This window comes from Capra hircus (assembly GCF_001704415.2).
Source record: "Capra hircus breed San Clemente chromosome X unlocalized genomic scaffold, ASM170441v1, whole genome shotgun sequence".
NCBI classification, from domain to species: Eukaryota; Metazoa; Chordata; class Mammalia; order Artiodactyla; family Bovidae; genus Capra; species Capra hircus.
Window position 1 is genome coordinate 7549132 of NW_017189517.1, and position 288358 is coordinate 7837489.

General features: G+C 40.0%; 2 protein-coding genes across 2 annotated transcripts; one reads left to right on the forward strand and one right to left on the reverse strand.

The window, feature by feature from the left end:
- The first annotated feature begins 599 nt into the window (after window positions 1–599).
- MCF2 (MCF.2 cell line derived transforming sequence) lies at window positions 600–88881 on the forward strand. Its single transcript, XM_013976301.2, has 31 exons — window positions 600–614; window positions 1075–1303; window positions 5777–5891; window positions 8088–8178; window positions 22449–22568; window positions 23404–23520; window positions 24972–25121; window positions 25881–26014; window positions 26612–26726; window positions 30030–30149; window positions 32428–32619; window positions 33914–34105; window positions 39126–39297; window positions 40809–40856; window positions 43767–43804; window positions 45805–45893; window positions 47718–47784; window positions 48906–49021; window positions 49135–49204; window positions 51289–51381; window positions 61837–61929; window positions 62661–62786; window positions 63470–63691; window positions 69965–70057; window positions 72966–73044; window positions 73602–73668; window positions 76514–76623; window positions 78160–78269; window positions 81142–81254; window positions 82147–82247; window positions 87192–88881. The coding sequence occupies exons 1-31, from the start codon at window positions 600–602 to the stop codon at window positions 87233–87235; spliced, it is 3441 nt and encodes a 1146-aa protein (XP_013831755.2). The 3' UTR covers window positions 87236–88881.
- Window positions 88882–96811: 7930 nt separating this feature from the next.
- On the reverse strand, window positions 96812–133141 carry F9 (coagulation factor IX). Its single transcript, XM_005700431.3, has 8 exons — window positions 133028–133141; window positions 126588–126751; window positions 126367–126391; window positions 122091–122204; window positions 112423–112551; window positions 109765–109970; window positions 100989–101103; window positions 96812–98896 (listed from the first exon to the last, which is right to left on the reverse strand). Exons 1-8 carry the CDS (start codon window positions 133113–133115, stop codon window positions 98349–98351), a joined length of 1389 nt encoding a protein of 462 aa, XP_005700488.1. The 5' UTR covers window positions 133116–133141; the 3' UTR covers window positions 96812–98348.
- Window positions 133142–288358: the final 155217 nt, after the last annotated feature.

A 288358-nucleotide genomic window follows, 5' to 3' on the forward strand; every position in this document is an offset into this window, starting at 1 on the left:
AATAAATTAGTCAATGCATTTCTTTATGTTTCAAATTTTGTATGTGTGTGTGTGGCTCTGTAACAGAGCCCCTGTTCCATTTTCTAGTGTGGGTCATTTGAGAATCTGTGTGTGCAATGCCCTTGAGCAGGATGGGCCTGGATACAAGCCCTCCATATGCTATGATCTGAAGAGCATCAAGAAGGGGAATGTGTCATCAGCCTGACACCATTGGAGACCAGGTCTTTGAAGGCCCTCTGTATCAGTGGGCAAGGGGGAAAACATGGCTTCTCTGAGAAATGTGGAACCACAGGCATTAAAACCAATGATCCAGAATAGCTGAGTTTGATGGCCCGTTTTCTTTGAAAAAGTTATCCTGGCTCATGGACCAGAGGTAGGTAGTGGACTTTGATCTAGGGCCCCTGTGGAGTTCACTAGAATTGAACATTACAAATTAGCACTTAAGATCTGGGACAACTAAAATATATGGACGATCACATGGATGTGTCCCCTTCTAATGGTCAAAGATGAGTTAATAGGGTGCTGTTCAAGAAACATTGACTCTTATGCCAGTTATTTTGCATTTGGCTGGCACAGCACCCTATGAGGTATATATTATTATGGCCAGTTTACAGGTAAGGAAACTTGAGACTCTGAGAGGCTAAGTAACTTGTACATGTTTTTATAGCCAGTATATTCAGCAAGCTGGGATTGGAATTCAGGTCTCTTGGACTTAAAAAGCTGTATGTTTAACCACTGCTTTATACTCGATCTCTGACACTTTTCCTGACCTGTAAGATGGGATAATATTAGCTTTTGCCAGGGTTTTTTAAGGATCCAATGCAATAAAGGACCCAAAAAATGCTTTGTAATCACTAATAAAGCTTTGCAGAGAGAAGAGGAAGACACTATGCTACAGTGTCTCTTTGTGACTGTCTACCCTTTAGATAAGTCCGGATGTCCTAGAGTTTGGACTTTTGACCCTGGCTTTTTGGTCACTGAGAGTAGTTTATGTCCCAGGCATAGATTCTGAGAATGAGGACAACTGGTCTTATTTATACAGTGACACTGTCCAGAGTGTGATTTCCTTCTTAGGTGGCTGAGAGGAGTAAAGAGAAGAAGGTTGGCCTTGCATCTGTGGACGCAGATCTTCGGGACCCCCAGAGTTCTTTCCTGCATGCTAAGAAATCCCCTGTGTGTTTCTGGCTGTTCTCTAATGTGCCTATTGTTTCTCTCCCTTTCTCGTTTGTCACGGAAGACGAAGTGCTTCTCTGTGTAAAGGACGTCAGCCACTTCTTAATGCAAGACATCGCCTTCCTGTCTGGTAAGCAGACATTTTCATATATTAAGATCAGATAAATGTTTGAATCCATTAGCAAAGTTAATTTGGTCCTTCTTATAGGTGGTTATATAATTTTTATATTTCAGTAAACTACATGCATTGTGCATGTAGTTGCTAAAGAAATGGACATTTAGAGAATAGAGGTTTTAAATATGTTTAGATAAGTGATTAAAACCAGGCTTATCAGCCTTGTACCCTGGACATTCGGGATCCATCTCCTAGGTGGGTGCAGGCTGAGTGAGAGGGCAGCCACAGACTTCTCTGAAGTTTTCCCTACCACCATAGCTCTGATGACTTAAATGTTCATTAAAAATGCTGTGAGTCACCCTAATTAAGCAGCATACACATGATAAAAAGTTGACTTTTCTAAAATGTATATGCATTTGTATATTATTTCTAAAACTTGTGAATAATGTATTATGAAATACATATAACATAAAATTTACCTTCTCAGCTATTTTTAAGTGTATAGTTCAGTGGTATTAAATACATTCACATTGTTATATAGCCATCCATCCACCATCCATTTCCAGAACTCTTCTTGTCTTGTAAAACTGAAACTCTCTACTGGTTAAAAATAACCCTTCTTTACCCCTCCCTTTAACACCTGGCAATTACCATTATATTGATACTTTCTGTATCTTCATATTTGACTATTCTTGGTGCCTCATATGAGTGGACTCATGCTATATTTGTCTTTTTGTGACTAGCTTTTTTTATTTCGCATAATGTCCTCCAGGTCTTTCTATGTTGTAGCATATATCATAATTTCCTTCCTTTTTTAAGGCTGAAGAATATGCCATTGTATGATGAGTTAATTTGTTTATCCATTCATCCATTGGTGGACATTTGGGTTGCTTGCACCTTTTGGCTCTTGTAAATAAAGCTGCTCAATAGTATTACATATTTTTAGAGATACAGCAATAGGAAACCACCCTTCTTATTTTAATCCGGTCAGATATCTAGGGGAAACTTTGCTTAAAGACAAGAAAATTCCTTTCAGGTGTTAGAGTAACTTGAACTATGCCATTAAACATATTTATTGTATTAAATGGATAAGAACAGTTTACAAGTATATGTGTTGTTTGTGTGAAAATCCTTCTTAGGTGTTGAGAGTACAAGAGACCATCTTATTCTTTTTAAGTAGTTAAATTATTTCTCCTAAAATGATACCTACATGCTTGGTTTACCAAATGAGCATTTACTTTATAGATGATCCTAATTGGACACTTCAATCTGGCTTCTGCTTTAATGATTAGAATTAGCAGTAATTGTGAATTAGTGGTGACTTAATGAGGTTTTATGTTTTTATTTTATAAGTGGTATAAATGTGCGCTAGGCTTTCTCTATTGAAATTAAAGGATGTTACTACTGAGATTAAGGGATTTTACTGAAGCTCCTCAGTGTTTTTAAAATTGTGGTCAAATAGAAACACCCTTGGGACCTATTTTCCGATCTAGATCCCTCTCCATAATTTCCTTTCTTATCTGATCTTTGTAGTTTTCAAAATACGTCTTGCCTGTTGTTTCTTTTGAAGAAAGGGTTCCCAATGTTAAAAATAACAAAAACCTCCCTATTTAGAATATCAATATCTCCTTTCTTTTCTCACATGTTTACTACCTAGTACATACAGCACTTGTTCCTCCCTGGTGGCTCAGTGGTAAAGAACCTGCCTGCCAATGCAGGAGATGTGGGTTTGATCCCTGATCTGGGAAGACCCCCTGGAGGAGGAAATGGCAACCCACTCCGGTATTCTCGCCTGGGAAATCCCATGGACAGAGGAGCCTGGTGGGCTGTGGTCTATGGGGTCACAAAGAGTCGGACATGACTTAGCAACTAAACAACAACAACAGCAACATTTGTGTGTACTTAGTGGTGATAACAGTTTATTGATTAGTTGATGAGAATCTACCCTTATAAGAACCAACATTCTTTCCTTTGATAGGTATGAGAGTGAAAGTTAAAGTAAAGTCGCTCAGTTGTGTCTGACTCTTTGCAACCCCATAGACTGTAGTCTACCAGGCTCCTCTGTTCATGGGATTTTCCAGGCAAGAGTACTGTAGTGGATTGCCATTTCCTTCTCCAGGGGATCTTTGCCTAAATACTGCTCGGCAAGTCTAACTTATATATATATATATATATATATATATATATATATATATATGTTATATATTATTTATATTCCTAGTTCTATACCATACTTATCTATAGAGGCCCCTTGTTTCATGCTTGGCTGAATCTCTTGGTTCAGAGTTGTACGGTTTCTCCTTTGAGTTCCTTTAAAATTCTTGGGTGGATGCCATCATTTTCCATGATTATCTTTCTTCATCTTGCTCTTTACATCTAGAATGTTATAAAGATTTATCATCATTTGATTTATTATTTTGGTCTAGTTTGATTCATTGCTTTGACCTAGTCTGATTAAAAAAGTACTATGGGAATGGGGACCCTCCCTTAAGTTTCTGTTGAGAAAGATTAAGGCAAGGAATGAATTTGACCTTTTCCCAAGTGCTCTAGTGGAGAATGTGTGTTCTGCTTTTGTTGGATAGAGTATTCTAGAAACATCACTTAAGTCACTGTGGTGAAATTGTTGTTCAGGTGTACTGTTTCCTAGTGAATTTCCCAGCTACTTCTTCTATCAGTAATGCAGAGGGGTGGTGAAATTTCTAATTAAAATTGTGAATTTGTTTATTTCTCCTTGGAGCTCTATACATTTTGTTTCTTTTTTTAAAATATAAATTTATTTATTTTAATTGGAGGCTAATTACTTTAAAATATTGTATTGGTTTTGCCATACATCAACATGAATCTGCCACAGATGTACGTGTTCCCCATCCTGAACCCCCCTCCCACCTCCCTCCCCATACCATCCCTCTTTCTTGTACTTTGAAGCTCTGTTATCAGATACATAAGCACTTAGGAATGTTATGTCCTCTTGATGAATTTACCACTGTTTGATTATCAAATGATCTTCTAATTTTGACAAATCTATTTAGTCTGATATTAGACAGTCTCCTTTGAACTAATTAGCATGATATATCTTTTTTCATCTTTTTCCTTTTAATGCATTGTGCCTTTATATTTAAAGTCTGTTTCTCGTAGACAGTATATAGTTGGGTCTTGATTGTTTTATCCAATTAGACTATCTCTAACTTTTAATTGAAGTGTCAAATCATTTACGTTTAACGTGATTATGCATATGGCTTGGTTTAAATCTATCATTTTACTATTTGTTTTCTATTTGTCCTGTTAGTTCTTTGTTTCTCCTTCCATTTTTGCTTTCTTTTAGAATTAGTTGTTTTATCATTCTACTTTATCTCCTTTGCCTTTGTCATAGTTTTATTGCATATTGAATTTTCTTATATCTCTATTCATTTAAATTCAGCCAAATAAGAATTACAACAAAATCTCTCAAAATTTTTCTTTTAGCAAGCCAGATTCAAAGGCCACCCGGCAACTTGCCTCCTAAAATAATCCTTCAACTTCCATTTAACACTAAATATATATTGAGCACCTACTCTGTGCCCAGGTGTTAGGCTGACTATAGAATGGGACCTTAGGCACATGGAAGGTTCACCCCTGCACTTAGGTGGCTTTCATTCTCAATCCTCCAGGCTGTGTAGACGGCTTTGGAGGGGGATGAACACTGAATTGTATACTTTGTGGTCTTTCTTTCTTTGCATTAGTAAGATTCCTATACCATTGTCACTATTATTCCTTATGTTATTTCTTCCACCAATCTGTTAGAACATTATTTATTACCTGTAGTTTGTATACTATACTCTTTCATGTTCACCATGATTCTAAGTGGTCAATTTTTTCAATGTTTCCACTTGTTATCAAGCTGTCAGTGACTCATTTTGAATTTAAACTCACAGTATTGGTATAGCAACAGTTATTTCCCAATACCCATGGTTGTCCAATATGAGGGATCAGTGATATTTTCAACTATGTTTATTACACACATTCCGTGACATTTTTTCCTCATTTTGCTGTCTCTTATTCCTTCCTCCTTCCCCTCTTCCTTTCTTTCTTTTGTCTCCCCCCCTTTTTCTTTCTTTCTTCTTTTCAATTTCAAAACCACCCTGTTGCATTTTTTTTAATTTTTAATTTTTACTTTATTTTACTTTACAATACTGTATTGGTTTTTTAAAAGATGTTTTGGCCATGCCACGTGGCATGTGGGATATTAGTTCCCCAACCAGAGATTGAACTCTCACCCTGCGTCAGAAACGTGGAGTCTTAATCATTGGTCCCCAGGGTAAGTACCCCACCCTGCCACTTTTTGCACTTAAGCAGGAGCATGGTGCCATTTTGGTTTCTGTGGAGGTCATCATCCTTATAAAAGTTGCATTGGCCCCAACCTGTCTTCTTTATCACCTTTCTCAAATCTAAAATCCTCTTTTTTACATTGTTATGACATAAATGTTAACGTGGTTTTTGATACTGTTTTAGGTGGCCGGGGAAAGGATGATGCTTGGATCATTACGTTTCCAGAAAATTGTAATTTCAAATGCATACCAGAAGAAGTTATAGCAAAAGTATTGACTTACTTGACGTTTATTGCAAGGTACAGCATTTCATTACATTGTTTTCTTCAATTTGGTTTCTTTTTTGGATACCTATTTGAATGTAATAACAAGAAAGTGATGTTTTAGTGTGGCTATTATTATTGTAAATGATTTGTAAGACTCACTTTCTGAATAAATAAGAAATAACTTGGAAGCGGAAGCTGACCAGTACTTAAATTGCTATAAAAATTATACTGAGGATCTATGAAAACAAAATTGGGGCCAAGAAGTATTTGTCCCCATGCAGAAGAACATAGGTTGAAAATGATGATCATGCTTTAAAGCCTAAAAGAAACTGTCACTAGTCAATAGCTAGACAGCTATTCTTCATTTCTTCCAAGGATAAAATAAGAAGACAAAGTTAAATAGACTTAAAAGTGATATTGAAATGGACTAGGAGTAACTTCTTGATATTAGGGAAGAGAGATGAGAATCATTTGAGATGAGAATGCTTTAAGGGGAAAGTTTCAGAAGCTTCCTTAAAGATTTTATTTAGTTTGCAAACAAGTTTTTTTAAAGGAAATGTTTTCTGGTTATTAATCCTGAAGACTAAGAAGGCATTAATCTAAAATGGTAATATTATGAAGAGTCTCATGAACAAAATGGAGAAGGAAATGGCAACCCACTCCAGTACTCTTGCCTGGAAAATCCCATGGACAGAGGAGCCTGGTAGGCTATAGTCCATGGAGTCGCAAAGAGTTAGACATGACTGAGCAACTTTACTTCACTCATTTCATACTTTATTACTGGAGAAGGAAATGGCAACCCACCCAGTATTCTTGCCTGGAGGATCCCATTGACAGAGGAGCCTGGTGGGCCATGGTCCACGGGGTCACAGAGAGTCAGACACGACTGGTGACTAAGCACACATGAACAAAAATCAAATCCCAGAAAACAAAATTTACACTGTACCTCTTAAAGCTTGAAAGTGGTCTCTTTAGGGCAAATAAAAGTTTTATTATCCATTACACTGCCTTCCCTTAAGGAACAGGCAAGAGATTTAATAGTGTTTTTCTGAATGAATTAATGGATCATTGACTTATGATGGATTGCCGTGAAGTTAAATCTGATGTCATGAAGCAGAGCTGTCTACAATGTTTCTCATGCCCCAAATCACAGTATTCCAAATCCATTTTAGGGGCATTTGCCTGTTTAAAAGATTGATGTAAGTGGCAAAAAGAAATTTTAAATTGTGGTAGAATATGGAATTAATCATATCAATATATCAATCATATCAATAACCTCAGATATGCAGATGACACCACACTTATGGCAGAAAGTGAAGAAGAACTAAAAAACCTCTTGATGAAAGTGAAAGAGGAGAGTGAAAAAGTTGGCTTAAAGCTCAACATTCAGAAAACGAAGATCATGGCATCTGGTCCCATCACTTCATGGGAAATAGATGGGGAAACAGTGGAAACAGGGTCAGACTTTATTTTTCTGGGCTCCAAAATCACTGCAGATGGTGATTGCAGCCATGAAATTAAAAGACGCTTACTCCTTGGAAGAAGTTATGACCAAACTAGATAGCATATTGAAAAGCAGAGACATTAGTTTGCCAACAAAGGTCCGTCTAGTCAAGGCTATGGTTTTCCCAGTGGTCATGTATGGATGTGAGAGTTGGACTTTGAAGAAAGCTGAGCTCCGAATAATTGATGCTTTTGAACTGTGGTGTTGGAGAAGACTCTTGAGAGTCCCTTGGACTGCAAGGAGATCCAACCAGTCCATCCTAAAGGAGATCAATCCTGGGTGTTCATTGGAAGGACGGATGCTAAAGCTGAAACTCCAATACTTTGGCCACCTCATGTGAAGAGTTGACTCATTGGAAAAGACCCTGATGTTGGGAGGGATTGGGGGCAGGAGGAGAAGGGGATGACCGAGGATGAGATGGCTGGATGGCATCACTGACTCGATGGACATGAGTTTGAGTGAACTCTGGGAGTTGGTGATGGACAGGGAGGCCTGGCGTGCTGCGATTCATGGGGTTGCAAAGAGTCAGACACGACTGAGTGACTGAACTCAACTGAACTGGACTGATGGAATTAAATTGATTTTCCATTGTAGCACCTTGTGATAACTTCCCAAATCTGTCTTTGGTCCAGACATCACATGTAAATGTAAAGCAGAAGTAAGGACATATTTAGCAAAGTTGGATTACTATTAAGGAAAACATATTATTTCCTCTTATCTTCTAGGCAAAATGGATCTGACTCCCGATTTACCATTATTCTTGATCGAAGATTGGATACCTGGTCTTCTCTCAAAATATCTCTCCAAAAAATCTCAGTAAGTACCAATTTATTCTACAGTAACTTCTTATTTTTGTTTTGCATTATACTTTCCGTTTGTGGGGATACAGATTATTTTTGTTCTGATGGAGGCTAAAAAAATAGATGGAACAGAGAGGTGGAAAACTAGAGAGAAGAATTGGTAAAGGAGATTGAGCTGAACAACTCTACTCAGTAGAAAACTTTATAGGAAAGAATGAATAGTTAATGGTTCAAGTTGAGTGAGAAGAGATTCATGGTCTCCTATGCCTTTCAAATCAAGGCAGTTTTTTATGGGAACTTTTTATAAAACAGCAATAGCCATGTTGTATACACATTGTATATTGAAAAGTATAAAGAAGGAGGTTTAAAACAATAGTTAATAATCCAACCATCCAGAAATAAGCACTTTTTAACATTTTGGTGTGTATCTTTCTAGATTTTTCTTTCCCCTGGGATAGAGAGGGTAGGGAGTCACCTGCAAAATGACATATCTTCCTAAGAGTCTAGTCCCCAGCTCCCCAAGACCCAGAGAGTCTCTAAAGGAGACAGTATGAGAGATGCGGTCTTGCCCACAGCTGAGATTATCTTTTTACATTATTAGGCTCATCTGAATATTGTCTGATAGTTCTTTCATAGAAAAGAGGGAGGTGAGGAACCCATAGGCTCTTCCTGAGCTGGTAAGAGTAGGGCTGTCTGTGGAAGTGCCATGTGGTCAACTTGCTCTATCAGACCAGAGAAGCTGGGAATCAATCCATGTTTTTCTTTGAGAGTTCAATATCATCAACCAATAAAATTCTTCCTTCATTTCACAACCGACATGGAGGCCACACCCACCAGAGGCAGTTGGTTTAGTTGTGAAGGCAAGACAGAAATCTAAGTTGTTGGACATCTGAACCAGTGTTCTTTTTTGTTCTACTAACTTGCTGACGAGTACAAGAAATACACTGACACTCACACGGTATCATGAATGAGATCATTATTATTTTCATACCCATTATGAATTATTCCTCATCTTGGGCAAGTCAGTATGGTAGTTTTTTGTTTATTTCTTAAAACAGAGGTGTTTAATCATAAGCAATGGAGAGAAGAATTAATACCAGATTCATGAAAATCACCAAAATAAAATAGTAAAATGTCAACTTTAATATAATATATTTTTGCTTTTTCAAACACTTTCACACTTATTAGGTAATATTGATTCTCTCTGTTTCCTGATTAAGTCCTGTGGGTGGATGTCTTTATAAATTGTCCTATAGATGAGGGAATTATATTGATATACGATATTCATTTTGGAAAGGTTATATGATGAATCCAAGGTCAGATAGCTAGGTAACCAAAAGAGTGGGAGCAAGAATTGAATTTTCATGAATTCCAGTTGGTGACTTTCCACTTGCTGCTTCCTGTCATTTTCCAAAGGACTTGTGGATAGACAAATACATTAATAATTTTTTTTAGAAAAAGGTAAAATTCCTTTGGAGAGAATACATCTGCCCTCCATGTACTGTAGACTCCTGTCAGTGGGACTGAATGATACTTATCCAGGTATTTATCATGCCCTGGCCTTTAGGATTACTCCTTGGGCTTGTGGAACAAACTTTAGTTCATGATAAGAATCAAATATTTAACACTAAATATAGCAGTTGTTATAATAAGGCATTTTTAAAATCACCCAGCCCAGCTTTTTTTTTTTGGCCTAAACTATCTGTTTGATGAAATTAATTTTCATTGAGTGACTGGTTGGCATATGGCATCAGTTTTGGAATTGGGTCTTGATACTGCTTCACTGGTGGCTCAGATGGTAAAGAATCTGCCTGCAGTGCGGGATACCTGGGTTCGATCCCTGGGTTGGGAGGATCCCCTGGAGAAGGGAATGGCTACCCACTCCAGTATTCTTGCCTGGAGAATCCCCATGGACAGAGGAGCCTAGCGGGCTACAGTGCATAGAGTCACAAAGAGTCAGCCACAACTGAGCGACTAAGCACAGCACAGCACTACTGATTTGGGGTCAATAAAGGAATAATGACTTGTTTCTTGGGAGGTGATGCTCCCCTTTCTGTTTCCTAGGGATGCTCTCTCAGTGGGGAATTGAGAAGTCTGCCCAGCAAAGAGCTCTGCATCCAAGGTCCCTTTATTTGCATAATTGCCAGGCAGGAGTAGGGGTGCAGGTGATGAGGACATCTGACTGGCTATAGATTGGTTTCAGTGTTGTTTCATTTAAATATTTAAAATGTTTCTGCTTATGGTATAGTCTCTATACTCATACTCAAAAGCACATCAGTTATATCTCAACCATTAATAGCCATTGGACACTGTTTGCAATAGAGGTAAATATTGAATACAAGCTAATTTCAAGAGGAAAAGTTAACATTCAGAAAGACTTTCTGGTTAAAACAGCCATTGTATAGATAAGTCTAACTGTCTTCGTATATTATTTTAAATTAATGTCTGTGAAGTAATTATATAATTTGGTTTGAAAACCTTAATTTCTAGATATTTAAAGAAACTATGCAGTTAGGCTATACTTCATAATGATAGGAGACTATATATATATATATATATATATTTTTTTTTTTAGTTACACGTTTTGGGGAAATGTTCCTTTGGGAGAGAATCCTACCTGTGTCAGAAAGTTTGTATGTTCTGTTCTTTTTAGATTATCATCAGGACAAAATCCCACAAACTATTAACCTTTCCCAGGCTTAAACCCAGAATAGAATTTAATAATAATAATAATAAACAGAATTGAATTTCAAGTTACATAGCAGGGAAGGGCAAGAATAAAGATATCAGTTAATACTACCTTCAAAAAGATTCTTAGCATTCCACCTTAAAAATCAACTAGCGCAGAGAAAGCCAGCCCCATCTAGCCCCTAGGAGGAGAGTTTTGTTTTTTTTTCTTCCTCCACTCTTAGGAAAAGCCTGATCTTCCTGAGCAGTCCAGCACCAGCTAATCCACGAGGTTCAATCAGGCTAAGTAATTGGGGGAATGTGTGGACTCTGAATTACAATGAGCAGTAGGAAAGGATCTGTCAGCTGACTAATCAGAGATAGTGGGTTGTGGTTTTTTTTTTTTTTTTTTTTTTTTTTTTGCAGCGCTGCCAGGGTGGTAATGGAAGCAGCCACGGTAGCTTTGTTTGATAGAGATTATTGGCTGCCGCTTTTGAATACTACCTAAGACGCAGCTCATATTTCATCAATGTTGCATTGACAATTGGAAAAGAAGCGTTTTATTGTGTATAGGCGAGATGGCAGAAGCAACTCCCCCGAGAGGCAAGATGAGGTTCAGAAGGAATGCGGTAAGGGCTCTGCCTGCAGTCCTGGAAAGCCTGTTCCCAAGTTCAAGTGCAGGAATGCTGCAGCATGGTGCTATAGCACAAACTGCTGAATGGGGCTTTTCAGGACGGAGGGTGAGAATGGAGACTTGGATTTGCGTGGATTGCATTGATGTGATTACTGTGATATGGACATAGGGCAGTGTTAAGGCATCAAGATCTAAATGTGATCAAATTTATGAGGAAGCATCCTTTGTCATCGTATTTATTTAAGAGTGTATGAACAGTATTGACTCATTTGGCAGAGTAGCTTAAAGTCGCTAGTTATCAATTAAATAATATTGAACAAAAGGATTCATCCTTCTTTTCACCATGGGCAAGTGATTATGGTATCATGGACAGATCTGCAGATGACTTTATTAGTGTTTAAAAAGGCTACGTGTTACTGGACAAGTGAAAAAATATTAAGTCTGATGATTTGAATTCTTTCTGATTTCAGGTTTTCCTCAAATTAAAAAAAATTATTTCCCCAAATTCAAATGTTAAAGATGCAGAATTCTAGCCTGTTGACTGCATTTTTTAAAGGAAAAAAAGAGTGACTCACCGTTATTTATAAGCTAGAATTTAGAAATCTCTTCTTTCAGATACATTTTCAATTTTTCCCGTCATTGGTTCACTTATATACCAAATTCCCAGCAAATTTCAGAAGGGCTATTTAGATGTCGTTTGGAGAAATGTGAAATAACACTAGCTAATTTAATAATTAACTGGTCATCAGTCCAGTTTTTGGTGCTGCTCTTTTTCTTTCAAAACTTAAGATAACATTATTGATGCTATGATTTAAAATAGAATACCCACTTGTTTAAATAATCAAGACAACACACAAAAAATGAGAGAGTGACAGTCAGTCATAGAACAGAATGACACTTGGAATAAAAAATAAGATCAGGAAAATAAACCAGTAAGAATTGTATTCTTGTTGAATGACAGTGAACATTCATGGGTGAGTAACTGGTTTATTTTCTAATAAAGCTCTTAGCACAAGATAGTATTTTTAAAATTACAGTTTAGGATATGAATCTTTTTATTTTGACAAAATTGCATCTCCAGCTCTACACATGATTTTATATTATGGGAATAATAGCTTAAGATTTTTAACAGACAATTTATGGTGCACAAGAGATGCCTGTGTATGTGCTTTACAATATTGGGTGCAACTGACATTAGTACTTTTGTTATCAAAAGTAATTGACTTAAGTGTTAAGAAGATTTCTAATTCCTTTATATGCATAGATGTTTTCTCAGTTCTTTTTTTAAAATAAATTTATTTATTTTAATTGAAGGTTAATTACTTTACGATATTGTATTGTAAATTCAACATGAATCCGCCACAGGTATACACGTGTACCCCATCCTGAACCCCCCTCCCTCCTCCCTCCTCCCTCCCCGAACCATCCCTCTGGGTCATCCCAGTGCACCAGCCCCAAGCATCCGGTATCATGCATCGAACCTGGACTGGCTATTCGTTTCATATATGATATTATACATGTTTCAATGCCATTCTCCCAAATCATCCCACCCTCGCCCTCTCTCACAGAGTCCAAAAAACTGTTCTATACATCTGTGTCTCTTTTGCTGTCTCGCATACAGGGTTATCGTTACCATCTTTCTAAATTCCATATATATGCATTAGTATACTGTATTGGTGTTTTTCTTTCTGGCTTGCTTCACTCTATATAATAGGCTCCAGTTTCATCCACCTCATTAGAACTGATTCAAATGTATTCTTTTTAATGGCTGAGTAATACTCCATTGTGTATATGTACCACAGCTTTCATATCCATTCATCTGCTGATGGACATCTAGGTTGCTTCCATGTCCTGGCTATTATAAACAGTGCTGTGATGAACATTGGGGTACATGTGTCTCTTTCTATTCTGGTTTCCTCGGTGTGTATGGCCAGCAGTGGGATTGCTGGGTCATATGGCAGTTCTATTTCCAGTTTTTTTGTTTTCTGTATATGCATGCATGCATGCTCAGTCACTTCAGTCATGTCCGACTGTTTGCGACCCCATGGGTTGTAGCCTGCCAGGCTCCTCTGTCCCTGGGATTCTCTAGGCAAGAATACTGGAGTGAGTTACCATATCCTCTCTAGGGGATTTTCCGGACCCAGGGATTGAACCTGCATCTCATATGTCTCCCGCATTGTCAAGCAGGCTCTTTACCACTAGTGCCACCTGGGAAGCCCTTTCTGTTTATACACATGGCTTCCCTGGTGGCTCAGAGGTTAAAGTATCTGCCTCTAATGCAGGAGACCTGGGTTCGATCCCTGGGTCGGGTAGATCCCCTGGAGAAGGAAATGGCAACCCACTCCAGTATTCTTGCCTGGAGAATCCCATGGACGGAGGAGCCTGATGGGCTACAATCCATGGGGTCGCAAAGAGTTGGACATGACCAAGCTACTTACTTACTTAATATACACAGAAATTAATACAACACAAAAGTACTTAATGAGTATGTGTATGTAGTATTGTGCTACAGACAATATGGGTTACACAGGTAAACATGGAATGGCTACAGAGCTGAAAGAGCTCTCAATCTAGTAGAGAATGTAGGACATGTTCATAAATAACTATTAAATAACTATTATGAAAGAACTTCTAGCTGGTGAGGAAGGCCTCACGAAGAAGATGATATTTGTTTGGACCTTAAGGAATAGCATGCTGCTGCTGCTGCTGCTGCTAAGTCGCTTCAGTCATGTCCAACTCTATGCGACTCCATAGACAGCAGCCCACCAGGCTCCCCCATCCCTGGGATTCTCCAGGCAAGAACACTGGAGTGGGTTGCCATTTCCTTCTCCAACGCATGAAAGTGAAAAGTGAAAGTGAAGTCACTCAGTTGTGTCTGACTCTTAGCGACCCCATGGACTGCAGCCTACTAGGCTCCTCCGTCCATGGGATTTGTCAGGCAAGGGTACTAGAGTGGGGTGCCATGGCCTTCTCCAAGGAATAGCATATGTGTCTGTTATCTTTCTTGGTGTCTTTCCTCTCTTTTTCTCTCAAATTAATTACTTGAAGTTGTCTGTAGGAACAGCTAGCTTGAAATGAAATTGATTGGATTAAGTCTAAAGCCTAGAACTATAGTGGAAGACAGATTTGTTCTGCTTGCATGGATACGGCTTGACCAGAGTGAAAAATTTGCAACTCAGCTGGTGACACCATGGTTTGACTTGGAAGAATCTCTGGTGTTGGGCTGATTCTGGAGGCTATGATAGGTGGTACCTGGAAGGATGGTAAAGTGGCCTTAGAGTCCACAGATAGGCTTCAGCTGGCTACTTGATGGAAATTGCAATGACTCTGAACAAGTGAGGGGGGTTGTTGAGAATGGATATGGGACAAGAAGGGTGAGCCACAAGGAAAGAGCATTGTTGGGGAGTGTCCTACACCTGAGGTCACTTGGCAAGGGATTTGGTGATCTGTGGAGTAACTCTTCCTTTCTGTACTCTTTCAGTGTGGGAAGAATGAGTCCAGAAGTAGCTCACAACATTGGAAACTCTTCTCTATAGCTTGAGGTCATAAGATTTTTCTCAAAATATTCTAAAGTGATAGTTCCCACCTTTACTGAGGTCAATCACATGCTAGCAACTCAGTATTAATACTCTGTAATGATATGAAATTTGTTCAGTAGGCTCCGCGATGCTAAATTGTTTCAAGCATTTGTTTTGACTGTTAGTTTTTGTCCCATTTTGTAGGTGTCAAGGTCAAGTTATTCCTAAAGGTAAGGCAGGCAGTCTGAGCATGCATTCAGAGTGTGCGGTGAAGGACGTGTCTGAAAAGGGTTAAGTGTCCTGGAAAGAGCTTGGCTTTAGGATTCAGATTGGCCTGTGTGCTCCTGCTCCTTAGCAGGTAGCTGTAGCAAGCAGTTAGTGTACTATGCTGTGCTTCAGTTTGCCCATCTGTGGAAAGACCGTAATACCTGCTTCACTGCAATGTTACAAAGGCTACATAGGATAATATACGTAACAAGCCTGGAGCATATGTCCTAGGCTTTCAGTAAAGAGTTCCCTTCTTGTTGTGACCCCATTTCTTTGCTCTAAAGATGAAAAGAAAAAGCTCTAGGAGTATAAATTGTTTTTATAGTAAAATAATCAAACTTTTATGTGGTACCAGCCACTTGTAAAAGTTTTTAAAGAAGTAGCTAGGATAACTGAAAAGGGGGCAGAGGGTGTGTGGATTGCCTCTTTTAGATGCTGCATAAAATAACATTAAACAAGGTTAATTTCCAGCCTTCAGCAGTGAAATGTATCAAGTGATGCCTTTGGTCGTTGTTATTGCTGTGCTAACTGTTGTGAGGCCATATAGTTGGGTGATCTGAAGGCAGGCATGAGGAAAAGGGATTCAGTGTCTTCTCTGGGAGGGGAAGAGGAGAGAAAGCGAATTATCTGCCCCTGAATTTGAAGAACCAGTAGGAGCTGCTCCCCAGGGCTGGGGTGGGGCCGGGCTCAGAGACGGGGAAATGGCTCTGAGTCCTGCGAAGATGGGCAACATGTTCATTTTTACCGAGGTGCCTTTAAGCAGTCACATGTTGGAACTACAAAAAAGAAAAAAAAAAAATCGCCTGCAACCAGTGCCTAAAACCAGGTTTCCTCTCTCATGCTGCATGCTTTTTTTTTTCTGTAAAGAAAAAAGCAATAAAAGAAAACAAGGCTGACCCTTGCTCACATCCTTTTGCTTTTTTGACAAGCTCTCGAAACGATTTATAGTTTTAAAATCTAGGGTTTATTTGGGCAAAAATAGAAACTGTGCCTTTTCATGTTTATATAACCAACCAGATTAGGGGTCTGTAAGGCAGCATGCTGGAAAATGTAGGAACATCGTTTCCCCAAACCGAATGGGAAAGCTGAAAGGTCTGGAGCTGTATTTGCTGTAAGCTAGAATTTCTTCAAGAATTACTTAGCATCATAAAAGCTTAGCGTATTAGTTCCCTGTTGCTGCTGTAACTAACTACAAACTTAGTAGCTCAAAATAACCCAAATGTATTGTTACAGTTCTGGAGGTCAGAAGTCCAACTGAGTCTCACTGGGCTAAGACCAAGATATCAACAGGGCTGCTGAGGCTTTAGAGGATAATCAATTTCCTTGACATTCTAGTTTCTAGAAGCTGCCCACATTTCTTAGCTCATGGCCTTGTATCACTCTGACCGCTCCTTCTGTTGTTATATCTTCTCTGATTCTCGTGCCTCCCTCTGTTTAATAACTCTACTTGTGATTGCATTGTTCCCACCCCAATAATCCAGAATCATTTCCCCATCAGAAGGTGAGGTGAGGTGTTAGTCGCTCAGTCATGTCCAACTCTTTGTGACCCCATGGACTGTAGCCCTCTAGGCTCCTCTGTCCACGGAGTTCTCCAGGCAAGAATACTGGAGTGGGTTGCCATGCCCTTCTCCAGGGGATCTTCCCAACCCAGGCATCAAAACTGGGTCTCCCGCATTGCAGGCAGTTTCTTTAACACTTGAACCACCAGGGAAGCTCTGAAGATTCTTAATCATATTTACGGAGTCCCTTTTGCCTTGTAACATATTCACAGGTTCCAGGGTTTAGGATGTGGACATTTTTGGGGAACCTTTATTCTGCCTACTACACTCAATTCCTCCAGTTGTGGAATGAGGATAAAAACAGAATCTACTGCAGATAAAATACTTAGCATAATGTCATAGTAATGTTCACAATGAGGAAAATTCTCATAGTAGTGACTCAATAAAAAGTAACACTCCAACGCATGGCCATTGAGCCAATCTCCTGTCCCTACCTTAAGGCTTTGAGAGGCCCTGAAGACATATAAATGTATGTACGTGTGTGTGTGTGTTGGCTGGAGAGAAGCTATAAAAAGTCATTCATATGAAGTTGTGGATTTACAGCAATTAGTTTGGCAGTCACATATTTAAATCTGGGATAAGTGAGTGGGACTGGGATTAAAAAGTCAAGTGTATCTGATTCATACATGGGATCTAATGGACATGAGGGATAGAAACAATATACTTGGTCTGAACTGTATAATTTAGTTTTCTAAAAAATGTAACTCTGACAAATCAAATGAATTGTTTGAGTGCCACCCAGTTGTTTAGTAGTTTTGCCTACTAAATAATAGCTGTTAAAAAAAAAAATAATAGCTGTTGCCTACAAGTTATTTGTTCCTTCAAATGGCTTAGATTTGAGAGTAACTATCAGTTTTAATGGATCCGTGTATTCTAGGAAGATTTGCACTGCAGCTCAATAAAGATTCTAAAATTATCCTATAATGAACAACATTGCAAATGTGATTATACAGGCAATAAATGAAGTGTTCATCCTTGATAGTGCTTTTTCTTTAGAAATGCAAATTTGGTAGGCTTTTTGTGATAAGCAAATCACTGAACATTTTGAAGGAATTAAGGGAGGAGAAGGTATGATAAAATAATCAGGAAGTTTTACTTAAGAATGATCTGATTAGAATGTAGAAATATTTTTAGAAGCATTTTATTCAGCTTTCAATGTTTATAACTATTTTATCAAATAGACAGAATAACTGATTTAATAAAACAACCAACATGAAATCCCTGACTTAGGAGCAGCTGAACACCCCCAAAACCTGCCTGAACTCTCTTCCCCATGGATTCTGTGGACAGTGATTCTGTGTCTCTCTCTTTTCTGCTTTGTCCCCTATTGTGTGATCAGGGGCCTGACTGCTGGGACAGCCTTGTTCTCCTAGGAGTGGCAGGGTAGAGACCAGGGCCTGACCTTGGGCAGAGAGTTACCACATGGTTTTCTTTGTTCCTGTAGTATCCTCCCCTACTCCCACCCCCAGTTTTGGAGGGGGGCGAGTATTCCAGGCTTTAAGTTGATCATCCCTGGGGTCTCACATCTAGGGATTTCTAATGCAATACCAGAAAATATGACATTAAGGAAAGTCAGAAAAAGACAATGAAACTATATCAACCTAGAGTCCATGAAAGAATAAAAATAAGAGTACTTTAAGTGCTTTAAGTGTTGGCAAAAGTAGGATGCTTTCCATTCCATTTATTTATTTATTTTTGGTTGCACTGGGTCTTTATTGCTGCTCGGGCTACTCTCTAGTTGCAGTGAGTGAGGCCTACTCTTCACTGAGGTGTGTGGGCTTCTCATTGCAGGGGCATCTCTTGTTGCAGAGCACAGGCTCTAGGCGCTTCACAGCGGAGCACAGGCATGGGCTTCAGTAGTTGCAACACGTGAGTTCAGTAGTTGTGCATCCCGGGTTCTAGAGCACAGGCTCAACAGTTGTGGTACACGACATGTGGGATCTTCCTGGACCAGGGATTGAATCCATGTCTCCTGCATTGGCAGGCAGATTCTTCACCACTGAGCCACTAGGATAGCCCCTTGATTCCATTTAAAAGTGAAAAAATAAGCTGAGTCAAGGCAGTTAAGTATAATACTAATACTGGTAATTTTCCTATGTGAAGAAGGAAAGACTTAACTCCTAAACTGAATATTTCAGGGTAGAAATAGAATTAGTGCTCTCAGTCTAGAAATAGGTCCAAAGTTCTCACAAGTCCCTGTCTGAGTTTCCCCTTAAGCAAGCCTTTATCCACAGCCTGAAAAACCTTTTGTCTAAGTCTACTTGTGCTTAAGTCCAAGAACCCCAAGTAAATTTAAAAAAACCTATCTTATTAGTTTTTTTTAGGGTTGACAAAGTAGCTTTATATGTATTATTTCTTTTAATTTTTATAACAACTATGGGAAGTATTGTACCATTCTTAGCATAAACTAGACATTTGTACATAATAGACAGTGAAGAACAGGGAAGCCTGGTGTACTGCAGTCCATGAGGTCACAGAGTTAGACATGACTTGCTGCTGCTGCTGCTGCTAAGTCGCTTCAGTCGTGTCTGACTCTGTGCGACCCCATAGATGGCAGCCCATCAGGCTCTCCGTCCCTGGGATTCTCCAGGCCAAGAATACTGGAGTGGGTAGCCATTTCCTCTCCAATGCATGAAAATGAAAAGTGAAAGTGAAGTCACTTAGTCATGCCCGACTCTTAGCGACCCCATGGATTGCAGCCTACCAGGCTCCTCCATCCATGGGATTTTCCAGGCAAGATTACTGGAGTGGAGTGCCATTGCCAACTGAAAAACAACATAATAGACAGTAGGATATACAGTATCATTGGGACTCTCTGTTTCTATTTCCAGTTCTCTATACTTGTTTGCTTTGTTCTTTGAAATAAGCTTCAAGCTTCCTCTGGCTGTAGGGGTCATGGCTACTAGTGGCCCTGAAACTGCACCCTCTAAGTTTCCTTCCCTTAGTGCTAGTTCAAAAAATGCTAGTGTGAGACTTGGATTCTGCTTACATCAAATTTTCATCCCATGACAAATCATTGCATCTTAGGAGGGCAAGGTCATGTAGAAAGATAACAGTTCTCATTAGGAACCAGTATTAAGATTAATAAGAGACTGTCTTAGTCTTTATGGGCTGCTGTAACAGAATACCATAGACAGTGTGATTTATAAACAACAGACTTTACTTCTCACAGTTCTAGAGTCTGAAGTCCAAGGTCAGGTTGCTGGCAAATTCTGTATCTGGTGAGAGCTCACTTCCTGCTTCATAGATGGTCGTCTTTTCTGTGTCCTCACATGGCTGAAGGGCTGAAGGAGCTCTCTGGGGTCTCTTTCTTAAGGGCACTTAATCCCATTCATGAGGGCTCCACCCTCATGACCTCGTCATCTCCTGAATACCCCACCACCAAATACCTTCACGTTGTGGCTTAAGTTTCAACATAGGAATTTGGTGGGGAGAGGATGTAGAATCTCATGGGAGGAGAGGGTAGTACAGACATGGCCCCCTTAGGGAGTGATCAGTTGGATAGCCATCCCAATTTGTGTCTGTTTGTAATCATTGTTTAATTTACTGATTTAAGCTTGTGCTCCTTTTCCCTATTTGTGTCGCACTCAGTTCTCTTTCCCTCACTTTAGTTGTCATTGCCACTTGTTTATGTTTTTATCACCATCTCAAATTAAATTTTTAAAATTTCCACTTTTGTATGTCATTTCAGAGCCTAGGTCTTATCCCTCTATGAAAGTTACTCTTTTTTAAAAAATAGACTGTATTGTTTAGTGCAGATTTAGGTTCACAGTAGAAAGTACAGACTTCCCATATATACCTGCCCCCACAGTATCTTATTAATTTTTCTTTTATAGTTTTGCTCAATTATTAATATTTCAGTATTCCTGAAAGATTTAAAGTATTTTGAGCATATTTTGCTTTATTATGCTTCAGTCTGCTCTTTTGAGGCTGATGACTCCCAACTCTATATTCCCAGTCTAGGCTTCTTTCCCTCCTCCCTTGTACATCCATTTGTCTGATGAACATCATCTGGTTGTCCTGCTGACCCTTCCAACCCAATAGGTCCAGGAGTAAGAATCAGTATCTTATCCCCCTCCTGAAAGCCTGCTTCTCTTGTGTTCCCATGTCAATGGGGGTTATACCATTCACCCAGTTAATTACTCAAGCCAGAAATCTAGAAATTGACTGTTACAGTCATTCTTTTCTCATCAGACATATCCAGTTATCATACTTTTCACATTATACCTCCTAAATTCTATCCTTATCCCTGTTGATGTTGCTGTAGTTCAGAAACTCATCATCCCTCGCTTGGATGACTGTTCCAGCATGCAAACTCATCTGTTTGCTTCCATTCTTGTCCATATCCAGTTCATTCCCAAAGCCAAAGTGATCCTCCTAAAATGCAAATCTAATTATGTTGCTCTGCTACTTAAAAACCCTTAAGAGTCTCCCCTTGCATCCAGGAAAAGACCCAAGGTCTTTCCGGGTCTGGATCCTGCTCATCTTTCTAGCACCATCTCCCATGACTACATCTCTCCACCCCCCGACAGCATCTTCCTCTAGCTTTCCTGATTGGGACCTCTTGATGTAATACAGACTTGGGTACCAATTCAGACTTCACCAGTTGAGCCAAGTTATACTTAAACTCTCTGAGCCTCACTTTCTTTATTAGTAAAAGCAGATTGCCTACTTTGGAGGATTTTTATGAAGAGGAACTGTGATAATGTTAGCAAAATACTTGGCATACAGTAAGCATTTGAATGTGGTACTTTATTACTTATATCAGGCCATATTATTCCAGCCCTTGTGAATTTTGCATAGGGTCCTCCTTGTCTTTTGCACTCTTTCATTTAACAGTTACTTCTTGACCACCTACTATATGCCAGTATTCTAAGAAGTTGGGAAACATGGATACACCAGAAAAGCAGCCTGATCCACTTTATTCCTCTTTAGGCAAGTCCTTTTTGACATTCCTAGGTCTAGGATGCTCTGTGCTACACCTTCCTGTTGTATATTATTCTAATTCCCTTGTTTAATTTATCAACTTATCATGATGCTAACAGACTCTAGACTGTCATTTTCTTGCAAGCTGGGTAGGGACTGTATGTTATTAATTGCTGTACACTGAATGCTAACAGTGCCTGATAATCATTCACTTAAATACGTGGAGGAAACACATAGAAGATATTTGGTGAATGTCTCTTGGATGAAATAAAAATACAAGTCCACAAAATAGTTTTCTTCCATTGTTTACTGCAGGTATTCAGTATTTCAGCTCCCTTTAGGCTTTAGGGCTATCCTAGAAACCTGCCTCTTGATTCTGTTTTGCAAGGATTAAAAACAATTTGAGTACAAAAACAATCATGTTTAAAATGAAGCTTAAGAGTATAATTCTTCATAATGTGGGATTGACTTCAGTGTGAGAAAATTTCAGGCCACAAGCACTGCAAGGAACTGACCTGATGACCTTACATTCATTTCATTTCTATTTTCGTGTTTTAAGATGTTATCAACATCCATTTTTTAAGTTTTATCTTTTCAGTGGTTTTTATGACTTTAGAATTTGTTTTCTTTGATTATATATTTTTTGCCATGTGCTCACTTGAGTGCATGTTTTGACAATTTTTTTCTTTTTTTCCTGTGCTGTTTTTTCCTATAGTCTTCATTCCCTGGGAACTTACACTTGGTTTTGGTCCTTCGTCCCACCAGTTTTCTCCAACGAACTTTCACAGACATTGGATTTCGATTTAGTCAGGAAGAGTTCATGCTCAAATTACCGGTAAGAATATATTATTTAAGTGTTTTGACCCTTTCTCATGAAGAATTTGTATCATGTGTTGTTATTTTACATGTGGTCACAAGTGCATGTAAAAGAAAAAAAAAATTAGAATTTGTCTTCCAAAATCGTAAATTCAAAATGCCTAAAAGTCTTCTGCCCCTACTGTTAAAATAAAGGAAAAGATTAGTCAATTTGTAACAAAGCAGTTCATTTTTAAAAAAGGTGTAAATCCCATATGTTATGTGTGTGTGTGTGTGTATATGTATGTATGTATGTATGTATGTATGTATGTATTTGTGTGTGTGTATAAAATCAGGACATTTTATTTTTAGAGAATAAAATGAATGTGTGTTTTATGTATTTGACCTCCCATGAACTTACATCCTGAGCAGTTCAGAGTAGCTTTTCTTTTTTTTCCAGAAGATATTTTTATACACTATTAGTGTTGGGAATAAGAGTGCTCATAAATTTTGCTACTTTTGCAAAGATCAGTCCCTCATGATAAATTATAATTTACTACAGAAAGCCCTTCCTTTGTCATGGGCTTAACATTCTTTCAGAGGGTTGACCACAGACAGTGCACAATTTTTAGGTCAGAGAGAATCAGGTGTTTGGGTTTCTATGGAGATTACTTTCATTTTACAGAGAAATGTTTTGTAAATGAAAACCGTTATTCCCTGAGGGAAGGTAGCATATCCATGTGTGTGGGGATGTACAGGAGAGAATTATTAGAACCATTTCTGCTAAACGAATGCTAAAGTTCATTGTACAGTTGGCTGTGTGGAGGAGTGCCGTGGAGGGCAGTTAACGGTATCTTTCTCGCTTATTTGTATAGGTTGTTATGCTGAGCTCAGTTAGTGATTTGCTGACATACATTGATGACAAGCAGTTAACCACTGAGTTAGGCGGCACCTTGCAGTACAGCCACAGTGAATGGATCACCTTCAGAAATGTATGTTTCTTTTGCCCTTACTGTAGAGCCTGTAGTTCATGTTAGCTTTGAAATCTAGTTCTAGAATTTTTTTTTTCTTCCTTGGGAAAAACAGATTTCTGGGGTTCCTGTTTTTCAAAAATATATAATTCAACATCTTGGTTTTCTTGCTTAGGAAATATCTAGAAATGATGAAGAGTCACTGAGGATGGCATTTAAATGAGAGGCCTAGGGAATAAGGAGACCCTACTCTGCCCACCCTCTCCTGTGGCCATGTAGTAACTTGAAGAAACCAAGGGTTTGGGTTCAAATCCTAGCACTGCTGATTTTTATCGATATAACTTTGTGCAAGTTGTAAAAGCTTTCTCAGCTTCAGTTTTTCCAACTATACAGTGGGAAGAATAAAACTTTACGTCATTGGGTTATTGAGAAGATTAAATGAGATTACAGATATACCATGTTTGACACTGTGCCTGGCCTATGGCTTGCCCTCAGAAAATGAGAGTCATTTTATTAATCTCATCAGTCTAGTGATTCTCCTGGGGGCAGTTAAATTTGTAGCAAAAATGCCTTCTGTTCTAGAAATGTATGGATAGGCAAGGGCTCTGTGCCTCACTAGAGTGAATCTGTCATATAAGGGTCATCTAATTCCAGAGGTATGGGAACCCTTCTGAAGGAAATAATGATATTTACTTAAATCAGGATTTTATTTTCCTCATCTTTATTTTCATTCAGCAGTCCTGTTGATTCGTATGAAAGTGAGTCGTCAAAATAAGCAGTGGCTTGCCTTTAATAACCTAGAAAGCTAAAAATAAAAGAGCAGACGCCTTGAGTTACATGGTAAACAGAGGGTTTATATAGTCTCTAAATGTTGTCCTTCTTTCTCTAAGTCACTGATTTTGGAAACAAAATGAACAACCAAACCTTACTTGACATTTTAGGGCAGCAGAGCCTTTGGGGTCATAATTTCAAATCTTCTCCAGAACTTGAAATGAATTATTGTGACTAATGTTCCTCTGTCATCTTAGTCCATCAAATGCTAACATTTGTTCATAAATGATGATAAAGTGGCTTTGATGTTCTCATGTCTCTTCAGAAGTCGTTATTATAAAACAATTGTTCAATTCCAAAATTAGATAGAATAAGGAAAATACAATGTTTTGCCAGATAATAAAACAAAGTACTCAGTACATGGCATATTTAAAAAAAGGTTTTCATCATTGTTTGAGAAATAAGTACAGATGTTTAGATATTCAAGAAGTCTCTTCACCTCACTAAGTTTCTTAGGGGCTTAGATGCAAAGTTATGGTTCATTGTCAAGGCCAATGCCAACTTTCCTTGCAGAGGAGAGGTCATAGTATATGTCTTTGCTGTCATATCTAAATGAAAGTTAATATAGTTTTTGGTCTAGGTTTTTACATGCTGGCCAAGTTACCACAGAATTAAGAGAATCATGCACGGGCTCTTTGCAGGCTATAGAAAATTTTGCCCTCACAGTGAAAGATACGGCTCAGATGTTACAGTCCTTTGGAACTGAACTGGCTGAGACAGAACTACCAGGTGACATTCCTGGAATAGAAGAAATTCTTGCAATTCGTGCTGAAAGGTACCACCTGTTAAAGGTATGTCTGATAGGGGAGACAAACCAAAATTTTCCATGGTATTTTTTTTGATAGAGAGGTGCTGAGTGTGTCTATTTCACACAGATTGCTGGGTAAGGAGACAAAAAGATATATTTATATGGTGTTAAGCACAATATTAAAAAAAGAGTATGAGAGGAGGATTTCCTGGATATGTTGAATTTAAGTGGCCCTTTTTTTGAAATGGTGCCCCTCCCCCTTCCCTCTCCCCATCCCTAACGACTAGTTCTCTATCTGTTTCTTTTTTCACTAGTTTGTTTTACTTTTTAGATTCCACATATAAGTGACATCATATGGTATTTGTCTTTCTCTGTCTGACTTATTTCACTTAGCATAATACCCTCCCAGTCCATCCATGTTGTTGCAAATGGCAAGATTCTATTCTTTCTTAATGGCCGAGTAGTATTCCATTGTATATATATGTATGTATACCATATCTTCTTTATCTAGTCATCTGTTGTTGGATGCTTAGGTTGCTTCCATATTAAATTAGAACTTTCTGCCAGTGAGAGGAAGCTACAAACTGAGCCTTGGGGTACTTGTGCCTATAAAATTGGGGACTGTAAATCTGTCTCAGTAGGCAGAGGCTTCTTGGAGATCCTCGCAGCTTTTGGATTCTGTGGTACTGAGGTAGTTCTTGATTTTTCAGTGATGAAAGTAAAGGCTGTGCTAGAACTATTCTATTCTGCATCTGTTGCTGTACGCTGCCTTCTACCCAGCTCCTATTTTGCCTTTATACAGAAGGATATCACAGCTGTAACCAAAGAAGGAAAATTTCTGCTAACAAATCTGGAATTGCCTGATGCTGAGGGTGCTGTGAGTTCAAAACTTGAAAATCATCAGCAGACTAGTGGTGACTGGCAAACTATTAATAAGTAAGTAGTAGTCTTTGGGGTTTAGAGTTACTTATCTTATACTTTGAACGGAGAAGGCAATGCACCCCACTCCAGTACTCTTGCCTGGAAAATCCCATGGATGGAGGAGCCTGATAGGCTGTAGTCCATGGGGTTGCTAAGAGTTGGACACGACTGAGTAACTTCACTTTCACTTTCCACTTTCATGCATTGGAGGAGGAAATGGCAACCCACTCTAGTATTCTTGCCTGGAGAATCCCAGGGACGGGGGAGCCTGGTGGGCTGCCATCTCTGGGGTCGCATAGAGTCAGACACGACTGAAGCAACTTAGCAGCAGCAGCATCTTATACTTTTGAAAAGGAATTATATATTTTTGTGGCTACCTGTTAACCTGCAAAAGTGTTCCTGGACCTCTGACAATCAAGCTGAGAACTCCTCCCCGTGTTGACCCACAGATATTAGTTTGCTCCTAGGGGAGATTCTGTGGACATTGATAGTCTCTACCTGGACCAAATGTCATGGGCTGTGAGTTTGCCTATAATTCTTAACATCCAAATCAGGGTTATCTACCTACCTGCAATAAAATCATTGGTTTAATGATGATTTTGCTTTGTTAAGATTGCTGACTCAAGTACATGATATGGAAATAGCTTTTGATGGATTTTGGGAAAAACACCAGCTAAAAATGGAGCAGTATTTGCAACTCTGGAAGTTTGAGCAGGATTTTCAAGAGGTCAGTTAAAACTTTTCTTGGGTACAGTTTCTTTCATTATGCCGGAGGTTCTTACTCCTTGATCATCAGAAACACAGTCTTACAAGATGCAGGATGCCCATGTATACCCCCAGAGAGGTGAAAAGGAGGCAAGTGTGAGTGCACTTTGACTTAGAATGAAGAAAACAGCTACGAAAATGCCAACACTTATGCTTCTCTGGCTCAGGCTCATTTCTTATGGGAAAGCACTTAAGGGGCTAACGTAGATGACAGGGGTAAAGTTGCTGTCTACATTGATGTTTGATATTCAAATGTATTTTAGATGTAAAATACTTTCAGACTATGGGAAATCTACCAAGGGAATAATACTAACTTCCTTCATGATTTTTAAACTACCATCTACCTATGCTGACCATATTTAATATGATCTAACAAAACTTTTTTTTCTGATTCAGTGACTTATTTCTATAAAAAAGCCTGATGGATGAGATTAAATTGTGTTTAATTATACATTATTTAAAAGGTTATAAGTATATTCTAGTTCTGTCCTTCTGGAAAATCCATCCTATATGGTCAAGAAACGTAGCTTCATTTTTCTTTCCCTTTATAGTCAGCCTCCATGCTTCTACCAGTCTCTGTTATAGTATTTTTCCAGGGATCCAAGGAAAAGTCATTTCTCTCTCTTACATGTGGTCAGCCTGTTTCTGCCCATGAGTGGCTGACTTGCCTAGTATTCCATTTGTTCTAGCCAAATCAGTTGGGGGAGGGGACACAGGGCACAATTATTACCAGCCTTTTCCCTCTGGTGATTCAGATTTTGTTTTTTTTTTTTTTTTTTTGATAGTGACTTTTGTTTTTTTTTTAATTTTTTTTTTTTTTTAAATTTTAGAATCTTAAATTCTTACATGCGTTCCCAAACATGAACCCCCCTCCCACCTCCCTCCCCACAACATCTCTCTGGGTCATCCCCATGCACCCGCCCCAAGCAAGCTGCACCCTACGTCAGACATGGACTGGCGATTCAATTCCTACATGACAGTATACATGTTAGAATTCCCATTCTCCCAAATCGTCCCACCCTCTCCCTCTCCCTCTGAGTCCAAAAGTCCGTTATACACATCTGTGTCTCCTTTCCCTATGGTGATTCAGATTTTGAAGTGTCAGGCTCTCGGTAAAACTTTTCTTAAAGAAAGAATAGGTATAGAACAGTCTTTTGGACTCTGTGGGAGAGGGTGAGGGTGGGGTGATATGGGAGAATGGCATTGAAACATGTATAATATCATATGTGAAACGAATCGCTAATCAAGGTTCAATGCATGATACAGGATGCTTGGGGCTAGTGCACTGGGATGACCGAGAGGGATGGTATGGGGAGGGAGGTGGGAGGGGGGGTCAGGATGGGGAACACATGTATACCTGTGGCAGATTCATGTTGATGTATGGCAAAACCAATACAATATTGTAAAGTAATTAGCCTCCAATTAAAATAAATATATTTATATTAAAAAAAATGAAAGAATAGGTCAGATTGCTCTTGAGCCTTCCAGATACTGATGTCTGTCCCTCCTCTCCAACCAAACACATGCAGCAACATTACTTTTCCTGAACAAACCCATTGTGCCTCTACTTATATGTTAATTTGCCTCCAGGTTACATTGTCATCCTGTGGTTAATGTCTGTTCTGTGAAGTCATTGTTGCCTCTGATCACTATTGTTTGTCATGGGTCCGAATCTCACTGATGCAATCTGTCTCTCATAATGACATAGGCTCTGATAGATTCATAGCAGATAGGTTCTGAATATTTAGGCATTTAACTAAATATAAAGCTTACATAGGAATTTAAACTTGCAAGAAAAAACTTGAATATTCTCAAACTTGAGATCCTCTTGAACTCACAGAATAGGAATATTTTCTTGCATAATCACAGTACAGTGGTCATATTTTGTACATTTATGAATAATGTGATACTTTTCTATTATCTGCAATCAATATTCCAATTCTCTCAATTGACTCAATCATGTCCTTTATATCATTTTCCTGCCTCAGCACAGGATCCAGTCTAGAGGGTCAGGTATTGCATTAAGTTGTCATGTGTCTTTAGTCTCCTTTAATCTCTAACGTTTTCATAGCCTTTCTTTGTCTTTTATGACACTGACATTTTGGAAAAATACAGTCGTTTTTAGAATAAAATGTTCACCATTTTGGGTATGTCTGACATTGTCTCATGATTGGATTAACCTGCGTATAACCAGCAAGAATACCACATATGTGATGTGTCCTTTGGAGGGTTTTGGTCACCCTGTCAGGGTGCTGTTGAATTTCTCCCTACTACAGTTACTTCCCCCCCACCAACCCCCGCTTGCCCTTGCAACTGGTCGGAAATATTGGGTTGGCCAAAGGTTCATTCAGGCTTTCCTGGAAGATGTTACAGAAAAACCCGAATGAACTTTTCAGCCAACCCAATATGTGGGGAGAAAATTTAAGGCCATACAATTATCTTGCTCCTCATCAAAAATTCTTCATCAGTGTATCATCAGTTGATGATTCTTGCTCCAACCAATCTTTACTATGATAGTTGTGAAATGCTGATTTTTTGTGTAGATATGTCATGAGGTTGTAGCTGTTTCAGGCCCACCAATAGGAACAAGAGCACAAGTCATTTTGAAGGTGCTAGAAAAATGTCTGTCAAGAATGCCCTTTAGTACAATATTTATCTACTTATTGGGCTTAGGGCTTCCTAGCTTTTAATTCATTAATGTTCTTGACTGTTCTGTTGTTTCCACCTGGCTGTTGTGTCCTTGTGACATGCCCAAACATTTTTATCAGTTCTTTACTTTCTGGCATAATGAGATGTTCCAAGCTCATCTTATTCCTGTTCTGCCTCAGCCCTGGAATCAGCCAGTTTCCTATGAAGCCCCAATTTCTTTTTCTGGAAAATGATATTCAAAACCAAGGTCTGGGTATTAGATGTGCTCATTGCTACTGAAAGGTCTTTGTTTCTAGAGCCATTCACCATACAGCTAGGGAATATATGTGCATGTATATGCACATATGTATACCTCAATACATGTCCACATACAAATGCCTTCACATGTACATAGTGATCTTTTATAAATCATCAGTGCACACTGATGTCTAGCAGGTTAAATTTTAACAGATTATATTGATTTCTGTGAATAAGATAGCTGAAACATTTTCCGTATATGTGATTTTTCTGTGTTGAGGTTCTTAATTAATAACATTTACTACAAAGCTTGATTATTAGGTGAAAAGGCTTAATAATTTGCATGGTTTGAAGATTTTTTCTCCTCCCCTACTTTTAGCTCGTGAGTGAAGCTGAACTTATACTAAACCAACAAGCGGAGTTGGCAGATGTAACAGGGACTATAGCTCAAGTGAAACAAAAAATTAAAAAGTTGGAAAACTTGGATGAAAATTCTCAGGTAAGATTATATTTTAGAGATGCAGTGTATCTAAAGAGTATAGTAGCTACATTTTGATGTAATTTGGTAGTATAAACCCGTATTATGACTAGTCTCTTGTAACAACAGTCTGTATAATTGGCTCAACAATATTTGTCTATTCTGTTCAGTGTGGGCCTGAGATGACCTTGCAGACATCTCATATAGTTGTAACTGTTTCAGGCCCATCCATAGGAACAAGAACATACATCATATTGAAGAAACTAGAAAAATGTCTATCAAGAATGCTATTTGGTATTTGGAAACGATGGAAACCTTAAAAATATAATTCCTTAAATAGCTATCATTTGATATATGCAACTGAATCAAACACAGATTCATATAGATAGGTCTATTTAGCCTTACCAGCTGTGTGGCCTTGGGTAAACTGATTAAGTTTTCTAAACCTCTGTGTCCTTATCTATAAATTGTGGGTGTGATGACCTACTTTGCAGAGTGATTATTAGGAATTATTTGGATGCTGTGGATAAAACACTTAGCACAATACCTAGGATATATGGACATAAAGCATAAATATTCACAAGAGCCAGCTGTCATTTATTCTGCTGGTCTTAAAGCTTGAACTCAAGGCTTTAACACTCAACACATTCTAGCTTTGTTCTCCTGTCTTGTATGTGAGAGTGAAGCTGTTGTTTTTAAGGTAAAAAAGTGAAAGTAGCTCAGTCGTGTCCAACTCTCTGCGACCCCATGGGCTATACAGTCCATGGAATTCTCCAGGCCAGAATACTGGAGTGGGTAGCTGTTCCCTTCTCCAGGGGACCTTCCCAACCCAGGGATCAAACCCAGGTTTCCTGCATGACAGGCGGATTCTTTACCAGCTCAGCCACCAGGGAAGCCCTTTTAAGGTGTATTCTCAACAAATAAATTGATTTCTCGGTACCATAAGCATCTATAAACAAAATTGAGAGGCAGTGGTTGTGGTGCCCAGTACTGGAGTTATACTTGTAGATCTTTGTGATCATGGGGCAACTTCTAGATCCCTTTGGTTTGGAGAAAAAGAGAAGGCAAACTGGCTTCATAACTTTGAATTTTTTGTCTGTTTTTGTTTTGTTTTCATTTTGTTGTTTTGAATAATTTTTAGTTTTAACTGTGGTAAGACACTCAAAATATAATTCACCATCTTAACCATTTTGAAGTGTATGGTTCAACAGTATTGAGTGTAGCTGCATTATTGTGTAACACATCTCCAGATCTTTTTCATCTTGCAAAACAATGTGAATACACTCAACACTGCTTAATTGTACACTTCAAAATGGATAAGATGGTAAATTTTATGTTTCAGTCACAACACTGGGTTGAGGCAGTCAGTAGTTAGAATGAAGACTAAGCTTTGAGTTCCTTTTTGACAGGGAAACCCTGTGGCGTCTCTTCAAATGTGTCAAGTCCTCAAAAAGTGAAGTGAAGTGAAGTCACTCAGTCGTGTCTGACTCTTTGCGACCCCATGGACTGTAGCCTACCAGGCTCCATCCATGGGATTTTCCAGGCGAGAGTACTGGAGTGGGTTGCCATTTCCTTCTCCAGGGGATCTTCCTGACCCAGGGATTGAACCCAGGTCTCCGGCATTGCAGGCAGACACTTTACCGTCTGAGCCGTCAAGTCCTCAAGTAGATGCCAACTAGATCTAACAGGATTTCCATGGCTGAGGTGATATGAAATCCCTTAGCTTTCACTTGGCTGGTTTGTATCTAATTGATTATATTTTGTTATGTTCTAAATCTGTACCTCCCAGGAGGAGCAAATCTCATCCACCTTCTGGGTGAGCTGGTTAATTTTCTGTTTCTGTGACCAGGAGTGCGTGAGCTTCCGATAACACCGCTGCCATAGCTAATGACATTAGGCTTTTCAGGTAGCGCTAGTGGTAAATGACCTGCCTGCTAACGCAGGAGACATAAGAGATTCAGGTTCAATCCCTGGGTCAGGAAGATCCCCTGGAGGAGGGCATGGCAACTCACTCCAGTATTCTTGCCTGGAGAATCCCATGGATAGAGGAGCATGGTGGGCTACAGGCCATGGGCTCACAAAGAGTCGGACATGACTGAAGCAACTTAGCATGCACATGCACGTATAGCTAATGACTATAACTGGAAGCTTTTTTGCAGCTGGCAGAAGTATGACATCAAACCGTATACTTGGCAATATATCTCTCTGGCTCAACCAATTTCCTTTTTAATTATGTTTTCTCCCTCTCTATTCAGATGGAGGTCTTACAGTTATTATTTTCCTTCTTTCTTACAACCAGGACCTGTTAGCAAAGGCCCGGTTCGTAATAATACATGGACACAGGCTCGCAGCAAGTCACCATTATGCCCTGGATTTGATCTGTCAGAGGTGCAGTGAACTACGTTACCTTTCTGATATTTTGGTAAATGAGATTAGAAACAAACGGATACAGCTCAACAGGACCTTTAAAATGCATAAACTCCTACAACAGGTAACGTCACAGGACATGCTGCATTTCTGAAAGAGAAATTATATATATTTTTTTCTACCTGAGTCCTTCTCAGAGGCTATAGGGCCAGGGTCTGGCATAGCTTTGGAATTAGATTTGTAAGAAGTCTGAAGAACTGAGTTTGATTATACCTATTTCATTCATCCACTTTGCAGTATTCACAGCCGGTCCAGGATTGTAAGGATTTTGGTCCCTGTTCTGAATATGAGCATGGTGGTGGTGATGGCTTCCTCTATTTTAGGTTCATCTCTGAAGCCTCTGCTCTGGTGATAGTTTGCAATTAGAATACTTTGAAAAACCATGGGGGGCATTTTGCTCAAGCCTCACTCTCATTCCACATTTCATAGTTACAGCAATGTAACTATGAACAACAGTGATTAGAAACTGTTCTAACAACAAACAGTGATTAGAAACTGTTCCTCCATGGAATAGAGTCTGACCCCTTTGATGATTAGGTGGTGAAGAGAAGTTTTGATCATGACAGTGGAATGTAAAATAGGGGTATCACATATAGGCATTGGATCTGAACATGAGCATTCTAATCTGTACATCTTCTGTGGCAAGGAAACTTTTTCTTTGTGCTAGGCAATCAGCATGCATTTTTATTACACTTGAGATTTTGCAAAGAATTTCATATTTCAGTTATTGATTTTTGGGAAAGAACGTGCAGCTGGTGTTGAGAGAATGGTCAGACTCCTGCTTCAGAATGAATTCCTTGTTATGAAATGAGTGCAGGGCTTCCCAACCTTGGCCGTGCCTCTGAAGTACCTGTGGAGATATAGAGAAGAGATTTCTGGTTGCCAAGGGGGAGGTTGGTCAGGGAGGGATGGAGTAGGAGATTGGGGCAAGCAGATGCAAACTATTACATACAGGATGGATAAACAACAAAGTTCTACTCTATACCACAGGGAACTATATTTAATATCCTGTGATAAACCATAATGGAAAAGGATATGAAAAAGAATATATATGTATATATATATAACTGAATCACTTGAATCACTTTGCTATGCAGCAGAAATTAGTACGACACTGTAAATCAGCTATATTTCAAAAAAAAAAAAAAGAAAAAAAAGAAATACCTGTGGAGCCTGGCTTATAGCCCAGAGCTACTGAATCAGAATTTCTGGGAGTAGATTTTTTTTTTTCCTTTTTAACAGCTCTGAAAACAACTCTGATTCATAGCAGCCAGGGCTGATAAACACTCTCCTAAGGGACAAACAGATTTCTCGTTTCTTCATTCATGGTTTGTGTGTGTGTGGGATTTGCTTACCAGGCTCGCCAGTGCTGTGATGAAGGAGAGTGCCTTCTGGCTAATCAAGAAATAGACAAGTTTCAGTCTAAAGAAGATGCTCAGAAAGCTCTCCAAGACATTGAAAATTTTCTTGAAATGGCTCTACCCTTTATAAATTATGATCCTGAAACCCTACAGTATGAATTTGATATAATTCTATCTCCTGAACTCAAGGTAAGAGGCTTTGGGGGGCACGGAAACAAATTTTTAAAAGCTATGATTGTGTTAGTGTTGATAAGAGTTTTACTGCTTCACAGGTAACTTTACATTACATTGCAATTACAGAGTTCTCTTAACAATTGGGCTTATATCAGAGCCACTGTTAGGTGTCAAAGAATCCTAATATTTATATTTGCCTTATAATGAAGAGTAATTTCCTACCTGGAATGTTAGGTCCGTGAATCAAAGTAAATCGGAAGTGCTCAAACAGGAGATAGCAAGAATGAACACTGACATTTTAGTAATCAGTTAACTAAAATGGACTGGAATGGGTGAATTTAATTCAGATGACTATTATACCTACTACTGTGGGCAAGGATCCCTTGGAAGAAATAGAGTAGCTTTTGTGGTCAATGAAAGAGTCCAAAATGCAGTACTTGGGTGCAGTCTCAAAAATGACAGAATGATCTCAGTTCATTTCCAAGGCAAACCATTCAGCATCACAGTAATCCAAGTCTATGCCCCAACCACTGATGCTGTAGAAGCTGATATTGATCAGATCTATGAAGACCTACAAGACCTTTAAGAACTAACATGAAATGAAAGATGTCCTTATCATCATAGGGGATTGGAATGCAAAAGTAGGAAGTCAAGAGATACCTGGAATAACAGGCAAGATTGGCCTTGGAGTACAAAATGAAGCAGGGCAAAGGCTAACAGAGTTTGCCAAGAGAATGCAATGGCAAACAACCTCTTCCAATAACACAAGAGATGACTCTACACAAGGACATTACCATATGGTCAACACTGAAATCAGATTGATTACATTCTTTACAGCTGAAGATGGAGAAGCTCTATACAGTCAGCAAAAACAAGACCAGGAGCTAACTGTGGCTCAGATCATGAACTCCTTATTGCAAAATTCAGACTTAAATTGAAGAAAGTAGGGAAAACCACTAGACCATTCAGGTATGACCTAAATCAAATCTCTTACTATTATACAGTGGAAGTGAGAAATAGATTCAAGGGATTAGATCTGATAGATAGAGTGCCTGAAGAACTATGGACAGAGGTTCATGACATTGTACAGGAGGTGGGGTTCAAAACTATCCCCAAGAAGAAGAAATGCAAAAAGGCAAAATGGTTGTCTGAGGAGGCCTTATAGATAGCTGAGAAAAGAAGAGAAGTGAAAGGCAAGTGAGAAAAGGAAAGATATATCCATCTGAATGCAGAGTTATAGAGATTAGGAGAGATAAGAAAGCCTTCCTAAGTGATCAATGCAAAGAGAGGAAAACAAGAGAATGGGAAAGACTAGAGATCTCTTCGAGAAAATTAGAGACACCAAGGGAACATTTCATGCAAAGATGGGCACAATAAAGGACAGAAATGGTATGGACCTAACAGAAGCAGAAGATATTAAGAAGAGGTGGTGAGAATACACAGAAGAACTGTACAAAAAAGATCTTCATGACCCAGATAACCATGATGGTATGGTCACTTATCTAGAGCCAGACATCCTGGAATGTGTAGTCAAATGGGCCTTGGGAAGCATCACTATGAAGAAAGCTAGTGGAGATGATGGAATTCCAGTTGAGCTATTTCAAATCCTAGGATGCTGTGAAAGTGCTGCACTCAATATGCCAGCAAATTTGGAAAACTCAGCAGTGGCCATGAGACTGGAAAAGGTCAGTTTTCATTCCAATCCCAAAGAAATACAGTGCCAAAATTGTTCAAACTACTGCACGATCTCACTCATCTCACACACTAGCAAAGTAATGTTCAAAATTCTCCAAGCTGGACTTCAACAGTATACAAACTGAGAATTTCCAGATGTTCAAGCTGGATTTAGAAAAGGCAGAGGAACCAGAGAGCAAATTGCTAACATTGCTGGATCATAGAAAAAGCAAGAGAATTCCAGAAAAAAATCTACTTCTGCTTCATTGACTATGCTAAAGCCTTTGACTCTGTGGATCACAACAAACTGGAAAATTCTTAAAGAGATGGGAATACCAGGCCACCTTACCTGACGCCTGAGAAATCTGTATGCAGGTCAAGAGGCAACAGTTAGAACCAGACATGGAACAATGGCCTGATTCCAAATTGGGAAAGGAGTACGTCAAGGCTATATATTGTCATCTTGCTTATTTAACTTATATGCAGAGTACATCATGCGAAATACTGGATTAGATGAAGCACAAGCTGGAATCAAGATTGCAGGCAGAAATATCAATAGCCTCAGATGCAGATGACACCACCCTTATGGCGGAAAGCAAAGAAGAACTAAAGAGCCTCTTGATGAAAGTGAAAGAGGATAGTGAAAAAGCTGGCTTAAAACTCAACATGCCAAAAATGAAGATCATGGCATCCAGTCCCATCACTTCATGACAAATATATGGGGAAACAATGGAAACAGTGACAGACTATTTTCTTGTGCTTCAAAATCACTGCAGATGGTGACTGCAGCCATGAAATTAAAAGACGCTTGCTCCTTAGGAGAAAATTTATGACAAACCTAGACAGCATATTAAAAAGCAGAGACAATCCTTTACCCTCAAAGGTCTGTCTTGGCAAAGCTATGGTTTTTCCAGTAGTGATGTATGGATGTGAGAGTTGGACCATAAAGAAAGTTGAGCCCTGAAGAATTGATGCTTTTGAACTGTGGTGTTGGAGAAGACTCTTGAGAGTCCCTTGGACTGCAAGGAGATCAAACCAGTCAGTCCTAAAGGAAATCAGTCCTGAATGTTCATTGGAAGGATTGATACTGAAGCTGAGGCTCTAATACTTCAGCCACATAATGTGAAGAGCTGACTCATTGGAAAAGACCCTGATGCTGGGAAAGACTGAAGACAGAGGAGAAAGAGATGACAGAGAATGAGATGGTTGGATGGCATCACCAACTCAATGGACATAAGTTTGAGCAAGCTCTAGTAGTTGGTGATGGACAGAGAAGCCTGGCATGCTGCAGTCCATGAGGTCGCAAAGAGGCAGACATGACAGAGCAACTGAACCAAACTGAACTGAATTTCCTTTTTGAGCTTTGAATTATTATTTTTTTTAATATTTATTTATTTGGTTGCACCAGGTCCTAGTTGGAGCATGTGGAATCTAGTTCCCTGACCAGGGATCGAACCCAGGCCCCCCACATTGGGAGCGCACAGTCCTAGCCACTGGACCAACAGGGGACTCCCCCTGAATTATTTTTAATTAAAAACTTTTTTTTTTTTTTTTTTTTTTTTTTGCTGAATGGCATGTGGCATCTTAGTTCTTCCACCGGGGATTGAACCTATGCACCCTGCAGTGGGAGTGCAGAATCTTAACCACTGGAATACCAAGGAAGTCCCATGACTGCATTACTTTTAAATTCTTTTCACTTACTAGCAGTTTTCACATATATTTTCTTGTGCATCCTTCGAGAAACGTCCAAAGCTGTCATAGGATATTGGGGCCATATCAAGAACAGTCTGCACCGAACATCTTTCCTTCCTGCTGCAGTGACCACCAGAAGATGCTCTGTAGACACAAATCCGGCTTTCCCACTCAGTTTGAGGATAAAGTGATAAAGGAAGGATGTGGGTCTACCTGGGGAATGGGGAGCAGTAGAAGCTTGTGTTGGCAGGGTAGAGAGCTTAGGTTAGTTCAGTACCACCCCCTTGCAGCTGCCATCAAGCTCTCTCTCCACATGATAGATAAGAGCATCTGTGATGTTATTTGCTGCTAAAGCATCTCATTGACTCTAAAGTTTAGAATAGTATCTAAATCCATGTTTAGCTTCAGATCTTAGGGGCATGCCGCAGAAGATCAGAAACATGGCCTTGGCGATAACCAAGTGACTCTAGAAGCAACGAAGCCTAACTCTTGCTGCCTCAAATCATGTAGGAGGGCCAGAAGGGTACATTATCCATCAGTGCCTCTGAGGAGCCTTTTACTGAGTTAGACAAAAAGTTCATTCCAGTTTTTCCATACCATTTTACAGAAAAACCCAAACAAACTTTTTGACAAACCCAGTATAACATGCTGAACTATAGAATGTCCTGCAGGCTGAAACATAACAAACTACTGTGACAGCGCTTCACTTGGTAGCTTTCTTGTGCTCAACATGCCCTCTTTTCTAGCTATTATCCCCTTTCAGCCAATGAAGGGTAAATCACCTATTCAGTGACTGACTTATTTGAGGATTGCTTGATAAATTTCTTCTTCAAGTTGTTTTGATTGAGACCTTCTGGTTTTGTAACCATGTAAAATAATGCCTTAATCTGTTCCCCATTACTTTCTTAAATTTCTTCTCAGTTCAGTTCAGTTCAGTCTCTCAGTCGTGTCCGACTCTTTGCGACCCCATAAATTGCAGCACGCCAGGCCTCCCTGTCTATCACCAACTCCTGGAGTTCACTCAGACTCGCGTCCATCAAGTCAGTGATGCCATCCAGCCATCTCATCCTGTCATCCCCTTCTCCTCCTTCCCCCAATCCCTCCCAGCATCAGAGTCTTTTACAATGAGTCAACTCTTCTCATGAGGTGGCCAAAGTATTGGAGTTGCAACTTCAGCATCATTCCCTCCAAAGAAATCCCGGGGCTGATCTCCTTCAGAATGGACTCGTTGGATCTCCTTGCAGTCCAAGGGACCCTCAAGAGTCTTCTCCAACACCACAGTTCAAAAGCATCTATTCTTTGGCGCTCAGCTTTCTTCACAGTCCAACTCTCACATCCATACACAACCACTGGAAAAACCATAGCCTTGACTAGACAGACCTTTGTTGGCAAAGCAATGTCTGCTTTTCAATATGCTATCTATATTGGTCATAACTTTCCTTCCAAGGAGTAAGCGTCTTTTAATTTCATGGCTGTAGTCATCATCTGCAGTGATTTTGGAGCCCAAAAAATAAAGTCTGACACTGTTTCCACTGTTTCCCCATCTATTTCTAGTTCTATATTAAAGTCTAAATTAATTTTGTATCTTTCAAAGACTGAGAAATGTAATAGGATTTGTAATGACCCCCATTTCAGAAAATATTTCATAGATTTCTTATGTAACCTGCAGGTTCAAATGCAGACCATCCAACTCAAGCTTGAAAACATCCGAAGTATTTTTCAGAACCAACAGGCCGGTTTCAGAAACCTGACAGATAAACATGTGAGGCCGATTCCATTTGTAGTACCTGCTTCTGACAATTTGGTCAGATCTAGAGCACCATTTTTTTCACCTACACAAGGTAGAGTATCTTAGATTTCCCTTTTCTCTCTCTTTTCTTCTTGCTGTTGTTTACTTTGTTACTTTTAATGTAAATACTGAACTCATTCTTCAGTCCTGAGAAATAGGAATTGTTTATTTTAAGCATCCTTGATCACGTGCAAATTGTATTGCAGAAGGCAGGAGTCATGATAGAGATTATTATACAATAATTAAACATAGTAGTAATATAGTATAGTACAGGATGATGAAAATCTGGGCTGAATTTCCCAATTTTGCAGTGAATATGAACTTTATACTAGCATCAAACTCACAAACAATTCACCCCTTTCTTCAGCAGGTGCAAGGAAGCATATGAAAATAGTATATACATACATGCATTTACCACTTATAGGGATAAACTGTTATTTGGTTCTTATAGGCTTCTAATAAGTGAATGACTTAAATAATCAAATAGATTGCCTTTTCTAAACAGGTATAGGTAAATCAAATAATTTTGCTAGTAATTAACTGTTAGAGAGTTTATTTACTTGTAAATGAACATTAAATGTTTAAAATCTTTGTAGATGATTTTAAACATGTAATATTTATTTCTATTTTCTAAGTTCTGTGGGATAAAATAATTATGCTTTCTGTGGTGTTGAGCTACTCTGGAAATAAGATGACTATTGCCCCAAGGTTTTCCTTTAGCTGCCTCTAGGGCCCCTTAGGGGAAAGTAGTTTGGTCTTTGGGGCCTTAAGTTAATTAAGTTTGTGAAGGTGGGCCTAAATTCCATCTCTTTGATCTGAGAGAATCAGAGACTTCATTAATATATGGGAACTGCTTTGAAAATCAGAGAAAGCCTGAGCCAGGCATAATGAATGTAAAAGTCCAGCTCAGCTCCAGCAGAGATCAGATTAAAACCAAGTGATGAAAGCAGGTAACTAGGCTAAGATGATAAAAGTCATATAGTTAGTGGTTATTAAATATAAAAATATACTCACAAATAAAACTATAAGCATTGCCATAAATGAATAATACTAAGAAGATACTAGGAAAAAAGAATAAGAAGAACAAAAACCAATAGGGGATCAAAACCAAGAGCTATGAGAATAAAAATAGAATAGGTTGATATTCCTAAGCAGAAGACAGAGCTCAGTTGTATTTCTGGCTCCATTCATGGGGTGTGTGATCGGGGACAGTTCACTTAACCTCTTTTGTTGATTTTGCCTTGTTTTGTTTATCTATAAATTAGGAATAATAATGCCTATTGATTTCAAAGTGAAATACCTACTGAAGACAAAGTTAAAAAATTGTAGGATATTTAAAAATACTCAATAAACTAGACTATTCCTTCCCTCTGATGAAGGCTTCTTGCTTTATGGTTCTCTAAAAGCTCAACTCCTCTGAAGGGTTGAGGAACAGAGTTCTGAAAAGACTGCCCAAGACCCGTTCAAGGCCTTAGTCACTAAAAGTACATTTTGTTTTGTGTTGTTTCGTTTTTTTTTCTTTCTGATATTCTTATTTAATGGCATTACACTTTCTTTCTGCAGTGGGAGTTGGATATTCTTTCTTTCAAGCATGTAAACTTTTTTCAAAAGGTACCCATCTTTATTACTTTTCGTCAGTACATTTTCTGAGTTTGTGTACATGTGAAAAATCAGTTTGGCACCTAAAACCAGCAGCAGTTCCTTCTCACATTCTGCTTAAGGTTAACTTTCTCATTTTTTTCATAATAAGCATCCATTAGTCTCTCAGTATTAAACTTATATTGGAAAATAACTATATAAAAAGTGGATTATTCTCTTTTATCAGATGACCACTTGAAAGATAAAAACAAGGAAAACAATTGGCTTTTAACTTAAATATGTTAAAATAAATTTGCTTTCATTTTAGAGACTGTGTCACCCACAGTAAGCCTATTTGTTGGGAGTAGCTTGAATTTGCCTAAGGTATTTATGAGGAAGATGGCAGCTTACTGAATAAATGACATGGATGGATAAATGATTATATCAGTTATCCATCATGGTTCCTAAATTAAATCAGAGCATCATTTATGCTACAAACACTGTTCATTTTACCTACTTGGTCTGTGAGTAATGGAAATTATAACAATCAGGTCCAAATAATACTTCAAGACTTTTAATTGCTAAGTCAAATATATAAGATTTGGTAAAAAAAAAAAAGAGAGAGAGAGATTTGGTCAAATCAACACAGAAGTGTTAATTTTTTTTTAATAAAATAAGTCAACCATACTAAACCAAAAAAAAAAGTCAAACTGTTTTTGTTGTTGTTGTTTTTGTTTATCTTTATTAATTTGCATCAGGTAGAATCTTGTATCTAGCACCGTGTCTGGCACCTAGAAAGATGTAATAAATATTTTGCTAAATTAATATTTCATATAGAGGGAAGTTATGGAAGAACATTGTGTGTAAGAGATAAAATGGTTTGAGCTCCTAAACCTGTAGCTCTAGTCTAGATCTTTCTCCTAAACTTCAGAGTCTGTATTGACAATTTGCCTCCTTGAATTTCCTATTGGCAGCTCAGTCTCAGCATACCCCGAAAGGATGCCATTTTTTCTGCTCCTCTTTCTCACTCACCCCACCTGTAATCAGTCCAAAAATCCATTTATTCTGATCCGCCCTGTTAGCCCTCACTGCCACCTCCCTAATCCAAGCTAACACCCATCTGTTGCCTTGACAACTGTAGCAGTATCCTTGTTTCCCACTTTCCCTTCTTAAATGCCCCTAGTTGTCTTGCCCTTTGGACTTTACACCTAGTGTTCTCTTCTCTTCCTTAAGGTAAGTTCTTCCTTCCTGCCTCTCCTCCTCTCCTGCACCCCAGTTTGGTCAGGTGTTATACTATGGGATAACAAGCCCCTCTTCATATCTTCCTAACTTTAGCATAATTGCCTGTTTTCTGTTTCTTTTGCTAGAATGTAAGCTCAGTTCTGGAGAAAGCAGTGGCAACCCATTCCAGTGTTCTTGCCTGGAGAATCCCAGGGACGGCAGAGCCTGGTGGGCTGCCATCTATGAGGTCGCACAGAGTTGGACATGACTGAAGCGATTTAGCAGCAGCAGCAGCATAGTCACATTATTAAAAGAATGAAGACATCTATTGGGTTGGCCAAAAAGGTCAGTTCAGGTGTAGAAACACCTGAACAAACTTTTTGGCCAACCCAATACCTTGCTTTTCGAAAAAGATACACTTCTCATAAATTTTGTATGCATTCCTTTTTCATCTCTTAATGTATTTGCAAAGAATTAATTAGTAAAAGCTAGTTTGTAAAGCTCCATAAGTTTGCTTTATAAGTAACTTTGGATCTCTGGATATCAAGTTTCTTTAAAGTGATAGACATCAATATTTATTGAGAAACTAATTTTATATGGTAATTGCCACTAAGTCTAATTTATATTTATCCATTTATATATATATATTATATAAAGGTAAAAATTCCTGTATAGAATATATTTTAAGTAAATGGAGAGAAGGATAAAGTTTAGAGAACTCATTAACAGCAAAGTCTTTCCCTGAGTGGGCCTTGCAGTGGCTCCCAGTAGAGGCAGAAAGGACAAGAAATCTGTTCCTTCCATGGTAAGAAGTGATGCACACAGCCCGTGTGGGGAGAGTTCTTTTCAGCAGCCCTGAGACTTAGGAACTTAAATGGCCTAGTCTTTGACTGGACCATGTCCTGGGCTCTGGAGGAGCATCTGGACTTCTTGCTTGGTAATACAGGGGCTCAGCCTTTGTAAATGAAACAGAAAGATTAAACAGAAATAAAAAGAAAGATTATACAGGAAGAACAGAAAGATGGAAGCTTGGAATTTTGATAAAGTTGTTTTTTTTTGTTTTGTTTTATTTGGTTTTGTTTTAGCATTTTAATGTACTTCAGAAATGTTGTTTTATATAGAGTGGTTAGAAACATGAATTCCGACAGTAGATTATACAGATTTGTGTACCACTTCTGCTTCTTGGACATCTTATGCTTAACCTATAAAATGGGGAACTAGTACTTATCTTCAGGGGTCAATTTGAGAGGTAAAAAAGCAAGTGCACATATAGGGCTTAGAATAGTGTCCAGCATATAGTAAGTGCCAAATAAATGTCAGATGCTCTAATTATTAGTTAAATTGAGATTTTATTCTGAAACTCTTTTTGATTCAGTTAATCAGTGAGCTACAATCTGATTAAATGCTTATGTATTGGAATGATCACTAAATCTGCAAATAATCATGGGTACTAACACCTAGCTTCATACTTGCTGAGCAATCCAGTGAATGTTCAGTGAATGAGAGAATGGGTGAATACGTGGCAAAATCATGCTCTATGAGAAGTTGAAATTATGTAGCTAAGTCTAACCAATCATCTGTTATATATAGTGTAATTTTAAAATACTAATATAAACATGTTGGCACATTAATCTCTCTCTTTTTAATATACATGCACATATTTTTATGAAAGTACTGATTTTAATTCTTGTTTGAAATTCTTCTCTCATATTTCTCTATCAGGGAAGAAGACTTGGAGACAAAATCAGAGCAACACAGAAGTAAATATCATTAATTAATTCAAAATTGGCTTTATTGCTATAGTTGCAGAGCGGGATGAGGCTAAAACTGTATTTTTCATTCACTGAACCAATATTGTGCATTTGAAAACCTATTATATCTAGAAGAAAAAGCTGCTGCTGTGTTGTGTCTAATTACAGTACTGGCCTAGACCCAGTTGTATGAGCAGTTCCTCAAGTCTTGGCTCCAGTTCAGAATAAATGCTATAGAACATCTCATATAAGTTCTAGTTTCTCTTTCCTGCCTGCACCTCAATTCAGCTGAATAAGTGCTGCACCTTTTTACAAAAAGAAATTCCTTTCATAAGTGATTCCAGTCCTGCAAGTAGAAAGCATGGACAAAGGACAGGTTCTAATGGACCATTTGCTAGGCTCAAAAACCACACCTATTCTTTTCTTGGGAGATTCAAGTTTCCTTCTGAGTTATTCATGACAATCTGGTATCTGCAGAGAGTAGCCGCCTCATAACTGCAGCATCTTACATTTTCTTTGTATGTTCTTGATGGTAAATAAGGCCAAGACTCTATCTCCCAGAGGCAGGATAGCATGTGATACAGATTGTGTGGCTAGAATGCCTGACTTCAGCCCAGCTCCATCACTTACTGGCTGCATAACCTTGGGCAGGTTCTCTGGAAGTCAGTTTCCTTATCTATAAAATGGAGGTAATAAGAGAACACCCTCATTATGGAGTTAGTATAACTATGATAAAATAATCTAGTATTTATGAAGTACTTTGAATATTGTGTGGTACATGGTAATGCTCTAAGTGTTTTATGTAGTTGTTAGCAGGCTAGCATATGACCCATACTGACACACCATGTCTGGTTATCATGTTCTACAGCCAGAGTTTCTGGTTTCACAAAGGAAACAGCCTGAATGCCAAATTCCTTAGTCTGCCATGTCTTTTGGTTCTGGTTTCAAGTCATGCCTGCCTTAGTAGCTATGTGGATTTATTCATTTGCATATCCCCGGGGTAAAAATAGAAGGCTGTGATTCTGTACATTTCCTTGGTGAGATACCTAGCTAGTCAATCCAGTTCCCAAATGCACATATACTTCCAAGTCAAGTCAATTTGCACAATCCTTAGGCATTTAAAATTTGATGGTTCAAAACTTTTCAGCCTTGTATTTCAGAACCCTGTTAGGAGTGGATGGCACATACCTATCTGGGAACTGCAGTATGCAGTATTTTCAGTCTTAATTATAGTAGTTAAAATGATAACACTTGGTACATGGAGCATACAGAAATCAAAGTATACTTTTAAAGAGGGAATATGAGGGACTTCCCTGGTGGTCCAGTGGTTAAGACTGTGCTTCCAGTGCAGGGAGTGTGGGTTTGATCCCTGGTTGGGGATCTAGGATCCCACATGCCTCACAGCCAAAAAAAAAAAAAAACCAAAGCATAAGATAGAAGCAATATTGTAACAAATTCAGAAAAGACCTTAAAAAATGGTCCCCCCCCCACACACAAATCCAAAAAAAGAGGGAATGTAATAATGGTGGCTGACCATGGGTTTGGCAGTTTTATCACTTACTAGGTGACCTCAGCCCTTTGTGAAAGCTCTCTGAAACTTAGTTTTCCCCTTCCTGGACAGTCAACTTTTTTTTTCCCCCTTTGGGTCCAGATCTTAGTTCCCAACCAGGAATGGAGTGGAAGTGCAGAGTCTTAACAGCTGACCCATCAGGGAAGTCCCAGGACAATCAACTTTTTAGGAATTAACCTCATTTCCTCAAAGTGCTACAGAAATGAAACATTACTTAATGTATAAAGTAAATTGTACTGAATATCTTAAATCTCTCCTCTTAGGCAACTAAAATAATTTTTAACTAGTATATATCAAAGTTATTTCTGAGAAAAATCATAATACTTTTTAGTTTATCTATATAGTTAGAACATAGAAAGAAGAAAACTTAATTTGGGCTACATTTCCTTGAAGAACTATACCTACATAGATGCTAATTTCACTTTTCTTTTCATTTCAGACTGAAGCAGTGTATGATTGTCAAGAGAAGAGAAGTTCCGTTCAGTCCTCCAATTTGGACAATGACAATAGCTTGGATATTTTAAAGAAGTATCTTTTATTTATTAACATACACCCATATACACATCTCCCAGTAGGAGGCTCTGATTCAGTGTTCAAAGCAAATGTACTTAGAATTTTGAGTTCCCAGAATACGGTTCTGCTAGGTTTGATCAAATGTGCACTAGAGAAGGTTTCAGAAGTTCTGGCCAACCTATACTCTCTTTATGTGACTTGAAAATTAACTAGATCTTTTCAGATTCATAGTCTCCTCTTTTATGAAAGAGGTGAGAGTGAATGGGTCAATGTTTCAAAAACTACAGAAGATTATATAGATATACAATGTGATTTTATAGATATTAATAAAAATCATTTCATTCACTTTTATATTATTACGTTAACATTCCACAGATATGAATAGTCACCTTTTAAATTTTATATCACAGAGTTTTGAGTAAGTAACATGGATGGAGGAGCTTGGTAGGCTGCAGTCCCTGGGGTCGCTAAGAGTTGGACACAACTGGGCGACTTCACTTTCACTTTTCACTTTCATGCATTGGAGAAGGAAATGGCGACCCACTCCAGTGTTCTTGCCTGGAGAATCCCAGGGACGGGGGAGCCTGGTGGGCTGCCGTCTATGGGGTCGCACAGAGTCGGACACGACTGAAGCGACTTAGCACCAGCAGCAGCAACCAGTAGTTTGGAGCAAGTAACAAGTAATTTAAAACATAGTTATAGCAAAGATTGTTAAATGTTAGTTAAATTTATAAAAGTGTGAAAATTAAATTAAAAAGAGGCCAAGGATAAAAGTTAAATTAGGGACTTCCCTGGTGGTCCAGAAGTTAAGAGTCTAAGCTTCCACTGCAGCAGGTATGGCTTCAATCCCTAGTCAGGGAATGAAGATCCTTCATGCTGTGTGGTGCTGCCAAAACATTAAAAAAAAAAACAAAGAAAAAGAAGTTACATTAAATGGATAACATTGGGGAGTGAGGAAATAAATTTTAAATACAATGTCAATTGGAAATCACATTGGAAGGAAAATGTATTTTATTTTATTTTAAAGAGATAGTAAACAAAGTTACTACAGAAAGTTAAGTATGATCTATATTTGGGAAAACCAGTATTATAAATTCATATCATGTCTTGGAAAACTTCAGAACATTACCAAGGAAAACGGAAAAATTGTGTCTAAAATGCTTGTATGATTTTTTTCTGACAGAGAGAGAGGGAGAACAATAGCGCAGAAATTGTGCTGTCTAAGAAAATATTCCCTAGGTTTTTAGGAATAGATTTTGTGAGTTTTTAGTAAATGATTCTTAAGCTTAGTGAGTTGGAAATAAAATTAGTTTTTTTTCCTCATTTAAAAATGACTCCTGAGCCCCATTCCTCTTTTTTTTTTAAAAAATACATTTTAAAGAGTCTTGTGGGTAGTACTTATTCTAGAAACCATAGAATTAATTTTATATTTTGATGAGAGGGAGAGGGTGGGATGATTTGGGAGAATGGCATTGAAACATGTATACTATCATGTAAGAAACAAATCGCCAGTCTATGTCCAATGCAGGATACAGGAGGCTTGGGGCTGGTCCACGGGGATGACCCAGAGAGATGTTATGGGGAGGGAGGTGGAAGGGGGTTCATGTTTGGGAACGCATGTACACCCATGGTGGATTCATGTCAATATATGGCAAAACCAATACAGTATTGTAAAGTAAAATAAAGTAAAAATAAAAATTAAAAAAAAAACCAAACCATGGGTAGTTCCTCTGCAGTGCTAATTTTCATTGTAGATAATTTATCATGATAATAAATGAAATGTTGCAATACAATTCTAAAGCCATAAAATAACTGACAAATACGGTCCTTTCATTTTAGCCACGTCCTAAATGAGCTGATACAGACCGAGAGGGCATATGTTAGGGAACTGTTTACTGTTTTGTTGGTAAGTGACTCAGATTGTATTTTCCTGTCTTTTTAAAAAAATTAATATGATTATTTTAATTGCAGGCTAATTACTTTACAATATTGTAGTGGTTTTTGCCATACATTGACATGAATCAGCCATGGGTGTACATGTATTCCCCATCCTGAACCCCCCTCCCACCTCCCTCCCCATCCCATCCCTCTGGGTCATCCCAGTGCACCAGCCCTGAGCACCCTGTCTCATGCATTGAACCTGGACTGGCGATCTGTTTCACACGTGATAATATACATGCTTCAATGACATTCCCTCAAATCATCCCACCCTCGCCTTCTCCCACAGAGTCCAAAAGACTGTTCTTTACATCTGTGTCTCTTTTGCTGTCTCGCATATAGTGTCATCGTTACCATCCTTCTAAATTTCATATATATGCGTTAACATACTGTATTGGTGTTTTTCTTTCTGACTTACTTCACTCTGTATAATAGGCTCCAATTTCATCTACCTCATTAGAACTGATTCAAATGCATTCTTTCTCTGAAATACATTAGGAAGTGCAAACTTCCCTTTTTGTCTCCTTCCTTGATTGTTTGTTAAATGTGTTCATTCAGGTTCTCCCTCTGCAGTGAGGATTGTGGCTTCAGAATTCATTACAGAAGAGATAAGCTGTTCTGTTGGGAATACAGTGGATTGTTATAATTATTCCCAGGGTGCTATTTAGAGATCATGATACAAAGCCCCAAGTATGGGAGAAAAGCATTCATTTGTTACAAATGTCATATTAGTAATATTAATTTGGTCTGGCAAAACTCAAACACTTATTCCATGTTTAAGGAGAAGTTAATGACCTGTAATATCATCTTTCATACCTGGTTTCTATTTTCTTTCCTGTTAGCTACCTGAAGGCCAAAAAGTTGTCCCTTTCTTCTACCCATTGAGTAGAAAACCTGAACTTCCTTGTCCTGCTATTTAAAATAATGATAGTGGATAACTTGGGGGAACTAGAAGATATGAATAATAAAATTACAAACAACTTTACCCTCTAATCCCATATTCATTCTGCTCTACTTGTATCTTTGATGGCCCAATCGAATGTTTATGTGACTATTTTTTAAATGAATAAATGCATTTATTTTGGGTAGGGCTATAGAGCGGAGATGGACAATCCAGAGATGTTTGTTCTTATGCCACCTCTCCTGAGAAGTAAAAGGGATGTTCTCTTTGGAAACATGGCAGAAATATACGAATTCCATAACAAGTATGTAATTGCTGAATTGAATTTTCTTTTTTGTGATTATTATTTAAACGGTTGTTGACCAATGTAGCATATTTCACATAAAATCGTATTTTTTTTCTTTGAAATTTTTACAGCATTTTCATGAGCAGTCTGGAAAATTGTGTTGATGCTCCAGAAAGAGTGGGACCTTGTTTCCTGGAAAGGGTTAGTTCAATGATTATATAAATATATAGGCCACCAACATAGCATGTCATTTTCTAGATTTGGAGACAAGGTAGGCATTATTTTTAATATCCTTTTATTTTTGCTGGGGACACATCACTCCAGCAAGTATTTAATGCTAAATCAAGTTTTGTTACAGGAATGGGGTACTGGAGCATACAAATGACTATTGTATTCTGTAGCATCAAATGCTACAGTGGCTCAGCTTGTGACCTCTGACCCCTGGGTGATCCCAAGAGTCCAGGGACCATCCTGACTGTGAAGATGCAAGAGTTGGAATCATCTTGGCACACCATTCTTGGCTTGGTTAATTTCTAGCCTGAGAGATGCCCTGATAGTCCCCTCTAGTATATGTGAAGTCTTCAAATCAAATATAGTCTGGCTTTCAGACACCAAAGCATCTATCACAGGAACTTTGCAAAACAGGGAGCTGTGTGTTTTTTTATTCTACAATATCTTTCAAGGAGGCTCATGTCTCTGTGTCCCACGGGTGTGCTTAGTATAATTGACTTCCCAGGCGCTGTAATCACACTCTCCTCCATTAGCGTTTTCTCTCACAATGTTCTCAGCTTATCTAGTTCCTCTACTTCCTGAAAGATCAGTTTTGTTTTGACTTGAAAGTCAGTTTGATAGAGGTGATCACTGAAAGCGTCCAAGGAGATATCTTATCTCAGGAAGTGTTTATGGAGTGAGAAGATAGTAAGGATAGGCAGAACCTTTCCCACCAGGCTCCCCCGTCCCTGGGATTCTCCAGGCAAGAACACTGGAGTGGGTTGCCATTTCCTTCTCCAATGAACATATCCTAATATTTAAAGGCATTTAAACCATGGTCACCTGATGCAAAGAGCTGACTCATTTGAAAAGACCCTGATGCTGGGAAAGATTGACGGTGGGAGGAGAAGAGGACGACAGAGGATGAGATGGTTGGATGGCATCACCAACTCAATGGACATGAGTTTGAGTAAACTCCGGGAGTTGGTGATGGACAGGGAGGCCTGGTGTGCTGCAGTTAATGGGGTTGCAAAGAGTCAGACACGACTCAGCGACTGAACTGAACTGAACTGAAACCATGGCCAGATTCTTCCCTAATACCTTAAGCAACAGCAGCTCCTCTTGCCTTTGAACTTATATGGTACTTAATGTCTCTGCTACTCATTGGGAATTTTACACGTACTAGGCATGTTTAAACATGAATTTCATGAATTCTTTCTCCAACTAGATGGAAAACTGATTGAGGCAGGGTCCATATCCTGTATATTTTTGTATCTCTAGTAAGGTCAGCAGAGTTCTTAGTAACCAGTAGTTTAATAAATGCCTATTGATCTGTTCATTCATTCAGCAGTCATCAACTATTCAGTACCTAGTTTGAGCCAAGCACTGAACTAGGCAATGTGGAATACCAAGACTATTCACATAGGAAAAGAGGGATTCCACTATGTACAGTGTCAGTTGTGCTGTATTAAAGTTGTACAAAGGGTCTTATAGGAGCCAAGAAGAAGTGCATCTGATATTGACTGGAGGTATAAATGATGGCTGTATAGAAGAGATGACTCGTGAGATGAGTGTTAATGACTGAGTAGTAGGTAGCCCATTAGATGAGGGTCAAATGAACAGGGAGAGAGAAGAGGGTGAGCAGATACTGCACAGGGTTCTGGTACAATGATGATGGTCCAATGAGGACCCAAGGACCTTGGGAGTTACTATAAGTTCATTCACTAGGGAATGGAGTAACTGAGAGCAAAGAAAGAGTGTATCTCTTGGTACCCAGTTAGCTCATAGTAATAAAGAAAGTAGTCTGTTTTCATAGTTCATTCAGAGAAGGATTTTTCCCCTCTAACTCTCAAACTTGGTAAGTGGAAGTTATGAAATTGCTTGGATAATTATGTGTCCCTCTCCCCGGTTTGCTGGGCATGCTGGTCGTGGAATATAAAGAAGGCTTCTGACCTGGCCCTTTAAGCTACATTCCCTGTGATGCTTGGCCACACTCACTCTTGCTCAGCCTTTCTTGATAAGAAAAGGACACATTCACAAATCGCTAATACATTTGCATTTTCTTTTTATCACAGAAAGATGATTTTCAAATGTATGCGAAGTATTGTCAGAATAAGCCCAGGTCAGAGGCAATTTGGAAGAAGTATTCAGAATGTGCCTTTTTCCAGGTATAGTAATTGTTCAAGTATTGGATAAAGTCTCTGTGGAAGATACTGGGATATTTCTTATTTATAATTCATTTTCTGCTTTCAGTAAGTTATATATGTGTGTGTGTGTGTGTGTGTGTGTGTGTGTGTGTGTGTGTGTGTGTGTGTGTGTGTCTATGTGTGTGTATGTTAGTTGCTCAGTCATGTCTGACTCTGTGCAACCTTATAGACTGTAGCCCAGCAGACTCCTCTGTCCATGGGATTCTCCAGGCAAGAATACTAGAGTGGGTAGCCATTCCCTTCTCTAGGGGATCTTCCTGACCAAGGGATCAAACCTGGATCTCCTGCATTGCAGGCAGATTCTTTACCATCTGAGGAAGCCTTTTGTGTGTGTGTGTGTGTGTGTATATATATATATATATATATATATATATATATATATATATATATATATATATATATATATATGTGCGGTTTGACCCTCCCCAAAATACACATGTATATATACCAACATATTTGCCACTCCCTAGAAGCAACTACTTTCTGCTTTTTTAGATTTTTTTTCATTATTTACCTCCATATCTCCAAATATCACACTTATATTGCTGCTTCCCATGATAGAAAATGAGAATTTAGCTTTCTTTCATTGTTCTTGCCTCCCTGCAGAATTTCTGTTGTCTTCACATTGGTTATGGCCTAATAATATTCCATAGTATGGATATTCCACATTTTATTTACCCATTCATAACCTGATAGACATTTGAGCTGTCTCTACCTTTTGTGTGGGCTTCCCTTGTGGCTCAGCTGGTAAAGAAGCCACCTGCAATGCAGGAGACCTGGGTTCGATCCCTGGGTTGGGAAGATCTCCTGGAGAAGGGAAAGGCTACCCACTCCAGTATTCTGGCCTGGAGAATTCCTTGTAATGTATAGTCCATGGGGTCACAAAGTCGAACATGACTGAGCAACTTTCACTTCACTTCACCTTTTGTGTACAAGCTTTTGTGTGAACATTATTTTCTTTTCTCTTTTCCATTAACTTGGGCATGAAATTGCTAGGTCAATTGTGTTTAACTTTTTGAAGAACCGTTAGATTGTTTTTCAAAGTTGCTGTACCATTTTATATTCCTATGAGAGTGAATGAGGGACCTAATTGCCCCACATCCCCACTAACACTTGTTTGTATCTAATTACTTCTTAAACAAGCATTTTTTTTATGTTCTTCTATTTATATTTGTATTTTTTATTTTTTACTATAAATTTATTTATTTTAATTAGAGGCTAATCACTTTACAATATTGTAGTGGTTTTGCCATACACTGACATGAATCCGCCACAGGTGTACATGTGTTCCCTATCCTGAAACCCCTTCCCACGCCCCTCCCCATCCTATCTCTCTGGGTCATCCCAGTGCACCAGCCCCGAACACCCTGTATCATGCATTGAGCCTGGACTGGCAATCTATTTCGCATATGATAATATACACGTTTCAATATCATTCTCCCAAATCATCCCACCCTCACCCTCTCCCACAGAGTCCAAAAGACTGTTCTATACATCTGTGTCTCTTTTGCTATCTCACATATAGTGTCATCGTTACATCTTTCTAAATTCCATATATATGCATTAGTATACTGTATTGGTGTTTTTCTTTCTGGCTTACTTCACTCTGTATAATAGGCTCCAGTTTCATCCACCTCATTAGAACTGATTCAAATGCATTCTTTTAAATGGCTGAGTAATACTCCATTGTGTATATGTACCACAGCTTTCTTATCCATTCGTCTGCTGATGGACATCTAGGTTGTTTCCATGTCCTGGCTATTATAAACAGTGCTGCGATGAACATTGGGGTACACGTGTCTCTTTTCATTCTGGTTTCCTCGGTGTGTATGCCCAGCAGTGGGATTGCTGGGTCATATGGCAGTTCTATTTCCAGTTTTTTAAGGAATCTCCACACTGTTCTCCATAGTGGCTGTACTAGTTTGCATTCTCACCAACAGTGTAAGAGGGTTCCCTTTTCTCCACACCCTCTCCAGCATTTATTGCTTGTAGACTTTTGCATAGCAGCTATTCTGACTGGCATGAAATGGTACTTCATTGTGGATTTGATTTGCATTTCTCTGATAATGAGTGATGTTGAGCATCTTTTCATGTGATTGTTAGCCATTTGTATGTCTTCTTTGGAGAAATGTCTCTTTAGTTCTTTGGCCCAATTTTTGATTGGGTCGTTTATTTTTCTGGAATTGAGCTGCAGGAGTTGCTTGTATATTCCATTGGCTCGTTTGCTATTATTTTCTCCCATTCTGAAGGCTGTCTTTTCACCTTGCTTATAGTTTCCTTTGTTGTGCAGAAGCTTTTAATTTTAATTAGGTCTCATTTGTTTATTTTTACTTTTATTTCCAATATTCTGGGAGGTGGGTCATAGTGGATCCTGCTGTGGTTTATGTCGGAGAGAGTTTTGCCTATGTTTTCCTTTAGGAGTGTTATAGTTTCTGGTATAATGTTTAGGTCTTTAATCCATTTTGAGTTTATTTTTGTGTATGGTGTTAGAATGTGTTCTAGGTTCATCCTTTTTATAAGTGGTTCTCCAGGTTTCCCAACACCAGTTGTTAGAGAGGTTGTCTTTTCTCCATTGTATATTCTTGCCTCCTTTGTCAAAGATAAGGTGTCCACAGGTGCATGGATTTATCTCTGGGCTTTCTATTTTGTTCCATTGATCTATATTTCTGTCTTTGTGCCAGTACCATACTGTCTTGATGACTGTGGCTTTGTACTATAGCCTGAAGTCAGGCAGGTTGATTCCTCCAGTTCCATTCTTCTTTCTCAAGATTGCTTTGGCTATTCGAGATTTTTTTGTGTTTGCATACAAATTGTGAAATTATTTGTTCTAGTTCTGTGAAAAATACCATTAGTAGCTTGATAGGGATTGCATTGAATCTATAGATTGCTTTGGGTCATATACTCATTTTCACTATATTGATTCTTTGAATCCATGAACATGGTATATTTCTCCATCTATTTGTGTCCTCTTTGACTTCTTTCACCAGTGTTTTATAGTTTTCTATATATAGGTGTTTTGTTTCTTTAGGTAGATATATTCCTAAGTATTTTATTCTTTTCATTGCAATGGTGAATGGAATTGTTTCCTTAATTTCTCTTTCTGTTTTCTTATTGTTAGCGTATAGGAATACAAGAAATTTCTGTGTGTTAATTTTATATTCTGCAACTTGACTATATTCATTGATTAGCTCTAGTAATTTTGTGGTGGAGCCTTTACGGTTTTCTATTAGAGGATCATGTCATCTGCAAACAGTGAGAGTTTACTTCTTCTTTTCCAATTTGGATTCCTTTTATTTCTTTTTCTGCTCTGATTGCTGTGGCCAAAACTTCCAAAACTATGTTGAATAGTGGTGAGAATGGGCATCCTTGTCTTGTTCCTGACTTTAGGGGAAATGCTCTCAATTTTTTGCCATTGAGGATAATGTTTGCTGTGGGTTTGTCATACATAGCTTTTATTATGTTGAGATATGTTCCTTCTATTCCTGCTTTCTGGAGGGTTTTATCATAAATGGATGTTAAATTTTGTCAAAGGCTTTCTCTGCATCTATTGAGATAATCATATGGTTTTTAATCTTTCAGTTTGTTAATGTGGTGTATTACATTGATTGACTTGTGGATATTGAAGAAACCTTGCATCCCTGGGATAAAGCCCACTTGGTCATGATGTATGATCTTTTTAATATGTTGTTGGATTCTGTTTGCTAGAATTTTCTTAAGAATTTTTGCATCTATGTTCATCAGTGATATTGGCCTGTAGTTTTCTTATTTTGTGGCATCTTTGTCAGGCTTTGGTATTAGGGTGATGGTGGCCTCATAGAATGAGGAAGTTTACCTTCCTCTGCAATTTTCTGAAAGAGTTTGGGTAGGATAGGTGTTAGCTCTTCTCTAAATTTTTTGGTAGAATTCAGCTGTGAAGCCATCTGGTCCTGGGCTTTTGTTTGCTGGAAGATTTCTGATTAGAGTTTCAATTTCCGTGCTTGTTATGGGTCTGTTAAGATTTTCTATTTCTTCCTGGTTCAGTTTTGGAAAGTTGTACTTTTCTAAGAATTTGTCCATTTCTTCCACGTTGTCCATTTTATTGGCATATAGTTGCTCATAGTAGTTTCTTATGATCTTTGTATTTCTGTGTTGTCTGTTGTGATTTCTCCATTTTTATTTCTAAATTTGTTGATTTGATTCTTCTCTCTTTGTTTCTTGATGAGTCTGGCTAATGGTTTATCAATTTTATTTATCTTCTCAAAGAACCAGCTTTTGGCTTTGTTGATTTTTGCTATGGTCTCTTTTGTTTCTTTTGCATTTATTTCTGCCCTAATTTTTGTGATTTCTTTCCTTCTACAAACCCGGGGGTTCTTCATTTGTTCCTTTTCTAGTTGCTTCAGGTGTAGAGTTAGGTTATTTATTTGACTTTTTTCTTCTTTCTTGAGGTAAGCCTGTATTGCTATGAACCTTCCCCTTTAGCACTGCTTTTACAGTGTCCCATAGGTTTGGGGTTGTTGTGTTTTCATTTTCATTCATTTCTATGCATATTTTGATTTCTTTTTTGATTTCTTCTGTTATTTGTTGGTTATTCAGCCACGTGTTGTTCACTGTCCATATGTTGGAATTTTTAATAGTTTTTCTCCTGTAATTGAGATCTAATCTTACTGCATTGTGGTCAGAAAAGATGCTTGGAATGATTTCAATTTTTTTGAATTTGCCAAGGCTAGATTTATGGCCCAAGATGTGATCTATCCTGGAGAAGGTTCCATGTGTACTTGAGAAAAAGGTGAAATTCATTGTTTCGGGGTGAAATGTCCTATAGATATCAATTAGGTCTAACTGGTCTATTTTATCATTTAAAGTTTGTGTTTCCTTGTTAATTTTCTGTTTAGTTGATCTATAGGTGTGAGTGGGGCACTAAAGTCTCCCACTATTATTGTGTTAGTGTTAATTTCCTCTTTCATACTTGTTAGCATTTTCCTTATATATTGTGGTGTTCCTATTTTGGGTGCATGTGTTTTTATAATTGTTCTGTCTTCTTCTTGAACTGATCCTTTGATCACTATGTAGTTTCCTTCTTTGTCTCTTTTCACAGCCTTTGTTTTAAAGTCTATTTTATCTGATATGAGTATTGCTACTCTTGCTTTCTTTTGGTCTCTATTTGCATGGAATATCTTTTTCTAACCCTTCAGTTTCAGTCTGTATGTGTACCCTGTTTTGAGGTGAGTCTCTTGTAGACAACATATATAGGGGTCTTGTTTTTGTATCCATTCAGCCAGTCTTTGTCTTTTGGTTGGGACATTCAACCCGTTTATATTTAAGGTAATTATTGATAAGTATGATCCCATTGCCATTTACTTTGTTGTTTTGGGTTCAAGTTTATACACCCTTTCTGTGTTTCCTGCCTAGAGAAAATCCTTTAGCATTTGTTGGAGAGCTGGTTTGGTGGTGCTGAATTCTCTCAGCTTTTGCTTGTCTGTAAAGCTTTTGATTTCTCCTTCATATTTGAATGAGATTCTTGCTGGCTACAGTAATCTGGGTTGTAGGTTTTTCTCTTTCATCAGTTTAAGTATGTCCTACCATTCTCTTCTGGCCTGAAGAGTTTCTATTGAAAGATCAGCTATTATCCTTATGGGAATCCCCTTGTGTGTTATTTGTTGTTTTTCCCTTGCTGCTTTTAATATTTGTTCTTTGTGTTTAATCTTTGTTAATTTAATTAATATGCGTTCTGGGGTGTTTCTTGCATTTATCCTGTTTTGGACTGTGTGGGTTTCTTGGAATTGAGTGATTATTTCCTTCCCCATTTTAGGGAAGTTTTCAACTATTATCTCCTCAAGTATTTTCTCATGGTCTTTCTTTTTGTCTTCTTCTTCTGGGACTCCTATGATTCAAATGTTGGGGCATTTAACATTGTCCCAGAGGTCTCTGACGTTGTCCTCATTTCTTTTTTTTTTTTTCCCTCTCTGCTTCATTTATTTCTACCATTCTATCTTCTACCTCACTCATCCTATCTTCTACCTCCATTATTCTACTGTTGGTTCCCTCCAGAGTGTTTTTGATCTCATTTATTGCATTATTCATTATATATTGACTCATTTTTATTTCTTCTAGGTCCTTGTTAAATGTTTCTTGCATCTTAATCCTTGTCTCCAGGCTATTTATCTGTAACTCCATTTTGTTTTCAAGATCTCGGATCATTTTCACTATCATTATTTGGAGTTCTTTATCAGGTAGATTCCCTATCTGTTCCTCTTCTGTTTGGTTTGATGGGTATTTATCCTGTTCCTTTGCCTGCTGAGTATTTCTCTGTCTTTTCCTCTTGTTTATATTGCTGTGTTTGGGGTGGCCTTTCTGTATTCTGGCAGTTTGTGGTTCCTCTTTATTGTGGAGTTTCCTCACTGTGGGTGGGGTTGTACGGGTGGCTTGTCAAGGTTTCCTGGTTAGGGAGGCTTGTGTCAGTGTTCTGGTGGGTGGAGCTGGATTTCTTCTCTCTGGAGTGCAATGAAGTGTCCAGTAATGAGTTTTGAGATATCAGTGGGTTTGGAGTGACTTTGGGCAGGTTGTATATTGAAGCTCAGGGCTGTGTTCCTGTGTTGCTGGAGAATTTGCATGGTATGTCTTGCTCTGGAACTTGTTGGCCCTTGGATGCTGCTTGGTTTCAGTGTCGGTACGGAGGCATTTGATGAGCTCCTGTCAATTAATGTTCCCTGGAGTCAGGAGTTCTCTGATGTTCTCAGGATTTGGACTTAAGCCTCCTGCTCTGGTTTTCAGTCTTATTCTTACAGTAGCCTCAAGAGTTCTCCATCTATACAGCACTGATGATAAAACATCTAGGTTAATAATGAAAAGTTTCTCCACAATGAGGGACACCTGGAGAGGTACACAGAGTTACATGGAGAAGAGAAGAGGAAAGAGGGAAATAGAGATGACCAGGAGGAGAAGAGAGGGAATCAAAAGGGGCGAGAGCAAGCTAAGCAGTAATCACTTCTCTATGTGCTGTCCACAGTCTGGACCCCTCAGAGATGTTCACGGAGTTATACGGAGAAGAGAAGAGGGAGGAAGGAGACAGAGGTGGCCAGGAGAATAAAAGGGGGAATCAAAAGGAGAAAGACCTATCTAGTCAGTGTTCAGTTCCCTAAGTGTTCTCTACAGCCTGGAACACACAAAGAGATTCACAGAGTTAGGCAGAGAAGAGAAAGGGGAAGGAGAAATTAGAGGCAACCTGGTTGAGAAAAAGGAGAGTTAAAAGGGGGAGAGAGCAATCAAGCCAGTAATCTCAGTCCCAAGTAAAAATGGGTACTGAAGACTGGGTTCTTAAAGGTACAAAAATGATAACAAATACCAAAAAGGAAAGATTAAAAATCTAGAGTAGAGGTTATAATCTCAAAAATACAATATTAAAAAAAACACAAATTCACAAACATTTTAAAATATATATAAGAAGTTTGCTTCCCTGGTGGCACAGATGGTAAAGCATCTGCCTGCAGTGCTAGAGACCCAGGTTCGATCCCTGGGTTGGGAAGATCCCCTGGAGAAGGAAATCGCAACCCACTCCAGTGGGTTTGTCTGAAAAATTCCGTGGACTGAGGAGCTTGGTAGGCTACAGTCCTTGGGGTCACAAAAAGTCTGACACGACTGAGCGACTTCACTTCACTTTGCTTTAAAAATAGGGTCTTTTTTTGCAAAGTAATAGTAGGTTATAAAAATGAAAATTAAAGGAGTAATAGAAGATGTTAAAGTAAAAAAAAATTTTTTTAATTTTTTTTTCCTTTACAATATTGTATTGGTTTTGCCATACATCAAAAATGAATCTGGCATGAGTGTACACGTGTTCCCAATCCTGAAACCCCTCCCCGCCCCCTCCCATACCATCTCTCTGGGTCATCCCAGTGCACCAGCCCCAAGAAAATTATAATAATAAAAATATATCTAGGACTTTCTCTGGTGGTGTTGTGGACAGTGTGGGGTCAGTACATTTTCTGATAGTTCCTTGTTCTGGGTTATACTCTCAAGATGTATAGACCCCTCCTTATGTAGTCATTGCTAACTACAGGGTTTTAATCTATTGCATCTGTCACTTCCAAATTGGTTCCCTGTTTATTTTAGCTTCTTCTGTTTGCTGGTCTTTTCAGTGTCTAATTTCCACCCAGACAGAAGGGGGCGGTGGTGGTCACTTTTTTAGGCTCACTTGTTCAGTCGTGCTGTGAGGAGGGAGGAACACTGCAAACAAATATCACTGGAGTGTGTGGGGAGTGCTCACAGTGTTTCAGCAGCACTGGGTTAGCCCCCACTCACAGCGTGTGGGCTTTCCCAGTCTACACTTCTCAGGCTTTAGGTTGCTCTGCCGGGAACTCTCTGACATGGGCCCTGGGTTGCATGCACTTCCCACGTCTAAGCTGCTCAGGTTCAGGTTCTTGGGTACTCCACAAAGGTACAGACTCGGTTGGGCCTGCGTTCTGTGCCCTTCCCAGGTCCGAGCAGCTTAGGTGACCAGGTGCTTGCCGAGTGCAGTCACCCCCAGTTGGAGGGTGCATCTTATTGCCTCCCCTGTCCCTCCACTCAGTTTTCTGGGTGTATAATGGGTGTGCCTTCTCAGGTGTGCCATGTGTCTCTTCTGGGGAGCTGATCTCTGGCTGCGACCCTCCTGGTGGATGTCAATCGTCCAGAATCCCAAGAAGTCTTGGTTAGCAACAAAGCTTGCTTGCAGTTTGGTAGAGGATGCCTCTCCCAGGCCACGACTGCCCCATTCCAGCTCTGGCTGCCCTCATCTGCCTGTCTCCGGCAGGGGATAGGCTGGTCCGCAGCTGGCTAGCTGTGCTCAGTCCTTTGTTCTGTGAGTGGGCCTGGCAGTGTCTTAGGTTGGGGCTTTTCGTGGGATAGCTATCCCACAGTGTGGATTGCTATCTCAAATTAGTTCCCTCAGATTGCCCTTGGGGCATTCAGGCCCAGTCCTTACCCTAAGCAGTGCAGCCCGTGCCTCCCTGTCCAGCCCCTGCTTGCTAGTGGCAGATGCGAGCGTCTGGGCTGCTTCTGTGCTGGGAGTTGCTGTTAGCCATATAATCTGTGGGTTTTGATTATTTATTTATTTATCTTTCCTCCCAGTTATGTTGCCCTTTGAGATTCCAAGACTCGCCATAGACCGCCGGTGAGAGTGTTTCCTGATGTTTGGAAACTTCTCTCTTTTTAAAGATTCCCTTCCTGGGACGGATCTCCATTCCTACCTCTTTTGTCTCTCTTTTTATCTTTTATATTTTGTCCTACCTCCTTTCAAAGACAATGGGCTGCCTTTCTGGGTGCCTGATGTCCTCTGCCAGCATTCAGAAGTTGTTTTGTGGAATTTGCTCAGCGTTCAAATTTTTTTTTGATGAATTTGTGTTGGAGAAAATGGTCTCCCTGTCCTATTCCTCTGCCATCTTAGGACTGCCCCTTAAACAAGCATTTAAAATTACTTCTTATACAACCATCTTTTTTTAAAACCCCACCTTAATCTCCAACTTTCAGAGGAGGAAGAGGAAGGCATTCTTGGAGGAGGCAGAAAGATGTTCTTGAACATAAATTGAGTTATTCCTTGGGTTTGCCCTTTTCCAGTTTCCAAATTTTGTAGATGTTTTCCCCTCTCTCAGCTTTTAACTTTAGGTTTTGCCTTGTAAAAGTGTTTCCATCATGTTAGTTGTATTTCATGAGTGAGAAGAGCCAAATACATGTATCAGTTCACCATTTTTAACCATAAATTGATAATTGAATTAGATGTATTGAATTTTACCCATATATAGAGGAAGGTCCTAAATCTTATGTAGGTATATCCTCTCCCATTCCCTTTGTGTTCTGCACTTCCTATATGCACATTTCATCCTAAATAGCTTCATTTTGCCCTAAATATGGACTCTACAATGTTCCCAGGACCCAAAGTCATGTCTTCTATATTTATAGTGGCAGCAAGCCAGTAATCAGATGAAATATAGCACTAGTTGATAAGGGCTATATTTTTCTTGTGACATTTAGGAAACTCTTCTCATACCCAGTCTGATTTATATTCAGTGTAACCTATTTCTTTTCTAGGTCTTGTCCTGTGGAACTGAGCCTTTTGTTAGTTTTCTTGGATACTCTAAAGAACTTTCTGGTCATGTTAACATAGGATCATTCATTGCTTTCTGACTTTTTAAGCATTCCACATGATTGTGAATTTATACATAATTTTTTTTGTCTTTGAAATTTGGGGATTTTTTCTCTCTCCAATCCTTGAAATAATGTTCACTGTAGTTTTTCAGATATACTGCCTCTTAAAATTTCCATACCATATAGGACAGCTATCTTTCTGGTAAATTTTCCTTGAGATGTAAGAAACATCCATGTATTAGGCCTAATCAGTGAACATTTGGCATTTTCATAGGCAAATGTCTTAATTTAAACATATTAATAATTGTGTTTTAATGACAGGAATGTCAAAGAAAATTAAAACACAGACTTGGTCTAGATTCCTATTTACTGAAACCAGTGCAACGTATCACTAAATACCAGTTACTATTGAAGGTAATTACATGAAGCATTTCTTTCTTTCTTTACTTACTTTTTTGGGTCAGATGTAGCAAAACCATTAAAAAGGAAGCACTAGAAATAGGTAGGCTCCCTGACTGGGAGGGCTAGATATAGCAGTAGAATCTATGCTTTTAGCTGTTTAAATGTCCATACAAGTTACATTGATATATGGACAAGATTGACTGCAGAACGTTTACTGTTGTTAAGTGGAACTAAACAATACTTCTTACAGTTTTGAGACTGTATTTCCTATGAGCCTTCTCAGTGAAAAATAAAGATAGCATATCCCTGAGTAATGTGAAAGGATTCCTAAAATGTCATGTTAGGTATAAATATAACATTGTTTTAAAATGTCTTTTCACAATGTTCTATGGTGTAAACATGGTGAATAAAATTAATTGCTCTACATGGAGGACCAAAAAGATGTGTAATTGTTTTAAAAACGAATCTCTAGTGTATCCTAATAGCTATTGTTTGCCAGCCCCAGAAGTATTGAATGTTCTTTACTTTCTACTGTTTAGTCACTATTCCATTTCTTCCCCAGTTTTGACATTGTTATTAAATATAATATTAATGTGACAAATAGCATGTGAAAGAAATTACTCAAAAAAGTGCCATTATCTTTGGATTCCTCTTTGAAAGCATGTTAGCAAAAAATATATTCATTTTCTCCAGCTATTAATATTTGCCTAATATTAAGTTTAACTCTTGACTTCTAATTACAGGAGCTATTAAAATATAGCAAAGACTGTGTCGGATCTGTAGAATTAAAGGAGGCACTTGACACAATGCTGGATTTACTGAAGTCAGTTAATGACTTAATGCATCAGACTGCAATAAATGGCTATATCGTAAGTAGATCTTCATGATTGTTGCAGTTTTACAGGGTAAACATGTTAACATCTCTTCCTCTCCTGGAACAACTGAGAAATAAGACGTAAGAGGCAGACAAATGAAGGATCTAAATGTCAGCATTATTACTTATGATGCTAAGTGGAAAATTGGCTTCAGATCAGCAGCCAGATGGATTTATGATATTCCCCTTGTCCCTAACAAGGCCTACCCCCAAGTGCAGACCTTGGGAGATCCCACGTGATGGGATGTTTGGGTCTATTCTAAGGAGACATATGGTCTCAGAAGTGCTCTTTGCCCAGGTCCAAGATAGAGAGATGGAAGAAAGAGATCAAATCTTTAGGAGTTAGCTCCACCCCGTGGGAAAACTTGGACTAGAAGAGCTCACTCACCAAGCAGGACTGAGGAAGCCATGTGGAGAGTTGGCCCAGCTGAAATACCTCCACATGGAGACATGAAGCCGGGGAAAAGGAGATTTCTTCTATCTCCCAGTCCCACAGTCATTTTGTAACTGGCTGACACATGGCATGTTTTCATGTGAAAAGTTATGATGAATGAAACTTTTAAAACTATAAATTATGCTTCAGGGTTTTAGTAGCTCAAGCTAAACGCTGTAATGATGCTGTCAGAGATCTGAATGCCCTTCTGCCCTTTACTAATGAGCTGAGGTTTTCTGTTCCAGGGAAACTTAAATGAGCTGGGTAAGATGATAATGCAGGGTGCGTTCAGTGTTTGGATTGGACACAAGAAAGGTACTACAAAGATGAAGGATTTTGCTAGATTCAAACCAATGCAGCGGCACCTTTTCCTGTACGAAAAAGCCATCATATTTTGTAAAAGGCGTGTTGAAAGTGGAGAAGGTGGTGATCGATACCCATCATACAGTTTTAAGCACTGTTTGAAAGTAAGACCTTTTGAATTGTATAATGTAATAGTTTCTCCTGTATGCATATACTGTATTCATATTTGTGTACTATTTTAGTTCAGATGACTGGGTTTTATACTTTAGTCACACACATTTGTATATTTTTTTCTAAACAAAATCTTTTGTTTTAAACTGAAGTATAATTAGCCTATAACATATTTGTTTCAGGTATATAGTGTAATGAGTCAATATTTGTACATATTGTGAAATGATTGCCACAAATAACATCCATCACCACACAGTTAAAAACATTTTTTTATTGTGATAACTTTTAAGATCTACTCTCTTAGCAAGTTTCAAATATGAAGTACAGTATTATTAATCATGGTCACCATAGTTACCATGCTATACATTACATCCCTGGGGTTTATTTAATTTACAACTGGAAGTTTGTACCCTTTGACCCCCTTCTCTACTCATTTCTCAAGCTCTCACCCATGAAAACTTAAGTAGGAGTCATATAGAGATGTCAGGTGAAGCAGAACTTGTCTGCCTGAAGTGAGAGCCAGAAAGGGCAGAATGTAGTCTTCTCTTCCTCGCTCACTTCAGTCCCAGGCATTTCTCAAGGGGGTGCCCTAGTGTCCTGTCTGGTGCAGTTTGAAATTACAGGAAGAGACCCAGGCTCCCCCATTTGCCCTGTCTTACCAATGACACCAGGTGGAGTTCTCGGTCTTGGTAGCAAGGACTTTTTATCATACAGGAGAGTCAAAGAGGAAAGAGTTTTTTCCTTTTTTTATCAGTGTAATTAAAAAATGGATCACCATTTTTTTTTGTTGTTGTTTTTCTTGGCCTCGCCACCCAGCTTAGTTCCCCAACCAGGGATTGAATCTGTGCCCCCCTTGCACTGGAAGCACAGAGTCTTAACCACTGGACTACCAGATCACTTTTATGTCTAGCATATTCACATCATATCCGTCCTCCATCCCCTCTCTTCCTGGGTGTTCCAAAGCCACCTATTGCTGAATCTTGCCCACACCTGTCCTGTCTGATCCTTAGAAATTGCTTTCTTCTCTCCCATAACCCAAACCACCATTCTGTCCTACAGTTAGTTTGGTATTCAAATGAGAGCAGTATTGTGTGAGGAAGTTACTGGCAATTCAGTGACATTCCCAGATGGTTTTGACATTTGAGAAGAGGAACTTCCAATCCACAGGAGTCTATAATTGGCAAATTTGATTTTTTTCACACCTAATTAATTTTATCTTTCAAGCTCTACATTGTAAAAGCAATATAGCATTTGTTAAAGAAAATTTGGGGACTTCCATGATGGTGCAGTGGTTAAGACTCTGAGCTCCCACTGGGAGGGGCAGAGGTTCGATCCCTGGTCAAGGAAGATACTGCATGCTGTGCAGCGTGACCAAAAAAAAGAAAAGAAAAGAAAATTTGGAAAATGGAGAAAATTATTACCCTCAACTTCCCAGCCACTATCATTTTGGTTATTTCTCATGAGCCTGTTGTTTCTTGGTTGTTAGCAAGTTGAGAATTGATGAGATATCCAGTAGTGGTAATAAAGAGGATGGGCCATATGTCCTGAGCAGGCATGAGGGCTTTGTGTCAGGAGGCCCCCTGAGAAGCAGGCCCTGCTTTTGATTCTTCCCAGATGCCAACAACCCTATGCTGTTCCTGATGGGATTCCTAACCACAGTTAGGTCTCTGACCTTTTTCTATGGTCTACTTTCCCTGCTGAACCCACAGCAATGGCTCTTCAAAACTCTCACTGTTTTTGTAACAAATGCCCTGTTGCTCTTTTGATATTAGCCACCCATCTCCAAGCCCCTAAAATCTCCAAGTGTCTTTCATGTCTCTAATAAACTTTGGTTGAGAATCAGGAGTTTGTAATCGACATCAAACAGGGTTCAGGTTTCCTGCTATCTGTGTATCTATTCCCAGGGAACATACTTTATCTTCATAGACTAGTTGGACCCAAATCCATTTGATTCACTTTTTTATTTGTAGAGTGACCTAGCTACTACCTAATGGACTATTTCTGGCTTGTATTGATTTTTCTTTTTTTACTTTTTTTCTCTCTCTTTTTTTACTTTTAATTTATCACAAATTGGGCACACTGACAAAGTAGTTTAGTATTTCTAAAGTACATCAGAGTGAGGATGGATTGGTATGTGGTAACCAATTCATGAGAATGCAAACAACAGTGGTTACCATGGAAACAGAGGGTGGGATAGATGCAAGAAACATTTCCATGGCAGGTAAACAGGCAGACTTGTTGACTTACTAGATACAGAAAATAAATAATACCTGACATTGGAAGGAAAAAATCAGCCTGTTTTTTCTTTGATTCCACAGTAATGCCTAGTGTCCTTAATAAAAGACATTAGTCACTGATGCCTGCAAGGATTGAGACCAGTATTATTAGGAAAATGGTGATGTTGCTCACAGAGAAAGATCGAAATTAAGCTATTTCTTATAAGCCTCACTATGCTTACTTCCTCTTGCTTACATGAGATTCTGGAATTAAATAATTGCTGGTAGGACTAGTCGGTATGTTACTTAAGAGTTTTGATTCCTGGTTTCAGAACCTTCTCCTTGGTAGAGGATCAATGTGGAAGCACTTTCAAGGAACTGTTGCCTTGACTTCATCATATCAAGCTGGAATTTCATGGCCTGACAGCTATATGATGACTGTGTGCTATATTTTAAGTTGACAGCTCCTGTGCAAAGGAAAGGCCCTAAAGTCACAGTTAGTTAGTCAAATGGAGACATTCGAGTTCTTCAGATTCCTCAGTTCATGCATTTATTATTTTCATCTATGTTTTTAAGTTTAACAAATATATGCATCATGCTATTTTGCTAGGAGCTGTTTAAATGTTATCACTGTTAATTCATTTAATCTACATAGCAACTTTATATGAAGTAGGAATTATTATCAACCCCATTTGAGGATAGGCAAGCCAAGTTCCAGAGAAGTGAATAATTCATCCAAGGGCATAGATTCACACCCAGGCAGATGGCCTCAAACTCCATGATCATAACCCCTGTGCCATGCTGGCAGGTCTTGTTCTTGCTTGTTTATTTCATTCCTTCATTCTTTTTTATCTCTATCCTCTGCACTTAATCTCCTCTCTATCCCTATAGCAACCATTCTAATTTATTTGATGTATATCCTTCAGTTTGTGTGTTCTTTTTAAATACATATTAATGTTCTGTGCTCATTTAGTTTTTTTTAATATAAATTTATTTATTTTAATTGGAGGCTAGTTACTTTATTGTATTGGTTTTGCCATACATCAACATGAATCTGCCACGGGTGTACACATGTTCCCCATCCTGAACCCCCCTCCCACCCCCCCCAATACCATCCCTCTGGGTCATCCCAGTGCACCAGCCCCGAGCATCCTGTATCATGTATCAAACCTGGACTGGCGATTCATTTCACATATGATATTATACATGTTTCAATGCCATTCTCCCAAATCATCCCACCCTTGCCCCCTCCCACAGAGTCCAAAAGACTGTTCTACACATCTGTGTCTCTTTTGCTGTCTCGCATACAGGGTTATCATTACCATCTTTCTAAATTCCATATATATGCGTTAGTATACTGTATTGGTGTTTTTCTTTCTGGCTTACTTCACTCTGTATAATAGGCTCCAGTTTCATCCACCTCATTAGAACTGATTCAAATGTATTCTTTTAAATGGCTGAGTAATACTCCATTGTGTATATGTAGCACAGCTTTCTTATCCATTCGTCTGCTGATGGACATCTAGGTTGCTTCTATGTCCTGGCTATTATAAACAGTGCTGTGATGAACATTGGGGTACACGTGTCTCTTTCAATTCTGGTGTCCTCAGTGTGTATGCCCAGCACTGGGATTGCTGGGTCGTATGACAGTTCTATTTCCAGTTTTTTAAGGAATCTCCACACTGTTCTCCATAATGACTGTACTAGTTTGCATTCCCACCAACAGTGTAAGAGGGTTCCCTTTTCTCCACACCTTCTTCAGCATTTATTGCAAATTTTTATAAATTGTATTCTGATATAATCCTCATTTTCTTTCTTTTTTGATCCCAGAAACTGTTTTCAAGATACAGTTATGTTACAGTTTTATACCCAATACCTTGTTTGTAATTGTCTCATGGCAGTTCAGCCTTGCTGCATTTTTTGTTTTGTTAATATGAAGATAAATTTTTAAATAATACTAACTCAAGAGGTAACTATTATGTATCCCAGATACATATATAAAAGTCTTAAAATAGGTAGTTATTGGTTAAAATCCCAGAGTTCTTGACTCACTGGGAGACTTTAACAAGGTAGTTGACATCATTGTACTGCCCTGAAGACAGAAAATTAGTTTAAAATTTGGCGCCCTGAGTACTTGATGCAGCAAGATGTCTTCAGATAAAATGCTTTGAAGTAAAGAAAATAAATTCACAGCTGTCAGAAATCATCAATGAAAATGTGAAAGATGAGGCAGAGATCACAGTTATGGTATAACTATAGAATCAGCTTTGTTCTTTTGTTTTATATATATATTATTTATTACATAGTATATCATATGACTGATAGTTAGAACTTTAACTCTGCCTCAATTCTTAAAAACCTTTCAATAAAATCTTTATATTTTATTATTTGAGAAAATATGTACAATCCATGAATTACAAATAGATTGTATTACAGTGGATCATTTGTAGTGAGTTGCTTAGAACTAAGAACAATATTGGAGAAGGAAATGTCAGCCCATTCCAGTATTCTTGCCTGGGAAATGCCATGGACAGAGGAACCTGGCATGCTACAGTCCATAGGGTCACAAAAGAGTTGGACACAACTTATCTACTAAACAACAACGGCAAGAACAATGTAGTTTGATAGAGATAATTGTTAGATTTCCAGAGTAACTCAAAAGATTTATTTAATCTGTAATGCTGTGCTCTATGTAGGCAGTGAAAAATAGCAAAACTGTTGCTATTCAAATAAGGAAAAGCTGAGAAAGCAAACTCATACTTTAAAAAACTCATCTTGTTATCTAAGTCTTTAATTCATGCTATATAATCCTTCTATCAACTCTATGATATAGGTACTCTTCCTATTTTATAGTCAACGGAAGTTCAGAAAGATTAGGCAACTTGCAGCCAGACACTTAGCTAGCTCATGGGCTTTCCATCTTATCATGCTGTTAGGACAAAACCATGTATTGAAACAAAATCAGTTTAAATAGAGCTTGAATATGAGATTATTATTTATCTTAAAACCTGATGTTTAAACAAAAGTAGTTTAGTTAGAGTGGTTGAGTAGGAATATAAAGATGACTTTTGGACATTCTGAAAGTAACTTCTGAGTACATTCAGGGTAGATGTCACAGGCTTTTTCATTTCTAAGTATAATCCCTTTTCTTTTTCTTGATATGGGGATCTCACTAAGAACTACTCTTAATGCTTATCAGCTCTAATTAGGATCATTTGGGACACATGTAAATGGAACAGAGCAGGAGATATTCCTTTAGATAATTAGGCAAGAGTTGAAAGAAAAGAAGGCAGAAGACTAAAAGAGAATGTGTACAAGGGAGTGAAATTGCTCAAAATGGAATTAACCAAGCTACTAGCAGCACAGGATAAAAGAAAATGGAAAAGTCTGTGCTTTGCACAATCATGTGAAAGAGAAGAAAAACTATGGTAAGGAAGGACTATTGCGTGTCAAAGTTTCACTGGCTACAAGAAGACATCACTCTCCCATGACAGATTATTTTCCAGAGAGGCTGAGAGATTGGTGGAAATAGAGGGGATTTTTGTGTAGCTGATTGGTTCCTGCCTGACCTGTAAATTGGATGTCTATAACATGTAGGACTTCTATAGACATAAGTAATAATTTATGAGATTAACTTATCTGGCCTATGATTATTAAAAATAAACCATTTAAATTAGTTTTGGATGACTTTGTTCACTGATATTTAACTACTTTTACTTCTGTGTTTGACAAAATTTGTTTTTATAGTATACTGTTAATTTATAACAGAATTCAATCTTAGATGGACTACTTGTATGTTCAAATTTATAACATTTGTTTCAGTCCCTGGAATGGAGCGTGTAGTCTGTACTAAAAGTGCATAGTTCAGTGAAAACATACAAATACTCAGGTCTGTGATTATATTCATCATATTCTTTGAATGTAAAAGTATATTTTGCACAAATGAGAAATTCTGTTTTGTTTAGAATATGATGGGTATGATGGGAGTAGGTTTAATGTAATTTCATTTTCAGAATAAAATGCTCATAAAAATCATGACATATATTGTAGATGGATGAACTTGGAATCACTGAATACGTAAAAGGAGACAACCGCAAGTTTGAAATCTGGAATGCTGGAAAGGAAGAAGTTTATATTGTCCAGGTTGGTCATTTAAGAATTGTTCTAGAAACTCTACCTGCCTTAAGATACAAAAGTCTGAATTTGCAAACAAAAATAATTTTGGTTACCTTACAGAAATTCTCAGTCCTTTCCTGTAGGTCATCTAAATATTATTTGATAATTATTCTTTGTGATATAGTTAAACATGTTATCAGTTAGCAAATTTTCTTTGATTCTTTTATTTAAGTATAGTTGGTGTACAATATTATATGTTATAGGTATACAATATAGTGATTCATAATTTTTAAAGATTATTTTCTATTTATAGTTATTATAAAATATTGGATATAGTCCCCAAGTGATTCAATAAATCTTTGTAGTTTATTTTATACCTAATAGTTTGTAGCTCTTAATTCCCTACCCCCACATTGCCCCTCTACACTTCCTTCTCCCAACTGGTAACCACTAGTTTGTTCTCTGTATCTGTGAATCTGCTTCTTTTTAGTTATATTCACTAGTTTGTTTTATTTTTTGGATTCCATATACAAGTGATATCATATACATGATAGCAATCATATTTGTCTTTCTCTGACTTATTTCACTTAATATAATACCCTCCAATTGCAGCATGCCAGGCATCCCTGTCTATCACCAACTCCAAGTCCATCCTATTGTTGAAAATGGCAAAATTTCATTCCTCTTTATGACTGAGTAGTATTCCATTATGTGTGTGTGTGTATATATATATACTGCCTTTTAAATCCATTGATCTGTTGATGCACACTTAAGTTACTTCTGTTGGCCAAAGTTTTCTTCAACTTGAGATGTGTCTGTGATGCTTTATATGGCTTCAAGTTTTCACTGCTACATCAGGAGACTTATGAATAAGAGCTGGAAGCCAAGAGCTTGGCTGGTGCTTTTCTGTCTCCATCAAATTTCTAGAGTTACAGATTGATAACAGTGCTGAGTTCCTCTGGTGCTCAGCATTCAGAGAGGACCTGATTATGAGACAAGGTGATATGATGGTTCAGATCAGGTTGCTGTTTCTAAAGAATATGGTTAAAGCCCTGGACATACATGCTATAATGTTCAACCTGTTTCAGGGAAGAGGAGAGAAATTAGAACATTTTAAGAGCCATTTCAAAAAGTATTTGTATCATGACTTGTTACCTGTTGACAATGCTTGGTGTTTTTTCTTTGTTTTAACTCTGTCTTCAGTCAGTTCAGTTCAGTTCAGTCACTTAGTCGTGTCCGACTCTTTGCGACCCCATAATTTGCAGCACGCCAGGCTTCCCTGTCTATCACCAACTCCCAGAGTTCACTCAACTCACGTCCATCAAGTCGGTGATGCCATTCAGCCATCTCATCCTCTGTCGTCCCCTTTTCCTCCTGCCCCCAATCCCTCCCAGCATCAGTCTTTTCCAATGAGTCAACTCTTCACATGAGGTGGTCAAAGTATTGGAGTTTCAGCTTTAGCATCAGTCCTTCCAATGAACACCCAGGATCGATCTCCTTTAGGATGGACTGGTTGGATCTCCTTGCAGCCCAAGGGACTCTCAAGAGTCTTCTCCAACACCACAGTTCAAAAGTATCAATTCTTCCATGCTCAGTTTTCTTCAAAGTCCAACTCTCACATCCATACATGACCGCAGGAAAAACCATAGCCTTGACTAGATGGACCTTTGTTGGCAAAGTAATATCTCTGCTTTTGAATATGCTATCTAGGTTGGTCATAACTTTCCTTCCAAGGAGTAAGCGTCTTTTAATTTCATGGCTGCAATCACTATCTGCAGTAATTTTGGAGCCCCCCCCCAAAATAAAGTCTGACACTGTTTCTACTGTTTCCCCATCTGTTTCCCATGAAGTGATGGGACCAGATGCCATGATCTTAGTTTTCCGAATGTTGAGCTTTAAGCCAACTTTTCCACTCTCCTCTTTCACTTTCATCAAGAGGCTTTTTAGTTCCTTTTCACTCTCTGCCATAAGGGTGGTGTTATCTGCATATCTGAGGTTATTGACATTTCTCCTGGCAATCTTGATTCCAGTTTGTGCTTCTTCCAGCCCAGAGTTTCTCATGATGTACTCTGCATATAAGTTAAATAAGCAGGGTGACAATATACAGATAATTCATAAAAATATATGCTCTTGGCTTGATGTAGATGTAAGATTTTTCTTATCTATTAACAAACTTATCTTGTAAGTAATGGGAGGATATTTAAGGAAGCTTTCATGCTGTCATCAGTTATGAAGATAACTATGCAAGCAATTGTCTTTAATTTTTTTGGCTGCACTACAGTGTGGTATGTCAAATCTTAGTTTCTGAACCAGAGATCAAACCCAGGACCTTAGCAGTGAAAGCACTGAGTCCTAACCCAATAGTCCACCAGGGAATTCTGTGCAATAGATTGTCTTTTCAGAAACAATGTTTGTTTTGTTTTACTAAAATTAAACATGAAAATGTTTATATATTTTAAAAACCCTGCTGCACAAAAAAAAGAATAAGTGAGATTTATATTTCACATTTCTCTAAGCATTGGGCTTCCCTGATAGCTCAGCTGGTAAAGAATCCACCTGCAATGCGGGAGACCTGGGTTTGATCCCTGGGTTGGGAAGATCCCCTGGAGAAGGGAATGGCTACCCACTCCAGTATTCTTGCCTGGAGAATTCCAGTCCATGTGGTTGTAAAGATTCAGACACGGCTGAGTGACTTTCACTTTTCACTAAGCATTATTATTGAAGGGCAGTTTCAAATTAGTCTTGACTATTATTTCATCTAATCCGATGGCTGTTTATTTGCTTCTTGGAAGTTTAAGAATCAAAATATTAGGGTAAGAATATGATAGTTCAGGATATAGATTATGTTTAATATAATAATGACCTTTGTTTTATTATAAAGCATCCTTTTAAAAAGAAAACATGTCTTCTCCTCCCTCACTTTTTAAATCTTTAGGCTTCGAATATAGATATGAAGATGATGTGGTTAAAAGAAATCAGAAATATTTTGTTGAAGCAACAGGAACTTTTGACAGGTAAATTCAAGCATGCATTCTCTAGAACGGGAAGTATAAGAACAGTTCAGTGTCTCAGATTTGTGATAATTTTTACAAGGAATATTTACTTTCTACTATTTATAATTAAACTCATTAGTAGGAGATCAAGATTCAGGGAGTTGTCTGAATTATTTCAGAAAATGAATTTTGCAGTAAAAGATGAGCTCTAATGCCTGGGAAGCAGTTTTGCAATGATAAAGCAGTCTGAATGTGTTAATTCTAAGTCCTTCTCATGAGGCAGCTCTGTGTAGGAACTCAGTAATCAGTGCCTAGTAATGTTGGCCTAAGAGGGGTGCTAGTTATAAACTTGAATGTCTTGAATAAAATACAGCATGGTTTGATCCTTTTCTATATTCTGAATTCCGACTGGCCTTCAATCTGGCTGTTTCAAACTGGCCTTCCCTCTGGCTGTTTCAAGTCTGTGAAGGTGAACTAGAATGGGATTGAGGTGTGTGTATATGCACATGTGAAGGTTATTGGTCCTCAAGGAAGTAAGAAGCATGGCTTCTAAATGTAAGCTTTGTTTTATTTCACAGTTAAGAAACGGGAACAGCATAATCAGTTAACAGAGAAGACGCATCTTTCTTCTCAGCAGAATGACGAGTAAGTGATTCTTCTTTAAGAAATATCACTCTTGCAATCTTCTGTTTTCTGTGCGTAACATGAAATAATGTAATTAAACTATCAGACAAAAATTACCTACCCTTTTAGCAATATCTCATCAAATTCTATAAACACATCATTTTCTAAGTTCTGTCCTTGGTCATGGAGCCTGATAGTCCTTAATAGTTATCCCACTGTTTCTCTGATGTTAAAGGTGCACCAGCCCTGAGCACCCTGTCTCATGCATCGAACCTGGACTGGAGATCTGTTTCACATATGATGATATACATGTTTCAATGCTATTCTTTCAGATCATCCCACCCTCGCCTTCTCCCACAGAGTCCAGAAGACTGTTCTATACATCTGTGTTTCTTTTGCTGTCTCACATATAGAGTTATCATTACCACCTTTCTAAATTCCATATATATGCATTAGTATACTGTACTGGTGTTTTTCTTTCTGGCTTACTTCACTGTATATAGTAGGCTCCAGTTTCATCCACCTCATTAGAACTGATTCAAATGTGTTATTCTTTTTAATGGCTGAGTAATATTCCATTGTGTATACGCACCACAGCTTTCTTATCCATTTGTCTGCTGATGGACATCTAGGTTGCTTCCATATCCTGGCTATTATAAACAGTGCTGTGATGAACATTGGGGTACACGCGTCTCTTTCAATTCTGGGTTCCTCGGTGTGTATGCCCAGCAGTGGGATTCCTGGATCATATGGCAGTTCTAATTCCAGTTTTTTAAGGAATCTCCACACTGTTCTCCATAGTGGCTGCACTAGTTTGCATTCCCAGCAACAGCGTAAGAGGGCTCCCTTTTCTCCACACCCTCTCCTGCATTTATTGTTTGTAGACTTTTGGATAGCAGCCATTCTGACTGGCATGAAATGGTACCTCATTGTGGTTTTGATTTGCATTTAAGAGAACCATTTTAAAATCACAGTGGAAGTCTTTATTTTCCAGGGTTCACAGTACTCAATATTTTGTCATATATTCTGGAAGTCTTTAGATATCAGACAGTACTGACTCAATATTAGCTGATTCACCTCAACAGTATTAATCAGATTAAAGTTTTAATCATCATTCATATATACCTTATATATGTATATGTATGTATATGTACATATACATATGTATACATATATATACATATACAAGTATATATACACATATATACAAGTATATATATACATATATACAAGTATATATATATACAAGTATATGTATACACAAGTGTATATATATACAAGTATATATATACACACAAGTATATGTATACAAGTATCTGTATACTTGTATATATATATACACAAGTGTATATGTATATGTATACAAGTATATGTATACTTTATATACAAGTATGTGTATATACATATATATACATGTATATATATATACATATATACAAGTATATATATACACAAGTATATATATACATATAATGTATGTGTGTATATATATATATATATATATATACCTAATTCATTAAAGTTAAAAGTTCATAGAACAATAGTGATTTTTTGTTCTTCTTTATATTTTCCAACTTATGCAGTTATGGTTGACAATTAAAATTGTATACATTTAAGAATACAATTTGATGATTTGATATTGTGTTGATTGCGTGCATGCTCAGTTGTGTTCAACTCTTTGCAACCCCATGGACTATAGCCCACCAGGCTTCTCTGTCCATTGAAGTCTCTAGGCAAGAGTACTGGAGTGGGTTGCCATTTCCTCCTCCAGGGCATCTTCCCAGCCCACAGATTAAACCTGTGTCTCCTGGGTCTTCCCCTTTGGCATGTGGATTCTTTTCCACTAGTGCCACCTGGGAAGCCTATGATTTTATTTATATATGTGTGTGTGTGTGTGCGTGTGTGTGTGTGTGTATATATATGTATGTATGCTGCTGCTGCTAAGTCACTGCAGCTGTGTCCTACTCTGTCCGACTCCATAGACGGCAGCCCACCAGGCTCCCTGTCCCTGGGATTCTCCAGGCAAGAACACTGGAGTGGGTTGCCATTTCCTTCTCCAATATATATATGTATATGTGTGTGTGTGTGTATGTATAAATATATATATATATATATAGTGAAATAATCACCACAGTCAAACTGATTAACATATCCATCACCTTACATAGTTATTCTTTCCTGTGTCTGTAGTGAGAACATTTAGGATATACCTCCTAGCAAATTTTGGTTATACAATATAATATACAACAGGAATTTTATGTAATATACCTGCCTTGGGTTCAGAAGGGAATCATTTTTTTCCATGCTGGCTTGGATCCTAGGATTTAAGCTTCTGTGTATTATGAGCTATTATCACACAGACTTAAATACAGGGGAAAGTCAGCTCTGCTTGAATGGATTCTTAGATTATATTCTTTTTTTTTTTTTTTTACAATGTATTTATTTTTGACTCTGCTGGGTCTTTGTTGCTATGCAGGCTTTTCTCTAGCTGCAGCGAGTAAGGGCTACTCTCTAGTTGCGGTGCACAGGTTTCTCATTGTGGTGGCTTCTCTTGTTGTGGAGTACGGGCTCTAGGGCATGCAGACTTTAGTAGTTGCAGCACATGGGCTCCCAGGCTGTGAAGCACAACAAGTTCAGTAGTTGTGGTGCACAGGCTTAATTGGTCTGAGGCATGTGGGATCTTCCCAGACCAGGGATCAAACCCAAGTCTCCTGCATTGGCAGATGGATTCGTTACCACTGAGCCACTAGGGAAGCCCCTAGATTATGTTCTTATCACATGGTATCAATGGAAGAAATACCATTTTAAATTTCTTATTACTCTTAGACTGTAAGAAAGCTCACTTTTTACATATTTACTATTTCAGAGGGCAACAGGGAGCTTTTATAGGTGCTGAGGAACCTGAGTTGGAACATATCAGCACTATGGTGAAGGTCGGTGAGTCCATCACATCAATTCAGGCAGAAGCAAATACAGGTATGTGTAATGGTTATCCGAAGGGAGGATTCATGGTTGTGCAAATTGTTTTCTCTCATTGTTATTTTGAGAAATCTTTCCATCTATTCACTTTATACTGACTAAAACAGAGTTAACCCATTTTTAGAAAGCTCTTCTGTCTTGTATATATATGCAAGATTCTCTGGTGGGCACTGCCGAGCTGTCTGTGTATGGTCTGTGGACCAGTGTGGTCCGTGGACTAGTAGCATCAGCATCACCTGGGAACTTGTCAGGAAGGCAGGTACTTTGGCTCCATCCTGGACCTTCTGAATCAGAAACTCTAGGAGTGATGTCACAAATTCTCCATGTGATTCTTTCTGGCACCTGCTTAAGTTTGGAAGCCCCTCCTACACAGAATACAGAGGTGAATAGAACACATACACTGCATCAAGGGATGCACTCGTGACTCACTATAGGTTAGTGAATAGAGAAGAGTTATTTACAAATGGAATATTTTCTTTTCTTTTGCAAATTTGATCATTTAAAGAGTTTTAAAACAATTTGTTTACTTCAACGAACATAACAGCCTGATTGCCAGGAATCTTACAGTACTCTGAGCATACAGTCTAATTGAGATACACTCAGCTGCCATTCCAATAAAGCTAGGACTGTAGAAAGATAATGCAACAAGCAATGAAAATCCAACTTGATAGTGTGATAACAGGGAAGTAAACGGTGCTTCAGAGACATCCAAGAGGGTCACATTAACAACTCCGGGATCAACAGAATAGACTTCTCTGAAGAAATGGCCAACAGAGTGCCTGATTCTCAGTGCTTAAACATGATGGTCCTCAATCTAGAAGACTTCTCTACTAGCTGAGGAGAAACAGGAACAACAACCTTGCTCAGCTTCAGCTCCATTTACAGGTCACTTCCCTCAGGTCATCTATACTGTGGCCCCCTGAATCGTCAGGAGAGAGACTAGTATCACTGCTTTTATTTGACAGATGAGGAAACCAAGTCAGAGAAAGTTGACATGGCTTGCTCAAGGTTACATTCATAGTTTAGTGTGGCCAAGATGACATTCTGTTACTTCTTCACCCCATCCAAGTGCTTCATTCATATGAGTTCAATGCATGCTATTAATTATTTTAATAATTAAGCATCTCTTACAGGCAGGTTCTTATGAGACACACAGTGTGTAACACGTGGTCCTTGCATAATAAAAGAGATAAGTCCAAAATAACCATATTACCAGGTAGAATGTTATAAGTGTTATAAAAGTGGGGCCAGGAAGAATGCTATAGAAAGAATTTTTGAAAGAGATGACTTTTCTGTAATAAGGAGTATAATAACTTGTACCAAATCCAACATGAAACCATCTTAAAAAGTTAAAGAAGTGTAGATATTTCTGAAATATCAGAAATTCTAAACTAGTATAACCCAATTGGAGGTTTTATTACAAAAGATATTATTCTTGGACCATTGAAGTGTATAGCCTTGATTATTGCAGTTCATTGTACTTCTCTCCTTGTGGTGTACCAGTAACTGCCATCCTGCGTGATTTTCTTACAGTTTGGACTGAGATGTCATCATCTGCAAAAGTCTCTGATGAACCTGAGAAATGGTCCAGTAACTATTTCTACTCCTCTTATGATGGCCATGAAGAAGAAAGACCTCTAATGGTTAGTAATGACATATTAAGGTAAATAAATAAAAACTCTTCAAGCAGTTTTATTGATGAAATAGATTAGGCACATAGGGGCAGTCTTTTGTCAGTATCCTTGAGGTTATTAGAGGTGTTCCAAGGCCAAAAAACTTGAAATAAATCTTACTGTGAACATTCAGTAAGCACTTCTCTCTGTAAGAACTTGTTTGAGCCATACATTGAGCCCCTACTGAAGTTAATGAGATAGTCAATCATTCCAAGTCTTATATCATGACCAATTTTATCTTCAGTTTTATTTTATTTTCAATCTGGGCATGTGAGATAAAATCAGAGCACAACAGGAAGTTCAGGTATACTTAGAATAGATTCTAGATTAGATGTAGGAAATAAATATGACACATTTAAAAACTATTTAATTTCATCTGGGGAATATATTTTAGTAGGCTGTCAAAAAACATGCTAATGCTACGAATCTTAGCATATCCGAGCAGGGGAACACCCCATAAAAATAAAGGCTGCTTTAGAGTAAAAGTAAATGTTTTCTAGAAGAATTAGTTTTTGGTGTTATTAGGCTCCTAGTGGCTTATCCCAAGGAGTTAGGACTGTTTAGGATAAATCTCCAGTTTTCTGAAGTCACCAGTGTGGAGGGTGGGAATATTGCTTTTGTAGTGGACTGTTCCTTGGTGCTTTTCAGAGGAATACATTCACTTGGGCAGTTCTGGTCTCAAAGCTCCATAGCATTGATGCTGGAATGTGTTCTTTAAAAAAGCAACAGAATATTTTTTCATCAATAATATAATGACCATAATTCATATTTGTATGGTCGTTTACAGTTGACAAAATGATTTCACACTGAATATTCGTAGTCTTAGTGAGAAAAAGGGCAGGCTTTATTCCCTCCAACTGACAGAGGAGGAGACCGAGGCCCAGAGCTGGTAAGAGATTTGTCCAGAGTTCGTTGTCTAGACCAGTAGTGCTCAAGCTTTTTAGTGAATTTGCATTTTTCAAACAAAAAAAATGTAGTGAGAAGGGGGGCATGTGAAATATTTTTGCAACCAAAGAAAATGAAGACATAAAGGACTTACCTGATGGTCCAGGGGCTAGGACTTTGTGCTTCCACTGCAGCGGCACAGGTTAGGGAACTAAGGTCCCTCAAGCTGCATGGTGCAACCAAAAAAATTTTTTTTGCAAATCTATTTAACATCTGACTTCAGAAAAGACAGCTGGATTCTCGTACTGGCATTTACATTCAGTCTGTTGTGCTATCACACATTTGGTGACCTCTTGAAAATGCCTTAGTAGACTTGTGAGAGGATGAGAATGAAAAAGGCGAATAATAGAACTTTTACTCTTGCAGGCCCTGGGAACCCCCCAACCTTGAGAATCACTGAAAAGAACTTTCATTTCCCGAAGTAACATTATCTGAGGACAGGAGGGGTCATTGTTCATTGAGCAACAAGTCAGGGGAAGCTGGGTGGGGTTTCAATGCTTGCTGTAAATGATGCTCTACGAAGGGATGGTCAAGAACTGAGAAAGCTTTCACTAAGCATTTTTCCAGCTATCATGTCAGAAAATAAAGCAAATATGCAAAATTAAAGAATGCTTTCATCTTAGGGGGCGGGAATGGAGAAAAACCCAATAGCTCTTCTCCTTTCTCCCATGAATTCCCTGACTTGTGCTACTAAGGAAAATAGATACAAAGATAATATGGTGCATTCCACACCCCTCAATAAAATAACCCCCAAACTAAACAGAAAAGCAAGTAGGAATGAGCTATCTTTTAGCCTCACTTTATTAAGTCAAAACCAAGAAATAATGGGTGCTGCTTCCCTTGGAGAAGCCTGAGTCAGAGATGGCTGTCCTGTTTTAATGAAGCTACTCTCTTGAATGGCAAGGAGCTCTTTCCTGCCTGCTTCTCAGCCCATATGATAAAAATACTGCTCAAAAGACATTCAGCCCAAGTGATGTGGATAATACTTTCAGGTTAATTCTTTTGGATGTGCAAAGGCTCGATAGCACGTAATTCTTTCTTTCCTTTTTTTTAAACCTTTTAAAATTGTATCTTATATTTAATTGGAGGGTAATTACATTATTGTGAATGGTTTCTGCCATATATAGACAACTTTCCTTTTATATTAAAAAAGCATTTTTAATTATGGTACTCTTTTTCTATAAAATCATATATCCAATGTCTAAGATACTGTGCTGGAAAAACTCACATCTCAGAATACATTTGGACTTGATTATTATTTCTTCTCTGTCTACGTTGTAACCAAATTCAATCTGTGTGCCTTGGATTATTTAGCTTATTAATGAATCAAGTTAAAATTCTAGCTGCAAAATGATTAAGGCCAAGTAAAGCACAGCATTATGGTTTAATATGCTTTTATTGGACTAAGCTTTTGCGCCCATGATTTTTACCTGTGCAAAATGATATGAAGCACAGAAATCCTTTTGGGGACATCTGTAAATCTTTGTTCAGGGCCATTGCCTTTTTTATGTGCCAAGATAATTGTTTTTTATGAGAGTAATTTACAAATAACAGTATTTAAATATTATTTTCATGCTTTTTTCTGGATTTATGTTTATTATCCATGTAACTTTAATCAGTCGGGCTCTGTTATTTTCTGTGTTGTTCACACTGTAATTCTGTTCTCACAAATAAAAATGAATTCTTCAGGTTAAATAAACACATGTTCTGCTGTTTTTTTTTTTTTTTTTTTGGCCATCACAAACTGTTCGATGTTTGTTTGTTCCTAAAAAGCTGCTGCAGCTAACCACATTTGCCATTGAGGAAAAGAGCAAAGTCTTTATGTCATAGAACATGCAGTTATACAAGTAGTTTTGCATTCAAATTTGTAATGTCATTTTTCAAAACAACCTTACAGTCTCCAGGCAAATATAAAGCCCTAGCAGATTGCAGAAAGAGAGGCTCAGAAGACCTCCTGATTAGAAATGGAGATGTCATTCAGCTTCTCCATGAGGATGCTGAGGGTCGATGGTAGGTGCATTCTCCATGGCTATGTTAACCTCCCCCCTGGGGCACAGAGCTATCTAATCAGATGTTCTGCTTTACTTGTATCTTTGTTATACAGTCTCAAGAAGCAGAAATATCACATTTCTTATCAGTGTTTCAATTTCATTGCTTCAGCCATGCCTATATAGCTCACTGAAAGGAATGTTAACCTTTGGTGAGTGAAGAATGCTTTGAAAGAATGAAATGCTTTGAGTCTGCATGCTCTTTTGTGGTTTACCTTTGACTCAGATGTTTCAGCTGATATATTGGGCTACAAATCACATTACATTAGGTCAAGTCATTCATTAATTCATCACATGTTTAAATGGCCACTATGTGCCAGGGACCATGTTCACTATTCTACAGCATAGCTGCACTTTGCTTTATTAGTTCAAATACTGAGTTTTTAGTCTTATCATTCTGTCCTCATGCATCTGACTTTATATAGCACTCATTGCAAAGATGCTTCTGCCAAATATACTGTTTACTTACAGAGAACCCAAAACAGGAAGGAAATATTGTTTGGGAGAGGACTGAATGAAACTTCCATAAAGCTTTTGGAAATTTTATATAAAATAATTTTGCCTTCATTGTATCAATAACTTTAACTGAAATGCTACATTAACTGTGTACTCTGACCCTAAAGGTGGAAGAGTGTACACATGAGAGTGAATTAATGATGGATCAATAATGTAATAGCCTTTTTTGTTAGTAATCTAAGTCCTATGTAGATTACTCAAAGGACTCAAGCATAGTGTCATGAAGTTTTTTGATTACATGCAATAGTTTTGTGAAAATTTGAGCTTCAATGCATTGTATATGTCAATTTTATTACCTTCTACTACCATTATTGGCTACTAATTCACTTATTATTTAGGTTGGTGAAAAATCTAAACAGAAGAAAAGAAGGTCTGATTCCAGGGAACAGTTTGCAGATTTTAATCGGTGACTATAGGTTTCGGAATGCCAAAGTTACAGGTATAATATGAACTGAATTGTATGCTATTTGTTTAAAGCCTAAAAACAGCTCCACCAAGTGTAATTGGCATAGGATAAGAACCTCTCTGTGCTTTGAAATAAGCTGCAAGTTGACTTATTAATAATTTTTTCTTTTAATAGTTTTAAATTAATGAATAGAGATGTTTTAAACATGTCGAACTTTCCCCTACAAAATTGATAGGTTTGAAAGGAAAGTTCATATATAGTGCTGCCTCGTAAGAGATCCTTCAGAACTAAATATTGATGATATACTTTTAAGGATCCAGCCTTACTATCCAAGAATGCTTTAGCAGTGTGTTTTTACTCAGTTCTAAGAGCATATTCTTTCCTTATGGTTGGTTTCTACTGCACTTGTGTATTCTGTGCCCAACTTAATGTGTGAAGATACTATGAAGCAATGAGAATGTTCCTTTCTATTAACCATTAGTTAATGGTTAAAAACCATTGGTTAACAACCATTAGCACTTGAAATTTCTGTATACAAACCAATATTCTTATAACATTTTCACCTGATACTGAGCTATTTATACAAAGGCAGCGCAAAAAACCCAGACTTGTTTGTGAACAAGATTATTATTATGTGTACATATTTCTTTGAATTCCTAGTTTTGGACTTGTATTTGAATTCTAGGTGATATTGTGTTTAAATGAATCTAACAGGCCAGGAGTAACTTGATTCCAAATTTCATTTATGGCATGAAACAAAACCTAAGTGTGATAGGATTCACTATAAATATTGGGTCACATGGGAATCCCCAAAATGGAATCTCTTCTTATTTTTTTGTTTGTTTTTGGTTCTCTAAATCTGGGCCACCTTTCAAAAATTTTTAGATAATTATTGAATTGCTGAATTATATAGATAATTAGTAATCAGAAGAAGTTGCTAGACCAACAACCTGACCCAATTGGCATTTATTCAAAATCTATACCCAACAACGGCAGAATATGCCATTATTTTTAAGTATACATGGAACATTCACCAAGATAGATCATAACATTAGATCACAAAAGAAATCTCAATAAATTTCAGAAGATCAGAATCATACAGTCTCAAAAGATATTATGCTAGAAATAGATAATCCCTAAATATTTGGATATTAAATAATACACATGTAAACAACACATGGGACAAAGAGGAAATAACAACAGTAATTATAATCATTTAAAATTGAATGAAAATGAAATGTGACATATCAAAATTCGGGGATGCAGCTTAAGAGGAGGGAAATGTAGGGAATTGTATAGGTTTAAGTACTTGTATTACACACTTAAAAAGTCAGTATAATTTGCCATATTAACATAATAAAGGGGGAAATTATGTAATCATTTCAGTAGATACAGAAAAGCACTTGACAAAACTCCATATACATTCATGATAACAACTCTGACTATGATAGGAATAAAGGGAAAAATGTGTGCTTGTGAAAAACCAAAGTTAACCTCATACTTAATGATAAAATATTAGAAGCTTTTCCCCTTAAGATTGGGAATAAGCCAAGGATATTCATTCTTACCATTTCTGTTTAACCTTATATTGGAAGTGTTAGTCAGTGCCATAATTCAAGCTAAAGAGATAAGAAACAAAAGATAAGAGACAACGTTCTCATGCTTAACAGATCTTGTTATGTCCAAAAACCATTGGAAATCTATACACAAAATGACTCTACTAGAAGTAATAAGTGAATTTTATAAGGCAATGGTATACAAAACCATTATATAAAAGTAAATTGTAATTCTATATCCTAGTAACAAAGAATTGAAAAAAAGAAACAAAAATACCATTAGTAATATAAAGCATAAAATAAACAGGAATAAATCTAACAAATGTCCAAGGCTTCTATACTCAGAGGAACAGATAATTGCTGGGATATATTTAAGATGACCTACTAGAAGGAGAGATATACCATGTTGGAAGATTGGAAACTTTATTGTTAAGAAATTCATTGTCCCCAAATTGACAGATAATTCAATCAAAATTTTAGCAAGCCCTTTTGAATAAAAAAATAAGACAGGTTTATTATAAAATGGATGGCAAAAAAAAAAAAACCTAGAACAGAAGAATCTCAAAAATCTTGAGGATTTACATATCTGATTTCAAGACCTACCAAAAGGCTACAGTAGTGAATACAGTGGGTATTGGCTTGCTGCTGCTGCTAAGTTGCTTCTGCTGCTAAGTCGCTTCAGTCATGTCCGACTCTGTGTGACACCATAGACAGCAGCCCACCAGGCTCTGCCGTCCTTGGGATTCTCTAGGCAAGAACACTGGAGTGGGTTGCCATTTCTTTCTCCAATGCATGAAACTGAAAAGTGAAAGTGAAGTCACTGAGTCGTGTCCAACTCTCAGCGACCCCATCGACTGCAGCCTACCAGGCTCCTCTGTCCATGGGATTTTCCAGGCAAGAGGACTGGAGTGGGGTGCCATTGCCTTCTCTGTAAGTCGCTTCAGTTGTGTCCAACTCTGTATGACCCTCTGGATGGCAGCCCACCAAGCTCCCCTGTCCCTGGGATTCTCCAGGCAAGAACACTGGAGTGGGTTGCCATTTCCTTCTCCAATGCATGAAAGTGAAAAGTGAAAGTGAAGTCGCTCAGTCGTGTCTGACTGTTCACGACCCCATGGACTGCAGCCTACCAGGCTCCTCCATCCATGGGATTTTCCAGGCAAGAGTACTGGAGTGGGTTGCCATTGCTTTCTCCGGTGGGTATTGGCTTATGTATCAAAAAATGGAGTTCAGAAATAGTCCCACACATGTTAATATATAACTGATTGATGGGCTTCCCACATGTTGCAGTGGTAAAGAATCTGCCTGCCAATGGAGAAAACACAGGTTTGATCCCTGGGTGGGGAAGATCCCCTGGAGAAGGGTATGGCAACCCACTCCAGTATTATTGCCTGGAAAATCCCATGGACAGAGGAGCCTGGCAGGCTCCAGTCCATGGGGTCACAAAAGAGTTGGACACAACTGAGGAACTGAGCACACATGCAGTGTTTAATCAAAGTGTCAGCTGAATGGGGAAAGGAAGGTTGTTTTAGCAAATGGTGCAGGGTATCCACATGAAAAAATGAAGCTCCATCCCTACACCTCACTCCACACACAAAAATTAATTTGAGTGGGCATCATAGACCTAAACATAAAAGCTAGAAACATAAAGCTTCTAAGCACAAGATAGTATCTTCATGCCTGTGAGCAGTTAACCATTTCTTTCTTGTATTATACAGGGCAGATACAGTGCTAACAATAAAGGAACAGTATCAGACAAAGAAACATTGCATATGCTGAACTGAGCACTTTACCCTTTTAAAAATGTGTATGTATTGAAAGAAGGTAAAATTCGAGATAGTGACATTTTGAACACTTTCAAAAGCCAAATAGTTGTAATGAATCATATTCCCCCCCCCCAAATTAACTGATTCCATCTTACACATTAAAGAGTTAAGTTCGAAAATAAATAAAATCATCTTTCTGTCAATTGCTTTATGCTTATTTAAGTCAGTAATGAGAGAGAGAAACACATGAGTTACTTAAAATACATGCTCAAAGAACTGTGTAAATTAACATATATAAATCATTTTTAACAAAGCATATTTTAAAAGCCAATAAAGCTATGAAGTAAAAGTGCAGTGTATATACTAGAAAATAATGGCCTTTCTTGTACTCAGGTCTCCAAAATTCAAAATTGAAAACACCAAATGCATTCATCTAACTTCCATATAATATTAGCATTTCTATTCAACATTAGGAACACTCTGTAGATTTTCCATAACTTTTATCATCATCATTTAAATATAGAGCCAGATGTCCTCATACTTAATTCAAGACAAAGTTAATTACATTCAATTTTAGCTAACTGTAATGCAGGACATGTAAAATTACATATTTGATTAGTTTTAATTTGAAATGATTCCATTACTGTAACTAATCACAGTAGATTTAGGGCATATTACCATTCTTTGAAAAGTACATGACAAAACAAATCTACTTCAAGCCTGTGCTTATTTTTCAGGCAATAAAGGGCTTACCATACATTTGTTGATGTACGTACACTTTATTTGGGGAAAAAAATCACACTATTCTTTCCATTTGTATTTTCTACTTTCTACCATCAATATACTTTTCACTATCCTTTTCTTTCTTGCAATGTCATTGGGAGAGTTACGTGTAATGGATTGGTATATCATCAGCATTTAAAGCATGTATTACTCTCTTAGTGTGACGTGCTACTAGATAAGGTGACATGGTTCCATAGGTCCCTGTTCTCTAGCAAGTTCTGACTTTAGGTGTTTTAAAAATATACATTTCTTTCAAGTAACATGTATTTATGACAGGCCGAATTAACAAAAATTAATACTTATTGGTAGATTTTGGTTGAATGCTATAATATCATGTGGTCCTGATTGAGATCTATCCTCATATTACATTGCATAGGACAAAATAGTATAGCGTGGCCTACAAAAATAGATTGTATTGTGTGTCAGTTAATGGATTAGGAAATGAAAATTGATCACATATGCAACTGTCAATAGCACTTAGGTTTCAAAATATATATTAGAGTATTTTATTTGAATATATATTCTGGCAAATGGAATGTAAAGGTATCTCTGTGAATTATGTGCTTAGCATGTTTCATCTGTATGTACACAGCATAATTCATACAATATTTGTGAAATGTGGTTGTATGTGATGTGAATTGTATTTATTTTGCTTCTAGTGAAGTTATGCTGTTTGTAAAGTAGATGCTTTTTATAAGCCACTATGTAACAGAATAACAACTTTCATATTAAAATAAACATTCAAAAGATATCACCTTTGAAATTAGGATGGACCTTTCGAATCCTCACATTTAGTGTTAGAAGTTGTAGCATGGACAGCATTTTTAGCTTTAAAAGTCACTGGAGTATTAACGTCATTCTTCATTATTTTGTAGATGCTGCTCTGAGTAACAAGGAAACTAAGTTCCCCTTGAATTAAAGGAGAATGAATAGACTAAAAAATAAGGTTTCCTTTGGAGGTGTGAACTAGATTATAGCTCTAGTTCAATGTTACAGATAAACAGTACAAGAGTCAGATGATCCTATGCTGCCAATGACATTCACAGAATTTCCTCAGGACTGAGGTGGACTTCGTCATTCACAGTTTGTGTCTTTCTTGCAAGAAGCCATCTTCACACCCTCCATCCCCTCAGGTGAAAAGTGCAGTGTTATTTTGTTTCCAAGTAGGGTTTTTCACGGCATGCATTCAGATTCCATCTGAAAACCATATTATCAATTATTCTGAACATTTACAGGCAAAAATTTGGGGGGTAACTTTTCAGTAACAAAACAAAACAAAAATCCAAAGAGAGATGAGAGATAATCAGAGATTTTAAACCCCTTTGGTAATTGATAGTTTATTTTATTATTTAATTTTGTTATCTTTGTGACTTTACTATACCAAAGGGATATGTTCTGAAGGACCTCTTTTGCACTTAGACTGGTATTTAGGGTTGTCAGAGCTGTCTTTGAAAGGCCCAAAGCTAAAAATCCTGCAGTTAGGATGCGGAAGTTTACATTTTATGCATTGAAATTTAGATACATCACAGCTTTAAGTTAAATATTAGTATTTGCACAAGAGGTGTTCCTGTAACAAAGCTCTGCTTTTCAGTGTCTTTACTTGCTTTTGAATTTTCTAGAAAAATCTATTCTAGTGCAGGGTTTCATAAGTTATATTGTATTTCTTTGTGTGCCCTTTCTTTAATAATATATGTATATATATGGATGTCCTTCTTTTAAATATGTAAACAGTAAGATCTCTTGTTTTAAAGCACAGGCTCAGTTGTTGCATGTAGTGTTGAACTTAGGCTTGGAGTATTTTGTATTATGGGCCACTGAAGTCAGTGGTTTGAAATTGCTGCCTTTTGAATCATGGATCGTGAGTTTTACTATCAAGTTGGCATATTAGGTGCATGGTTTTTGATGACTGGTTTTACAAAAAACAACTATATAATACACAAATTATTTATATTTTAAAGTAGTTTTGTGTATTATGTCAAATCATAGTTTATTTCAATGGTATCATTTGATGTAACCATTTATATGACAAACCAATTGTATTTTATTCAAAGGCACCTGTAAATTATAAATCTTGTAATGTCCAATTGCTAGAATTTGTGATGGCTGATTTATAACTAACTCATGAAACTGTCCATATGTTTGATATTTCACTTGATTAATGCTCCTGAAACAACAACAAAATATTAAAATACCCTTCTTTTGTTTGCTGATCCTGTGGCTAGAAGATAGAGCTAGGAGTTAAAACCTTCGAATAATGGTGCCCCTCTGCACAAAACATTTAATTTTCATGGTATTAAACTAAGAATTTTAATCATTTAAGAAAATACTGAGTTCTATAGATTCAAACATACAGTATAGTCTTTTAATGTTTTAATCACTGACAATGAATGCTATATTTGTACATGTATTTGTATATGTAACTGCACTGTATTGATTTTATTGGACTTACAAATGTGTGTTACTATGAAACATAGCAGCAATTTCCCTTTAAGTCTTCGAATTTTAGTTACATTATAAATGTAAATGTACTTGCATTAATTCCACATTAAAAATATCCAACCTTAAACTCACTCGTATATATTTTTTGGTTTAGTATCATTGAAAAAACTTTTCCTTTCTTTTTTTTTTTTAAATAGAAGTATAGTTGACTTACAGTATTGTGTTAATTACTGCTGTACAACAAAGTAATTCAGTTATATACACACACACATATATATTCTTTTCCATTATGGTTTATCTTAAGATATTGAATACAGTTCTCTGTGCTATACAGCAGAACCTTGTTTATCCATTCTATATATAAAAGCTTACATCTGCTGGCCCCAACCTTGCACTCCATCCCTCCCCTAAGTCCTTCCCTGCTTGGCAACCCCCAGTCTCTTCTCTAATCCATTATTCTGTTTCTGTTTCATAGATAGGTTCATTTGTGTCATATTTTAGATTCAACATACAAGTGATGTCACGTGGTATTTGTCTTTCTCTTTCTGACTTCACTTAGTGTGATAATCTCTAGTTGCATCCATGTTGCTGCAAATGGCATTATTTCACTCTTTTTAATTGCTAAGTAATATTCCATTGCCTATATGTACTACACCTTCTTTATCCAGTCATCTGTTGATAGACATTTAGGTTGTTTCCACGTCTTGGCTATTGTGAATAGTGCTGCTATGAACATAGAGATGCATGTATGTTTTCAAATTATGGTTTTGTCCTGACATGTGCCCAGGAGTGGGATTTCTGGGTCATATGCTAGCCTATTTTTAGTTTTCTGAGGAACCTCCATACTGTTTTTCACAGTGGCTGTGCCAACTTATGTTCCCACCTACAGTATAGGAGGGTTTCTTTTTCTCCACACCCTCCCCAGCATTTGTTATTTGTAGACTTTCAATGATTGCCCTTCTGGCTGGTTGTACCTCATTGTAGTTTTGATTTGCATTTGTCTAATAATTAGTGATGTTGAGCATCTTTTTATGTGCCTGTTGGCCATCTATTTCCTCTTTGGAGAAATGTCTATTTGGGTCTTCTGCCCATTTTTGAATTGAGTTTTTGTTGTTGTTGTTATTGTTGAGTTGTGTGAGCTGTTTGTATATGCTGGAAATTAAGCCCTTGTCTGTTGCATCATTTGCAAATATCTTCTCCCATTCTATAGGTTGTCATCATTTTGTTTATGGTTTTCTTTGCTTCACAAAAGCTGGTAAGTTTGATAGGTCCCATTTGTTTATTTATTTATTTTTAATTTCTATTGCCTGGAGGGAGTGACCTAAGAAAACATTGGTATGATTTGTCAGAAAATAGAAAACTCCTTTCCTTTCATTTATTAGTGATACACTAAAGACACCATAATTGTTTTGAGTTACTTGCTTACCTTCACTTTTGTCATGAAGTTGTAATAAATAAAACAAAGAAAATGAGCTCAATGATAGATAAAATGCCATAGAACAAAGAAAACCCAGAAACAGAGTCTTATATATATGTAATTTGCTGTATTGATGGATGTAGCATTGCATGTCGGGAAATGAGAGACAGTTTAATACATAGTGCTAGGAAAGTTGTAAAAACATGTTTACTTGTAGCCTTGCTTCTCTGAGAGAGACAGAGACACAGAGACATCTGACCAGAGCTAGGGTAAAATATTTTGCTCAAAAAGTTTCTTTACCCAAATCTGTAGGATGGCAGTACATGAGGTTTCAGGGGTTAGATAGCCATAGTTGTGAGAGGGTATTTCCACACACTGAAAAAAATCTGCTTCCATTTGATGAAGCCCAAGGAAAGCTGGAAAGCATCTAGATACCCACAGTTGTTTTCTGAACTGTTGATTTTGCAAAGAGCTCTTAGCTGGGTTTGCTACACTTAATCTTTTCCACAGCCCATTAGGGAGTTAGAACTTATGCCTTAATATAGAAAGAGAATCAAAACCTATTACATTGGTGTGGTTGGGTTGTTTTAGTTGTTTTAATGACTATCCCATCACAGATTCAGCTATTTCTTTTGGCCTTTAAATTTATTTTTAGCTTTTTTGAGGAAGCACCAGCAGTGAACTGCTTAATCAAACATTTAATTCATCTTCAAGAACTCCCTGAAAATTAAAATGTGTATTCAAGTTTTTATTTATGCATTGGCTGAGGAATAAATATTGGGCTGACCAGAAAGTTTGTTCAAATATTTCTGTAAGAACTTATGGAAAAACTTGAATGAACTTTATAGCCAACCCAATATTATTGTTGACATTTCCACAGTTACATATGAACACAATATATAGTATGTAGTTGTTATAAAAGACTTCCCAACTTCTAGGCTATGGTATTCTCTTAAGAAGAGAGAAAATTTCAGAGTATATTTTTGAAAGTATAAGACAGTATGGGAAATGCTCCACTTGAAGAGAAATTAGGTCAGTGATTTTGTTTGAGGTTTAGTCAGAAATCAATCCAGTTTCACTTAACAGACTTTCTCTGAGAAAAATGCTTGTTATTAGTAGGTATTAGAACACAGGAATGGTCTTCCCTTAGGAGCAGTAGACTCCAGAGTGCTCAGTGAATCAAGTCTCAAGCAATTAACTGTCAAAACAAGTCATTTTTATTACATTTCAGTACACTTCCCCTTTGTTGATTTGGGATGATCAGTTTGTAGTTGGTCTTATGGGGTCTGCTCAAGGACAGCAAGCAAACCAACCAACCAATGTTACAGACAAAACTAAACCCTTTATATCATTCAAAAGGAAATTAATAGAAGTGACAACTGGCTTTTTTTTTAAAATGTCTCTTTAGTTCAAAATGTATTTTCTATGTTAAAGCTCAAGACATAACTCAAGTCTAAAGTTTTCCCTTAATAGAGTCACAGATGTAGAGAACAAACTTAGGGTTACCAAGGGTGAAAGAGGAGAATGGGATAAACTGGGAGATAGAGATTGACATACATACATACATATATATATATATATATATATATATACACACACACACACACACACACACTAATTATGTGTAAAATAGGTAACTAATAAGAACCTGCTGTATAGCACAAGGAACTCTACTCAGTACTCTTTAATGGCCTATATGAGCTATATGGGAATAGAATCTTAAAAAGAGGGTATATATGTATATGTATAACTGATTCACTTTGCTTACTAACAACATTGTAAGGCAAGTATACTCCAGTAAAAATTAATTAAAAATTTAAAAAGTTTTCCCTTGTACTTGATGAGAAGCTACCTTATAATCATTGATCACCTCATTTCGCATATGCGAATTCACCATTAAATTCTGAAGCAAGTGTATACAAAATAGGACTAATAATGTGTATTGAGAACAGCCCATGAAGCTGGACTTTGTGAAAAAGGTAAATGAAACTTTCCTTAAGCCCAAAGCAAATAAAATGTAAACTGTTTCAAAGATACGTTTCGTCTAAGTATTCATGAGATAGACTCACTAACTTAGTTACTCCCAATATAACCAAACAAACAAAACCCAGGCTGGAGAATAAATTAAAACATCATAATAGAACAGAGGACCAGGGTAGAGTGAAAGTCAGAAAGATCTGAAGCATGAAAAGAACGTGATGTGCTGAGAATTATCTTAGTGAATATATTTTTTAATCTCAGTTTGATAGTGAATGTGCTCTTTTACATGGCAAGCTACAAGAACAAATAAAATAAGTGAACTTTAACTTCTCAACCATAACAAAAACGACTTAAAATGGAAAAATCCTAGTGGATGTTTTGGAATCTAATATTAGAAAGTAAAGTGGTCTCTTTACTGACCTTGGGGAAGACACAAAGCTACACTTATACATTTAGAGCTAGTTTCAAAATACCTGAATTCAATGCAAAACAGCCATTTTACATATGAGAATTTGTAGCTTTAAAATCTGCTTGTGTTCTTCAAAATACCAAGTGTTGGAAAGGATGTGAAACAAGAACTCTTACATGATGATACTGGCACATAAATTGGTACAACCCTTTGATGAACAATTTGCTAATACCAAACAAAGTTGAAGTAAATACTGTATAGCTTAGCAATTCCACTCTGAAGTATCTACCCCTGGGAAACATTGACACATGTGCTCAAGGAGCTCAAGACTATAACCACGGTCTTAAGGCTAATCTGTTTTACATTTCCTAGAAAGTAATGATAACTCCTCTCATAATCCTTGGAAGGACATGAATGTAGGCATTCCATATATCTGTCTCTTTTTCTATGGCATATTCCCTGTGTTCAGAGTGAATTTCTCATTCTTACCTTAGATGACTGTGTTTTGCTCTGATGTGGTCAGTAATAGATTGTTTTCCTTCCATTTCATTTATCCATTGGTTCATTCATTTAACAAGCATGCACTGAGTTTCTCAGGGCTTCCCAGGTGGCGCTAGTGGTCAAGAAATCACCTGCCAATGCAGGAGACTTAAGAGATGGGGCTTCAGTCCCTGGGTCAGGAAGATCCTCTGGAGGAGGGCATGGCAACCCACTCCAGTATTCTTGCCTGGAGAGTCCCCATGGACAAAGGAGCCTGGCAGGCTATAGTCCATAGGGTTGCAGAGTTGGACATGACTGAAGTGACAGCACACATGCATGCGCTGTTTCTCAGAGACCTGGTGCATTCTTAATTTGGCTACTTAATTCTTTATTTGGCTGAGTTTTAATATCATGAAAATGCATGCTTATTTTTGTCATATATTCCAAGAGGAAAACAGATTTTTATATACAGATCTTCACTAAAGCATGTCATGTGTAAAGCCTGGGACCCTTTTAGCTTTATGAGGTCAACACCTGAGCCACTACATGATTATTGATTTGCAGAAGCTATCTATGACAGCATGCTGGAAGCATCAGCAAGTTTTTATAGATTAAGATCTCATATTTAACATTGTGAAGAAGCAACCTTTTGAGAAGAAGTCCTTGGAATCAGGAATATCCCTGTGCCTATTTCCATCCTTCTCCAATCAAGAGGTAACTCTCTGGGACAGGGTAGGGGTGAGGATGGGGGGAAAAAGGAGGTCAGTCTCCTACCAGGGTGAAATGATCTGGCCAGGAGTTCAAAATATTATTCTCCTTCTGTGACAGGTCCTCATCTCTGTTCTAGAAGCCATTCCTCTTTAAGAAAGTTTCTGCCTGCTGTTTTTCCCTTCAGATAACCTTATCCCTACTAGAGGCTGAAATTAACTGGAAATCTCTAGGCAAGCCATAAATAACCCCACAGACACAGTGGAAATGGTCTGCCTTGAAAGCACTCTTTCAGAAAATGAGTAATCTGGATACCTGGCTTGGTTGGGAAGGACAGGGGTCCCAGGCCAAGTTTTTTGCCTGCTGTAACTTTGGCAGTCTCCATAGTTTCAAGAACATGATTTTTGTGGCTTTAACCATGAAATTCCCCCAGCCCCCCACCCCCGGTTTTTATTTTGTATTAATCCACTGACCCTAACATTCTTTTTTTAATCCTGAGATTTCTAAATGGCATCAGCCTCAGATTCAAAAAGAGCACTGAGTGCTTTGCTCAGACAGGCCTGTCAGCTGTTGAAGTCTGTTTCCCTTGTCACCCAGGACTGTATGGCATTGTTAGCACCCCAGGTTCGGCTGGCTTTTGAAGCCTTCCTTCAACTTTCAAACAACTTCTGCAGTAGCCTGCTGTCTTGGTGTGCTGCCTATGTTTTGCCCCGCGGGGTTGCAATCAATCGAGCTGAAATGTTTCCGGGATGACTGTGTGCCAGATAACAGTGATCAACTTGCTCTGGAAGTCAAATGTCACACCTGGTAGGCCCAGTTCTCTCAGCTTGGCTAAAAGCCAGCCACCAGCACTGCAGGTTCACTCCACAGGTGCTGCCCTGAGTCCAGGACTGCGGTTCCATTTTTTTTTTTGGACGGCCACTCTGCCTTCCCTGCTACCCGACGGTCTTGTTGATTTGGTCACTTGTTTGTCAATTAGAGCATCATTAATGAGAATTTCAATGGCACCCCCACTCCAGTACTCTTGCCTTGAAAATCCCATGGATGGAGGAGCCTGGTAGGTTGCAGTCCAGGGGGTCGCAAAGAGTCGGACATGACTGAGCGACTTCACTTTCACTTTTCAGTTTTATGCATTGGAGAAGGAAATGGCAACCCACTCCAGTGTTCTTGCCTGGAGAATCCCAGGGACAGGGGAGCCTGGTGGGCTGCCGTCTCTGGGGTCGCATAGAGTCGGACACGACTGAAGCGACTTAGCAGCAGTAGCAATAAGAATTTCAGGCAGTGTTCAGTCCCAGGTTTGCTGAAAGGATTTCCACCAATGCAGAATGCCCCCCGCTGCCCTAAAAACACAGACAAAGCTCTAATTGAAAGCACTGTGCTTCCACATGTGAAGTGGGAGACCTGGGTCTGGCCTTATCTTGGCCTCAATTTCCTCATCTGTTAAATGGACAGAGTGATTTGGATTGTGTCTAAGGGCCCTTGCAGCTCTGACTTTCTTAGATTGGTCTGTCAGCTTTCAGAAGTGGTTTAAGAATTATAATTAAGCAATTTTGTGAACTGGTCTGTCACAGTTCAGGAAAGTAGGGGAGAAAACCTTTCTCCCTTGGCAGAGAAAATTGGACATTTTGTTCCTGTCACCATTTAGCAACTAATATTCAAAAGAACCCAAAACAATCATACTTAAACAGCAATTTGAAATGACTGCACTACATTAACACACTTTTCTCCACTCAGCAAGAGTTCTATTTTAACCTGTCACTTCCAATATTTCAGCAGCATGTTTCAGCCCATTTAGACTAAGCAGCTACAGCGATTTTGAAAGCATTAATAATTCTTATATGGCGACTATAAATGCTCTAGGTAGAATCTAGTGAAGGCCTGGCTCCGAAGCTCTTAGGTGGGCTTAAAGGCCCCAAATGTTTACTGGTGGCAACATGCCGCAGGTGGCTCTTAAAGAATGCAGTCATTTTTGAACTCATGGGCTAAAAGACTGTGGCTCGAGACTGGTGGGCCCAGGAGCTCCTCCCTCTGCCGCAGGGAAGACCAATCACAGGAAGTGTAAGACCACGCCCCTATTGCTCTCTCTGTAAAGGGTGGTCACCATGGCAACAAGGCCGGCTCCCTTTTACCAATCGCAGAGCGCTGGGGCTACAGACCTTGCGTCGTTCAAATGTGAAGTAACGCGTTTCCATACATGAATCAGTGTCCTACTCAAACCTAAGGTGGATAATCACAGTGTCTCCTCTCGCCTTTAGCCAACAATAGCCAAATTGATTTCTTTTGTTTGTTCATGAAACCTCAGTGCTAGGCATTGTTTTTATTTAAGTTTGGCCTCTTCTCCTGATAACTCAATACAAGAGTAATTCCTATTGTGGGATAAACATGGATTCAGATTTAGCTAACATTTACTGAGCAACTATTGTGTAGTAGCATAGTAGGCGACAACAAGGCAATTCACATACATTATTTTAGTTAACTCACAGACTATACAAATGTGAACTCGAATGTAATAAACACTATTGGAGTTTGGCATACAGTAATCACTCTTTGAATATTTGTTGAATAAGAGAGTGGAAGAACGTGAACTCACTGACTATCATAAGGTCAAAAAGGGCCCTTGGAGAGCATCCTGTCAAACTCTATCATTACACAATGCAGAAGTCAAGGCACAAAATGTAGAGTGATTAGGACTTCCCTGGTGGTCTAGTGGCTAAGACTCTGTGCTCCCAATGCAGGAGACCGGGGTTTGATCCCTGGTCAGGGAGTAAGACTTCACATGCTGCAACTAAGACCTGGCACAGCCAAGTAAATTAAAATCTCTTTTTAAAATGTGGAGTGACTTATCCAAAGCCATATTCACAAATATTTAGACTCAATTCTGTTCTGTGTGGATCCAGACCACTGTCCTCACCAGGACACAGCACACACTGTCTCCCATGAAAGCTGCATGACGACAGAGCATCAAATCTCTGCTGTGTCATATGGCAGTTGGATGCATTCTTTTGAGTGTCCTGCCAAATGTAGTATTTGGGAGCCCTCTCTTTGAATGATTCAACAAAAAACACTTTTTGAGGAATTGAAAACTACATTTATTGATACTTGTATTTGAAAAACTCAAGGAAAAAAGGGATTAATGAAAGTAAGTTGAAAGAAATGAGCAAGTGTGAGGCCTGGATGGGGGTAACATGAGGGCAGGGGCAGCAGCAGCTTTGTTGGGTCAAAGTCGTCCAAAACATGGTGTTGTCAGTAGTTCCACATGTGATCACATGCAGGGTAAATTATTCACATCAACCAGATTAATGAAAAGCCAAGGTGTGAATCAGAACATCAGTTTAATTCACAAAGGGAAATAGTCTAATAGATCACAATATTGATGTGATTGATTGATATATTGGTTGGTCAATAACCCTCTAGAGAATATAATATAGAAGGCCTAATTATAATTTTAAAAAAAGTGGTCTGGTGAGCATGGAACCGGCAAAAGGGAGTTTACTGGCTCGTGGGAATGATACATGTCTGTAAGCCTGGTGCAGCCCTCTCCACTGTAGCAATATGCCAGTCGAGGAGGCATGATGCTCATGTTTTCTGGTCTGAGCAATTTCTTCCTTAGCCACGAACAACACTGGAGACACACCAATGAGTTTTTTTGAATACACTATTCACTCTACTTGCAAGCTGTCAAGTCACCTGGCTATATGTCAGTTTTCTTGGTTATAATGACGTGCCCGTTTGCCTTCACAGAACCATGTCTAGTCAAACCTCCATAACAACACAATTACAAGTCCATAGGAAACTACTCTTATGGGTCATTCCTTTCATTATGTATTATTTTAATAATGTGACTGTCTGAGAGAAACTTTTCCTCCAAGATCAGGCACCTTACTTTATCTCTGTGTGATGAAAAGGTGGCCCAAGACCAAACTGAGAGCAAGTCTGGGTTTGATAGGTGCACAGCAGTAAACTGTGCACAGCAGTAAAACAGTACAATGCTTCCTTTCCCTCCTTTAATGCCTATGTAGGGAGAAGGGGAGAGAAAGAGAAAAGGTGATTTGGGCGTTAGGAGGTGGAAAGGATAAAGGATGCAGAAATAAGGATATTGAAAAAGTAGTGTTTCCCATGACTTTTAATCTCTCAGCTGCTCCTATGTTCTTCCTGGATGAATGTGGGGCTGGCCTTATGATGGACTAGACCAAATATCCTGGATACAGATCCAATAAATTTTAACTTGGTGCGGGGATGTAAGAAAGATCTGCCATGTGGAATGCTGCTAAGGACAGAGAAGCAGTGAGTTGCTCCAGTGGAGAACTACAACGCCTGATGGGCAGGATGAAGAACTTAACTTCACGATTTGGTCAAGGGCTGGACCTGAAGGCATGACCACAATTTCCCACCACAGTATGTTTCTCTAGTGATTACATTTTTTTATCTACTTATTCTAGTAAAATATGAAGTCTAGCTAGACTTCTCCCCAAAAAGAGAAAAAGGAATATTCATAGAAGGTATACACTCAAATCTAAAGAGATGGGAAAGTGATTAGTTAGTAAAGGGCCTTGTCCATGTTCAATCCCAAATATGTCAGCCTTGGAAATGCATTTTTCTTTATGTGAGCTTTGTTTTTTCCTTAATCCAGTTGACATACCGGGACACCTTGGTATATATGCCATATTTTCCTTTCATTGCACACTCTTCACCCCAGCTAATAATTCCAGTTAAGAAACTGGTACCTTCCACTTCAGTAACATGGGGTCCCCCACTGTCTCCTTGGCATGAATCTTTACCTCCCTCATGGTAGCCGGCACAGAACATGTGATTGTAGATGGTGAACTTTGTGGATCGAAGACACGTGGCTCGGTCAACAAGTGGAACTTTCAGGTACTGAAGAATTGAGGCTGACCTCCCTCTGTTGAAGACTTTGCCCCAGCCACTCACATAACCGTAACCAAATTTGAGGAAGATGTTCGTGTATTCCCTGTCAGCAATGCAAATAGGGGTTACATAGCTATTTAGCTCTAAGGGTTCATCCAGCTCCAGGAGGGCAATGTCGTGGCTGTACTTATTAATAGATGCATTGTAGCCGTGGTAAGGAATAGCACGGATCACATTTCGCTTTTGCTCTGTAGGTTCTGGCTTCTCGGTGTTATGCTCACCTATAGAAAAGAAATGTCTCTTTGAGCCACAGTCTCTCCCACAAAGAAACACGTTTTCCAAGTGTCCATCTAGCATCACTTCTTTGTAGTGGTTTAGCCGCTCAGTTGTGTCTGACTCTTGTGACCCCATGGGCTAGAGACCACCAGGCTCCTCTGTACATGGGACTTCCCAGGCAAGAATACTGTAATGGGTTTGTCATTTCCTTCTCCAGGGGATCTTCCTGACCCAGGGATAGAACCCCAGTCTCCTGCACTACAGGCGATCTCCTGCATTGCAGGTGGATTCTTTACTGACTGAGCCACCAGGGAAGCCCCTATCCTTAGCTGGCAGCTTATATTCACCCACTGAAAATAAATTTCTCTTCAGTCACATATCACCTTTCACATAAAGAAGCAGATTCCCCAAGTGTCCACTTGGCACCATTGAATTACCTGCCAATCAAGTGTCAAATATTTTATTCTTGTATTGTTATGATTTTGGTAAAACTTAGTTGAGGGCCAATGCATACTTTTCAGAGCAAAAAGTCATTCAGGACCATCAGATAGATGGATCTGTTCACCCATGCTGTTTACGAGTCTCATCCTGTTCACAGGTGATAATGAATTGACTTGTTATGAATTATCCTCAGTTCAGTTCAGTCAGCACATCAGGCTTTCCTGTCCATCACCAACTCCTGGAGCTTGCTCAAACTCATTCCCAATTTCAAGGATTTTGACCACTTTTTTGAGTACAGATAATACATTCATTTGGTCATTCATTGAAATGTCAATTGAGGGCAGGTTACAGCTTGTGCCAGGGGTAAGGATACAAGCATCAGTGATATGACATGGCTTTTGCAAAGGCTCAGTCTGGTGGGGAAATGGACACATCAATAGATAAGTATATTTGCACTGAGATGAGTGCTAGTTGAGGTCTGCCAAAAGAATGATGCAGAGGGATTTCCCTGGTGGTCCAGTGGTCAAGAGTCCACCTTCCAACGCAGGGGGCTCAAGTTTGATGCCTGGTTGGGGAACTATCTAGGCTGGTCATAACTTTCCTTCCAAGGAGTAAGTGTCTTTTAATTTCATGGCTGCAATCACCATCTGCAGTGATTTTGGAGCCCCCAAAAATAAAGTCTGACACTGTTTCCTCATCTATTTCCCATGAAGTGATGGGACCAGATGCCATGATCTTAGTTTTCTGAATGTTGAGCTTTAAGCCAACTTTTTCACTCTCCTCTTTCACTTTCATCAGAGGCTTTTTAGTTCCTCTTCACTTTCTGCCAGAAGAGTGGTGTCATCTGCATATGTGGTGTTGGAGAAGACTCTTGAGAGTCCCTTGGACTCTGCAAGGAGATCCAACCAGTCCATCCTAAAGGAGATCAGTCCTGGGTGTTCACTGGAAGGACTGGTGCTGATGCTGAAACTCCAGTACTTTGGCCACCTCAGGCGAAGAGTTGACTCATTGGAAAAGACCCTGATGCTGGGAGGGATTGGAGGCGGGAGCAGAAGGGGATGATAGAGGATGAGATGGCTGGATGGCATCACCGACTCGATGGACATGAGTCTGAGTGAACTCCGGGAGTTGGTGATGGACAGGGAGGCCTGGCGTGCTGCGATTCATGGGGTCACAAAGAGTCGGACATGACTGAGTGACTGAAATGAACTGAACTGAACTGAATTGGGGAACTAAGATCCCACATGCTGTGTGGTGTGGCTAAAAAACAATAATAAAAAATAAGGATGGAATAAGTTGGATTTTGAAAAGATGGCCTCTCTACCACTAGTTCCACTTATTTAGCAATGATCTTAATAGACTCTAGTAAAATATGATATGGGCTTCCCTGATGGCTTAGTCGGTAAAGAATCTGCCTGCAATGCTGGAGACGGGGGTTCAGTCCCTGGGTCAGGAAGATCCCCTAGAGAAGGAAATGGCAACCCACTCTAGTATTCTTGCCTGGGAAATTCCGTGGACAGAGGAGCCTGGCAGGCTACAGTCCATGGGTCGCAGGAGTTGGACATGACTTAGCGACTAAACCAATACCCAAATGATATAGCAGTCATATAGAAGATCTAGGCTGTTGCAAACAATTCCCATCCCTTGTTTATTTACCTGCAACAACAGTAATTTTAACACCAGGCTTGATGCAGTGGGCTGCAGTTACAATCCATTTTTCATTAACGATGGAACCTCCACAGAACGCAGCAATTTCACCATGCAAAAGGACCTGTGGAAACAGAATGATGAATCTTACTACATAATATATTTGATCTACAACAACAACAACAACAAAAAACACGTGTGCTGTTTAGAGGAGTGAGCAAAAAGTTGGCTTCTAGGTGCTGGCTGAAGTGGAGTGGTTCTGGCAAGTGTCAGTTTTGAAGATGTCAGTGTTCCTGGAGCACAATCAAAAAAGCCATTTCTGAAACTGTCTTGAAGAGAATGAGCAGTGATAGCTAGGGGGAGTTCTAGATGAGGCAACTAGGAGGAAATAGCTTCTTTGTATGATGTGGGGTCCTTGGATTTCTTTTCTAGGCAAGTTAGGTTCTCTGATAGCATAAATTGCTTCTTGGGGATATGGCTGGTATATTCAGAAACGCACTGATTTGACTCCTGGAGATCAAGTGATTATTGAGTCTCCTGTCCATGCACGAGGAAATCTGCTTGCCATATAGCATTTGAAAGAAAAACTACTGACTTTTCCAGGAGATCTTTTCAAGCCCTTTCTCAACAAGAATGATATGAAATGAGACTTAATGGCTGTGCTATGCCCATTCAGGCAGGGAGCAACAGCCAAACTTGTGCACTACTTCCGGTCTCCCCCCTACCATCTCCACCTCCCCTCACTGGATCTGTAAGCTGCCCTGTCCTAAAGGATCTACTAAGCTATGTTTGATTTGGGGACAGAGATGTTTGAGCACTATCTTGAGCCTGGCTGTGATTAGATAAGAGGCAAATCCATTCTTTCATCTATACATTCATCATATAACCAGAGTGGACTATGGATATTTTTACTACCTCAATGTCTAGATCAACTTGGAGAATTTTCACTTCCTGTGTATGCAAGGGCCTTGGTCCACCTCTTCAGGAAGAAAGCTGGGAAGTGTGAACACTAGAGGGCACACTCAACATTTGGTAAACCCTTTGTGGGCGCTGCTGCCCTTTTACTGAAGCACATACAGCCTCAGGCATAAGCCCATTCATAACAAAATAGGAAAAGGGGGTGGTCACTCCTTTCTGGTGTGAGTCTGAGAAGGTCCTTGGGGGCATATTCTAGTGATGATTCTTTTTGTCCTGAATTCTATTTACTGAACCCTGGCTAATCCTAGACACTAAAGCACTAGCCTCCCACATGGAGACCTATGGGGCTGACTCACTGCAAGCCTCTGACCCTCTTTTCTAAACACAGGTTTCTCTCTCATTCTAGCTGTCGTTTTCATGTTGAAAAATTTAAAAAAAAATAGGAAAACTCACACAACATAATAAACACCAGTTCACCCACCGTCCAGACTCAACAATGATCTTAATTTTTTTTTTTGAATCTGTATTGCTCACTATGGACAAATCATTGTGCCAAGTGTTTCATGTACATTTAATACTCACAACACTGTGGAGTGGCACATCCATACAGACGAGCAAACTGAGGTTTAGATATGCAGTTAGTTAAGATTAGTTAGTGGTGAGGCTTCTAAGCACCCAGTATTTCTCCTAGTGTGCTTGGTGGACCAATTGCATCTGGGGGATTTATAAAATGCAGCTTTGGGAGCCCACTAAGATTTCATCAGAATATTTGCTGCATGGGATGGGAGAAAATGCAGATCTCCAGAATATCCTTATGCACAATTAAATTCGAGAAATTCTGTTTCAGAATTTCCATGGGTTGGTGACCTTTATGTTTTAAAAGTGATTGCTCCAGGAGGAGCTGGCTACATAATTTGCAGGGCTTGTTGCAAAATGAAAATGCAGGTCCCCTTGTTCAAGCTAGGAAAAATTGTCATGGAAGATACTAAAATAAAACAGTTTTGCTTTTTTTCTGTGGTCTCTCACAACCTATCATGGTGTTGTGAATTTACTGTTTAAAGTTGGGCTCCCTCATGTGTGGGGCATAGCCACTGGGTGAGCGCAGGCACTCACAGGTGCCCAGGGGCACAGAACAGGCACTCACAAATGCAGCTCTCAGTTGCCAGGTCCCCTCTCCCACCAGCCCTGTGCTGATGCCCTCATGCCATCTTCCCTTCCCACTGGTCCACTGAAGCAATCAATAGCCAATGGTGACTCCCAGGGGATTTCACCTTGCATGTCAGGATATGTTCAGTTCCTGGAATGAAGGGAGGCAAGAGGTTTGCCCCCATTACTCCCCTCCAAATGTGCTAGGATGCATTTCTGACCATGTGAGATGCCATGTGGCCATGCCCCTTCCTCAAATGGCATAGAGTCTGGGCACCCAGCTTCAAGTCTCTGCATGCCTATGCTGGAGGAGGATGACAACAGTAGCTGTTGGCAGTGAGGAGGGGGCATATGCCAGTGTGCCAAGGGTTGGCGGTGGCAGTGGTCATTGGGCGGCTGGGGAAAGGGGAGAGAGAGCTAGCCAAGGCACCAGGGGACAGGGGAGAGGGAGATCAAGAATCCACCCCTGCATGGTACTGAGAGGTGAAACTGCAGTGACTCGAGGTTCCAGGTTACCAGCGCTCACATGCTCCATTGTCTCATTGAACATGAGTTATAAAACACAAATGCAAAAAGAATACATTTGAATCCATTCTAACGAGGTGGATGAAACTGGAGCCGATTATACAGAGTGAAGTAAGCCAGAAAGAAAAACACCAATACAGTATATTAACACATATATATGGAATTTAGAAAGATGGTAATGATAATCCTGCATGTGAGACAGTAAAAGAGACACAGATGTATAGAACAGACTTTTGGACTCTGTGGGAGAGAGAGAGGGTGGGATGATTTGGGAGAATGGCATTGAAACGTATACTATCATGTAAGAAACAAATCGCCAGTCTAGGTTCGATACAGGATACAGGATGCTTGAGGCTGGTGCACTGGGATGACCCAGAGAGATGATATGGGGAGAGAGGTGGGAGGGGGGTTCAGGATTGGGAACTCATGTACCCCCGTGGCAGATTCATGTCAATGTATGGCAAAACCAATGCAGTATTGTAAAGTAAAATAAAAATTAAAAAAAAAAAAAAAACACAAATGCAAAGCGTTGAACTACAAATGCAGGACTATTTGGAAGACAGGGCCCTGCAACTGCACTGGTCTCCAGTTCTTGAAACTGGGCCAGACCTCAGGTGAGTATCCTCACCAGGCGAATTTGCACAACACTGTTCTTTACTGGGCCTCATGACTACAACTGAATACATCTGCTCAAGTAACAGGAGTTAAACATTCATATACAATGATATAATGGTGCTTACCCTCTATATGAGAGGCAACTTGGACATCTCTCAGCTTAATGGGCTAGTTAGGCCAGAGTGAATTATAGCCACAGCCTCGGGCACAGAGACTATGTTGTAGCTAGTCTGATTCCTGCCAAAGACTTGCTGCCTGGAGCTCCTATGCTGTTCTGGTGGATGGCTGAGAAATACAGTTGTGTCCTTTCAAGCCTGAAGAGTGGTGTTTTTTTTGTTTTTTTTTTTGCCCATTCCTGATTAGTATTAGAAATTTTGGTAGACATCTTTGCCAAGAAAAAGCCCTAAAATATATTTGCATTGAAAAATATTTCAAGTGACTTGGTTTTGGAATGTTTACTTGACTACTTCAGGATCACAGCTATCTAAATGTTAGCTGTTTGGGGATGAACTGTCTGCATGGCCAAGGACAGGTTCTTGTCTATCACTTTGGAGAACGATCAGAAAAGTGGGAAAGCATATGTTCTGAAAAAGGTGTCTGAGTGCTGATCTGTCAAACATTTTAATGTTTGTTATATCCTAACAGGAGCGCATTTTCCCTTTCACACACACACAGATATACACCAAACACACCCACATACATCTGCAAAATACACATTCACATATCTATTTTGATGTTCTTCACTGACAATGCCAGCCTAGAGTAATAGCTGCTCCCCTGTTGTTCCTTTTTTAACCTTTTAACTCAAACTTGACCTTTCTCTGTCGTTTCAGTAAACTCTTACTCTCCCTACCTAGCCACCTCCTAACAATTTTTCTTTGCATACTTGTTCTCTTACGTATAAAGAGCCAAATCATTTCTGCATGATGTATGGCTTACTAAGCCTACAGATGTGATTCACCCAGCCCTTGGCCCTAGTTCATTTTTCTGAGCACAGAGGGGAGGATCACTTTTAGCTTTTAATGGTTAACTAGACTAGTATTGACATCTGCATTGCAGGCAGATGCTTTACCATCTGAGCCACCAGGGAAACCCAGTCATTGAAATAGACTTCATCAAACCATCCTAGAGAAGAATTCTCTAAATGTTCAGTCCAAAATAGTTTTGTGGGGCCAGATGAGATTACATATGTCATGTTTTCATTTGTGCTAATTGGAACTGTATAATCTGAGCTAAAAAAAATAGAAGATTATCTTTTCAAGTGAAGATACATCTATAGTCTTAGGAAGTTCATGTAATATCTTATCTTCCTCCCAATATCCACCCCCACTCACCCATCCACCAGAAGAAAGAGAAAGTTCCAGTGTATACAGATGGTAACTACTTGTTGTCTGCCATGGGGGTGTGTCCTAATCAAATGGAAAGAATTGGGTCTATGTAGGCACAACCCACTCCAGTATTCTTGCCTGGAGAATCCCATGGACAGAGGATCCTGGCGAGTTACAGTCCACAGGGTCATAAGAGTTGGACGCAATTGAGTAACTAAACAAAAACAATATAAAGGATTAAAGAAAGCTTAACCACTTGTGAAGAAAACTGAGCTCCGAAGAATTGATGCTTTTGAACTGTGGTGTTGGAGAAGACTCTTGAGACTCCCTTGGACTGCAAGGAGATCCAACCAGTCCATCCTAAAGGAGATCAGTCCTGGGTGTTCTTTGGAAGGACTGATGCTAAAGCTGAAACTCCAGTACTCTGGCCACCTCATGTGAAGAGTTGACTCATTGGAAAAGACTCTGATGCTGGGAGGGATTGGGGGCAGGAGGAGAAGGGGATAACAGAGGATGAGATGGCTGGATGGCATCACCGACTCGATGGACAAGAGTTTGGGTGAACTCTGGGAGTTGGTGATGGACAGGGAGGCCTGGCATGCAGTGATTCATGGGGTCGGAAAGAGTCGGACACAACTGAGCGACTGAACTGAACTGAACTGAACTAAACTAAACTGAACCACTGAGTTTCCATTGTATTCTGGCTTTCTCAGTCTCGTAGAATGATCTTCAAACGATTAAACGTACAATGAAAAGTGAAAGTGTGAGTTTCTCAGTTGTGTCTAACTCTTTGAGACCCCATGGACTGTAGCCTGCCAGGCTCCTCTGTCCATGGGATTCTCTACACAAGAGTACTGGAGTGGGTAGCCATTCCCTTCTCCAGGGAATCTTCCCCACCCAGAGATCGAACACAGGTCTCCTGCATTGCAGGCACATTCTTTACCATCTAGGCCATGTAGCTCAGATTAAACATACAATACTTATGGCTAATACGGAACCTGAGGCCCATGATAAACCCAAAGAGAAAGACCAGGCACATCCCATCCAGGGCCAGACAGATCCTAACTCAAAGCAGAAGAGGAGGGTGGAGCTCTTGCGGGCAGGTTCGCACATGCTCAGAACTGTTGGCTGGCAGGGTCAAGCGAATAGGACCAAAAGCAAGTGAGAGGTTTAGAAAGCTGAAACTCAGTGCTGCTTCCTCCAATTTCTGACTTTTAAGCTGTTGATGAAGGTAGTCTAATAATATAGGTGTTGCGATTTCCCTGTTTTCTCTAATGTTCACATATTTCATCGCTTCCCTTTGTAGCTGTATGAAATTTGAGTTCTGTTTTAGTCGCTCACCCTGCCAAGGATATACCGACTCTAGTCAACCCTCGAGCTTCCTCTCTCGGCTCCTGAGTGGCTCTGCAGAGTACCCGAGTTCTCCAGGGCCCCTGAACCCAGAGCTGGGCATCTGGAAGGAAAATGCAGGTAACTGGCCTCACGCCTCCACTTATCTCTCAGGCCCTCTGTTACCATGATGCAGGATTAGAGGTCAGAGATTGGTCAAGTCTGCCTGCGCCTTTGACCTTGGGGGTCAGAGGTCGGAGCAGCCGGAAATGCAGGGGGTTCTGGGAAGCGCCTGTGGCCAACCCACTACAGCTGCAGTGGCTTTGCCTCCAGCGGGGAAGTTGAACCGAAAGCCCTAGAATAAGGTAAGCATGCACACGGCCGCTGACAGCCGCGCAAAAGGTGAGCTCGCTTCTTAGGGTCTCAGAGCGGGGCGCGGTGGCCGTGGTCCCTAGCCTGCCCCGTCTCATCTCCCACCAGGTAAGCCCAGGCCCTCAACGGTCTGGGATGGCCTTGTCCTGCTACTGCGGTTCTCAGGACAGAGCAGTGCCTCAAGTCAACAATTCCACGAGCATCTGCTCGACCGGATCTGCTCCCCAAGCTGCCCAGCTCCCGTGACTGACCCAAGTGGCCGGAATGGCCTTTTTTCACCGGGAACAGGGTCCACCTGCCTGCTTGGAACTTTCATCCGTAAATCCTCCAAGAAAAAGTCATCTTCCCCTTGCACTTGTGGCCTTCAGCTCTCGCCAGCCAACAGCTCACCGAACCCTTTTCTTGAACAGGTTACACGTTTCCTGTTCGTTCAAATTATTCGTTACTCTATAGGAAACTGAACTCCATCTGGGCCTCTTTGCCAGATTGCTTCACCCACGTGGTCGTGTGATTCCCCATCCCCTTTTACTGACACAGCAGCATTTTGAACCTTTTCTAGGTGGTGTTGCAACTACAGCAGTTGCTCACTTTCTCTTGATGATTGGCCTTCAGCAGGGGTGTTGCAGTTGGGTCTGCAATCAAATCAGGTATTTCTACCTTGCAGGTTAACTGAAATGGTGGCAGTTGGCTCATCCATAAATGGGGAGAGATTCTGTTTTGTTTTGTTTTGTTTTCCTGTTTTGTTGTGTCTAAAAGTGAATTTAAACTTTAAAAAAAAAAAATTTCCATTTGGCTGTGCCGGGTCTTAGTTGCAGCATACAGAATCTTCAGCTGAGTCATGTGGGATCTAGTTTCCTGACCAGGGATTGAACCTGGGCCCCCTGCATTAGGACTGTGAGTTCTTAATCACTGGACCACCAGGGATGTCCCTAAAAGTGACTTGTATATTGTTTATCTCCTGCTTTTGAAACCCAGTCACCTTTTGTGAGAAATTGGGTACAGTGGGTGTGGAGAGAGAGTTTCTCTGGTGAGGAAGGAATCAGTGTGAAAGTGTGACAGGGTCTTTCTGGAGTATCCTAGAGAGTAGCATGGCTCTTCACATTTGGAAAAGACAAGACTGAAACCTGGTGCTTGGTACCTCTGCAGTCAGTAATCTTACTTCATAAGGATGAAATAGTGAGTAAATGTGTGTGGGGACGAGTGATCTTGAACACTGCAGATGACCCTATCTAGGCTGATAGGAAGGAGACAACAGGTACACTCACTATTAAGTGTGCAGCAAGGAAGACGTCCCTGGTGGCTCAGATGGTAAAGCATCTGTCTACAATGCAGGAGACCCGGGTTCAATCCCTGGGTTGGGAAGATCCCCTGGAGAAGGAAATGGCAACTCACTCCAATACTATTGCCTGGAAAACCCCATGGACAGAGGAGCCTGGTAGGCTACAGTCCATGGGGTGGCAAAGAGTCAGACACGACTGAGCGATTTCACTCACTCAAGGAAGACATGAAAAGATATATAATTATGGGTCTCAAATCTAGCCCTTGGTTACCTCAAAAACAGGGACAGGTGATTCTCATGTGTGTTGTCTGCAGATCACACCTGGAGAAATGTGGGACTACATGAGTCCACTATTTGGTGTTTTGGACCCTAGCTGCTGGGCTTCCCTGGTGGCTCAGACGGTAAAGAATCTGCTTGAAATGCAGGAGACCTGGGTTTGATCCCTGGGTCAGGAAGATCCCCTGGAGAAGGGAATGGGTACCCACTCCAGTATTCTTGCCTGGGAAATCCCATGGACAGAGGAGCCTGGTGGGCTGATGTCCATGGGGCTGCAAAGAGTCGGACACGACTGAGCCACTAACACACACACACCCTAGCTGCTATAACAAGTTTGTTTCCTTTGGACCAGTGAGTTTCCAGTTGTACAGTGTGTCAGAATAACCTGAAGGGCTTGCTTGTGCTCAGATTGCTGGGCTCTACCCCTAGAGTTGCTGACTCCTGTAGGTCTGGGGCACAGCATGAAAATGTACAGTCCCAACAAGTTCCCAGGTGAGTCTGATGCTATCACACCTTGAGAACTACAGCCTTGGACCAAGCCCCTACCTCCTATGCCCTGCCTAGGTCCAGTACCCCAGTTCTTGCCTTAATCCTTCCTGAGTTCTTTTAAAAATGCCTTCGAAATACTCCAGTTTCTCTGGACCTAGAGACTTTCTGACTCTGTCCAGTTCTCCCAGGGGCTGAAGGTGAAGTAGTACCCAGAGCCCCAGTACTGGTGACCTCGCTTCCAGATATCCTTGTTGCTTGTTGGAAATCCTGTTATGCTATGTCCTTGATGCCAAACTCTCCTTGGCCTTGTGTGGTAGCTGTCCCTGGATTTCTCTCTCAGCAGCTCCTCACCTATGGGGATTTCCTCATCCTACTTTATGCTGAAACGTGCCTGCCTAAACATTTCCCTCATTCGAATAGGTCTGACTGATGTCTAGTCTCAGCCTTCCACCTGGCCTGTCCCTTTTCCACTGGGTTCCAGTTTTGACACACCATCAACACCGAGTACCTGCCAAGGGAATTGACCTCTTGCAGCATCCTCGCCACCAACCACACGATTGAAGTCATCGAATGATTGATTGCTTTGAGTGACGTTATCCCAAATTATTTCAGCTTCAGAAGAATTTTCATAGTTCATATTGGAAAAAATAGTCTCAGCACGGGTGAGCTTCTTAGAAGTATGTAAGACAGAGACTCGTCCACAGGGAAATGGCACTAGACAAATGGAAAAAAAAAATTAAGTATTCTGGTATTTCTCATTGTCTAGCAGACAAAAGTCCAGAGTGAGGCCCATCCTGTCATGTCTGAGAAGCAAGCCCATCGATATTAAAAAAAAAAATTGAATCAATGAATATAGTCTCAAACTAAGAGGTTAACTGCATTATTTCCATGGAAAGTTTTCAAACGCTTCATGAAAAGGACATTTGGCTTAGGAATCTGTCATCTTTACAGAAACAGAAGAGGTGTTCCCAAATCAAATTTCCTAAGACTTTATCTTCCCTGGTGGCTCAGACAGTAAAGTGTCTGCCTACAATGCGGGAGACCTGGGTTGAATCCCTGGGTTGGGAAGATGTCCTGGAGAAGGAAATGGCAACCCACCCCAGTATTCTTGCCTGGAAAATCCCATGGATGGAGGAGCCTGGTAGGCTACAGTCCATGGGGTCACAAAGAATCAGACATGACTGACTTCACTTTCACTTATATGAAGTCCAATGACTTCCTGTTTCTTTATGAAAAAGTGTTATTTCCAGGTACTGTCCTTGAATGGAAGTCTGGGGATTGGTGCCATATAACCTTGATTTTAGAATTAGGTAAATGGGATGTCTGCTCCTTATTGTTAACAAGATTTCATTTTTTCTTTTTTGAGGCCACACTGCATGGCTTTTGGGATTTTAGTTTCCTAACCAGGGATCAAATCCAGGCCTCTGGCAGTGAGAATGCAGAGTCCTGAGCACTGGACTGCCAGGGAATTTCCAGGACTTCTTTTGTAGACCAAAATGCCTTCAAGATTCCAAGGTGGAATTTAGGTATCCATTGGGGAGAGATCATTGTGATTTAATTACCTGGCTATTGAGTATTAACTAAATAAATTATTAATATGATTATAACCACCACATCTACCTGGGCACTGCTACCTTTTACCTTGGGTTGGAAATAACCTAAAGAAAAGAAGTCATCTACTGATACACTAGGGACAGCAGAATGGAAATTTGTAGTCAAGCAAAGTCACTTCACATTGCATTTCTCACTTTCCTTCTATCCACATCCCTTATAACAGACATTTCTATAGCAACCAGCTGTGGCAAAGTATCATGAAGACAGCATGTGGTTGGGAAAACAGGAAATTAGTTCAAAATACTTATGTATAAATATAAATCATCAACATTGGCTCAAGAAAAGGGACCATTACTGTTGAAAGGCGGAAAAGTTTATTTTAGGTTTAGCTTATTTATTCTGCTAAAACTAAGACTATATTCAGAATAACACTTAATAGTTGGAGGTGGTTCTCTGTTTTTTCTCTTTCTTATAACAGAAAAGGACTTATAATGATTAGCTACTATGCTGTCTGTCTACACTGGAAGTTAGGTGTCAAAGGTAAAAACAGGTACACACATACTTCTCCCTAGGTAGGTTAGTTTGAAGCTGTGTATGTCAAGAACCAGGTAGAAGGATGGGAGGCAGGCAGGTCCTTGAAGCATTAGACTCTTTATTTTAGTGCAGTCTATATACTCTTGTCTTCTGGTTCTTTCTTTAATTTCCTCTGCCAGGTTCATTACTAGGATAGGTATTGAACCCAGTTACAGAGAAATGGAGAAGCCTGGTAGGCTACAGTCCACGGGGTTGCAAAGAGTTGGACACGACTGAGCGACTTCACTTTCACTTTCACTTTGCTAGCAGGCTTTGGAAATGCAAAAGAAATTATATACAGTTTGCTTCAAAAAGGCCCCTCATTTATCAAATATAATTGATCCTGTGGAGCCTACATTAAAAAAAAAATTCCAAGTTTCTGCTGCCTTCATTTCCAGAGAAGAGCAGCGTGAAAAGTGGAGATGATCTCCACACACCAGTCAGCTGTCAGTATGGTGGCATGGTTGACATAACTGGGAAGCATTGCTTTGTCCACTGCTGTATAGATTGACTGTACCGATCAGCCTGACACAGCTCATAACAGATAGTTGTCAGAACTATTCTGATGCCAAGTGTGTAAACTGAGGCTGAGAATGAAGGATAGAAAATAACTTTCTCAGTGTAAACCAGCCACGCTCGGACAGATCATGATTAAAATTCACTAGCCTTGTACTAGAAGCCTATCAGTCAACCACGTATGCATCTTTTATTTTTTATTACAGGATTACTACATTAATTTGACTTCATGAATTATAGATATACATACAGAAATCACACAAATCAATTGCTTCATGATATAAAGGTCAAAGGAGAAAATTGGGTACAGAAAAGAAGACGGAAGACAATTACAGAATTTCTATTCAAAATGATGGTGCAATTTGAAAAATTAATTTGCCCATGCTGCTAGTCTTTTCTGTGATTTCAAAAAGAAGTAAAAACAAGGAATGAAATTATGTAGGGTGCTAAAAGTTCAAATATGGATTTGGAAAACATATCTGCAGAACTAAAAAAAAAAAAAAGAAACAACTTAGATTTTGACCTGCTGGTTCGCAGGACTTTTGGTCTTGTGCAAGTCGGTATCCGGCAGTACAGGAACAAACCACCTTGTTATCTGCGTCCCTTTTACAAAACTGCTTGCATCTGCCATTCTTAATGCTGCATGTTGCATCTGAAAGAAAGCAAAATCCACAGCAATAACATCAAGTAACATACAATTCTAAAAAGTACATGAAACCACTAACTCTGGCAAAGGTCAAATATAAGCTGGGAGCATTCGTGGAGAGAAGTTTGTGAGCCTTGAGCTAAGAGTAAGGGGGAAAAAAGATAAAATTCTTAGTATGGCATAAAAATGGTGGCAGCAATATATGTGATTTGGCATAAAACTGAAGGTGTAGATATGCTATTTTCACAAAATCATAGACTGCAGTGAAAAAAAGCTGCTTATTAAAGTATAACAGATTCCAGAAAGTACCCAGAACTTTGGTATGAGTTTTCACAAGGTGACTTCACTTGTTTAAACAGTAAACAGATCAGTACAGAGGACATTATCAACAGCCCAGAAGCTCTCCTAATTCACCCTTCTGGTCACTACTTCTTCCTTCCCAAAGTTACCATACCCTGACTTCTAACAAGGAATTAGTTTCACCTGTTCATGAACTTTATCTAAGGAGAAGCTCCCATTATGTACTCTTCTGTGTTTCTCAGTTAACATTTTGTCTGTGAGCTTCATCCATGTTGTTTTTTATAGCCATAGTTCATCTACATCTTGTGTAATACATTCCATTGTATGAATATTACTACCTCTGTTCACCATTTTACTGTGGATGAATATTTGAGTTGAGTTTCGAGTTTTTGGCTCTTACATTTAATGCTGTAATGAACATTCTTGTACATATCTTTTGGTAACATATGTGTGCAGATTTACTGGATCTGTACTCATGAGTGCAGTGATTGGACCATATGTTCAGGGTTAGTAGATATTGCCAAATAGTTTTCTAAGATAATTATACAAATTTAGATTCTCACCATCAGCATATGAGAGTTCTAGTTGCTGGATATATGCATTGTTGATACCTTCTCCCACTCTGTGACTTACCTTTTCACCCTCAATAGTATATTTTGCTGAATACAAGTGCCTACTGTTAATATAGGAGAAGGAAATGGCAACTCACTCCAGTATTCTTGCCTGGAGAATCCTCTGGATAGAGGAGCCTGATGGGCTGCTGTCCATAGTGTTGCACAGAGTCGGACATGACTGAAGCGACTTAGCATGCATGCATGCATTGGAGAAGGAGATGGCAACCCACCCCAGTATTCTTGCCTGGAGAATCCCAGGGACAAAGGAGCCTGGTAGGCTGCTATCTATGGGGTCGCACAGGGTCAGACACAACTGAAGTGACTAGCATGCATGCATGCACCATTAATATAATCCAGTTTTTCAAAGCAAACTTGAAGCTGGCCCTGGTGGGTATGCATCAACACAGGAGAATGAAATAAGGTCCTTTAAGAGAAGCAAAAAGCAAAGGAGAAAAGGAAAGATATAAGCATCTGAATGCACAGTTCCAAAGAATAGCAAGAAGAGATAAGAAAGCTTTCCTCAGTGATCAATGCAAAGAAATAGAGGAAAACAACAGAATGGGGAAGACTGGAGATCTCTTCAAGAAAATTAGAGATATCGAGGGAACATTTCATGCAAAGATGGGCTTGATAAAGGACAGAAATGGTATGGACTAACAGAAGCAGAAGATATTAAGAAGAGGTGGCAAAAATACACAGAAAAACTGTACAAAAAAGATCTTCACTACCTGGAAAATCACGATGGTGTGATCACTCGCCTAGAGCCAGACATCCTGGAATGTGAAGTCAAGTGGGCCTTAGAAAGCATCACTATGAACAAAGCTAGTGGAGGTGATGGAATTCCAGTTGAGCTATTTCAAATCCTGAAAGATGATGCTGTGAAAGTGCTGCATTCAATATGCCAGCAAATTTGGAAAACTCAGCAGTGGCCACAGGACTGGAAAAGGTCAGTTTTTATTCCAATCCCAAAGAAAGGCAATGCCAAAGAATGCTCAAACTACTGCACAATTGCACTCATCTCACACGCTAGTAAAGTAATGCTCAAAATTCTCCAAGCCAGGCTTCAACAATACGTGAACCATGAACTTCCAGATGGTCAAGCTGGTTTTAGAAAAGGCAGAGGAACCAGAGATTAAATTGCCAACATCCGCTGGATCATGGAAAAAGCAAGAGAGTTCCAGAAAAACATCTATTTCTGCTTTATTGACTATGCCAAAGCCTTTGACTGTATGGATCACAATAAACTGTGGAAAATTCTGAAAGAGATGAGAATACCAGACGACCTGACCTGCCTCTTGAGAAACCTGTATGCAGGTCAGGAAGCAACAGTTAGAACTGGACATGGAACAACAGACTGGTTCCAAATAGGAAAAGGAGTATGTCAAGGCTGTATATGTCACCCTGCTTATTTAACTTCTATGCAGAGTACATCATGAGAAACGCTGGACTGGAAGAAGCACAAGCTGGAATCAAGATTGCCGGGAGAAATATCAATAACCTCAGATATGCAGATGACACCACCCTTATGGCAGAAGGTGAAGAGAAACTAAAAAGCCTCTGATGAAAGTGAAAGTGGAGAGTGAAAAAGTTGGCTTAAAGCTCAACATTCAGAAAATGAAGATCATGGCATCTGGTCCCATCACTTCATGGGAAATAGATGGGGAAACAGTGGAAACAGTGTCAGACTTTATTTTTTTGGGCTCCAAAATCACTGCAGATGGTGATTGCAGCCATGAAATTAAAAGATGCTTACTCCTTGGGAGAAAAGTTATGACCAACCTAGATAGCATATTCAAAAGCAGAGACATTACTTTTCCAACAAAGGTCCATCTAGTCAAGGCTATGGTTTTTCCTGTGGTCATGTATGGATGTGAGAGTTGGACTGTGAAGAAGGCTGAGCACCGAAGAATTGATGCTTTTGAACTGTGGTGTTGGAGAAGACTCTTGAGAGTCCTTTGGACTGCAAGGAGATGCAACTAGTCCATTCTGAAGGAGAGCAGCCCTGGGATTTCTTTGGAAGGAATGATGCTAAAGCTGAAACTCCAGTACTTTGGCCACCTCATGCAAAGAGCTGACTCATTGGAAAAGACTGTGATGCTGGGAGAGATTGGGGGCAGGAGGAGAAGGGGATGACAGAGGATGAGATGGCTGGATGGCATTACCAACTCGATGGACATGAGTCTGAGTGAACTCCGGGAGTTGGTGATGGACAGGGAGGCCTGGTGTGCTGTGATTCATGGGGTTGCAAAGAGTCGGACAGGACTGAGCAACTGAACTGAACTGAACTGAAGGGAGCTAAATGCCAAAAACACTATGTGTTGACAATGATAAGCAGTTTAGTGGCCCATATTTTCTTTATTTTCCTATACAGTCTCCTTTATTCATATATTATATCTTTCTTTGTCTCTTGTAATGCTTTTGGTCAGAATTCTATTTTATCTTATATTAAGATGGCTTTGCCAGTTTCTTTGTGTTAGCATTTACCTGGCAAATCTTTTTATATCCCTTTATTTTATCCTCCTGATATAGTTTTATTTTAGTTATCTGTTTGATCAGCAACATATAGTTAGATTTTTAACTCCAGACTGAAAATTGTCATTAACTCCAATTCACATTAATTGTGATTCCTGATATATTTGGCTTGTTCCTGCCATCTTATTCTGTATTTTCAAATTCCCATGTTTTCCCTTTGTTTCTCCAGTGCCATCTCAATAAGAAGTAGCAGGGTTCAGGGCTTGCTAGCTGAGACCTGCGGAATTAAGAGAAATAGGCTCTGCCCCAGGACCGATTTCTGTCTCTAGAGCAGTGCAGGAACACAGTAAATGGAAGGCACCTTCCTGTTACCTACAGGCTTAACAGCAGTAGAGCTTTCAAGAGAAGTGCTTGTTTGTCAGTGCAGTTAGAATATGCGCGGCTGTGTTAGCCACCTGTTGTGGGCCACCTTAGTCACCCCCAGCTTCACCTGCGTCTGTCCCAGCCCTGTTGGTGACTTGCTGTGCGTGGACTTCCCTTGGCTTCATCTAGGTGCTGCCTTGAATGGCCTGGCTAAGATCTGTATCGTGGGCCTCTGGTCTCTTTTCTTGATGCTCCCAGGTTGATGCTAAGGCCCGGGATGCCACGTGGTCTCTCGGGGCCCCAGTGCGTACAATGTGGTGATGCCAGGGAGTTAATGCCACACAGGCTGAACTGTTGACCATCAAGAGATGTATACTGGTGGACAGATTCTTTTACTTCTTTTCCCCTCTGAGACTGACTCTCCTGAGGCCAGCTCATGTGGAAAACAGTCCCCAGAGATCAAGCAATTAGTTGCAGGTGAGGAGAGATGACTCCTACTCTTGGCTCTCCTTTCCTCACTTCTCACTCCCCCATCCCTTACTCGTGCCCGCCTAGGATTACACACCTTAACACATAAACTCGTGTCACAGACTCTTTTTTTTTTTCCCTTTAGATTTCAGGCTAACAGAATGACTGTATGGTCTGGGAGTATATTATGGATTTGTGAATGACAGATCTAAATTTTTGAATTCCATTTTACGTAGGTAGCATAGGCTAGAGTAATGATTAGTTCATGTTCCTTACTGATCTTCAGGAAACGAGGGAAGGCAAATCAACTGTTACCAGGTAGACAAAGGAACCAGCCTAAGCTTTACCCTTTGCTGCCAATAATCCACTAAGTGTAGAAGCCAAAAAGATGGCACTTGGTCCTTTTTATTTATTTATTTATTAAAGATCTTTCTTCTCACTAACGTAATTACATCTCTGGCTCCTCTCATGTTACTAGCAATCATTTTGTTGCTACAAAGCAATACTAGAGTGTGCAGCCAAATCAAATACCCCCTGTAGGGAGTGTTCAGTCAATATGAGAATGTGCAGAGTTCACAGAAGTGGGTGGCAGGTGCTGACCAGTTTGGACCTGGCCATGCACATTAGGAATGGGTAAAGTTGAGGTGCTTTTCCTGATTCTGCATCCTTGGCTAAGTAACTAGACCACTCTATCCTTTTCCCCATTTGTCACTGCTCTTTGTGGCCTAGTATGTCGCTGCTGCTGCTGTCTTGTGGCTTGGTTTGTGCACACAGTGGGAAATACTGCTGTCCAACCAGCAGTCTTTTGACCTCAAGTAAAGATCTTAAGAGTCTGGAAATAAAATAACAGCACAAGGAGTTCCAGTGGAGAGATCTGTAGTCCTGCACCTCAGGGACAGTCACTGTGGGACTCAGTCATCAATTGTTTCTGGAGCACTTGGACATTAGGCCCGTGTTGGGTGTCGATTCTCCCTGGTCCTTTGGTTGGTTGGTTTAGTCACTCAGTCATGCCTGACTTTTGCAACCCCCATGGACTGTAGCCTGCCAGGCTCCTCTGTCCATGGGATTTCCCAGGCAAGAAAGTGGAGTGGGTTGCCATTTCCTTCTCCAAGGCATCTTCCCAACCCAGGGATTGAATCCAGGTCTCCTGCATTGCAGGCAGATTCTTTACTGTTTGAGCCACCAGGGAAGCCCCTAGAATATCTGTGGATGGACATCTCACAGTGTCTGTTCTTTTTCCTCTATGTTAGCACAAACACCTCTAACTCCCCTCCTGCCTACTATACAAGTTAGTGTGTTCTGCTTCATTTTACTCTGCCTTCATCTGCTGTGATATATTCACAAACGAGAGAACCAAAACTGGGATGAAAGATATTCTCTTTAACAAGTTTATCAACTAAACTCAAGGTATGTTCTTTTTTTTTTTCTACTCCACAGAAATACACAGTATATTAGTAGTGTCTGTGATTTACCAAAATGAAAAAAAAAGTGTTTCTGTGCTTGTTTTTCTTTCCCTCTCTCTTACTGTGAGGAAATGCCTCTTGTACTCTTTAGAAGGGACAGGAATGGCCGAACTCTTACAGACTTTGATTTATCTGAAAAGGACTCAGATGGGATGTGTATCTGGGGACACTCAGCGGTCTTTATTCCAGCCAATGGGACACAGTAGCCAGTTAATTGTTCTAACTAGAAAGCATTCCCTGAATGTTTGCACCTCTCTTCCTTGGAGAGGAGCCTGATGAACAAGAGAAGAGGAAAAAGAACAAAGTCTTAACAGTGGAAATCTCCTTCCCTTTCAGACACTCGGTGACGCCAAGGACTTGGGGCACAGATACTCCATGAACTGTGCTTTTTTTCTAGTGGCTTTTGAGATCAGTCCTTAGTTCAGTTTGAAGCAATAGCTTAAATGGGAGTTTGTATATGCTTTTGCTTTCCTCTAGTGTCTGAGGTTGGAGAAGGCAATGGCACCCCACTCCAGTACTCTTGCCTGGAAAATCCCATGGACGGGGGAGCCTGGTAGGCTGCAGTCCATGGGGTCGCGAACAGTCAGACACGACTGAGCGACTTCACTTTCACTTTTTACTTTCATGCATTGGAGAAGGAAATGGCAACCCACTCCAGTATTCTTGCCTGGAGAATCCCAGGGATGGGGGAGCCTGGTGGGCTGCCATCTCTGGGGTCGCACAGAGTCAGACACAACTGAAGTGACTTAGCAGCAGCAGCAGTGTCTGAGGTAGAGTCTTTTGAGAATTCCCACTTTGTTTCTAAACTAAGCAAGCTGGGAGGATTTTTCTAAACCTTGGTCAGCTGGGCTCAAGATACCCTAGAGGCTAGGGTTGGTGGTGGCTGCAGTGTCTCCACGGAGCCATGACCAAACCAAAATGTGGCGAACCTGCGGGGCCTGAAAAGGTGCCCACTGTAGACTTAGCACTTTTGCTGTGTGGACCATAGTGTCATGCACATAGCAAAACCTGTCATAGCAGTTTTCTGCTTTTATAACTACATTCCTCTGGGCTCTCTGCCTCTTTTAAAGTGTCTTTATGTTTAAACTAAAGACATTTTGTTGTTCAGTCGCTAAGTCATTTCTGACATTTTGTGACCTCATGGACAGCAGCATGCCAGGCTTCCCTGTCCTTCACTATGTCCTGGAGTTTGCTCACATGTTCATCGAGTTGGTGATGCCATCCAACCATCTCATCCTCTGTCACCCCCTTTTACTTCTGCCTTCAATCTTTCCCAGCATCAGGATCTTTTCCAATGAGTTGGCTCTTTGCATCAGATGGTCAAAGTATTGGCATTTCAACATCAGTCCTTCCAATGAATATTCAGGATTGATTTCCTTTAGGATTGACTGGTTTGATCTTCTTGCTGCCCAAGGAACTCTCAAGAATCTTCTCCAGCATCACAGTTTGAAAGCATCAGTTCTTTGATGCTCAGCCTTCTTTATGGTCCAACTCTCACATTTAGGAGTATTTAACATTAAACATGATTTTCAGTTTTACTTTGCTATGACATTCCCTTCGTTCTTAATGGAGCCCAATTGAGTCTTTCATTCCATCAGCTCTAATAATTATATTATTTAAGGTGATATTCAATCAGTTTCCATAAGCTTCCAAGCAGCAGGATCACATTAATCTAGGTCCGTCTGAATTTGAAATTGTAACCTTTCAGATGCTAGTAGCACTTCGGAGATGTTGAACCAATGAACATGCCCATAGGAAAGGGAACCCAGGCATCGGAGTGTCCCCGCACTGTGAAGCCTGAGGGAGTGGGAGTCCAAGCTCAGGGTACCAGTCCACCCACCTGCATCTCCTTTTTTTCTTTCTTTTAAAATGTTTTTGCCCTGCTTCCTTTTCTTTTCCCTGTCTTCTTTTCCTTTTAATCTTTTGGATCTCAAAGGAAGATGATCAATGGATTTCTCTTTAGCACTGAAACAATTTCTGCACAGTATTAGAGACAACTTTCCCCCTTCTTTATAGGACAAGTGCAGCTGCTGCATTTCATTTTGTTTTAATGCCCTTTTCATCTGTGTCAGGTGGATTGCCATAACGCTTAAATAGAGTCCTGCTAATTTTCTACTCTTTTCCCTTAGTCATGTAGTCTGTGGTGTTGAATTCTTTCCCTAGGACTGCACCTCTATTCTTCTGGAGTTTCAGAGTATAAGGAGAATCTGTCATTAGCACTGTATGCTTTTCACAATCACAGTACCAGTAATCCTGCATCCAGAGGTAATAAACAAATAGGTAAAGGACTTTGGGGTTTACTGTTCCAACTGCCAAAGTCTCAGAAAAAAAGAAGCCTAGGCTATGCAAAGAAGATGCACAATGACCCTAGATTTTCTATGTAACTCCAGTATATTAATTTAGTCAAGTTCAGGAATGAGTTCTGAATTTTGTCAATAAATTTCACATGTGAAGTGGTTCTTAGGGGTGGAGAAGAACCTATATAAAGGAGACTTGGCCTTCCCTACCCCAATTCTATACTTAGTTGACTTCACTTCTTTGCTGATATTTTAGTTATGAATTCAAATGGTTTTATTGGTCAGTTTTCTTTGCGTTTTGTGGATAGCAGTTAGAAGCATGGGTTTTGGTCAGATAAATTGGAGTTCAGGTCCTGGCTGAACCGTTTACTGCTTCTGTGATTTTGAAATGTTTGAGCTGCACTTTCCTCATCTGTGTAGAATGGGGAGACTAATGGTTGTATTGAGGATGAATAAGATAGTGGAACACTATTACCAGTTCTGTGCACGCATGTGTGCTAAGTCACTTCAGTTGTGTCCAACTTTTTGTGACCTTATGGATGGTGGTCCACCAGGCTCCTCTGCACCTGAGATTCTCCAGGTAAGAATACTGGAGTGGATTACCATTTCCTTCTCCAGGGGATCTTCCCAACCACAGGACTAAACCTGGGTTTCTTATGTCTCCTACATTGGCAGGCATGTTGTTTACCACTAGTGCCACCCGGGAACCTACCACTTCCTGCTGCTGCTAAGTTGCTTCAGTTGTGTCTGACTCTGTGTGACCCCATAGATGGCAGCCCACCAGGCTCCCCTGTCCCTGGGATTCTCCAGGCAAGAACACTGGAGTGGGTTGCCATTGCCTTCTCCAATGCATGAAAGTGAAAAGTGAAAGTGAAGTTGCTCAGTCGTGTCCGACCCTCAGCAACCCCATGGACGGCAGCCTTCCAGGCTCCTCCGTCCATGGGGTTTTCCAGGCAGGAGTACTGGAGTGGGGTGCCATTGCCTTCTTCGACCACTTCCTAGTAGTTAGCAAATATTACTGTTGCTCTTCATATGGTTTCTTGAACTCATCCTGGAAACTATGACCACAGATAAAATGAATTGATCCTCTTTACAAGCTTTAAAAGTATATTTTATACAATGGAATATTATTCAACCTTCAAAAATAAGGAAATTCTGTCATATGCAACAACGTGGATGAGCCTGAAGGACATTATGGTAAATGAAACAAGGCAGTCACAGAAGGACAAATACCACATGATTCCACTTATATGATGTATCTAAAAATAGTCCAACACATAGAAGCAGAGAATACAATGATGCTTGCCAGGAGCTGGAGGAGGAGCAAGTGAGGTGTTGCTGTTCTCCAGGTTTCAGTTATGCAAGAGGAATAAAGTCGAGACATATGCTATACAGAGTTAGCAATACGCTATCATATACTTCAAAATTTGTTGAGTGTAGATCTCATGTAAAGGGTTCTTTACCATAATTTAAGAGAAAATTATGGTACATACATATTGCATTTTCCAGTTGCATCTGGTTTCAAAGGGAAATTTGGAACCACCAGTAATCCAAAGATAGTTACTTACCTAATTCACAGTTCTTTCCTTCAAATCCAGCTTGACACCAACATTCATAGGAATTAATGTCATCCTTGCACATGCCACCATTTAAACATGGATTGGACTCACACTGATCTCCATCTTCAACGTAGATTAACAAGATGAATTAGCAGATGCATTGGTTAGAATTCCCAGTACTTTCTGCACAAACTCATGGAGAGGGGAGCCTAATTTTAAGGTCAGAGCAGGACTTCTGACTTGGACATCAGCTGCTTATGGGATGCTCCTGTTTTCCTAAGTTTCTGAAAATTCTAATAAAGGTTTTTAGGCTAACATTGTTCTAGGGAATGGCCCTAAGGAAGGCATGTGGATTGTTTATGCAACTGAAGGGAGGAAGATGAGGGAGAAGAAAGGCTGAGTGTAGAGATATACAAGGTGAGAGGAATTTTCAGTCCTTCTTTATAGCATGATGATGGAGTTAATTCTAAATCAAACCATGTTGCTTCAGCAATCATCTTCGTGTCATACCTGGCTTGTTCTATTGCATGTCTTGTAGAGCAAATTGAGCTAGGTAACAGCAACTCCACTCAGGAAACTGGCAGCCTCGGCATGGCATACATGCATCTACTTCCTCATCTCATCATTTCACTGTTAAGTAGCCAGTGATGGTTCCAAACAGCCCAAAAGATGCTCGAATCCTGAAGGATATTCTACTGTCTATGATTAGGTCCCAAATGGTTCGGTAAAGAGACAAACAGCTTTCAATACAAAGAATTAAGAAAGAAAAGCTTCTGAAAATGTGCCATGTTTTTATATAGATTGGCTATGTTTCCTTCCTATCTTTCCTGAAGTTTCTACATTTGCAGCATTCTGGAGAGCCTTTGAAGACATTGGTCATCAGAAAAAAGGAGCAAGGAATAGGTAAGAGGGGAAGGGTTAGGATGAGAAGGGAACACTTCAGTTGGATTTCTCAGAGCTCTGCCTCAACTTGTAACTCTAAGGCAGCTTCAGGGTAAAAGGGTGAAGAGAACCAGGAGGGAGGCTGGTGCATCCTCTGAGCAGATGAAGAGCCCTGAAGAAAGCCAGGAGCGAGATCAGCAAGGCTTGATATGTGAGTAACCAAAGAGTAAGCCGTAAAGATGACACAAGAATAAAACAGTGAGGGGAAAGGGGGCAATTCAAGAGGAATTTCTAATTTCATATTTTAGAGCCGAGATTCCTGACTGGAGCCCTGACTGCTGTAGGACAGCAGTAGTGTGTCTATCATGCTCGCTGTCAGGAGCAAGTATCCAGGTCCCACTGGCTGAGGGCTAATAACCTTTTCTCAAGAAGAGTCCCTCTCTGGAAAATCTGCTTGTTGTAAAAATTAGACCTTGTCCCCTCTGCCCCTTGATCCAATGTGCTTTTGCACAGATACTTCAATTTGTTCCAATTCTGTGAAAACAAAATACGTTATCTGTGGTTTATTATTATTGATGTTCAGGACTGGTCTAAAAAAACGAGCCACATTTGCACTTTATATTGCAGATGAACAGAGCTGAATTATTTAGGATGTTTCACTGAAAAGCTCTGGGCTTGCAGCCAGCTACACAGCAACTCATTTGCTGAGACATATCTTTAAAATGAGTGTCATTTTATCCTGCATTTAGTCCTCCTTTGGGTGCTTGTCTGTGTATACTTTGGGCTGAGGCAAAGCCACAGACAATAGGGGTCAAAGACAGCAAGGGAGAAGACCTTGCCAAGTGAGAGCTTCCTGTTTAAGGCTACTCAGTGGTAGTTTAATGAATAACCATGTTGTGATCTGAAGGCTGGGAGGGGTCATAGAGAGTGGGGGTTGGGCAGTAAAGAATTTGGCTGCTCTTCTGGGCTCCATGACTCCCCAGCTGCGTGACCTTTGGCAAGTCATTTAACCTCCCTAAACCTCAGTTTCTTCTGTAAAATGAACTTCATAATGCTTTGCTCACAGGGATGGTGTGAGGATTAAAAGTGACAGCCAGTCTGTAAACTGTAAAGTGCTGGGCAGACTCTGGTTAATGTGGTTGGGCAGTTTTTCTCCTTCAGCCAAATTCTTCCCATGGTGAAATGGGTAGGGCAGGAATGAGGGACCTGCATCCCCATTGTGTGAGGAGGCCCACACAAGAGAAAACAGCAGAGGCTATTTGGGGTGCTTGGGAATCTCAACTGCAAAGTGAAAAGAAGCATGGCATTAGGTTTTCTTTTTCTTCTTGTTTTTGTCTTGTTTTTAGTAGACAAAGCAGTACTGACAGTGTAAAAAATTAATAAACAGAAACCTCAGTTAAATAGAATTGAGAGACCAGAAGGGAGAGCTCTCACACCCAATGATAGCAGAGCCCAACAGGAAGAAGACCGACTCCACCTCTTTCTTGGCAAGGGAGTCAGCCAATAACAAGCCAGGGACTCTTTGTTTACTGTACTAGGTGGCACTAGTGGTAAAGAACCCACTTGCCAATGCAGGATATGCAGGAAACGTGGGTTCGATCCCTGGGTCAGGAAGATCCTCTGGAGGAGGATATGGCAACCCACTCCAGTATTCTTGCCTGAAGAATTCCACGGACAGAGGAGCCTGCGGGCTACAGTCCATGGAGTCACAAAGAGTAGGACACAACTAAAATGACTTAACACGCATTTCCTCCCCACTTCCTTTTCCCCTCTTCAGAAGAGTTCTCTGCCCCTCTGTCCTGCAGGAACTTGCACATGGCTCCCAGTGGTTGAACACCCTGAATTATGATTCTCTGCTGATCCTGAATAAACCCATCTTTGCTGTAGTCTTTTTCTTTCAGGTCAACAACAAAATCATGCTCTTGAAGTTTTCCACATTTCTTTACCCGAGTTACAGTAAAACACAGCCTGTGGCCTAGAAGGCAGGAGCCCAACTTCAAAATATGGTGTTAAAGAGGTACTGATGAGAGGCCACCTGAGGAGGGGATGGGCAATAAAGGGGACAAGAGAGTTTTTTAAATGCAGCCAGGAATATATGGGGAGGAAAAGTAGAAATTGATTTGCTTTTCAAAAAGACAAGATTCAGAGTTTTAAATAGAAATAGAGAGTGAAAAGTCTTGTTTGGACTAACTGTAGTGGAATACCTCAGTGGAAAGTTGGCACGGTGGCATTTATTATTAAGGACAAAGGCAGATAAAGCAAATGTAACAGAGTGGACCTCTTCTTCCTTCATGATTTAAAAACAAAGTGGAGAAATAATAAGTCACAAGAATATGAATGAGTAAGTCCATTAGTGCTCACAGAATGGAATCTGGGAAAATAGAACTGATGGAATTCAGTGAATTGGCTGTCCAGGGTAGTTTCTGTTCATGCACATGGTCTTAGGTAAGTCAAGCTGGGAAACTTAACACTGCCTCAAAATCCTGATGCTAGATTTTAAATTAGTGTTAAAACTTAGTTGTCGTTAAAGTTGTGATGTTTCCTCCTTCTTCAATTCATTCAGCAAGTATTTTCTCAGTGCTTCTGTACCAGATACTGTTTTGAGATACTAGGACTACATCAATAAACAAAACAGTTGAATATACCTGCCAACATGAAGCTTTCATTCTAGCAAGGTGGGAAAAATTAATAGTATAAGACTATTATATGATACCTCAGATGGTGAAAAGTGCTATGAAAAATAATAGAACAGGATACAGTGTCTAAAGTGTTGGGGTTGTGGGGGGAGGCAAGTTGACATATTAATAGATGATCAAGGCAGGCGTCATTGAGAGAGTGATATTTGGGTTAAGGCCTGAGAGGAGGTGAGGGAGTGAGCCTACAGGAACCTGGCTGAAGAATCTTCAACATGCAAAGAACAGTCAGATCTAAGACTCTAAAGTAGAAGCAGTTGTAGCACGTGTAAGGAATAGCTGCAGGGCCAGGATGGCTGGTGCCCTGAGTGTGAGGGGGCGAGCAGGAGGAGTGGAGGTCACAGGGCAGGGCAATCGGGAGGGCCTTGTAGGCCACCAGAAGGAGGAAGTCTTTTAAGCAGTAAACATTTAAGTCAATCAGCATTTTCTGATTCTCTACTGAGGACTGTAAACTCTCATTCAGTCCCAGATACAATTCTCTTTGGTTTCTTCCTTCTGGATTCCTGAGGTGGAACCGTGTTCCTTTTGAACCCCTAGGGAGGAGTAAGTTTTTCTGCCAGCAGATATCTCCATTATCTTGGATAGTTACCATTCAGTGTTGGGTAAAAACAATTTAACTTATTTTTCTGAGCCCTTTTGACACAGAGGAAAGCAATACGTAAATCTCAAATGTTTCATATACCTGAGGGAGGATAAAATGAATTGCTTACCAACATATTGCTTCCAAAATTCAGTCTATAAAGAAAAAGAGGACAAGTTAATGGTACTATTTACAGTGTTTTTGATTCCTTCTCTATTATAGTATTTATAATATATATACATGTATAGATTTTTAAAATTCCAAAGGGAAATATGGTTTTTTCCCTATTTTTCAAAAAGGTTTTTCTATTCTTTGTTCTGCATCTGAAGGATGTTATGTGGAAATACTCACAGTTTTCTCAGTGTTTTCAAAAACTTCTCGTGCTTCTTCAAAACTGCATTTTTCTTCTCTACATTCTCTCTCAAGGTTCCCTCGAACAAACTCTTCCAATTTACCTGAATTGTACCTCTTTGGCCGATGGAGAATTTTGGTGGCATTTTCACGGTCAAGAAAAACTGAAATTTAAAAGAACTCTTTAGCTTTAGAGAAAAGAAAATATTATGAAAATTAAATACATCTCTTAAGAAAGGCTTTGTTTTTTAATCCAAGTAATCCCCAAACCAATTTATCTTTGGGGCATAGAGCCAAAATCTATGATGTTCTCATGGTACTGTATACATAGGGAGATTTAGGAATTAAAATTCAGTTTTACTTTTAGTCAAGAGAGCTCCAGTAATAAAAGGTCAGATTTTCATTCGTATTTGAATTTACTCTGGATGAAAAAGAAAGTTCTCAAGTAAGCAGTTAACTTCACACTTTGTCATCATTTGAAAATAGCTAATTGCAGATCCTTGCAAGGTGATCCATCACCCTGGCCGGGCTGTGTTTCCAGGGCGCAGTTGTCCAGATGACTCGGCAGCACATTTCTGTTGGAAGAGCAGAGGCCTAAAGGCAACCCTGGTGTCTCACTAGATATTAAAGAGAAACCCCTGCCTTCATGTTTTTTATTCTTTAAAACTTCAAACTCACAGCCCCTTAAGTTGGCATGTATTCTAGGAACTCCAGTGACATATGTCATTTTCTGGGATTCAGGATGTGATTTATTTTAGCTTTGACTTACTAGCCTGTAGGAACACTCCTGAACACTGGAGGATTAAGGTCTCTAATCTAATTCTCCACCCCCTCCCCCCACCACCCTGCTCCAATCTCAGTCTCTTCTTTCTGTTTCACTCTGTCTCCGTTCATGTGTCTTTCTCTAGATAGAGAGATATAGATATAGTATCTATATTTATAATTAATGACAGGAACTCAAGAAGCTGCCTAGAGTTATTCTTTTCCTTAAGAGAACATCTGATAGCATCTCAAGAGGACGAGATGTTTATAACATGAACTTTCCAGGGCATTTTGGGGCTGTTTTCTTGTTAGTGCCAAAGAGGAAAAAAGGAAAGGAGAAGAAATAACTAAAGTCCTTTATTTCCATTGAAGCTGTTCACTTTATGGAGCCTGCTGATCCCTTGACAGTCTCTCCCTTTTCTCACTCCTCAAGTCCCCTTGGGCTTTACTTTCCCCCCGAATTTAGCTTAGACTTTTTCTCTTCAGCTCTTCCCTTGTCAACTTTCTCTATTCCCTTCACCCCTTCTTCAGTACTTAATGCCCCACAATCCCAACTGCTAGGTCAGACAGCCAGGTGCCCTGGGAGAAAGCCACAAGCTGCCAATGGGTGCCATGGCATATTGATGCCTCCCAGCCTCCACCATGCCCTCCTCTCTGCTCGCTAGTTCCTGTGCTTGGCCCTGGGCACTCCTAGTAGCATCTGTGTCTGTATCCATTTACAGTGCGTTCTAGTGGAAAAATAGGGGTTTGGAGGCAGAGCAGACACACCTGGATTTGAATCACATGTCTTACCAGTTATTGGCTATGAGACCTCAGGCAAGTCACATAATCTTTGCAGCTTAACTTTGTCAAGTGTAAACAGGAGTATCATCAGACTGTCTGCCTCCCAGCATTGCTGACAGGATCAGTGAGATCCTGTGCAGGCTGGTGTGTGGTGGTTATCTCTCTTCCTTTCTACTCCTGTGTCTGGTCTGCCTTCCTCTTCTCAATTTCCTTTTTACTTAATGCACTTTTCTGTGGTTCTTTCTCTTCTTTACCCCATCTGTATAATTAAATGACTCCTGTCAGGATCAGCAGTGACTTCCTAAAGGATAATTTTGAACTTCTCTATTTGCTGCCTGCTCTGAAACACTCCTAATTGTTGATCTCTCCCTTGTCAGGGTGCTCCTTCCATGAAATCACTCTCTCCTGGTTCTCCTCTTTGCACTGACTCTTGCTTTTTTTAATTAATTGATTTTAATGAGAGGCTAATTATATTACAATACTGTGGTGGTTTTTTGCCATACATCGACATGAATCAGCCACGGGTGCACATGTGTCCCCCCATTCTGAAACCGCCTCCCCCCACAACTCCCTCCCCACCCCATCAATCTGGGTTGTCCCAGAGCACCAGCTTTGACTGCCCTTCTTCATGCATCCAACTTGCACTGGTCATCTATTTTACATATGGTTATGTACATGTTTCAATGCTATTCTCTCATATCGTTCCACCCTCACCTTTTCCCACATAGTCCAAAAGTCTGTTCTTTACATCTGTGTCTCCTTTGCTGCCCTGCATGCAGGATCATCATTACAGTCTTTCTACATCCCATATATATGCATTAATATACAGTATTTGTCTTCTGACTTTCTTTACTTTGTATAATAGGCTATAGGTTCATTCACCTCATTAGAACTCACTCAAATGCATTCCATTTTATAACTGAGTAATATACCATTGTGTATATGAACCACAACTTCCTAATCCATTCATCTGCTGATAGATATCTAGGTTGGTTCCATGTTCTAACTATTGTAAATAGTGTTGTGCCTCTTTCAATTCTGGTTTCCTTGGGATGTGTGGCCAGCAGCAGGACTGCTGGGTCAGATAGCAGTTCTATTCCCAGTTTTTTATGAAATCTCTACACTGTTCTCCATAATGGCTGTACCAGTTTGTATTCCCACCAACAGTGTAAGAGGGTTCCCTTTTCTCCATATGCTCTCCAGCATTTATTCTTTGTAGATTTTTTGATGGTGGCCATTATGACCAGTGTGAGATGATACCTCATTGTGGTTTTGATTTGCATTTCTCTAATAATGAATGATGTTGAGCATCTTTTCATGTTTATTAGCCATCTGTATATCTTTGGAGAAATGTCTGTTTAGTTCTTTTGCCCACTGTTTGATTGGGTTGTTCTGGTATTGAGTTTGATTGGGTTTTCTGGTATTGAGCTGCATGAGCTGCTTGTATATTTTGGAGATTAATTCTTTGTCAGTTGTTTCATTTGCTATTATTTTCTCCCATTCTGAAGACTGTCTTTTCACCTTGCTTATAGTTTCCTTCATTGTGCACTGATTCTTGTTATTCACCCACGACTTGTATCCATTCATTCCCCTTCTTCTGCCTGCCCCATGAGGTTCAGTGTTCTCCCAGGCTCCAGCCACCAGTTTTAGCCTTGTTCTTCCTCAATCCATACATCTTTGTCAGGGCCAGGACTAGGTGAGGTGAACAAGGCCCCCAGGACACAGAATCCAAGCAGGCATGCTTTCTCAGGGTATGCAAGTATTTTTATGCCCTTCGTGCCCTTCTTGCCTCACCCTAGTCCAGCCTTAAAATGTTAGTCACTCAGTTGTGTCCGCCTCTTTGTGACCCTATGGACTGTGTAGCCTGCCAGACTCCTCTGTCCATGGGATTCTCCAGGCAAGAATACTGGAGCGGCTTGCTATTCCCTTCTCCAGGGGATCATCCTGACTCAGGGATTGAACCTCGGTCTCTTGCATTACAGGCAGATTCTTTACCATCTGAGGCTCTGGGTCCTTTCTTTTCTTTCTTTCTTTTTTTTTTTTTCTGAGTCCTTTCTTGACTTAGCACAATTTTCTGTGCACTTACTCCTGCCAGGCACTGTACTAGGTGCCACAAGATCCATGCTCACTCCCTGGGTCCTTAGACACACATGTGGTTGTAACTGCCATGTATATGACAGTGAGTTCCAAATATCCACCTCAAGTCAGATAGATCTTTGGAATTCCAGATTGTCTTTCCAACTTGAAACTGTACATCACCAGGTGGCTGGTAAGACCTGATGTTTCCTTAATATTTCTGTATTGCTGCATGGACAATGTGCTCAGTGTTTGCATCCATTATTTCATTCTCTCCTCACGGCAGTTCCATGAGACAGGTGCTGTCATCTCAGTTTTATAAATCAGAAAACGAAGGTTCAGAGAGGTTAAGTGACTTGCCCCAAGTAACGCATCAAAGTGTCACTGTCAGAATTTAGTTGTGGGCAGTCAGACTGCCCACAGTCCATGCTCTTAGGCACTGGGCCGTATCCTAGATGCTCAAGGATGTGTTCTTTCCACTTCTTCTAAACCCTTTCCCTTTTCATACCCAGATGGTTAAGTCATGTCATTTCTAGTCAATACTTCCATAGTGTCACTTGAATTCCCTTCCCTCTTCTGATGCCTTCCCTCGATGACTGCAGTGGCCTCAAGACTGGTCTCCCTGTGTCTGGCCGCCTGTTTCCCACACAGTTCATGAGAATGTTGCCAGGCCAAGCAGCCTAAGTCAGCCGTCAGTGGTATTCATGTTTACACTTCTGATGACTCCAAATTGCATTCTTTTGTCCAAACTCCTTAGTTTCGGGCCTTCCTTATCTGATGCCCTGACCCTGCCTCACCTGTCATATTCAATGTTGAAAGAATACTGAGTTCCTGAAAGACCTCACATTTGTTGTGAATCTTGATCTCTGTACATGAGTGCTCCTCTCTGCGTAGAATGCCCTTAATCAGGTGTTTTAGTAGAATGAACCTACTCATTTTTTAAGACCCACCTCAAAATATTGTCCCTCTGTCAGTGTCCCCCAATTAATATGTTCCTTTCTTTATGCTCCTTTAGTGTCTGGTATGCATCTTATCACGTTGTGTTGAAATCTCTCACCTGGCCTCATGGTACTATAGATCAGAGAGGGAATCTGATTTATCCCCAAGCCCCTCGTACCTTGTGATGGTACCTGGCACTGTACTAGCCACTGTGTTATGGCCTGAAGCTGTCTTTCACTTTATTTCATTCATTCATTCTGAATGAAAGGCAGCTTGGGTCCATACACTTTACAAAACTGAATTGGTTGCACAAAATAGTTTTGATTGCAAAATTCTAAATTGATGCAGTAATACCTAAGGGCAGCAGCCATGAAAATGCAACATCTCTGTGAAAATCATTCATAGAAACTGCTTTTAGAAGCCAGTAACAGTTTAACAGCAGAGGAGAGCACTGCACCGACACTGTCTATCCTTAGGGAAAGACCGCTGGTGCTCTGCTCAGGGACCTAATATCTCTGACTATGAGGACTCCACTGCCTTTCTCCTCACCATTGTCAGAGGGTCATATATTTAACCCTTCTTCAAGCTTATCTCTTCTTTTCATTATTTACCAATTTTCTGAAATCCTAGTCCTCCTTATTTTTCTCTGAATCTGTCCTTTTTTCCTACATCTGAGGTCTTCAAGGGGGCAGCAGCCTTCTTAAAACCTCCATCACCTCACCACTTATCTCGAAGGAAGAGGTTGGATCCTTTGTCCTCCTAGATCTCACACTGATGAGATGTGTATAAAGACTTAGCTTTATGTTCTACTTTGTGAATGTTCCAGCTAAATTTCTTTATTGCTTGATGCTGCCCAGTTTGCTGGTTTAATTTAACCTCTGCATTCATGTGTCGTTATTTCTGCATTTCAGTGTGACATCATGTCTGGAGTGGGAACCACAGGGCCAGTCTGCTTTCTGGGGATGCTTCGGGTTGGCACCCCTGATCTTGGCACTGTAGATTTGATTGTAATAGGTTGACAAGTAAGTGTGATAAATGCTTCCTGTGAGAACATGCTGTCTGTCTAAATGGGGTAGTTTCTTCTCTGTGTGCCTGCCTTTGGGGAATACATAAAGTCACTGAAGTTGTGGAAAAAAACCAAGTGATGTAAATTGCATTGACTAAGATTGTACTCTTGATGTCAATTATTGGATTAGCTTTGCTGTCCTAAGAGCTCAAGTGAGCATTGAATTTCCCCCTGTGTCAACTCCAAGATGTTTGGAATCAGACAAAATAATTTCTTTCTAACCCATGGAAAACTTTAGTGATAAATAACAACTTATTACTAGAAAGTTTGTTTGTATTCTAAGACTATCAATTGAAGGTGTATGATTTTATAGACTTTAAAAATTAGAGGTCTGACTCATTAAATAGTTCTAAAATTTTGAATCACGTTATATGTCTCAAAATCAAACTTTGTGTAAGTAAAACCATTGTTTTTGCTCTGTTTCTCATTTTGATTTCAAAGTAATGAGTAAAGAACCCACAAAATGACAATTTTTCTCCAAATTCTGCTGTTACCTTGTTAAAGCATTTTCCCCCTTTTAATTTTTTTTAAACCAAGAAGACAACTGTTGTCTAAGGAATTACATTGTCAAATCATAAGCCCAACAGTGTTCATTTAAAAAACATACTATAAATATTGTAAATCTATTTAATTTTTTAAATGAAGAAGGCATAGCTACCAGAGAATTAGTACTTACTAACACATAAGCTAACTACTAGAATCATAAATTTTGTGGTCAAATCCTGTAATCATTATTTAATGAAGAAGACAGCCCTAGACGTTTCTGTATCTAAAATACAAGCACATTCAATATAACTTTATAAAGGAAACAAACCTGTACATTCAGCACTGAGTAGATATCCTAAAAGGCAGATGGTGACGAGGCCCGGTGATTCTGCCATGATCATGTTCAGGCACCACATAACCTTTGTTAGTAGCTTGTGCAAGTAGCAAGGTTGACCAACTGTTCCAAAGTACAAGCTGAGCTGTATTTACTTCTGGGAAACAGCGTCTATCTCCCTCAGTGGGCTGTTTCCAATGGCCTCTTGGATTAAACGAAAAGAGGAGGCAGTGGCCATTGTTAAACTTCACCTCTGATTCCATGGGCTTCTGTCACTGTGGCTGACCTGAGACTGAAGCTTGAACTGACCCATTGTTAGAACAGGGGAAGGTACAATGGCTGCTGTTGCTGTGGCAGCAGAACTCATCTTAGGATCCATCTTGTCAGTGAACACTAATGTCATATAGTTGAAAGGTAAAGAGATTGAAAGCATGAAGTCATTTTGTCACCCACCTTAAAACGTTTCCACTGCTTATATCTGTTGAGTCACCTGGTGGATCTTTTATCTTCTCCTCATAATGAGGAGTTTATAAACTTCATTGTGCTGTGTATGCATATGGTGAAGCAGATGGGCCCTGTCTCAGAACATATGTATATATGTTTGAGTGTATATATGTATGCATGTATACTTATGTATAGAAAATAAATGTTTAAATATTATTATATAATAGTCCATATTTATATACCACTTCACATGTAATATAAAAAATTCATAATAGTATAGCAATGTTTACCTGCCATTATTTGTACTGCTGTTGTGATACATTTTATTTCCAAATGTTATAAACCCTATATTATCTTATTATTCTGCTTTAAGCAGTCAACAGTCTTTCAAAGAAATTTTAAAATGAGGAAAAATATATTTAGTCACATGTTTACCATTATGATATTCTTCATTTCTTTGGGTAGACCCAAATTTCAATCTGCTACAATTTTTCATCATTATGAAAAATTTTCATTAATAATTTTGATAGTATAGGCTATTTTATGATGAATTTTCTCAACTTTATTTGAAAATATCTCCATTTTACCTTCACGTTTCAAATTTGGCTGCATATACGATTCTAGGTTGAAATTTTTTTTCAGCACATTAAAGAAGTCATCTTAGGATGGGGAACATGTGTATACCTGTGGCGATTCATGCTGATGTATGGCAAAACCAATGCAATATTATAAAGTAATTAACCTCCAATTAAATAAATTTATATTAAAAAAAGAAGTCATCCTATTGCCTTCTGGCATGCATTGTTTCTGATGATAAGGCAGTGAATATCCTTCTCATTTATTTTTAGCAATTTGACTACGGTGAGCCAAGGTATTCTTGGGGTTCACTGAGGTTCTTGGATTTGTGGCATTAAAATTAGGAAAATTCTTGTACTTTATTGTTTCAAAATTTTGTTTTAAAATAAAAACAGTTATAGGAAATTGCAAAATCAATACAGAGAGGTCCCATATACCTTTCCCCATGTTTATATCTTATATAAATATATAAATATAGTAGTATAATATCAAAACCAGGTAATGGACATTGAGTGGTTTATTTTATGTATATAATTCTAAGTGATTTTATCACAGGTATAGAAGAAAAATTCTGTCATCACAAACATCTCCTTTGTGCTACCTATTTTACGATCACACCCTTCCCCCTCCTTCCAATTATTCCTAACCCCTGGCACAACTGATCAGTTTTCAGTCTCTATAGTGAAAATGTTGTATAAATGGAATCATAGGGTATGTGACCTTCTGAGATTGGCTCTTTTCATCCAGCACAATGTCTTTGAAATCCATCTAGATTGCTGCATGTTTTAGTAGTTGTTTTTTATTGCTGAGGAATATAGATATGCCAATTTGCTTGACTATTCACTTACTAGGGACATTTTTATTGTTTCAGGGATTTCAGACCTATATGAAGTGTGTTAGTTGCTTAGTCATCTCTGACTCTTTGTGACCCTGTGGACTATAGCCCACCAGGCTCCCCTGTCTATGGAGTTCTCTAGGCAAGAATACTGAAGTGGGTTGCCATTTCCTTCTCTCAGACCTGTAGCAAAATGGAATTCAGTTCTGTCAACACCCTTAATGAGTCTGAAAATGGGTTATTCCCCAGAACCTCCAGATTGGAGCCTAGTTGGCTGACACCTTGACTTAGGCCTTAGGAGATCCTAAACTGAGATCTTACTTGAGATCATTTGCTCTTTTGTTTACTAAACTGTGACATAATAAATGGGTATTATTTTAAGCTGATATGTTTGTAGCAATATGTTATGTGGCAATAGAAAACTAACACTCTATCATTAGTATTTTCATTTGTGCTAAACATTGCTTTCTTCCTGAAGTTCTTTTTGAACTGTTAGTACCTCTGGGAGGATAAACAGATACCATCTTGAGAACATTAATTTGAGATTATAAAAAGCTTCATAGTTTTAGCTTTTATGTTTTAGTCTGTGATAGATCTCAAATAAATCTTGTATATGAAGTGAGGTTAATATTTGAGGTTAATTTTTTTTCTTTATGAATATGGATTGCTCCAGCACTATTGATTGATAAGACTATTCTTTCCCCCTCATTTTAGCTTGCTGCCTTGGTCAGAAAACAATTAGTTCTGTTCATGTGAGTTTATTGCTGAAGTCTCTGTTCTGTTCATTTTGTATACATTTTAATTTATGTGAATGAGGGTATAGTAAAAGTTTTAAATTCAAATCCATCACTTTAAGATCCATTTTTGGGACTTCCCTGGTGGTCCAGTGGTTAAGACTTCATACTTCCATTGCAGTGGCCATGGGTTCAATCCCTGGTTGGGGAGCTAAGATCCTGCATTCCACATGATACAGCCAAATAAAAAAGTTAAGGACCCATTTTTATTGCTCTGCACACATCTAGTCTGATGCTTCTAACTGCTGCCTGATGTATATACATCATATTTTTCCCTAGCTTTCCCCCCAGTGATTGGCATTTCAGTTCAGTTCACATCAGTTGCTCAGTCGTGTCTGACTCTTTGTGACCCCATGGACTGCAGCACACCAGGCCTCCCTGTCCATCACCAACACCCAGAGTTCACCCAAACCCATGTCCATTGAGTTGGTGATGCCATCCAACCATCTCATCCTCTGTCGTCCCCTTCTCCTCCTGCCCTCAATCTTTCCCAGCACCAGGGTCTTCTCAAATGAGTCAGCTCTTTGCATCAGGTGGCCAAAGTATTGGAGTTTCAGCTTCAACATTAGTCCCTCCAATGAATACCCAGGACTGATCTCCTTTAGGATGGACTGATTGGATCTCCTTGCAGTCCAAGGGACTCTCAAGAGTCTTCTCCAACACTGCAGTTCAAAAGCATCAATTCTTAGGTGCTCAGCTTTCTTTATAGTCCAACTCTCACATTCATACATGACTACTGGAAAAACCATAGCTTTGACTAGATGGACCTTTGCTGGCAAAGTAATACCTCTGCTTTTCAATATGCTGTCTAGGTTGGTCATAACTTTTCTTCCAAGGAGCAACGTCTTTTAATTTCATGGCTGCAGTTGCCATCAGCAGTGATTTTGGAGCCCCCCCTGCCCCGCCCCACGCCAAATAAAGTCAGCCACAGTTTCCACTGTTTCCCCATTTATTTCCCATGAAGTGATGGGACCAGATGTCATGATCTTAGTTTTCTGAATGTTGAGTTTTAAGCCAAACTTTTCTTTCTCTTTCACTTTGATCAAGAGGCTCTTTAGTTTTTCTTCACTTTCTGCCATAAGTGTGGTGTCTTCTGCATATGTGAGGTTATTGACGTTTCTCCTGGCAATCTTGATTCCAGCTTGTGCTTCATCCAGCCCAGTGTTTCTCATGATGTACTCTGTATATAAGTTAAATGAGCAGGGTGACAATATACAGCCTTGATGTACTCCTTTCCCGATTTGGAACCAGTCTATTGTTCCATGTCCAGTTCTAACTGTTGCTTATTGAACTGCATACACATTTCTCAGGAGGCAGGTCAGGTGGTCTGGTATTCCCATCTCTCTCAGAATTTTCCACAGTTTATTGTGATCCACAGAATCAAAGTCTTTGGCATAGTCAATAAAGCAGTAGTTTGGCATCTAGATTGCTTAAAACATCCTGTTTCCACAAATATTGCAACAGTGCACATCTTCTTTTGAGTACCCATATGGAATAATGTGGCCATTTACTTAGGATATGTATTTAGGAGCAGAATGTCTGAGTCTTAGGATATTCCTGTTCCTGGTTTGTCTAAGAACTGCCAGATTGTTCTCCAGATTGGCTGCACCAACCTACACCCCCAGCAGCAGTGCTTATAGATTTCTATATTGCACATTCATACCAATTCTTGGGATTAGCCTTGCAAAATTTTTGATAATTCAAATGGATTAAAGTACCATCTTGTTTTAATTGATGTTTGCCTTATTATTATGAGTTAGAACATGTCTCTGTATACTTTTCAGACTTCTAAATTTCCCCTTTTGTAAATTGCCTGCTAATGACAGTTGCCAATTTTTCTTCTGGGGTTAATTTGAAGACTTTCCATGAAAATTCTAGAAATTAAGATAATCCATTATCGGTTTTAGACATTGTTTACAATGTTTTATAATTATATAAATTATATATAATTTTAATTTTTCCCATTCTGTCATATGTCAAGTAACTCTGATTTTCTTATACTTTTTTGAGTAGATGTCCTCAGTTTAAACTTATTAAATGCATCAGTTTTTGCTTTTATAATCTGTGATTTTAAAGTTTTGTTTGAGTATTGTTTCCCTGCCTCTTGGTCAAAAAGATATTCTCTTATATTTTTATACTAACTTTATAGCTTTATTTTTCACATCTAGGTTTATAGTCTATAATCTGTAAGTCTAAAATTTGATAACAAAGTTGATGAAGGGGTGGGGAAAGAGTAATTGCATTTGCTGTTGGAGGGTATACAGAGTTTTGGAGGTCATTTAGGTCTTATCAAAAGCTTCACAGATTCATTCTTTTGATATAGAAATTCAGCTGATGATTATAAATGAACAAAAAATTTACCTCCAAATTATATTTTTAAAGTTATTATAATAGTGAAATACTGAAAATAAGCCAAATATTCAACAATAAGAATTGTAATAATTAAATAATGGTATATTGAACTCTGACATGACACAGCTTGCCAGAATAGCAAAAACAGTGGGCAGTTGTTGTTCAATGGGTATAAAGTTTCAGTTATGCATGAAAAATAAGTTCTAGAATTCTGCTGTAGATCATTATGCCTGTACTAATAAATAATAAATAAAATTGCTACAAAGCTACAGTAATTAAGAAAATGTAGTAGTAGCACATGGATAGACAGATTAGTTTCCTATTACTGCTGTAACAAGTTGCTACAAATTTGGTGGCTTAAAATAAATTATTATCTTATGCTTCTGAAGTGGGTCGGAAATTCAAAATCAGTCTCAGTGAGCTAAAGTCAAGGTGTTGTCAGGGCTGGTTATTTCTGGAAGTTCAGAGAGAATAGTCCCTTTTCTCCATCTTTTTCAGCTTCCAGATGCCACCTAAATTACTGGCTTATATCGCTTCCTTATATTGTTCCAACCTCTTGCTTCCATCATTATTTCTCCTACTGATTATGATCCTATTACCTCTCTCTTATAAGAGTTCTTGTAATTACATTGAGTTCACGGAATAATCCTGGAAAATCTCTCCATCTTAAGATTCTTATTAGTAATCACATCTGCAGTCTCTATTTTTGCCAGAAGTAAGGCAAGACAGTCATAGTTTCTGGGTATTAGGATCTGTGGTTATTTGGGGGCCAATATTAAGCCTACCATACATATCAATGGATTAGAGAGTCCTTAGGTAAATCCTCAATTTTATGGTCATTGATTTTGACAAGGGTATTGAGACAATTTGATGGGGGCAAGTAATAGTCTTTCCAACAAATGGTTTTGGGACAACTGGATACCCATGTGAAAAAGAATGAAGTTGGAAAAAAAAAGAGCGAAGTTGGAAAAAAAGAATGAAGTTTAATCCCTACCTCATATCATATGCAAAAATTAAATCAGAAATTGACAATAGAACTAAAACTATAAAATCTTGGAAGAAAACATATGTAAATCTTCATGATCTTGGTTTAGGCAATAGTTTCTTAGCTATGACACCTAAAGCACAAACAACCAAAGGAAAAAAAAATTGATAAATTGAATCTCATCAAAATTAAAAATGTTTGTGCATCAAAAGACACTACTGAAAGAATAAAAGTATTTATATAACCCACAGAATAGGAGAAAAAGTTTGCTGATCATATATCTGATAAGAAACTTTTTAGTAGGATATATAAAGAACTCTTACAACTCAGCATTAGAAAATGCAAATAACCCAATTAAAAATTGGCAGAAGACCCCCCCCCCCATTGGCAGAAGATCCAAGTAGATGTTTCTCTGAAGATATACAAATGACCAATAAGGACTTGAAAAGATGCTCAGCTTCATTAGTCATTAGGAAAATACAAATTAAATTCACAATTAGAGACAACTTCAAACCCAATAAGATGGCTATAATCAGCAAAACAAACTAAGTTTGGTGAGGGTGTGGAGAAGCTGGAACCCTCATACATTGCTCTCTACATAATGTAATATGGTACAGCCTCCATGGAAGACAATTTTTTGGTTCCCAAAAAAGTGAAACACAGAATTACCATGTGACCCAAGAATTCTACTCCTAGGTAGAATTTCATTTACTCAGGAGAAATGAAAATTTATGTCCATGCAAAAATTTGTACATGAATGTTAATAACATTAATTCATAATAGCTAAAATGTGCCATTAGCAGATGAACATTTAAGAGAAATGTGGTAAGTTCATACAACTGATTATTCAGCCACAAAAAGGAAAGAATCCATACATGCTACAGTATGGGTAAGCCTTGGAAACATTATGCTAACTGACAGAAGCCAGTTATAAAAGGCAACATATTAAGACTTCCCTGTTGGTTCAGTAGTTAAGACTGCAGCGGGCATGAGTTCAGTCCCTGGTCAGGGGAAGTAAGATACCACACACTGCATAGCCAAAGATAAAACAGAAAAACATAATGGGGAAGTGTGTTTGACATGGACAGTTGCTTTCAGTTGTCATTTGAGGAAAAAGCAGCATGTTAGTGTGATTGCATTCACATATGTGTGTTCTTGTGTGTGTAAATGATGTTAACACACACAAGCACACTTACAGTCAAAGTGGATTACTCCAAAATTTTCAGTGTATTTTTTTTTCCTGGTTTTTGATTACAGGTTTTTATTTTCCTTTTTCCCTTGTTTATATATATATATTTGGAATGAGCATGTAATTTTTTTAAAAAAGTTTTTGACTGCACCATGCAGCATGTGAGATCTTAGTTCCTTGGAGTCTTAACCACTGAACCTTCAGGGAAGTTCCTAAATTTATTTTTTATTTAAAAAATTATTTTTAATTGAAGGGTAATTACAATTTTGTGTTGGTTTCTGACATTCATCAACATGGATCATCCATAGGTATATATATGTCTCCTCCCTCTTGAGCCTCCCTCCCACCTCCCACCCCATCCCACCCCTGTAGGTTGTCACAGAGCCCCTGTTTGAGTTCCCTGAGTCATATAGCAAATTCCTACTGGCTATCTATTTTACATGTATTACTGTATATGTTTTCATTCTACTCTCTCCATTCGTCCCACTCTCTCCTTCCTACCGCCCCCCACGTCCATAAGTCTGTTCTTTGTCTGCATCTCCATTGCTGCCCTGCAAATAGGTTCATCAGTACTATCTTTTTCAGTCCAGTTCAGTTCAGTCTCTCAGTCATGTCCGACTCTTTGCAACCCCATGAATCGCAGCACACCAGGCCTCCCTGTCCATCACCATCTCCCAGAGTTCACTCAGACTCACGTCCATCGAGTCCGTGATGCCATCCAGCCATCTCATCCTCTGTCGTCCCCTTCTCCTCCTGCCCCCAATCCCTTCCAGCTTCAGAGTCTTTTCCAATGAGTCAGCTCTTCGCATCAGGTGGCCAAAGTACTGGAGTTTCAGCTTTAGCATCATTCCTTCCAAAGAAATCCCAGGGCTGATCTCCTTCAGAATGGACTGGTTGGATCTCCTTGCAGTCCAAGGGACTCTCAAGAGTCTTCTCCAACACTGCAGTTCAAAAGCATCAATTCTTCGGCGCTCAGCTTTCTTCACAGTCCAACTCTCACATCCATACATGACTACTGGAAAAACCATAGCCTTGACTAGACGGACCTTTGTTAGCAAAGTAATGTCTCTGCTTTTGAATATGCTATCTAGGTTGGTCATAACTTTTCTCCCAAGGAGTAAGCGTCTTTTAATGTCATGGCTGCAGTCACCATCTGCAGTGATTTTGGAGCCCAAGAAGATAAAGTCTGACACTGTTTCCACTGTTTCCCTATCTATTTCCCATGAAGTGATGGGATCGGACACCATGATCTTCGTTCTCTGAATGTTGAGCTTTAAGCCAACTTTTTCACTCTCCTCTTTCACTTTCTTCAAGAGGCTTTTTAGTTCCTCTTCACTTTCTGCCATAAGGGTGGTGTCATCTGCATATCTGAGGTTATTGATATTTCTCCCGGCAATCTTGATTCCAGCTTGTGTTTCTTCCAGTCCAGCGTTTCTCATGATGTACTCTGCATAGAAGTTAAATAAGCAGGGTGACAATATACAGCCTTGACTGTACTCCTTTTCCTATTTGGAACCAGTCTGTTGTTCCATGTCCAGTTCTAACTGTTGCTTCCTGACCTGCATACAGATTTCTCAAGAGGCAGGTCAGATGGTCTGGTATTCCCATCTCTCTCAGAATTTTCCACAGTTTATTGTGATCCACACAGTCAAAGGCTTTGGCATAGTCAATAAAGCAGAAATAGATGTTTTTCTGGAATTCTCTTGCTATCTTTTTAGAATCCAGTATATGTGTTCATATAAAATACTTGTTTTTCTCTTTCTGACTTACTTCACTCTGTGTAATAGGCTCTAGGTTCATTCACCTCATTAGCACTGACTCAAATGTGTTCCTTTTTACGGCTGTGTAATATTCCATTGTATACATACCACAGCTTGTTTATCCATTCATCTGTTGATGGACATCTAGGTTGCTTCCATGTCCTAGCTATTGTAAATAGTGCTGCAATGAACATTGGGGTACATGTGTCTTTTTCAGTTATGGTTTTCTCATGGTATATGCCCACTAGTAGGATTGTTGGGTCATATGGTAGTTCCTAGTTTTTAAAGAAATCCCATGCTGTCTTCCATAGTGGCTGTATCAACTTACATTCCCACCAACAGTGCAAGAGGGTACCCTTTTCTCCACACCCTCTTGAACATTTATTGTTTGTAGATTTTTTGATGATGGCTGTTCTGACTGGTGTGAGGTGATATCTCATTGTGGTTTTGATTTCCACTTCTCTATTAATGAATGATGTTGAGCATCTTTTGATGTGTTTATTAGCCATCTGTATGTCTTCTTTGGAGAAATGTCTGTTTAGGTCTTTTTCCCACTTTTTGATTGGACTGTTTGTTTTTGTTACTGAGTTGCATAAGCTGTTTGTATATTTTGGAAATTAATCCTTTGTCAGTTGTTTCATCTGCTATTATTTTCTCTCATTCTGCCTAATTTTATTAAATAAGAAAAAAAGAGAAAAGAAAACTGCTAGCACTTATGGACTCAGATACAGTGGCACTGAGGAAGGAGAAAAGTCCATTAAACTTCAGCTTTTCCCCTGAATATCTCCTGTGTTCCAGGACAAGTGGAAGGAAGGCAGAGCTTGCATCATTGATCAGAATGAATGAGCCTGTTCTTTATCTGGAGTGCAGGGGAAGAAGTGGGGGGTAATGGGCACAGTGTGGTGGCACCCCTGCTTTGTATTTTAGGTGAACTCTCAGAACAGCAGGGATATCCACAATCAAAGGTAAGCGCCCAAACACCCAAAGCTGAGTGGAAATGCATTTAACGATGCTTATTATTTGTCTGATTGAATTCTCTACATCTTTAATTTGCATTAGTACAAGTGACCTGTTGTTTTGCATTTGCTTGAAAGTAATTTCCCTTGTATATATTTGGTGTCCTAGAGTGGCTTGTGAGCTTTCCTGGGCATGGGATCTTGGCTTTTCTTCCTGTTCTTGCTCTCCCAGAGTCTGGTAACAGTGCTTGCACACAGCAAGGACATGGCCAGTGTGGATAAAATGGCTGTATTTGCAGAAACCAGGAGAAACTTTAATCATTAAGTAACTCTGCTATCTATTTGCAGCCAGAAAGATATTCTGTTTTATTCTAAAGCCAAAGGTTTTTCTCTTTGGTAGGTGGCCCCCACCATTAAACTGTTTTATAATTAAGAAATGAACTGCTGTTTTGGCACACATTTTCAAACAAGTTTGTCTTTTTATATTGAGTACCTTTATATTGAGTACCTTTTTCTGCACCACAAATTACCACAAATTTAATGGCTTAAAAATAACACATTTATTATCTCACAGTTTTTGTGGGTCAGAAGTGTGAACATACCTTAGCTGAATCCTCTGTTTAGGGTCTTAGCCAGTTACAGTCAAAGTCTCAGCCGGACTGTGTAGTTATTTAACTGGGGAAGAATCTGCTTTCAGGCTCACTTGGGTGGTGGTCAGAGTTCATTCCCTTGGTGGTGTGAGGACAGAGGGTCCCCTGGCACTATGTTGGCTGCCCTCACTGCTAGAGGTTGCTCACAGTTTCTTGCTTTATGGGTTTCCCCAATATGGCTACTTACTTCTTTAAGCTTGTATTGTGCCCTGGTCCTGCCCACACTCAGGGTAAAGGGTAAAGGTGGCCCCTAGGAGGAGGGTATCATGGGAAACCTTATGATTTACTTATCAGCCACACTTGTGATTTATTTTAAACTGTATACCAGAAATTGATGCTGTCCTAGACTAGATATTTCATGATTATTTTATGTTTTTAAAATAACTAACATGAGTGTTTGACTTACTATAGCTGGACTCACTACTAAAGCGTGTGCTTGGCTGGTTGTCTAAAGGAGCTCCATTTCAGTGACTTGTCAGGGAACATTTGCTAGGAATTGCTGATGCCAAAAACCAAAATTCAGTTGTTGGTATCATATTTATGGAAAATGGCCCATAAGTTACGTCAACTACCCATTCCTAAAGAAATTCTAAAGCCTTTGTAAGCCAGACCTTTGCAGAGCTGGTCCCATCTCTCTGGCTCCCTTAGAAGTGCTTTGACCTGAAGTCATCAGCCTACAGCAAGTGATCCTATAGGAAACAGTACTAGGAAGCATATTGCTCATGGATTGTGTAATGTAATGTCTAGTCTTAGTACCAGAAATACCTGTCCTTCTCTTGTTTGGCTTATTTCTTGGAGGCACTGTAAATCTTGTCGCTGCTTTTCTTCCTTCACACTGGCTGATTTTATGACTGGCATGCTGTTGGCAGGTGTTCTGGACTTTCAATAGGTGTTTTGTGTATTAACTTGACTCCTGACCCTGTTTTTACCTTCTACCATTTTCTTCCCACCTTGCTCTGATTTCCTGACCTTTTACCTTCTTTTTACCTACAATTTTATCATGAAATAAAATAAATAAAAGTCAGTCATATCATATAAATCCTGTTGGTAATAAGGAAGAGTATAAATATCAATAATTGGTTTGAATGCTATGGGAGTCTCAGAGTGAGCCTTGTAGTTGTGCCTATAGAAGCCAAGAGCCATTTTTCTTAAATGGAAGGATAGGTGTTGTGCTGAAGCATTTGAATGCACTGAAGAGACTGGTGTGTTCAGTAATGACTCAGAGATAGTTCTTCTGTGACTGCCACTTGTGTTGGCTGATGGGAATACCAATCCACATGGCTAGGTGCTAGCAAGAGTTAGAGAGGAGGCATGAGGTTTAGGTGGTAGAGATTGCTCTTAAAGAGGAACTAGAATGGGTACATGGAGAAGGCAATGGCACCCCACTCCAGCACTCTTGCCTGGAAAATCCCGTGGATGGAGGAAGCCTGGTGGGCCGCAGTCCATGGGGTCGCTAAGAGTTGACACGACTGAGCGACTTCACTTTCACTTTTCACTTTCATGCATTGGAGAAGGAAATGGCAACCCACTCCAGTGTTCTTGCCTGGAGAATCCCAGGGACGGGGGAGCCTCGTGGGCTGCTGTCTATGGGGTCTCACAGAGTCGGACACGACTGAAGTGACTTAGCAGCAGCAGCAGCAGAATGGGTACAATGCAGGAGGAAGGGTAAAACAGAGATGGAGAGGCCCTAGGAGAAAGATTTATTTCATGAGTATCCTACTTGTCCTCAAGTTCAGACTTTTTGCAGGGATGGTTCTTGGGTTGCTGGGAATCATTCTTGGGTTCCCTCTCTTAATCATCCCTATCAGGCCAGGGCTCTACACCAGCTGTGACAGAACAGGTTTGGGAAGCTGTGTGCAGGGGCATTGTGTGGACAGAGTATTTCTATGGAGCCAGATTGGTCCACAAAGGGCACTACTCTATAAGTTACCAGCTTGAACCAGAAGGGGAGATGATAGAAGCATTTGGCCAGGAGGGAAGCTGGGGCTGAACGTTTGGATGGACTAGATTATCTGTCCTGTTGAAGGGGTGACTTGAAATGGTTGGGGCCCAGTGGATAAAAGAAGTCAGAGTAGGGAAAAAGGTATGGAGTGGAGGAGGGGTGGGCGGAGTGTTGAAGAAATAAGTTTGTATCCACTGGGCCCTTGGCAGATTGTTGCAGGGGCCACTTGTTAAAGTTCTATACAGGCCTACACCTTGTATCTTCCTGGAAAAGGCCAGTTAGAAACTTTCTGGGAACTGGCAGTTGTGGCTTGTTGTCATTAAGATGGAGTTAGCCACTGGATTGATTTCTGACTCTGCCTGACACCTACATTGTCTCTATTTGGCCAAAAAAGAGCTGCTAAAAATGGTTTATTCAAATGTCACAATATGCGTTCTTCCAGTAACCACGACCTCCATGAAGAACTATTGAAGCAGTTGTCAAGTGAGTAAAATTGAGAAATAACACATCATTCAAATAAAAATAGCTCTATTTTCAGGACTAGTATTGGAAAAAGCTAAGATAAAAATCTCCTTTTAGCTTTCTTTCCATTCCCCGCCCCACTCCACACTTCTTCCAAGACGGTTTGATTTTTATTCTTTTTTTCTCTACTAAATTGCTTCCTACAAATCTTGGTTTCATTTTTAGATTTAAGGAGTGATAAGGTAATGTACAGACTCATTCATTTGCCCCTTTCTTATTAAATTTAAATGAAGAAAGTCTAACATTACACACCTGCATGTGCCAGGAACTTCATATATGTGATTCCCCCTAAATCCTTGCAATCCATGAAGTAGGAATGATATGTTTTACCGATGGGGAAATTGATGCTCCATGACAGACAGGTTCTATAGGCTTGTTCAAGCTTATGCAGATATTAAGTGGAGGAGCCACAATTCAAATCCAGCACTCTCTGATCTCAAAACCCTTTTGGTTGGCTTCTTTGTTGATGCCTACTTCTTAAAATTGTGGTCAGGATTAAATAAGATAATACATGTAAGGTACCTGCTTAGCAGAGCAGTATACATAAATAGATCAATAAAGGGCAGCTGCTATCGCCAGCATTACAACCACCACTATTCTGCCTTCCATGTAGTTGAGGTTCCCTGGAATACAGGGTGTGTGAACAACTCACTGCAGGGTCTGTGCATAAGTAAGACAGTTTTAAGTGTATAGTGATGCTCATTTACTGAATGTGAACCATATATTAGAGCCTTTTCCAAGTTTCCTCCTTTATTCTCTTTTCACCTGACAACATTGTTAAATTGGTATTTAAAAAACTTTTTTAAAAAATATAGTTAATTTACAATACTGTGTCAGTTTCAGATGTACAATTATACAAGTGAATCGATTATACATATATAAACATATATATTCTTTTTTATATTCTCTTATATTTTTGCAATAGCTTCCTATGCTATAAAGTAGTACTTGTTTATCTGTTTTATATATAGTAATGTGTATCTTTTAATCCCAATCTCCTAATTTATTCATCCCCTTCTTTTCCTTTTGGTAACTACAAGTTTGTTTTCTATGTCTATTGAGAGTATATTTCTATTTTGTAAATAAGTTCATTTGTATCATTTCTTCAGATTCACATATAAGTGATATCATATGATCTTTGTTTTAGTTCACTTAGTATGATAATCTCTAAGTCCATGCTATAAATGGCATTATATTTCTTTTTTATGGCTGAGTAATATTGCACACACACACACACACACACACACACACACACATATCACATCTTTTTTATCCATTTCTTTGTTGATGCACATTTAGGTTGCTTCCACGTTTTGGCTATTGTAAATAGTGCCGCTATGAACATTCGGGTGCCTCTAAGTGTGTCCTTGACGTCACAAAGAGTTGGACATGACTGGGCAACTGAACAACAAGTGTGTGAAAGAGTGTCACTAAGTCATGTCCAACTCTTTTGTGACCCCATGGACTGGTCAGGCTCCTCTGTCCATGGAATTCTCCAGGCAACAATACTAGAGTGGGTTGCCATTTCCTTCTCCAGAGTGTCTTCCTGACCCAGGGATTGAACCCGGGTCTCCTGCATTGCAGGTGGATTCTTTACCATCTGAACTACCAGGGATATAATTATTGCTGTCAAATGGCCTCCTGGTTAGCAAGACAAACCAGTATACTTGGAAGAGGAAAGCCCAAAGAGCGAGTCTATGCAGCTGGGCAAGAGAATCTCATGCCAAGGATGCTCTCCAGCGACTTTGCTGGCAGAATTTCATCGCATCCTTTTTACTTCTCTCGGTGTCTTGCCTCACTCATAGACAAAGCTTCCAGCATTCTCTCCAAGTTTGTATCTGCTAGAACACTCTCCTGTGTTTCTCGAACAGAAGCAGCCACAAGAAACAATGGAGAGATGTCTAAAAAGTCATCACACTGGTTTTTAGAGATCAGTTGTGTTACAGGGGCACAAAAGAATTTCACAGAATTGTTCCAACCCCATATATCAAACCCTGTAGAGAAACCACATTAATTTCTTCTGTTCAATAGACTGCTGAGCATTTTTTCTGCCCAAAGACAGCTCTGATTGTCAGCCTCTGCCTACTTCAGTCTCTAGTGCATGGACTCAGCCCCAATCCACCATGAAGCAGAAAGGATATTAATCATTCCATCCCTACTATCAGGTGGGGTCTGGACCTACTTTTATTGCCACGCTTATATCCACTTTGCTTGAGATGAACCCATGCAACCAGGCCGTGTGACTGGGTTGTTGCCTTGTTTTTCTCCACCTGGTCCACCAGTTCTCCATGTTCCTCTAAACCATCTTCTACCAGTCTATAATCCTTGACCCACTCTTTCTCTGGAGCCTGGACCTGGCTCTTACAATCTCAGCCGCTCAGTTTCCACTTCTCAGGTGCTGACCCTATGGAAGCTGGCCACACTTGAGAATCATAGCTCCCACATGAGCTTTTGGGCTATGTGTAGTGGACTGTCCACCACTCTGTTCAGAGACTAGACCTTTGTCTGTTCACAGCTTTCTTCTCCCCTCGACTAGCTCACTGCAGTGGTCCTTCTTGGCTTCTGTCTGAACTTGTACTGCTTATAGATCATGATACATAGACGAGTACTCAACCATCTTTGTGATGTGATGAAGGTGTTGTGTTATCATGGAGAGAACTGGAAGAGAGTGATTTTTCTAATCACACCTAGCAACTGCCTTTTTCCTTACACCTTTTGTGTAAGTTGGAACAGCTTCTCTTTCACATGCCATGTAGTGACAGGTCTCATAACTTTTGGTGTATTAGTGAACTCAAGGCATACTGTTGGGACAGAAGACATGGGTTTGAGTTTGTAGATCTGTTATTGTATGGGACCTTGGGTATGATGCCCCACCTTGCTGGATCCTAGTTTCCTCATCTATAACAAGTGGGGGTGATAATGGTTATATATATCATGATATATAGTGATGAAAGAATGAATGTGAAAATGTTTCATGACATACTCTTTATCCTGTAGAGGAGAACCTTGTGAGTTATGAAATTTTATGACCAGAATTTTATGTTCTGTTTCTCACATGTGAAGATGTGCATGAGGGTATCAGGACATCTAGTGGCCAAAAAGTCTGACCACCAACTGATGGATGCTTATATCTTAGATTAAGCTGTGGCTCTGTGACTTAGTGCATAGAAAATCGAACATTACACATTTGATTACAGCTAAATCCATATATGAGAAGGCAGCATGTAGTAGTGAAAAGAATATGGACTTTAGACAACCTGAATTCAGATCTCAGCTTAGCTACTTAATGGTTGGGCAAACTTGGGCAAATTAATCGATCTTTTTGAATCTCAGTTCCATCACAATAACACCACCCACAAATGATTGATTTTTTTTTAAAGACCCAATCTGACCATTTTTGTCTATTGATTGGAACATTCAGCTCACTTATATTTAATGTATTTACAAATATATTTAGGATTAAACTTATTATTTTATAGTATTATTCTTTGTTTTCTTCTGTGCCTTTCTTTCAGTTAATTATTTTTAATCACTCTATTATTTTCCCTCTGCCACTTAGAAAGTTATATACTCTATTTATTTAGATGTTAGCTTGTAAATTATAACATGCATAAATAACATTGAATTCTAAAGTGTGTCTAAGCCTTTATCCTACTCCCAAATACTGTAAGAATTTTGGAACTCATTTATATATTGTCCTCTCCTCCTCACCTCAACCTTATATATTTTTTGGCATTAAAATCTATTGCATTTCATTTTTGTTTTTAATACCAGTAGACATTATTATTATTGCTTTTATAGTTAATGTTCATTTATATTTGCCCACATTTTTATTATTTTATTTTTCAGTCTTTTTTATACCTCAGATATTCCATCTGGTATATTTTCTTTTGACTTTAAATAAATCTTTATTAGTACATATTTTTAAGTAAAAGTATACACTAATGGTAGATCTGACAGACAGAGTACCTGATGAACTATGGATGGAGGTTTGTGACATTGTACAGGAGACAGGAATGAAGACCATCCCCAAGAAAAAGAAATGCAAAAAAAGAAAAATGGCTGTCTGAGGAGGCCTTACAAATAGCTGTAAAAAGAAGGGAAGTGAAAAGCAAAGGAGAAAAGGAAAGATATACACATTTGAATGTAGAGTTCCAAAGAATAGCAAGGAGAGATTAAAAAAAAAACAACCTTCCCCAGTGATCAATGCAAAGAAATAGAGGAAAACAATAGAATGGGAAAGACTAGAGATCTCTTCAAGAAAATTAGAGATACCAAGGGAACATTTCATGCAAAGACGGGCTCGATAAAGGGCAGAAATGGTAGGGAACTAACAGAAGCAGAAGATATTAAGAAGAGGTGGCAAGAATATAAAGAAGAACTGTACAATAAAGATCTTCATGACCCAGATAATCACAATGGTGTGATCACTTACCTAGAGTCAGACATCCTGGAATGTGAAGTCAAGTGGGGCTTCGGAAGCATCACTATGAACAAAGCTAGTGGAGGTGATGGAATTCCAGTTGAGCTATTTCAAATCCTGAAAGATGATGCTGTGAAAGTGCTGCACTCAATATGCCAGCAAATTTGGAAAACTCAGCAGTGGCCACAGGACTGGAAAAGGTCAGTTTTCATTCTAATCCTAAGAAAGGCAATGCCAAAGAATGCTCAAACTACCGCACAACTGCACTCATCTCACACACTAGTAAAGTAATGCTCAAAATTCTCCAAGCCAGGCTTCAGCAATACATGAACCGTGAACTTCCAGATGTTCAAGCTGGTTTTAGAAAAGGCAGAGGAACCAGAGATCAAATTGCCAACATTAGTTGGATCATTGAGAAAGCAAGAGAGTTCCAGCAAAACACCTATTTCTGCTTTATCGACTATGCCAAAGCCTTTGACTGTATGGATCACAATAAACTGTGGAAAATTCTGAAAGAGATGGGAATACCAGACCACCTGACCTGCCTCCTGAGAAACCTGTATGCAGGTCAGGAAGCAACAGTTAGAACTGGACATGGAACAACAGACTGGTTCCAAATAGGAAAAGGAGTACATCGAGGCTGTATATTGTCACCTTGCTTATTTAGCTTATATGCAGAGTACATCATGAGAAACGCTGGGTGGGAGGAAGCACAAGCTGGAATCAAGATTGCCAGGAGAAACATCAATAACCTCAGATATGCAGATGACACCACCCTTATGGCAGAAAGTGAAGCAGAACTAAAGAGCCTCTTGATGAAAGTGAAAGAGGAGAGTGAAAAGGTTGGCTTAAAGTTCAACATTCAAAAAACTAAGATCATGGCATTTGGTCCCATCACTTCATGGCAAATAGATGGGGAAACAGTGGAAACAGTGGCTGGCTTTATTTTTCTGGGCTCCAAAATCATTGCAGATGGTGATTGCAGCCATGAAATTAAAAGACACTCCTTGGAAGGAAAGTTATGACCAACCTAGATAGCATATTCAAAAGCAGAGACATTACTTTGCTAACAAAGGTCCGTCTAGTCAAGGCTATGGTTTCTCCAGTGGTCATGTATGGATGTCAGAGTTGGACTGTGAAGAAAGCTGAGTGCCGAAGAATTGATGCCTTTGAACTGTGGTGTGGAGAAGACTCTTGAGAGTCCCTTGGACTGCAAGGAGATCCAACCTGTCCCTCCTAAAGGAGATCAGTCCTGGGTGTTCATTGTAAGGACTGATGTTGAAGCTGAAACTCCAGTACTTTGGCCACCTGATGTGAAGAGCTAACTCATTTGAAAAGACCCTGATGCTGGGAAAGATTGAAGGCGGGAGGAGAAGGGGACGACAGAGGATGAGATGGTTGGATGGCATCACTGACGCAATGGACGTGGGTTTGGGTGGACTCTGGGAGTTGGTGATGGACATGGAGGCTTGGCATGCTGCAGTTCATGGGGTCGCAAAGAGTCGGACACAACTGAGTGACTGAACTGAACTGAACTGAACTGAATGCTTATTATTATTAATATTATTATTATTATTGCCTGTAGTTGTCTGTGTTTTGTATTGATTCAAAAACAATATTTCTGTAGCCTGTAGAATTCTAGGTGGATAGTTATTTGGGGCACTCCCTGGTGGTTCAGTGGTTAGGACCTTTCACTGCTGGGGCCAGGTGTGATCCCTGGTCCAAGAACTAACACCTTCAAGCCATGTGGTATGGACAGAAAGGAAAAAAAATTTTTTTGTTCAACACATTGAAATAGCCTATTGTCTTTTGGCTTCTGTTGCTGGTTTTGAGAGGTCAGCTATCTATTTGGTTATTCCTCTGAAGTTGACTTGTCCTTTTTATCCTACTTTTAAATTCATCCTCCCACACCACACATACCTCAAATCTGTCTCTGTATAGTTTCATTACTATGTGTCTAGGCATGAATTTCTTTTCCTGTAGTCTGCTTGGAGTTCACTGGACCTTTTGAATCTTAGAATTTGTGTCATTATTCTGCCTATGGTGACCATGTGATATCTTCTCACAGCCAGGACTCTTCCTAGAGTGAAAGGAGGTGATATTAATTATTAAACTGGCATAACAGGCCTAAGGTATGACTATCCCAAGGAAACAGAATATATGTGGTCACTATACCTCTCTCTCTCTCCCGTCATCTTACGCTTAATACATTTTGCATGGTATATTTTTCCCTAGTGATTTACTTTTAACCTGTCAGAGTTTTATTCTTAGTTTGTGTCTTGTTGGCAATGTATAGTTCAGTTTTGTTTTTTTAACCATTCTGAGAATCGGATTCAGGCTTACCATTTTGTTGTTCCCTGTTTGTCTCTTGTTTCTTTTTGGCTGTTGTTTGTATCCTGTTTTCCGCTTTCATGTTGATTATTTGAACATATTTTAGTATTCTATTTTATCGATTGTCTTTTTGGCTATAATAATTTATATTAGTTTTTAGTGATTGTCCTAGCAATTAAAATATACATTCCTAAGCTTTACCAATCTATTTAGAATTAATATGATGCCATTTAATGTAAATGTAGAAACTTTTTAACCATATAGATCCCTTTAATCCCCATTTCATCCTTTATGTTATAATTGCCATATATCACATCTACCTACATTGAAAATCAGACAAGAAAGTGTTATACTTTTTTTAATAATCATGTATGACTTAAAGAATTTAAGAAGTAAACCACTTCTAATGCTTTTCATTTGTTCTTGAAGATCCAGGTTTTCCCCCAGTACTGTTTCCCTTTAGTATAAAGAACACTGCAATGTATCCTCTTAGTTCTCCTTTTTCTACAAATTTATTTATTTTGCCTTCATTCCTAAGGGATATTTTCACTGGATATAGAATTCTAGGTGACTTTCTTCCCTCCCATCACTTTAAGCATGTTCCACCATCTTATATTCTTCATATTTTCTGATGAGAAATCTATGGTCATCCTGCTTCCCTGTCATCAGATAAATGCAAATTAAAATCACAGTATGGGACCAGTAATTTCTGAAAGGGGTAACTGTTTACTTGACAAGATATAAAAGCTACCTGAGGGTTCTGATGTAAAAATATAAGTAGACAAACTGTGGAGGAGACCTGCAATTCAGAGAAGCAATATGCCTGGGCATGAGTTTTGTGCTATTTGTTTCCTTCTTCATAGCTTTGCCCCAAGGGCAGGCACTCAGTTGTTTCCTGAGGCAGGGCAGCAAAGGCAGCTTCTATTCTGATAGAAATGGTTCTGTTTTCTGCCCAAGAGAACCAGAGAAAGAAATCCAGGCAATCATGACTAGAGTGTGAGGTGTAATTCCCAGAGGGGAGAGTTGGAGAAAGGGATCTCCTATTTCTGTGTGTGAACACCAGGGAAGTCTCAGGCTGATTCCTGAACCAGTAGTTACAGAGCAGACTCAAAGAAGCAGAGCAAAGGCTTAAAGACCATGCATGGGCCATGGTTATTTTGTTTGTATTATGTAATTTCCACTCAGTTTTTTTTCCCTGTTTTTGATTTTTATTATTAATTTATTTCTGTTATTAATTTCTGTTTACATTTGTTATTAATTTCTATTCTATTTTAGTTAAAAAGCATTCTGAATGGTTTTAATATTTTATAATGTGTAGAGGTTTTTTCCATGGCTCAGCATGTCAGTTCAGTTCAGTTCAGTTCAGTTCAGTCGCTCAGTCATGTCCAACTCTTTGCAACCCCATGGACTGCAGCATGCTAGGCCTCCCTGTTCATCACCAACTCCTGGAGTTTATTCAAACTCATGTCCATTGAGTTGGTGATGCCATCCAACCATCTTATCCTCAGTCGTCCCCTTCTCCTGCCTTCAGTCTTTCTCAACATCAGGGTCTTTTCAAATGAGACAGCTCTTTGCATCAGGTGGCCAAAGTATTCGAGTTTCAGCTTCAGCATCAGTCCTTCCAATGAACACCCAGGACTGATCTCCTTTAGGATGGACTGGTTGGATCTCCTTGCAGTCCAAGGGACTCTCAAGAGTCTTCTCCAACACCACAGTTCAAAAGCATCATTCTTCAGTGCTCACCTTTCTTTATGGTCCAACTCTCACATCCATACATGACTAGGCTCAGCATATAGTAGATTTTAATAACTTCCAGGTGCCCTTAAAAAATGTGAATTCTGGCTCTTTTGGATGCAGAGCTCTGTAAATGAATATTGCATAGCCTTTGTTAATTGTTCTCTTCAGAACTTTTATGTGTATACTGATATTTTTGTCTGCCTGGTCTATCAACTGTTAAGATTGATGGAGATGGGCAATAAGATCCTACTGTATAGCACAGGGAACTATATTCATTATCCTATGATAAACCATAATGGAAAAGAATATGAAAAAGAATATATATATGTATATGTAACTGAGTTACTTTGCTTTACAGCAGAAATTAACACAGCATTGTATATGAACTATACCTCAATTAAAAATATTGATGGGTAAGTATTCCTTTATTATTGTGGAGTTGTCTATTTCTCATTTTAGTTTTCTCAGGATTTTTGCTATGTGTAATAAACTTAAAAGCTATATTATTATGTATATACCATTTTAGAATAGTGATATCTTATTGATGATATTGAACTCTTTGTCATCATAGAGATATTGATGAGGTATTGACCTCTTCTTAACATTTAAAACATCTTACTTATTTTTTAACATTAAAAATTTTTAATACAATTTTTAAAGATTCCTTTCCATTTACAGTTATTATAATATATTGGCTATATCCCCCATGTTGTATGATACATCTCTGAGCATATCTTACACCCAGTAGTTTGTGCCTTCCACTCCCCCACTCCTACACTGCTCCCCACTGGTAAACACTAGTTTGTTCTCTGTATCCATGCATCTGCTTGTTTTCTGTTATATTCACTAGTTTGTTGTATTTTTTAGATTTCACATATAGGTGATATAGTATTTGTCTTTGTCTGGCTTATTTCACTTAGCCCTCTAAGTCCATCCATGTTAGTTCATTCTTGGGTTCTTCATTCTTTCTTGAATTTCCACATTTCTGTCTGGGGTCCCTTTCTTCTGCCTCATGGACTGCCCTTATTCTTGTTGTAGTGCAGGGCTTGGAATGTTTGTATACTCCCTAGAATATTAGAGCATCTAGTCCTAGTTGTTACTGAAGTTCTCTCAGGCAGTTAAACTAGGATTTTTATAATGTATCCATATTTAATTAGCCATTACAACAGGAGTATTTATTGCCCTTGATTTATTACATTCTACCTGAAAGTTGAAGTTGTGTGATTATTTTTAACATCTCTTTCTTGAACTCAGTTGTAAGCTACATGAAGGTAGGAACATTGTCTGCTTTGCTGATTTGGGGATGTCTGACATTTATAGGTTATTTGTGAATAAGTGAATGCATGATTAAGGGAAATGATGTCTATATAAATAGCTGGTCACATTGTAGGTTCTTGATAAAATTAATGGTACTTTTATTCTTGACTCTTTCTTGTCAACTGTATATCATACTAGAGTGGAGGCTAAAATCTGTACCTATTATCAGATATTTTTGCCTGCCTTTTAATAGAGGGAGTAAGAGAAGATGTCAGGGGAGGCTACAGAGCTGGGATGTTGAGGTACAACTGGCTGACCTACTTATATAGGTTTACTGGAGCTCAGTCTTGTAGCTGACAGTGTGAGGATTTGACTCGTTTCATTCTATGGTTTTGAGATTTGGGTTACACCAGTGGATGATTTGTGAAGTAACTACCATCATACTTCAGCAGCAGAAGTATGTCTTAAGTACATCTTAAGCTGTACTTAATCTATTTATGAATTCAACTGGAGAGTGTCATGATAATTACCTAGCATCCTCTGTGTGTAAGAATCTGCAAATGAGCAGAGGCGCCCAGGGAAAATGAGGTGCAATTGTATAGCATAATGTGACCCCATGGATACAGGAAGCAGGGAGACTACTATTCTACCCAAGCTAGATTAATAAGGTTTTTGACATATACAAAAATTATGTTAGATAAGTATCTGGCTTTCAATATGTGTCTCAGGGCCTTGTAAAAGTGTTGCTGCTCCCCTGCATTTTAGAATCAAGAGCCATATTGGTAGGATATAGCCAAGTATAAGTGAGACAGCCACTCTGGTTATCAATTGTTATGACACAAATTGAGAGTAGAGGATTTATACTTGGTCATTTTTCAAAAAGGAGGTTCTAAGAGAAATTCATTGGCTTGTCTGAAATTCTTAAATTATTATCCTCAAAGCTGTGACAATTTTAGAAGAGGAGCATCATATTGCCTCCAAAGATAATACATCATAGCAGATGAAACATAAAAGGAATTTTTGAGTGATTCAATACAACGATGTTCTTTTGCTTTTTAAAGCATTTCATTTTTTTTTAAGCCAAAAGTTTCTACATTTTAACAATTCCATTTGCTCTCCCATCTTGGGAATAAGGTAGAAGCCAGTTCCTCCAAGTTCTCTGAGTCATTTTTACAATTGACAGAGCCCACTCCCATTCATTTTCATATTTGGTCTCATAGTAATCCTTTGAACTAGGCAGGGGAAAGAGGTGATATCTGTCTTATAGGTATGGAAACCAAGGCTCTGAGTCCTGGCCAGTGTTCTTGCCTTTATTCACTCTGCCATCCCAGAAGCTGAGTTTATGTTGGGTCTAACTTCATTATTACTTGTTCAACCATCAGTTGAAAGTGAATGTTAGTCACTCAGTCATGTCTGACTCTTTGTGACCCCATGGACTGTAGCCCACCAGGCTCCTCTGTCCATGGAATTTCCCAGGCAAGAATACTAGCATGGGTAGCTATTCCCTTCTCCAGGGGACCTTCCCGACCCAGGGATCGAACGCTGGTCTACCACATTACATTACAGGCAGATTCTTTACCATCTGAGCCATCACTTAAACCCTTACATTTTAGGTTTTAGTATATGAGAAAGGAAACACATAAATAAATTTTTGAATTCTTGCTGAATCAAAAGACCTATTTTCTCAAATACTTAATTAGATTTGTGTATAGTAACCTACTTTGAACTCTGCTTTCATCTGAGAAATACTGTCACAGTAAAATATGTCTGGGAAGAAAAATATCAAAAGTTAAAAAACATGCAAGTTGAGATGAAGTGCCTGACTTAAAAAAAAAAAAATTCTTGCAAAGATAGCTTTCCCATTCAAATGACAGAAATGAGTGGTGAGACAGGGAAAAGTCTACAGCAGAGAGGACAAACATGATTATTAATTCATTAGTAAACTGCCTTTTCCTCCTGTAGCATCTGTCATTTTCCTTCTATCAAGTCTAGTCTGTTTTTCTATTGATGATGAGCTCTCAGATAAAAAAATAATAAGACTTGGTAATTCTGTTTATAACTGAGTATAGCATTTTATGTTGCACAATGAAAAGTTTTCAGCCAGGGGTTAGATGAATTTGCCTTTTTTGTGTGGCTAATTGAATTGTCAATAGTACTTCGTCATAAGCTTTGCAAGTTATTTTTATAAAGCATTAGGCCTACAGAATTGGCCTTGGCGATGCCCCAGGGCCTGGGAGCACCTCTGCTCTGCCACTGTACCCCCATTCCTGTCTCTATTGCTTTATTGCTAACTAATGTAGGTTCTCTGTCTCTATGTATACACACACACACACACACACACACACCCAGAGTTCCCAAATAATTGCCTGAAGAGAACATTTTATTTAGTGTATAACTACTTTAATACATTTGCCTTATTTTTATTCTGAGTTGACTAGTTGATTTGGGATTTTAACTCATTTATTCAAAGAATATTTATTGAATACCCACTGTGTGCTAGGTACTGTTCTGTGTCCTATGGATAAAGCAGAGAATAAGACAGGAAGAAAATCTCTGATCTCATAGACTCTGCACTTCAGTGTCAGAGGAGACAGAATTAAACAGTAAAGAAAATGTAGAGTAACTCGGTGATGAGTGCTGTGAGTAGAATCAGGGAGCACAGGCAGACAGGGAACACACCTGTGGTGTGTGGGAGAGGGTGCCATTTGGAATTGGGTGGCAAGAAAAGGCCTCACTGACAAGGTGCCATTTGAATGAAGATTTGAAGGAGCTGAGAGAATAATGCATGCAGGCATCTGAGGAAAGAACATTCTAGGCAAAGCGAGAGCATCCAAGTGCAAAGACCCTCAGATGGACCTGTGCGTAGCTAGGTCTGTGAAATGCCAGGTGACTGGAATTGAGTAAGGGAGGCAGAACCTGGCTGGAGGCCTGAAGATGTCATGGAGGACTGTTGGGAGACAGTAGGGAAGTGATATGATCTGACATGTGTTTAATGGATCACCATGCCCACTGTGTTGGAAACCAGTGTTAAGCAGCAAGGGCAGAAGTGGACCAGTGAGGAGGCTGCTGCAGCACCCTAAGGCAGAGATGCTAGGGGCTGGAACAGGTGGCAACAGGGGCAGAGGTGAGAGATGATGGTGTTCTAAGTGTAGTCAGAAGCTGTTGCCAATAAGATTTTCTTACAGATGGCTGAGCGCTGAAGAATTGATGCTTTTGAACTGTGGTGTTGGAGAAGACTCTTGAGAGTCCCTTGGACTGCATGGAGACCAAACCAGTCTATCCTAAAGGAATTCACCCCTGAATATTCTTTGGAAGGACGGATGCTGAAGCTGAAGCTCCAATGCTTTGGCCACCTGATGCAAAGAGCTGACTCATTGGAAAAGACCCTGATGCTGGGAAAGACTGAAGGCAGGAGGAGAAGGAGATGACAGAGGACGAGATGGTTGGATGGCATCACCGACTCCATGAGTTTGAGCTGGTGATGGACAGGGAGGCCTGGCGTGCTGCAATCCATGGGGTTGCAAAGAGTTGGACATGACTGAGCAACTGAACAACAACAGATTATGTGTAGATATGAAAGAATGAGAGGAGTCAGGATGACTTGAAGGATTTGACCTGAACAACTAGAAGGGTGGGGGTTGTTACTAACTTCAATGGGGAATATTGAGGAGGAGCAGGTTTCAGGGGAAGTCTGGGCTTTGGTTTTGGACATGTTAAATTTGAGATACCTGTTAGATATTCAGGGGGAGTTATTGAGAAGGCAGCTGGACACATCTGGGCTTCAGAAGATACATATATGGGCATTGGAGAGCTGCCTGCATAGAGATGGAATTTAAAGACAGGACATGATGAGATCATGAAGGGATTAAGTATAGAGAAAAATGTCCAAAGACTGGGCCCTGCAGTCTTTCAACATTTAAAGGAGAGAGAGATGTGAAAGAGCTAGTGAAAGTGACTAAAATAGAGATGCAGGTAGCTGGTCTGAGAGACCCCAAGTGTATACCTGACAGTGCATGCAAATGCAGAAGTCCCATCATCTATTAGGCCTTGCTTCCTCCCTCAGCTGGAGGGGCTTCACAGAGTCAACTGTATGTAAGGGGCCTCCTCACTTATTTTTAAAGTTTAGTCAGATATAAGTCCCTTGCAAGGGGATTGGTACAAGATGGCAAAGATATTGGGCAGTGACAGATGTGTCAAAGCAAATATTGTAATGGAACCACTCTTTGTTCCAGTGAGGGCAGCATGTGACAGCGAAGACACTGTTGTATTCTGCCATCATGACAGGTCAATTTAGTGCTTTGCCCATTTCTTTCTTTTTCATTTGGGGGATAGGGTGTGGTAAGAGAGAAATGGAAAGGTCAGCATGAGGCAAGAGAGACTAACCATTTGAACATTTGACATTGTTTATTCTGACATACAACAGTAGGTCACACAAAAGAGGACCCAGGAGCTGTTTTTCCCCTCGGTGACCATTAAATGTCATGTCACCAGTGACAGCATGGTGGCTGATTCCATATTCCTGTTTGTTTGAAGAGCTATTCTTGAGACATAGATCTCTTCTGAGGCAGAAGGTTAAGGCCACATGTATTGTGAATTGAATACTCAGCTCAACTTTTGGTTCTTTGCTCTTTGGCTTTTACGTTCCCTGAACTTGCCTGCCAGCATCTGTCATTTGTAAGAATCAATTTAGAAAATTGGTGAGCAGGTGCGCATCCTAAGCATCCCTTCAAGTCCCAGGTGAGCCCTCCTAGAGCACAGTGGCGCTGCAGCATCCTTGTTGGTACCTAGGAATAAGACTAATTAATTTTCAGTGCCTTTCCCCATCTGAGAATTTTGGTTGGAAAGACTCATTTCTAAAAGATGGCCTGGAGCAGATTTAAGCACAGAGCCCTTTAATTGGCGTGAGCGAGCAACAGTTGGACTTTGTGAATTGAGCTCTTCCACAGTAAGCCAGAGCGCATAGAGACAGCTCTAATTGCCTCTCAGCTCCCCAGAGGAGGAGACGAAAGAGAAAAAAGAAAGCAGAGCAGTGAATGGCCTCACCAGATTAGCCCATGGGCATTGTTTCTGCAGCCTGTTTCTGCAGGTGAACCCTACTTTGAAAATAAAACGTTAGAATTATAAACAAGCACTGTAGCAGCTGGACTACATCATCATTTTAAAAATTTGATGTAAAGTTTCAAAAATCTGTTTCTGTGAATCATACCTCAAGGGGAGCAGGCTTAATTTTTGGACCTGTCAGATTTTCTGAAACCTTCATTTTCTTTTTGGGATAGGCTTATCAAATTTAGGCCCCTGTAGCTTTAAATACTAAAATATTCTCTTGGTTATTACACACACACACACACACACACACACACACACACACACACACACAAAGGGTGCTGGCTTATGAGAGCTTTTTATTTCAAAGGAGAACTGTCAAATTAGTGAACGAATAAAGAGTATAGAGTATGCACTCAATAAGATGTCACATTTTATATGGAAGGAATCATGCTTTTAGACAGGTAGGCTATTAATAAACTCTTTCCATAAATATATACTATGTGTATGAGTCCAAGAAAAATTGTGAAGGAGAAATACTTATAGTGTTGCCATACTTGTCTTCTGTGTTGTAGTCTCTTCTTAAGGCCATTGTAGTTCATGGTTAGGAGACTAGCCGGGCACCCTGGGGGCTCTCCATCACACTCTACACCCTTGCACTGATTTGCTGGAAGATTTTGGGGAACGCATTTCAGCATTCTCTAATGGGCTTTCTTCATTTACTAAGAGGAACGTGGTGAGATGACGAAAGCCATGCTTTGCCACATGCCAGGTCAGCAGCACCAGGGCTGAGTCCGTGAAGCACTGCTGAAACCCCTGGAGCTCTAGGGGCTGGTGGGTCAGCAGTTTCAAAAATACCTGTTGTGCACTGACTTGTAGGACTTGTGCCTTCTCAGGTAGCTTCAGATTCTGACAACTGGGTTGAAATACTGAAGGTTTAGGTGATAAGGCATCCTTTTTGTTCAAGCTGCCTGTTACATGATAAGGTCCTGGGGGCCACGCTTCACTGCTCCTCACCCTGGCAGGATCTGAAGAGGTTTTGGAACTGTGTTCTCTGAGGGCCCCATGTCTTGGTGCCACTGTGGGCTCATCCACACCCTGGATGGACACCTGCTCCCGTCTAGGGCCCACAGACCTCAGCCTCTTTATTTACCTCAGCCTGCTGAGTGCCAGGTAAAGTGCAGGTTAAGTAGTGTCAAGACCTGATTGTTCCTCACCAGACTGTCTTCTCATATCTATGTGTTTATTTATTTACTTAATCATTCAAACATTTTCTAGAAACTGTGAGATAGATCCTGTGATACTTTGTATCAAGTGCGAAGCAGTAGTGGAGAATTATAGCACTACAAATAAAGCTGATCTAAGTTACAAAGCTATAATTGCAAGTTACTGAAGAAATGTGAAGCAGGGTTCTGGAGACTTTGGGCTGAGGTTTAGACTGAGATGCTAAAGGTGTCTCCAAAACTGCACACCAGTATCAGTTATTTAAATCTTTTCTCCCTTTCTCCTTTGTTTCAAAAGTGACTGGCTGCCATCTTTCTGACGATTTATGTCCCTTCCCATTTCCTGCCTGACTCGGCCCATTGGTTATCTTCTGTCCATAGTTCTGGAAAACTTCCTTTTCTCCTGGGGTCTTTCTCTCACATGGAGGACATTCTCAGGCCTCTTCTAGCTCCCAGCCAATTCTCTTGACCTTATCAAGTCCCAGCCTTTATGCCCTTTCTGTCCACCTTCTGTAGTTACTACTGAGCTGAAATTGTGCTTTCCATGGGTGCTGTGGGTTTAAGAGTCCCCTCCCCAAAATAGGTATGTTGAAGTCTTAACCTCAGCACCTCAGAATAGGACTTGGTTTTTCTTCCAGTTTTATTGAGCTATAAGAGACATTCAGTACTGTATAAGTTTAAGGTATACAGCATAAAGATTTGACTCACATATGTCATGAAATGATATGACAGTAAGTTTAGAGACCATCTATCATCTCATATAGATACAAAATTAAGTAAATAGAAAAAATATTTTTCCTTGTGATGAGATCCCTTAGTATTGACTGTTAACAACTTTTGTATATAACACACAACAGTGTTAATCATCCTTATCATGTTGAGCATTATATTCACAGTATAATACTTTTTTATCTTACCAGTGATAGTTACCTTTTCACTGCCTTCATCCAGTTCCCCTCTCTCTACTCCCTGCCTCTGGTCACCACAAATCTGACCTCTTTTTCTATGATTTCTGTTTTTGAGGCATAAGGGCTTCCTTGGTGGCTCAAGCAGTGAAGACTCTGCCTGCAATGCAGAAGACCTGGGTTCGATCCCTGGGTCAGGAAGATCTCCTGGAGAAGGGAATGGCAACCCACTCCAGTATTCTTGCCTGGAAAATCCGATGGACAGAGGAGCCTGGTGGGCTACAGCCTATGGAGTCACAAAGAGTTGAACACAACCAAATGACTAACACTTTCACTTTCACTTTTGACCTACAACTCTATGTAGTTCCTGTTACACAACACAGTGATTTAATATTTCTCTACATTTCAAAATCTGAAATAGAGTACAGGGGGTGATCAAGTTAAAATGACATCATTAAGGTGGGTCCTAATCCCATATGACTGGTATCCTTATAAACAGGGGAAATTTGGCCACAGAGACAGACATGTACAGAGGAAAGACTATGTGAAGATCCAGAGGAATACCATCTATAAGCCAAGGAACCCTGGAAGCTACCAGAAGTTTGGAAAGGGACATGGAAGAAATTTTCCCTCACAGCCCTCAGAAAGAACAGACCCTGCCAATGCTTTGATCTCTGACTTCCAGGCTCCAGAACTATGAGACAATACATGTCTGTTGTTTAAACCACCCAGTTTGTGGCACTTTGTTATTTGAAAGCCCCAGTACAATGACCACAAATATGATTTCCTGATGCTCAAAGCCAAAGGCCCCTTCTTACACACTCTGATTGACCCATCTGCACTTTTTAACCCTGTTAGCCACTTTTTAAAAATTGAGAGTTAGATGAAATAAAATTTGAGACTTAGGATGGTGAGATGGAATAACCAGAGCTCTAGAATTAGGCCAAGTGTTAGTCACTCAGCCGTGTCTGTTTGTGACCCCATGGACTATAGCCCACCAGGCTCCTCTGTCCATGGAATTCTCCAGGCAAGAATACTGGATTGGGTTGCCATTTTGTTCTCCAAGAGTTAAGCCAAGCTGGGCTCAAATTCTTGGGTAATTTTATTCCTCTTCTCTGCACCCATGAAATAGAATTTGTATCTACCTCATATAGTAGTTGTGAGGATTATGAGATGATGCATGTAAAATATGTCATACAACTAAGCACAACATAAATAAAAACTAAATGTTAGCTCTGTAGTCAAGCTGGGAAGAACTTAGAGGTTGAGTGGTCAGCCAGTGTACCAAGCCAGATGGTAGGACCCTGGAAGTTAGCCACTGATGGTGATTTAGCAGGGTAGGTGTTTGTCCCTTCTCTGCACTCTGACTTTTCTACTGTACTTAGCAGGCTGGCCACTCTCATGGGTGCATTGTCTCATTAGATTTTAAGATGATTGATGGTAGACATATTAACTATTTCAAGAATGAAGGAATGACTGAATGGGGAAAAGCTAACAGAGCATTCTTGGCCTATCCAAGGGCTCAGTGTTTGTGCTGTTGTGTCAAGGCTCATCGTGGAAAGCAGTGAGCTGCATGAGTCTGTAGAATGACAGAAGCTGCTCTTAATGAGTTGATTGTTGGGACTGAATTGTGTTTTTATCAAGTTCTCAACAACCCCGTCTGCCAGGACTGCATAAAAAATTCTTTTTTGTAAATCACTACGGGAACCAACCCGAATGAGTGATGGAAATGCACTTTCAACATACTGTTTGAAACTGTAGGCACGAGGGCTGTGTATTACTGTCATTTCTGTGATTTCATTATCAGAATTGTCCACTTGTGCTTCACAGATGCAGAGATAACAGCAAGACTGACATTTTAGAAAAGCACTTTGTCACTTTAAGAATGCAGAAGGCCAAGCCAGAAAGAACATTCACTTCATGGGCCAAAATTCTATGGCAGTAATCCTAGAAATCACAAATGTAGGTAGGTCGGAACTTGTTGGTTCCTGTGTCATTTTACAAATGTCATTCAGCTGGCTGTGTAGAAGAATGTGCTTCCTCAGCAAACACTAATTTTCTTTAATGAACAATCGAAAGGCTCTTTGTATTCCTTATTATATGTGACTCTGAGGTGGGTTTGCATTGATTTTGTTGTAATTCAAACATAAGCTTCTGTTTCACATCAGTCTGAGGACTATCTTTTCAGCAGTCTGAATATTTTTTTCAAACAACTCCATATTTACTCAGTTTACCCACGGCCCCACCACTACCCTCCATTTATTCTAGTCTAGAGAGAAATATTTCCCAGGGCAGATGTAGAGAGGAAAAAATCATGGTGGATTTTTCTAGTGCTATCCAGGGAGCTTAAAATAAAACGCTGTATTTATACTTCATTGAGTAAGAAGGTTGGCTTGGCTAAAAAAGCTGGCAAGCATTAATAAAATACAAGATTTAAAAAGAGGCAACAGTTGTGTTACCGCCCCCACCCCCTTGCAAATAAAAAAACACAAGGCAGAGAGTGGCAGGAGATGAAGCTGAATAATGAGGCATTTTTCTAAGAAAGAGAAAGAGTAGTAAAGTGATTCTCAACTCTGGGCCAAATCCTTGGCCTAACCCTGGCCTGATTCAGTGCAGCCCAGCTTACACTCTACTATAAGACTCAGAGAAGGCAGGGTGTACACAATCAGTATCCTTTTGTGTCATCCCTTTTATAGCTCCAAGTTGTCTTGAAATACCCTGACATGCATGTTCTCATCTCAATGTTACTTATAACACTGAAAACTTGGGAATATTTCAAGCATCAAACAGAACAGAACTGGTTAATTAAACTGTGATGCAGCTAAGTGATAGCCATGTTGTAGAAAAGGGATTGAATGACATGGGATGATATTTACACTACATCAATAATTAGGGAAAAAGCAGATTATATGATAGTCCAGTAGGAGCTTCATAAAATGTGTACAAATATCCAGAGAAGTCTGGAATATAATTTCTCAAATTGTTCACAATGGCTGTTTCTGGGTTGTAGAATTAAAGATGGATTTTCTTTTCCTTTGTGCTTTTAAAATGTTCTCTACAATGATAATGAACGTGTATTAACTTTATAATCAGAAAAAGAGAGGGTACCTCTTTACCCCTTGTAAATGCTGTTGTAGTGGCCTGAATGGTGGCACCCTCCCCCCCGCCAATATATGTAAGTTTCCTAGTCTTTGGAGCCTGTGAATGGGACCTTATTTGGAAAGAGAGTGCAGATGTAATTAACTTAAGGGTCTCAAGATGAGATCGTCCTGGACAGTTCAGATGGGCTGTAAATCCAGTGACAAGTCTCTTTATGGAAGACAGAAGAGGAGAAGGTACAGATGCAGAGAAGAAAGCCATGAAGCTCAAGTGGAATTTGGCCATAAACGAAGGCATGCTGCCAGTCATGAGGAACCAGAAGAGGCAAGGAAGCATTCACCCCTAGGTCCTCCTGGGAGGGGCACATACACCTACTGACACCTTGATTTTGAACTTCTAGAATTGTGAGAAAATTTCTGTTGTTTTAAGTTTGTGGTAATTTGTTACAGGAGCCATGGGAAATGAGTACGCACTACAGTGGGCCAGATAGTCCATTGACTATTCCTTCTGCACAGATATCTGACCAGACTCCTCTCTGGCTCTCCTCAGCCCTGGACCACAGTTTTCACCATCTTCAAGGTGCCATGCCAAGCCCTTTTGTCAGCTCATCGTCCATCCACGTGGCATGTCTCCTCCCTCCCTTAACTTTTCACTCTTGCTTGTGAGACCTTCCTTTGATTACTACACACCTCCTGTGTTGTCTGGTCCAGGCTGCGAGCTTGTCCTCTGGGTGTCTCTGGCAACTGGACAATTGTTGATTCACATTCACAAAAGGGCCCTGGTGGCTGCCGAAGGCCTCTGTCTTTTCAAAGGAGATCCATTGACTTTCACCGTCCTTTCAAATATCTGCAATGACTTCAAGAGGCACCCACATGACAGGGGCACCCAGGATACTTGGGCTACATCATTATCCAGTTAGAGGAGAAAGGGAAATTCTTTATAGCAACATGAGGAGAAATCATTCCCAAAGTCCCTGAAGAGATTTCCCAGAGAACAGAGGTAGATAGTTTGCAGATCCTTTGTTGTTCCTGTTGGCAGAGCAAGTGACAATAGCCCGCTGGTGACTTGACTCTGCACATGGCAGCTTCATCTCCCATTCCTTGCTGATGGTCCAGTAATCCCTAGGTGCCAGGTTCTCCCCTCCTGCCATTGTTCCCATTCTCAGGTCTGCCTGGGACGAAGCCCTCATCCAGCGTGGTCCTCCTAGCCTGACTCATCCCCTGCCTCCTACCCAAGTCCTTCAGATCTGGCTCTGAGTCCCACTCCCCATTTTCCAAGCCTAGCCTCTTGTGTCTCTTTAGCAGCATGGCCTCCCATCTACCTCTGTTCCAGTCTCCATGTGTGGAAATGATCTCTTTGTGGAAGTGGAATGTTTTCAAGTTCATGTTACCTGATGATATGATATCCACAAGATGAAGGAAAGAAGAAATGAAGCAAACCCTCAAGTGAATGAAATTATTGTCTGTGGCTGAATAATCTCTGCAAAGAAAAGGTTGTAGTAAATCACTGCCATGAAAATGTTTTCCCTTCTGCCCCTTGGATCCGCATGATAATTCCCTAAGCAAAGCTCTCATTTTATTTTGCAAGGGAAAAAGAAAGAAACTGATGAGAAAAGGTTGAACAGTGGCCTCCCAAATGTGAGAAAATGCTTGCCTTGCATGATCATAATAAAAAAAAAAGGAGTTGATCTGTTTGGCTCTTTCTTCCCTACTGCACTGGGAACTACTCGAGGCAAGCAGCTTCTGGATTCCCAGCACTTAGCGCAGAGTTGGTGCTCCTTAGATATTCGTGGTATTTTTTTGCTCACAGCCCTGTGCTTTTAGTTCGGGAACTGTCAAGAGAGAAGCAGAGCAAACACATTGATATAAGATCTGCTGTTTGTCTGGATTACTGTCCCGAAGCCCTTTAGACAAGACCTTCCTATCACCCATCTCAGAAGCATAAAAGATTTTCAGCAGGTGAGAATGGGGGAAAGCTGATAACGTTTTCTCTTTTCAGTCTAGAAAAAGTATCAGCAAGGAGCTTTATGTTGGGAGGTGATAAGGGACGCCACTCACAATGGGGCAGATCAATGCCCAGTCCCTCAGTGGTCAGCAAACACAGTGGTGACAGAGGAGGTGGTGCTGAGAGACTAATCAACTTAGGTCCTGACATCCCTCCACCACAGGACCCAGGATTGCAGGAATAATCGATGCAAGCTATACTGCTTGTGCTAAGACAAGACAGGACAGGAATTGGTTTTCAGTGGCTGCTGTCAGCCTCTAGAACACAATTGGAAGGCAGCTCCAGAGTGGTAGGTTCCTTCCTGGGATGGAATAGAAGGATGATCTTCCTAGTCATGAGTCTTGGGGCCCAAGCCAAATGGTGTCTTGTAACTGAACTTCAGAAAGTTTTGCATCTGGAAGAAAAAAGCAATCTATAGCTGGGAAGGAAAGCCAGAAAATCAAGACCTGAACAGTTAGTCAAACAGGTCACCATTCTGGAAGAGTTGTACTAGCTGGAAGCCAGATGAGAATAAGGGAGCAAGCAGAGAGGAGAACAATGTGGCAGGGGTCAAAACTGGTGTCTAAAGTAATTTCATGAACACAGCCTTCCTCTGCATGTCCCCGCATGCTTTGTGGGGCAAGGGGCAGGCTCTCGAAGCTCTAGAATGGCTGTTTTCCCCATTTTCTGGCCCAGTCAGATTAGCCTAGGGCTGACAACCATGAAAAATGGCAGGTTTGGGGCGGGAACGGGATTAGTATAACCCTGCCAAAGACAGTACCATGTTGAAGGGTTAATTTGAGGATTAATGATACAATATCCTTTGTGAAACACAGAACACTACACACTACAAGTCAACAAATATTTACTGAACTTATTGCATGTAAGACTCTCTCATTAATGTAAGGATTGTATAGAGATGGGTATCAAATCCCATGTTCTCCCTAAATATAGAGTGTCTTATCTTAGATGATAAAGACATGGAGAGAGATGGGAAAACACAGGTCATGTTCCAAGTACAATGCCAGGTAAAGTGGGGTGGGGACAGGAAATGAAGCAGGAAAGATATGTTAGGGTAGACTCCAGTGCCAGCCACCAGCAGGTATTACTTAGAACGCTAGTTGGATAGTACTGTGTAGACATGTGGAAGGCACTTGGGCTAATCCAGTGGTCTAAGTAGAGATGATGTGGGTCTGACTTAACTCTGGTGGCACTGGGACAAGAATAGAGACAGGACTGATGGACACTGGAGAGGTGAACTGGCTCTGACTTGGTGACTGATGGATTGTTGGGAATAAGGTAGAGAGGAAACAAAGATGACAGCATGCTTTCAACCCCAGGGGAGTAAATGAATAGGATCACTCATAGAAATTGAGAAAGCAGCTGGGGTCATTGATTTGAAAGTGGGCATTTGTTTGGTTTTGAACATGCTGGCTTTGTGCTAGTTGAACATCTGAATAAAGGTACCCCAAATGCTACTGAAAATGTGAAATGAGACTAGCACAGACCCCCTGCCATAGGTTTCCTGTGTGCTCCATACCTGCACACCACCTTCCCTTACAGCTATGTCTGTAATGAGTTTCTGTTAGCTCTGTATGGAGAATGACTTTGTTCAGTGTCCTTTGTTCAATGAGTAGTTATAGGTTCACAATATGGTTTTTTTAAAATTAGTGAGCTAGTGATTAGGAGCAAGGTCAAGGCTAAGTCTGATGGATAACAATGACCAAAGTGATCATTCAAACCACTGGTAGATTAAATCAGTGAAGGGGTGTTTTGGGTTGAACTGTCTCCCCAAATTCATGTGTTGAAGTCCTAGCTTCCAGTACCTTGGAATATGTGCCCTTATTTGAAGATAAGGTCTTTATAGAGGTAATCAAGCTAAAATAAGGTAAAGAAGGTGGGTCCTAAACCACTATGACTAGTGTCCTTATAAAAAGGGGAAATTTGGACAGATACAGACATGCATACATAGGGAAGGAAAAATAATTTTCCCTTTATCCTTTTAGGTTCTTGGCTAAGACCCTGTGTAACAGGAGAAAAGCAAACAAGTTTAATAATGTGTATACCTCCTGTATGCATGAGAGATACCCAGGAAAACCAAGCAGTTCTCCCAGATGGCCCAAGCCATCACATTAAATACCATCTCCAGGTAAAGAGAGAAGAAAATGTTAGGGGCAGGGGAATCAGTTATGAGAGGTGACCAGGAACAAAGATACCGTTATCATGCAGCTTTAAGTCCATTCTCCATAGATTTTTCTGGAAATGTGGACATTCTCTTCTTGGTATACAGGGGGAGACACACTTATAAATGGAGGTTTCCCTTATTTCTCTTTTTGTAAATCTCTCTTACAAAAGAGTAACTTCTAGTTGACTTTCAGAGCTTCTCCTGTATCTGTTATTTCTTTAAAAATAAACAGTTCAAGATAATCGTCATGTTAAAGAGGCATATTTTAGGGTGACATATCTTCTTGCTCCCCTTTGCATAGAAGGAAGATGATATCAAAGGGATTCAGAACATGTCTCCCCAAAAGGTGCCACTTTGGCATGTGGATTATTTGGAGCTTGAAGACAATTGGGCTTCAAAAGTTTCAGGAGGAGCTTTTTACTCCTCTGAACTACACAGTGATTCAGTTATGCATATATGTGTGTGTGTGTGTGTGTATTTTTCAGATTCTTTTTCCTTCTAGGTTATTACAAAATATTGAGTACAGTTCTCTGTGCTATACAATATGTCCTTGTTGGTTATTTTAGTGTGTACATGTTAATCCCAACCTCCTAATTTATCCCTCCCCCATGCCTTTCCCTTTGGTTTGTTTTCTGTTTCTGTGGATCTGTTTCCATTTTCAAGCATCTGTTCTTATTGTCCAGTGAATTACCCTCCTCCTTTCTGAAACACCAGATCCCCATCCCATCTCTTAGCTCAGGATGGCATATAAGCTTCAACTGCCCAACTTGCCCTTAGGTATCATATCTTTGGGGCTCCCGTACATGAGTCATGAAATTTGTTTTTGTACGGTTAATCTGTCTTATGCCAGTTTAATTATTAAACCAAGCAAAGAACCCAGAAGAGTAGAGGAACATGTTTTCTTCTTTCAGTATAAAGAGATATAAGGAAAAGATGGCCATTTATAAGCTAAGGAGAGAGCCCTGAAACAAATCTCTCCCACATAGCCTCAAAAGAAACCAACTCTGCCAACACATAGACCTCAGACTTCTAGCCTCCAGAACCATCAGGCAGATTTCTGTCCTGTCAGCCATCTTGTTCGTGGGGATTTGTTATGGTTGCTCCGGCACACTAACAGAGGGTGAACATATGTAAGGGAGAAAAGAGCAGAGGACTCAAGTTCAAAGCATAAGATCACATCTATCCAGAATGAAAGAAAACAGGAAATAGGAAGACCCCAAAATATATTGGTTATTATAGAGCTAGAAGGAGAGCAACAGTAATGTCATGTCATGGAAACTTTGGGAGGCAAGACTTTCAAAAAAAGGGAGTGGCAGATAACAGTGCCAGATGTTACAAGGAACATGAATAGGACAGAGACTGAGTGGTTTTGTCATGAGGAGGTCATGGAGGTCTGACATGGTCTGTGGTAAAGGGTGGGGGATGCAGAAGGCAGATGATGTGTAAACAGGAGGGAGGAGTGGAGACTGTGGTACTCAGATGTGTCTGAGGAGTGGGACAGGTTGGCTGCCTCAGAATCAGCTGGGGAGACAATAAAAAACTGGATTTCTAAGCCTCAACCCCAAATTGTATTCAGACTCCTTGGGTGTGGGGTAGGTTTAGAACTGCTTTCTTAAAAGCTCTCTACGTGTTTCTCATACACAGGTAGATTTCAGAACCACATGCTCAACTTTTATTGAAGGGAACTGGTGGTAAAGTAGAAGCGAGAGAGAAAAAAAAGACTGTTGATCAGGATTGATTAGAAAAGATTGAACTAACAGCCCCAAACCTCAGTGTTTTTAACTCTCTGTCAGTGAGGAATGCTGGTTTCCTACTCCTGCTGTCTGATGATCATAAGCTAGGGGAGAGGTCTCTGTTTAAGTCAGGCTGACAAAGCCTTTAATCATCTTGCTGCTATACCTTCTAGAACGTGAGGTCAGCTGCTCCTTCAAGGAAAAAGTGCATGGACATTTTATTGATATGTTTGCTCTTCTAAGCAAGTGATGTGTTACCTCCTTTCACAATTCATTGGCCAGAACGAGTCACATGAGCTTTCCTAACCATAAGGAGTGGGCAGTATGGACTGTTACATATCTCGGAGGAGAGGAGAACTGGGTGAAGACAAGTCATGTTTGCTTGGAAAGGAACAGAGAAGTGGAAAAGTGTTTTCCACTTGGGAGAGAACTGAGCATGTGTGTAGGGCAAGAGAAGGGTGCCAGAGGAAAGGAATTGTAAAGGGGAAAGGAGGAGGGTGAGAAAAAACAAGAATCAACAAGGTAAGGTCCTGGAAGGGGGATGGGCACAAAAGTGCCAATTAGGGTGGGCCTCACCTTGGAAAAAGGGATGTGTTTCTTCCTTAGAGTCAAACATGCCCTAAAGACACGTCTGTATGATTTTGTAGGGCATGGAAATTCTCATCATCGCTATTACCAATATTATTCTGAGACTTGACCTGTCCTTCCTTTCTCCTCTCCAAATTTCTATTTACAATTCTTTCATATGAGAGGTCAGACAGTTCCAGCATTTCCAAAATTAACCCAAGGCGATTAGTCAACAGGACTGAATTAGCAGGGCATTCAAGAGTCAATTGTGTCTCTCCCATCTTAAAGGTAAAGTTGAACGTTGAATCAAAGCATATACTTCAGAGTCTCCTATGAATGGGCAGTTTGGGGCTTTGGGGGCTCCATTTTCTTGTGCAGGTTCCCAGAAAATGGGAATGGCCATCAACAAAGTATTACAATGTGAATTGTGTGTTCCCCTACCAGCTAGGTCATACTATGGCTTCCCCTGTACTTAGGATTCAAAGTCATGAAAAGCAGGACCTCCATCTGCAAGGGACCTTGAGAGATAGGACCATGCTAAACTGACTAAAGTAAATAAAAATTGTTTCTATTTTTGGAAGCCCACATCAGAGACTGATTACTTGGTGACTTCCATTCTTGCTTTTACTTCCCTAGCCTTGCATTTCAGATGCCTCTCCTCTTGTTGTGCTCTCTATGGACATGGAGAATAATCCCTAATATACACAAAGACATTCTTATACTGCCCTATAGCCCTCATTTCAAACTCAGAACATCTTTTCTCTTTCCCATAAATGTATCCCAGTGGCTAATATGTGCCAGTTACTGTGGCTTTAAAATTAATAAGTTAATAAATCAGTCTTTGCTTTCAAATAACTTGTAGGCAGGTAAAAATATCCCTTGGCTGAGTACCCACCCACCCTCCACCCCCCACCTCCCCACCAAGTGATAAAACACCAAGTAATAGGAGAAAGCAAATTTAATGACATGTATCCCTTTAATATATGCGGGAGAGACCCAGGAAAACTGAGTAACTCCTCCAAAGGCCCAAGTCACCACCTTAAATATCATCTACCATCTCCAGCTAAAGACAGAGGTGATGTTGGTAATTGGAGTCAGTTGAGGGAGGTGACTGGGAAAAGCTTTTAAGGGAGGGTGAGAGAGTGAGTAAGTGAAAGTTGCTCAGTTGTGTCTGACTCTTCGCAACCCCACGGACTATACAGTTCATGGAATTCTCCAGGCCAGAATACTGGTGTGGGTAGTCTTTCCCTTTTCCAGGGGATCTTCCGGGGATCTTCCCAATCCAGGGATCGAACCCAGGTCTCCCACATTGCGGGCAGATTCTTTACCAATGGAGCCACAAGGGAAGCCCAAGAATACTGGAGTGGGTAGCCTATCCCTTCTCCAGGGGATCTTCTTGATCCAGGAATTGAACCGGGGTCTCCTGCATTGCAGGCGGATTCTTTACCAACTGTGCTATCAGGGAAGCCTGTAAAGGAGGGTAAGGTTGGGCAGATTGAAGTGTCTGCCTTCTCTATTGATAAAGTTGTCTAGAGAGAGTCTTCCTTGTCTTCCTGGTTGGAGAGGGAGACACCCTTACAAATGGGGATTTACCTTGTAAATGTCTCTTACAAGAAGGTAACTTCTAGGTTTTCAGAGCTTTTACTTAAAAATAGCCAGATCTAGATAATTCTTCTGCCAAAGAATCATTTCTTCAGACTCCTGATCTAGTTAGGGGGAGACACACACACACACTCTCTTTCTCTGGATTCTGACTGTTTCTTTCCTGGTGGTTTAACAGAGGTAGGTTGCAGGAACAGGGGAGCACAAAGAAGGAATGAATCCCGGGCCTGGAGCCATCAGGAAAAGCTTCACAGAGCAGGTAACAGCTAACCTCAGTCTCAGTCTTGAGTCAGGATTTCTCTTCCTATGTAACCACATTGATGTGCCCCAATTCTCCCATCTTTAGGTTGTACCCTGTCCTTTGTGCCTACCAGGCTCCTCCATCCGTGGGATTCTCCAGGCAAGAGTACTGGAGTGGGTTGCCATTTCCTTCTCCAGGAGATCTTCCCAACTCAGGGATCGAACCCAGATCTCCCTCATTGCAGGCAGACGCTTTACCATCTGAGCCACCAGGGAAGACATAATCAACTCTAATCCCACCCAATGCAAAGTGGGCAGCTTAGAATCCCTCCAGCATTTTTGAATCCTCTTCTCTGGGGCCACTATTGAATCCTTGATCTTTGCTGTGTGTCTTATCTCTTGAAATAAGCCTGACAGATTTTTTCCCTGCATTTCTCCATGCAGATCCTGGATTGGGCAGGGGGCGGGGCGGGGGTGTGGAGGGTTGCAGAGGGCTTCAGTGCCTCGTTACCTTTGATTTAGGGCTGTGTGCAGCAGACTTTGCTAAAGGTTTGAAGACAGGGAAAGGGCAGGATTGAGGGGAATGCAGGCTGAAATTCAGCCCATGAGCCACTCACCAAGCCTTATGCCCTAGCTAGGTCCTGGGAGGAAGGGTTAGTTTTCTCTATTATAACTAACCCAAACCTGTGTTATGGATTAGGTGGCATCTTTGAGGGGGATTACACTCTAGTACAGCTAAACAACCTCAGATTGAAATTCCTAGAGTATTTGTCATTTCTGCCCTGGTAGGATTGCCAGATGTAGCCAATAAAAAAAATACAGGCTACCATTAAATTTGAATTTCAGATAAACAATGAATTTTTTTTTACTATAACTATGTCCCAAGCAATATTTGGGACATACTTATACTAAAAATTATTCCTTGTTCACCTGAAGTTAAAATGCAAGGTATCCAGTTAAATTTGATCTGCAAGCCCAGCTTCTGGGAGCTATTCTTGAGACCCCCATTATATGTGTGACTCAGCCTTCCATTGTGGTACGTGGCCCCTGTCTCCTGCCTTCCACCTCTTTTCTTTCCCTCTTCAGTTCCTTTCTTTCTGGCCACCTGCATTTCTTCCCTTTTCTTATAGAGAGCAGATTAGCTGTTAGGCTGGTCTCAGTTCAACCCATTCGGACTCTGCCCTGGGAGCTCATCTTCATAACCAAACATAGTCTTTGTCCTAAATCAAAACAGTTTTTTTTCCCAGAGAGGCATTCTGCAGCCAGCCAGCACAGGTTCCTGTTCTTTATATAGTTAAATGTTGCCCAAATATGAGCACAGTTCATGAGGGAGGGCTGATCAGTTATGATAATTGGCCCATCTTTCTTATGATGAATAAACAAAGAAGAGGGACAACCTTAGCTTCAGAAGATAATCCCACTCACATAGTTTCAACCTGGCAATTGAATCCTAGAGCCCAGGCTGTTAGGACTGAGATGGTTTTAGAGACTATTTTGCAGACAGAGGAACTGAGGCCACGAGAGGGGATGTGACTTGTTCACACAGCAGGTTCATGTTAGAGCCTGGACTTCTGCCAGATTTGCTACCCTTTGTCTCTCAGGAAGTGCAAACAATTTGGCAGAATGTGCATTTTTCAAAGATTGACCTTTCTCCCTGTGGTTGTGGTGGTTCTTCAGTTTTGTGCTAAGGTGAAGGTAACTTCACAGTTTGTTATTCAGCCTCCCTGGAGAATCTCCAGTGCTATGCTCCTTCCCAGGCCCCCAAGCCCATCTATGCTGGAGCCCAGTGGCAGCTGCAGAGGGGAGCTGGCTGCCCTCTGCCCAGCCCCTTGGTCCTGCCAAGGAGTTGGAGTTACCCATGGTGATTTCCGCAGAAACAGCAAATGCCTCTGCATCATCAGTTTCATTGCAGCGAAGAGAAAGCACTCAGCTGTCTCTTGAGTTGATGTGTAAATGTCTTCTCACTGTAAAAACATATGCCAAGTGTGAGTTCAGGGCAAAAACGATTTCTTGGCAGTGGTGCAGACATTGCAAAGTCTCCCCCTCAGCTCTTCTTGAAGCCATTGTGTAAGAGCCAGTCCTGCTGAGAGTGTTTCCTTTTTGCCACTTTCATTTTTCCTAAGTTTGTTGCCTTGGTAAATGTTGAACATGATATCCTGACCTTTCTAAATTAGACCGTGCTGCTTACAGGAGTCAATCAGCCACACTGCAAAATGACTCAGCCCCTCCGGTGAGGACTTGGACATTTTTAGAGCTTCCTTGTATTAACCTCCCCCTGCTGGTGAAAGATAATCCAGGTATAGTCTGTTCAGGAGCTGAAAAATTTAAGGGGAGGGAATTTCAGTCTCGCTGTAACACAGTGTCTTCCCTTCCACAAAGGTAATTCTGCCTTTTAAATACAGAAAAGTAAATGAATATCTCTTCCAGCAGCCATAGTCTGATCCTTTGCAGCTAAGAAGGAACCCTAGTTCTGCACAGTGTATTTTTATGTAACACATGTCACAAATATAATGAAGAACCGTAACCCATTGACTGCATTGTCATCTTTCTTGGGCATTTACGAGGTACACCTGTGGCTGTTGGCATTCCAATGAACTCTGAGAATGGGGGAGAATAGCCTCCTTCTGGCCAACCTTTTCCACCTTCTGTTTCCTGCATTTTAGTGGCTATGAGACATGAAAATTTGACACCTGTTAGAAATGTGCCCAAACTAAGAGTTAAGAGCCCCAGAGTGAGCCACTTGCACACAGAAAGCATGAGCCCTCAGGCCCTATGGAATGAACAAACCAAAGAACCAGTGCAGTGTATTTCTTCAGTGCCCATACTTTGTAAGATAGATTTTAGCTGCTCAGAGGAATTTTCTGCATTCTTTTAAATTTTAAGTGCCTTCTTCAGGGTTGAAGTTGATAGGTAGGTAGCCTTGAGATAAGTTAGGTATTAATATGCTATTCGTAATTCTGGGGATTGAATAAAGAGGGGATAACAATGAAATATTGAGGTTATTATAGAACACAACATTTTCTGTTTTTAAAATATGTGATCTTCCCCACAAGCTTGGCTCTGCAGTGTCCATCCATAATTTATGAAAGCTCCTTTGCTAAGGAATGAATGGTGCGGGAGAATATTTTGAATGGTGGCATGCTTTATAAATGTTAAAGATCTAGTTCTTTTTCCATTTGGGATCTAAGTTCTTTTGTCTAATGGTAACATGCTTTATATATGTTAAAGATCTAGTTCTTTTGTCCATAATAGATCTTTCCTGTTTGCCATGTCCCTTTTTTGGAACGCTTTTGCTCATGCTGAAGGATGAACAGAGATGACTAAGGCACAGTTTCTGCCCTCAAGTTGCTGACAACCTGTGAGGGAAAAGATGCCATGGGCACAGATAAAACTGATGAGCAGTGTGGATGGAGGCTTATGAAGGCATGACACTTAACTTCATGTGTGTGAGTTTACTCATCTGTAAAATAAGGGCTTTTGATAACATGAAATGTAAAACTATCATTCTGATTTTATGATACATACTGCAAACATACTGTTCCCATGTGGCGCAAGTGGTAAAGCATCCACCTGCTGATGCAGGAGACACGAGATGCTGGTTGGATCCCTGGGTCAGGAAGATTCTCTGAAGGAGGAAATGGCAACCACTCCAGTAGTTCTTGCCTGGAGAATTCCATGGACAGAGGAGCCTGGACAGAGGATTCCATGGCAGAGCCATGCAGTCCATGGGGTTGCAAAGAGTCAGACGTGACTGAGCACACATGTATGTACTGCAAAGGTACACAATCCATGGAATCAATGTCCTTCCTGTGTCATTCATTCACTGCTGTTTCTGCAGCATCTACCATAGAAGCTAGCACACAGTAGATACTCAGTTGTTTCTTAAAGGGCTGAATAGAGAACATGCTAAAGAAATCTGAGTGAGGAGAGCTCAGTTTTGGAGTGAGTGATCAAGAACTTTATGGAGGATATTACATTTGAAACAGACAAAAAAAAAAAAAAGAGAGATTTTCACAGGTGAAAACTTGGAATGGGATGCAGTCAAAGCCACTTTGTATCCCAGGGAAGTTGTGTGGTGTAGTGGAAAGAAACGTGAGGCTCTGAGCCTGAAGATTTGAATTCCAGTACAAGCTCCACCACTCACTAGCCCATGTCCTAGGGCAAGTCAGTAAATGCCTCAAAGCCTCAGTTTCCTCATATGTAAAATGGGGATGATGGTACCAATCACTTGACGCATTTGTTATGAGGATTAGATGAAATGGTACAGGGAATTCTCTGGCAGTCCAGTGTTTAGGACTTAGGAAACTAAGATCCTACAAGCAGCACATTGTGGCCAAGGCAGGGGCTGTCAGAGGGGTGGGGGGGGAGGGGGTGTGGTGGAGATGAGGTGGTACAAGGTTTGTTTCATCATCTGACACAGAGCTCAAAAAATCTGAAGAGAAATGCAAATCAAAACCACAATGAGGCACCACTTCACACCAGTCAGAATGGCTGCGATCCAAAAATCTGCAAGCAATAAATGTTGGAGAGGGTGTGGAGAAAAGGGAACCCTCCTACACTGTTGGTGGGAATGCAAACTAGTACAGCCACTTTGGAGAACAGTGTGGAGATTCCTTAAAAAATTGCAAATAGAACTACCTTATGACCCAGCAATCCCACTGCTGGGCATACACACCAAGGAAACCAGAATTGGAAGAGACACATGTACCCCAATGTTCATCGCAGCACTGTTTATAATAGCCAGGACATGGAAACAACCTAGATGCCCATCAGCAGATGAATGGATAAGAAAGCAGTGGTACATATACACAATGGAGTATTACTCAGCTGTTAAAAAGAATACATTTGAATCAGTTCTGATGAGATGGATGAAACTGGAAGCTATTATACAGAGTGAAGTAAGCCAGAAAGAAAAATACCAATACAGTATACTAACACATATATATGGAATTTAGAAAGATGGCGATGACGACCCTGTATGCAAGACAGCAAAAAAGACACAGATGTGTATAACGGACTTTTGGACTCAGAGGGAGAGGGAGAGGGCGGGATGATTTGGGAGAATAGCACTGAAACATGTATACTATCATGTAAGAATCGAATCACCAGTCTATGTCTGACGCAGGATACAGCATGCTTGGGGCTGGTGCACGGTGATGACCCAGAGAGATGTTATGGGGAGGGAGGAGGGAGGGGGGTTCATGTTTGGGAACGCATGTACACCCGTGGTGGATTCATGTCAATGTATGGCAAAACCAATACAGTATTGTAAAGTAAAATAAAGTAATAAATAAATAAATAAATAAATAAATAAATAAATAAATTTTATGGCAGTCTACTGCACATCATGAAACAAAAAATCTGAATCTGGAAATGTAACAAAAATCAAAGGAGCATGGAGGTAGGAAATAAAGGGTATGTCTATGAACTGGTGGATATTCTATAGTTGCAAAAGAAGTTGGATTCAGACTACACAGAAACATGCATGATGTGGTTAAAAGTGTGGAAGAATCTTTAAGTCTCTTTTATAAATATTGATTTTTCTTTAAGAGGAACAACCAAATAAAACTTAGGCCTTTGACTTAGCTCCAAAATTCATGACCTTCCGGACAGCCAAGTTTCACATTATTTTCTTATATGAAGGAAGCACCGACTATAGGATTTACAGCAAAATCAATAAAAATATTTCCTGCTTCTGAAAGGAATGTTGATAAGATGAATAATGTGCATAAATAGTAAGAAGACGGTGGTTATAATGCCAAGTCAGAATTTCATAGTCTTAAGGTATTGAGAAGAAATTAAAATGCAACTTGCAAATAGTTAACCAAAGATATCAAGGGTGGGATCTGGAGAGGGAGTGGTAGAGATGACTGCTAGGTTTTGTGCTGGGAGAAGGATGGTGCTATGAACAGAAACAAAGTTGTCTTACACGGCTATAAATTCTGGAGGTATGTGCTTGCCTTAGAAGGTGTGAGATGTTGCAGAAGTTGGTTTATCAGCAGCCAGGGGAGGAGTTTGTTACACATATTGCTTTGGGGGCTTATTTGCATAAAGGTAAGAGCAGAGTGCTGAACTCAATATGCCAGCAAATTTGGAAAACTCAGCAGTGGCCACAGGACTGGAAAAGGTCAGTTTTCATTCCAATCCCAAAGAAAGGCAATGCCAAAGAATGCTCAAACTACCGCACAATTGCACTCATCTCACACATGAGTAAAGTAATGCTCAAAATTCTCCAAGCCAGGCTTCAGCAATACGTGAACCGTGAACTTCCAGATGTTCAAGCTGGTTTTAGAAAAGGCAGAGGAACCAGAGATCAAATTGCCAACATCCACTGGATCATCGAAAAAGCAAGAGAGTTCCAGAAAAACATCTATTTCTGCTTTATCGACTATGCCAAAGCCTTTGACTGTGTGGATCACAACAAACTGTGGAAAATTCTAAAGAGATAGGAATACCAGACCACTTGACCTGCCTCTTGAGAAACCTGTATGCAGATCAAGAAGCAACAGTTAAAACTGGACATAGAACAACAGACTGGTTCCAAATCAGGAAAGGAGTACGTCAAGGCTGTATATGGTCACCCTGCTAACTTATATGCAGAGTACATCATGAGAAACACTGGGCTAAAAGAAACACAAGTTGGAATCAAGGTTGCCAGGAAAAATATCAATAACCTCAGATATGCAGATGACACCACCCTTATGGCAGAAAGAGAATAGGAACTAAAAAGCCTCTTAATGAAAGTGTAAGAGGAGAGTGAAAAAGTTGGCTTAAAGCTCAACATTCAGAAAACGAAGATCATGGCATCTGGTCCCATCACTTCATGGGAAATAGATGGGGAAACAGTGGAAACAGTGTCAGACTTTATTTTTGGGGGCTCCAAAATCACTGCAGATGGTGATTGCAGCCATGAAATTAAAAGACGCTTACTCCTTGGAAGGAAAGTTATGACCAACCTAGATAGCATATTCAAGAGCAGAGACATTACTTTGCCAACAAAGGTCCGTCTAGTCAAGGCTTTGGTTTTTCCAGTGGTCATGTATGGATGTGAGAGTTGGACTGTGAAGAAAGCTGAGTGCCAAAGAATTGATGCTTTTGAACTGTGGTGTTGGAGAAGACTCTTGAGAGTCCCTTGGATTGCAAGGAGATCCAACCAGTTCATTCTAAAGGAGATCAGTCCTGGGTGTTCTTTGGAAGGACTGATGCTAAAGCTGAAACTCCAGTACTTTGGCCACTTCATTCAGAGTTGACTCATTGGAAAAGACTCTGATGCTGGGAGGGATTGGGGGCAGGAGGAGAAGGGGACGATAGAGGATGAGATGGCTGGATGGCATCACCGACTCAATGGACATGAGTTTGAGTGAACTCCAGGAGTTGGTGATGGACAGGGAGGCCTGGCATGCTGCAGTTCATGGGGTCACAAAGAGTTGGACATGACTGAGCAACTGAACTGAGTGAGGTCTCTAATCTAGTAACACTGACTTGAAACCATGGATCTTTCCCGGTTTATTGGCTGCTTCCAGTGCCAAGATCCCTGGGCCTCTCTCCAGGAAGCTGCAAGTCTTGGCTAATTAACACAAGTGGGAAGTACAAGAATATCCTTCATACTCACTAGAACATGTGCCTGATTGTCTGTTGAATTGAGACTTACCACCTTTTACATCATCTATCTTATTCCTTCAGAATTCATAGGAGGTAGTACTGGCTATCTGGAAGTCCTTCTGGGCCTCTTATTGAAACCATTTTACTTCTCCCCATTAGAACATTTGTTTTAGATAAGACCTTCAATCTAATTTGTTAATAGTATTATCATTCATGTATTCAATAATGTTGAATGCACCCCTCATCATTATTTTTCACTAATGGTAGCTCTGCTGCTGCTAAGTCACTTCAGTCATGTCCAACTCTGTGACCCCATAGAAGGCAGCCCACCAGGCTCCCCCGTCCCTGGGATTCTCTAGGCAAGAACACTGGAGTGGGTTGCCATTTCCTTCTCCAATGCATGAAAGTGAAAAGTGAAAGTGAAGTGACTCAGTCATATCCGACTCTTAGTGACCCCATGGACTGCAGCCTACCAGGCTCCTCCATCCATGGGGTTTTCCAGGCAAGAGTACTGGAGTGGGGTGCCATTGCCTTCTCCAAATGGTAGCTCAGGGCTGTACTAAAAGTAATTATGATTATTTCCTGGTGAAGGTACATGTGAGGAGTATAACTAAGCTTTGCTGCCCAGAGGGCTGCAGCATATTGACAGGCATGTCATTAATAATTTGCTTTATGCTGCAGTTATTGAGAAGAGTTCCAAGTTAATGCTATGGATTTATTTAGTTGACTTTTGGGTCGCAATGTAATCTTCTTTATCTGGTCATCAGGCATCTCATTTTTAAATCACGATTTATCTCATATGACTTATAACTGTGAATGAGAGATTCATTTGGCTATTTTATATGCTAGACTTCTTAATGGAATGTGGCAGAGAGAGATTAGTTTTTTGCACCTATAGTTATTACTATGGCATGCACAGTATGGAAACTGAAATAATTAAATGTTTTGCTTTGACGAATTTGTGTTTTTTGTCAGAAGTTGAATGGTTTATACCTTTTGAGTTCTAGAAGGTTCTGATATTATGTTTCTATTTGCTCTTCATTTTCCTTACTGAGACTTGCCTAACCTGTGTCTTGTTTGGATTTTCATTATCAATAGATCAATTCAGTCAGTTTTAGCTAAAGTTTATTTGCCTTTCTGCCTGTGTACATAAGACTTTTAAGAACAAATTTCAAAAGAGCCTAACTTCTTTTACTCCTGTTCGTTAATTTTAATTAAGCCTTTTATTTTGACACAATTGCAGATTCAGATGCAGTTGCAAGAAATAATACAGGCTACCCACTTTCCCCAAAGGTGACATCTTGCAAAAACTATCATATGGTGTCACATACAGGATATTGACACTGATAGAGTCAACATACAGAAGAGTTACAACCCCACAGGGATCCCTCTTGTTACTTTTGTATAACCATGCCTACCTCCCTCCCCCATTCATTTTATCTAGAATTATTCACAGGTGTATATTACCTCAATTCTTTTTATAAGTAGGTCGAGTTCTTCCACCATCCATAAATCCTGGATTGAATGAGGTATTGGTAGAAGATGTATTCTGTAACTAATTATGTGTGTAGTGAATTGCATGTAGCAAACCTCAGGTCTGAAGTAGCAGAAAGCATTTGAATGGAACTTCTAACTGGCTTTAGCTCATACCTTTGGGTTAGAGGAATGAGGGGACTCTTGGAGGGACTTACTAGAGTCTCTGCCATGAGCAGGTGCTGAGGGAAAAGCAGGAGAAATAGTGGGACAGGTTATGAGACAAGGCAGAGTTACAGGCTCTGTTCCTAAGGCATGGCTATCCAACAGTGAAAAATGCAGCACCCAGTGGAGTGAGTGAACTCTTCCTTGACCAAGACTTACATGAGAATCTTCAAAATTCCAATGTGTATGTGTGTAAAGGTAGGAGGGGGCATGTCAGGAGTGGGTGATGATCTGAAATCAACTGAAAAATGCCTTGTTTCTCTTGGAGAAGGTTCTCAAGCAAGAGATGGATCCAATGAGAACAGGGTTCAAAATCCTGTAGGAAGGGTTGACCATGCTGGGGTGGAGTGTGGCTTGTTTGCAAGCCTGTTCAGTTAGTTGCTCAGTGTCAGGATTGAACCCAACTCTACATTTTAGGCAGATTCTGTACCACCTGAACACCAAGCCTGATAGTCAGCCCCAGTAAGAAACTGAGGCAGAAGCCCACACAAACAGACTTTACCAACCGGAAAAGCATTCCAAGAAAATCATGACTTGGAGTATTCCAGAACTTAGTTCTACTCAATGTACATTTGTCAAGTACTTACTTTGTGCCAGTGTCTGAGCCAGGCATTGAGGATATAATTCCAATAGACTAAGGAACTGAGAGGCCAGTGGATATAGTACCAACAGACTGATCTAGGATCATTCTAGGGCAGCAACACAGTCTGGCTTCCATCTTTGGTTGTGGCTGCAGCTCTCATAAGACTGCCCTAGTCAAGACTGGTTTTAGCATTTAGTATAGGTAACACATCTGCCTGCAATGCACAAGACCCAGGTTCGATCCCTAGGTGGGGAAGATCCCCTGAAGAAGGAAATGACAGCCCACTCCAGTATTCTTGCCTGGGGAATTTCATGGATGGGGAGCCTGGTGGGCTGCAGTCCATGTGGTTGCAGAGAGTGGGACATGACTGAGAGACCAACACACACACACACACACACACACATTCCCTGTGTAGCTCCTTACTAGGGCTTAAAATTAATAGATAAGATATATACATATATAGATTGAAAGATAAATGGGAATGAAGCTCAGCAATTCCCGCAGAGCAGGGCTTCAGAAGGTGAGGGCCAGCAATACCAATTCAGTGCTCTGTCCTTGGGAAATAACACAAGGCACATTTAACACTCAAGATATCAGTAAACAGATGGGTGCAGCTTCATGTCACTGAATGTTTCCAGAGCTCTGAAAAATCTATAGCTGACTGAAAAACTCTGACTGATCTTGCTTCGGATCAAAAAGCTTTCGTTAACATCTTTAATCTGTGTGATGAAATCTTGGACTATTTTCATGCCTTTATTGTCGCTTCAACCAGTAACCAAAGTCTTAAGAGAACTCTGTGAATTAGAATGTGACCTAAAAATCAAGAGCGAAGAGTCATCAATCAATAAGGGAGATTATTTAGGAAACAGAAATGATTTGAATACCAAAGAAACACTGCTTGTTGACAGAAATATACATTTGTAACTAATGTTTCATTGGTCATGTAGGCCATGGAACACATCAAAAGTCCAAGTCAGATCAAAAAGAAATTTGATTTTAGACTTCCCTCTGCCACCTTGATTTTCTAGAGCTTTGATTTAGATTCTCTGTGACCATATAAATCTTAGTGCTTTGTCTTCTTCTTGCTTTGTCTTTCCCCTCTTTGTGTTCTCTATTTTTTTTTCTTCCCAGTTCTATTATAAGAATGATGTTTTCCATCTTGAAGAAGTACTCCACACTCATCTTTTTCCCCATGCTCTGTCTCTGCTAAATCAGGTTGTCAGATAGGAGAGAGGCCTTTTTTTGTGAGTCCCTGTTGAGACAGTCTGATGAATTTAACAAACAACCCTCAGATGTCAGTGGCTTAACACAAGAGATATTTCTTTCTTGGTCACACAAGATCCAATGTTGATGTTCCCGGTTAATTAGCTGTCCTAGGCAACTCTCCTCTAAATGATGACTCAAGCATGCAGCCCCATTCCATCTTGTGATGCTGTCATCTTCAAGGTGAGCCTCCATGGTCACTGCAGAAGAAAAGAAAGTACAAGGAACCAAGTGACACTTGGTCCAGAAGTGGTACATTCTCTATTTGTTTCATTCGAGTGGCCAAAACTTCACATGGCCCCACATAGATGAAGGAAGGACTGAGAAAAGTAGCCCGAGGCTGGGCAGTCACTTCCCAGCAACAACAGTACACTTTGGTGTTCTGCTGCCTGTTTCTGTTTCACTGTGCTTTGAGAACATTTTTCCACGAGAGTCTCCGAGCTCTCTTCTGACTCCTAAGTGACCTGCTCCATTCCGCATTCCAACTGAACTGTGTATAATCATGAAATCTTCAAGTCTGAGTCACCAGTTAGAAATGCAGTTTTTTTAAATTAATATATCTGGAGAAGAGTGGGTACCTCTTCATGGGTGGCGCTACAACAGCTTACCATTTATGATTTCTAGAGCCAGGAATCCCCCCATTAAAATTGGATCATCATTTAGAAAATTTAAAAAAAAAACAGATGCAATAACTGATAATTTCAACTCAAGTTTTTGTTAAATATTGTGAATATGGGGAATGAACACCTTGATTTAATTTTCTTAGAAGCTAGGCTTTGCTTGGTCCAGTTGAATTCCCTGAGTTGTATTCTCTGGTACTGGTTTCTGACTGGTACAGATATGAGAGCCACTCTCACTATTCTGGTAAGGAATCCCTGTCTTAAGTGCTCTGATCTAGGGGCACCTTTCAGCATAACACATCAGCAAAAAGGCTAAGTATAGATATATATGGATGAATCCTTCTAAAGGCTAAAAATATTGTGTTGGTCCTGACTCTCTTGATTCTATTAAGTTGCAGAGACCAAGGAATAACCTAGGGTTCTTAATCTTCTGCACTTAATTCAGGTCCTGTTATTTACATAACAATTTATTGCCTGACCAAGGCTTGCTGGTCTCCAAAGATAGGGGAATGATTAAATAAATAATGTTTCATCTGTATGTTGGAGAATTTAAAAAGATTTAAATTTTGTCTCGGAATTTTTAATGACCACTGAAAATGCTCATTGGTTCAGTTCAGTCACTCAGTTGTGTCCGACTCTTTGCGACCCCATGAATTGCAGCATGCCAGGCCTCCATGCCCATCACCAACATGCGGAGTTCATGCAAACGCACGTCCATCAAGTCGGTGATGCCATCCAGCCATCTCATCCTCTGCCGTCTCCTTCTACTCCTGCCCCCAATCCCTCCCAGTTTCAGTCTTTTCCAATGAGTCAACTCTTCACATGAGGTGGCCAAAGTACTGGAGTTTCAGCTTTAGCATCAGTCCTTCCAAAGAACACCCAGGACTGATCTCCTTTAGGATGGACTTGTTGGATATCCATGCAGTCCAAGGGACTCTCAAGAGTCTTCTCCAACACCATAATTCAAAAGCATCAATTCTTTGGCACTCAGCTTTCTTCACAGTCCAGCTCTCACATCCATACATGACCACAGGAAAAAACCATAGCCTTGACTAGATGGCGTTTGTTGGCAAAGTAATGTCTCTGCTTTTGAATATGCTATCTAGGTTGGTCATAACTTTCCTTCCAAGGAGTAAGCATCTTTTAATTTCATGGCTGAAATCACCATCTGCAGTGATTCTGGAGCCCCCAAAAATAAAGTCTGACACTGTTTCCACTGTTTCCCCATATATTTGCCATGAAGTGATGGGACCAGATGCCATGATCTTCATTATCTGAATGTTGAGCTTTAAGCCAACTTTTTCACTCTCCTTTTTCACTTTCATCAAGAGGCTTTTTAGTTCCTCTTCATTTTCTGCCATAAGGGTGGTGTCATCTGCATATCTGAGGTTATTGATATTTTTCCTGGCAATCTTGATTCCAGCTTGTGCTTCTTCCAGCCCAGCATTTCTCATGATGTACTCTGCAAATAAGTTAAATAAGCAGGGTGACAATATACAGCCTTGACGTACTCCTTTTCCTATTTGGAACCAGTCTGTTGTTCCATGTCCAGTTCTAACTGTTGCCTCCTGACCTGCATACAGATTTCTCAAGAGGCAGGTCAGGTGGTCTGGTATTCCCATCTCTTTCAGAATTTCCCACAGTTTATTGTGATCCACACAGTCAAAGGCTTTGGCACAGTCAATAAGGCAGAAATAGATGTTTTTTCTGGAACTCTCTGGCTTTTTTCGATGATCCAGCCGATGTTGGCAATTTGATCTCTGGTTCCTCTGCCTTTTCTAAAACCAGCTTGAACATCTGGAAGTTCACGGTTCACACATTGCTGAAGCCTGACTTGGAGAATTTTGAGCATTACTTTACTAGCATGTGAGATGAGTACAATTGTGCAGTAGTTTGAGCATTCTTTGGCATTGCCTTTCTTTGGGATTGGAATGAAAACTGACCTTTTCCAGTCCTGTGGCCACTACTGAGTTTTCCAAATTTGCTGGCATATTGAGTGCCATAATATGCCACATCACAGCATCATTCTTTCAAGATTTGAAATAGCTCAACTGGAATTCCATCACCTGCACCAGCTTTGTTCGTAGTGATGCTTTCTAAGGCCAACTTAGTTTTTAAACATGTATAAGTGATCTCAATTTGTGTGTAAATATATGTATAGCAAAAATATTGCAAGAAAATATGTCATGATTTTAACTAGGATTGTCTATGGGCAATGTAATTATGGATGATTTTCATAATCTTTGTATTTCTTTGTGTTTTCCAAAGTTTAAAAATGAACATGAATTACTCATGAGGAGAATGTTAGTCACTACCCCTGTCAATCAATTCCCAGTATTAACCATTCTTGTGAAAATTACTGGAGGCTAGCAGAAACAGGAACTTTGGCTACCTTAAAGTAGTTGAATCCTCTATCTTAAAAAAAAAACCTTTTTTTTTTACCACACTGCATGGCTGGTGAAATCTTTAGGTTCCCAACCAGGGATTGAACCTGGGGCCTTAGCAGTAAGAAAGAGTGGAGTCCTAACCTCTGGAGAGATGGAAATTCTCAAATTCTCTATCTTTAAATAAAAGAAAAAATGTAGAGTGACCTAGTATCCAAAAAAATGGTTCTATCACTTTTAACCATTCCAAAATTTTTTACTGGGGAAAGTTACTGGTCCTCACAGATAAAATTAAGTCATGAAATATGAACCTCATAGTGGAGAGCATTAGCCTTTGATTTCCTGCCTTCATAGGAGGAGCCAGTATTGCATAAGAAGCAAGGCATCAGCTTGGGAGTCTTGAGCTCCCCTCCTGGTTCTGTTAATACACTAGTCGTGTGACTTGTAGCAAGTTACTTTAAGTTTCTAAAATGTTGTGTCCATATCTACAGACTGTAGATAATACCTGTCTTGCAAGGCACTTTTGATGATTAGAGATGATATAAGTAAGCCTAACTCACTTACTTAATCCCTCAATTGCTTAACTAGCTTAATTGCTGCTACTGCAGCATTTTGCCACTACTAGTTACCTTACACGTTGAAGGAGCAGTGGCTGCGCGGGCACAGGAGGGGCCTAGAGGAGCTATCCCATGTTCAAGGTCAGGAGGGGTGGTGGTGAGGAGATACCCCTTGTCCAAGGTAAGGAGCAGCGGCTGCACTTTGCTGGAGCAGCTGTGAAGACATACCCCACGTCCAAGGTAAGAGAAACCCAACTAAGATGGTAGGTGTTACAAGAGGGCATCAGAGGGCAGACACACTGAAACCATAATCACAGAAAACTAGTCAGTCTAATCACACTAGGACCACAGCCTTGTCTAACTCAATGAAACTAAGCCATGCCCGTGGGGCCACCCAAGATGGACAGGTCATGGTGGAGAGGTCTGACAGAATGCGGTCCACTGGAGAAGGGAATGGCAAACCACTTCAGTATTCTTGCCTTGAGAACCCCATGAACAGTATGAAAAGGCAAAATGATAGGATACTGAAAGAGGAACTCCCCAGGTCAGTAGGTGCCCAATATGCTACTGGAGATCAGTGGAGAAATAACTCCAGAAAGAATGAAGGGATGGAGCCAAAGCAAAAACAATACCCAGTTGTGGATGTGACTGGTGATAGGAAGCAAGTCCTAATGCCTGATAAGAGCAATATTGCATAGGAACCTGGAATGTCAGGTCCACTGAATCAAGGCAAATTGGAAAAATGGTCAAACAGGAGATGGCAAGGAGTGAACGTCGACATTCTAGGCAATCAGTGAACTAAAATGGACTGGAATGGGTGAATTTAACTCAGATGACCATTATATCTACTACTGAGGGCAGGAATTCCCTTCAGAAGAAATGGAGTAGCCATCATGGTCAACAAAAGAGTCTGAAATGCAGTACTTGGATGCAATCTCAAAAATGACAGAATGATCTCTGTTCATGTCTCCAAGGCAAACCATTCAATATCACAGTAATCCAAGTCTATGCCCCAACCAGTAACGCTGAAGAAGCTGAAGTTGAACGGTTCTATGAAGACCTACAAGACCTTTTAGAACTAACACCCAAAAAAGATGTCCTTTTCATTATAGGGACTGGAATGCAAAAGTAGGAAGTCAAGAAACACCTGGAGTAACAGGCAAATTTGGCCTTGGAGTACAGAATGAAGCAGGGCAAAGACTAATAGAGTTTGCCAAGAGAATGCACTGGTCATAGCAAACACCCTCTTCCAACAACACAAGAGAAGACTCTACACATGGACATCACCAGATGGTCAACACCTGAAATCAGACTTGATTATATTCTTTGCAGCCAAAGATGGAGAAGCTCTATACAGTCAGCAAAAACAAGACCAGGAGCTGACTGTGGCTCAGATCATGAACTCCTTATTGCCAAATTCAGACTGAAATTGAAGAAAGTAGGAGAAACCACTAGACCATTCAGGTATGACCTAAATCAAATCCCTTATGATTATACAGTGGAAGTGAGAAATAGATTTAAGGGACCTAGATCTGATAGATAGAGTGCCTGATGAACTATGGATGAGGTTCGTGACATTGTACAGGAGACAGGGATCAAGACCATCCCCATGGAAAAGAAATGCAAAAAAGCAAAATGGCTGTCTGGGGAGGCCTTACAAATAGCTGTGAAAAGAAGAGAAGTCGAAAAGCAAAGGAGAAAAGGAAAGATATAAGCATCTGAATGCAGAGTTCCAAAGAATAGCAAGGAGAGATAAGAAAGCCTTCCTCAGCGATCAATGCAAAGAAATAGAGGAAAACAACAGAATGGGAAAGACTAGAGATCTCTTCAAGAAAATTAGAGATACCAAGGGAACATTTCATGCAAAGATGGGCTCGATAAAGGACAGAAATGGTATGGACCTAACAGAAGCAGAAGATATTAAGAAGAGGTGGCAAGAATACACAGAAGAACTGTACAAAAAAGATCTTCACGACCCAGATAATCATGATGGTGTGATCACTCATCTAGAGCCAGACATCCTGGAATGTGAAGTCAAGTGGGCCTTAGAAAGCATCACTACGAACAAAGCTAGTGGAGGTGATGGAATTCCAGTTGAGCTATTTCAAATCCTGAAAGATGATGCTGTGAAAGTGCTGCACTCAATATGCCAGCAAATTTGGAAAACTCAGCAGTGGCCACAGGACTGGAAAAGGTCAGTTTTCATTCCAATCCCAAAGAAAGGCAATGCCAAAGAATGCTCAAACTACGCACAATTGCACTCATCTCACATGCTAGTAAAGTAATGCTCAAAATTCTCCAAGCCAGGCTTCAGCAATACTGTGAACCATGAACTTCCCAGATGTTCAAGCTGGTTTTAGAAAAGGCAGAGGAACCAGAGATCAAATTGCCAACATCCGCTGGATCATGGAAAAAGCAAGAGAGTTCCAGAAAAACATCTATTTCTGCTTTATTGACTATGCCAAAGCCTTTGACTGTGTGGATCACAATAAACTGTGGAAAATTCTGAAAGAGATGGGAATACCAGACCACCTGACCTGCCTCTTGAGAAATCTGTATGCAGGTCAAGGAAGCAACAGTTAGAACTGGACATGGAAACAACAGACTGGTTCCAAATAGGAAAAGGAGTACGTCAAGGCTGTATATTGTCACCCTGCTTATTTAACTTATATGCAGAGTACATCATGAGAAACGCTGGACTGGAAGAAACACAAGCTGGAATCAAGATTGCTGGGAGAAATATCAATAACCTCAGATATGCAGATGACACCACCCTTATGGCAGAAAGTGAAGAGGAACTAAAAAGCCTCTTGATGAAAGTGAAAGAGGAGAGTGAAAAAGTTGGCTTAAAGCTCAACATTCAGAAAACGAAGATCATGGCATCTGGTCCCATCACTTCATGGGCAAATAGATGGGGAAACAGTGGAAACAGTGTCAGACTTTATTTTTCTGGGCTCCAAAATCACTGCAGATGGTGACTGCAGCCATGAAATTAAAAGACGCTTACTCCTTGGAAGAAAAGTTATGACCAACCTAGATAGCATATTCAAAAGCAGAGACATTACGTTTGCCGACTAAGGTCCGTCTAGTCAAGGCTATGGTTTTTCCATGTAGTCATGTATGGATGTGAGAGTTGGACTGTGAAGAAGGCTGAGCACCGAAGAATTGATGCTTTTGAACTGTGGTGTTGGAGAAGACTCTTGAGAGTCCCTTGGACTGCAAGGAGATCCAACCAGTCCATTCTGAAGGAGATCAGCCCTGGGATTTCTTTGGAAGGAATGATGCTGAAGCTGAAACTCCAGTACTTTGGCCACCTCATGCAAAGAGTTGACTCATTGGAAAAGACTCTGATGCTGGGAGGGATTGGGGGCAGGAGGAGAAGGGGACTGACAGAGGATGAGATGGCTGGATGGCATCACTGACTCGATGGACGTGAATCTGAGTGAACTCCGGGAGTTGGTGATGGACAGGGAAGCCTGGCATGCTGCGATTCATGGGGTCACAAAGAGTCGGACATGACTGAGCAACTGAACTGAACCAGTCTCTGGAAGTTAAGGACATCTAAGTTTAGAGCATGGAATGTAGAAACTAATAAATACGAAATATTCCAAGCTTTGACTGGTCTTAATGTATGGCAAGAAGTAGTCTTGACATATTCATGATAGGTAAGAGTCTCTATAGACTATTCTAAAACTGTCAGATACTGGACATAAATGACTGTATCAAGCCTTGGAATATTTCGGTATTTATTAGTTTCTACATTCCATGCTCATAACTTAGAATGTCCTTAACTTCCAGAGACTGCAGTTCAGTTCAGTCTGCTCAGTCATGTCCGACTCTTTGTGACCCCATGAATCGCAGCACTGCCAGGCCTTCCCTGTCCATCACCAACTCCCGGAGTTCACTCAGACTCACGTCCATCGAGTCAGTGATGCCATCCAGCCATCTCATCCTCTGTCGTCCCCTTCTCCTCCTGCCCCCAATCCCTCCCAGCATCAGAGTCTTTTCCAATGAGTCAACTCTTTGCATGAGGTGGCCAAAGTACTGGAGTTTCAGCTTCAGCATCATTCCTTCCAAAGAAATCCCAGGGCTGATCTCCTTCAGAATGGACTGGTTGGATCTCCTTGCAGTCCAAGGGACTCTCAAGAGTCTTCTCCAACACCACAGTTCAAAAGCATCAATTCTTCGGTGCTCAGCCTTCTTCACAGTCCAACTCTCACATCCATACATGACCACATGGAAAAACCATAGCCTTGACTAGACGGACCTTAGTCGGCAAAGTAATGTCTCTGCTTTTGAATATGCTATCTAGGTTGGTCATAACTTTTCTTCCAAGGAGTAAGCGTCTTTTAATTTCATGGCTGCAGTCACCATCTGCAGTGATTTTGGAGCCCAAAAAATAAAGTCTGACACTGTTTCCACTGTTTCCCCATCTATTTCCCATGAAGTGATGGGACCAGATGCCATGATCTTCGTTTTCTGAATGTTGAGCTTTAAGCCAACTTTTTCACTCTCCTCTTTCACTTTCATCAAGAGGCTTTTTAGTTCCTCTTCACTTTCTGCCATAAGGGTGGTGTCATCTGCATATCTGAGGTTATTGATATTTCTCCCAGCAATCTTGATTCCAGCTTGTGTTTCTTCCAGTCCAGCGTTTCTCATGATGTACTCTGCATATAAGTTAAATAAGCAGGGTGACAATATACAGCCTTGACGTACTCCTTTTCCTATTTGGAACCAGTCTGTTGTTCCATGTCCAGTTCTAACTGTTGCTTCCTGACCTGCATACAGATTTCTCAAGAGGCAGGTCAGGTGGTCTGGTATTCCCATCTCTTTCAGAATTTTCCACAGTTTATTGTGATCCACACAGTCAAAGGCTTTGGCATAGTCAATAAAGCAGAAATAGATGTTTTTCTGGAACTCTCTTGCTTTTTCCATGATCCAGCGGATGTTGGCAATTTGATCTCTGGTTCCTCTGCCTTTTCTAAAACCAGCTTGAACATCAGGAAGTTCATGGTTCACGTATTGCTGAAGCCTGGCTTGGAGAATTTTGAGCATTACTTTACTAGCATGTGAGATGAGTGCAATTGTGCGGTAGTTTGAGCATTCTTTGGCATTGCCTTTCTTTGGGATTGGAATGAAAACTGACCTTTTCCAGTCCTGTGGCCACTGCTGAGTTTTCCAAATTTGCTGGCATATTGAGTGCAGCACTTTCACAGCATCATCTTTCAGGATTTGAAATAGCTCAACTGGAATTCCATCACCTCCACTAGCTTTGTTCGTAGTGATGCTTTCTAAGGCCCACTTGACTTCACATTCCAGGATGTCTGGCTCTAGATGAGTGATCACATCATCATGATTATCTGGGTCGATGAAGATCTTTTTTGTACAGTTCTTCTGTGTATTCTTGCCACCTCTTCTTAATATCTTCTGCTTCTGTTAGGTCCATACCATTTCTGTCCTTTATTCGAGCCCATCTTTGCATGAAATGTTCCCTTGGTATCTCTAATTTTCTTGAAGAGATCTCTAGTCTTTCCATTCTGTTGTTTTCCTCTATTTCTTTGCATTGATCGCTGAAGAAGGCTTTCTTATCTCTTCTTGCTATTCTTTGGAACTCTGCATTCAGATGCTTATATCTTTCCTTTTCTCCTTTGCTTTTCGACTTCTCTTCTTTTCACAGCTATTTGTAAGGCCTCCCCAGACAGCCATTTTGCTTTTTTGCATTTCTTTTCCATGGGATGGTCTTGATCCCTGTTCCTGTACAATGTCACGAACCTCATCCATAGTTCATCAGGCACTCTATCTATCAGATCTAGGTCCCTTAAATCTATTTCTCACTTCCACTGTATAATTATAAGGGATTTGATTTAGGTCGTATACCTGAATGGTCTAGGGGTTTCCCCTATTTCTTCAATTTGAGTCTGAATTTGGCAATAAGGAGTTCATGATCTGAGCCACAGTCAGCTCCTGGTCTTGTTTTTGTTGACTGTATAGAGCTTCTCCATCTTTGGCTGCAAAGAATATAATCAGTCTGATTTCAGGTGTTGACCATCTGGTGATGTCCATGTGTAGAGTCTTTCTTGTGTTGTTGGAAGAGGGTGTTTGCTATGACCAGTGCATTTCTTGGCAAAACTCTATTAGTCTTTGCCCTGCTTCATTCGCATTCCAAGGCCAAATTTGCCTGTTACTCCAGTGTTTCTTGACTTCCTACTTTTGCATTCCAGTCCCCTATAATGAAAAGGACATCTTTTTTGGGTGTTAGTTCTAAAAGGTCTTTGTAGGTCTTCATAGAACTGTTCAAGCTTCAGCTTCTTCAGCGTTACTGGTTGGGGCACAGACTTGGATTACCATGATATTGAATGGTTTGCCTTGGAAATGAACAAAGATCGTTCTGTTTTTGAGATTGCATCCAAGTACTGCATTTCGGACCTTTGTTGACCATGATGGCTACTCTTTTCTGNTCCACAAAAGCAAGATGGTGGCTCGAGGCCCGGAAGCAGAAGCTGCGGCCGGCAACGTAGAGTATCAGGACTTATGGCGTGGGCACGTATAACGTGTCCTGGCAGGCTCCTCACGCAGGCCCAGATTGCTGGGCGGCAAGATGAGGGCCACTGCAGTATTCTTCGTTCGGAAATCACATAGACAGAGGAGCCAGGGGTGCTATAGCCTGTGGGGTCATAAAAGTTAGACACGACTGAGCAACTAAACCACCACCACTACCATAGTTGAATCAGGTTATCCCTCTGTAAAATGCCTGGTCATATCCTTTGTACGTTTTTCTAATGAATATCTGTCTTTCTCAATGATTTTTAGAGTACAGCTTCTAGATATTCCGTTCAGTTGCTCAGTCATATCCGACTCATTGTGACCCCATGGACTGCAGCACGCCAGGCTTTCCTGCCCATCATCAACTCTGGAGCTTACTCAAACTCATGTCCATCGAGTCGGTGATGCCATCCAACCATCTCATCATCTGGCGTCCCCTTCTCCTCTAGATATTAATGTCCCCTCTCATTTTAGATGTTAATCCTTCCTTATTTATAAGAGCTAAAAATAGCTCCCACCAACCTGTGGCTCATTATTTAAAATTTTTTTTGTCTTTACTTTTAATGAAGGCAAATGTATCTATCTTGTATAGTTTCCGTTTTGTGTTTTTAAGAAACCTTTCCCTACTTTGAGATCATTAAGGTAGTCTTCGTCTTTTTCAGGATCAAATAATTCTTGCTTTTAACATTTATATCTTTAATCCATCTTGAGTTTACATTTCTGTATAGTATAGGGTAGGAACTTTTAACTCTAATAACCCAATTTTCCCATGGAACAATTCTATGGTTTGTAATGTCTCCTCTGTCATAAACCAAGTCCTCATATATGTATGAGTTTGGTTCTGGAATTTCAATTTTGTTCTATTGGTACACTTGTCTGTCCTTGTACTAATATCACATTTTTGTTAATATAAGTGAATAACAATCCTTAATATCTTATAGAGCTAGTCTCATATTGTTTTTCGTCTGTAGAGAATCTTGACTAATCTTTACCCTCTTTCCACGTAGATTTTAGGGCAAGTTTGCCAAGTTCTAGGAAAAAAAAAAAAAAATGTTGGAGAGTTTGATTGGAATTGCACTGAACTGAAAGTTAATTTGTGCAGAATTGATTTATGTATGATATTGAATCTTTCAAACAATTTAAATGGTTTATATCTTCTATTATTTAAATTTTGTTCACTGTTTATGGAATTCAATACAAGCTCATAATATTTCCTTAAAAGACATACATTTTGTTAGGTACAGCTCCAAATTTATTATGGGTTTTGCTACTATGTAAATGGAATTTTTTTTTCCATTCCAATTTTGCAATTTATCTTGCAAATAAACTCTAATTCTAGTATTTATTTATAAATTACATAAATAACTAAGGAAATAGAGCTTGTGTGCTTGAAAGTAGCTGACACTCTGAGCTCAATAAAATAGAGTCAATTTTGTCCTTTCATTAAACAAAATGGGATAATTCCTATTATGTTCAGAGACTGTGTTTTAGTTAGTGTGACAGTGTTTCCATGTTTCAGAAATGATATTTTTTTCCTATGAAAGCTTCCACTTTTCCTACCAGGGACTCACTCTATTATAGTAGTTACAAATACAAAGCTTTTTCTTCTTATTCTTTAGAATATGTTTTGGTCCTTTATTTTCATTTAAAGGTATATACTTGTTGAAAGTCATGGTTTTTTTGTCCCTAGAGGATTATTAGTTTAGAGAGCATACACACACATACACATGCAAACATACTTTATCTGGGTTCTTTTATATATATGAAGTGTTTCTTCTTTTTTAAAAATTGAAGTAGGATTGATTTACAATGTTGAGCCAATCTCTGCTGCACAGCAAAATAACTCAGTTTTACATAAATAAATAAAGATATACATATTTAAAATATTCTTTTCTATTATGATTTATCTCAGGAGAATGGATGAAGTTCTCTGTACTATACAGCAGAACCTTCTTAGTTACCAGTTCTACATGTAATAGTGTATATTCACCAACCACAAATGCCAGTAACCTCAAGTCTGATCTCTATGTCCTTGAATCTGTTCCTATTTTATAGATAGGTCCATCTGTGTCATACTCTACATTACACATATAAGTGACATCACATGGTATGTCTTTCTCTTTCTGACTTAGTTCACTTCGTATGATAATTTCTAGTTGCACCCATGTTTTTGCAAATGGCATTATTTTGGTTTATATGGTGAGTAGTAGTCCATTGTAGTAATGAAAAGAAAGTAACTTGATAGATTTCTTGCTTGAATACACTCAAGTTGAAGGAGTACATTCTTTAATGAGCTGTCAAGTCCTTTACTTATAGATAGGAACAAACTGAATTTTGAATAAGCTGGTACAGAAGCAGTAGCTATAGCAAAGTCACTATGGACATGTAAGAGAAACAACTGGATAGGAATATTCTCTAAATTCTTCCCAATGATCCTCTCTCCTCTTCACTTGTTCTTTGGTCTAAATTAGTTAATTTCCTTTTAGAGGGCCTAGAAGAAAGGAAGAACAAACTTCTTGATCCAAGTACACTGAGGGCAGAGGGGCAAACCTTACAAAAACAACATAAGACCTGAAACAAGTGAAGCATGGGAAAAGAGATACCAATATTGGATGCCATGTTGGTTGTCAGAATTTGTCTTTATAACATTTTCTCCTTGATTCTTCCTGTTGAAGAGGACCACTATTGATTTTTATATATTGGGCCTATACCCAGAAACCTTGTGGAACCTTATATTAGTTATACTCATTTGTCTACATATTTTAGTACATTATCTGTGTAGACAATCATCCCATCTGTGAAAATAAAAATGTTTTCAACCCTTATATTTTTCCTTTTCCCAATGAGATGGTTAGGATCTCATTTATGAAGCTTAATAAAAACAGTGACTACAGATATCCTTGTCAGTCTTGTTCCTGACTTGAAAACCATATGGACATCTTGAAGAAATCTCTAGTCTTTCCCCTTCTGTTGTTCTCTATTTCTTTGCACTGATCACTGGAGATGGCTTTCTTATTTCTCCTTGCTATTCTTTGGAATTCTGCATTCGCATGGGTACATCTTTCCTTTTCTCCTTTGCCTTTAGATTCTCTTCTTTTCTCAGCTATTTCTAAGGCCTCCTCAGACAGCCATTTTGCATTTTTGCATTTCTTTTTTTGGGGGGGTGGTCTTGATCACTGCCTCCTGTACAGTGTTTCCTGTACAATGGCACACTATCAAATCTAATCCCTTCAATCTATTTGTCACTTCCACTGTATAATCGTAAGGGATTTGATTTAGGTCATACCTGAATGGTCTAGTGGTTTTCCCTACTTTCCTCAACTTAAGTCTGAATTTTACAATAAGAAGTTCATGTGCTGAGCCACAGTCAGCTCCTGGTCTTGTTTTTGCTGATTGTATAGAGCTTCTCCATCTTCGGCTGCAAAGAATATAATCAATCTAATTTTAGTATTGACCATCTGGTGATGTCCATGTGTAGAGTCTTCTCTTGTATTGTTGGAAGAGGGTGTTAGCTAAGACCAGTGCATTCTCTTGGCAAAACTCTGTTAGCCTTTGCCCTGCTTCATTTTGTACTCCGAGGTCAAACTTGCTTTTTACTCCAGGTATCTCTTGACTTCCTACTTTTGATTGCCAGTCCTCTATGATGAAAAGAACATCTTTGGTGGGTGTTAGTTCTAGAAGGTCTTATAGGTCTTCATAGAACCGTTCAACTTCACCTTCTTCAGCATTAGTGGCTGGGGCATAGACTTGGATTACTGTGATATTGAATGGCTTGCCTTGGAAACAAACAGAGCTCATTTTGTTGTTCTGAGGTTACACCCAAGTACTGCATTTTGGACTCTTATTGACTATGAGGGCTACTCATTTCTTCTAAGGGATTCTTGCCCACAGTAGTAGATACAATAGTCATCTGAAATAAATTCGACCATTCCAGTCCATTTTAGTTTACTGATTCCTAAAATGTCAGTGTTCACTCTTGTCATCTCCTGTTCACTTGCTAGCTCCCCATCATTGCCATCACCAAAGATGTCTAGGACAAAGTACTCTGCCAGAGAACCTTAGCTACAACAAAGGTCAATCACATGGAACCAAGCCATTTGAAAGTTTTAGGCATCTAGTTTCGATGTTTTCCTACTCTCACCAGGAATGTTGCTGGAACAGCTAGAATCAAAAACTTTACTCACAGAGCCATTTGTCCCCTACTGAATGAAGCTTGTGTAAGTTTTGTGTAAGTTTACAACAGAGCTTAGTGTGATGAGCTGGCAAGAAATGTTTGCCAAGTTTCAAAGGCTTGGAGGAAAGATATCATAACCCTGAAAGGCATTTTCTTTTTAGTTTTGTTTGGAAGTGTTTTTAACTCTAAGAACAAAAGGTAGTCCTTGGACTGTCTCTTCTCAGAAAGCTGACACTACATTTCTCTACTGTTATCAGTTTCCTAAATAAGTGTAGTTGTATTTAATTACTGCTGAATACAGGGGAGACGTGTGTTAGTCCTTTTGTTCAGTACATTAGGGTCAGAGAATAACAGGTGTGGCAGTTTGGCATGTTTCTTCACTCATTTCAAAGTCCATCTGTATCACAAAATGTACAACTCATCTAGCCCACCAACCTTAAGGAATTGCAATAAATACAATTCAAAAGAATTAAAGCTAGCTTGTCTTTCCTCAGATATCAAATGTGGACGGAAGTTTCGTTGAATAGTGCCATCTCAAGAGAGGTTATAGCAGGCAGATGATGTGAGCAAGCAAAGCGTGCTCTTAAATCACTAGATACGACAGGCCCAACCTGAAGGAAAATAAGCCTGTTTAGGTTCAGAGAGGTGAAGATCTGCCCAAGGTCACACAGTACATCCATTTTTCTCTTCCACTGCTTCCATCCCAGTCTAAGTCACAGCTGTGCCTGGTCTAGTCACTGCAGCAGCCTCCTAAGACTCCCACTACCTCCAGTGGGGCTCCCTGCTTTGATCCATCCTCCACCTCCTATAGCTGGAGTCGACTAATTAAAACATTATCTTACTGATAACCTACTAATGGCTTAACATTGTTATTACAAAAATGTTTCAACACTTTCTTTTTTTTACCATGAAGAGGTAGGCCTGGAAGGGGCTGGCCCTCTTCCTATCTCTTCAGCCTCAGCTTTACTCACTCCCTCCGTCATGTGCTCTGCTTCAGACATGCTGGCCTTCAGGTAATGTACTAGAACCGACTAGATTATCTCCTCATACCTGCTCATCCATCTTTGGAGAAGGTTCCTTTTACACACCCTTGCCTAATAGCTGTTCATTCTTCACATTCACTTCTGATATCTCACCTCAAGTCTCACTTCTTTGGATCAAGAAATTCCATCAGTGAAGTTCACCAACACTCCTGTTATGAGGTCAGGTCTCTCATAACATGTACTTTTTCTTCATAGCACCACCATGTTTGTTATGTAGTAAGTGCAATACCTCTTTGGTGAATGCGTGAAGCATCTGATTGAGGTCTGTCTTCCTTGACTAGATGGGAAGCTCCAAGAGCATCACTGGCTGCCATCTGTTAGATGGATGAAGTAGACACAGGACTTGGATTCAATCTCTCCTAAATCCTCCTGTTCCCCATGACTTTTACCTTCCACTCTGGCCTTACACACTCTGTTTCCTCTGCCCCCACCTGTCAGAATAGTGGCCCTCTTCCAACAGACACTGCCTGATTCCACTGGTAGCTCCAAGGGGCGCTATTCTCAGTTTCACCTAGTCACTCCATTGGCAATTACTCTTGTCTAGGGACAGCCTTCATCAGGGGCAGAAGCAGCAGTTACCTGCTAGTACCTTCAAAAGCCACCATCAGGACATTGTTACTTCCCATTAAGAATAGTTCTCTCCATGCAGTCCTCTTTTTAAATGCCCACAGGTCCATTATGGGGAAGGTAACGTTTGCCCAGTCCATCCCTCAGTCAACATGTTTGACTGCACACTCTTCACCTGGCTCAGAGTTGATTCAGGTGCTCACACGATTAAATGGAAGAAGGAACTGAACTCAGAGAGAATGGATGAGAAAGAAAAGGCTCTCAATTTGGCCACAGGCTGAATCTGACTTTCTCTTCTGGCAAATGTTCCCATGACTGTGTAATGGATAACTTCATGTTAAACCTGTACATACCTGAGTACTAAATTACCTATCCCAAAACAATGGCAAATGGTATGTATGTATCTCTCCAGTTATAAGGTTGGCCAAAAAACTCATTCACATTTTTCCATAAGATCATATGGAAAAAACAGTTTGGCCAACCCAATACCTTCATTTACATAGCTTGAATCTATAATGACAAGCAAACATTCCTTATAAGAAAAAGTGCTCTCTGATGATTATTTCATTATTCCTGTTGTTCAGTCACTGAGTCATGTCCAGCTCTTTGTGACCCTATGGACTGCAGCCTACTATCCTTCATTATCACCTCCCCAGTAGAAAGAACATCACACTTTTCTGGTCACCTAACACCAAAGCACTCTATAGGCCATTAGTGCATTCTGGATTAGAAAACCCAAAATGTATAGAATGGGGATTTGTGATCTGAAAGGGAAAGTGAAAGTCGCTCAGTCGTGTCCAACTCTCTGCGACTATGTATAGTCCATGGAATTCTCCAGGCCAGAATACTGGATTGGGTAGCCTTTCCCTTCTCCAGGGGATCTTCCCAAGCCAGGGATTGAACCCAAGTCTCCCACATTGTGGGTGGGTTCTTTACCAACTGTGCTATCAAGGAAGCCCTTTTGTGATCTGAATGTGGCCTAATTATCACATGGTCAAACACAATCAGTGCAATCATTGGAATAAATGCAATGGTATGGAAGCATAATTTGCACTCATGTGGATACCGAACTATTTACCTGAAGCAGCACCTGTTTTTCAAGTTCACCAGAATCAAAAAAGAAAAGGGAACAGAACCCACCATGGTGGGAAGGGAAGAACCCACCATCTTTGGCAAGTACAGAGATTAATGAGTTTGATTCCACACCAATCTGAATACTTCAGAGGTGAAGAAGAATCTGGACTCTGATTCTCACCTGGGAACCTGGGAGGAGAAAAATTCCCAGTTTTTCCTCAGGGCCCTGACCTGATCTTTTGACAACTCTGAGAACTCAAAGCCAGGGAGGTAGTGAGGTCACATGGCCCAGGTAACAAATTGTGCCTGTGAGGTCTGCCCAGAAGTATCAGAGGAGGACCTCAGCCCACGAAGAAAACAGTGTCTCGCACAGGGGTGTTGATTTGACGACATGGAAGAGGAGAAAGAATGGTCTTTCTGAAATGTGTGGATTTGAAGAGGTGGGGTTGTGTGGAATGGCAGGAGTGTTTTTTCTGTACCGTTGCTCCTGAGCTGCTCTGGGGAATCAATTTCTTATGCTACAAAAGGATAGGACAGTGTGATGTTTACTGGCCCTGGGACACAGCTTCAATTCAAGTGCATTGATTCAACAAGGATGGCATTTTCTAGTAGGACCCAGCTGCCCACTTGCCATACCCCTTGGTGATCCTTATTTAAAAAGCAGGAGGCATCTCTGAAACTTTAATATGCACTTTTACAGAACGATACAGGACTCAAGTGTAAAGCACCTCATTTTGCCTGTGTTGTTTTCAGTATTTGATTCAAGTGCATGTAAACTGTGAATGATCTCAAATGTATGGTTCAAGCAGAGGTCTCCAGGAGATGACTTAGTTAAGCTGAAGGATGTTTAAATAAATGAATGGTATTGAAGACCACACAGTTGATAACCACAAGTGATTCATTCAATTCATCATTTCAATAATTAAGATCAACTGTGAAAAAAAAAATTGGATCCACTCAGTGGAAAAAGAACCTGAGAAAACACACAGCCCATTCTTGACATTATAAGTGATCTCTAAGCCCAACACCTCTAACGTTTCTTGAGAACTTACATGAATTGATCACAATTAGCTATTTTGCCTTCTTTACAAACATTAGCCAAGATGGCCCTTCAACTGTGCTCAGTAATTAGCTCCCATCTTTACCTCCTACGTGCATCAAGGAAGGATGGACAGAAAATGTGACTTACAGTCAGACAGGTCTGGATTCAAATCCTGATTTTGCCGCTTATGGCTACATGACTGTGAGCAAAACGTCATGAGGACAATTTCATAGACTGTCACAAGGATGGAAAGAAAGCATCAGTAAAAATGCCTGACATATGGTATTACTCGATAAATGCCAATGGTACCTCCACTTAAAAAGCCACTGAAACAGAATTAAAATAAAGATTACCAATGGAACTTTTCTTACTGATTAGTTTAAAACAATAATGTTTGGAGAAGTTTAGGTTCCTTTAGAAATTAAACCCACCTTTGAATGCCACAAGGAATTTTTACTCCTGTATTTAGACATACTGGGCCACTTCATTACAGAACAGAAAACAGTATTAGGCAACTCGATTCTTAAGAGTAGGGACCATGTTTCATTGTCTTTGGGTCCCCAGTACCTAGGCACAGTGCCAGGAACAACATCAATACTCAATATATACACACATGCCTACATATATACATACATAGCTTTATGAAGTGGCATCATAGCATGGAATCTTAACCAGCCTCTAAAACAGATTTGAAGCAGATGCTTCACTTTTCATATTAAAAGCTATTTTTAAGAACATTTTAGGAGGAGAGATTCTCAGTGGGGATAGAACTCCAGATAACCTGTGAACTTCTTAAAATGGAGACACCTAATGCTTTTGAACTGTGGTATTGGAGAAGATTCTTGAGAGTCCCTTGGACTGCAAGGAAATCCAACCAGTCCATTCTGAAGGAGATCAACCCTGGAATTTCTTTGGAAGGAATGATGCTAAAGCTGAAACTCCAGTACTTTGGCCACCTCATGTGAAGAGCTGACTCATTGGAAAAGACTTTGATGCTGCGAGGGATTGGGGTCAGGAGGAGAAGGGGATGACAGAGGATGAGATGGCCGGATGGCATCACTGACTTGATGGACATGAATATGAGTGAACTCCGGGAGATGGTGATGGACAGGGAGGCCTGGTGTGCTGCGATTCATGGGGTTGCAAAGAGTCGGACATGACTGAGCGACTGAACTGACAGATGAATCGCTAGCTATGAGTCAATAATAGTAAGCACTCAAATAAGAGATGTATTTTTTACCTACATACTGTTCCCTGTACGTCAACTCATTCACCCCTCTCAACAACCACATGAAGGCAGTGCTAACATTTTACCCATTTGACAACAAAGTGAGGGGACTTGGAGAGGGTAAGTGATTTGCCAAAGAGCACGTGACTAGCAAGAGACAGAATCAGTATTCACACCAAAGTCCATGTGACCCCCTCCATCTACCTGATCTACCTGAACAACACCCATAGGGCTGCAGCTTGCGCATTTCTCTTTCTTTTTCTTAAAGTTTCCACAATGGCTCTGATTAATATGCCTAGTTAAGAGTCAGGTAATCAAGGAATGACTAGATAAAAAACATGCAAGAGAGGGACTTCCCTGGTAGTGCAGTGATTAAGACTTCACCTTCCAATGCAAGGGGTGCAGATTTGATTCCTGGTCAGGGAGCTAAGATCCTACATGCCTGTCAGCCAAGAAATCAAAGCATAAAACAAGCAATACTGTAACAAATTCAATGAAGACTTTAAAAGTTGTCCACATTTTAAAAAAAAATTAAAAACATGCAAGAGAAAGAGAAGGAAACCAAATGGCCCAGGCCATTAGCACATTTGGATTCTCCAAATCCAAATAATAGTATGTGAAATAACCTATCCCTGCGACCCAAGCAGAAATTAGACCTTCACAAGGCTACAAATCAGCTTTACAAGCTTTTGAACTCTTCTGCCACTATTGGTTCACCCTAAACAATCTGTCACCACATAGCGAGGCTGGCCTGGCTATTTCCAGAGAGGGCACAATTGTATGGTGTCCACCAGGCCTGATAGATGGGATTGTTAAGGACAATGACATGTTCTATGAGGTATCCTAACTTACTACAAAAGAGTAGATGTTACTAGCAGTTAATATTGTCTATTCTTTTCCCAGCTGAATTTTTAAAGACTGTGGAAAGTGATCTAAACCTCAATGTTATTGCAGAATCAAGAAGCCACTACCTCCCTAGTTTCATACCGAATGCTGATCAAATACATGTGAATAAGAAAAGTATATTTAATTTGCAGGTTTCTGTCTACATGGTCTGCTTCTATTTTCTTTGATAAGATTAGTGAACAAAATTTAGAGGACTTTTTTTAGTTCAAACATTTTCCCATAATGGCAAATCTATCTGCTTGGGCAAACAGAACATCAAAATGTTAACCATCAGGAGCTATCATGGGAAGTTGATCTGATTTACACATAAAACCACCTGCTAAAACTTAAATGAAACTTTGTAGAGGAGCAGAACTGGATAAAGGATTTTTTGAGTCTTTTCAAGCAGTGACTACAATAACTACAAGAGTATGGACAAATGGTACCAAGTCTAATCAGTCTTGTATATTTCTTCTGCACTGTTGCAAAGTACATTTCATACCAGGGTAGAGTAAGCACACAGCAGGCAAAATGTGGTAGCTGAAGTAAGCATAGCTAATATGCTGCTTAGAACAGGTGAAATCTACAGAATTCCCTGATCCATCCTGATTGGCTCTGGTATGGAGGACTGATTCCTAGCATGCTTTTCTTCTATGACTTTTATGTCCACGATATATATAGGCTGCTTGGATCTAAACAGATACAGGAGATGGTAGCAGTATGTGAGCAGAAAGCCTATTCTATTTTACATGGCAGTATTATGTATGATAGTAAGGCAATTTGTCATGCCAAGACTGGTAGGTGGGAGCCAGCAGCAGGTCTCAGACTCCCACCAGAGTTAACAACAGCTTAGAGAAATGGGCCAGGGCAGGGGCAGGATGATAGCATGCAGAAGGACAAAATGGACACCTGACACCCACTGAGCCAGAAACACCGCAAGATGTAACAAAGTCTCAGAGATAAAGGAGGCCAGTCATCAGAATGGGCTTCTCAGGTGGCTCCATGGTAAAGAATCCACCTGCAAATACAGGGGATGAGTGTTCAATCCCTTGGTCGGGAAGGTCCCCTGGAGAAGGAAATGGCAACCCACTCCAGCTTTCTTGCCTGGGAAATCCCATGGACAGAGGAGTCTGGAAAGCTACAGCCAATGGGATAGTAAAGAGTCAGACATGACTTAGTGAATAAACAAACAAAAAATACAGTCATCAGAATATATACTAGGAGCCCAGAACACAACACTCTAGAACAGCTTCCCTGGACAAAGGCCATTCCTCCTCTAGCTCCTTTTAAAATCCATTGTTCAAGAAGAGTTGGGGGCTGAAGCTCTCCCCACCCACACACATGCTCTCCGTACCCAGCAACTATTACATGCCTGGAGTGAGCTATGGAAGAATTCTACTGAATGGAGACGTATAAGTAATCCAACATGCAAATGCATTGTAGTACAGTGCAGAAGGGATTAAGAGTGTGGACAGGGACTTCCCTGACAGTACAATGGATAGGACTCCGTGCTTCCACTGCAGAAAGCACAGGCTGGAGGCTTTGTCAGGAAACTAAGATCCTGCAAGTCGTGGACCAAAAAAAAAAAAAAAAAGTGAACAGTTTAATCACAGAATTAAAACCTTCTGCACAACAAAGGAAACTATAAGCAAGGTGAAAAGACAGCCTTCAGAATGGGAGAAAACAATAGCAAATGGAGCAACTGACAAATAATTAATATCAAAAGTATGCAAGCAACTCCTGCAGCTCAATTCGAGAAAAATAAATGACCCAATCAAAAAATGGGCCAAAGATCTAAACAGACATTTCTCCAAAGAAGACATACAGATGGCTAACAAACACAAGAAAAGATGCTCAACATCACTCATTATCAGAGAAATGCAAATCAAAACCACAATGAGGTACCATTTCCCACCAGTCAGAATGGCTGCTATCCAAAAGCCCATAAGCAATAAATGCTGGAGAGGGTGTGGAGTAAAGGGAACCCTCTTACACTATAGGTGGGAATGCAAACTAGTACAGCCACTATGGAGAACAGTGTGGAGATCCCTTAAAACACTGGAAATAGACCCAGCAATCCCACTGCTGGGCATACACACTGAGGAAACCAGAATTGGAAGAGACACATGTACCCCAATGTTTGTTCACTGCAGCACTGTTTATAATAGCCAGGACATGGAAGCAACCTAGATGTCCATCAGCAGATGAATGGATAAGAAAGCAGTGGTACATATACACATTGGAGTATTACTCAGCCATTAAAAAGAATACATGTGAATCAGTTCTAATGAGGTGGATGAAACTGGAGCCTATTATACAGAGTGAAGTAAGCCAGAAAGAAAAACACCAATATAGTATACTAACGCATATATATGGAATTTAGAAAGATGGTAATGATAACCCTGTATGTGAGAAAGCAAAAGAGACACAGATGTATAGAACAGTCTTTTGGACTCTGTGGGAGGGGGCAAGGGTGGGATAATTTGTGAGAATGGCATTGAAACATGTATAATATCATATGTGAACCGAATCACCAGTCCAGGTTTGATACATGATACAGGATGCTTGGGGCTGGTGCACTGGGATGACCCAGAGGGATGGTATGGGGGGGGGGGGTGGGAGGGGGGTTCAGGATGGGGAACGTGTACACTCGTGGTGGATTCATGTTTATGTATGGCAAAACCAATACAATATTGTAAAGTAATTAGCCTCCAATTAAAATAAATTTATATTAAAAATAAATAAAGTATAAAAAATGTGAAAAAATTGGATCATATGTCAGCATGTTATTATTTTAATAGTAAAATATTAGATTCACATTTTTTCTTGAATTTAATAAAAGAAAAATAAAATAGAACTGAAGAATTCACTGAACTTTAGGTAAAAGTTTCTTTGCCATAAGAGATGTTGGTTCCTAAAATATTTCTTTCAGATGAATAGATTCTAAAGGTCATTATGAGACTAAAGTAGTATTTGTTGTAGGACTCCATATTTCAATTTTTAACATATAAATGACCTTAAAAGACCAGCTGCTTAGTTCTCTTACCACTTTTCTCACTGCCTTCCTCTCTACCTCTTGGTTTCCGTTGCTTGTCTGGGTTTCATGTCATCAGAGCTTATAATATTTACATTACTATTCTGCAATCACAATTCTCTCAGTTAAATTCAAATTGGATTTGATGCTTACTGTCCCATTACCTTATGTTATCCTGTCCTGAGTTCTTCATTAGACTCTCCTCTTGGTTGGCTGAGTTTCATTATCAAGTAGTATTTCTTTTTCAAGGAGCTCATTAGGGCTACATTTCCTGAGTGTTTAATTTATTCATGTTTGAGAGTGTCTGCCTATTATTTTCATACTTGAACAACTTGTCTTGGTAAAGCATTCTGGAGTCATGATTTTGGTCTTTCTTCTAGCACTGAAAGTTTTCCAGGGAAGAATCTGAGGCTAGAATGTCCCCCCTTTGTGGATGACTTGCTTTTTCTGCTTGGATACCTAAATAGATTTTCCTCATGAAAAGTTAAAGTGTTAGTTGCTCAGTCATGTCCAACTCTTTGTGACCTTAACATATAAATGACCTTAAGAGACTAGGTACTTAGTTCTCTTACCACTTTTCTCACTTCCTTCCCCTCTACCTCTTGGTTTCCGTTGCTTGACTGGGTTTCATGTTTTTTATGGACTGTAGCCCACCAGGCTCCTCTATCCATGGAATTCTCCAGACAGGAATACTGGAATGGGTAGCCATTTCGTTCTCCAGGGGATCTTCCCAACCCAGGGATCTAATCTGGGTCTCCTGCATTCCAGGCAGATTCTGAACCACCAGGGATACTTCAGATTTAATAACTTAACCAAAATATTTACCTTTGTTCTCTCCAGTTTTTCCTCCATTAGTCCATTCTATTTTCTTATTTGTAATTTATATATTATAATGTGTATTAACATTTTATTTTTTATTTTTTTAGCCCCCCATCCCTGTCCTCTGATTTTATCTTATATTTTAACTTCCATTTTATTTCCTTTTTTTTTTTTTTTTTAAGCATGAAGTCCTTCCATAAGACATTTAAACATGAGTTTGTTCTCTTGTTTTGTTTTCCTTCAGACTTGCTGGGTCTTCCCTTCATTCACTTGCCTCTCTTTCACCTCCCTTCTTCTTTGTCTGCAGTAGTATGTTTGCATAGTTGCTTTGTCACCCCTGCTTATTGTTGACGGCTTTGTCCAAACCTTCAGTCCTACGTGATGATGATCTTATCTAGGTCTGTCTGCTCTTTCCTGGTCCATGATTGCACCCACTCTTCCGGATGACTGTTTCACACATTCTCCTCTCTCCAACACCTAACACCTCCTCCCTCAACTACTCTCTCAAATAGTGAGCTTATTTCCTTCTCTATTGAGAAAATTGAAGCAGTCTGAAGAAAACTGCAGACTCCTACCAAAACATCTACCCACACACCTTCATGTCTACTTATATTTTCAGCCTCTATACAGTAACTACAGATGAACTTCCATTGCTTCAAAAGACACCCCTTCCAACTCTGCATTAGCTCCTATCTCCCCATTACATTCCCCAGCAATTCTACCCTATCCCTCATGTATTTTTCCTTTTCTCTTTGATCAGTTTCATCAGCATAAAGACATGTTATTACTCATCTCAGTTTATGATAGTCTTCTGTTCACCCCACTCACTGTCCCATTTCCTTCCTTCAGTTTACATGAGAATTCATAGAGTTGTCTACACTAGCTGTCTTCACTTCGTCTCTTCCCATTCTGTCTTGAACCCACTCTAGATGAGCTTTCACTCCCACTGCTCTGCTAAACTGCCTGTTTCAAGATCATTGTGACAGCCTTGTTTCAAATTCAGTGATCAATTCTGTCTTCCTTTCACTTGATCTGTTAGCTGCCTTTGCCACAGTTGATCATCTCCTCCTTTTGGAAAACCTTTCTTCACTTAACTTCTAGAACAAAATAGTCTACTCTCTCAGTTTTTCTCCTGCTTTACTAGTCTCTCTTTCTCAGTCTCCTTTGCTTGTTCCACATCATTTTCTGACTTCTTGACTTTGGCTTGACTCAGGCTTAAGCCTTGGACCTTTTTCCTTTATTTATACTCATTCCCTTGGTAATTTATCCAGTCTCATGAATTTAAATAACTTACATAGGCTTTCAAGACATGTATATCTCTTGCCTGAATCTCTCCATTAAACACCATTCTTGTATATTCAACTTCCTACTTGGCATACCTATTTGGTTATTTAATAGCCATCTCAAAACTAACATGTTGAAAACAGGGCTTCTAATCTTCACCCACCCTCATACCTTCTCTACTAACAGTCTTCCATAAATAATTCAACACCAATTCCATCTTTCCTTTTTATTATTAATCAGTTCAGTTCAGTTGCTTAGTCTTGTCTGACTCTACGACCCCATGGACTGAAGCATGCCAGGCTTCCCTGTCCATCATCATCTCCTGGAGCTTGCTCAGATTCATATCTATCAAGTCAGTGATGCCATCCAACCATCTCATCCTCTGTCATTACCTTCTCCTCCTGCCTTCAATCTTTCCCAGCATTCAGGTCTTTTCCAATGAGTCAGTTCTTGGCATCAGGTGGCCAGACTATTGAAGTTTCAGCTTTAGCATCCGTCCTTCCAATGAATAATCAGAACTGATTTCCTTTAGGATTGACTGCTTTGATCTCCTTGCAGTCCAAGGGGCTCTCAAGAGTCTTCTCCAACACCACAATTCAAAAGCATCAATTCTTCGGCACTCAGCTTTCTTTATGATCCAACTCTCACATCCAAACATGACTACTGGAAAAACCATAGCTTTGACTATAAGGACCTTTGTTGGCAAAGTAACATCTCTACTTTTTGATAAGGTGTCTAGGTTGGTCATAACTTTTCTTCCAAGGAGCAAGCGTCTTTTAATTTTATGGCTGCAACCACCATCTGCAGTAATTTTAGAGCTTAAGAAAAGAAAGTCTGTCACTGTTTTCATTGTTTCTCCATCTATTTGCCATGAAATGATAGGACCAGATGCCATGATCTTAGTTTTTTGAATGTTGAGTTTTAAGTCAGATCAGGCCACAAACTTGGAATTCATCTTGGTTATCCTCTGCCTCATATTCTCTTATACTCTATATCCAATCCATCAGAAAATGCTGTTCATTCTACCCTGATTGACTCTTTTCTCCCTCCCTTCCTTTCTTTTTTCTTTCATTCTAGAATCTGACAACTTTTTATCACTTCCATTGCTATCACCCTAGTTCAAGCCACCATCGTCTTTTACCTATTATTGCATTCAGTTCCTTACTGTTCTCCCTTTTCTACCCTGCCCCAACAGTCTATTTTCCGAGCAGTTGCTTTACAGGTACAGTCCTTTACTCAAAACTGCAATGGCCCTACATGAACTGGTCCCTTGTTGCCTCTCTTAACTCATCATTGGTTTTTCTTGCCCTCCATCACTCCATGTCAGCCTCTTTAGCCTCCTCACTATTTCTCAAACATGCCAGATACACTCTTCCCCCATGGCCTTCGCGCTTGGAGTTGCCATCCACTTGGACGATGCCAGGGCTTCCCTCCTAGTTCAGTCAATAAAGCATCTGCCTGCAATGCAGGAGATCCAGGTTTGATCCCTGGGTCAGGAAGATCCCCTGGAGAAGGAAATAGCAACCTACTCCAATATCCTTGCCTGGAAAATCCCATGGACAGAGGATCCTGGTGGGCTTCAATCCAAAGGGTCACAAGATTCAGGTGCAACTGAGCAACTAACACTTTCACCTTCACTTTTTCTAGATGATGCTGATAAAGGTTAGCAGTACCTGGTATTAGTAAGCACTCAAACGTGTTGAATTGAATTCACTGAGTTCTCAAATTAAGCAATATATTTTCTGAATGTGGAAGTTATAAGAGCACTCAATGGATCTGAAGGATCTCTTAATTCATTGTACTTTATTTTGGCTTCATTCTTTCCTACAACTCTTCTTTCATGTGTTCAGCAAGGAAAGGAAGTCAGAAACTAGCTCTTTGAGATTCAGACCATAACTCCTTTCCTCCTGTATGAGAGCTGACCCTCTCTGCCAGTTCGGCACAAAAGCCAAGGGTTTCTCTGGCTGACTTAAGCATTCTTGGGAATCTGGGAAATATGAGTATCTTCTTGCTTCCCAGTTAGAGCAACAAATGACTGCTCAGAGGGCATATTCAATCAATGCTCTGTCTGGATATCCTTTGTGGAACTCATAATCAGCCATTGTGAACATTACTCAACCAAAACACTGCTTTTGTTTGGAGAAACAATGTTCAGATTGCAGTCTCCCTCATCCCGCTGGGTTAAGCCATTGCTTTTGGTCTAGCACACATGTATTTCCACTATGTTTCATTGAACAAACCCTGATTTAATTCCTGGGGAGGCACACTTGGGTGTTAACAGTTAACAGCATTGCTTCCAACTAATTAAACTCATTCTTAACATTTTTTCTCAATTGACTTTTCCTCATTTAACATGTTTGTGCCTGCAGGTTTACTCTGCTAAAAAATTGCCTTAAATTGCCAATGCCAAATCTGAAGACTACATACCTTTCTGACTGTTGGTTACCCTTTAACACTGCAAAGAAGTGCAATGGGTATTTAGTTTTAAGCCCAAAATGACATTAACTTGATGGAGAAGTTGTGTTCATTGGCAAGGAAGATTTGGAATGGCAGTTGGTCTGATTGCAGTGTACTTCCACTCTTTAGAATCTTTGTCAGGTATATATTGTGGGTGTAAGTGGAGAGACAAGTGATAAATGAGGAGGGCAAATTTTCTAGGATTTCTTGTCGTTTGAGCTTATAAAAATGGATTTTTAAGGACACTGCTCATATTCATTAGGTCTAAGAGAAAGTAACTTTTATGTCAAATAGCTATTGATATTACTTGGGAACCAAAGATTTAGCTGTGGCCATTAGGGCATATAAAAAATTCATTCTGCAAACACTTTTATTGGTGCAATCATCACATTTTCTTTTGCCTTTTGATTTTTTGTCTTATTTGACTAACCTGTAAAAGTGTTCAGCTAGGGAGAAATCCATTTATTCTGAAGAAAGTACTTAGAGAGTTTATTTGGCAACAAGCACTGGGACTTTCAAAACTGAAAAACTGATGAAATGTTGTTACTTTCTCAGTTAATTGGTTTTCTCTCTTGCTATGTCTTAACCTCTATTTCAGAAACATTTCCTTAGTAAACTGAAAAGGTTCTGGGACCCTATTTCTACATGATTATATGGCATTTCATTATAGTTGTAAAGCACTGTTAGAGACTCCAAAGCATTTCACCTACAGAAAAAATATTCATCTTGGAGGTTTCAAGGGAATGCTGTGGTCATATCAAATAGAATCAGGGTAAAGAATTGTGATGTAGTGTATATCAGCAAAGATATATGGTGGGTATATCTATCTATCTATCTATCTATCTATCTATCTATCTATCTATATCTTAGTTACTGTTATGGGTTAAATTGTGTCCCCACAAATGGATACTTTTGAGTCCTAACCCCCAGTATCTGTGAATGTGACCTTATTCAGAAATAGGGTGTTTTCAGATGTAACCAAGTTAAGAGGAAGTCATGCTGGAGAATGATGGGCTCTTAAAGTTCAGTATGACTGGCTTCATTATAAAAAGAGAAGGGATGCTGATGCATATAGAGAGAAGATGGCTATGTGAAGACAGAGGCAGGGATTGGAGGTATGCTGCCATGAACAAGGGATATCTGGGGTTCCCCAAAGCTGAGAGAGTCAAGGAAGCATCATTCATTGGAAAGGTTGAAGGGAGCATGGCGCTGCCAACATCTTGATTTTTTACTTTTGGCCTCCATAACATATCTAATAAACTTAAGCCACCCAATTTATGGTACTTGGTTACAACAGTCCTAGGCAATGGATACATTTAATGAAAAACAGGGCATAGCTCTTCTAAAACTGCCTACCTGGAGGCATAATTCATTGAGCAACAATATGTATTGCTGAATAAATCTCTAATTATGGAATTCTGCATATGTTCCAGAAGTAGAATACAACTGTTTCTGTTTTGATGCTTCCCATCTTGCTTAGACAACAAGCAAAAAATTGTTGTGCAAATATGAAAGGGACGTCAGTGAATTTGATGTTCAAAGATAGGACCGGTTTCCCGTAGCAGTGCCATCTTATAATACTGGGCATCTTGCTTTTAGTCCCCAAATCCCCTAACCACATTGGTACCATAGCAATGATGACAGCATCTGTCTGAATGAGACAATGCAGCGCAACTGACTCAAATCACTGCATTGCAGAAAAGGCAACATAATTAAGTTAGAAATACCAAAGTTCCAGGATTTACTATCATGGAAAATATAACCTTTACTTACAGGAGCAGAAAAATCAGACAGTTTAGTCAGCCCTTGGTCTCTCTTGTACTGCAAGGTTGCTTGCTAAAGTGGAGCAGGCAGAAAGGTTGTGCCAATTTTATGAGAGCTCTTTAAGATGCAAATGTCCTACCTGGCCTTCTCAGGAACCTTTGTCTCCACCATCTTTTTAAAATCCAAATTTCAGAAAAGAGGGTAACATAATTTAAAACTTGACTTGTTTTCTATAAACAAGAACCCTTTTCCATAGAAAAGGGTTTAGCCATCCAGACAAGTGAGCTTGATTTATTCTGTCAGCCAGAATCTCAATTTTAATCCAGCCTCTTTTGTAGACTGACTGGCTTTATACTGTTGTACCTGATAGGGACTTCCCAGGTGGCTCAGTTCAGTTCAGTTCAGCTCAGTTGTGTCCAACTCTTTGTGACCCATGGACTGCAGCACACCAGGCTTCCCTGTCCATCACCAACTCCCAGAGTTTACTCAAACTCATGTCCGTTGAGTCGGTGATGCCATCTCATCCTCTGTCGCCTTCCTCTGTCTCATCCTCTTCCCGCCTTCAATCTTTCCCAGCACTGGAGTCTTTTCAAATGAGTCAGTTCTTCCCATCAGGTGGCCAAAGTATTGGAGTTTCAGCCTCAGCATCAGTCCTTCCAATGAATATTCAGTACTGATTTCCTTTAGGATGGACTGGTTGTAGCTCCTTGCTGTCCAAGGGACTCTTAAGAGTCTTCTCTAACACCACAGTTCCAAAGCATCAATTCTTTGGTGCTCTCAGATTTCTTTCTGGTCCAAATCTCATGTCCATACTAGACTACCAGAAAAATCATTGCTTTGACTAGACGGACCTTTGTTGGCAAAGTAGTGTCTCTGATTTTTAATAAGCTGTATAGGTTGGTCGTATCTTTTCTTCCAAGGAGTGAGCATCTTTTAATTTCATGGCTGCAGTCACCACCTGCAGTGATTTTAGAGCCCAAGAAAAGAAAGTCTGTCACTGTTTCCATTGCTTCCCCGATCTATTTGCTATGAAGTGATGGGACCAGATGCCATGATCTTTGTTTTCTAAATGTTGAGCTTTAAGCCAACTTTTTCACTTCCCTCTTTCACTTTCATCAAGAGGCTCTTTAGTTCTTCTTCACTTTATGCCATAAGGGTGGTATCATCTGCATATCTGAGGTTATTGATATTTCTCTTGGCAATCTTGATTCCAGCCTGTGCTTCATCCAGTCCAGAGTTTCTGATGATGTACTCTGCATATAAGTTAAATAAGCAGGATGACAATATGAAGCCTTGTTATACTCCTTTCCCGATTTGGAACCAGTGTGTTGTTCCATGTCCAGTTCTAACTGTTGCTTCTTGACCTGCATACAGATTTCTCAGGAGGCAGGTCAGGTGGTCTGGTATTCCCATCTCTTGAAGAATTTTCCACAGTTTATTGTGATCCACCGAGTCAAAGTCTTTGGCATAGTCAATAAAGCAGGAGTAGATTTTTTTCTGGAACTCTGTTGCTTTTTCGATGATTCAGTGGATGTTGAAGATTTGGTTTCTGGTTCCTCTGCCTTTTCTAAATCCAGCTTGAACATCTGGAAGTTCTCGGTTCAAGTACTGTTGAAGCCTGGCCTGGAGGATTTTGAGCATTATTTTGCTAGCGTGTGAGATGAGAGCAATTGCATGGTAGTCTGAGCATTCTTTGGCATTGCCTTTCTTTGGGAGTGGAATGAAAACTGACCTTTTCCAGTCCTGTGGCCACTGCTGAGTTTTCCAAATTTGCTGGCATATTGAATGAAGCACTTTCACAGCATCCTTTTTAGGATTTGAAGTATCTCAACTGGAATTCCATCACCTCCACTAGCTTTGTTCATAGTGATGCTTCCTAAGGCCCACTTGACTTCACATTCCAGGATGTCTGGGTCTAGGTGAGTGATCACACCATCGTGATTATCTGGGTCATGAAGATCTTTTCTGTATAGTTCTTCTGTTTATTCTTGCCACCTCTTTTTAATATCATCTGCTTCTGTTAGGTCCATACCATTTCTGTCCTTTATTGTCCCCATCTTTGCATGAAAATTTCCCTTGGTATCTCTAATTCTCTTGATATCTTGGTATCTATGTCTTAGGCTCTCTTTTGGTATGTTTGTCTTAGGTTCTCTAGGTATCTTTGTCTTAGGTAATATCATTTGCTGTGAAGGCTACTTTGTCAAATGATAATAATAGTCACCTCACATTCCTTTTGATTATTATTAGGATGAGATATTAGTTTTCATTATCTTAATTTTACTTGATGTGTGTTTTTATAATTACCATGACTTATTTTAGGAAGAGTATGATTGAGTCTTGCTTTATTATCTAATTTGAGGGGAGGGATTTCAATCATTTGCATTTAATGTAATTAGCAATATTATAGGATTTAAATCTACTATCTTCTATTTGCTTTCTCTTTTCTTACCTGTACTTTGTTTGTTTGATTCTTTTGTCTGCATTCTTTTGGATTAACTGAATTTTTAAAAATGATTCCATTTTCTTACCTTCATCAATTTATTAGCTATGATTTTTGGTTTTGTTATTTAAGTGGCTAAGTTGGCTTGTAGTGTACATCTTTGATTTTTCATTCTACTTTTAAGTGATGGTATATCACTTCATGTGGTGGTGGTTTCGTCACTAAGTCATGTCCAATTCTTTGCGACCCCAGGGACTGTAGCTCACCAGGCTCCTCTGTCCATGGATTTCCCAGGCAAGAATACTGGAGTGGGTTGCCATTTCCTTCTCCAGGGATCTTCCTGACCCAGGGATCAAACCCTTGTCTCCTGCTTGGCAGGCAGATTCTTAACCACTGAGTCATCTGGGAAGCCCACATCACTTCATACATAGTGTAAAAGCCTAATAGCAATATACTTCAAATTTTCATCTCCTGGACTTTGTTACCAGTATGTTGCCTTAATTTTTATATGTATTTATGTTATACAAGTTATAATACACATTGTCACTTCTCTCTAGGTAGTCAATTATCTTTTAAAGAGATTTAGATAATAAGAAAACACAATTTTCTATTTATCTGTCTAGTTACCATTACCAGTGCTCTCCACTTATTTGTATAGGTCCAGAGTTGCACCCAGTATCATTTCCCTTCTGTGTGAAGGACTTTCTTCAATATTTTGTACAGTGTGGGTTTGCTGGTGATGAATTCTTTAATCTTTTGTACATCTGACAAAGTCTATGTATGGCTTTTATTTATGAAATATAATTTTGTTACTTCACTGTGCTTTACCTTGTGTCTGACTCTTTACAACCCCATGGACTGTAACCCACCAGGCTTCTCTGTCCATGGGATTCTCCAGGCAAGAATATTGGAGTGGATTGCCATGCCCTCCTCCAGGGATCTTCCCAACCCAGGGATCAAACCCAGGTCTCCTGTATTGCAGGTGGACATTGTTCTAATACTAACTTTGTAGTAATCTTTATCTTTTCTCTTGTGTATTTAATATGTAGTTTTCCCTCTGGCTGCTTTTCAATGGTTTACTTTTGCTTTTAAAGAATTTGACTGTGGTGTGCTTTACTGTTGTTTTCGTCATGTTTCTGGAATTTGGGATTTGTTGACCTTCTTAGATCTGTTGGTTTATACTTTCTATCCAATATGAAAAATATTCAGTCACTGTTTCTTCATATATTTCTTTTACTCCTTTTTCTCTGCTTCAGAGATTACAGATACATAAATATTCAGTTGCCTGGAATTGTCCCAAAGCCCAATGATACTCTGCTCAATTTTTTTTCAATTTTTTTAGAGTATTTTTTTCAATTTCTTTTATGAGACTAACATAACTCTGATACCAAAATCCACTAAGAACAGTAAGAAAAAGAGTTTATAGGTAAGCTCACTGAAGAACATTTCTACCTAAACAAAGTATCACACAGACAACTTCTGATCTTTTTTTTTTAATTATTTTAAATTGGAGGATAATTGCTTAACAATATTGTGTTGGCTTCTGCCATATAGCAACATGTTTCATTTTTGATAGTTTTAATTTCTATTTCTCTAAATTATCTGACCTTTCTTTTTGTGATGGCTAGCCTGATGTTAATCAACTCTAGTATATTTTTCATTGTTTTCATTTCTAGGAGTTTCATTTAGGTCTTTTAAACTATCCTGTGTGTCTCTACTATCATGTTCAATATTTTCTCTAGCTTCTTAAAATATATGAAACACATGTATAACCAACACCTGTTTTGATGTACTTGCCTACTAATTCTGTCATCTGTGTCACTGGTTTTAAGTTGATTTTAAATTTTCCTGCTTTCTTGCATGCCTGATCATTTTTGATAACATGACAGTTATTTTGAATTTTATCTTTACAGTGCTGGATTTAAAAAAATATTTTTGAGCTTTATACTGGACCACAGTTATGTTAATCAGAAACAGTTTGATCCTTTTGGCCTTGCTTTGGTAGGCAGCATCAGAGTAGCATTTAGTTCAAAGGCTTATTTTGCAGGGAAAAGTGAAAGTGAAAGTTGCTCAGTCCTGTCTGACTCTTTGCGACCCCATGGACTATACAGTCCATGGAATGCTCTAGGCCAGAATACTAGAGTGGGTTGCCCTTCCCTTCTCCAGGGGACCTTCCTAACCCAGAGATCGAACCCAGGTCTCCCACACTGCAGATGGATTGTTTACCAGCTGAGCCACGAGGGCAGACTTACTATTTATTTTGCCTTACTACTGAGGAAAACCTCTCTTAGTACTCAGTGCCTCAAGAATTATAAGTTGTCCACTCTGCCTTGTGGGAACACGAGCTTTTCCCATCTCTGTACGAGAACGGAGCATTGCTTGCCTAAACATTTCGTATGGTTCTTTCTCTGGTAGTTTCCTCACACACATGTGCTGCTCAGTACTCAAACCACAGACTCAGCAGATCTCCAGAGTTCTCTCTGTGCACCTCGTTTCTCTCTGTTACTCTGTCCTATGAACTCTTGCCCCTTTGGCTTTTCCAGGCTTTTATCCCTGTCTCTTCCACTCAGGGGCACCATAAGGCTCTTATTGGGTTTGCCTTCTCTGTTCAGTTCAGTTCAGTTCAGTCGCTCAGTTGTGCCTGATTCTTTGCGATGCCACGGACTGCAGCATGCCAGGATTCCCTGTCCTTCACTATTTCTCAGAGTTGCTCAAACTCATGTCCATTGAGTCTGTGATGTCATCCAACCATCTCATCCTCTGTCATCCTCTTCTCCTCACACTGTCAATCTTTCCCAGCATCAGAGTCTTTTCAAATGAGTCAGTTCTTCACATCTTCTCTGTTCAGCAGCCTGGAAACTCCCTCCAGGCAATAAGCATGGGAAATTGTAGGTCTCATCTCATTTGTTTTCCATATTTCAAGGATCACTGTCTTTTATTGCATCACTTTCAATGTCTTAGAAATGGTTTCTTTTTAAAATATATATATATTTTGGCCATTTTTAAAGTTGTTTCAAGTAGGGTGGCAAATCCCATTCCTGTTACTCCATCTTGGATGGATGTGGAAACCAAAGCAGTGTGAAGTAGTTAGACTAACATTTGCAAATATGTTCCATACCTGGTGCTTTGGGCAATGGAATATGGGTGTAATGGACAGTGTGGAAGCTCCAAGTCTAGATCTTAGAGGCAGGACTTGTGTCTTCTTGCCCTTTTGATAATTTTTAGCTTCTGCTGTGAGAACATGAGCCAGGTAGTTGCTGCCTCTCTGACCTGGGCTCCCTTCATGAAACATGCAGCAAGCTGGTTCTTTGCCTGTAGTTTGAAACAGAATCACCTCATCTGACTGAAAACACTTATGAGTAAGAAATAAAGACTTTTTGTTGCATGCTATTGAGATTTTGTGAATGCCTACTAAGTTCTTACTTGGTCTGCATAAGCAGAAAAGTTTTAGGTCAAATGAGGAAAAATCTTAACCTGAATCATAAAAACAGAGAGTCACAGTCCCTCAGTCAATTCCTAGACTTGAGTCACTTTATAGATACAAAACATCTTCAATGAAGGAGGGGCCAGTTCCCCTTGAGAAAAGAGCTGCCTGCACTGACAATAATGAATACTGTTATTGAGTAGTGGGAAAAGGTAGTTATGGATACCAGTTATGACCATGTGACCAGTTTCAGAAATGAGAACTATAATTATATGAATATTTCTTTATTTTGTTTTGAATATATTTATGTGTTATACATATATATACATATATGTATATGCTATACATATATATACTAAGCAAATAATCTTTTCTTTTTTCCTTTTCTTATTCCTTTATCATGTAATATATATTGACTTTGTCATAGTATTTCTTATTGTCAGTTTTATAGCATAGTATTTAAGTTTCAGGATATGAAAGATAAAAGTAAACATCTCTCAAGGACTTTAGCTCTTCTTCTGGGGAAGAGATTAGTACATTTTCAGTTATATGCAAATAGTTGCATCAGTTAGATGGAGCTATGACCTTGTTATTGCCTTTATTGGAGATTAAATGTGGTTTAAGGAGTTGCCTATGGTGCCACATTGTGGAATTTATAGGCTTGTGATGACAGAGGATGAGATGGCTGGATGGCATCACTGACCCGATGGACGTGAGTCTGAGTAAACTCTGGGAGTTGGTGATGGACAGGGAGGCCTGGCGTGCTGTGATTCATGGGGTCGCAAAGAGTTGGACACGACTGAGTGACTGAACTGAACTGATGATTAATTTTATGTGTCAACCTGACTAGGCCACAAGTTATCCAAATATTTGGTTAAATTCTATTTCAAGTATGTCTGTGAGGGGGTACCTGGGTGAAATTAACATTCAAGTTGGTAGACTGAGTAAAGCAGATGGCCCTCTCCAATATAGATGGGCCTCATCCAATCCTTGGAAGGTCTGAATAGAACTAAAAGGCTGAGTAAGGGGGAATCACTCTCTCTTCTCAACTGTCTTCCAGCTTGGACATTGATCTTCTCCTGCCTATGTATTTGGACTTGGGCTGGAATTTATACCATCGAGCCTACTGGTTCCTGGGTCTTCAGACTTGGACCAGAACTCCCACTATTGGCTCTCCTGGGTCTCCAGCTTGCTAACTATAGCTCTTGGGACTTTTCAGCCTCCATAATCATGTGAGTTAATCACTCATATAAATATTTTTATCCAATATACATTAGTTCTGTTTCTCGGAAGGACCTTGACTAATGTAAGTAGTAACTTGCCAAAAAGTCTAAGAAACCTTGCAGTACTTAGCTTCCATTGCTTCTTCAGTTAGTGATCTTGTGCCTGAACAAGACTTTCTCCTTTCAGAGTGTTGCCCTTTTGTGACTCCAAAGTGAAAGTGAAAGTCGTTCAGTCTTTTCTGACTGCGACCCCATGAACCTTAGCCCATCAGGCTTCCCTGTCCAGAGAATTCTCCAGGCCAGAATACTGGAGTGGGTAGCCTTTCCCTTCTCCAGGGGATCTTCCCAACCTATGGATCAAACTCAGGTCTCCCACATTGCAGATGGATTCTTTACCAGCTAAACCATCAGGGAAGCTCTTTGTGACTCCAAACTGTGCTCAAATGTGTTCCTAAGATGCTTAGAGCTTGAACTTGGATGAGCTCAGCTAGAGGGCCTCTTGGATATTCAGTGAATGACTGAGGGAACTTGGGGCAGGGGCAGAGAGGAAGGGAGTAGCCAGAGGCACAATGTACACTGTTTTAGGGTTTTCCATGAGGTCAGGTCATGGCAGTGACCATGACATCTGGTAGCTCAAGAAGTGAAGGAGTCAGCATGAGGCCACAATCAGATAAACCACCATGGCTTAGATTTGAGGCAAAAGCCATGGCCCTCTCATCTGTCACTTCATCATTTCATTTTGGTTGGAGGGGGAAATTTGGTCCCAGGTAGAAGAGGATGCCATAAACTAGTAACTTGAAGGAAGAATTACCCTAGGGCTGCTAGGGTGCTTCATCCCCACCCACCCTCCAGGTTTACCCTGAAACCACAGAGATCTGTCAAGGCACAGTAGGTGAGTGGAAAGTATTTGGCCTCAAAGCTTGGGAAAACCATGATATATGTTTTTCAACCCTGCTTATGACTTGCTGTATGAACTTGGGCATATCACTTAGTCTCTCTGGTATCTTGTGGTATATGAATTCAGCTTCCTAATTCATAACATGAGGATAATATCACTTTTTCTGTCTACCTCCCAGGGCTATCATAAGGATCAAATAAAGTGTTAAACAGGCATGTGCTTTTGACCTATAATATGCATTAATAATGTAAGGCAGTGCCCCACCACTGCCTAATCATGCATTCATTTAACAAATGTTTATTGAGGACTGACTATATATATATAAAAGACACTCTTCTAAGTCCTGAAATAAAGCACTGAAAACAATATACTTTCTGTAATGGGACTTATATTCCACTGGCTAGGAGAAAGAGAATAAACTGTATTTATGATATCATCAGGTAGTGATAAGAAGAAAAATAAAGCAGGTGAAGAAGATAGATAAAAATGGATGATAAGCCATGGTATTATTTTAGATAGAGTATGTGTGGATTAAGGGGCCTACATAATACCACTGAGAAATTAAAGGAAAAATGAGGAAAGCATAGGGAAGATCAAAGACAAAGGAATAGCATTGTCCCTCACAAATTGCCTCCCACAGCACAATCATATTTTGTACTAGGTGAGAAAAGGTCATTGAATGTTCACATACACCCCTTTCTCTTTAAAACGAGTTTCATGTAAAAACAAACAAAAAACAGTTTAGTTTATTTGGTAATTTGCTTCCTGCCTTCCCAAACACAAGGACTGGTTTCAGGGTTAATAAGTACACAAGGAGGAAATTCAGAACTTATAGAGTGATGTTCCTTCGAGGGTTTTGTGATCTCAAGAAAAATGCTGGGCTTCTAAGTGGTGATGGGAGAAATCACTTAGTGAGTAAACAAAGTTGTAGCAGCATATTATAAAACAGAGCATGTGGCAAAAAACATTTTGGCAATTGACACTGTAGAATTGCCAATTGGGAGAGCCTGTTTTTGCAACTAGTTGAAGAAGTGAGAAAACCAAATGATAAGATATCACTTTGTCTTTTGCCAAACAAATGGAGCAAGGAGGCGGATTCCCTTTAGTGAAGATGGTTCAGACTGGTGGGATGTATTATACAAACCAGGCCATATAGGCCCAGCCTCCTGGGAGGATTACGTGGCTTCAGAGCCCAAGTAGTATGGAGCCTTACATAAAGGATGCCCTCAGAACATGTCTGAGGAAGAAGTGAGGTCCAGAATCTCCTCAAGCAGCTCATTCTTTAATGATTTAGCTCCGGGAAAGCTGGTTAATGCCAGTAAAGCTCAGACCATGAATTAGAAAATCAACCTATTAATTAACAGGGAAAATATAAGTCAAATGATGACTCATATTCATATTAGCACCCCCTCCCCAGGAAGAGAAGCCTTCTCCAATGCATTGGGGGTGTGCACTTGGTCAGTTATTTCATTTTTACTTTGACATAATTTAAAAAATAGAAAGATATTGCACGAATAGTGTAAGGAACTACCCTGTGCCATGTATCCTTTATTTCCTCTACCCCGATCCATCAACCATTTGCATTTTCCCCATTTGTATGTACTTATCTCTGTCTTTCTTTCTCTTTATCTCTCTGCCTGTACACAGACACACGCACATATATTTTTCTGAATCATATGGCAATAATTAAGAGATATGGTGCCCTGCAAATGCTTCAGTGTATATTTCCTGAAAACAAGGATAAACACAGTACCATTATCAAAATCAGAAAATTTAACTTTGATACAAACCAATTCTGTTTTCAGATTTGTAGTCTGTTTTCACATTTAGCCGGTTATCCTAATAATGTCCTGTAGAGCTAATGTTTTGCCTGATCTAGATTATAATTCAGTGTCATGCACTTGCAGTCATGTGAATTTTATCTCTTTTATTATTTTAATTGAGGTACAGTGGGCAGATGACATTGTATTAGTTTCAGGGATACAGCATAACGATTCAATATTTGTATATATTGTGAAATGATCAACAAGTCCAGTTAACAACTGTCACCATACATAGTTACAGAATTTTTTTTCTTGTGATGGGAACTTGAGATCTAATCCTTTAGCAAACTTCAAATATACAATACAGTATTATTAACCATAGTCATCATGCTGTACATCCTGTGCACCCCTATGACTTATTTTATAACATGAGTTTGTACCTTTTGACTCCTTTCACCCATATTGCCCACCCTCCACCCCTTGACTCTGGCAATCACTAATCTGTTCTCCGTATCTACAAATTTGGTGTTTTGTTTTTTTTTTTAAAGATTCCACACATAAGTGAGATCATGAGGTATTTGTTTTTCACTGACTTATTTCGCTTAGCATAATGCCCTCTAGGTCCCTCCAGGGTGTCACAAATGGCAAGGTTTCATTCCTTTTTAATGGCTAAATAATATTCCATTGTATATATACATACAACAGCTTCTTTGTTCATTCATCTTTTGGTGGGCACTCAGGTTGTTTCCATGTCTTCTTTTTGAATTAGTGTTTTTAATTTCTTTGGATATATACCCAGGAGTGAAAATGCTTATCCTATGGTAACTCTCTTTTAACTCTATTTTTAATTTTTTGAGAAACCTCTGTACTGTTTTCCACAGTGGTTACACCAGTTTACATTCTCACCAACAGTGTAGGAGGGTTCCTTTTTTTCCATGTCCTTACCAGCACTTACTTGTTATCTGGTCTTTTTGATTCTAACAGGTGACATTTCATGTGGTTTGACTTACATTTCCCCAATGGAATTTTATCTTCTTTAATTTGGAATAGTTCTTCAGACTTTCTTTGCTACCTTGATCTTGAGATTATTGAAGAATATATGCCAGTTATTTTGTAGCTTGTCCCTCAATATGAGTTCGTCTGATGTTTCTTCATGATTAGATGCAAGGTTATGTATTTTTTGGCAGAAATAAATACGACAAGAGTGATATTATGGCTTTCTCAGTGCATCATATAATTTTGATGCTAATGTAAATGGAATTGTTTCTTTTAAAATTTCATTTGATAACTTTTTCCTTTTAGTATATAAAGATACAATTGATCTTTGTGTATTGATGTCATATCCTGACACTTTACTGAATTCACTTATGAGTTCTAGTAATTAATTTGGAAATTCTTTTCAATTATCTGTGTAAACAATGATGGCAACTGCAAATAGAGATTAATTTCTTCTATTCCAATCTTTAATTTTTTTCTTACTATATTAGATCTTCTAATACAATGTTGAATAAAAATGGCAAGAATTTAAAAATTGCCTTATTACTGAAAACAGCATGCAATATTAGCTGGAGGGTTTTTTAAAGATACATAATTGACCATTGAACAATGTGAGGGTTAGATAGATCAGCCCTCTGCACAGCTGAAAATCTGCTTATAAAAGGCAGCCAGCCCTCTGTAAACACAGTTCCTCCATATCTGTGGTTTTGTATTTGCAGATTCAACCAACTGTGGTGGGTACAGTACTGTAGTATTTACTATTGAAAAAAATCCAGGACTTGTGCAGTTCAAGCTCAACTGTTCAAAAATCAACTGTACTTTATAAGATCAAGGAAGCATCCTTCTATTCTTCTATTCCTGGCTTTCTTGGAGTTGATATTATGAAAGGGTATTTAATTTTGTCAAGATACTTTCTGCATCTATGAGATAAATGTGTTTATTATTTTAGTCAATTAGTATGTTGGTTAATGTTGGTTGATTTTGAAGTGTTACTCCAACTCTGTATTTATGGGATAAGCCCCTCATGGCCTTGATGTATTATCCCTTTTATGTCTTGACTGAATTATCTTTGGTAACATTGGCTCAGATGATAAAGAATCTGCCTGCAATGCAGGAGACCTGGGTTCAATCCCTGGGTTGGGAAGAGCACCTGGAGAAGGAAATGGCAACCCAGTATTCTTGTCTGGAGAATCCTCATGGACAGAGGAGCCTGGCTGGCTACAGTCCATGGGGTTGCAAAAGCATAGCTTTCTTTTTCTATAATGTTTTACGTGGCTTTCATATCAGGATAATGCTGATTTCACAGAAAAAATTGAAAAAGTTACTGTCCCTCCTATTTTTGAGAAGTGTTTGACTAGAAGTGGTGTTTTTGGGGACTTCCCTGTAGTCCAGTAAGACTCTGAGCTTCTAATGCAGGGGGCCAGGTTTGATCCTTGGTCAGGGAGCTAGATCCCACATGACTCAGCTGAAAACGTCCCACATGCTACAACTAAGACCAAGTGCAGCCAAATAAATAAATGAATAAATAAATATTTTTTTTAAAAAAGAAATGGTACTTTTTCCTTCCTTAATTTTTAGAATTCACCAGTGAAGCTATCAGGGCCTAGAGTTTTCTTTGTGAGAAAGTTCAATGTGTTAATAGATAGTGTAATATTCAGATGCTATATTTCTTCTTGGGGGGCTTTGTATTTCAAGAAATTTGTTAATTCTGAGATGTTGAATTTTGATGTGTAAAACTATTCATGAAAACTTCTTTTTATCATTTTAATGACTGTAGGATCTATATTGATGTCCCCTTATTCCTGATATTGATATTTAGTCTTTTTTTTTTAACTTTTTCCCATATTGGTATTTTCCAAAAACTAGCTTGTAGTTTTATTGATTTTTCTCTATTATTTTTCTTTTTTCTATGCAACTGACTGATTTCTGCTTTATCTATGTTATATTTTTACTTCTTATTTTGGGTTAAATTTGCTCTTGTTTTGTTCATTTTTTAAGGTGGAAATTTAGATCATTGAAATGAAATCATTCTTTTTTTACTATAAGCTTTCAACGTGCCAAATTTCCCTCTAAGCATTGCTTTAGCTGCATCCCACAAAATTTAATCTTTTGTATGTTCATTTTAATTTAATACAAAATATTTTAAAATTTCCCTTGCTCAATAAGAATCATATAGAACCATATTTAGAAGTGTTTGTTTAATTTCAAAATACTTGAAGACTTTTCAGGTATCCTTTTGGTACTTATTTCTAATTAAAACTTATTGTAGTCAGAGATCATTAATCATATCAGTTCAATCATTGAAAATTATTTAGACTTACTTTATGGCCCATAGAGAAGGCAATGGCAACCCACTCCAGTACTCTTGCCTGGAAAACCCCATGGACGGAGGAGCCTGGTGGGCTGCAGTCCATGGGGTCGCGAAGAGTCGGACACAACTGAGCAATTTCACTTTCACTTTTCACTTTCATGCATTGGAGAAGGACATGGCAACCCACTCCAGTGTTCTTGCCTGGAGAATCCCAGGGACGGGGGAGCCTGGTGGGCTGCCGTCTATGGGGTCGCACAGAGTTGGACACGACTGAAGTGACTTAGCAGCAACAGCACTTTAAGGCCCATAACATAGTATATATTGGTAAATATTCCATATGCTATTGAAAATAATTTTTACTTTGTTATTTTTGGATGGAATATTCTGCAAGTGTTAATTAGGTCAAGTTGATTGATGGTACTATTCAAGTATATCATATTTTCTGTCTAATTAGTTCTATAATGATTGAGAATTTGGTGTTAAAACATCCAACATAATTGTAGTCTGATCTGTTATTTCTTTAAGTTTTATTAGACTTTTCTCATGTATTTTGAAACTCTGTTGGCATACATATTTAGAAAAGTGAAAGTGAAAGTTGCTCAGTCATGTCCAACTCTTGGTGACCCCATGGACTGTAGCCTGTCAGGCTCCTCTGTCCAAGGAATTCTCCAGGCAAGAATACTGGAGAGGGTTGCTGTTCTCTTCTCCAGGGGATCTTGCCAACCCAGGGATGGAACTCAGGTCTCCTGCATTGCAGGCAGCTTCTTTACCAGCTCAGCCACAAGGGAAGCCCAAGAATACTGGAGTGGGTAGCCTATTCCTTCTCCAGAGGATCTTCCCGACCCAGGAATTGAACCAGGATCTCCTGCATTGAAGGTGGATTCTTTCCAACTGAGCTATGAGGAAAGCCCCATACATATTTAGAATTGTTCTTTATTTTCAATGATTTAGCCCCCTTTTTTTCACTCTTGATAATATTTCTCATTCTGAAGCCTACTTTGTCCAATATTAGTATGGATAGTCCATCTTTCTTTTGATTGCTGTTTGCATGATGTATCATGTCCTATCATTTTACTTTTACCCAACTGTGTCTTTACATTCAAAATGGGTTTCTTACAGCATATAATTGAATCTTGAGCATATAATTGAATCTTGCTTTTTTATACAATATGTCCACCTTTGATTATTATTTGGTAGTTTCAGACTATTTGCATTTAATGTGTTTCATTATTTTTCAATGAGTTCTCTATAGATTAAAACATGTATCTTTAATTTATCGTGGTCTGCATGGAATTAATACTATGTTATTTCACATAAAATATTATAAACTTTTATCTGCACAATTCCATTTTACTTCATGTCTCTTGTCCTATAGTTTTAATATATATTACATTATGTATGTTAGAAATACAGCAAACTAAAATTTAAGAGAAAGTTATATGGGCTTTATATTTACTAACATATCAATATTTACTAATTCAAGAGCTCTTAAATACATTGTGGAGATGTGAGTTATCATGTAGTGTCCTTTCTCTTCAGTCTGAATAACTTTCATAGGTCTAGTGGTGGCATAGTCTCAGCATTTTTTTCTTTCTTTTTTTTCAGTTTCATTTATTTATTTTACTTTACAATATTGTATTGGTTTTGCAATACATTGACATGAATCTGCCATGAGTGTACATGTGTTCCCCATCCTGAACCCCCCTCCCACATCCCTCCCCATACCATCCCTCTGGGTCATCCCAGTGCACCAGCCCCAAGAACCCTGTACCATGCATCGAACCTGGACTGGCAGTTCATTTCACATGTGATAATTTACATGTTTCAATGCTATTCTCCCAAATTATCTCACCCTCGCCCTCTCCCACAGAGTCCAAAAGACTGTTCTATACATCTGCGTCTCTTTTGCTATCTCGCATATAGGGTTATTGTTACCACCTTTCTAAATTCCATATATGTGTGTTAGTATACTGTATTGGTGTTTTTCTTTCTGGCTTACTTCACTCTGTATAGTAGGCTCCAGTTTCACCCACCTCATTAGAACTGATTCAAATGTATTCTTTTTAATGGCTGAGTAATATTCCATTGTGTATATGTACCACTGCTTTCTTATCCATTCTTCTGCTGATGGACATATAGGTTGCTTCCATGTCCTGGCTATTATAGACAGTGCTGTGATGAACATTGGGGGTACACGTGTCTCTTTCCATTCTGGTTTCCTCAGAGTGTATGCCCAGTAGTGGGATTGCTGTGTAGTATGGCAGTTCTATTTCCAGTTTATTAAGGAATCTCCACACTGTTCTCCATAGTGGCTGTACTAGTTTACATTCCCATCAATAGTGTAAGAGAGTTCCCTTTTCTCCACACCCTCTCCAGCATTTATTGCTTGTAGGCTTTTGGATAGCAGCCATTCTGACTGGTGTGAAAAGGTACCTCATTGTGGTTTTGATTTGCATTTCTCTGATAATGAGTGATGTTGAGCATCTTTTCATGTGTTTGTTAGCCATCTGTATGTCTTTTTTGGAGAAATGTCTGTTTAGGTCTTTGGCCCACTTTTTGATTGGGTCATTTATTTTTCTGGAATTGAGCTGCAGGAGTTGCTTGTATATTGTTGAAATTAATTCTTTGTCTGTTGCTTTGTTTGCTGTTATTTTCTCCCATCCTGAAGGCTGTCTTTTCACCTTGCTTATAGTTTCCTTTGTTGTGCAGAAGCTTTTAAGTTTAATTAGGTACCACTTGTTTATTTCTGCTTTTATTTCCAATATTCTGGGAGGTGGGTCATAGAGGATTCTGCTGTGATTTATGTCAGAGAATGTTTTGCCTATGTTTTCCTCTAGGAGTTTTATAGTTTCTGGTCTTACGTTTAGATCTTTAATCCATTTTGAGTTTATTTTTGTGCATGGTGTTAGAAAGTGTTCTAGTTTCATTCTTTTACAAGTGGTTGACCAGTTTTCCCAGCACCACTTGTTAAAGAGATTGTCTTTTTTCCATTGTATATTCTTGCCTCCTTTGTCAAAGATAAGGTGTCCATAGGTGTGTGGAGATATCTCTAGGCTTTCTATTTTGTTCCATTGATCTATTTTTCTGTCTTTGTGCCAGTACCGTACTATCTTGATGACTGTGGCTTTGTAGTAGAGCCTGAAGTCAGGCAGGTTGATTCCTCCGGTTCCATTCTTCTTTCTCAAGATTGCTTTGGCTATTCAAGGTTTTTTGTATTTCCATACAAATTGTGAAATTATTTGTTCTAGTTCTCGGAAAAATACCGTTGGTAGCTTGATAGGGATTGCATTGAATCTATAGATTGCTTTGGGTAGTATACTTATTTTCACAATATTGATTCTTCTGGTCCATGAACACAGTATATTTCTCCATCTATTTGTGTCCTCTTTGATTTCTTTCACCAATATTTTATAGTTTTCTATATATAGGTCTTTTGTTTCTTGAGGTAGATATATTCCTAAGTATTTTATTCTTTTCATTGCAATGGTGAATGGAATTGTTTCCTTAATTTCTCTTTCTGTTTTGTCATTGTTAGTGCATAGGAATGCAAGGGATTTCTGTGTGTTTACTTTATATCCTGTAACTTTACTGTGCTCATTGATTAGCTCTAGTAATTTTCTGGTGGAGTCTTCAGGGTTTTCTATATAGAGGATCATGTCATCTGCAAATAGTTAGAGTTTTACTTCTTCTTTTCCAATTTGGATTTCTTTTATTTATTTTTTTGCTCTGATTGCTGTGGCCAAAACTTCCAAAACTATGTTGAATAGTAGTGGTGAGGGTGGGCACACTTGTTTTGTTCCTGACTTTAGGGGAAATGCTTTCAGTTTTTTACCATTGAGGAAAATGTTTGCTGAGGGTTTGTCATATATAGGTTTAATTATGTTGAGTTATGTTCCTCCTATTCCTGCTTTCTGGAGGATGTTTATCATAAAAGGATGTTGAATTTTGTCACAGGCTTTCTCTGAATCTATTGAGATAATCATATGGGTTTTATTTTCTGATTTGTTAATGTGATGTATTACATTGACTGATTTGTGGATATTGAAGAATCCTTGCATCCCTGGGATAAAGCCCACTTGGTTATGATGTATAATCTTTTTAATGTGTTGTTCGATTCTGATTGCTAGAATTTTGATAAGGATTTTTGCATCTATGTTCATCAGCGATATTGGCCTGTAGTTTTCTTTATTGTGGCATCTTTGTCAGGTTTTGATATTAGGGTGATGGTGGCCTCATAGAATGAGTTTGGAAGTTTACCTTCCTCTGCAATTTTCTGGAAGAGTTTGAGTAGGATAGGTGTTAACTCTTCTCTAAAATTTTGGTAAAATTCAACTGTGAAGCTGTCTCGTCCTGGGCTTTTGTTTGTTGGAAGATTTTTGATTACAGTTTCAATTCCCATGCTTGTGTTGGGTCTGTTAAGATTTTCTATTTCTTCCTGGTTTAGTTTTGGAAAGTTTTACTTTTTAAAGAATTTGTCGATTTCTTCCAGGTTGTCCACTTCATTGGCATATAGTTGCTGATAGTAGTCTCTTATGATCCTTTGTATTTCTGTGTTGTCTGTTGTGATCTCTCCATTTTCATTTCTAAATTTGTTGATTTGCTTTTCCTCCCTTTGTTTCTTGATGAGTCTGGTTAATGGTTTGTCAATTTTATTTAACTTCTCAAAGAACCAGCTTTTGGCTTTGTTGATTTTTGCTATGGTCTCTTTTGTTTCTTTTGCATTTATTTCTGCCCTAATTTTTGTGATTTCCTTCCTTCTACAAACCCGGGGGTTCTTCATTTGTTCCTTTTCTAGTTGCTTTAGGTGTAGAGTTAGGTTATTTATTTGACTTTTTTCTTGTTTCTTGAGATAAGCCTGTATTGCTATGAACCTTCCCCTTGGCCCTGCTTTTACAGTGTCCCATAGGTTTTGGGTTGTTGTGTTTTCATTTTCATTCGTTTCTATGCATATTTTAATTTCCTTTTTGATTTCATCTGTGATTTATTGATTATTCAGCAGCGTGTTGTTCAGCCTCCATTTATTGGAATTTTTAATAGTTTTTCTCTTGTTAGTTTTTTCAGTCACTCAGTCATGTCCAACTCTTTGTGACCCCATGAATTGCAGCATGCCAGGCCTCTCTGTCCATCACCAACTCCCAGAGTTCACTCAAACTCATGTCCATTGAGTCGGTGATGCCATCCAGCCATCTCATCCTCTATCGTCCCCTTCTCCTCCTACCCCCAATCCCTCCCAGCATCAGAGTCTCTTCCAGTGAGTCAACTCTGCGCATGAGGTGGCCAAAGGTTGGAGTTTCAGCTTTAGCATCATTCCTTCCAAAGAACACCCAGGACTGATCTCCTTTAGAATGGACTGGTTGGATCTCCTTGTAGTCCAAGGGACTCTCAAGAGTCTTCTCCAACACCACAGTTCAAAAGCATCAATTCTTTGCTCAGCTTTCTTTATAGTCCAATTCTCACATCCATACATGACTACTGGAAAGACCATAGCTTTGACTAGATGGACCTTTTTTTGGCACAGTAATGTCTCTGCTTTTTAATATTCTGTCTAGGTTGGTCATAACTTTCCTCCAAGGAGTAAGCATCTTTTAATTTCATGGCTACAGTCATTTACTCCAAGTCACAGTGATTTTGGAGCCCCCCAAAATAAAGTCAGCCACTGTTTCCACTGTTTCCCAATCTATTTGCCATGAAGTAATGGAATGCCATGATCTTAGTTTTCTGAATGTTGAGCTTTAAGCCAACTTTTTTACTCTCCTCTTTCACTTTCATCAAGAGGTTCTTTAGTTCTTCACTTTCTACCTGCCCATATATAATTTTACAGCATTTATAAGGTTTTTCTAACGTATTCAGGTTAACTTTTTAAAAAAATTAAGACTTTATTTTTAGAGCCATTTTATGTTCAGAGTACAGTTAAAGGAAATGTACAGAAATTTCCATATACTCCTGCCCTCACGCATACATGCTTCCTCATTATCAACATCCTGCACCAGAATGGTACATTTGTTGTTTAATAAATTAACTTCCATTGGAAAATCATAATCAACCAAAGGCCATAGTTTATATTATAGTTCACTCTTGGTGTTGTGCATTCTATCCATTTAGACAAATGTATAATGGTTTTTGTCCATATGTATGGTATATTATAGAGTTTTCACTGCCCTAAAAATTCTTTGTGTGCTGCCTATTATCTATCTCTCCCTCCTCAACTCCTGGAAACCACTGAGATTTTTACAGTCTCCATAGTTTTGCCTTTTCCAAAATGTTATATAGTTGGAATCATATAGTATATAGACTTTTCAGATCATCTTTCACTTAGCAATATGCTTTTAAAATTCTTCTATGTCTTTTCATGGCTTGATGGCTCATTTCTTTTTAGTGCTGAATAATATTCCATTGTCTAGATATAACAATTGGTTTGCCTGTTGAAGAACATCTTGGTTGCTTCCGGATTTTGGCAATCATGAATAAAAATGCTGTAAACATCCATGCACAGGTTTTTGTGTGGCTATAAGTCTTCACTCTTTTGAGTAAATACCACAAAGCAAGATTCTTGGATCATATGATGAGAGTATGTTTAGTTTTGTAAGAAACTGCCCAACAGTCTTGCAAAGTGGCTGTAGTATTTTGCATTCCTACCAACAGTGAATAAGGGTTCCTGCTGCTTCCTGTCCTGGCCAGTATTCAGTGTTGTCAGTGTTCTAGATTTTGGCCATTCTAATACATGTATAGTGGTATCTCACTGCTGTTTTAATTTGAATTTTCCTGATGACATGTGGTGTGGAGCATCTTTTCATATGATTATTTGCCATCTGTATATCTTCTTTGGTGAAGTGTCTGTTAAAGTCTTTGGCCCATTTTTTAATCGGGTTGTTTATTTTCTAATTGTTAAATTTCAAGGTTTCTTGTATTTTTTTGGATAACAATCCTTTATCAGATGTGTGCTTTAGAAATATTTCTCCCAATTTATGACTTGGCTTCTCATTTTCTTGACATTGTCTTTCCCAGAACTATTCAGCTTAACTTTTATACAAAAAACAACTCACACTTCCATTTGATTCAACTAATATTTTAATTAAAACTTCTGGTTATAATTAACAAGTAAAATTTGAATAAACAAGTTTGGGACTAAATGGAATTTATACTTAGTATGCACACAGCCTAATGGTGGAAACAGAGTGAGTGGATGTGCTAGAATACAGTTTATTATCCCTGGGGATTCAGTGTACCATGGCCATTGGATAGAACATTTTACAGATGGATTGAAGTACTTGATTGATTTTCCAAGCAATTGAAATTAAGATTGTTTTAAGGGAGATTGTACTTCACTTAGGAAATTTTTTAAGAGCAGAAGGATGCATGATTAAAACAGAGTCATGGCAAATGGATTTGAATAATCCTAAAGTGTATATTCCACCAGTGGTTGTGACCTGGTAAATTACTCTTTTACACTGTAGGAATATTTACATTTGCCAATTCTTCTGGATACTTAAGTCACCAAGATGTTGGAGACAGTCACATTGATTAGACTGGGAAGGTTTTGAACTGAAGTTGATGACAAGGGAGACAAATGTCATGAATTAGATTCTTTGGAGGAAGAATAAGATAATGTCAAATTGCGCTATGTGACACATTTTTGCTATGTGTCAAATGTGCTTCCTGAGTCTGAGGAAATACCTTTGGGACTAACACAGATGGTGGAGAAGGAGTGGGAGGGGAATGGTATAGGCGAAGCATCAGATCCCCTCCCCTTACTTAACTGGACCAAATGTGATTTTTATCCATTTGTCATTTGAGCTTATGCACTGTAGAAGGAAAAAATGGAAAAAGTTTCCCAGTAATCCTAAAAGTAAAAGCATGAAGGCAGTTTATCATTACTTCAGATGTTAATTTACAATGTCTGGAGTCATGAGCAAAGTGATCTTAAAGATGTCATATACAAAGTTAATATTATCTCGTAGGTTCTGGTGAGGTATTTAGAGTTGAATCCATGATCAGAATGCTGCAATAGATGCTTTATCTAAAAATCACATCTTTGTAAGGGTTAAATGTCACAAGTTCCTTACAATCTGAATCTGTAGACCAAAGGAGAAATGCAATGAAATATAACTGGGAGATGATGTTTTTGGCAGAATACTATGAAATTCTTGAATTGATACATGACTGTTTTGGATGATGCTTCATAAGACCAATAAAAACTAAGAAAAGCAAGATAGAGCAGTGATGGCACATTTCAACTGTAAGAGAGCCCACACGCAGATTGGAGACCAGTGTTCCAACTGTGTATAACATTGGGCATTTATTGTTAATGTTCTGTCCTTTTATGGTAGCAACAGAAAATGGGACAAAATCAGTGATTCAAGGAGCCTCAGCTTGGATATACCATACTAGAATTAAGAGAAGCAATGATAAGCACAAAAGACAGAGACTACCATAGTGTTGATAAAAGCAAAGAAAGGGGAGGCTGTGCACAAAAGCCTATCATAGAGTATAATTCTAAAAAGTTCAATATAAAGTCAAGTATGAATCCATGGCCCACAACTCTAGAAAGGAAGATAAAATCAGGAATCAGGAAGATTAAAGCTCAGATTTAGTTGAGAATGCAAAAATTTAAAAAAAGAGGATGTCTGAAGTGCTGAAAGGGAGGATGTAAGAGATGGATTTAAATTCCTTTTTCCTTTGGCCACACCACATGGCTTGTGGGATCTTACTTATTACTTAACCTACCAGGGATCGTGGAGTCCCAACCACTGGACCCCCACGGAATTCCCTGGATTTAATTCTTAAGACAAATGGCAGATGATAAGGGATTGTTCTGAGAAGGCTGATTTACTTACTTTGTATGTTACTCCTCTCCTTTCTCTCAAGAGAAATGGCCATCAACATATTCAACACTGCTTGAACAAATTCAACAATGCTTGAATACTCCTTGCTTCTTAATATCATCATAGACTTGAGAACAACCGCACCATGGGCTGTGATTGTTCTCTGCTCTACTGCCTGTGTTCTTGGTCCACCACCACCACTGCCATACTTCTGCCACTGATAAGAGAGCAATAAGAAACTTGATCATCACCACCCCCACAACCAACCCTGGTGTCATTTGCTGCCAGCCCTCTGTTCTCTCTCTCTCTCTCTCTCTGACAATGGGGCTAAATGGCTTCGGTTACCTAGCAATTTAATGGTTAAAAGCAGGGGCCTTGAGTCAGAAAGACCTGGACCCCGGGTCTTTACTGTCTACTATTTATATGAATTTAAAGGAAATCGGTCCTGAATATTCATTGAAATGACTGATGCTCAAACTGAAACTCCAATACCTTGGCCACCTGATGCGGAGAACTGACTCATTTGAAAAGACCCTGATGCTGGGAAAGATTGAAAGCAGGAGGAGAAGGGGACGACAGAGGATGAGATGGTTGGATGGCATCACTGACTCAATGGACATAAGTTTGAGTAAACTCTGGGAGTTGGTAATGGATAGGGAGGCCTGGCGAGCTGCAGTCCATGGGGTCGCAAAGAGTTGGACACGACTGAGTGACTGAACTGAACTGAACTGGACAGTTTCTAAACTCCATGCCTCAGTTTCCTAGTCTGCCAACATATTCCCTACTTGCCAAAGTTTCTGTGAAAACTAGAATGTTTAAAAACGTCTAGAATAGTATCTGAGTCATAGTAGGAGCTCAGTAAATATAGATTTCCCTGTCTGATGTATCTCTGGATACTTGGTCCTTAAGAGATGACACTGTGTTCACATAGCTGCTATTTATCTTAATTGCAGGCCCATTGCCTGGTAGGAAATTATGTCTCACGAGTCTTAGCCTGAATATCTGAAGCTTAAGTCGCCTCTGAAGCAGTTTTTCTATCATTTATTTTATTGCCACCTAAACTGAAAAGTGTGCCAGTTTAGTTCAACTGCAAAGACTGCCAAATAGACAAAGCCTTCCATTTGGAAATATATTTTTTGAAGACTCAATTTAATTTAAAAATTATTGATGACCCTCTATATATTTGTCTACATTCTTTGGCATATCAGAGGGGCTGGCTGGCTGGCTGTATCCTTCACAGATGGGCTCTGCTTTAAGAAAACCTAATAAAGGAAAAAACCGTGAACTTACAGAACGTAATCATTGTACCTTAGTTGCTTCAGGGGTTTTCAGTGAGTGAGTGAGTATGTATGTGGATGTGTGATGTGTGATGTGTGATGTGTGATGTGTGATGTGTGATGTGTGATGTGTGATGTGTGATGTGTGTGTGTAAGGGGAAGGTTTAAGATTATCCTGTGGGGCTTTGTGAAACTACACACATTCCTACAATCCCCCTTTCTGCTTTTACAGTTTCTTTAAATATCCTTGCAATAAGGCATCTAGATGCTCAGGGAGAGGCAAGAGTAGCTTAAAAATTCCAAGAAATCATAGATGACTCTGAAACACGTGTAACGTATTTGCTTTACCAACATTTTGGTTTACAAAATTACTTGTCAACGATGCCACAGGGAAGGTATGTATTATGACTGCACTCATTGGGAAAACACAGCTATATTTATGATGACTCAATTCACACTTTGGAAACAGATCTACTGCCTAGCGTAAGGGACAAGTGGAAGTGTGCTGTCAGGCCAAGCTCTCCAAAGCATTCTTTCAGTCAGCACCATCTCCTTACTCCTGTCAGAGAGGGGTTGGATGCTGGAGAACAAGGTAGGCACAGCAAAAGGAGATTTCTGGAAAGGGCTTTTGGGTGAATATACTGATTCTACCCATCCTCCACCTATTTTCCATCCATCAAGCATAGAAAAAGGTGATAGTTCACTGAGGATGTAACATTTAAGCTAAGGCTCAAAGGATAAGCATGTTTGGGGACAAAGGACAACCAGCAGAGTGGGACTGGTAGCTCCATCAGGAGCACATTACCACCTTGTCAGCTGTTCTCCAGAGAAACAGAACCAATAGGAGATGTATATCTATATACCTATAGATATCTACACACCTATAAACTCTCTCTCTAGAGAGAGACAGACCGACTATGTACTGTGTGCTCAGTCATGTCTGACTCTGCGACCCCATGGACTGAAGCCACCAGGCCCCCCTGTCCATGGAATTTTCCAGGCAAAAATACTGGAGTGGATTGCCATTTCCTTTTCCAAGAAAGACTATAGAAAATAGGAAAAGAAGGGAGTGAAATAAAATTTAAATAAAGAACTACTTTTGAGCACTTGCCACTGTAAGGTTTGATCATATGACACTGCAGCATGGCCCTTGTTTCTAAAACAGTAGTATCATTAATGTAGCCTGTTTAAATCCAGTTAGGTACTCTCTGGCAAACAAGAATATAGACTTAAATCAACATACATAAAAGTTCAATACATGTCCAGATAAATTTAACCAAACAACAGGGAAGGGTTCATTTGCATAAATGCTGTTAAAATAATGTGACATTACCATGGGGAAACATTAACTTAAACTTATGCCTCATGCAATATATCACAGTCAACACAATAAAAATTCCTGTCAACTATTTAGAAAAATTTAATTATGGTTGAAACAGAGAAAATGGAGTACTTATTCAGTCGTGGGAGGGAGATAATGTTTGATTAAAGGAGAAAAATGAATTACAAAGGAAAAGATAAGCAGTGTGATTATACAATAAAAATTAATAAAACTAAACCACAAAAAAACCAAGATAGAAGTCAAGTGACAAAATAGAAAATTACTTTTAATACTATGATGACATTTCCAAAATATATTGAGTTTTATAAATTTATGTCAAGTTCACTATGGACGAGCTTCCCTGGTGGATCAGAGGTTAAAGCGTCTGCCTGCAACACGGGAGACCCGGTTCAATCCCTGGGTTAGGAAGATCCCCTGGAGAAGGAAATGGCAACCCACTCCAGTATTCTTGCCTGGAGAATCCCATGGAGGGAGGAGCCTGGTAGGCTAGAGTCAACAGGGTTGCAAAGACTGAGCTACTTCACTTTTACTTTTCACTATGGACAGTGGTCTAAGAATCATTACATAAGATGAAACACCATTAGTAAATTAATATAGGAAACAGTATTAAGTCTTGCCAGGTATAAAAGAGGTGCAAATTAAAATGATGAAATGTCACTTTATAACTCTAGAATTAGCAGCAATAAAGGAATATTAGTAAAACTAGTGATAGAACTACTGGGGAAATTGAAACATTTTTACATTTCTAGCAATACTGTAAATTGTCTCAGTCAATTTGATGAATAATCTGGCAGTTTTTATCAAAAGTCATAAAATGTTCCTATGTTTTTACTGAATAATCTCACTCCAGAGTATTTATTTTAAGGGTATAATTAAGAATAAGAAATGCATTATGTGTTATTTATTGTCATGGAAAACTGGATACATCCCAAACAACCATTAATAGAGGGATGGTTATAGAATCATAGTATTTCAACTTAATGGAATTGCTTGAAACTAATGAAAATGATGGATATGAAGATTATTGAGATACATGGAAAAGTATATGTAAAATTTTTAAAATGAAATAAGTTATAATAGCCTATGTTAAGAAGGTCTGAAAGGGCTAGAGCTCTATATTCCTTATGCCTCATTAAGTTGATGCACTAGGAATCTCCTTCCATGATGGAATGTGGTATTGAAGAGAAACTCCTGGTAGTTGAATAAAATTTAAACATGTAGGAATAACAGAGATGAGGGAAAGAGAAGGTCCAAATAAAAGTTGGAGAGGGAAACAGATACAGTAAGTCCCCACATCCAAACAAGTTCTGTTCTGACAGTGGATTCCCAAGTCCAATTTTGTAAGTCCAACAAAGTTAACCTAGGTACCCAGCTAATAGAATCAGCTGTATAGTATTGTACTGTAATGGGTTTATAATGCTTTTCACTTACATAACACATTAAAAACAAACGCAAAAATAAAATATTTTAATCTTACTACACAGTACCTTGAAAAGTACAGTAGTACAGTATAACATCTGGCATACAGAGGCTGACATCAAGTGAACAGACAGAAAGAGTTACTGACTGGAGGAGAGAGAGAAGGTGGGTGGTAAACCATATGAATCTAAGGAAATGATTACTATAAAATTGAGGATAGAGGTTATACTTGGAGGAGGGGGGGCTGTAAGAGGATTGGTAATTTGGAGGAGCTTCTGGCATGGCTAGTTTCCTAGCCTGGATGGTGTTTACAAAGGTATTATTTGTATAATAATTCCCTAAGCTCTACATTGTTTTGTGTGGTTTTATATGTCTTCATTTTAAAATAAGGTTAAAAAATGACCTATGCAAAGCTGTAGGTTGAAAGAGACGAGAAGAACAAAAATATGGGTTGTGGGCCTATTTCTTCAAGCAAAGTTAATAATAATGATAAAGACTAAAGATTACAAATTAACTTTCTATCCCATCCTACAGGATATTGTAATGGAAGAACTGCAAAGGAGAATCACCTCATACTGTATCTAGAATTATGATATTTTTTTGAAGAGGAAATGTGTTCTAACTCTGCTATAAGTGGCATCTGTATAAGTGGGCCACTTTACTAAAAGAACATCCATCTTTATAGCCATGAATCGTGCAGGATGAATTTTTAATTTAGTCAGCCTCTATAGTCATTTTTCAAAAACTACAAACAATGGGACTTTTATTTAAGGATGTCATGTTGATTCAGGATCCTTGATGCAGAGTTTAATCTTGTCAACACCCAAGGGAGTTCCTGACACCAGTTATTGGAGATCTCCTCTCCACTCCTCAAACTCCAGCCACCCAATACATCCTTAGCTAATGACCTCTCCTACTTTGCTAAGACTAAATCCCTTGAATATCCTCTTTTCTCCACCTCAATTCATTGCTGCCTCTATCAGTTCAGTTCAGTCACACAGTCATGTCCTACTCTTTTGTAACCCTATGGACTGCAGCACGCCAGGCTTCCCTTTCCATCACCAACTCCCAGAGCTTACTCAAGCTCATGTCCATAGAGTCAGCAATGCCATTCAGCCATAACATCCTCTGTTGTCCCCTTCTCTTCCTGCTTTCAATCTTTCCCAGCATCAGGGTCTTTTCAAATGAGTCAGTTCTTCACAGTAGGTGGTCAAAGTATTGGAGCTTCAGCTTCAGCATCAATACCTCCAATGAATATTCGGGACCGATTTATTTTAGGATTGACTGATTGTATCTCCTTGCAGTCCAAGGGACTCTCTCAAGAGTCTTCTCTAACACCACAGTTTAAACGCATCAGTTCTTTTGTGCTCTCAGCTTTTTTGACAGTCTGACTCTCCATCCATACATGACTACTGGAAAAACCATAGCTTTGACTAGATGGACCTTTATAGGCAAAAGATATCTCTGGTTTTTAATATGCTGTCTAGGTTTGTCATAGCTTTTCTTCCAAGGAGCAAGAGTCTTTTAATTTCATGGCTGCAGTCCTCATCTGCAGTGATTTTTGAGCCCAAGAAAATAAAGTTTCTCACTGTTTCCATTCTTTCCCCATCTATTTGCCATGATGTGATGGGACTGGATGCCATATCTTCTTTTTTTGAATGGTGAGTTTAAGCCAGCTTTTTCGCTGTCCTCTTTCACCATCATCAAGAGGCTCTTTAGTTCCTCTTCACTTTCTGCCTTAAGCGTTGTGTCATCTGCATATCTGAGGTTATTGGTATTTCTCCTGGCAACCTTGATTCCAGCTTGTGCTTCATCCAGCCCAGCATTTCTCTTGATGTACTCTGCACATAAGTTAAATAAGCAGGGTAACAAGATACAGCCTTGAAATACTCCTTTCCCAATTTGGAACCAGTCCATTGTTCCATGTCAGGTTCTAACTGTTGCTTCTTGACCTGCATACAGATTTCTCAGGAGGCAGGTAAGGTGGTCTGGTATTCCCATTTCTTGAAGAATTTTCCACAGTTTGTTGTGATACACACAGTCAAAGGCTTTAGCATAGTCAATGAAGCAGATGTTTCTCTGGAACTCTCTTGCTTTTCCTATGATCCAACGGATGTTGGCAATTTGATCTCTGGTTCCTCTGCCTTTTCTAAATCCAGCTTGAACACCTGAAATTTCTCGATTCATGTACTATTGAAGCCTGGCTTGGAGAATTTTGAGCATTACTTGCTTGTGTGTGAGATGAGTGCAATGTGCAGTAGTTTCAACATTCTTTGCATTGTCTTTCTTTGAGATTGAAATGAAAACTGACCTTTTCCAGTCCTGTGGCCACTGCTGAGTTTTCCAAATTTGCTGGCATATTTAGTGCAGAACTTTCATAACATGATCTTTTAGGATTCGAAATAGCTCAGCTGGAATTCTATCACCTCCACTAGCTTTGTTTGTAGTAATGCTTCCTAAGGTCCACTTGACTTCACACTCCAGGATGTCTGGCTCTAGGTGAGCGATCACACCATCACAGTTATCTGGGTCATAAGACCTTTTTTTTTTTTTTTTAAGTTCTTCTGTGTCTTCTTACCACCTCTTCTTAATATCTTCTGCTTCTGTTAGGTCCATACTGTTTCTGTCTTTTATACATATTTTTAATTTTTGAGTATAGTTGCTTTTCAGTATTGTCTTAGTTTCTGCTGTACAACAAAATGAATCAGCTCTACATATGCATATGTCCACTCATTTTTGGATTTCCTTCCCATTTTGGTCACCACAGAGCACTGAGTAGAGTTCCCTGTATTATACAATAGGTTCTTGTTAGTTATCTATTTTAGCACAGAGTCGGATATGACTGAAGCGACTTAGCAGCAGCAGCAGCTGTGTACATATGTCAATCCCAATCTCCCAATTCATCCCATCCATCCCCTCCCTACCTTGGTATCTATAAGTCTGTTCTCTACATCTATGTCTCTATTTCTGCTTTCCAAATAAGTTCATCTGCATCATTTTTCTAGATTCCACATATAAGCAATATTATACAATATTTGTTTTTCTCTTTCTGACTTTCTTCACCCTGTATGACAGTCTCCATCCATGTATCTGCAAATGGCACTATTTTGTTCTTCTTTATGGCTGAGTAATATTCCATTGTATATATGTACCACATCTTCTTTATCAGTTCCTCTATTGATGGACATTTAGGTTGCTTCCATGTCCTGGCTGTTGTAAATAGTGCTGCAATGAGCATTGGGGTGCATGCATCTTTTTGAATTATGATTTTTCCCAGATATATGCTAGGAGTGGGATTTCTGGGTCTTATAGTAGTTCTGTTTTTAGTTTTTAAAGGAACCTTCATACTGTTCTCTATAGTGGCTGCACCAACTTACCTTCCCACCAACAGTTGTAGGAGAGTTCCATTTGGGATATGATATGAAGAATTCCATTTGGGATATGATCCATTTGGAAGAATGGCAAACCAGCACAAACATCCACAGCTTGTGGTATATCTGCTGTTAACCCATCACTGTTGTTGTTGTTGTTGTTGTTTTAAAGTGTTTATTGCTCTCTTAGTATGTGCCAAAAGTAATACACTGGGTAGTTTGAGGGATGGCAAGCACCAAGATAAGTGAGATGTAGTGCTTGCCTTCAAGAAAGTAACATTGAACTTATTTTAAGTAATGTACAAGGTAACTAATAAAAGTAAGGGTGGGGTAAATGTTGGGAGTCGATGGGAGCAAACAGAATGCTGAATGTGGGCAAGTAAGTACTTGCAAATTTTCCAACTTTAATGTTTGGGGCAGTATTGGTCTATTCTATACACAAGAACACTTCAGGACAGCTGGAAGAAAGAAGCAGCTCTTCTGTGCATTATTTAACCCCTCTCTTCTCAGTATTAAATATTTATTTTTCTCCATGGACACTGAGAGGTAGCTACAAAGGCATAGAAACCATGGCTGCTGCTGCTGCTGCTAAGTCGCTTCAGTCGTGTCCGACTCTGTGCGACCCCATAGACAGCAGCCCACCAGGCTCCCCTGTCCCTGGGATTCTTCAGGCAAGAACACTGGAGTGGGTTGCCATTTCCTTCTCCAATGAATGAAAGTGAAAAGCGAAAGTGAAGTCACTCAGTCGTGTCTGACTCTTTGCGACCCCATGGACTGCAGCCCACCAGGCTCCTCTGTCCATGGGATTTGCCAGGCAAGAGTACTGAGTGGGGTGCCATTGCCTTCTCCGAGAAACCATGGCACCTGACCTCAAAGAGCTTACATGCCAGCTGGGAAGATGAGGCACACCTGTGGAACTCAAGACATCCTGACTGCAGGAGTGCTACATAAGTAAAACTATTGGCATATCTTTTATGCTGCTGCTGCTGCTAAGTCACTTCAGTTGTGTCCAAATCTGTGTGACCTCAGAGATGGTAGCCCACCAGGCTCCCTGTCCCTGGGATTCTCCAGGCAAGAACACTGGAGTGGGTTGGCATTTCTTTCTCCAATGCATGAAAGTGAAAAGTGAAAATGAAGTTGCTCAGTCATGTCCGACTCTTAGCAACCCCATGGACTGCAGCCCACCAGGCTCCTCCGTCTATGGGATTTTCCAGGCAAGAGTACTGGAGTGGGTTTCCATTGCCTTCTCCATACCTTTTATGAATTGAACACTATTCCAGGCATAAGAAGATACCAGGATGATGAAAACATATTCTTACACTTACTATGGTTAAGCCATTTTGATCTGATTTTTATTCCTGGGATATGCCAAGCAATGAAAAACTGCTAAGATTTAGAGAACAATGAAGAAGCTTTTAGTAAAAGCCATGCTTTAGCAAGATTAATCTGAAAACTTTTTGTAGTAAAGGCTGAAGAGAAACTTCAGTAAGGCATTGAAGTTGGACGAGAGAGAGTTAAGAAGGGTCTTTAGCTGCCATAGTGCCTGAATATGTGCTTTGATATCAGATATATATGGACTGTGTATAACACCAGCTCTGCTGTCCATGAACAGTGTGATCCTGGGAAGGTCACTAGCCTTGTCTTGAATCTCAGTCCTAGTATTATTCAGGATTCAATAGATAGATAAATAGATTGATTATAGGAATTGGCTCATGTGATTTTAGAGATCAAGATGTCCCACAATCTGCTGTCTGCAAGTTGGAGAACGAGGAAAGCCAGTGGTGTGATTCAGCTCTGATCTGAAGGCCTGAGAACCAGGAGAGCTGATGATGTAAGTTGAAGTCCAAGTCTGAAGGTCCAAGAGTCAGGAGTTCAAGAATCAGATGTACAAAGGCAATAGAAGACAGATGTCCCAGATCAGAGAGAGCCAATTCATCCTTCCTCTACCTTTTTGTTCTATTCAGACCCTCAATAGATTGGATGATGCCCACCTGTATTAAGGAGAGCGATCTTCTTTAGTCTACTGGTTAAAGTGCTAATCTCTTCCAGAAACACAGATGTGCCCAGAAATCATGTTTACCAGCTCTCTGAGCATCCCTTAACCCAGTCAACTGACAGACATTAGCCACAAAAGTCCATTCAGATGTTAGAGATGGAGAAGATGGAACAAATGGGCCAGATACTCTGAAGGTATACTAGCAAAGACGTGGCAGTTAAATAGAGGTGGGGAGCAAGGAGAAGCCCCTTCATGGATCACAGCCATGTCATGGCAAAAGAACTTGAGTAACTCAATGAAGCTGTGAGCCATGCCATGCAGGGTCATCCAAGACAGACAGGTCATGATGTAGAGTTCTGACAAAACGTGGTCCACTGGAGAAGGGAATGCCAAACTACTCCAGTATTCTTGCCGTGAGAACCCCATGAACAGTATGAAAAGGCAAAAAGATATGACACTGAGGGCCCTAGGTCAGTGAGTGTCCAATATGCTACTGGGGAAGAGCAGAGAAATAGCTCCAGAAAGAATGAAGTGGCTTGTGCCAAAGCAGAAATGATGCTCAGTAGTGGATGTGTCTGATGGTAAAAGTAAAGTTTGATACTGTAAAGAACAATATTGCACAGGAAACTGGAATGTTAAGTCCATGAATCAAGGTAAACTGGACATGATCAAGCGGGAGGTGGCAAGAGTGAACATCGACATTTTAGGAATCAGTGAACTAAAATGGACGGGAATGGGCAAATTTAATTCAGATCACCATTATATCTACTACTGTGGGCAAGAATCACTTAGAAGAAATGGAGTAGCCACTCATAGTCAACAAAAGAGTCCAAGATGCAGCACTTGGGTGCAATCTCAAAAATGACAGGATAATCTTGATTTGTTTCCAAAGCAAACCATTCAACATCACAGTAATCCAAATCTATGCCCCTACCACCAATGCCAAAGCAGCTGAAGTTGACCGGGTCTATGAAGACCTACAATACTTTCTATAACTAATACCAAAAAAGATGTCCTTTTCATCATAGGGGATCAGGATGCAAAAGTAGGAAGTCAAGAGATACCTGGAGTAACAGGCAAGTTTGGCCTTGGAGTACAAAATGAAGCAGGGTAAAGGCTAACAGAGTTTTGTCAAGAGAACACATCAGTCATAGCAAACACCCTTTTCCAACAACACAAGAAATGACCTTATCCATGAACATCATCAGGCGGTCAATATTGAAATCAGATTGATTATGTTCTTTGTAGCCTAAGATGGAGAGCTCTATATAGTCAGCAAAAACAAGAGTGGGAGCTGACTGTGGCTCAGATCATCAGCTCCTTATTGCCAAATTCAGACTTAAATTGAATAAAGTAGAGAGAACCACTAGGCAATTGAGGTATGACCTAAATCAAATACGTTATGATTATACAGAGGAGGCGACAAATAGATTTAAGGCATTAGATCTGGTTGACAAAGTGCCTGAAGAACTATGGACAAAAATTTGTACCGTTGTACAAGAGGTGGTGACCAAAATCATCCCAAGGAAAAATAAATGCAAGATGACAAAGTGGTTGTCTGAGGAGGCCTTACAAATAGCCAAGGAAAGAAGAGAAGCAAAAGGCAAGGGAGAAAGGGAAAGATATGTCCAACTGAATGCAGAGGTCCAGAGAAGAGCAAGGAGAGATAACAAGCCCTTCTTCAATGAATAATGCAGAGAAGTAGAGGAAAGCAATAGAATGGGAAAGACTAGAGATCTCTTTAAGAAAATTGGAGATATCAAGGGAAATTTTCATTCAAGAATGGCCATGATAAAGGACAGAAACAGTAAGGACCAAACAAAGGCTGAAGAGATTAGGAAGAGGTGGCAAGAATACACTGAACTATAGAAAAATGGTCTTAATGACACAGATAACCACGTTGGAGTGGTCACTCACCTAAAGCCAGACATCCTGGGGATGTGAAGTCAAGTGTGCCTTACGAAACATTACTACGAACAAAGCTAGTGAAGGTAATGGAATTCTAGCTGAGCTATTTAAAATCCTAAAAGATGATTTTGTGAAAGTGCTGCATTCAATATGCCAGCAAATTTGGAAACATGAGCAGTGGCCACAAGACTGGAAAGGGTGAGTTTTGATTCCAATCCCAAAGAAAGGCAATGCCAAAGAATGTTCAAGTTCAGTTCAGTTCAATCGCTCGGTTGTGTCCGACTCTTTGTGACCCCATAGATTGCAGCATGCCAGGCCTCTCTGTTCATCACCAACTCTGAGAGTTTACTCAAGCTCATGTCCATTGAGTTGGTGATGCCATCCAACCATCTCATGCTCTGTCGTCCCCTTCTCCTCCCACCTTCAATCTTTCCCATCATCGGGGTCTTTTCAGTGAGTCAGTTCTTCACATCAGGTGGCCAAAGTATTGGAGTTTCAGCTTCAACATCAGAAGTTCCAATGAACATTCGGGACTGATTTCCTTTAGGATGAACTGGTTGGATCTCCTTGTAGTCCAAGGGACTCTCAAGAGTCTTCTCCAACACCACAGTTCAAAAGCATCAATTCTTCGGCACTCAGCTTTCTTTATAGTCCAACTCTCACATCCATACATGACCACTGGAAAAACCATAGCCTTGACTAGACGGACCTTTGTTGACAAAGTAATGTCTCTGCTTTTTAATATGCCATCTAGGTTGGTCATAACTTTCCTTCCAAGGAGTAAGTGTCTTTTAATTTCAAGGCTACAGTCAAAGAATGTTCAAACTACCATACAATTGCACTCATTTTACATGCTAGTAAAATAATGCTCAAAATCCTTCAAGCTAGACTTCAGCAGAATGTTAACTGAGAACTTCCAGATGTACAAGCTGGGTTTAGAAAAGGCAGAGGAACTAGAGATCAAATTGCCAACATCTGCTGGACCATATAGAATGCAAGTGAATTCTAAAAAAACCATCTACTTCTGCTTCATTGTCTTCATGAAAGGCTGAAAGCTTTTTATTGTGTGTATTCCAACAAACTATGGAAAATTCTTAAAGAGATGAGACTACCAGACCACTTCACCTGTCTCCTGAGAATCTTGTATGCAGGTCAAGAAGCAACAGTTTGAACCTTCCATGGAACAACTGACTGTTTCAAAATTGGGAATGGAATATGACAAGACTATATATTGTCCCCCTGTTTATTTAACTTATATGCAGAGTACATCACATGAAATGCCAGACTTGATAAATCACAAGCTGGAATCAAGATTGCAGGGAGAAATATCAATAACCTCAGATATGCAGATGATACCACTCTAATGGCAGAAAGTGAAGAGGAACTAAAGAGCCTCTTGAGGGTGAAAGAGGAGAGTGAAAAAGCTGGCTTGAAATTCATTATTCAAAAAAACTAAGATCATGGCATCTGGTCCCATCACTTCAGGGCAAATAGAAGGGGAAAAAGTAGAAACAGTGACAGATTTTACTTTCTTGGGCTCCAAAATGACTGCGGATGGTGATAGCAACCCTGAAATTAAAAGAGGCTTGCTCTTTGGAAGGAAAGCTGTAACAAACTTAGACAGCATATTAAAAAGCAGAGACATTGTTTTGCCAAAAATGTCTGTATAGTCAAAGATAGGGTTCTTCTGGTAGTCATGTATGGATGTGAGGTTTGGACCACAAAGAAGGCTGAATGCCAAAGTGTTGATGCTTTCAAACTGTGGTGCTAGAGAAGACTCTTGAGAGTCTCTTGGATAGCAAGGAGATCAAACCAGTCAACTCTAAAGGAAATCACCCCTGAATATTCGTTGGAGGGACAGATGCTGAAGCTGAAGCTCCAATACTTTGACTACCTGATGTGAAAAGCCAACTCATTGGAAAAGACCCTGACCCTGGGAAAGATTGAGGGCAGGAAGATAAGGGGACAACAGAGGATGAGGTGGTTGGATGGCATCACCAACTCAATGAACTTGAGTTTGAGCAAACTCCAGGAAATAGTAAAGGACAGGAAAGCCTGGCGTGCTACAGTCCATGGGGTCACAAAGGGTCAGACATGACTTAGTGACTAAACAACAACAACAAAGCATGGAGAAGGGAGAAATCAATGATGAGTCTTTGGGCCTGGATAACTGGGAGAATAGGGCTTCCTTGATGGTTTCATTGTAAAGAACCTGCCTGCCAATGCAGGAGAGGTGGGTTCGATCCCTGGATCGGGAAGATCCACTGGAGGAGGAAATGGCAACCCACTTCAGTATTCTTGCCTGGAAAATCCCATGGACAAAGGAGCCTGGCCCGTATAGTCCATGGGATGGCAGAGTTGAAGAAAACTGAGAATGCACGCACAAAGCATGCAAGTCTGGGAGAATGACAGTTTGTCATTCACAGAACTGAGAAGCACAACATCAGAGACAGGTGAAGATGGCCAGCAGAAACCTGGAAATTTAGAACTAGGAGTCGGGAAGGTGGTTGGGGCTAGGGAGTAAATTTGGGGGTTATACGCAGAATGAAGTTTTACTTTCATGGTGGAAGGAAGCTATTGTCTTCCTTTTTTCTTCACTTTCTCAGAACATTCAATAATGTAGGCAGAAATAAGAAAATCTGTAATTGAGGGCACGTGGGCTACTTTAAGAATCAACTTAAAGGACAAAAATGAAATAGTGATTTATTTTCCCTGGACCTTGATTAATTGCAATCGCCCCACTTAAGACAAATAGTGAAGTAGATACTATAAAGCAGGAAGGCAGAGGTATAGAACATCAGCCTTCTTAAGTGCCTAGGATTACCTATTGCTGTTTTTCAATCGGAGAGTCCAAACTGTGTCTATCTGGTTCATCATTACATTTGCATCCCCTAGCACAAGCTTGGTACATAACAAGGGCTCAATAAATATCTGTGGGATATATGATTATTGAATTAATATAGATCCATTAGTCCTGATGATTCTATCTTAGAGCTGTCTGTTCCTCTTCTTCCTATAGCCATTGTCCAAGTTTCAGAAATAATGAAAATTATTTCTCATCTGGTCTCTGTGGAGTCAAATAGGCCTGGGTTTCTGGTCCTGGCTCAGTCACTTACAGCTCCCTGACTTGATAGAATATGGTTTTGATTGATCTTTTTTTCTTGATATGAATATTAAACAGTTCTAAACTAATGAAAACATGGCCTCAAAGGCACTGTGAATTGGTAAAACCCATGATTGGCACCGATGCCCTTAACAGAGTGCTACTTCTGCTTTTGTGTTTCCACAATACAGCTGATAGAGAAGAGGGAGCTTTTTTTAAAAATTTCTCAACAGAGAGGAGTAAAATGGCTCCTAGTCCTTTATACACTGGATGATCTACAAATAAAGGGAAATCTGGAAGTGCTCAGTGACCGAAATGAGGTCCTTTGGACTCTTGACAGTACTAGAATACTGATGGTTTTGGTGCTAGTGCAAATGAACCTCAAATATGGTTTGGAGCTATGGCAAGTGGTTTACAGTCAGGAAGCAGCCATCCTAGGAAGCTTCCAGGAAGACAGCTCTGTGACTTTGGGAAAAATCTCTTTTGCTCTGGGGACATCAGCTAACCCATCAATGTGAACTTGATTTCCAGTGTTCTTTGTGTTCTCAAATTCTGCAGCTGGTGATTCTTCACAATAAATCTACAAAAAAGCTCTCTGATTCAAATGACCTCAAATGTGACAAAACAAGACAGAGAAGCAGGCTCCCTCAGGCTGAAAGTTACATCGTACGATTCTAGCTTCATGTCTGTGCCTAAAAATGCCAGCTTCTCTGTGACCAGAGTGTTGGATGCTTGTGGTACTGTGTTAAATTACTGTCTCCTTATCAGGATAGAGACATGGCCTTCTGCAAAGCCTTACTACTACACAAAATCTCCAACTACAAGCCAAGCAGTCATTTATTCTTGAGGCCATGGCTTCAAGACATTTCACTGATGTAGTAGTATTCTGTCAGTGGCATAAAGCTTTTTTCCGAACTGGTAATTAGAATAGAGGCTCTTAATAATAGACCCATTCAGTGTTAGCCACAGGGGACTCCTAATTCATGTTGAAAATTCTGTTCCTGCTTTTAATCAAGAACTAAGCTACCCAGACTTTTTTCCCAGTTGCTATTTCACTAGGGAAAGAACAGTGCAAACACTGGCACTTTAAGATGAGCTTCAGCTTCACAAACATCATGGGAACTTTTCCCCCAATGACCCAGAGCATGCATCCCAAAATAATTAGAATGGGCTTGTGTATCTTGAAGCCTTATCTAATTGGTGTTCAAACCTGTTGCTGCCTCTTCTCCTTTTCCATTATCTCTAAGGACTCCCAGCAGAGAGGAGAACACATCCATTAATCACACCTTCTCTCTCCCTGCACACACTCTCACGTGCACGTGCTCGCATGAAGACCCACACACACCACCTTTCATCCCCTCCAACTCCAATCCCTGCAGACACTCAGGACCACTCAGGAATAGAATTGTGTCCGATCTGGAATGGACCAGAAATGTCATCTAGGCCTGCTTTCTCATTTTATAAAAATGGAGAAGCTGAGGTCCAAAGGCAGGTGGTACACAGCAGAGCCAGGACTCAGGACCAGTTCTAACACCATTGGCCTTGTTTCCCACCAGGAGCTCAAGGTTTCAAGGAGGTGCAAAAGCACCTTGATTCAACTCTGTATATCTGCCATTCACTCTCTTTGTATATGAAACATTGTGCTGAGTTCCAGATGTGTTTTATAGGGGAATGAGCTATTATCCTGGTCCAGTGAGGGCCAATGGAGATGCATGTAAATACGTCAAGGGCAAGCAGATTGCTAAGTGTTCTCATAGAGGCATCAAGTAATTTGGAGATGAGAGTCAGAAGATATTTGTTTAAATTGAATTATTGGTTCCAGGTGCCCTTTCTGAGTTCCATGGAGAGGGTTTTCACTGTGCTTTGAGAGGCTAAAGATTATATTAAACTATCGGCATTGGCATTGCTCTTTCTGCCCTTGTTTGGAGAAACTTCGGAAGTGTTTCTAATTAAAATAAATACTATGTTTTTGCTTCGAAAACATCAAAAATAAAAAGAATGAAAATATGTAGGTTTGAGGAGGGTGTGAGGAAATGGGAATGGTCATACATTACTACTGACAATTATGATAAATATATAAGTATGTGTTGGGAGCTGAAAAATATGCATATTTTCTAATCCAGTATATTTGATTTATAGAAATAACAGCCTGAAGGAATGCATGAGTGTTTGTGTGCATTTAATTATGTATATATTTTGTGTCTGTGTAAAGAATGAACACAAGAAATGCTTGTTATAGTGCCAGGGAAAAAGTGTCAAGGGGCAAGACAATATATCTTCTATTAAAATCTTCTTTTGTGTATTTTATAGACTCATATATATCATACATATCCCAAATGTCAGCCTGGCTTGTTTCCACCAGGTGTCCACTTTGAGGTCAGTGACATATATCACATTAAAATACAAACGCCCACAAATCCAAGTCTAAAAATAGACAAATGCTGTGAATTTTATTGACAATTTCATGACAAGATGGAGTAGGGGAAGAGTTATTTCACATATGAAATAGTAAAACCTTCTCATTTACTTCCCCTTCAAACATTTCTCCCTTGTCAAAGTTTAATGTCCTTCTCCAGCCACTGTCCTCCCTTCCCTTCCTCTCAAACCCCTTCAGAGACTCTCCCCTTTCCTATTGCCAATGTCTCCTCCTCCTCCTCTTCTTACTCCTCTACCACCACCGTGACCACTGCCACCACCATGCCCCTTCTGTGATGCCCTAGTCAAGCATTAGCCAACAGAATGTTCTGTTATGATCGAAAGGTTCTGTAAATTTCTCTGTCCAAGATGGTGGTCACTAGCCACACATGGCTCGTGAGCACTTGAAGTGGAACTGGTACGATTGAGAAAAAAAAGTTTATATGTTTCTTTAATTGTAATTGATTTAAGTTAACCACAAGTGGCTAAGAAGCTTCTGAAATATGGCTGGTGTAACTGAGGAAATATATTTTAATTTTTATTCTAAGGTATTTAAACTCAATTACCCATATGTGGCCATAGGCCACCATATTGGGCAGCAAAGCTCTAGTTCCTTCTTAAGCAGAAAAAGGTAGGCCACGTCTGGGTCTTTAACTTTGCTTTGTTGAGTACAGGAGATGTGAGGCGTGATTCAGTGACTTCCTCAGCATCTGCCTTGCTTAGGAAAAACTAGAAAGTGTGGGGAGATGGAAAATAACTAGTATTTTCTTTATTTTCATAGGTATGTACAGAAAAACCTAGAAATATGTAAATGAAATTAATGTTTAGGTTAATTTCTGGTAGTTAGCTAATAGATGACTTCTTTTTAGTTTTTCTTTTTACTTGTGTGTTTCCCAAGTGATGCAGAGTGGGTGTTTATTATGTTTTGTTATTAAGAAAAAATATATAACATTATTAAAATATCTCTCTTGTATGATTTTTGAAAAGCAAGTTAGAGAAGGCATCTTTTCTAAGGGTTCTGTAACCAACTCCCAGAGCAGCCTCTCGTTTGGTGAATGGGGAAGAGGCTGATAGATGTGGGTGGGGGTTTGTGTGCTGGAGTAGGGCCCAGGAACTGTGTGTGTGTGTGTTTTCCCAGCTGCTTCCTCACATCAAATAGCTAACCAACCAGAGCTCCAAAACCAAGCCAATTCCTGCTGTCATCATTGATGAAGCCTGTACACAGATGGAGAAGTAAATAAAAGGGAGAGGTGGTGAATTTTCTATATTTGACCCAGTTACTATTTTTGTTGAATAAGGAGAGAAAAGCTTGGGATTTCAAGCATGAAGAAATAGATCCTGATTTTGTGAGCAAAATCTTGCTGTTCTCTTTTAGCCTGTTCTGGATATGCATATCCTTCATGGAATCTGGGCAGAATTTAGCAGAATCCATATGGACAGAGGAGCCTAGCAGGCTACAGTCCACAAGGTCACAAAGAGTCAGACATGACTGAAGTGATTTAGCACGCACGCATGTGGACTCCAAGTTGTGACTTTACCACCCAGCCCAGAAGAGGGGCTGTTTGAGGTCAGCACAGCGGAGCCACCCAGAGGGTCTGAAAAAAGGCAACAGATCTGGGCTGCCCACAGGGTTAGCCTGGGGCCAGAACTTTCAGCTTAACAGAGTTGTCATGACCTAGACTGAAACGGCAATCCACTTCAGTGTTCTTGCCTGGAGAATCCCAGGGACGGGGGAGCCTGGTGGGCTGCTGTCTATGGGGTCGCACAGAGTTGGACACGACTGAAGTGATGTAGCAGCAGTAGCAGCAGCAGCGTGCAAATTTGGACTCCAAAGCTGCTTAAATAAGGAAAGGGGGTCCTCTCTGGAAATGGCAGGCACCAGTAGGATCAGTGAAGTATCTTTCAGTTCAGTTCAATTCAGTCGCTCAGTCGTGTCCGACTCTTTGCAACCCCATGAATCGCAGCACGCCAGGCCTCCCTGTCCATCACCATCTCCCGGAGTTCACTCAGACTCACGTCCATCGAGTCTGTGATGCCATCCAGCCATCTCATCCTCGGTCGTCCCCTTCTCCTCCTGCCCCCAATCCCTCCCAGCATCAGAGTCTTTTCCAATGAGTCAACTCTTCACATGAGGTGGCCAAAGTACTGGAGTTTCAGCTTCAGCATCATTCCTTCCAAAGAAATCCCAGGGCTGATCTCCTTCAGAATGGACTGGTTGGATCTCCTTGCAGTCCAAGGGACTCTCAAGAGTCTTCTCCAACACCACAGTTCAAAAGCTTCAATTCTTCGGTGCTCAGCCTTCTTTACAGTCCAACTCTCACATCCATACATGACCACAGGAAAAACCATAGCCTTGACTAGACGGACCTTAGTCAGCAAAGTAATGTCTCTGCTTTTGAATATACTATCTAGGTTGGTCTTAACTTTTCTTCCAAGGAGCAAGCGTCTTTTAATTTCATGGCTGCAGTCACCATCTGCAGTGATTTTGGAGACCCCCAAAATAAAGTCTAACACTGTTTCTACTGTTTCCCCATCTATTTCCCATGGAGTGATGGGACCAGATGTCATGATTTTCATTTTCTGAATGTTGAGCTTTAAGCCAACTTTTTCACTTTCCTCTTTCACTTTCATCAAGAGGCTTTTTAGCTCCTCTTCACTTTCTGCCATAAGGGTGGTGTCATCTGCATATCTGAGGTTATTGATATTTCTCCCGGCAATCTTGATTCCAGATTGTGTTTCTTCCAGTCCAGTGTTTCTCATGATGTACTCTGCATAGAAGTTCAATAAGCAGGGTGACAATATACAGCCTTGACGTACTCCTTTTCCTATTTGGAACCAGTCTGTTGTTCCATGTCCAGTTCTAACTGTTGCTTCCTGACCTGCATACAGATTTCTCAAGAGGCAGGTTAGGTGATCTGGTATTCCCATCTCTTGAAGAATTTTCCACAGTTTATTGTGATCCACACAGTCAAAGTCTTTGGCAAAGTCAATAAAGCAGAAATAGATGTTTTTCTGGAACTCTCTTGCTTTTTCCATGATCCAGAGGATGTTGGCAATTTGATCTCTGGTTCCTCTGCCTTTTCTAAAGCCAGCTTGGAGTTCACGGTTCACGTATTGCTGAAGCCTGGCTTGGAGAATTTTGAGCATTACTTTACTAGCATGTGAGATGAGTGCAATTGTGCGGTAGTTTGAGCATTCTTTGGCATTGCCTTTCTTTGTGATTGGAATGAAAACTGATCTTTTCCAGTCCTGTGGCCACTGCTGAGTTTTCCAAATTTGCTGGCATATTGAGTGCAGCACTTTCACAGCATCATCTTTCAGGATTTGAAAGAGCTCAACTGGAATTCCATCACCTCCACTAGCTTTGTTTGTAGTGATGCTTTCTAAGGCCCACTTGACTTCACCTTCCAAGATGTCTGGCTCTAGATTAGTGATCACACCATCATGATTATCTGGGTCGTGAAGATCTTTTTTGTACAGTTCTTCTGCGTATTGTTGCCACCTCTTCTTAATATCTTCTGCTTGTGTTAGGTCCATACCATTTCTGTCCTTTATTGAGCCCGTCTTTGCATGAAATGTTCCCTTGGTATCTCTAATTTTCATGAAGAGATCTCTAGTCTTTCCCATTCTGTTCTTTTCCTCTATTTCTTTGCACTGATTGCTGAAGAAGGCTTTCTTATCTCTTCTTGCTGTTCTTTGGAACTCTGCATTCAGATGCTTATATCTTTCCTTTTCTCCTTTGCTTTTCGCCTCTCTTCTTTTCGCAGCTATTTGTAAGGCCTCCCCAGACAGCCATTTTGCTTTTTTGCATTTCTTTTCCATGGGGATGGTCTTGATCCCTGTCTCCTGTACAATGTCACGAACATCATCCCATAGTTCATCAGGCACTCTATCTATCAGATCTAGGCCCTTAAATCTATTTCTCACTTCCACTGTATAATCATAAGGGATTTGATTTAGGTCATACCTGAATGGTCTAGCGGTTTTCCCTACTTTCTTCAATTTATGTCTAAATTTGGTAATAAGGAGTTCATGATCTGAGCCACAGTCAGCTCCTGGTCTTATTTTTGTTGACTGTATAGAGCTTCTCCATCTTTGGCTGCAAAGAATATAATCAGTCTGATTTCGTTGTTGACCATCTGGTGATGTCCACGTGTAGAGTCTTCTCTTGTGTTGTTGGAAGAGGGTGTTTGCTATGACCAGTGCATTTTCTTGGCAAAACTCTATTAGCCTTTGCCCTGCTTCATTCCGCATTCCAAGGCCAAATTTGCCTGTTACCCCAGGTGTTTCTTGACTTCCTACTTTTGCATTCCAGTCCCCTATGCAGTCTTATTTCTGACTTAGCCACATTCAAGCCAGCTCAATGGTCACACCTTTGGCAGTAACCTGACTCTCTTCTCAGCAGCTCCTCCCCAGAAAACCATGCCAGCAAATATCTTGTGAGCCCACCCTCTTCCTGATACGTGACAAATGTAAGGGTTCATACTATGATGCCCTCCAGGATTTCTCATGTTTATTTCATAGAGGGCTCTAGAAGGCTGAAAAGCTTTATGGGATTCAGAGGAATAAAACTAGAAAGAGGAAATGGTACTGTAAGTGGGAAGTATTCAGGGGCAGGGGGCAAATGAAATCTTTCCAGGGCTTTCCACCCACACCCAAGCAAATATTTTGCATTCCACTTGGTTGCTGACTGAGTTTCTAGGGACTAATGTCTTCTTCAGTGAGGCAGAGAGGAGGTGAGCTACTATGTTCTGGTCCTTGTTGTGTAGCAACAGAAGGTAAACCACATTTCAACTTCTGATTTTGTGTTTATTTTCACTGGTTATTTTTAGTTGGTTCAAGTCTAGGAATTCTTAAAGATCACTCCTTCCTCAAATAGGTTTAGTTCTCTGAAATTGGAAAAACAAGATGCTTTCAAGTTGCAAATCATTGCATTGATGATTATAAGACATTCTTTCTATTAAACAGCCAGAGATTAAGTGAGCAGGAAATAGGCCTTCTGCAGTCCTGAAATATTCAGTGCCTCTACTCAGCTTGATCATACTGCACTTGAACAAGTGCCCATGGAGCAGTTTTTAAAATATTTCCTTCTGGCAGATTTCAAGTGGCTTGAGAAAAGCTAATGCACATATTCCTTGTTTATTATATACAACATGGCTACCAATAAGTTCTTGACATCATCCATTTTACAAAAGGCTGTCTTAGCTCTAATATAGAAGTACCTTGAGGATATTATTTGTAGCAAATCCACACTGGGCCAGCCAGCTCTCAGTTGGCTAGAACCAGAACCTAAGAGGCCATGGTCATAGATTCAATCCCCAATGGGCCACTTAGCTTTAAACAAAAGATGAAAGTTAATCTTTGTGTGTGTGTTTCCAAATTGTAGCTCTCTCATTGCCTTCCTAGTTGCAATGCAGTGTGCTAATGAATAAGACTGTAGCTTGGTATCTGACCTGTTAGAGGATCTGTCAGAGCTTTTTCCAGTAGGAAAACAGGGCATGAATATTTAGAACTCTAGGCCACAGTAGAAGATGACATTAAGAAGACGGTGGAGTTAGAGACCTGAGATGAACCCAAGTTCAGTTCAGAGGGGCAGAGCCGGGTTCTGAAGTAGGTATGGTATCTAGAGAGCAGCAGGTCAAGGAATAGTGAGCTTATGTGAGGGAATCACCAAGGTTATATAAGGAAAGTCTGGAAAAACTTGCTGTGCCTTTGCAATGTTTCTTTATCCTTTATTTTCCAGTTTTATTGAGATTTGCTGTTGTTAGAGTTATATAACATCATATAATGGGATTTTTTTGGTGTATATATATGTACTGAAAAATGATTACCACAGTTGAGTCTGTTAACACATCCATTGCTCACATAAGTTGCCATTTTTTCAGGATGGGAAGGGGGATGTTGAGAACTTAAGATCTACTCTCCTAGCAGCTTTCAACTATTTAATACAGTATCATTAACCAAAGTCACCACACTATAAATTGGATCCTGGAATAGTTATTTTGGTACTTCAGGACTCTGTTGGTGTCACCTCATTTGTGAGACTTCCAGACCACCACTCCCCTTGCATCCAGGCAGAGTTTGGGATTTTCAACTCAACTTCAACTGGCATAAAACCCTGTGATTATCTCTATTATATCACTTACAATATTATGTTTTAACCTTTCATTTGTATTTCAGCCTCTTCCATATAAACAAAGAAAAACAAAGTGTTGCTCATCATCCAGTTCTATAAGGATTAGTTCCAGCCCCTGTAGTCAGCAACTAATGTTGCACCCAGAGAGAAACAAATTCAGGATGAAAAACAGAGTACTCTGAGCTTTGGATAACCAGGCCTCATAGATAGATGTATTTGTCTCAAGAAAAAAAAAATTAATGATCCAGGTTCTTACATCTTCCCATGCATAGAAAAGGAATAAAATGATTAATTTGAGATATCTGTTCTCTGTGAAGAGCAATCATCTTTTACCAAGAATGTATGCTTGACTGCACCTATTCCTTAGCCAAAAATTATATATAAACTGGCTTCTCCCCTACCTCGTTGGAGCAGTTCCCTCAGAGCTGTAGTCTTCCTGGCTATAGTCCTCAGTGAGACTCTGAATAAAACTTAAACTCGCAGCTCTTATTCTGTGAGTTTTTCTTTCAGTTGACATCCACTAGACAGCAAGCTTCTTTATGTTTAGATCTCTAGCACCCAGCAACTATAGGCTTAATGCATGCTTGTTGTCTAACTGAATCAGTGACCAAATGAACAGAAGAATGAAGGAACAGGGAAGAAAATGCCAAGGAAGGGATATGGGTGGGTTCTAGAAAAATGAGTCAATGTTTGGTAAGAATAACATGCCACATTTTGGAGAGAGGGAGGTGTTTAGTGTATCTGGTTCCCTGAATGCATGCAGGAAAGTCAGGGTAGTGGAGACTGAAAGGGGAAGTTGGGATCAGAGAATGAAGAGCCTGCGCCACCTCCTGAAGAGTTGGAATCTTATCTCTAGCAGTGGTTCTCAAACTTCAAGGTGCACAGTAATCATCTGGAGGGCTTGATAAAACACAGATGAGTGGGCCCCATTCCTTGACTTTCTAGTGTGGGTTGGAGCTCGCAAATTTTCTTTTCTAACAGATTCTAAAGTGATGTTGATACTGTTGGCCTGGGATCAAAATCTCAGAACCCTGCTCTAAGCTGTGGGCTTGGGGCTGTAAGGAGACTGATCAGAAGCTCAGACCTGGAAAAAAGTACTGTGAACTGGAGGCTGGTCACAGAAGTCCATTCATTTACTCATTCCTTCATTCAGTATTTAATAAACACCAATTATGTATGTGAGCCTGGTGGACCCCTGTCCACAGGGTCGCAAAGAGTTGGACATGACTGAGCAACCTAAGTGCATGCACACACATGTACTTGGCATTGTTTTAGTGTTGGAGACATGATAGTAAACAAAGGATTGTTAAGATAGGATTCAGGATGAGTTTCTATGCAAATTCACTTTATCCCTGAGTCATCAAAGGGGCAGACTTTGGTATTCTAAAATTCTGCCTCCCTCAGGTCAGGATTAGTCTCGGATTCTGATTCTCCTGGTCGCAGTCACAAGACATTCAACTCTTGTGAAAGACAGAAAGGAGTCCTAGTACCATTTTAGGGGAGAAGTACCACAGACTATGGTGCTCCCCCGGTGGCTCAGTGGTAAGGAACCCTCCTGCCAATGCAGAAGAGGCAGGTTTGATCCCTGGGTCGGGAAGATCCCCTGGAGAAGGAAATGGCAACTCACTCCAGTCTTCTTGTCTGGGAAATCCAGATTCATGGACAGAGGAGCCTGGAGGGCTACAGTCCATGGGATCACGAAGAGTCGGACATGACTGAGTGACTAAGGATCCACCACCACAGACTATTTTGGAACTCTAGCAGAGGAAGGCAGCCCCATACTATTTTTTGTATGAATCCTGTCTTCGTAAGCTTGTCCAGATGCAAATGTTATTGGTTTCTCCGCAGTGTGGCATCCATGTTTGAGGGTGTTGGAGAAGCCTTTGTAAAAATCTCAGTGTCTAAGCTGTCTCCTCGGTCAATTAATTTAGAATTTATAGGGCAAGATGCAGCCTAGGTATTTGGAGAAATTCCCCAGATGATTCTAATGTATAGCCAGAGTTGACAGCCTCTTGCTGTTGAATAATCTGAATCTTCAAGAGCTGAACATAAGCACTTGTGACCATCATAGATCACCAGAGACTTCTGTTGCTAGAGATGGATCCTCAAGGGGTCAGGGTGGCAGAAATTCCAGGTGACTTTCTAGAATCTGATGAGCCACTGGAATATAATAAGTCTTTTGATTTGCAGTGTGTTGTGCATAGCCATTGACAGCTTGAAAAGTTTTGGAAACTATGGTCCTTCGTTAAAATGTATTTGTGTTGGTTATATTTGCTCATCACTGGTCCCCTCTCCACATTTTGTCTCTGGAGCACAATGTCATGATTAAGAGTCTATGGTTAGAAAAGAGCTGATTTTGGCCCCTGGCTCTGTCACTGTCATGTGTCCTAACTTTGTGACATTCTCTGAACCTCAGTTTCCTTACCTAGAAAACAGGGATGTGAGTACCTACCTCATGAGATTAAAAAAAAAAATATTGGAGTATAGTAGCTTCACAATGTTGCCTTAGATTCTGCTGTACAGAAAAGTGAATCAGCTGTATGTATACATATATTCCCTCTTTTGTGGATTTCCTTCCCATTTAGGTCGCCACAGAGCACTGAGTAGGGTTCCCTGTGCTATACAGTAGGTTCTCATGGGCTTCCCTGGTGGCTCAGAGGTTAAAGCGTCTGCCTGGAATGCAGGAGACCCGAGTTCGATCCCTGGGTCAGGAAAATACCCTGGAGAAGGAAATGGTAACCCACTCCAGTACTCTTGCCTGGAGAATCCCATGGAGGAAGAAGGAAATGGCAACCCACTCCAGTACTCTTGCTTGGAGAATCCCATGGAGGGAAGAGCCTGTAAGCTACAGTCCATGGGGTCGCAGAGTCGGACATGACTGAGCGACTTCATTTTCACTTTCACTTTCACTTATACATATGTCAGTTCCTAATCTCCTGATTCATCCCATGTCCCTTTCACCCCCCTTGGTGTCAATACATTTGTTCTGGACATCTGTACAATTTTTCTAGATTCCACATGTGTGTTAATATGCAATATTCATTGTTCTCTTTCTGACTTACTTCATTCTGTACAGCAGTCTCTAGGTCCATCCTCATCTCTAGAAACAGGATTATAGTTGAGGGTAAGGGTGAAATCAGCAAATATCTGTAAAGTATAGTGCAGTGCCTAGATCACCTAAATGTCTGGAGATGGGGTGTCACATCAGGTACCTTCAGTGGTCACCTCAGGGCTTGGGAGGGTGGAGGAAATGGAAGATTTTTACATTTTACTTTTTACCCTTCTGTATTAAGTTTATAGATGGCATAATTTACCTTTGTAAGTTTTGAAAGTGCCAAGGAAAGACAAAAGAAGCTGACCCCCTATCATGACCCCAGAGAGTCTCCAAGGAGGCTCAAAGGTCATCCAGACTGTGGCCCTCATGAGTGCAAGAATCTTTGCTACCATCGCCTTCTGAGGGGTTGTTCAATTTTCACCGCACATTCTCCAGGGCAGGATTTCATGTCCAGGCCATTTCATTTTTCATATAGCTCAAAATGCTAGAAAGTTATCTCTTTCTATATTGAGCCCAAATCTGTCTGCCTGGGATGTCCTTCCATTAGGCTTGCTTAGTTTCACCTCATGGAGCCACTCATAGTAACCTAAATAGAATCTCCTGTACCTAATACTTCATGACAAGCCTTGATATATTTAAAAAGAGTTCTCCTGTCATTTTGAAATTTGCTCTTTTCAGAAAAATCCCCAAATATTTCGGCTGTTCCTCAGAGGACGTCATTTCCCCACACAGTCACAGATTGAGTTCTGTGGAAGGAGACATCGAACAGACTGGAGGGTGCAAGGTGTTTATTATGGGTCAGTGCTTACAAAGGGATTGGGGAAAAATCAGACAGGGGAGAGGAAGTTGAACTCCAATTCAGGCTCAGCCAAGTGTCAGCTAACCAGGCACAGGAGCTCTAGAGAGGGAGTTATCTGTCAGAGTTGCCCAGCAGTGGACGATATGCCCTGCCTCCCTCAGTCTTCATTGTGGGACATGTCACTTCAGGTGACAGCTCTCTGCAGTTGAGTCTGTCTGCTGACTACTCCTCGCAACTGGGCAACAAAACAAGTCCTTCCTTAGAGAGGGATCTGAATTAGCACATTCCCATGTCTATCAGAGTCTATCCATTGTGTCATCTGGATTCACTTCTTCACACAAATTTGAGGGACAGGTCTTCTGGGAACCCAGGGAGTCAGTGGGCCTCTCTTCCTGAGGGAAAACAGAGGAGATGAGGGAGGTTAACTGGATGAACTGGATGAACTACAGTCCCTGCTACTACAGTTGGTCTCAGGACCATGACTGGTACTTGGTTCTATACCCTTTGTGTGACAGCATCCTGACTGCTTCCTGATGACCATGTCAGTTGTCCTGTCAAGACAGTGGCTCATTCTTGTCCAGGTGTCCCTAGTAAGAAGTCCAAAGTGCCCAGGTTGCAGCTATGCCTTATATAATTCAATGTGATTCTTGTTGTATCCTCTGGGATAGGTGTTCCCCTTTGGGAATCACAGCCTTGAAGCTGTGGTTCAACCCTGAGGTTGAACTCTTGAACCCTGAGGTTCATGGATGGAAAGCATAGATTCTCCCAATGGGTTTTGTGAGTGACGATAAGTAAGTGGTGTGTTAGTTGGATAGGACTTCTATAAGAAAGCACCACAGGGACTTCCCTGGTCGTCCAGTGGCTGAGGCTTTGCACTCCTAGTGCAGGGGCCCATGTTCCATCCCAGGTCAGGAAACTAGATCCCACATGGCACAACCAAAGATCCCCACAACTAATGCCCAGTACAGCCAAATAAATAATTTGTTTTTCTCTTTAAATAAAGCACCACAGACAGGGGCTTAGCAGAAATGTATTTTTTCATGGTTGTGGGGCCTAAAAATATGAGATCAAAGTGTTGGCAAGGCTGGTTCTTTCTGAAGGCCATGAGGGAAGGATCTGTTCCAGGCCTCTCTGCATGAGGAGACACTACTGGTCTTTCCAAGTAAGGAAAGCTCAGTGTGGTCAACGTGTCTTCCAGGTGGCCAGGAGGACTCCTTAAGGCCTAATGCCATGGTCAGGGCTCAGTGTTGGTCTCCACTGTTGACAAGCTGAATATTGAAAGGCCACAGTAATTAGATCCATGCTTTCTGAAGTAGGAGTTCATGCTGTTGGGCCACATGCAGGCTTCATATCTGCCACCAGAGCCACTCCACTCATGTCCCCATCAGGCTGCTTTGGGGACCCCAGAAGGTAAAGGTTGACTGAGGTTATCTGGCTGGGTCATTCTGTCAACTTGCTTCTTCAGCGCCTCTCTCACAACAGATGCTTGCTGGTGGAGATTAAAATGGGCTACAAAGGTCTTCATATTTGGGCCCCACTCCCAGGTGCCCATTTATGTGCCTCTACTGCTGCCTCCTTGCTCTCCATACTCCCATCTTTCTCCTTTATGGACCCTATCCAGCTGGCCAGACCATTCACCTCTTTTTCCAAAGACAGTGGTTGCCTAGGTACACTGTCTAAAACTAGCCCATTACAATCTCTTCCCTGCCTACTGTCAAGGCCGTCATTGAGAGAGGCCGCACTAAGGTACTGTCCATGTTTCCCTGGCACCACACCCACCCACACGTAGATGCCCATGCTTCCATAAATCAAGCTCAGGCTTTTTCCTCCTCTACCAGCTGGTGGTGTGGGATCCTGCATATGGCCTCAAATGTCATCTCATGGAGGGTGTGGGGGCAACACTGGTGGATGCCACAAGGATCTGGGCTACAGCATTCTTCTACCCTGTGGCCTTGTTCATCAGTTCAGTTCAGTTCAGTCGCTCAGTCATGTCTGACTCTTTGCAACCCCATGAATCGCAGCACACCAGGCCTCCCTGTCCCTCACCATCTCCCGGAGTTCACTCAGACTCACGTCCATCTAGTCTGTGATGCCATCTAGCCATCTCATCCTCGGTCATTCCCTTCTCCTCCTGCCCACAATCCCTCCCAGCATCAGAGTCTTTTCCAATGAGTCAACTCTTCGCATGAGGTGGCCAAAGTACTGGAGTTTCAGCTTTAGCATCATTCCTTCCAAAGAAATCCCAGGGTTGATCTCCTTCAGAATGGACTGGTTGGATCTCCTTGCAGTCCAAGGGACTCTCAAGAGTCTTCTCCATACCACAGTTCAAAAGCATCAATTCTTCGGCGCTCAGCCTTCTTCACAGTCCAACTCTCACATCCATACATGACCACAGGAAAAACCATAGCCTTGACTAGACGGACCTTAGTCAGCGAAGTAATGTCTCTGCTTTTGAATATACTATCTAGGTTGGTCATAACTTTTCTTCCAAGGAGTAAGTGTCTTTTAATCCAAAATGTACTTCTTCCAGCTTCTTATGGATTATTGATCGGCTCACCTCATCTTGTGACTTGGGGCCCCTGACAGCATACAGACTCTCGGGGAGATTCTGTACCCATGGACTTCCGGTGTCTCAGAGTTGGGCATTCTGTCTGTACCACTAGCAACCATGAGGAGTTTTTAAGTTTTTCAGGTCTCTCACCATGGTCTTGCACTAGAACCCCAGCAGACTGTCTTGTGGCTCTTCTGGGGCTTGCCAAAATCTGTCGGTGGCCATTGTTCTCACCATGGACCCCTTCAGCATCATAGCATCTGCTGAACCAAGAAGCAGCATTGCTTACACTAAAGGCTGAACCTGATGCAAAGCACTTCTGTAGGCTCAGAAGTGTCCGTAATAGCCTGAAGCCTCCTGCCCGCTAGCAACTTCCTCTCCACAGGACCCAGTCTTCAGATTCTGGTGACTCTTCTAACGACTGGACCACCACTTTGTGCGCTCCACCTGTCACTAGTGAGTGGATTCTCAATGCCAGCCTGGCAGCCAGTGATTCCACTCTGGTGACCTGATTACTCCTCACACCTCTGGGTTTTCTGGAAGCAGACACTGAGATGGAATTTAGAGGACATAATATTTTTTAGAGACTAACACCTGTGAAAGGAAGCATGACTGAGGAGAGGAAGGAGTCCAAGTGCAAGGCAGACCTGACTGCACTTCGGCCCACCTCTCCAGGAGCTCTGAAGCCAGTGCTGCCCTTCACAGTTGCCCTGGGGTAGGCGAAAGTGTCCATGCCTTTTTACCCATCATCCTTTGCCCACTTGGCCCGGCCACCTGCTGAGGGCAGACTCAGGAAAGACAGTACTTTGGGTCCCTCTGCTATGCAGACCTGACCTCGGCAGAGGCAACTCTCAGCACTGGTGGCAGATCCTGAGGGAGCTGGTGGCTGCATGTAACCATGCACCCTGCAGGGGCAGCGGAGTCTTCCTGGAAGCAGAGTGTGGCCAGTGTGTCCCTGTCTCCCACCTCCTCCACCATTTTGATCATCTGCATCAGCACTGCTCACAGGTTGTGAACTGTCTCATGAATCAAAAGCTCCCAAGCAGAGAGCAGTCTTATTACCCCAACGATTCTGAGACCAGTACCTCATTTTCAGCAAGATCCAACACACTGGTCCATGCCCCCCAATGTGACATGTTCTTTCCTTTTTTTTTTTTTTTTTAAGTCATCTCACTTTATCCAAATATACAAAGCTGCTGTGGAGCAGAGGAGTTCAAGCCATAGGTATGAAAGCAGAGCACAGCAGGAAGAGTGTGCTGTTGGGTAGGAAGGAGATGAGTGACAATCTCTGCCCTACTACTCACTGGCTGGCCAGCATGTATTTGCTTGTGCAGAAACATCGGTGAGAGAAGCTTTGAAGTAATATTTTTCTAAGCCTCTTTTGTTCTCTAGAAAATGGGAGTCATAAACACCTACCACACGCTTGTTCTAAGATTTAAAGCAAATAAGATGATTATGAACAGTTGTTCACTGCCATGTCCCCAGCACCAAGAACATCTGGTTCTGAGGTAGCATTCAGATGTGTGCATGAGTGTTGATGAATGAATCAAAAACTTTGGTGTAGAATGAATGCTGGCTTTTGTGATTATTATGGACTAAACACTTTACATGCATTAACTCACGTAATCTTTGCAACAATCCTATGAGTATCTTCCATTTTACAGATGAGGTAACTGAGGCTTGGAAAGAGGAAGGTCATGTTGTCAGGAAGCTGGTGAACCAGAATGGGAGACCAGATCTTTGTGCATCAGAAACCTGTGCTCTTTCCCACATGCAACTTGTGGTTTTCAGCCATGTGTGTCAGCACACTGAGGTACTGATCAGGAAGTAATTTTCTGTCAGAAGAAAAGCCATGGTTGACCTTTTCAGAGCAGAGCACTCTCATTTTCAAAGGCTGAGGCTGCTGGAAATTTGATAGTTCTTCAGGCTCTTGTGAAAATACATGCCTTACCCTGAAGGATCGATCTACTCCTCTGTCTTTTCAAAGAGCAGTCTCTCAAAATATAGACTTTTGATAATAGAGCAAGAAATCAGTCAAAGGTGTAGGGAGAAGGTTCATTCATCAGTCAAGGTTTAATCGTAGCTGTGAGCCAACACTAAAATGAGTGCATATTATATCAGAGGCTTTACACACTTTAAAATGCACATCTTGCTACTGCCCCAAGTTTTGCTTCCACTCATTCTTAGCTTTCTCCTGATGCTTGCTGGTAGCTTGGGGAATGGAGTGGGCTGGGGGAAGTCTAGGCAAAATGGCCCCTCCAAAGGCCATGACCCCAACCCTATCAGCATGCTCCATTCACCAAGCTCAAGTCCACTAAATACCTTCCTGTGAAACACTGATTTCAAGACACTCAAAAAGTCAGTTTGGATCTCTTCGTTTTCCTTCCTCTCCTATGGCAATTGAATCCTAAATCTGTCAAAATGGCGCTCCCTCTTGCCAGGTGGAACTAGGTCATGATTAGCCAGGCCCAGGGCTCTCAAATGCACAGCTGGCCCTGGATCTTCATCTTTAATCTCAGGACCACGATGTCGTGTACTTTTGATATCATTATGTCATGTTATATAATGCTCATTTTCATCTGGACTCACAGCTGAGATTAAACCTTGATTGATGAATGAAATAGCTAAAGACGATAGCTGAGTATTAAAAACCTTGAACTGGCAGCAGTACGATAGCGCACATGCTAGGAAAGTGTAAGGAGCTTTAAAAACGAGCATTTTCTGCTAATTTTAGCTTTCCTGTGCTGTAAGAAGACTCACCAGCTCTGTGGCTCCATACTTCAGAGATAATGAAAACAGCTCCGCTCTTACTCCTGGCAACTGAAGCTTGGGCAGGGGTGTGGATGTGCACCATATTCTTCATTTCTGCACAAAAGTGCTAACTTTTTCCAGTCAGCCAGCCACTGTTGCATCATTAGCTCCCTGTCTGCAGGCTATATCGTCATCAGCATCATCGTTATCATCATAGAAAACGCTCATACCCCCAGCTGAATATTCTCCCCTAAGCCTGCTTTCTTCAGGACCTTTAAAACACTTCAGAATTCTTCACTCTGACAGTTTTTTGCCATCATTCATTCAAAATTGAGTGATAGTATGTTCTTTTGGACTAGTGTATGCCTCTTTTCTTCTATTTTGACTCTCATGAAAGAGAGAAGAAATATACGTATATATAATAAATGTACAAATAAACATGTGTGTGCGCTAAGTCGCTTCAATCGTGTCTGACGTTTTTTGATCCTATGGACTGTAGCCCACCATTTTCCTCTGTCTATGGGATTCTCCAGACAAGAATACTGGAGTGGGCTACCATGCCCTCCTCCAGGGGATCTTCCCAACCCAGGGATTAAACCTGAGTCTCTTATGTCTCCTGCATTGCAGACTGGTTCTTTACCACTAGCATCACCTGAAAAGTCCACCAAGCAAATATATATATATATATATATATATATATATATATATATATATATATATGTAAAACATTTACCAGCAATTCCAGTTGCCTTCACCTTCAAAAAAATTCCAGAATGTGATTACATTTATTCAGTATATGTGTGTGTGTGTGTGTGTAATCTCTAGCCTGCACCACAGCCATAGCCTCCTAACTAGTCTCTGGTCATGCTAAGTGATCACTCTTGTCCTGTGCAATCCATTCCTTCTCTAATAGCAGCCTGAATAATCCCTTATTAATCTAAATCAGATTGTGTCCCTCTCTGGTTCAGAAGCTTCTAACCACTTCTGATTACATCCATACCTCCTGCCACACCCCCTGAGGCCCTGCATGGTCTGGACTCTACTGACCTTTTAAGCCTCATCTCCTCTCTCTTCCTTTCTCACTCTGCTCCATCCACACAAATGAAATCAGATAAAGTGAATGTTATGAGGTACATGAGGGGACTTTTCCTGGAGTCCTGGATATTTGGCTGAAGTGCAAAACTGGGGGCTATGGGTATTAAGTAATCTGATAATAACGGAGGCTTACAATCCTTCATCACTGACTATGTGCCAGGCATGCATCTAAGCACTTTGGCATGGATGGACTCACCCCCTCGAAGCAGGTACCATTATCATTCTTATTGTACAGAAGAGGAGACCGAAGTACAGAGATGACAGGGTGTGTTGTGTTAGTCTCTCAGTTGTGTCTTACTCTTTGAGACCCCATGGGTTCTAGCCCACCAGGCTCCTCCGTCCATGGGATTCTCTAGACAAGAATACTGGAGTGGGTTACCGTTCCCTTCTCCAGGGGATCTTCCCAACTCAGGGATCAAACCAGGGTCTCCTGCTTTATAGGCAGATTCTTTGCTGTCTGAGCCACCAGGGAAGCCCAATTCACAACACAATGGTGAATGCTGGGGCCAACCACCCAGTTTCAAGGGATCAGCCAAGGAGCTACCAAAGACACCTTTCTAATACTTCTTAAGGGCAGCTAAGCTGCCGCTTTAGACCCTTACCCCCACTCCATCCAACTTACAAAAGCCACAGATGGGGGCTTTTTGAAGGTAGGGTTGTCTTGGAAGAGGGAATTTGCATTAGTCGAGAGTCATCAGGCCAACTTGAGGACCTTTTCCTTCCCTCCTCATGGGCATCAAAGGACTCCTTCAAGCTAAATGAAATAGGACTGCTGGCATGTCCTATAGGAGCAGTTGAACCGAGCTCTTTACTGGCAGGGGCTGTGTCTTTGGGGGTCTCTGGATCTGCAGATTCTAAAACTGTGCTGGCCACAGAGTGAGAGTTCTGTGCACCAGTGAGGGACTCCTAGCTGTGTGGGAACCTTTCTTTGTATGCTTCCACTGGCTGATGAAAGGTTTGGGCTTTGACCTTCTTATGATCTAGACAAGGAGATGGAGAGCAGAGAGCAACTGGGAAAAGAAGGAAAAAAAAAAAGAGAGAGACCAGCACAAGAAGACAAAGAGAAAATTCTAGTTGCCAAGTATGAAAACTGAAGGCCATCTGGAAGAAAGGCTTCATGAAGGTTGCAGTTATTACTACCTTCATTTAGTAGTGTCAAAACAAGATACAGAAAGATGATGAAGGGCATGGATTTATGCCCATTGTGCAATCAGACACGCCAGAAAGATTCAGTCACTCTGACTTGCTGGGGCCCGTCTCCCAGTTCTTATGAGTGACTGGGGCTCAAAGACATAGGATCATTATTGCAGGAAAAATCATGACAATGAAACTTGGTGGAGAATCATGACTATGTCTTATAGCTGCATCTGATTCCACTGCATTTGTTCCTGTCGACTCAGAGTCACTTGAGTAATTGAGCCCAAGATAGGGAGGCTGCCAGTGATGGGCCTGGCAGCAGGCACTGGATCTGAGAAAATGGAGTGAAGAGGTGGAAAGGGATGAACTTTCAACCAGAGCACTGGGCAAGGGGATTAGAGGGCCTCTTTACAAATAGGGAGCAGGTTTGTGCCGACTGTTGTTTATGAGGGAGGGCCTGGGAGCCATACTGTCTGGCTCCAGATTCCGGCTCTGCTTAGTGACTACAAGTAGCTTATTCATTCTGGCACCAGCATGTGGCATGTTGATTAACCCCTATATGCCTCTGTTCTTTTGTCCATAAAGTGGAACTGTTAACAGTGCCTACCTCACAGGATTGTCATGATTGTTACATGAAATAGTGTGTGTCAAGTCTTTGACATTGAGCTGGTGCTTAACAAATGCTTGCTATGATTGTTATCTCTTGCCATAATTTTTACACTGTGGTTTCAACCCATTAATAGATGAGAAAAATCATTTAAGTAGTCATGACTTGGGTATTTCTTTAATAAAATAGCATTGCATGAAAAATGAGTGCCTTGAGTGTTGTAAATGTTTCATGAAATTTTTTAAAGGGGTTTATGTGGATGTATAATGTAACTGTACACACATAAATACTTATACACATATATGGGTATATGTTAAAATATGTATATACTTATATGTGTAAATATATACATGTACTTATACAAACCCATAAAAACACTTACTCACATGCATACATACATGCACATAAACACTGGCATATGCATTCACAGATACAAAAACATGCGTGTGCAGACATGCACACACATGTACACCTACATATATACAGATACGTATTCCTGTACATACACATACATATACAAACACATAATGTACTAATAAATGTAAACAATCTCATAATACATGTAAAGCCACATATATACACATTGATGTATATATGCACACAAAAATACAAATGGATACACACATATCTAGACATGCACAAAGATACATGCAGAGATACTTGTTCACTCACGTGATGATACACACATATATGTATAGATATACATTCACACACACATACATATATACCACCTGCTTGAATACAAACACACACCCACATATACCTATATAATACACAGTACTCTTCTGTTGGCATGAAAATCAGATTCTAGATTTCAGGTCTGCCTTTACAGACCATGTTTAGATAGCACACTTGATGCCACTGGAGAAAAACGTCTGATCACACTAGAAGCATTTTATAATCATTATTGGCAGATTTCAATACTGCTTTGAAACCATTTATCCATATTACCTATTCAGAAAAGACTTGTGACCTCAATTGTTCATGTTCAGATCCTTAACTTCTGGGAGGTATTTGGACTTGGGTTATATCACCAAAGCCTGATTCCATGGGACAGACTAGTGTTTCTGGGAATTGTTTCCACTGTCTAATTTTGAAACAGTTGATTCCTTACTAGAATTCAAAGAGAAGGGGAATTTGTATGAATAAAACCAATCACAAAAATGGACAGAGAAGCCCCAAATTAGAGAGGAGACCTTTAAGATTTAGGCAACATAAAGGAGTTTTTAAATGTGTGACTAGAGAAGATAAATTGTACTTTCAACCTCTTTCAAAAAAATATGCAAATGAGCAGCCTACTGTCTTCATTAAAACTTCTGAGTTCAACCCACATGTGAAGGTTGAGGATTGAGAGTACCAGGTAGACCCAGCAGAGACAGCTGATAAGAAAGATGAATGGGGATTTCCCTGATGGTGCAGTGGGCAAAAATTCACCTGCCAATGCAAGGGACATGGTTTTGATCCCTGGGTTGGGAAGATTCCATATGCTGCAAAGCAACAAAGGCTGTGAGCCACAATTACTGAGTCTGTGTGCTGCAACTACTGAAGCTTGCATGCCCTAGAGCCCATGCTTTGCAACAAGAGAAGCCACTACAATAAGAAGCCCATGGATTACAATGAAGAGTAGCCCCCACTTGCTGCAATTGGAGAAAGCCTTCACAAAGCAATGAAGATCCAGAGCAGCCAATAATAAAATAATTTTTTAAAAAAGAAGAATTGGGCACTCTATTGGCATATAGCCAACTTGATTCTTTTGTCCCCTTCAAAGATATCCCTGTGTTGAGTTCTGAGGACATAGAGAAGAATAAAAGACAGCCTCTGACCTCTAGGAGCTCAGAATCTTACCCCACCCTTACTCTGCCAATTTTAAACTTGTTACCCTAGAGCCAATGGTAGAGATGGCTAATCGTCCAACCAAATTCATGTTCCCCTTCCATTGTGTGGAGTGGTCAAAAGAAAGTGGCTGTCCTGTTGGGAACTACATTCCTAGTCTTCATTAGAGTTTGATGAAGTCATCTGGCTAGTTCTCACAAATAGCATGTGAGTAAAGAGTGTGTATCATCTCTAGGCAATTGTGCATTTTCTCCACCCAACTTTCTTTTTTCACTGTCCTGATACAAAGGAGTATGGTGATCAAGGAAGCTGCATATTGAAGATAAAGGAGCCACAATGTATCAGGAGTCTGGGTCCCTGAGTCACTGCTTAGAAAAAAGCTGCCTATCTAACATGAACACGTGTTTGGATTTTTAAATGCATGAGAAAAGTTCTATTGTGTCTGCTTGCTTTATCAGTTACCTTATTCTGGGGCTTCCCAGGTGGTACCAGTGGTAAAGAACCTGCCTGCCAGTGCAGGAGACACAAGATATGCAGGTTCGATCCCTGGGTCAGGAAGATCCCCTGGAGAAGGAAGTGGCACCCCACTCCAATGTTCTTGCCTGGAGAATCCCATGGACAGAGGAACCTGGTAGGCTACAGTCCATGGGGTTACACAGAGTTGGACATGACTGAGTACACACACACACCTTACTCTAATACAATTACCCTAGGTGAGATGCATCTTTCTTGATTTATCATTTAGATTAGAACACTCCCTAAGTCTGGTGGTTCTATTAGCCAATCTAGGCTGCTGTAGCAGAGTTACCATGGACTAGAGGCTTATAGGAAACAGAAATTTATTTCTCACAGCTCTGGAAGCTGGCAAGTCCCAAGATCAATGAGCTGGGAGATGTGATGTCTGATGAGGGCCATCTCTCTGGTTCATAGATGGCCTTCTCAGTGTGTCCTCAAGTGTTGGAAGGGGAGAGAGTGAACTAATCCCATTCAGGGAGCCTCCATCCTCATGACTTAATTGCTTCCCAAAGACCCCCACATTCTAATTCCATCACCTTGAGGGAGATTTCAACATATGAATTTTGAAGACAAAAATATTCTATCTGGCACTCATGAATTCACAGTAATGTGAGGCTATCTACAACCCTCTCTACTGAATTTGGCCATTAGTACTTTTGCTCTGCATGTTGTTGTTCAGTTGCTCAGTTGTGTCCGACTCTTTGCAACCCCATGGATTGCAGCACACCAGGCTTCCCTGTTCACCATTTCCCAGAGCTTGCTCAATTCATGTCCATTGAGTCGGTGATGCCATCCAGCCATCTCATCCCCTTTCATCCTCTTTTCCTCCTGCCTTTGATCTTTCCCAGCATCAGGGTCTTTTCTAATGTCAGGTCTTTGCATCTGGTGGCCAAAGTATTGGAGCTTCAGCTTCAGCATTCATCCTTCCAATGAATATTCAGGATTGATTTCCTTTAGAATTAACTGGTTTGATCTCTTTGCTGTCTAAGGGACCCTGAAGTGTCTTCTCCAACACCACAGTTCAAAAGCATCAATTCTTTGGCACTCAGCTTTCTTTATGGTCCAACCTCACATCCTTACATGACTACCAGAAAAACCATAGCTTTGACTAGATGGACTTTGTTGGCAAAGTGATGTCTCTGCTTTTTAATATGCTGTCTAGGTTTGTCATAGCTTTTCTTCCAAGAAGCAAGCATCTTTTAATTTCATGGCTGCAGTCACCATCTGCAAGGAGGGGAAGATTTTAATAAAAGAGAAAAGCACTTAAATTATTATTGATCTTCAGATACTTTAGTTGGTGCCAAGCATATAAAGATTATTTTGTTTAGTAAACAATTAAGAAACACTAGGCACTGTTATAAATACTTTATAATTATTAGCATTAAATTTTCTCCAAAATTCTATGAGCTAGGCTCAATTATTTCTTCCACTTTACATATGAAGAAACTGAGGCACAGCGAAGTTCAATAATGTGCCCAAGGTCACAGGCTAATAAGCAGCAGACTAGGGAGGAAAACCCAGGCAATTTGGCTCCAGAGCTCTTACTTTTATCCACCATAACAGATTGCCTCCCATTCATGGATGAATGATTTTCTTTCATCCTCCTCTTGGTGGGAAGCAGATCTGGTTTCCTTCCCTCAACCATAAAATAGGTAGTGGTTTTTCAAGGAGTGTTAGAGACTGTGGTTTTGCTTTGGGCAGAAGATGGCCTTCTGGCCCTGGACTCTTCCTGAATTAGAAAGTAGCTGACTGCCACCTACTGCCTCCGCGATCCCATTTTGAGCATTCCTTGGAGGTTGTGCACGCATGCACACAGAGGGAGGCAGCCAGCCCCACTGAGCTGCTTTGCTTGTGAGAATTAATAGGATCACAGCACACAGTGGTATGATTGCAAATAGAAATACCGCTCTGTTCAAACAAATCTGTTTCTTGCTTCATGCCAAGAACTACAGTGGGTAAACTTGCATTCAAATTGGCCTTGATGCATGGAATGTTGTTTCTTCTATAACAAACCCTTGGCCTTGGTCAGATCTCCCTAGTCCAAGATCCCAGTCAGGGAGCATTCAGGGCAGACGTGGCCCATGGCTCTGAGATGTCTGGGGTCTGCTGTGTCTTTGGGTGAGATGAGTGGAGACAGGTCAATGCCCCAGCAGTAGCAGGCATCTCTTGTCTTCACTGAAACTGATCAAAGTTGGATTATTAATTCATATATACCCCTTTCCTTACTCCCTACTTAGATGTTCCTATGGGAGTTTTTAACTCTTTTCTCTTTCACTTTTTATTCTTAAGGGTTGAACTCATCACTGCCTCTACTAATCTCATCCCTGTCTGTGTCTGTATCACTTATTTAAAAATTTCAAGAACTTGATGTTTCTACATGTTTATGTCTCTAGGTATAAAACCATGAGGACTTAGAGTATCAGAGCTGGGAGGGCCCTTAGAGATGATTTTTTCCCTAAACTCTTTCATTCTATAAACAAGGAACCTGCAGCCTAGGGGAGGATGTGTTCCCAGAAGTGGAAGTGAATACAATGGCTGTTGAGCGTTGACCTATGACCCTAAGTCAAGGCTGTGATGCTAATGAGCCACATTTACGTGGATAAGATATTGGTGTACTTTGGTGTTGGCCTCCTAAACAGTATGCTTGGCAGCAAAGTCCAGACTACTGTTCAAAGGACCACATGATTTAGTGAGGGTTCTGAGCAGGTAAGAAAAAACTGTAACCCATGCTAAAGAGAAGAAATAATAATAGATATCAAACATCAAGCCCCCATCTCTAGGTCAGCTGTTGTGCTGTGTGCTTATGTGTTCAATTTGCGAAGCAGTAAAGGGTTAACTATCTCAGCTATATTACCTCATCTTGAGCCCCATTGTAATCTTCCAAGGTTGGTTCTGTTATCTTTATTTTACAGATGATAAACAGAAGCAGAGATATTAAATATCTTTCCAAGGGTCACAGAGCAAGTAGTTGCAGACTCAGGATTCATACTGTGATGTCACAGTCCATGTGTTAAACACTGAGCCACATGACTGCTTGGCCACAGTATGAGACTCTCAGATGCACCTGGAAGTGTACCTCGATGTCCCCTTTCACTAATCTGATAGCACTTTGCCCATTTCATTTGGGAGAATCAGTAGTAGCATCTTAGAATCATGCCTTGGCTGGCAACCAGGCCTTACTATGGACCCTAGGAAGTGACAGGAGGAGAGTTGTTTTCGTAGCCCATTGTCCCCAAGTAACTGATCATTTTCCCAGGTGACCCACTGGCATATGGCCTTCTGCAGTTACTCCACAAATGATGTGCACTATAAACCCTTTCACACTAAGGAGTGTGTGAGGCTGCAATGCTTGTACATACCAGATAGATCTCATCCTCTTCATTCCTTCAACCACATAATGAAGAAGAAAAATGAGAATTAAGTTTGTCTCTTCTGAATATGTTCTTGAATGAAGCTATGTTTCCTGATACTTGAGAACTGGGCAAAGTCTGGTGATAATAGCTAATATTTATACAACACATAGTATATTCAGTTGCTAACTTTAGTGTATTATATAGCCATTAATTCACTTGATCCTCACAAGGACTTTAAGAGGTCAGTTCAGTTCAGCTCAGTTGCTCAGTCACGTCTTACTCTTCGTGACCCCATGAACCGCAGCACACCAGGCTTCCCTGTCCATTACCAACTCCCGGAGTCTACCCAAACCCATGTCCATCAGGTCGGTGATGCGATCCAACTATCTCATCCTCTGTCGCCCCCTTCTCCTCCTGCCCTCAATCTGCCCCAGCATCAGGGGCTTCTGAAATGAGTCAGCTCTTCACATCAGGTGGCCAAAGTATTAGAGTTTCAGCTTCAACATCAGTCCTTCCAATGAACACCCATGACTGATCTCCTTTAGGATGGACTGGTTGGATCTCCTTGCAGTCCAGGGGACTCTCAAGAGTCTTCTCCAACACCACACTTTAAAAGCATCAATTCTTCAGCACTCAGCTTTCTTTATAGTCCACTCTCACATCCATACATGACCACTGGAAAAACCATAGCCTTGACTGGATGACCTTTAAGAGGTCAATATACTTTTATTATTACCATCATTACCATTTTACAGATTTAGAGGGCTTCCCTGGTACCTCAGTTAGTAAAGAATTCACCTGCAATGCAGGAGACCCCGGTTTGATTCCTGGATTGGGAAGATCCGCTGAAGAAGGAATAGGCTACTCACTCCAGTGTTGTTGGGCTTCCCTTGTGGCTCGGCTGGTAAAGAATCCGCCTGCAAAGCAGGAGACCTGGGTTCGATCCCTGGGTTGGGAATAACCCCTGGAGAAGGGAAAGGCTACCCACTCCACTTTTAGAAACTGAGGCACAGAGAGGTAAGGTACCTTGCTGAAGTTCACACAGCTAGGGAGTGGTGAAGTCAGCCTTGTAAACCTAGGCAGTGTGACTGAAGTATGTGCCCATGATCATCACGCTGGCGTACCTCAAGGACAGAAAATGTGGCCTAAGTGTGAGGCTGCACAGCTTTCGAGGACAGGCCACCTGTGCACTGAGTCTGACTTGGCATTGGCAGGTCACTGACAGAGACCGGAGTGTGGTGCACTGACCCTGATGTATGTATGGTTGTTTGTTCATCTGCCCTCTCTGTCCTGCGGGTCATTCAGGGCTACCAAGAGCAAGAACGGTCAACATCCAAAAAATTAACACTCTGGGCTTATCCTCATTTTCCTGCAAAACTGGAAATTGATCCCTTTTTCATAGTCAGTGGGTTCTACTGTGGCTGATTCTTTTGTAAACCAAATCAACCAATTCACATGAAATGCAGGTAAAACTGATACTCACCTTGTTATGTCTTGTCTCTGGAGAAAAGTGAGAGGACCCATTCATCAGTTGTGTAGGTAGTCATATCATCTCCAAATTGGAACAGTCCCAAGAACTTTCAGCTAGCAAAATATATGATTATGTGGGTGAAGATCAGGACCCCTAGGTATTTTTGCAGTTTTCACCAATCGCCAAAAAAATTTGAAGCTCAGCATCAACGAGTTCAGAGTCCAGAACCCCAATATTTAACCACAAAGGAGAAGCCAGTGGCAAGTAGAATTTGATATTTTTTATCCTTACATTCCAGAGAAGGCAATGGCACCCCACTCCAGTACTCTTGCCTGGAAAATCCCATGGATGGAGGAGCCTGGTGGGCTGCAGTCCATGGGGTTGCTAAGAGTCAGACATGACTGAGCGACTTCACTTTCACTTTTCACTTTCATGCATTGGAGAAGGAAATGGCAACCCACTCCAGTCTTCTTGCCTGGAGAATCCCAGGGACGGGGCAGCCTGGTGGGCTACCATCTATGGGGTCATACAGAGTCGGACACGACTGAAGCAACAGCAGCAGCAGTCCTTATATTCAGAAAAACGAGTGGTTTTAAATATTACAACCTGTTATTTTTAGAGGCCCCCAAACTCTTACTCACTCTAGGTTTAGAAGGCTGATCTAAATAAATTTAAAAAATAATAATAACAATAGCTTCTGCTTAAATTAGGTCTGTCTCAGTTTCCATGGCATCTGATCTGTTAAAATCAATATTCTCACCTGCATCTGTGCTTAGCCTTTGGGATGGCTGTGTTTGCTTTTAGGTTTATAGGACTAGCATCCCTCAGTGGATTCCATTACACTCTTGGAAACAGAGGATTTGTGGAAACTCATTGGTGGTGCTGTATTTGATTCCTGGCGTCAGTGTTTGGTCCTAGTCTTCACATGACTCTGTGGGTAATCGGGACTTGATAGAATCATAGATGATGAATTTTCAGTGAGTTCTTGGTCTCCAGCTACAATGATCTATAGCAGCTTCTGCAGATCATATTCCCAGGCTGACCCTAATAAGCAGATACCTCAGGGAAATAATTTCAATGCAGAGAGTATGGAAGCAACTAGGGTTTGGACAATGTGTAAATCTTCATTTTGCCCTACAAGAAACTTAACTGCAAGGGAAAAATCTTTTCATATGTCAGAGGGTCCACACTAAATCTATTTCCTCAAAAAAATAGACATACAAACAGGTAACCATAACAAATAGTACCTTTTGTAGGCCTTCCTTAGAATGGGAAGAAAATATGATTAAACTGATAAGTGCAAATTTCCAAAGAAACTAGCAAGAAGGAAAGTGTAGACTTCTATGTTACAATATACGTGACAATGGGAAATGAAAGAATGTGTAGCAAGGTTAGCAGATGGAATGGCCTTAGTCCTTCTTTGGGCATATCATGTAAAAATAATATTCCATTTAGAAAATACATGTGCAAGTACCATATTTTATAATCATTCTCAACTCTCAAAATTTTTTAATAGTTTTTTTTTAATAAGGTGACAATGTTTAATTTCCTGTCTTCTCTTTATTCTTAAAATTGTCTTATTTTTTAATCAGATTGCAATTGGAGCAACATCTTTGGGAAGGTCAATCTAGATAGATCTTTCCCTTTAGTGTCCTTATCTTTCAAAGGAAAAGTCTGCATGGGTACACTTAGTCTGGGCTCCATGGATGGGCTTCCCAGCTGTCTCTAAACCCCAGGCAACTGTATGTAAGATTGTGTGTGTGTGTAAATATACATGTGCAGTGTTCTGAGGAAAGTGTCTATGGCTTTCCTCAGAATCTCTGATACTCACATAACCCCAGAAAATTGAGAATTTCTAAGTTAGATCCTTTCTGAGTTTCTGTGTGACTCTAAAGTTCAAAGAGATTTGCTAAGCAGATTCATTACAGCTCGCTCTTAGTTGAGTGGAGGGTAATAGGAAATTCAACAGGTAGCCTGGTGAAGGCCATATCATGTTTGTCATCGTCAAGCATAATTGAAGGTCTAACTATGTAATGAGATAATCTACTGTGTGATCTTAAATTGGAGACAGCAAAAATAATAAAGACTAATAATTTGCATGCCCAAATAATTTTCAGTCGTTTGGAACACTGAAAGATCTTCAAGTCCACTTTATTTTCAGTGCTGTTTATTATCATGCTAACTGCCTACTTCTCATTCTTTTTGCATTTCCATGGATATCCCGTGGACTTTTAGAGTAAGCTACCCAAATACAGAATAAACATGTGAGGGAGACGAGATGAGAATGAAGCTGACTATAATTGCAACTAGGTCAAATCTATTAATATGTGATATTTATGTCTCTGCATGGTTGAAGCTGCAAATCCTTTTGCATAACATTTCCTCTTGCTTTGATAGGAAATTTCTCACTCAAAATACTTCAAAACCAGCATTTTAATTTTTATCACCCCTGAAAATTTCATTCTTAACCAGAGAAGCAAGTTATCATGCGAAAATAGATGTCATTGGATTACATCACTTTGCCTGGTGTGAAACTCTCTCTCTCTGTCTCTCTCGTTAATTTCACTGCCTATCAGAAATGTACCTGTGAAGTTGGGGGTGATTAGAGGATAGAGCTAACGAGAACCAAGGTCATGGAGTCAGTCTCTGTAAGAGTATTAACTTCGTTATGTTTCCTGGCCACGGACTGTACCCCAATCCTAGCCAGAGGACTCTTGGGGTTAAGGGAATCCAGGAAGGAGATAACTCAGTGTAAACCCACCCCCCATGACCAGAGAGACAGCTCAAAGAACACCCATTTCAGGATCTTCCAATGTCTGGGTTGGAAAGAATCTCAGGCCTCTTCTTTCCTCCCCATCTGACGTGCAGCAATTTTGTAAAAGGATTAGTCAGTCTTCTCTTGAGTACCTCCAGTGACAGAGAACTCATTGCCTTCCATTGCCAACCATTCAATCTTTTTTTAAAAATTTTATCTCATTGAAGTATAATCTATTTACTATGTGTTAATTTCTGTTATACAGCAAAGTGTTTCAGTTATATAGATATATATTCTTTTCCATTATGATTTATCACAGGAAATTGAATATCATTTCCTGTGCTATACAGTAGCCAACCATTTAATCTTGAAGCAGTTCTGAGGAATTCTTTCTTATGTGAATTACAACCTTCTATCATTCTGTAAACCAGTCTGAGGCCCTCCCTGTGAGATCAAAGGAATAAGACTCCAAACCAATCCTTTACAAGTTGGAAAATAGCAAAAGAATTGAACTTAGGGCTTATGGTTGTCCCTCCACATGGCCATTCTTATTGGCTTTTGTCAGCAGAGAGAACCCTTGGTCAGAGAAGCAAGCATTTAAGCAGAAGTTTTGATTCTTTTATATAAGGGACTTGATATAGCATTTAGGAAAAGAGTTTAAATTCCCTTCCCATTTTTGAGGCCAGTTTCATATGTAGCACACACAGATGGGTGATACAGAAAAGATCACTAGAGAGCTATCCATCAGCCCTCAGCCGTCAAAAAAACTTGCCATGGGGCAGTGCCTCCAGGCTGAAGATTTTGATATTTATGAATAGTTTAGACCAATCTGTCATTGAGGGCCTATTGGAAAGACCTTTGAATGACACGATTGACTTTTTGTCCCATCAGAAGACATGTACTCATTCATTCATCCTTTCAAAAGGCACTTATTTAGGACTTTCTATGCCCTAGGTGTTAGGGATAAGATGATGGCCAGCTGGGGGGTATATATGTCAAATAAAGAATCACTCAAAGTAATAGATCATTACAGACCATGATTAGTGATATAAAGGAAAGTGACAGATTATACTCAGAACATATATCCTTCTCCAGGGGATCTTCCCAACCCAGGGATCGAACATGGCTCTCCTACATTGCAGGCAGACTCTACCCACTGAGCCACCAGGGAAGCCCTTAGAACATATAACAGGTCTCTCTTACTTGAGAATTTCAAGGAAGTCTTGCCTGACATTTGAGTTAATATATAAGGGGTGAACTGGAATGAGTAGTAAAGGATACAGAGATGGGGGAAGCATTGCAGGCAGAGGCCCCATGGGAGAGAGGTATAAGAAGAAACACAGAATATTCAAGGAACTGAGAGAGGGCTGCTGGTGGTGAAATTCAGAGATGAAGATATGATATAAGGTGAAGAGACCTTATGATATAAGAGCAGAGAGGTCATCTCTACTCTTTTCAGCAAATGTCATGAGCATTCCTCACCTTCAGTTCTTTCTTTGTTCTGTTCTTATCCTGGGAATATTCTCCTGGTCATCCATCTCTTACACAAAGCCTTACTCATCTTGTTCTCTGAACTTTGGCATCCAGAAAGTGGGGGTGAAGGCAAAGGGCTCTCATGTATATTCAACACTTGCCATTCACCAAGCTGAGTCCTTTATACGTATGATCTTTAACACCCTTATCCTAACACTGTGAGCTAGTGCCCTTTCTACCATCTTACCATGGGGGAAATTGGCTCTCAGAAATCCTGAGTCATTGGTCCAGTGTCAGATAGCTTAACTAATAAGCCCAGATGAAAATTCAGGTTTGCCTGACTCCAAAGATTCTGCTCTTTCTCATACATAGACTTGCTTGCAAGGACACATTCAAAGAAAGAGTATTCTGAACATCAAGAAAAAAATGTGTAAAACAATGTAATTAGCATTATAGATGTTGTCTCAGAAGGAGCCAAAGGTCCCCATTCCAATCTCAGTGTGTCACGCCTTCATGAAATTCTTTCTAAAACTTCTTCCTCCATGTCTTTCTCTCAGTTACTTACCTGCAGTGCAGATGTCCCAAACTCTTTCATTTTTCATTCCCAATCTTTCCAAAACTTTTCCCAAACCTAGTCTGTGTTGCTGACTCTGGTCTTTCTTACTCTTAACTCTCATCTTCAGGATTTATTCATCTCTTTCTTACTGGTACCTTTCTCCTCTGTCCAATGTTAATCCTTTGTGTGGTGTCAGTGTGGCAGAAAAAGGATCTTTAAAAATCAGGAGGAGCAGGAGATGACCTGAATGTCCAAATGGTTTAATGTGGATAGTAGTTCATTTTTTTCCTTTACATTTATTTTTTCTGTATCCACTTCAAATTTCTTTCAACTCTCAAGTGGTAAAGAATCTGCCTGCATTGCAGGAGACACAGGAGATGTGGGTTTGATCCCTGAGTCTGGAAGATCCCCTGGAGAAGGGAATGGCTATCCATTCCGGTTTTCTTGCCTGGAGAATTCCATGGGCAGAAGAGCCTGGCGGGCTATAGTCCATGGGGTCACAAAGAGTCGGACACAAATGAGCCCCCCCCGCCACACACAATAATAACTGTCCAAAGTTATCCATAGTTTGCTTTCTGTTTCCTCATCTTGGGGGAGTCTGTTAGTGCCCACAGTCTTGAGCTACTCTGCACTTCCCAGCATCTCTTTTGCAGCTGGATTGGCCATGGACTAGTTCTACTCTATGGAGTTTGAGCAGAAATGATGTGTTACTTCTGCACTGAGATGGGTGAGTATCCAGTTTGTCTTTTCCAAACTTTTTTCCCTGTTTGCTGTTTGGATAATACTAGGTGACCTTAAAGTCACCATATGGAAGTGCTCTGAGTCCTTGACTCATTGCTTAGAAGAGAATCAATCCACATTAGACTATAATGTGAGTGAGAAATAAACTGTTGTTACATTGTTTTAGTAGATAGTGCTAATTAAGCTAATACTTTATTTTTTAATATTTTAGTTAAAATCATCAATAAGTTCATAATTGTAATGAAGTCCACCTTATCAGTCTTTTCATCTGTAGTTAGTATTCTTTATGCTCTGTTTTAAATTTTTGTCTAACTCAAGGTCATGGAGGCATTTTCTGATACTCTATTTTAGAAATTTTATTGTTTTGCCTTTTACATTTTGGTCTAATATGTATATCAAGTTAATTTTTGTATAAAATTTGAGGATCATGGTTAATTTTCCATATGGATATGCAATGAACTCAGCATCACATATTGAAAAGATCATCCCTCTCTCACTGGGTTTCAGTAGCCCCTTCATTGAGTATCAGATATAGCAGATAGTCTCTAAAATGGTTTCATGGATCCCCATGTTCTTTTCCTTCTGCTTCTTCTTTTTTTTTTTTTTGGCTGCATATAAAGCTTATGGGATCTTAGTTCCCCTACCAGAGACTGAACCTGTGCCCTGGGCAGTGAAATCACAGAATCCTAACCACTGGAACACCAAGGAATTCCTGTGACTCACTTCTAATGAACAGATATGGCAAAAGTGACTGGATTAGTCACTTTTGTGATTAGTTTACCCTTCTGTGATTAGTTTACCAAAGACCATGAGTTCCATTTACCCTCGCTTTCTCTCCCTCTTCAGTAAAGAATTTCATATTTTCCCTTGTAATCTAGTGTGTGCTGTGCTGAGGTTGGAGAGAAGGGGTGTCATAGGTCTAATGGTCTAGTTTGGTTGATATTGTGCAGAAAAAGATGACACCAGAAAGACCCTGATGCTTGGACTGTTAGAGGGAGCCTCACCTGGTTACCTGCAGGACAAGACATCACACATGAGTGCTCAGGTGCAAGATACAATCAAACCAAATTCCCAGGTGCTACACTAGGTTGGGTCAGGATGCCTTGTATGTCAGAAAGGGGAGAGCCTACCCCATCTGAGTTACATGACAGGAAGTCAAATTTATCCAGACTTTGTTATCTGGAGTTAACCTTCTGTCAGTAGTATTACCACATATAAAATTGACCTCTTTTTCTGTTTTTATAAGATTCTGCTTAAGAAAAATCTGAGCTATAAAATTTCATTTTCCAGCAGCATCAATTTTCTGCAAGATAAGACATAAATCAAACAAATATTTCTTTGTCCCCCTCCCCTTCATCCTTCTCCCATCTGGACGTAAAACATATATTTAGAATATAAACATGAGGGATGGGTAGGCAGGGCTGTGAAAGAATCAACATGCCTTTGGCTAGAGAGCTACTACGTTCATCCTGGGAAAAGAAGGGAAAAGGGTAAAAAGAAATGACTTGTTCAATGTCCAAATTCTTATTTTATAGATGTAAAATGTCCATGTTGCTACAGGATTTCCATGGTCTGTAGCCATTCTCAGATTGTGGTCCTTTGTGCAGCTTGTGCAACAGAGTTGTACCAACCTACAGGAGGGAAGGCCAGGCTCACAGAGGGTGTTCATTTAGAAGAAAGCAACGCTAATGACCCACACAATTTCCTGAATTTGAGTTTTATCACAGAAATCAGTTCCGTATCAGTTCCTTATCAGTTCCATAACTCTACTTAATCTATCAAGATAAGGTAATTATGTTTAATTTTGGTAAGGGATACAGCAGTGACCTCCTGTTTTGGTAGCAACTTTTCAATAAAGTGTTGATTATGGGCAAAAGCCAAGAACATTGATTTTCAGAGTTCAGAGAACATACTTCTTTTCTTCTTGGTAAGTGAGCTAGTCCACTGCTGCTTCACCATTTTCTTGATTTAAGACCAAGTTTCCAGACACCAGAGATACAAGCCACAGTGGTGGCTGGAGTGTGGTTGACTTTTTACATGGACAATTTTCAATCAAACCACAGCCTGTCACTTTATTTCACAATTTCCGGAGGTTCTAGGAATTCTGCAGTCTGCTAGTCCTGGCAGGAGGAACAGAAGGTATTTTTCAGCCTCCATTTTGTCATTTATTCAGCTAATGTGCTTGGGCGCATCTTTATTCCTCTTCAGTGGGCACGTGCTCCTGCTGACAGAGTGCCAGGGTCCCAGATTCCCTTAGAGTCTGTGCAGTGGGAAAGTCACATGAAAAAGAAGGGAGAGGTTCAGTTAAGTCTGTTTAGGTTGGGATATGTGCTTCTTATGAAGTATTGCCAGGGAGGGAAAGCTTTAGGGAGTGACTTTGCCACTTCACACAAAAGCAAAATAAAGCAATTTCACTTCCAGTTCCTAGGAGCATGACACAATCCCAAGCCCCTTAGTTCCTGTCATTTATTCCTCCCTACAACTCTGTGAGGCAGATACTATTATTTTAGATAAGAAACTGGGCTAGACACAGAGAGAGTAAGAACTGGTATAAAATTCCTTAGGTTGTAAGTAGTTAATCCAGGGTTCAAATCCAAGTCTATCTGATTCCAAGGTCCATTGCCACAACTCACACAACACTGAGTTGTTATAGTAATAAGACGTTCAAGGGAGCAAACAATGGTGCATTTTACAGTGGGAAAATATGCAGCCATTACAAAAATGATAAAAATATGGAAGGATATCCAGTACATATTTTTGTCCATTTATATATTAAAAATGCCCAACATTCACCTACTATGTGGCAGCCACAGTTCTAGGTGCTAGAGAATACAAATACCCTGTCCTCCCAGGGCCTGTTGCAGCAAGATTTGGCTCAAGCAATAACCTAGCATCAACACTGTTATTCCTGCCCACAGTAAGTGCAGGGAACACCATAAATTGGAGCTCTGTGACTGGAGGGGATGTTTCAGCTTGAGTGGAGTAGAAGGACATCTCCAAGGAGGTGAGATCTAAGTGATGAGAAGAAGGCAGTCATTGTGCATTTCACGGTCAGGGAGGACAGCAAGTACAAGTACACAGAGAAGTGGAAAACATGTATGTCAGCTGGGATGGAAAGAAGGGAATGGGGGCTCAGGCGTAGCGGCGGGGACTGGGGACAGCAGTGGGAGGAGTGGGAGGAGATTTGAGGGGCTAGTAAGGGCCAGATCATACAGGACCCTGTAGGCCACATTAAGGAGTTTAGATTTTATTTTTAGTGTTATGGAAAACCAGTGCTGTGTTGTAAGTAGGGAAGGAATATGATCTGGTTGCTTTGTAAGGACTGAAATGTGATAGTGCAAGAATGCAGCATTAAAAGGCTATGGTGAGTGACGGCCAAAGGAGGTCAGCAAATACTCTTTCCTAAAAGCAATTATGGGCTTCCCTGGTGGCTCAGACAGAAAAGAATCTGCTTGCAGTACAGGAGACCTGGGTTCGATTCCTGGGTCAGGAAGATCCCCTGGAGAAGGAAATGGAAACCTACTCCAGTATTCTTGCCTGGAGAATCCCATGGACATAGGAGCCTGGTGGGCTGCAGTCCATGGGGCTGCAAAAGAGTTGAGCATGACTGAGCAACTGAGTATGCATGCACAGAAGCAATTATAGCTCAGGCCCAAACTAATAAGACACCCATCTCTGGACCATGGAAATCGACAAAGAGCATATAATAGATTTAGAATTGTTTATTGTTTATTTAAGAAAACAACTGATTCTCAGGTCAGAACAGTAGGAATTCAATGTTTTTAGTGTGGGGCTGCTTCTCTCTCCCCTCCATCTATTAGCACAGCAATTCTA

Coding starts and splice junctions, on each gene's coding strand:
- MCF2 (XM_013976301.2), top strand. Junction 25,122..25,880: donor AAAGGTACCACCTGTTAAAG/GTATGTCTGATA, acceptor GCCTTTATACAG/AAGGATATCACAGCTGTAAC. Junction 43,805..45,804: donor AAAATCAGAGCAACACAGAA/GTAAATATCATT, acceptor TTTTCATTTCAG/ACTGAAGCAGTGTATGATTG.
- F9 (XM_005700431.3), bottom strand. CDS start 133,115: ATGTGGTGCCTGAACATGATCATGGCAGAATCACCGGGCCTCGTCACC. Junction 126,752..133,027: donor ACTCAGTGCTGAATGTACAG/GTTTGTTTCCTT, acceptor TTTAAATTTCAG/TTTTTCTTGACCGTGAAAAT. Junction 112,552..122,090: donor AGGAAAGAACTGTGAATTAG/GTAAGTAACTAT, acceptor GCTTTCTTTCAG/ATGCAACATGCAGCATTAAG.